The sequence below is a fragment of the Cyrtonyx montezumae genome, unplaced genomic scaffold, assembly GCF_038088225.1.
Source record: "Cyrtonyx montezumae isolate F1298 unplaced genomic scaffold, pur_monq_1.0 scaffold_3, whole genome shotgun sequence".
Taxonomy (NCBI): domain Eukaryota; kingdom Metazoa; phylum Chordata; class Aves; order Galliformes; family Odontophoridae; genus Cyrtonyx; species Cyrtonyx montezumae.
This window is the reverse complement of record NW_027072034.1, coordinates 41,012,838-41,267,448: the sequence shown is the minus strand read 5'-3', so window position 1 is coordinate 41,267,448 and position 254,611 is coordinate 41,012,838. Positions and strand designations below refer to the sequence as shown.

The 254,611-nt window shown below is 40.2% G+C and overlaps 2 protein-coding genes and 1 long non-coding RNA gene across 4 annotated transcripts; 2 read left to right on the top strand and 1 right to left on the bottom strand.

The window, feature by feature from the left end:
• Window positions 1–10,004: 10,004 nt before the first annotated feature.
• GPR143 (G protein-coupled receptor 143) lies at window positions 10,005–23,439 on the top strand. The gene is made up of 8 exons (XM_065743900.1): window positions 10,005–10,248; window positions 11,960–12,069; window positions 14,418–14,512; window positions 15,297–15,389; window positions 15,974–16,083; window positions 18,686–18,794; window positions 21,248–21,365; window positions 22,789–23,439. Exons 1-8 carry the CDS (start codon window positions 10,005–10,007, stop codon window positions 23,086–23,088), a joined length of 1,179 nt encoding a protein of 392 aa, XP_065599972.1. The 3' UTR covers window positions 23,089–23,439.
• Window positions 23,440–39,554: 16,115 nt separating this feature from the next.
• Window positions 39,555–220,013, bottom strand: TBL1X (transducin beta like 1 X-linked). 2 transcript variants are annotated; one of them, XM_065741385.1, is made up of 17 exons: window positions 219,862–220,013; window positions 167,280–167,352; window positions 119,060–119,167; window positions 89,631–89,738; window positions 70,539–70,684; window positions 68,029–68,284; window positions 61,345–61,477; window positions 55,092–55,233; window positions 52,409–52,472; window positions 52,208–52,305; window positions 50,612–50,672; window positions 46,591–46,712; window positions 45,065–45,139; window positions 43,040–43,167; window positions 41,733–41,898; window positions 41,046–41,147; window positions 39,555–39,943 (listed from the first exon to the last, which is right to left on the bottom strand). In XM_065741385.1, the coding sequence occupies exons 4-17, from the start codon at window positions 89,686–89,688 to the stop codon at window positions 39,917–39,919; spliced, it is 1,578 nt and encodes a 525-aa protein (XP_065597457.1). In that variant the 5' UTR covers window positions 89,689–89,738; window positions 119,060–119,167; window positions 167,280–167,352; window positions 219,862–220,013; the 3' UTR covers window positions 39,555–39,916. The 2 variants fall into 2 exon arrangements, with proteins under 2 accessions (XP_065597457.1, XP_065597458.1); XM_065741386.1 differs by lacking the exon at window positions 167,280–167,352.
• A 13,560-nt stretch (window positions 220,014–233,573) lies between these two features.
• Window positions 233,574–235,444, top strand: LOC136053358 (uncharacterized). The gene is made up of 3 exons (XR_010622623.1): window positions 233,574–233,692; window positions 233,782–233,870; window positions 235,345–235,444. It is a non-coding gene; the product is annotated as an uncharacterized LOC136053358 (long non-coding RNA).
• The last annotated feature ends 19,167 nt before the right edge of the window (window positions 235,445–254,611 follow it).

Below are 254,611 nucleotides of genomic sequence, written 5' to 3'. Positions count from 1 at the left end.
TGATTCTGGAGTAGCTATTATACTCTCCATCATTGTCCTGAAGCCTACAGTACCAGCTGATTTTGGTTCAGGTTGGTTTGTTTTTCCCCCCCAGCAGTGGAGACTTCTGAAAGCATCAGAGAGAGGCTTCTACTTCATACTCAACAGACTAAAGACCTGAGGTGAGTTAAGCCTTTACAATTACCCACTGTTTGTTACCACTGGTTCCTCGGAGCTTACCACCAAACATTACAGCTGGGTGAGGAGACAAAGCACCTCTGCGTCAGCCATTTGAAATAGAAAACTGATGCCCGAGGACATGCACAGTTCATCCACAGTTTAAGCTGAGAGACTAGGCTATGAAAAAGAGCACATGAGCCGCAACGCATTTTCCTTCAGCTCATTTAAAGGGGTTGCAACCACCAGCAGAGGGTCTGAGCAGACTTGTACACATGGGACTAGATGATCTTTGAAGCTCCCTTCCAATCCCTGACATTCTGTGATCCGGGGAAATTGTCAGTGGCATTTGCCAAAATGACCTCTCTGCTAATTGTGTCAACACATCTTATTCTGTGTAATCAGCTACAGATTTGCATTAGTCACCAGAAAAGGAAGAAAGGTTGGTGCATAGACATGTACCTATACTGTGATATCTACAATGAAGATGAAAAGATTAGAAAAGCCTTTTTTCTAGGGGCCAGAATTTTGTGAGCATACTGTGAATCCAGCAAGAGGGCTGGCAGCTTAAGGAGGAAAATGGATCTCAGGGTTTGAGTTGCAGACTTACCTTATTCCCCCAGAGTTCTCTGTAGTTGTTGATTCCTCTTGCACAACAGTCTGTAATGTAACTGTTGAATCTGTAGGGTTTGTATGCATATGCTGTACATGAAGCAAAAATGAATTCTTTGTAATGTTGATGGGATGTTTAGTGAAACATACAGTGAAACTTGAGTGTCTTTGAAAATAACCATCACAAAGACCAAAGTAGCTGAAATAGTGGTAGAAGTTCCTGTATAAAAGTGGATGTCGTTTTTTATAACGTAGTTCAAGGGGTGGCAAGCTGCTGGCAGTTTACTTTGGAGTCTGAAAGTCCTGAAACCTGGAGAAACAGGTTGTGTAGCAGCCCAAGAGACAGACAGACATCCTGGCATAGCTGGAAACCAGAAGGGTTTACTCTGGAAACCTGCCATCTTCCTCCTGATGAATTCAACATAATCATGCTCTTCTGCTGAACACTTTTAATTTCAACAGGTGATCTATTTTCTCAGAATGAAAAATACCGCATTGAAAAACTCCTGCTGGATGTTTCCTTTATGATTTAGACACTTTAACAAGTTTTCCCAAGTGTGTCTTGTTTCTCTCGTATTGCAAATAAGGCTTCATCGGCTCATAATTAATGTTGGATAAACCTTTAGAAGTTCTTAATCTTTAAGAGAAATATTCAAATATATGTTGATTTCTTTAGCTCTTCTTCTTAAAAGAAGAAAAAAAACCATACAGTTCTGTGTTCTTTTTATGGGACTTTTTATAAAGGTAGAATCTGTGAAATAGCATTTCTTATGAAATTCTGGTGTGTCTATCCTCTGAAGGTTTTAATTCAAACTTTTTTCAGTTCTTCCTCTAAATACTGGATCTTGAGACTTGGGCAACTTCCATATTAAAGTAAACCACATATTTAGCAACATCTAGGTGTTAGCTGCAGGGATGAACCTAGGACAGAAAAGTCTCCACGTTCCTACTTACAATGCTGAATCAGTGAGAGCTAAGGTGACAAGAATTAACTCATATTTGCCTGGATTTACTCTGTTCATGTGACTAAATTCAACTGCAACAGACTTGTCTTGGAAAGAGTTGACTTAGACAGAGCAGGCACAGCCAGCATGTGAGCTGCAAAGAACACAGGCAGGCAAAAACACAGGTTGAGCTTACTTTCTGAACTCCTTTTGTTTATCAGTGTATCCTCAGATTGCATCAGCACAGTCCTGTAACAGTCCTGCTGTCAAAGATCCTCAGCCTGGTTTCACAGTAGGAAAGAAACCTTTGCTGGACACCAATGATGCACATAAGCAGCGTGTACAGAACACTAGAAGGGATTCAAAGAAATTTCACACTGAACAAGGACATACCTGGTACACAAGACCACTGATGGTACACTCTTCATGTTGACAGTGTCTTAGCTTTCAAGCATTGGAGCATTATCAGGAAGCCATGCAGTACCGCCTTTTATAGACACTTCCAGGATAACTTATAACTGTCTGGGTAGCCAGACTCCTGTATAATTCCTTCCAGAACACAGAACACATCGTGATCTGCACCACCAAGTCCTTACACTCTGTCTTTGCACCTGATGCATGCATACCCTTCACCCCTACATCATCTGAGTAACCAGATTGTAGAAAGGAAAAAACAGAAGGGAAAAATTGACAAAAGTATGGATCTGTGATTTAATTTCAAGCAAGTCTTGTAATGAAGAGAACTACTTCGGTAAATCAGTGCTCCTTGCAGCCCTGTGTCAGTGCTGCTGAGTTGCACAGTAGTGTGTGGGGACACACTAGTGGCACATCTTCACAAATGCCTAGTATCTCAAGCAATTTTCTGAAGGTAAGAGAGCTCACTGTGGAACAAACTGTGGTTGTGAATGACCAAGAATAAAAAACACATGGTTTGCTAACAATAATATTCCCAGCTTAACTCCTGGGAACAGTTAGACCTATAGACCGAAGTGACCAACAGATATTCCTATAATCTGTAACATACTTCAAGGCTTAACATTTACATGATTTTGCAAGATAACATGATTAGAAATCAAACAAAAGAATAAAAGGAAAAGAGCTACTCCTCACATGGTAGCAGAATCAAAAGACAACATAAAGCTAACAAAAACAGGTGAACAGGTAACCAGCCTTCCCTAGGGATGGGGTTTTCTACTGGCGAATTCAGGTACAGGTTAAGTCATGCACAGGGGCGTGGTGCCTCTGCTATCTGTATACCTCTTCCAGTTCCTGCATCAGGGCCCTTTGTCAAATCATATTGCAGGATATTGGGCTACAATTTTACAAATAAACTGAATAGTAGGGTAAGAGCATGCAGGTTCAAGTATGGCTACGTGTCAGCCTGTGCTGTCTGTACTGTCATTGTTAGCATGCTAACTAGGGAATGCCTGGATGCATTTTGGGGGATAACATGGAGCAGTGACTGTTACACTGTGGGGGAAGCCACCCTTTTTTCAGTTGTGGATGAGATTCATCAGTATGTGCATATATACATGTATGATATAGCTACATATTTTTTGGCTATATATATTTGTGTTTAGTGGTCATTTCAGTGAAGCACCACCTGTAGCATATATTCTTACTGCTGCATTTCTGTCTTTGTGCTTTAGGAAATGTTTTTCACTGTCCATCCTCCTTGACAACACGTTGTGCAATAACATTCTCTATACAAATGGTGCTGTGCCATCTTGTCCTTATGCAGCAAAAAAAAAAAAAAGGCACTGTCCCGTTTTAATTACTTGAGCAGTGTAGCCTCAGAGGCAGACAAGCAGTCTCTAGTGCATTTAAACTCTGATACTGGAGCATCACATATCTAAATACTAGTGAATTTGAAGTAATACAAATAGTAATGTGCTATTTGTTAGAAGTGGCTAGTAAAAATTCAATGTGTAATCTCCAATTAATAGATAGAATTTGATTTTTATTACTGCTATTAAAAAGCACCTCGTTTCTGTTGTTTTCATGTTCACTGTGGTACCATAATCTTTTTATTTAGACTTGCCTTATGTTATGAAGGATTTAAGCAATGGGACGGAAGTGTGGCTAGGAGCTTTGAGGCTAAAATTAAAACCACTGGAAATTGAAAATATTTTTATAAACTCCAAAAGATTTTGTTCAACTTTTTGTTAACTTTGTGAAAATTCTGATGTTAATGGATCACAGTTGTCAAATTAGAAACAGCCATCTTTGCACAGTTTTCAAGGCCAGGCTGGATGGGGCTTTGAACAACCTGATCTGGTGGGAGGCATCCTTCCAATGGCAGGGCACAGGACCTAGATGATCTCTAATGTCCCTTCAAACCCAAACCACTCTATGATTCTGTAAAAACTGAAGCAGAGATGATTAGAGATGATCTGCCTGGGGGAGAGTTTTAAGTGTTCTGTCTGCAACAAATGCTGTGCAAAAGGCTTTTTAAAGGGTAAATAATAGCAAGAGGCTGAAGTATGCACGAGAGCAGGCAAAGACCTTGTAATCTCTAATTTTCCACTTGGACTTTGTCTTCATTTGCTAGCAAACGCCAAATAGACCTTCCCTTTTTTTCCTATCAGTCATATGTAAATAAATCTCTGGGTGCATACTATATATAGCCACGATTCCTTCATTACAAATGTCCTTTTTGCTCTCAGCATGGTTACACAGAACCTGAACCTTGTCCAGGTGGAAGTCATAGCATCTTGTGAGCGTACATCTAAACATGGGTGCAGCATGAGGTCGTTAGTAGCAGCTCTATAGCAGGGTGCCCTGAAACATCAAGTGTGTGTGAGAAGCTAGGTTCTAAATTTAGGAATTTAGAAATATCACAGAAATATAAGGCAAATTTGAGTATGCCTGGGAGTACACAAGGGCAGGAACTCTTTCTGTGCATGCCACCTCACCATGCTGTGATCTCTTATACTAAAGGAATATAAATGTTCTCCTCTTGTTGGAGTCTAAGGCAGAAAAGTATTAACAGCTGATGGGAGATCTGAGGAAATCCTACTGAGTCATACAAAAGAGAAAAATTGTCAGCATTCAGGTTAACTTCCCTGGTATAAGCCTTTCTAAGTTGAAAGGTTAAAGCTGCTGAGGGAGGTACTGCTTCATTAACCTGGATTTTGTCTCCAGGATAGAGTTTACTCATGGCAGTGAGGCATTGTTATTAACATCCTGAGGAAACAGGATGGGTTTCTTTTATTGCCCATCTTCTGTGAGAACTCAGCTCCTGTTACAACTCCAAAGGTTAGCTTCTTTTGAGAGTCTGAATTACAGAGTAGTAGAGGTACACAGATGGTTTCTTTCATAATGCTGCATTTTCTGAAGCAGTTCCAGGACCAGACAAGTTCTTGTGGTTGTGGTCCCAGGAAGGTGACAATAGCAGATCCTGAGGCAGCCAGATTGTTATGTAAATTTACTGAGTAGCCCTGCTGCTCACCAGATGAGCATACCCAGTAAGGTACTTGGGTGCTGAGGAGGCTGGTCTCATTGCTTTTCCCCCTCTGGGCTGGGAAAGTCATCTCTGACATGGGAGTAATGATCTTCAGAATGGAAGAATCAAGAGTGATTCCTACACTATCGCATTTCTTTTCTTACTGTTGAACTTTTTGATTCCCTGAGCCAGCTAAAGCATGCTTTTGAGCTTCTATTGAGTTACTTTTTTTTTTAAGCCGTATAAACCTTATTTATTAACTTAGTACAAAAGAGGCACAGTTTCCATAACAAATTTGTGTGTGCTTGTCCACAGAAGTAAAGTAGGATAACATTCTCCTGGAGAGCAAGAAGTCAGTAAAAATATATGTAACATGATTCCTTTTGTCAAATAGGCACACTTATTTAGCTGTTCAAATGCACGCTCATTTTGTGTATTTATGTTTTTATTCTTAATGGAAACAAACAAATAAACAAAAAAAAAAAAAACATTATGCAGTGGAGATACATTCACTTTTATCCTTTTATATTAACATTCACCATCCTTAAATGTAAATTAGTAACTTACACCCATATACTTACATTCAAATCTCACAGGAAAAGGAGGTGATACCACTGTTTTTCTTCTAATTCAATCAGTGTAATCTCTAGCTGCTACAGTCATGACAGATGTTACACTCAGTATGACTGTTCTGATATTCCTGCCCAAACTTACATAAAACTTAAGCAGAAATAATCGGGTATGGATTTACCAATTCATTACATTTTTGCGTTGAGGGAAATGCCAGTTTAAAAACTAGGTCTAAAAATCTATAGTGGTACCAATGGGAAGGACTGCAAAAAAGTGTTGTAAAAAGCAGTCCAGTTTCCTATAAAGTAAATCTAGTTGCTGGAGGCCTCTGCAGATAAAATGAACCGTGCTGAGCATACAGAATATTTACATGTTCAGAGAGCATATTGCAGAATCTTTTGGGAAGATCACAACTGGTTTATTGCATCTGTTCAGCTTGCAGACAGGTCCACCTTTCATCAGTGTAGGAAATGTTATGCTGGATAATGTGTCTAAGACCAGTAAAGGCTCAAGATCAAGAATGATAAAATAGAGTTTTTGCATTTTCAGAGTAATGAAGATCTTTACTGGGAGCTTTAAATGGAGGGAGAGATGCACTGAATTGTACACATAAACAAATAACGTCTCTATATCCATAAATTTTCTTTTGCTTTTTCTACCTTAATGAAGTCCCAGACTTAATTAAAACAGTGATTAAAATATCTGTGACTGCTTGCTCAAGCATAAGCTGTACCACACTCCTCAAGAGCTGAAACACATGCCTGTCATATTTTTGTAAACCTATTTTCCTTTTGAGCCAGACAAGGCAGTGTTTCATCTTAACGATGCATACAGACTGTACCTCAGAAGTGCTATTTCCTGGGTCCAAGGGGAGCATGAGTGGGTGTTTCTGAAAGCTGAACATATGGAGTATGCGCTTGTTTTCCTTGCAAGGAGTGCAGTATTTCTTTCTCATTCTTAGACACATTGCTGCAAATCTGTAAAAACAGGACTGAAACTTTCAGTATTGGTTAATGTATTTGTTCCACACATCTGTTTGATTATTTTTTAAAATGACCACTTTAATTTAATGATTCATGCATCTCTGGTAATGTTTGTCTTCAAGTTACTGCATTTGCTTATTTGAGATGTTGCCTTGGTGCAGAAATGAGGGTCTGTTTGATACCTCTGAGGTCAGTGCGAACTACATCTGTAATTTCCAAGGAAAGGGATCTAGGAACAATGATTTAAACTATTGAATACCAAAAAATGTTCCTTAACCAGGCAACATAATTCTTCCCTTTCTTTCTGCTCATTCTTTTCTGTTTCTTTTGCAGTTGGACCCAGCTTTCATCCTCTCATTTTCATAATCATGTGAAGCCAAAGTAATCTCAGGTATAAGGCTGCCAAACCAGCTTTGGATTTCCGTGACTGTTGTGACTCTTTACACTTCGAGTGCAGCAGTAAAGGCCAGACTAGCTCATTCATACCAGCTGAGATGCTGGGCGGCTCATTAGTTTGGCTGATCCATCTCCTGTTTAGCCTCAGATGTCCCTGTGTTAAGGACACGTCTACTTACATCATGTCAGATATCCATTTACTCATTAATCACTTTATTTTCTTTTCATATCCGTTCTGACACAGGTCACACTCCTTGTTTCCAACTGCAAATGTGCAGGGAAATAATCACATAACCTCTCTGGAAGAAAATGTGAGATCAAATGCTGAGAGAGTAGGAGAGAAGGGACTCAGAAGAAGCGGTTAAAAAGCAGTTGCCCACTCAGAGAGGTGAAGAATGAAATTAGGGTGCTCAGCTGGAATAACTGTGGAGAGAAAAGGGAAGCCAGATATAAAATATTACCTCCATGGCATAAGTCTACAGCTGAGTAATGCAAGTGAGTTTGAGGGGGCCAAACAAAAGGAGCAGAGAAGTTAAAATAATTAAGTGGTAAATCTATACGAGCAAACTGGAAAGCCATAGTCAGGAACAGTGGAAACAAATGATAAGCAGAAAAAAAGCAAAATACATTAAACATTCCTATCTGGAGCCAGAACAAATGGTCAAGACAACAACTTGACACACTTTCAAACATTTAAAAGAAGGAGAACAGGCATAGTGAGGGAAACAAGAAAATCATAGTAGCAATGAAAGGCTTCTATGAAACGGTTTCACTTTTTGCCCAATAATCTAAAAGTAATAGATCAGGCAAACTAAAGCAATCTTCCAATGAGAGCAAGCATCATTTCTTTTAATTTATGTGTATTTGAATTGTATATGTGGCATACAATGGCTTTATTTTAAATAATAATGTCTCTGTGGGATGTTTTTAATTTTCTGGGCTTTTTTTTTTTAGTAGCATAGGAACTGGTTCCTTTCTAATCAAGTTTAGTATTTTCTTCCAGACCAGTGTTTATTGTGAATTTACCAGAATCTGCATGAAAATGAAACTGCAGTCATAGTCTTCTAGGCAGTGATCTGTAGGAAAAAAAGGAGAGCATTTTGTTATACTTACTGGTATCACAGCTAGCTAGGTGATTGCAGTGCGATATCATGACAGCATGGTCTGCTGTTTTGTCTGAGATGAAACAACATCCAAGGAGCCTCAGAGCATAGATATTCTTTGCCTCAGCAAGAAGGTGTGTTTTGGAGCAAGGCAATCTGTTTCCCAACTTTGCTGTTTCCAGTATAGTTTTTGTGTGCATGGTAGTAGCAGCACATAGAATGATAATGCCTGGATCACTCACCTATCTTCATCCACAGATGAACAGTAAAACCTGTGTGCTGGAAAGCAGCAAAAAGATCCAAAGATCATTCAGCTTCTAGCTCAGCTACTGTAACAGGCAGTAAGTATGCCTCAGTCTCCGTTATGGAGCAGAGCCTACTCAGCCATGCAGCTCATCGTGCACAATAGTGGTAGGAAGAGCTGAACAGCTGTAGGCTAAGCCTAGGCTCTAGACTTGGTGGCTAGAGATCTATTATTGGCTGTCCTGGGAGCAGAGGCACTAGCTGTTGTGTGGACACCTGGATCTCTAAGCTAACATCCTGCTCTTTGGACGCTGCAAGGTGGGCAGGGCTGGGGCATTCAGTTTGACTTCTCTGCTGCAGGCAAGCTTACTGGCTGAAGCCTGTGCTTCATAATGACTGTATACACAGCATCCCCTACCATTCATTCAGGTGTCGTAATTGCTGCTAACATATAAACAAGGGCATTAGAAGATAAAGAAAATAAGATCAGGTCATTTGTTCTTATAGGGACTAATTATAATACCCACAACTGTTATTTAGCATCCAGTTCACCCATGCTCCCTTTTGTATTTCCTCAGTGTGTTCCTATAAACACAGATTAAAGAAGTGCAGGGACTGACACAGGCCATTTGAAATTTGTCTGAGAGGGGAGAGTTAATTTTTATATTTGTGATTGTATCTTCTGCTACATCTAACAGGACTCCTGACTAAAGGATATTGTTAGCTTATAAAGAAAAACACAAACATTTCAGGTCAAATTCCTATTTCCATATTAAAGCCTAACCAAAAATAAAATAATTAAAAAAAAAAAAAAAAGAAAAAAAAGAAAGAAGAATATTCTTGTGGAAGCAAAAGTCCTGGAATTTTCCACCTCTGATCTAACACAGACTGAAGAGAAGATTCTGTGCTTGCAGTTTAAATGGGATCAGGTTGACATGGCTTCCTGAAGATAACCGCTCTCCACGGTGATCGGATGTAGTGTTTCTCTTTTTAATTTGAAAGGTGGGTGGGTTGGATCCCTAAAATTTAGATTTGGGTTTGGGTGTGGATTTGTAGACCTGCTCCTCCCAGCAAAAGCTGGGACTGATTGTGTCTAGGCCCATCCTTTGAATTAATTTTCAGTAATTAAGCTGCAATGTGTGGGAGGGGTCTAAAATGAAATACAATTAAATTTAATGCTCCTTCGTTGGTATCCCCATCTTTATTCATTTTAAACCATCTCTAGTGCTCTTATGGGTTTAAGGCTTCCTGTATCACACACTGTGCAAGCAGAAATGTTTGAGTGAACTCTTGCCAATGGCTCTGAGCAAGCATGGGGCATGTTTCAGATTACACTGTGTGTTGTTGTTCTGATCTGATCTCCTTGCTAGGAGAGGCTGAGAAAGGCCGCTCTAGGGGATTTACTTCCAGCAGCAGCAGCACATGATCCCTCAATCGCGTGATTCTCACCGCCAAGGTCTAATGGGGAGGGTGAAGAAAAAGCTCACGCTGTCTTTTGGAAGCAACAGCAGCAGCTTCTGCTCGTGGAACCCCTCCGTCAGCCGGATGCTTCATGGCCTCTCCCAGGTTAGAAACCTACTGCTGCCCCAACCGGGATGCAGCCACGCAGCTCGTGATGAACTTCCAGCCCCAGGTCTTCTGTGGGGTCTGCATCGGCAGCGCCTCCGCCAGCCTGCTGCTGACCATCCTGCAGCTCCTGCCGAAGAAGGGGCAGAGCCTGCGGAAGATGCCCAAAGCCTCCTCCTCCTCCACCATTCTTCTTCTTATCTCGGTGTGTGACATCCTCGGTGGCTCAGGTAAGCGCCATCTTGGCGTTCCTCAGCCGTGCTGCAGCAGGCCCTGCTGGCAGATGGTCGGGAGTGTGCTGCGTGTGTTCAGGGGAAGGTCTGGGCTGAGTGAGATGAGAAAAGGGCAGGCCTTTAAGGGAGAAAGGTCTTGCTTAATAGATAAGTTCTAAAAATAAAAGTTCTTGGCAGATCTACACCAAAATCTCCACTTCAAATTAAAATCCTGCACTGGCTGGCGTGCAGGGGAAGGTGTAGAAACAGAGGCAAGGGAGCACATGATTAACTAAAGCTGACTTCCACAACTTAGCTGATCCTCAGGACTGCACTCGGAAAATACTTACACGTGTCTCTAAATCCTCTCAAACAGAGTCGGTGCTGCTGTTCACATATCAACCTGCAACTGGGAACAGCAGGCTGGCAGCATGGTGCATGGAACTGCAGCTGTGCACAGGTTGAGCACTGTGCCGGCATCGGGAAGGGGAGAAAATCTTAGCAGGGAGCCCTGCCCCCAGTGATGGGTTGTGTAAATCTGCCCTGGAATTTACTGCCAAGTGAGACAGAAATTAACATGACACATGCAGGGGAAATAAAAGCTCAGTTTTAACCACATTAGCATCTTTTCTCTCATGTTAGGTAACTGGGGTAGTACTGTTGCGTAAGTCTCTCTGGTTGCCTGTGAAAGAAGTAGGGTTTTACATGTTTTCCACTTTTACACCTAGGTGGGTCTTCTCATGGTGCATAAGAAGTACTAATATTAAAACAGACAATGGATTAAAAAATAGAGTAAAACATGGAAAGAGCACCTGGAAAAGGGGCTTTCAATCATAGAATTGTAGAATCATAGAACTGTAGAGTCACCAAAGTTGGAAAAGACCTCCAAGATCGTCTAGTCCAGCTGTCCACCTACCACCAGTATTTCCCACTAACCATGTCCCTTAGTACAACTTCTAAATGCTCCTTGAACATCTCCAGGCATGGTGACCCCACCACCTCTCTAAGCAGCCCCAGTCCAGTGCCTTACCACACTTTTGGAGAATAAACTTTTCATAATCCCAGTCAGAGGAGGACAGCAGTATATAGTTATTTTTCTCCTTTCACAGGCAAAAGAAAACTATTTATCCGTGATTGTCCTTGAATTAGACTCACCTTTTTGAGTGTGAGGTACAATGTGCTGATGATGTGTGTTGGTGCCATAGGGCCTATTTTGAGCGAACCCACTAAATCTCAACAGCAAACTGAGTTCATTCAAAAAGTCAGCATTGTTCTTCCCTAATTGTAAAGCCATGCTTTGTTCAGCACCTTGACAGAGAGGAAAAGAGCTGCTTGTAAAAATGAAGACAGTGAAAACTGTTAAATAACATTTTTCTGAAACAAGGAGTTGTAGAGAAATAACCATTAGCAATATGAATAGCTGCAAGTTAAATTCTGAGTTGTTAGTTGTTGGTAAATGCCAATCTGTTAAATGCCACTGGATTCCTCTTAGGGAAGTGTAAGACAGTGTCTGTAGGTAAGTGAGATTTAGATCTCTGTGACATGACATGGTGAGTCCCCCAGGCTCTCAAGGCTGCTTCCCCCAGCATCCAGCTTGCACTGCACTCCCCAAGAGCTCCAGCCCTGTGAGCATGCAGAATCCAGGCCGCAATGCAGAACATGCGACCGGCAACAAGCATGTGATTTCAACCATGCTGACAGCAAAGAGCACTCATGCATTTCTCTTTAGGTGTGATCTTCAGATCAAGCATCTGGTTGGGCTTCCCAAGCTTCGTTGCCAACATCTCAGTGGTCAACGGGACCGATGTGTGGCCTTCCACCTTCTGCGTGGGCAGTGCGGTAGGTTCAGGGGTACACTCCTGCTTTTCTTACTTACACAGGATCCAAAAGGCAACGTACTGTGTCCCAAAATGGGTTTGAGTTTTCTTAAATCCCTGATGTACATTCTGGATTGAGGAACGTAGAATAAGGGAATGTAAATGCATTACAGAAGTGCAAATTTTAAATAATACGATCACATTACTGCATGAAGTATAAAATCTGAGCTTACTGTACAAGAAAAATGTCCCTTTTTTTTTTTTTTACCAAAACACAGATAATTACACCAGTTTGCCTCAGCTCAGTAGGAATGTAGAGTAGCCCAAGAATTCACCCATGAGCAATAATAGTAGTAGCTTAAAAATTCAAGGTTTACGACCTAGAAAAGGATATGCTGCATATAAATATAACTACTCTGTTCCTGTCATTTTTAAATGAAATAATATGTGCCAAAATGCAACTTGCTGTATTTCATATGCCTAAATAATGACAATTTCAGACATAATGACAGAAGCGAGTATCAGTTGTGAACATCTATCAGTTCTCAATTTTCCATCGTAAATGCTTAATTTTTGCTTATGAGATGAAAAAGTTTTTTTTTTTTTTTTTTGAAGGTGAAACTGCCAACATCAGTATCTTTCAGTGGGAACGCCTTATTTGAAAACCACCTTTCCATGTGTCTTAAGTTTCACATTCTGGCCCTTACCACAAAAAGTAATATTTTTAAGCAGTGACAGAGGTGCTGTATGCAGACTGTTTGTTTTTCATTTTGATCTCAGGTTAAATGGTGAGCAGCATAGCGGAATACCGCAATTTTTATTTTCCCTTTCTTGGGCTCCAGGAAAATGCTGCAGTTTGAGTCGCTTGCTAAATTTAAATTTAATTATATTGGAATGAAAAATGATCCTGCTTCCCCTAACATATCCTCAAGTGAGTTAATAAAATGTTTCTGGTTCTATTTTAGGTTTCTTCTGGTGCTATTGTTTTATTTCATTTACCCACAAGTCAATGAAACTCCAAATAGTGAGGCCCTGAATCATCTCCTTCCAATGAGACCCTCTGATCTGTAGATGGATACTCCCTTTCTATAGCAAGATGTGTTATTTTGCAAGAAGCTAGACAGCATATGAAAATTTTGTTTTTTAGGTGCATCTGCTTTTTATTATTTTTGGCGACTGTCTAGTCTATGTTGGAATTCATGTGTGGAAAGACTTCACAGTTTATTTTTGTATGCATGTGTTTATGTATAGTAAATACTGCAATTCTTAACTGCAGCAAATATGTAATAGTGTAGATTAAATTACATACTGAGTGCTATGAGTTAAGTGCACTAGTGGGAAGACTGGAATTTTATTTTCTGACCCATGTATTATTAAAATGTCATAGCATTTTGATTAAATACTGAATAGTTCATGTCACAAATGTCTAGGAACTATATCCATGTTGTAAGGACGTAATTCCCATCTTGATTTACCCTTGGAGGAAGGAATGGTAGAACTCAAGTCACTGATGTCTGGCTCAGTAACAAGTATGTTGGTTTCCAGGTGTAAAAGGATGCTACTGTAGAGTTGTGAGAAAGGATATTCAGATAAGAGCTGAAAGCAGGGCTCAAAGGGAAGGTAATCTGAATATTTTAATGGTCCCAGACCATCACAAGTAGTCAGCTCCTGTCTGGAAGAGATTTGGAATTTATAAACAGAGCTTCAGTTATCTTCGATAGGCTCATGGGAAAAATGTATGGGGTCAACTCAAAAATGTGGTGGAATTTAAGTTGACTTGAACTTGTTTCCTTTGGATTTTTGTAAAAAAATATATTAGCTATGTAGTTCAGTATGGACAATGTTAGGCATTTTTCTGCACATCGTCTTCATCAGTAGTAACACCAATTCAAGTTCTTGAATGTGGATAAAATACCTGTCACTCATGATACAGAGGCACACTGTGGTGATGGCAGACCTCAGTTCTATTTTCATTCCTCAGCTACTGAAAAATGAAATTTTGCTAAAACGTTATACTATTTTTTTAAAATAAAATGTTCATTACTAATCTTAATTTAAAGTTAACACATTGTTTGATAATTTACTTTAGACTTCACTCACGCCATTCAGGGTTAAGACTGGAGAGGTAAACAAGCAGCAGGTTTTGTAAACAACTGAACAAGCTATGAGGGCAAATTGCTCAGTTTACCTAGGAGCAGATCCCTTGGCTACAGCAATGCTGCAGTTTTGAATAAGAATTCATAACTCACAAATCTCGGTTGGAAAATACACACATTTAAAGAACAAATTCCCGGGAAAAACTTCTGAGTCTCCGTTCACCTCCAGCAGTGTTTGAAAAGCAGCTGTGACATTGCCTTTTTTTTCTTGCAGATGTGGATCCAGCTGTTATATAGTGCTGGCTTCTGGTGGTTGTTCTGCTATGCCGTCGATTCTTACTTGGTGGTAAGAAGATCAGCAGGACTGAGGTACTAGAATTAAAGCTCTGAATGTCTTATTTTACTTCTAGTGCTGTATGTCCGTGTTTGCATGCAACTATCTGAGAATATAAATGAAGTCTGTGCAAACATGTGATGTTCACATGGTTACCAGATAATGATCTGAGTGAGTGGTGTTCTAAGTGCTTCAATTGCCAGGGCAGTGCTCAGATATTGATTTGTTTGTGCCCAACTGCTGCTTAAATGTAACCCAATGTATTTAACTTTCAGAAAAATAGAGTGCAGATTGGGCATTACAACACTGCAACAAGACGCTATTTTTTTCTCTGCTCTGTACTTGAAATTGATTTTTGTGGCAGAAGGGTTAACCTTTTAATATAAAACACCAACAAAAGATTTTTTTAAGCACATAGATGTGAACCTCCCTCAGATGGGAGCAGTGTCTGACTCTCCAAGTCAAACAGTTCTCTGAAGCCTTCAGAAGGATACTTGGTTTGGTGTTTGGCTCCCTTCTTCAGTTTTTTCTTCCTGAATGTGCTGTCCGCAAGATCAATGAAGGATACAGGGCTTCATTCAGGAGATCTGGGAACAGGGGAGAGGCTTCTGGCCTCTGTCCGTAGGACATGATACTTCTGGTGCAAGCCTGCTAACCACCAGGACTCCTTTTTTCTGGAAGGCCCCTGTCCCTCCTACTCTCCTCAGTGTGATGTGCTGCCAGTGTTGTTCACCTCACACCTGTCCCACGCTAACACTGCCATGTGAGAATGATGAGAGTTACTGTCTTTAATAACCTGTGTCCTTCTTTCTCCTCCAGTACAATTGTGCTGTACCATATGATGGCCTGGGGCCTGGCAGTTTTGCTCTGCGTGGAGGGCGTTGCACTGCTTTACTACCCATCCCTCTCCAGGTGAGCAGTTCTCTGGAAGCAGACTCCAAAACCATGGTGCCCTGTGGTCATTCAGATGCCTTTTCATCAGTGTAAGAGGAAGACATCCAAATACTGGAGGGTTTTTTTGGTTTTTTGATCTTAGAGTAGGGTCTCCTACCGAGTCCGTGCAACCTGGGTTTCAGTGGGCCCTGAAGATATCTCCCAGGCATTTCATGCCCTGCGATGCATTTCAGAGCTGTGGTGCAGCTTCTGCTGTGAGCCCCTGTAGGGTCACGAGGCCCACGAAGGTGACATAGTGCACAGGGCTGCTGCAGGCAGGGTGTGCTGGTCCACTCCTGTTCTCCTGGTTTCAGCTTTGTATTTACTCCTTTAAATTGGAGGAAAATTCATAATGCCAGTTAATAATCAACCTTGTGTCCCATGTAAATTGGTTGTAGAAATTTGAGAATTAAAAGTTTAGCACCTGTTCACTTAATTCCTTTTGTGCTTGTTTTTTTGTTTGCTTTTGGTTTTAGTTAAAGGTGACACTAATAATATAGCCGAAACTGTCAGATGTGAAAGGATAATAATGAATAACATGTTAATAATTCCTTCCTTCTCAGCTGTGAAAGAGGCCTGGAGCACGCAATCCCACATTACATCACAACCTACGCCCCTCTCCTGCTGGTGCTGGTGGTCAACCCAGTCCTGTTCAGAAGGACAGTGACTGCAGGTACATTCCTAATGGCCATCATGAATGCATGCATATCATTTAGCAAAATAGAAATGATGTAAAAAGTCATGCCTGTGTATCCAGGTATGTGGGATGGCTTCTCATTTAGTCAAAACGGATAGATAGTAAAAACGGATAGCTGAGGATAGAAGAGTATTGCCTACCAAAATGAAGACACTATCTCAATAGAAAATTTGCCTTAGAGGTAAACTGATCACATACTGAAGTTAAGCTGTTTTGGATCTCTACTATTGCAGATTGGCAAAGTTATTTCTATGTTACTAAATTACTTTTGATTCTAAAGTATTTTTGGCAGTATATGGTGGATATTTGATGCTACTGTAATATTGGTTCCAATGTATATTTTGGAATGCAGTTAATTCTTTTTTAAGGGTAATGATGGTGATATCTGGTTGGTTTAACTTTTTTGTAGCTGAGTATTTAAAAAAAAAAAAAAACCAAAAAAACCAAGGATCAGAATTTTGTTACTCCTGATTCTGAGATTATGAAACAAGTGGGAATTGTGTACAACTCAACTGAGATCCTGAAGCTCCTGTTTGATTTGGTATCCAGTGCTTTGAAGAAATGTGACTGGAAAAAAAGGAACGAGTTCAGTGAATTCTTTTAATGTAACATGATCAGCACTAGGTGCTTTAAGTGCCTAAGTTCATACTTATAATCTACACATTCAGTGCATAAGAGCAGCAACAGAAGACTCTGCATTTTGAGTTCAGTCTTCATCCCATCTGCACTGCATTCCTCAGTAATGCCCATTATCAAAGAAAGAACTGACAAAATCCATGGAATATTTTCTAATATATTTATGTGGCTTAACTGCCTATTTTTGCTGATGTTACACTGCCAAGTTTTACAGGTGTAGACAACGCTGTACCAATTGCACACTGAAATACAGCTAATTACCTTTATTGAGGTACCTTCTATTTTTTTCCCCACTTATCTCAAAGTCCCAGAGTGCTACATACTCGGAACAGAAGACAAACCATATTTGCATCATTATATTATCTCAGACTTCTAACCTGCATTTCTGAGATAGCACTCAGCAAGCTTCTCCTTCATTATACAGGATAATGTTTTTTTGCTTTTATTTTAGAATAATATCTCTATGCATGAGCAAACAGAAAACAAGTATTACCTCCAAAGACTGGGACCAAAATGCTCTATAGGGAAAAGATAAGCTTTAGCTTAATAATTTTAAATTATCAAAAATACCTGTAATTGATGTTTTGCAGTCTGTAAAATCAATCAGTACAATGACTCCTCCATTCTGTACCAACAGTTTGGTAAATGGTAAACTTATGTTCCGTAGCATGTCCTTTGGAAGAGGGGACAACACATTTTCTACAGAGAGCAGCAGAGGTCTTCAAAGAGAACATAAATACTGAATGTTTGTGCTTGTATGCAATGTGCATCCTCGTGTGTTTACGTATGTGTGCATTTTGTGTGTGCATTTCATAATTATGTGCATATATGTTCACATACCTCTGTCAGACTATGTGGCTAAAGTATCTATTGGTACAGCTGCTTTAATATTTGCACCTGTGTTACCTCTGCTACCTGCTCGTGTAGACATTAAGGATCAAATTTTGTTTCTTACCTTCAGAAATACACATTGCTAAAGATGATGCCTTGTGTCTCCTTGTTCCGAAGTCTTGTCAGTGCAGTTTTCTCAAGCAGCCTGTAGTTTCTCTTCATTGTCTAATGGTCTAATGAAAGTAATGAAGAAAAGCAACAAGGGGAAAAAAAAAAGATTTGCACAATGAGATCTGTAGAATGCAATGACATGGGAATTTAGCTATTTCTTAAAACCAGAATTTCTCCTTGTACAGAATAGTAAAAGAAGAATTAAGCTTCAACACAAAGGATGTTGAAGTATGAAGGCAGCAAAAAATGTTGTCGTAGACAAATGGAGCACTAGAATCACTTGGCTGAAGAATTCTTTGAGTGTTCCTGATTTCTCACCAAGTTTGCTGAGGCTGCACACGGCCATACCTAGATACAATTTCATTGCTTAGGGCCTGAGAATCAATTGGATAATCACAGTTTTTTCTTTTATGGAAAATAAACAGTGAGTATGTTTGCATTAGTACATATATTGATTCCTTATGATATCTGAACAGTACGTGGCTTAACTGTCTATTTTTGTTGGTGTTACAGCTTCAGGTTTTAGAGATGTAGTAGCCAATGCTGTATTCAAAGCACAATTACATACAAAGTGTATAATAGTATTGTCTGTATTCTGTTTTTGTCTGAACATTGCCTAGTAAATACTTCCTTATGTCACATGTATCGTAGAGAAGTTGTAAGCACTACCTTTTTAGTATGAAAGTGTGCTTACCATACTATTTTCTGTTTCAATGGGAGTGAGAGAAGAGAAAGCTGCTAGTGGGATACCACCTACTTCAGGAATCCTTAGTGGATATACTTCTTTTCCTTCAGGATTAAGCCATGTATGAGGTTTGCTGCTGGAGACAAGCCCATTTATTCCTTTGTTCACTCTTTACAGACATCTGTTTTCTGTATCCTTGAACCTATAAATAATGAGATGTACATATATTAATGAACACAACTTTATACTTTCCAGTTGCTTCTTTACTGAAAGGGAGACAAGGGATTTACACAGAGAATGAGAGACGGCTGGGGACAGAGATCCAGATGCGCTTTTTCAAAATCATGCTGGTATTCATTGTTTGGTAAGAGGTGCATTTTTTTTGTTTTAACCTGCCTTTTCCCAGCTGAAGACAACTGGGGACAAGAACAGAATCTGATGGGTTACTTCATTTGCTTGTCCTTACAGTTGGAAGGGAAAGTTTCTAAGGAAGACATAGTTCTAAACTAGTTCATAAAATAGCTGAATCACTCATGGAGAATCACAAGGCTGCAAGGAAATGATAAAAATGTTTAACCAACAGGAAAACAATGACACTGAGAAACAACAGAAAAAAAAAAGGGGGGGGAGGGGGGGCTGGGTACAACCTAAAGCTGTCTGAATCTGCAGCAAGATTTCCTAGAGCCCACTCTGTGCTCTTGTCATCAAACACGCCATTGACAGCTTCCAATAAATACACTTCTAGGGCATGCTTCATGGCCCCAGTTATGATTATTAGATGTATCACCTCTATGGTCTGCAGATCTCAGGTGTGTGAAACAAGTATGGAGTATTGCCTAGAAATACAGGCTTACACACCAGAAGGGAAATCTGTGCATTGTGTGTGAAATTTCTCATCCTTTAATCTTTTTTCTGATATGCCATCTTCCTCCATGAAAATAGCAGTCTATGAAAGGACAGGGAGGGGAGGAAGAAGGGCACAAGAGAGGAGGGGAAGGAGGGAGAGTGCACTCCTCATTCCCAAATCCCTTGCATCTCTGTTCTAGCAGCACCATCAAGAGTGAATGATGCTGCAGTAGTGGATGTTGGTGCTGGATGCACTCAGCAAAACTGAGATGAAAGAAGTCCTGCTTTAGGAGCAGTCTTGCAATTATTACACAGCAGTAAATGCACCAGATGAGGGAGTGATCTGTGTTACATGGGTCTCTGCAGTGAGGTATCCAATACGTGGATAACACAAGCAATGGAATAAGCAGCCTAAGAGTAGTGAAAAAACTTGGCCAAATTTCACAGTCTGTGCAAGTATTTTATTATTTTATACATGGGCATGTTACTGCATTTTTCATTGCTTTAAATGGCTGAACAGGGAGAAAGGCTGCCTTTTTATCTTGTCCTTGCTGCTGTATACTTGAGTGCTCTGAATTGAAACTATGGCCATTTCTCAGGAAAGAAGTTTCTTCTGGGAAGGGTGAGGTAGCCAGTGGGAGCAGGGACACTGACAGCAACAAAGCAGCCTGAAGCATGACACACTGGAAAGTGCTGTAAATAACAGGGAACTGAGATGTATCCAGGCTTCCGGGGTTACAGAAAGAAAGAACATAATACTGGAGCCCAAAGGCACCACAGAAGAGCATTACAATCTCAGGGACTGTGCCAGCTTGCTAGTTTGAGAGCAAGCATGAAAGAAAGAAGCAGCTCCTTATGGATGCAGTGGGCTTGACTGTTTATTTCCATTTTGTCCAAGCTTTCCTATTACAAAAACGAACCAAAATAAACCACCACCACCACCAACAACAAACAAACAAACAAAACAAACAAACAAAAAAACCCCACATGGTGCTAGTTTTGTTTTGTTTTGTTTTTCTGCTGATAATGCATATGCTTTAGAGTGTAAAAACTCTTTCAGTGGTTACTGTACAAGAAGTCTGAGACAGTACCGTCTTAGCTTAAGGAAGATGCTGATCTATACCAGAGGTAAAAAAGAAGATAAATTTGTCAAGGAAATTTTGGGCAACTTGGGGTAGAAGAGAAGCCTGCAAATTTGGGAGGGATGGGCAGAAGGTTTTAGACAATGAAAAAGCAGAGGATCTGTATAAACCCCTTCAGAAAGTATGGTATGGTTGGTGGTGGTTTCCTTCTTGAAGCTCCAGTAGAAATATGCAGGAAAACTGTTCTGTCTGCTTAGAAATCATAAGAAATTACAACTATTGACTATAAGCTGTATTATCATATTCTCCTTTTCTTTCGGAAGATGGGGCTTAATTATGTTCATCCTTCTTTAGAAACAGAAATTACCTTTACTCCTAAAATTTACTGGCATTTTCAAAGACTTTAAAGTCACATTCAGTTCTGTTTTGTAGATTATTATAGACATTTTGAAAATCTACTCAAATCTAACCCTGAAATTCTAGGGATGCTGGAGTTTCTACAGCCTTTTATAGTGCATAAGCATACATTTGCTTTCCTTTAACTGTACTATATTTTTAAGGCACACTTACTGTCTGTGATGTTCCCATTGTGGATCACAGTTGTTTATAATTGCAGTGTGATAAGGTTACATGATCAGGTTGAATTCTGTTTGGGTATACTGATTTCTTTGTCAAGGCCTGGTGTAGGAGATAGGATTCTGTTTTTTGATCATAGACTCAGGGAGATAAGAGCTCTCCACCTAGAGACTTAATGTTAAAAAATATATATCTCACTCTCCTTATTAAGGTTCCTAATTCCTATTATTTGTAAGTAATTCAGATTTTACATAAGCCTACATATATCTATATCACTGTTTTGTTCTCTTTGTCCTTATTATTCCTGCAACAGCTGGTCATCTAATATCATCAACGAGAGCCTTTTGTTCTATCTAGAAATGCAGCCAGATATCAATGGAACACCTTTGAAAAACATTAGAAGTGCTGCACTCATCACATGGATTATAATGGTAGGTCAACCATGGCATTTCTTAGTCTTTGGAATCACTTTTGTAAGACTGGTGGAACAGCACCAACATAGTGTATTTTGGGGAAACACTCAGGAAATCAAGGAAGAAAAACCAAAGGTAAGAGAGAGGAAGTGGTCACTGGGAGTGACCCTCATGTGTAAAATCTGCCAAAATGGTACCAAAGGCCAAGATTTTCTCCCTTTTACTGGAGTATGTGAGAAGTGGTTTCTACCCATTTTAAGATCCAGAGCAGACCATTGCAATGATTTATGGTCCACCCTTTCTTATCCCTGGCATAGTACAAGCTGCAGTTTTTAGCTTATGATTCCTGAAGATGCCCACAAAATGGGATTTTTCTGCTAATAGTCTGTTTGTAACTAGAGTTTTCATTATTAATGACTTATATTAATGACTAATCACATTTCATGCCATTTGGACAGCTATTAGGGGAAAATACATGATGGAATTTAAAAGCAATGCACCAGAATATAGCTATAGGATACTGAGTTCTTACCATACTCCATCCTTTTCTCTTTTTATGTTGGAATATTTGACAAGGGATTTCACAGAGGTGATAATGTCAGTTCCTTTTTCAAGGAAATTTATTCTGAAATAGTTGAATACCTGAGAGGCCTGAACATGATCTGTGCACTTAAGCTCTTCAGCTGCTTGGTACTAGAAAGTTAAGCAATGCAAATGATTTGTTGCAGCCTTCTCCATGACAAAGACTGAACACGTTTGCGTGACAGAGACCTTACTCTTGTTCATTGGGAGAGCACACATCCAGCTCTAGCAACTGAGCTATCATTTAAACTGGCTGTAAAAATGTTCTGATTTTCCTGTGAGAAGAATGATAACCACTAAAACCACTTACTTGTCAAACATCCTGGAGCAGTGAGAACAGAAGATTTTTTGGAAATCACTGGGGATTTTCTTTTGCACTGTCTCTCCCTGGTTTTCCATTCCACTTTGATGGACATTTTCACCGGCTTAGAAATCTGCAACAGTTCCAGACAGTTCAATTGCTGCTATTTTAAGAAATTTGCCTGCATGTGCTAATGTCTATTCTCATAGATTTGACTTGGCTTCCAGTGAAGAGTACAATATTTGCTTTTCTGAATTAAAAAATGTAGAACTTGTAAGGAATGTTAAAAACACACTGGGGACTGACCAGTTAAAATGCATGCTAGAAAACCACTTGGTGCCTGCTGTTCACAAGGAAGATCTTAGTATTCAGAAACAACAGGTTGTAGTTTCTCACTCTGCTTTGTATCTGCAGTGGGAACAGTGTACATGCAAATATCGTCTGCTAAAGACAGCTGTTGTTCAGTGTGAGAGAAGTTGTTAATGCATACAGAAGGTTCTGCTGGAGTTCAGAATTAAGCCTTGCTGATGTAACTTGTGTTGCACTGCTTTTTCATAGGGGGTGCTTAATCCGATGCAAGGCTTCCTCTTCACATTGGCTTTCTATGGCTGGACAGGATGGAGAGTGGACCTGAAATGGCAAAAGAGAGAAATACCCTGGGAATCGATGTCCTCATCGACGGTGGGTGACAATGACTATCCCTCACCAGTGAACTACCAAAGCAACGTCCATGATTCAAAGAAGATATTGACCACTGATAGCCAGCAGACTGATGAGGCTATAAGCATGTTGTCTGAAGGTAACACTAGCAGTGATGACAGGTTGACCAGGAGCTGTCCCATTTACCAAGGCTGGTAGCTTATGGTGGAGAGCTGAATCTCACTTCTCCCATTGTCAAGACTCACAAAACCATGGCTTGGTGTGAAGCATTGCTCACTCTGGAATTTGGTTTGTGCCTAATGGCTCAATGTAATTTCCTGTAGCTTTTGTTTGTGTCTGAGACTGTGTAAGATGCAGAGAAATGATGGTTAATGTCTTCACTTGCCTTATAGGACATGTGTAGCAAGGTACAAAGGCCTGATTGCTTTTAGGAGGAGTATGTCTCTGCAGGGATCTATGTTACTTACGATTCACCTGTTTTCTTTCAATCTCTCCTGTAACCTCCATATGGTAGAAGTGTCCTTTGTTTAAATAAACAGACTATTAATATGTTGGGGTTTTTTTAAATGTGTTCCCTTGCTTGCCTTGCTCAGCATAAAATTCCCAGAATTACAGCTCTGAGATGCAACTTCTACTCTTGATAATCTAGTCAAACATGAGTGACAGCATGCTTGGCCATAAGGACAGATTTCCCTGCTTGTGCAGAATCTCACTGTCGAAGTCTTCTTTTAGCTTATTTATGTTAATTTTCAGCTTGCTTTTATCTAGGGAGTTGAATGTCTTTTAAAACAAATTCAGACATGACACGAATTGGAGCTGAGGCTTCACAAGCGCTTCAGAATAATGGCTCCAGTTCACTGCTGCTTCAAGCAAAAAAACCTCTTTGGACTATTTTTTTCATTTGAATTCAGTTTGATCCTTATATATACCTGTCTAACAGGATTATGCTGATAGTTGCATTAAGAGAGAATATTTGCTAAGAACACTGAGATGATCTGAGTGGTCCTCAGAAAAGAACAAATGGAATCAGTAGTTCTTTCTCATCAGAATAGAATTGATAGAACCAGTAGTTCTTTCTCTGACATGTACTCTATGCCTTCAGCTGCAGAATGGAGAGAGATTACATCTGCTCTCCATATCTTCTCAGGTACAGATCTCAATTGTTACAGTGCATTAAGTACCCAAACAATTTCCAAAGTTGGCTGAAAAGCAAGAAAAAAATTATGATGTATCCCGCAGACGTTTAACTTGATATCAAATTTAGAAATGATGTGATTTAAGCGTGGTTGTACTGGAAGCTGATTACCAAACAATGTGACCAGCAGCTTGGTGGAAGCCACTCATCCCCAGCTAACCTCTCTCCTTCAGTATGTGGCCAGGTCTGGCTGTGAAACAAAATTTGCTACTTAAATCCTTTCACATCCTCTTTGACTGAACTTCACAGGCTGTCCACACCTTTCATTTCCAACCCAGTTCAGTCCCAGCTATACAAATATAGCCTGAAAGACAGCTGAAAGGTTAATGCAATTGTAGCGTGAAGCCTAAGCTGCTGTGTTACTCAGGAAAATCCCAGGATAGCTGGAGAAGCAGACTCGATAGAAACTATGCAGCAAAATATTGATTTGTTATTTAAAATAAATTGCCTTCTAGAATTAATTATTTAAAATGAAGGTGTGAACCAGTGAACTGGTAATTATTTAGGCAGGTCGTTTCAGAACTGTTGTTGGTTTGTAGTGAATCATTTAAATTGTACCCTGTGGAAACCTTTGTGGCTTTATAGCTTTACATTCCTGTTTTAGTTGTCAGAAATACTGTCAGATCACCACATCTTCATTTTTAAGCATTTGCAGTATTTTCCCTAGAAATTCTGCTCCTCTGCCTATATGGTAATTCCTTTTCTAGCTAAACGTGCATGGGCACTTGGGAAGCAGAGCATGCTGATCCTTATGAAACAGAGACACATTTTCTGTGCAGTATTCATCAAAGTGGTTTAAAAGAGCAGGAAAAAGGCGGAGCTGGAATTGTTGGTAAGCCTTTTCAGATGCAAGGGTGTGGGCCAAGCTACCAAACCCGAAAACCAAACAAACAGCCTCTGGCTTTGTGGGAAGAATCCTGTGACACACAAGCACTCTGTAGGTGATGGGCTGTAGAAGGAGGCCCTGCCATAGGGCTGAGCAGCTGGTATGTTCAGTCCTTCCTTTTGCTGCTGCAGGGTGTATGGGGCTCAAGGAGAGACGTGGTACCCAGGCCTGGGCAGTGCTTTATTCCTTGCCTCTTCTTGTCCTTTCAAGGCTGTTCTTGTGACAAAAATCTACTAGTGTTGTGAAAGATTAGGGCTCATTCAAGTGCTGAAGACAGACAAGTAACCAAAGTCTTCTACATTGAGATCTTGATGTGGGGTACAGCAGAGCAAACTCATGGCGTTTTTCTGACATAAAAGAAATAGGTGTCAAATGAGAGTTTTCCTATCTGCTGTTCCCAACTTCTTGTGGATACAAGAGGCATGCATTCCTCCACAGCTTAACATAAAGTGATAATCAGTTTTGTTCAGTTGCAACCATTAGTGTGTGTGATTTAATTCCACACAAACCTCGTTCTTGCCTCACCATAGAACAATTTAAGAAAAGCATTGCCTTCTTCAAGCCTTACAAGGATGCCTGCTTCTTTCCATCTGAAATCTACTTTCAAGGTAAACCTCCTGATTTCCCTCCTGACTGCTTACTTCATACATGTCATGGACCAGCCTCTCATGTTTACTTCTGGGTGAAATGAAGTGCCCGCTCCAAGAGTTGGTGAGGGTGCAATGCTACAGACACCACGACCTGTACAGCATAGCTGTAACAACAACCCAAGTACTACTTACTTAGGTGTAATCTCTGCTGATAGGAGCCCTGTGGTTAACAGTTTTCCTGTAGATGATGTTCTGTATCTGCACAGTCAACATATTAACTTCTGCATCTGGATTTACAATGGTACAAAGGGTCATTTCAAAGCTGCTTATGTTAGGAGTGTACTGGCAGGCTGCTTCTACTGCTTGTGGAAAGTGCCACTGGCCTGAATATTTGCTTTCTAAGCTGTGTTTCAAACATGGCTTGGATTAGCAGTGGAATGATCTTGTCAGTACTAAAGTCAATAGATGCATGCAGAGTCTATGGTCTTCACTGCATCCCGTCTGTGGGATCAACTCCCTCTGTTATCACAGATCATCTGTTTATGAGCAGGACCAGAGATGTTGCAGAGTATGACTCAGGAGAGAAGTAAATAGGGAATGAGATCAGAAACTGTGCAATAAAATGCCTGTAGCTGAAATATTATGTTTTGGGAGTAGAGAGATGGGCAATTTCAGTTTATTGTATGTATTTTGGACATATATGAGCACAACAAAACCCTCCAGAATTAGCTGAATGAAGAAAAGCTGTATTTTTTTTTCTTGTAAGTGGAATCTGTGCACTGAAATAAAATTGCACTAGTAGAATCTCATAAAAAGACTATTTATGCCTACAGGGCAGTGCAGCTGAATTGCCTCCATTTAACGCTCTCCTTGCCTCACAGCTGTCTTCTCAAATCCTATCATATAGAGGAGGTGTTCTCTGTGTTGCCCAAAAGCTATTTTTAAGCTCATAAAGTTCAGATGAGAACATCAAGAGAAAGCATCCTCCTATATCCTGTAACAGTCTTGTGAACACTCCTACCTTTTCTCTGTAGGTGGAAAGCAATGTATGGGCCTGTATGTGGCCTGTGAGTATTCTACTACTGTTTATGTGGTTAGATGTGCAGACTAATAGCAAAGTTGAAACACAAGCACTAGTAAAACTGTAAACTACTTAAATAGTAAACTTCTTGAATACGCAGACTTGTTGCATACCAAAGCTCTGCATTTATGAGGCCCACCACACTCTCTGAACACTGAACGCCTAGCCAAATCTCTCATTAAGCCCTTACTCTGCTCTTGTAGACCAAATAGATGGAGAAAACTGGAAAGTGAAATGCTAAACATATGATTTCTCTTCCCTGTATAACAAGATTTGACTTGTAATTCAGAAGATGTCATCAATGTATATTCATGGTGAAAACTATACACAATCTTCCACAAGTCTCTTAATTTTCAGAGATTCCTCAAGTCTACAGTATTTCCAGGTGGAAATCATTAAAGCACACAGTAGTTAATGTAATTTTAAGAAAGGCCAAATGATGTCTGGGTCACTTCTTCATTTAGTAGTAAGCATGTATCTGCATGGACATTGAGGCTGGCAGATGAAGAAGATGCTAAGAAAATTGAGAGCACAGTCAGATCCAGGGATGATTCAAATCTGTTTTGCTGTGTGGTTTTTATTCCCTGAATAATGTTGTCAGCTGTATGAAAAGTTGATTTTCTCACCCTACCCTACTGAACAAACTCCCAAACATCACAGAGTTCACTCTGCACGTATTTGTAGGTAAGGTTTTTCAGAGCTGAGAAAATACACTGAGCGATAGAAACGTCCCTCAGAACAAAAGACCAAAGCAAAATCAAGCACTTTCTTCTGGGCAGCTGACAATAGTGGGTATTTCCAGCACAACCACTGCATGCTCATACTGCACAAGATTGGAAGAGTCCTAGAAAAGAAACCCAGACATTCCACCTAGAAAGAAAAATACTGTGACCATCCCCCATCCTCTGACAACCTCATGATTTAGGCTGTGTTCCCTTGACTCCTGCTAGGCTTGTTTCAGCACGTTGTATAGCAAGGACCTGCTTGCTGGGCTATGAACTTCCACAGCACAGCCTACAGGAAGTGCCAGCAGGTGCCGGGACATATTTCAGTGTGCTGTGTGATTGAAAGCCCTGAGAAAATGTTCTGCAACTCATGGCATCATCAGAGTAAGGGCTGAAAGGCAGAAGGAAATGGGTGACCTCATCCGTGGAGCTGTGTAAATTTGTGCAACACAGTAGAAATGTCTGTAAGATGTGAAGGTGGCATCCACACATCGAAAAGCATGTGTTTAGAGCCCTGGAAATGAGTTCAGGCTTCTCTGTATTTTGCAGGAGTGATTATTTTGTGACTGGTTGGTGATGAAGTAAAATAACTTTCATGGGCTCCTTCAGTGCCTTGTGTGTCATGTATGTTCTCTCAAGTTAGTATCGGATAAGGCACGTTCAGGCCAATTCTATTTATTGAGGCATTAATCAATGTGATCACTGTGTGACACCATAATGTTGTTAGCTATATTTGCTTCTCCAGAGCTGCATGGCCAAGCCTATGTTTATAACATTTTTTTCTTTAAAAAAATGCTGACAGGTACAAATGCAAAAGTACATTAAAGAGCTCCTAGAAAAAGGTGTCTGTTAGTTATCTATATTATGGTCAGGACCTTTTGTGCCCAAATGACCGTTATTCCATTAATTTTAGAAAATAACTTGTTCCTGGGAAGCTGGAGTAACATAAAAGCAGTCCATGCAGTTGGAGCTGGAGTTTGGCGAGGTGAAAGCCAGGAAACAAAGTGAGTGAGGCAGTGAGAGTAACATAAATATGTAGGAAATAGGAATGCCAGCTTGTGTGGGAGTTTACACAGGACATGTTTTTTGAAGTTAATATGGACTGAGGATAATGAAAGAGAATTCCCAGTCAGGGAGGTACCTGTGCATCATGAGGAAACAAGAAAAAACACTTCAGAGTGAAAGCGTCCCAGCTTTCCCTTTCCTCCCTTCAGAGCGAGTTAGCTTCTGATTAAGGTGAAATGAGCAATCCTGCTGAAATGAAGATATCCTATGATGTTAAGAGATGTATTCTGGGTAACATCCAGATAAGATTAGGGTTTTGCAGACAGAAAGTCTCAGCTGTAAAAAGCTGGGAGTCTTCTTTCAGTCACTGGGATAACTTGAAGTTATATCAATCGCTGTCAAGCACGATTTGATCTACTGCAGATAAAGAGTTTGGCCACAGTGTGTAGCATTTTGCAGCTACTTAGCAGAGTAAGTCTGATTGCTTTTGTCCCTCAGCAGGTCCTCAGTTGCCTGCCAGTTGTGAGTTTCTCATTATGTTTCTGGAAAACCTTTGGGGAAAAGAACACAACTTTTACACAGGGAACTATACAGGGCTGCTTTGACTTCATGTTTCCATTTTGTTTGTTCAAGCAGGTTAAAATCTTTGTGGATAGCCCGGGGACATGTCCTAATTTAAAAGCCAGTTGTGAATGAGGAAGAGCTTCAGTTCTCATCATTCTGAATGAAACCGATTTTATGTTGGGGGGTAATGGAAACCCATTGTCAGTGTGTTGCTTTCTCTGAAAGTCTGCAGTCCTAACCCAGCTCCAGCCATTTAGCAGGAGCTGCCTGGGGCCACCTTTTTCCCAGTCCTTGCCTCGGGGGAAGGAGCTGGAAGTGCCTGGTCAGCAGGTCAAGTCCCATGGCCTTGGGCTGGAGCAGAGGCTCACCAGGTGACCTGCCAAGACCCCTCCAGCTCCATCCCATCTGTGATGCAAACCCGTTAGGGCTCTTGGTCAGGTATAATGGAAATTAAAGAAGTCTGTGGTATCCTTTCTGAGCTGGGAGCACATGTGTGCCATTTTCCAATCAAAGCCTTTTCAAGACTACGGAGGATGAGTCACTTACTGCAGCGGGTTGGTTTGCTGCACCTCATACAATGGCTGTCATCTCAGGAAACGTAGGGAATTCCCACTGGAAGCGTGGGTCTGCTCTGGTTAGAAACTAAAATTTAAAATAAATGTGTATGACGGTGTGTCTCTCTGCCTCTGGATGAAAATCATTGTGTTATTTATATTTACAGATGTGAGTATGTTATGATCTTAGTCTGAATGAAAACTGACGGCAGGTTAAGTTTGTGCTATGAAGCCTGCATAGAAGAAATTGGGTAATCTTTAAAAATAACACTACAACAAAGACACTGTGGCTGGAGCACGTCCAGAGAAGGGCAGTGAAGCTGTGAAGGATCTGGAGCACAGATCTTATGAGGAGCAGCTGAGCAGACTGGGGTTGTTCGATCTGGAGAAGAGGAGGTTCAGAGGAGACCTTATTGCTCTCTACAGTGACCTGAAAGGAGGATGTAGTGAGGTGGGTGTCAAGTCTCTTTGTGCAGGTAAAAGTGACAGGATGAGAGGGAATGGCCTTCGGTTGCACCAAGGGAAGTTCAGATTGAATCAGGAAAAATTTCTTTACAGAGTGAGTTGCGAGGCAGTGGCACAGGCTGCCCAGGAAAGCGGTGGAGTCACTGTCCCTGGAAGTTTTCAAGAAATATGTAGGTGTGGCACTGAGGGACATGGTTAGTAGGCATGGTGGGAATGGGCTGACAGTTGGACCAGATGCCTAGTCGCCTTTTCCAACCTTTAAGTTTCTTTGTCTCTATGACCCCTTCCTCTGTTGTTTTATGCCTGGGGAGCCCTGTGCTCAGTGTTCTGACTGCAAGGCTGTTGGCTATGGGACTGTACACCTGGCGTTTGCATTTCTGTTGTGGTACCCCAAGAGATATTATTTGCACTGGTACAGAGTGGAAAAAGAAGTTCCAACTGCAAAATGGTTTTTTTTTTTCCTCTCAAACGCAGCCTCTCAGACTTCCTAGTTCTGTGGGACTGGCCTGTAGCTGCTTCTTCTGGTATCAATTATAGCAAATACAGACTTCAGTCTTTGTGATACAAGCAAATAGATAACCCTCATACTGCAAGGAGCCCAGAAGTACAAGAGCTTATCCCTGGATGGTTTTAGTGTCACACTGGCTGGCTGGAAAAGCACTGTTTGTACAGGTAGACCCCTCCACTCCCATTCTTGCACACATATGGCCTAACCACAGGGACACTTCACATGCAACACGCTACTTAAACACACAAAGGCACAGAGGAATGCGTATTTTTTCATGGTGAAGCAGAAAAGTTTCACGTGAAGTGCTGCATTTGAGAAGAAGCATTGTCATAGTTACATTTCAGTACACTGACTGTAATCTTTGCTGTTATTCTGGTATCTTCAGCTAAAAAAATGTGGCAATTTTTCATTTTGTGTGTCTCGCTGCATTACCGGTGCTGAGGGTTTTATGCTTCATTTCTGTATATTTTATTAAGATAACAAAGTAGACACGTTTCCTGTATTTGCTTTATTCCAGGTGAGATTTCAACCAACTGCAGGATTGCCTCTTGTCCTGGTCCTGCTGAGATGTGTGAGAGAAAAGGAGAAACACTCAGGCATAATTACACAGTCAGCACATATATCTGCAATGCAGAGATACGTGCTTGAGTGCTCCTTGATTTTTGACATTACAGTATCATCATTTCTGGTGGTGGGTGAACTATGAATTCCATTTCACAGTAGATGTCTCTTGGTGCTTCTCCCCCAAATGTTGATAACGTTTATTAAGACAACAAACAGAAGACTCAATTCAAATGATAAGCAAACCTTCTGTTTGCCAGAACTTAAATTTTCATTAAAACAACATTTTCTAACAGTCCTTCCAATTATTCAAAAACAAAAAACAAACAAAACCCAGCAGAAACGTATCCAGCAACATTTTCTCACTGAACTGTCACTTCTTCTCCTCAGCGTTTTCTCAGGGCTGTTCTTCAGTGACAAGGGTGGTGGTTTTTTTGTTTTGCTTTTGTGCCTGGGGTTTTTGTTTGTTTCAGCCAGCTCAGGCAGCAATCTGTCAGATGGGCCTTCAAGGTGCTGCTGTAGGGAATTTGGTCAGGAAAAGCAAGTCTGAAGAAGTTCATCTCAGAAGACAATCCAGACAAACTGCTATTTCTGCAAAAAGGCATATTCCTCAACCCAAGGCAGAGAGGGCATAACAAGGACAAATACTGCACTGATGAATTGGGCCAAATATGAGAGCGGGAAGTAAGGTTTTCTCACTGATCAATTTCACACTGGGAACCACTCCACCAAAGACTACAGCTCAGGAGGATGAGCATCAGGTTTGTGCTTGGTGCTGCTGTGAATTCAGTTCCTACTGGAATAGATTTGGCTTTAGAAATAGATCTGGGTGTTCTGTAAAGTCGGGTGGGCATGCTGCTCCCCAGGAAAGCTGTGTGACAAGCCCTCACTTGGGGCGGCCCTTAGGCTCCTTCCTCTCTCCCCACCTGAGCCCCTATCATTTCTTCCCCTTCTCTTGACACTATGTCAAGGCAAAATGGGCAGGAAGTTGATGTTTTGTTCTGAGAAGAACAATTTTTTTTGTTGAAATTGGATCTTCAGCAATGCATGCAATTAATCTCCTGTCAGCTTCACCTATCTCAGGAGGACTCCTGGGACTTCCTCCACGATGTGAAACACTGGCCGTTCCCATGACAAGACCTTCATTTTCTGAATTTGCATTTGGAAAAAATACACCTGAACTCATGGATCTTTTGGAGGGAGAGTCCACTTATTTGTACTAAGACTAATTTTACATATTGCTCTGTGTAGGAGATTCAGGATTTTCTGTGTCACAGGCTGATCTTTCTTGAATGTGAGAAGAATGCTGTAGAACTTACCAGTCTTCAGAAGTGTCTCCATGCTGAAAGAGGCCCAAGTAGGAATGCTGTTCTTTTAAAAATCTGGATGATTATCAAGGTTCGACTTTTAATTGCTTTGATTCATATTGCCTGACTAAGTCATGAGGCCTGGCCCTTTAATGTGGCTATGAACAACAGTGGGTGCCTGTGTGGGCTGGCTGCTCCATAGGCTCTCTGCCTGTGTCTTCTTCCATGGAGGAAGGTGACTGAATGGGTGATCAGATGTGGTTTTTTTTTTTTGCCTTTAAGTTCTCAGCATTCTCCCCAAACCAGCCTGTGGGAATGCTGACGAGCAGCCATTTTCCAGAATTGACCAGTGGTAGCATCACGCTGCGGACTTCTCCCATCAGATTTCTGGTATTCTCAGGAACTGGTGGTCTTAGCCATAGCCAGCGGAGACACTGAAGGTGTACTCAGCAGTGACATCTCTTGCAGTCCCTCTGGCACAACACCGCAGCTATACGGACTGCAGAAAGCCTTGAAAACCCTTCCAAGGGTTTGACCTTTCTGTCTTTCCCTCCGAGATACTGTTGAAAGTTTTTCAGGAACACCACCACTGTGCATGGTCTCTGTTGGTTCTACTGACATAAAGAAACACAGGGAAATAATTCTGAACAGCAGAACACCAGCACTTCTCAGCTAAAGCCCTTCTTACTTTTGTTAAACGTTTCTTACTGTGATGAATCACCGTTGTGAAGGACTGGGATGTCACATTTGGTCCCAGTTTGTAATGGGAAGGGCTCGGAAAGAGGTGAGTAGAATCTTTGTATTGAGGTAAATGCTGATGATTCACATGGTGAAGTCAAGGCTTCTCCTATGAAGGCAGAAGATGTTAGGCCTTGCAACAGGAAAAGAGGCGATAGCTGCTTTCCTGTGGTTATTAGGTTTTGTATTCTTTGGGTTTTGTGAATGTATTCTAAAGGAAGTAGAAAAAACTATCTCTAAGGAAGCAAAGGTCTTCCTTCCTGTTGGGAAAAGAGTCAGCGAGAATGATGAATTCCTTGCCAAGTGAGTCATTTCTTCACTTAAGAGACTTCAAAGCTTTAAACACTGCTTTTCAGAACACAAAGCTTCAAGATGAATTTGTGTGGGCCTGCAATGGATGACATTGATCTTTCCCTTTATGGGAAATGATGCACAGCAAAATGGCAGGGAAGTAAGTGGTTTTGAGCGTGATGCTGCAATATTGCACCTTCCCTCAACAGGCTTAACAAATGCCCTTTTGTTGTGTCGTGCTCTGACAGGAGTGAGAAGCGAGTGCTTGGGTCTGCTCAATGCTCCAAGTGTTACTTGTCAAATATAGTCTACAGGCTAAGTAAATATTTATAGGGTAAATAAAGAAAACTGCTGGTTTGGTTTGACAGTAGTACATGTTCTTGAAACGTGACTGCAAATGATGTGACTAAATGTAGGACTATAGCATAGAATTTATTAAGAAGCAGGTAAAGCAGCAGCTTTTATGGAGTGCTGTGTTAAAGCTTCAGCCCTGCAGTGGCTCCCTCCTTTCCTCTAGCTCCTGCATTCCTTTGAGAAGCTGCTGTGAAGACCTCTGGTGGTTTGTGGTCTTGTGAGAGCTGAATGTATTTGTACAACTACTTTCAACTCACACGGTTAAAGGCAATTCATTGTGTATTAACACTGGACAAATCTCAGGGCATAAACTGAGACAAAAATGGCATTATTTTCTCTTTCTTGTGTATTTAACAGCATGATAATATGCTGATCCTGCCTAAGGGAGTCTAGAGAAAAGGCTGCAGCCTTCCAGTACTTACGGGCCTATGGGACAGCTGGAGAGAGACTCTCAGAGAGCATGGTGATAGGACAACGGGGAAAGATTTTTAACTAAGAGTAGACTTAGATGTTTGGAGGAAATCCTTTACCCAGAGGGCAGTGAGACGCTGGCAGAGCTGTCCAGGGAAGCTGTGGTGCCCCATCCCTACAGGTGTTCAAGGCCAGGTTGGATGGGGCCCTGGGCAGCCTGAGCTGGTGGGGGCAGCCCTGCCCATGGCAGAGGATGGGGCTGGGTGGGCTGTGAGGTCCCTTCCAACCCAAACCATTCTGTGATTCTGTGCTTAGCATCATGCCAGATTTTCAAACAATTGACTTGTCCCAAACATTTCACATCAAGTTCTTAAATGCCTAAAAATTGGATACTGTGATATATAAGGCCACGTTTGGTTTTAGCGCTAATTCCTTTTGAAGGCTCTTGATAATCTAATCTTGATAAGCCTGAGCTTAGGCAAATGGTCGTTGTGGTACACGATCACAAAGCAAAAATCCCACATGCACTGTGAGTCCCATTTTGTGGAGTAAAATTTAGCTACAAATCACATGTAGGCTGCTAAAACCCCACTGTGTCTATGAGGCATTGGTGCTATCCTAGGCCAGCAAAGGAGTTTCTGTTGGAGGGGACAACTGCAGGAATTTTGCTTTCCTCGAGCATCTGGGGGGTGACAGGACGCCCCTCTTTTTGAGATACCTCTGGTAACGGCTGAACTGAAAAAGGAAGCCACAGCACATGAGCTGGAATACTCCAAAGTCTTTCAAAAACTTCCAATTGCTGAAGCAGGACTGATCTAAGGCCTGAACAGCTTGAAGAAAAGACTGTATGTACATTAACCTAGAGTCCAATGTATTTCATCTGGAGAAATTTCCTTCAGATAATTTTTTTTTTAAATTACTTTAACCCAGCCTTACTCAAATTGGTTCCTGACTGTATGGGAACTGCTGAGTCACAGCGTGTACCACTGAGAGAGCACCTGAAGGGAAGATCTGGACAGCTCTGGGAGCACAGGTGAAGGTGATTCACCTTTGTGACCAGAAGGGGTGGAGCCTGGCTCTTAGACCTCATTTAGGGGCTGACTGCCACTGAGGAAGGATCTCTCGCTGGAGATCCTTCCTTTGTGAAGTTCCTTCCCTGCAAATCTAGACCTTCGGAGATGAGTGAGCACTCATTTTCCTTCTGTAACACCTCCTTGTTTGTGCTGGTCTCTTTGCTTGTACAACCTCTACACTGATCATCAGCACCAGTCAATGCTCAGTACTGCAGCCTTCTGCACCTTTTAAAATGACAGACTTCCAAAAACTCATCAATGGGGGAAAATAGAACAATTCAGCCACCCAACCCCGTCTCTTAAACACAGAACTCAAGACAGCCAGGAAAGAATAAGGAACAACACGCACAGAATTCTCTAATATCAAAATATAGCAATTTATTCAAGACACTGAATATGATCTGTTGATTCTCTCCTTAAAACAAATGAGCTACAATACACAAGGTGAATTTGAAGAAAGTGTGGGTGGGGGAGAAACAAAATAAGGGTTGATGCTGTTTCAACAGAACCTGGGAAATGCTGAAATGAGAACCAAGTCTGGCTGCAAGTCTGACACAGACAATAAAAACTGCAGAAGCCAGAATTCAGAATTTCAGTGAGTGGCTGAAAGAACATTTCTGCAATTGACAAAGAACCACATCTTTTAAAAAGGCAAAAGGAGGAAAAAAGGAGGAAAAATTAAAAAGGGAAAAAGAAAAAAGAAACCCAAAAACAAAGCAGACCCTTACATTTGACAAAGTGCACTTCACTTGGCTCTAAAATTAGCTATTTTTTTTCTCATTTTTTTTTAACAAATTAAAAGGAAATTTCTAAGATGTAGCATGGGGTTAATGTGTGTATAACCCTGTAAGTCAGGCCCGTTAGTGCCCCATAAGGGACCCAGTGTTTTCTACATAAAAGATCCAGTATCCTTCTAGCCCACAGAGCTGAGAGGTTTTTGAAATTGTTTTTTCCACTTCAAGGCCAGTTCCAGACAGCCAGCAATGACAAAGATCCAGTAAGCTTCTTGATGGTTTCACAGTTCTGTTTGTACACTTAGGGTTTTTTTTTTTCTTTTTTTTTTTTCAATTCTCTCCCACTGTAGAGAGCTACACACAAAATCCAAAAATACTGCAGAACATCACTCAAATCCGCTGGCCTGTTGTTTCGTGCTACTCTGTTCTGGGGCAGCCACAAAATGGCGGTGCTAGCTGAGGGATGTCTCTGAAGTGACAGAGGAAAATGAGAGTTGCCACGAGGGCAGTCCTGAAGGCCTAAGCTTAGATTTTGTCTTGAACTGATGCCTGGAGAAGCAGCTCGTTGTCCATGTCCTAAAGATACTGTCCTGATGGGATAGGATTACCCTTTGCACCTACATCTTTGGCCCTCCTTAGTCTCAATAGCTGCACTCACTTTATCTGAAAATGACCTACTGCAGTACCTTGGAGGATCTTCCCAGTCTTAAGGGAGGGGAAGAAAGGAAAGTTTTAGTAGCTTGTCCAGTACAGCGCTTGCCAATCTGACGGTTGGTTCAGAGATGTCCCAGAAGGGCAGCCTTCCTCACAAGGAGGCTTTGCAAAGCTACCCATATCAGAATTTTGTTTCTCCTGGCTTCTTACCTCCATGCAGACTGGCAGAGGAAAGACATCATTCTCGTCAGCAGTTCGGAAAAAAGGAAAAAGAAAAGCAGTACACACTGTTGACACTGCTGAGATATCTACAGTATCTACGGTATCTATTCCTGGAACAAGCACAGAACTCGGGCTGTGCAAGGAGGCAGCCATGTGGCACAGTCAAACTCTGATTGAGCAAGACAGTGTCTTTGAATCCTGAGGTCTGGCAGAATTCAAGCATTGCACAAGGGCAACAAGAGCCAGCACAGGGTTGAATCCACTCTGCCCTCCACTGTCTGCAGACCAGAAGCTTTTGTGTGATATTCTCAGAAATGCCACCCAAGAGCAGCTTAGGAAGTTAACTGTGTATATGCAACGATTCAACTTCAATCATCAACCCGACTGTGCTTTAGAAAACCATACAAAACCTTTGTATTCAAATTCAAGTCTCTCTTCTAGTAAGTTTTGTAAATTAGTAGGAGCACATAGTTACTATAAAACAGTGCAAAGCTGTCGTGATCATCTACAGCCACAGTTTTGGAGCAGAAATCTACGAACTACACAGAGACATGTCTGACACTGAAAATAATCCTCAATACCTTCCAGTGTCCAGTTCTCTGATACAAACTACAAACAAGGCTAATTGCAATCAATAACCCAAATGCTGTACAGCTGCTTTCCCCTCAAACTAAGAAGCACTTTTTGCAGTTACTTATTTTTCTTACTTTCTCCTTTCCAAATATGTATCCTTAAGAAAAGCAGCTGAAGGTGACAGTGGCTGGTTCCACGGAAAGGGCTCAGACACTGTAAATAAATTTAAGTATAAAGAGGTGAAAATACAAGAGAAAAAAAAGGAAATACAAACTCCACAATGCCGTGATGCCCGGTGGGTCTTTCACCACCAGTTCAGCACTATGGCTCCAGTTCAATTTTTGCTCAGATCAAATCACCACTTCAGTAGTTGTGGTCAAATCAACAGACACATTCTGTTTTACAGAAATAGTGACTTCGGGTGGGAATGTGCTGTGTGACTTTCAGGGGGTTCTCAGTTTCCTTTTCTCTGCCCTACAAACCTTGCCTTGCCTGTGGGCTAGGGTGGATAGCAACTCAACTCAGCCAGTTCTGAGGATTTGTCTGAACAATGCAGCCACCACCCCGAGGCTGCCTCAGCATTTACACCACTTCCAGTAATCTCTGCCGTTGGCTTTCCTGTACCTTCTTTGTATCATTTGCTCTTAAAGAAATCTTCATCTGCAGATGTCTAGCTGGCAGTAAGGAAATCATGTCCAAACTGGATAGGTGGTACTTCGGAATTCTTTATTGTCGTTCTGATCATTTTGCCCACTATAACTTTATCGTGATATAGATGTTCAGAAATAGTTTGCATATTGTTTATCATGTCCTCACCAAACTGAGAGTTTTACGTTGTCTTCTGAGCACCACTCAAAGCTAAACCTGTCTGGACAGACAATGCTCCTTCACATGCAGTCCCAGAGCCTTTCTTGTCACACACAAGGCAGAGGGTGACAGCAGCACGATGCACTGCCAGGTGCAATGGAAGAGCCTGGACTTGGGCATGCGCTGACCACAGACAGTGAGTCCGTTCTTCAACACAGCCACAGTCAATGTATCTTGGCCCAGTTGGTCCCATTAAGTCACTGACTTATTGGAATAGAAACAGCTGATAGGATGAATTCCAAGAATAGTGGAGGGCAGCACTGCCCAACGAGGCCACAGGCAGCCAGACATATGGTCTGTATGAAACCTCAACTGTCTCTTGAGGAAAGCAGATGGACAATCGTTTTCCTCACGTTACTGAGGATAAACAAAAATACGCAGTTATGAATCTGAGTATTATATTTATGGTCTCAAACCTACAGATTCCTTTCAGTAAGTGTAAAGCATCAAACGGCCATAAGAGTGAAAAGAGACTTCTAAGTGTCTGGCTACTGGAAGAGGTCTCTTAGTAAATGACTGGCATTTATGGTATCAAATGGTGTTTGGTCTTACAGCACTTTCTGAGAGAGAAGACAAAAAGGATACTGCACCTTTCATGTTCCTTGGATACTGTCATTCCTTTTGCTTGAATTACACAACTGGTCTACATTTGGTGGCCATTTTCAGCTTTTAAAACTGTGTTCAACATAAAAAATATTTTCTTTCCAAAAATACACTGGGTTCTTTCTGTTAAAAGTCATCTTTCTCCTGTAAAAATCTTCCCCAGCACTGCATTCTTATATAAAGCACTTATTACACAATTTGCTGAAAGTGCCCTTGAGACGCTAAGATCTGAAGCATGGAGGATTCTTTTTCTTTTAAACGGAGAGAAAGAAAGAAAGAAAGAAAAAGAAATAGAGAAGAGAGGAGAAGCAGTCTGTCAAAAATTTTCATTGTCATGTCCACCTGGCTACATCTACTATGGGCGTACAGGGAAAAAAGAAAAAAAAATGGGCAAGAAGAAAAAGGAGAAAAGAAAGGAAGAAGCTGGGAGTGGAAGGGAGAAATAAAAGGAAAACAACAAAAGTTCATCCTAAGCCTGGGATCCTCCAGGCTATAATATTCCAGCTGATAGAAAAACCACTGAACAAAAAAAGTAGTCTAGAAAATAGAAAGTGTTGTGATTACAAAGTTGAGCATTTCATCAGTACAAACTGGTCTTTGAACGTCCTTTGGGAGAGCAACTGTAGTGTCCAAATTGGAAGGAAAAAAATACAACACCGCATGGAGGAGGACTTTTTTTTTTCCCTTTTGGTTTATCACAGCATTTTTCTTTTTCTTTTTTTATTAACTTTTTTTTTTGGCACAGCTTTTTTCCCAGCCATCAGAGCAAGTTCTCAGACGCAAACCAAACAGTGCAATGCCTAGCTGGTGGCTTCATGCTTCCAAGGCTGAATGTTCCAGGTGGAAACCATTCCCTCCCCCTCTGAAGTGACTGTGTTTTTACTCCTTGATGAAGGTTACGGACAAAATACTAGACATCTGTGGCCAGGGAGAGTTGGTTTCACAGTACACTCTAACTTTGTTCAAGTTCGTACAGTTCTGGAGCTGTTAAGAATAGTTTTGAAGAGTGCTTCTCCCCACACATTCACTGCTGGTCCATTTGAAATTTCTTCTAAAACTTCACTTTTACTTCCGCAGATCTAGAACACAAACCTAGAGAGAAGAGACTCAGGATTAAGAAACATTTATGAGAGTTATTTGGAATTCCTACTTATATATGGCCCAGTAGAAAGGCTGATCAGCCAGCTGTGTGCTATACTCCCAAGCTTCAAATCAAGTCTGTCTCAAGAACCTGTTTACATGCACGCAGGCAAGGGAATGGAACAGAAGTAGAAAACATACACTGAAGACTGAGCAGAGATTGCATGAAATTACAAGCATTTTGGTGGCACATCCCCTGTAGAACTATAGGCCCTATTTAGTTTCTTAAACCCTTCACATTTTGAAGAATATCCAAAATATATGCACAGGTGGTCAGGCACGGCCCGGGATGTAGAGCAGACAAGTGCCCATTTGGAGCAGCTGTTGGAAGCCAGGCATGGCACCGCTTCAAATAGTACAACTCAAGCAACTGAATCATGTTCTATGTGCACCCTTCATTAAAAACAGTGGAAAAATACTGCTCTACAGTGGAGTTATTCCAGTCAGATGTGTAGAAGAGTCATTTTAGTTGGTGTATAGCATGTTGTAGTATCTGTGTGTCCTTCACAAGCTGATCGTGCTATAACTGGAATTTTTAACAAATCAACAAAAAAATGAATAATAAGTTTATCTTCAGCGACAGCTTTCCTTCACCACAGGATGAACTCATTGGGCATCATACTGAACAACTGCTCCTTCAGGTACTATTCAAAGGTACATTTCTTCTGTAGGGTAAGATTAGAAAGCCCCAAATCCACTTTGAGAGCTGATTGGTGTGATCAATCATTAAAAACTGACATTTAAGATAAATAAATAATGATAGAAGGTACACTACTGCTGTTCTTAGCAAGTATGCATTTAAAATTCATTCCCAACTTTGATAGTCTTCACCAACTGCACAAGCACTCCTCATTTTCAATAAAGATATCTATCACCTCTTAGCATTCAAAGCAGGAGCAGTTCTAATATACTTCACAGAAGTACTCATTTCTGTCTGGAGCTGTCTAAACCTTGAGCTGTGTCCAGAAAAGGCAATATGGCATACATATTTTTTGTTGACACTCTTCAGAAGGGTAACTTCCACCCAACATTTACAACACGTAAAGCTTCTTACCGATCCGTCTGATGCGCTTGCTCCCACTTTGTCTCCTCTGGCATTCCAACAGACTTCAAAGATGCCTCCGGTGCCTCGGTAGCTATGTACTAGAGTTCCACTCTACAAAGCAAGAGAGCATGCAAACATTCAACACAGAAGTTCCCTTCGTTTTCTCTGTGGTGTATCACAACATTAAAGAGAAGACAGCGGTGGTGCGTGGGAATCATTCACATCACCTAACTACAGCTGTCTTTGTAAGATGTTAAAGTTAAGAATCTGGTCTTTGATACTGAAGAGAAACAGGCTCATCCAGAAAGCAATTTACACTATGATGCTTAAACATCTCTTCTGTCAGCTCTACATCAGCATAGGCCTGTGGAGTTAAGCTGAAGAGATGTTCCCCTTTCAGATTTATTGTTTAATTCAGTGCTTAGGCATCAATACTCAAAACCAAATCCCTTTGTATCCCTCATCTCACCACCACAAAGGATAAGCCAGGTGCATCAGATTCACTGCTGAACTCACCTTGTTACTAAATGTAAGTATCATTTATTTCTAGTAACTCAACAATTATGCTGGGATTTCTATCAGTCAGTACAATCAGGTTAACCCTATCACTGCAGAGGCAAATATATTTTCCATTTAAGTTATTGCTATTAATGCGTCACCCAAAACAGGTGAGCTTCATATGAATTAAAATAGTACCTGAGTATTCCATATATGGACACATTTGTCAAAGGACCCACTGGCTAGATATTTTCCATCAGGACTAAAAGCTACACTGTAGACAGGCTCTTGATGTTTTGTTAATGTGTGGATGCAGACTCCTCGGTCAACGTCCCACAGCCGAACAGTGGAATCAAATGAAGCACTACAAGAAGCATTCAAACACAAAGCATGTCTTAATTTGTAGTTTGATACCGTAGATGTTTGAAAAGCATACCAAGAGTGTTTTTTTTTTTTTATGGGTAAGCAGAAAATACTGTTTCAAACAAAAAAGCAAATCATTAAAACTTCTATATTCTTCAAGATGAAGACTGTACCTACAGAACTAAATTCTCATGTGAAGACCCTTTAACTGAAGAAACCATACATTGGACCTGACTGCTAGTCAAAAGATGGCCAAGCTTGTCTTTCTGAGGTTTTACCTGCTGTTACCTATCTAGGAAAGTAAAATACACATTGTCGCTCATAGAATAAAGTGTTCTTAGACCTTAAGAATTTGTGCCTTTAACTAATTATCATTCTGTAATTCTCTAGAATCATGATTTTTTTCATTTTGTTTCAGTGCTGTTATTTATTTTTTGTTACCAATCATCTAAATCTCCAATTGTGGGCCTAGAGAAAGGCAAGGGAAATAACTGCTACTAAAAACTGTATTAGAAGAACAACTCCAAGAAAGCCAAGTTCTTCCACATCCACTCCCAGACTGAAGAGTAAAACAAATAAAACAACACAATTCTTTCCCAAACATAATGAACTGATCTGACAACCTCACGGTACTACCCTTAATTGGCATTCTACAAGTAAATGTATTTCCTAAACTCACAGAAGAACTCTGAACAGATTTTTAAGTAGAATTTTGAACATTATCCATTCATTAACAAGACTTTACACATTGTCAGTACCTGCCCAGGTGAATTGCATGACCCTCATTAGAACACATTCCAGCTGGCTTAATGGGCTGCCATCTGTTTCATTTAAGACATGCACTCACAACAGCCAGGTGCTGTATATGAAGGTACTATGCCACATTTACAATCTTTTTATTGAGATAACTGAAAAGTTAGAAGTATTATATGACTCAACTCTTCTTCTTTTTCATCTTTCAAATATAATTCCTCTGGCTTTTATTCATCCTGATCAACAAATGCAGGTACTGTTTACTTTATTCAGCAGATGGCTTATTAGAATTGTAAACAGGAAGAATGACAGCCAGGTAACAGCGGAGTTACATGTCAGAACAATGACTCTTTCCCCTTGGTAGGCAGTAGAAAGAAGCTTATTTTTACCTTGCTAACATGATGTTGGAGTTTGGGTTGCTGGTGCCTGGTCCTGTAGGACTCCATTTGATGGTATAAATCTCTTTGCTGTGAGCCTGAAGGTCATGTACGCAGGTATCTTGCTTCATACTCCAAATCTATGTCAGAGTAATTGTGAAGAGGTGAAAACAGCAATGTTAAAAATCTCAGGAGAATTATTTCAACCTTCTCTGAGTTACTCTTGCCATTTGTTTATTTAGTATCTGGACAAATGTGTATATACACATATGTAACCTAATTTGAGTTTATTAATACAGCAGTTTGACACCTGCAAGGCACATGCCAGAACAGTCCCATGAGGGGAAGGTACTATGCATTTATTAGTACTTATTGAATAGATCAGAAGAACTAAATAGTTGTTATACTAACCACTGCCAAATCATGTATTTTCACACAGAATCTGAAGTTATTCTATTCAGAGGAAGTTTAATTTACAGTTTAAGTCACAGAGTGCAACAGCAGTCATCTTAAAGAATAGGAATAAACTCTTTATAACTGCTTAGAATGTAGCAATTTTCTCAATAGCCAGTCAGATTTTCCTTTTCTTCCTAAACTCCATTTATTTTCCTGGTCTTTTTAACAGTATGGGTAATGGAAGATCAACTATGTATGCAGTGTTATGTGGCCAAATAGTTAAATACAAGATACACAATGAGCAGTAGAGACAGCAGGTAACTTAGTAAATCTTCTCTTCAGATAACTGAAGAAACAATACTAAGCTAATTCACAGCACGCACAATAGCTCAAAAATAGTCCATTTTGGAAAGATACCGAACAAAGTAGGAACAATTTAACTCACTTGTTATAACTTGCACTGTGAGGGAAACGATAAGCTCTTATGGTGATTTTTCAGCAGCATACTCAAGTCTACTTTTGAAAATGTTATCCCCAACTTCTATAGAAGCTATATTCTATAACTAAAAGGCAATGTGTTCCAAGAAGTTGCAGAAAAATATAAAAAACTCCAAAGAAGAGAAAAAAAGCTGGAGAGGACTTGTTTCCAAAGTTTCCTGAAAAGGATTTGCAGTTTCTATCACTGAAGGAGTGACAGAGGCCTTCGGCTAGGCCGGTGACAGCAAACCGCTCACTCTTGTGCCAAATTCAGTCAGCAATCTGAACTGGTACCAACAATCCACTGTGGATTTTAAAACACAGTATGGAACTGGGTCACTCTGACCACTGGGTCACAGTGTGTAAGCAGAGCAACACTAGTTACTGCCGTACTGCTCTGCAGTGGAATAACGGACGAGGTGTTCTCTTTACGTCTCCCCTAGCCCTATTTTCTGTAAATTCTAGAATAGTCTAGAACAATGTGTCTAGAATCCAGAGGGAATAAGACTCTAGAGGGTATGTGGCAAAGGCAGAACAGAATGGAGCAGAACATATTAAATGACTATGTATTAAGGGAATATATTCAAAAAAAGGAGCGTTCACCTTGCTGTCATCTACACATTTATACATTTTGCTGTTCTCTGTTTCCACTCTTATATATAGGCTGTGTGCATATTAGAAATGCCTCTTGCCTTACCTTTGTTGATCAGCAGTGGAAAGAGATCTGAAGTTTAATTAACTCAATTATGTTGCGAGAAATCTGCATTACTACTGCAATTCTATTTGCAAAACTGTACCTTGCCTGTAATGTGCTTTGCTCAGAGAAAACAGTATGCATTAACAGTGTTGAAGCAGGAGGGTTTAGTTGTTACAATACAGATCTTCTTGTAAAGACATGGCCCTCATTTAATGCATCTGGGAAGGGACAATGAGACTGCGAAGAGTTTGGGCTGGAAAAGTTCTGTAAGTATTTCTGCAAGCCCAGAGCCTTCCTGTACTAATAGTACTTTGCTGGTACAGTGCTGTGGCCTAGCTGTGCTGGTATCCTATGCTATCTCCAAGACAGAACTTCTGTTGACAGGCAAGCATATGCATATATATATATATATGCATAAATAATCCTTGTCTTTACTTTCTGATCAGCAGGTGCAAAAATTATATTACCTTTAATGTCATATCATCGGAGCAAGATGCTAGTAGCATGCCAGATGGGTCCCACTTGATAGCATTAACCTCATTCTGAAATAAAAGAGTGGTTTTATTAAGCAAATATTCATGTTACCTGCTTTGTACTGGGCACCCAGCAGAGGGCACTCGTGGTTTATGTCTCCAACAAGGTGAACTACAAATTACAGATCTTTGCTCTACGGATGAACAAAAGAAGCAGTGCCTCCATAACACAATATTGAAATATCATTTAGGAATGGTAACCATTCCGTGTTTGTGAAAAATACAATCAGTCTTCTGATCTGTTTTCTAGTACAAAGCCTCTCATACTTGACAAGTGCTAGGATTTAAATAAACCCTCACCCAGACGGAATGATAACACAGCACTGACTGCTTTTTAAACTAAAATATTTCTTAGGTTAATATTTTGTAGGTCTACCAGAAAACATTAGTGGGGCACAAAGTTTTGTGGACTTGATTATTCTTAGTATTGCAGTCCTACAAACAACACGTACATCTTTAAAAAGGACTATATTTCTTGATGAAATTCAGTATGGAATACTGAATATTTCATGATTTTTTTCCAGATCAATTTTTATAGCACTTTGCAATTGACTGTACCTAACATATCCCCATGGCAATCAGAAAGCTTTCGGTGCTTTTCTGAGGGTCACACACGTGCGTTAACAGTGTAAGAGAACATTTCACAAAATGGGAAAAGACTGTGTTCCTTTAAAGCATAATCTGGCTCAGGGGCTCAGTGAAAATAATCCTGGAAAATATGCTGATTTTGCTTTATCCATTTTACACGTTTCAACTGACATTAAAAGGAACTGTACAAATATTTGAAGGCAAAATGTGGTCCATGTGCAAAATGGTGCAATTCACATAATCATAAAAACCACTGTTCTGCTAGTAGGAACATAAAACTTGTCATAAGTGTCAGTGTAATGTCAGTTTAACCACAGCCTAGCTAAAGGTCTCAAAAAGCATTGCTTTTCCTCTGTGGGGAGACAGCGAGTTCTGGGAGTTGATACCTACATTACAGGTCTGTATCTGATAGCAGTTTTCTCAGGAATGAAAGCTAGAAAAGCTAGCCTTCGACAGGCACTATACACTAAAAAATGAGTTGCAAAATACATCTTAAAGAGATATTAGATGAAACTGACTTTAAAACTGTACAATTGGAGGTAAACTGTTCTCTTATTCATCGTTCTAATTTACTAAAGGAAATTACACCAGTGGAAAAGAAAATCTTATTTATTTACATGCCTTTAGTCTGCAGCTCCTGCTACATATAAATAGTGTCATTGTTTAAGTTGCAGGTTTTGCCTCCTACAATGATTTAGAACAGTTTATCCCTTCTCACAGGCAGTGACTCACTCCTGAAGAGTACATTTTTAGGAAAGCAATGGGATATATCGCCTCTGGGTCTAGAATGCACCCTGCAAACACATCAGCTGTCATCACTGTTACATGCAGCTATGACTTAATCACCAACATTTTAGACTTCTTTAACTTACTGTGTGTCCTTGAAAGGTTTTAACGGGACGATCACAGCCAAGTCTGCATACGTGAATGCACATGTCAGTGCTGCAGGAGGCAAAAGTAGTGTTGTTCTGCCAGTCTACATCCAGAGCAGGAGCTGTGAAACAACAGAAGGAACATTAGGGAACATAGCAAAGAAACATTCATCCCAAATCATTTCCCTTTTGTCACCCACGTGGATCAAAGAAACAAAAAACTTCTCATTGGCCTATCACCTGCTACTCATTACAGGCAACAGACGTTGTCTGAAGGGCACTATTTTTCCTCCTGCTGTGGGTAATCTAGATGCTTTGTACAGGACCTAGCAGTGAGAATCTTTCAGATAAGAGAGGCCAGAACTATCCTGCTCCTTGCTCATTGCTGCACATCATTCTTGTACCATTCATCTCTCTGTAGGCCAGTCCAACCGAGCAGCTGGAAGAAAACTGATTCTGAAGAAAGATGATGATCTCAGCTGGGTTATAGAGTCTGATCAGAACACAGAATGCTCCTGTGAACGTCAGATACAACACACAGCAGGGAGAAGGAGAATGTGGCCATCTTCCCTTATACTCTGTGCAACAACCAGTGCAAACCTATCATTCTGTGCAGATGTAAGTGGGTCAACAATATCTACACCTAGTTTAATTTGACTGTGGATAGATTGAAGATTGGTACATTGATCAAACCTACCTGAAATCACAGGACGAGTTTCTGTAGAGGGTTTGGCACTAACGGAGACTGAACTACTGAAACTCTGTACACAGACAGCACCTCAGCATGTAACTAGAACTTGTGTGCAACACGCATGCTGCAAAACTGTAAAAAAATCCCCAAACCTTTACAGTCCATGTCTCTATGACTGCTGCTTGTTGTTTGTTTGGTTGTTTTTTTTTAATTCAAGAAAGAGTTTAGCTGCTCTCCGGAGGATGATATGGGACTTGCCAATATACAGAAATTTTCATTTTCTGCACACTGGTGAAAAGTGTATGCATCAGAACGAGATTGGTGTTTAGAAACCAAAGTTGAATCTCTCTCTGGCAACAGTACAATGTAAGTTTATCATTAAAATGAAAGTAAGAAATGCCTCATTGCAAGGATGCTTAAAGAAACACTTTTCTAATACAGCAGTAAAGAGACCTGCTCTGTCAAGACTATTATATTTAAACACGTTTTTCCTGCTCTAGTTTCCATGAGCTGCAAAATGAGATTGAACTGTGTCACCTTCTGAATCATCTCGTAGCTCTTTAAATGAGAACTGAAGGCTGGAATGGTTTCCAATACAAGTATTTATTTACGATATTAAAGAAAAAGCTTAATTAATCTCTGTGACACGTAAGGAATTCCTGCTTTGCAGAACTGTAAATGAAATCTGTGTGAGAAAGGCCGATTACTTAGAGATTCTCAATGAACAGGAATGAGGATCAGGAAACAGTAAGATTCCATTTCTCTAACTGCCTGTTTGTCTTTTTTTTTTTTTAATTTTTAAGCTGCAAGCTTTGTGTTACTGTTCCAGAGCAAACAAAAGATCTGTCTATATTAACAGCTTTATACCTTCAGGGCTAATATCTAGTATGATACATGAGTTGAAAAGTAATTTTTTGAAAGCCATGGGCACCTAAAGCAATGGATTTGCATTACCGTATAATCTGAATCACTCAGTGTTGATAATTAATACAGATTCATTTATTAGTGTAGTTAATCATATGTTTACTGGATAAATAACTACATGAAACAGTCTAGAAAAAAAAATCCAATGTAGTTTTTGATGCAAGTAATTGAACTCTCAGAGTATCTTCAAAACCACAGGACACTGGACAATTAAAAAAACTTAGAATGTTACCTAGCAAAAGCAAGAAGCCTGAAGAAACAGAGCTATAGTAAATGCCAAGAACAAATTTATTACAATAATTATCAGTTAATTCAGGCATCAAATTTTGGTGTGTTTTAGAATGAGAAGCTCAAATATGGAGTTAATCATTTTAATGAGTCATTCAGAGCACTTAGATGTCTAAACTGGGGTCTTAAAAATACCTTTCTTGCCTCACTTAAACAATTTGTTCCTGCATGCACAGACATCAATCTGTATCAGCAGATGTGAAATTTCAGTTATTTCACTACACTTTAAAGAAACAGGCTTTGTTTTGATCATGTGCCTATGAATGGCTAATAGCTTTGCAAAAGAACAATGAAACCTTTGATTCAAGCTACCTGAGATGCAAGCTACCTTACATATTTGGGCCACAAGAACCTTAAAGTTACATGTAGCATCAATGATTCACAGGCTCTCAAGACCTAGTCAAAGGAGTGTTATAGTGTAACAGTTTTGTCTACATGTGTGTAATATAAGCAAGCTGTATGAGCTGAGTAAAAATTTTGTTGTTCCTAGGCCAACTCCTTCCAGACTTCAAAGGTGTGTGCAAAGAAGTATGCCACACAAATATGTGATTAAGCAACTATGTTCTGTATAGAACAGACATTTAAATGGCACCTTTAATCTCTGTATTGATAAGATTTTCAGATTCTAGACAGGGTGAGTAATTTGATGTTAGTTTGTTCTAGTAAATAGGTGAAGCAAGAAGGTCAAGATGAGGTCTTAGTGGCTTTAGAATTAGCTAGGGACAAAGTTTCCTGCTGATTTTAAGGGCCATGCATTTCTTTATATGCTTTTGGCCTATCGATAATTCATTGTTTTTTACATCCCTATCAAGACATATTTGAAATCATCAATTCAATTCAATCATGTCTTATGATCCAAAGGCAACACACGTAGTATCAATTTTTCTTGTATTGCACTGGAACGAACAGTTAAGCTTTCAGCTTGCTAAAAGGAGAATCATGATGCATCCCCAGTGCTCACTGCTAAGACATATACACTTCAGTGAACATGGCTCTAAAGAGGCAACCAGGTTCTGAATCTGTAACTATTTAGATCAATAGCGAGGGATTAGTGAGCCTAAGAATTTCATTACCTACAACACTTCACAGTGCAAAATGTGGTTTAGTGGAACAGTTTTGACTGGTAAATAAATGCCATAATGAGAAAATCTGTCAGCAGACACTGGCTCCTCCAAACTGACAGCTGAATTAATGAACGAGGAGAGCAGAGTACAGATCTGCTGTGTGCATGGACATATCTGCTGCTGTCTTCCACTGAACAACCACTCCTATTGCAAATAGATGTGAATATTTGAGAATGAGACCAATCAGAAGTTGAATTTAAAACTGTGCAAATTAACATCTTAAAATCAGAACTGAAATATGTGTTTTTTTAAAACCATTAAGTACCTTCTGTATGATCGCTGTATGAAAAACTGTACCTTTCTAGCATAAGAATCTGTAATGTTTTTGATGGTTTTAATCTCAGTTTGACTACGTCCATTACAAGTATTTCATTGTGACAACTTACCAGGTTTGGATTATGAATTCAATCATCATCTTAAAACAATGATCTCACATGAAATTTAAGATTACATCAATGATGGCTATTACTCAAAATTACTCACAATCTGTAACATCTCTTGTCTTCTTGAGAAGGACAAGATCTACAACTGACTGTCCAAGTAAGGCTGGCTGTTGACTTCTGATAATTAGACAAAGCAAATACAAAAGAACTTCAAGTTAAAAGATCAGTAATCCTTGAGGACCTTTGTGCTTGCAGCTGTGAATGCACACTGCTGAGAGATCCACATCTGCTTCTTTCTGAAGTCACGTTTTTAACCTTGATACTATTCAAGTACATAGCTAATGATACAATCATTCAGCTGAGTAGGCTTGGCTGGCATGTAAATCGTCTCCTAGAGCTTGGTTTGACTTTCAAAGCTGATTCTCACAGATACCCATTCCTCTTAAAAAGGGATAAACCCACAAACCATGCTACTAAGAATAGTTAAAAAACAAAAACCCTGCTACAAAGTTTGTTTTTTCTCTGGCAGAGATTTTTACAAAAGTCTAAGTTAGACTGACAAAATTAAGACATGTATTTTATATTACTAATGTGAGTTCTGCAAAAATTACCTGAATGGAAAGGAAACTGCTGTTTAGCTTCTCCTGTGTGAGCATCCCAAATTATTGTTGTCTGCATGAGGAAGACGGAGGAAAAAAGGGTTAGTGACTGTTCAGCTCAGAGAAAACAAATAGAGAGAAGGGTTCTGAGGGCCACTGAGGAGCAATTGTAAAATTATTGACTGTAGAGAGTCTTGCGTGCTGTTCAGCTGAATAAACAGAAATCACTTCCAAATATTACAGAATAATTATCTGAGTGTGGATATAGAGAATCACCCCTGCAGAGAAAGTAACGTAACTGCTAAAAAAAGGCATATTCTCACTGAATAATGATAAAGGACGGTACAACAAATTTTTAATAAGCATTTTGTTATAGCTGTTTCAGTTATCAAGTAAGACTTCCTTTCTTCTAAGATGTGAGTTGAATCTGACTGCAAACCTAAGTGATACTACATTTCTAATAATTAAATCACGAAGTATAATGTTTAGCAGCAATGTACCTACCACTTCCTTCTACTGTGGCAGGACAGACTAAAGTGCACTTTGCTTACTACAGGTTTAAATCATACTCACAGCACACACAAGCAATTCCCCAACTCAAAACTACCTTCTAGGTGAATTATCAGTTTACTGGTACATACTTCAAGAAAACTAATTAAGGGTACCTCACTTTGGTGGCAACAGATCATATAAAGAATCACTGCTGTTACAGGATGCTCTTGTTGGGAGACACATGTAGCTGAATATGGGCCAGTATTAAAAGGAATAAAACTCAATTTTCACAAATTCACCTTCACAACTATGTGAAAATACAGATTAATCTCCCCTACAAATCAGAGTCTCAGCGAGTTTCCCTTGACTTCCTCTATCGGCTGCTGGAGAGGAGTGCAGTCTGTGCATCCCACTGTAACACAGACCATGCAACTCATCACTTGGAAGTATCATTTTTCTCTCCATATTTTATAAAGGAAACCAAGGAAGACACACAAATCTAATTTTTTGGAAATCAGAAGTTAGGCAAGATGAATGCTGCGTTTATTTTCCAGTTTCAGTTTTAATGCATTTCTCATCAGCAGCAGTCATCTGTTCATTTTAATCTCCAATATGCACTCAGCTGAAACTACCATGTTTTGCTTGAATTTCAGTTGAGAACCACCATAGTTTGCATGTTTGTACAAGAAACCGTATATACTTTATTCAAATACAACAGTTTCTATAATTAGATGAGCTAAAAATGCAGTACATGTAAGATAACCTCCCCCTCTTGAAAATACTTGCAGTTTATAAAACTATAAACTCAAGTAGTGGAAGCAGTTCCTTCTTTTACAGAAATTTAAGATGCAATTTTAAACAGGGAGCGTTTGGAGAATGGAGAGTTTTCTTAAACTTTCATACTAAAATAGACTTCACACATTTATCTGAAGTCTCAAAAATGTACTCAGTCACTTCACCCAAAGAAATACAACACACGTTAGCACAAATTAAAGAAACTTCCCAGAACTCCCCACAGTTCCTGGAGAAGAAGAAAATAATCTTATGGAATTCAACAGCACGAGCTCAATGCGACAGCACACTTAGAAGTTAGGATTATGCATTTTTAAAACTCACTTTATCAACACCAGCACTTAAAATATAATTCCCCTTTTTGTTCCACTTCAGGGCAAATATTGGACCTTTATGTTGACCTAAGGTGCTTGCAAGGTTCCCTGGAATAAAGAAAAAGTTCACATTATAATTTGTTCATGAATTAATCAACTTACTCTTTATTGCTATTAACTGTGTAGGATCACTGATTGTTGTTTGACTTACCATCTTCTGTCCATATTCTTGCAAAACCATCATATGAGCCTGTAGCCAATAGTGTTCCATCACTCTGTCGGGAAGTATATAAATGTCAAAGGTCAATAACAGATGAAATCTGTTTCAACCAAGATGTTCTTCCCCCCTCAGGGTTGTGCATTACAATTTATAGGAAATCTGAGTCCACAGAGAAAAACAGACAGTACCACTACTATATAACCTAAACTAAAGGAATTATTTGGGGTTCTTCCAGATAACAAACAGATTACATCTCAGGCGTAAGAGCCTAAAAATCATTAAGTGATCATGTATACCCTTACTAAATCCCAGTTAAGTGAGTTATACTGTTAACACCTTGAATGCTGTCTAACACAAAGAAGCTGCTTCCAGTTTGCCTAAACAAACTCCCATACATGCTCAGAGACACAGTATCATGATGGGAAGTCTTGGAAAATTTGAACTTAAAAGTTCCAAATACGAGAAAAAAGCCTGGCAACTTTAATTGGCAAATCACATGTATTCTGCTGGAGGCAGATCTTCATTGAAGGATAACTCCTGTGTGGCAAACAATAAAAGATTTATTGGGACAGAATGACGGAAATCAAAAGGAACTTGACTCTGGAACCTGCTGAGATGGGTAGGTACTGTTGCAGTGGGCAATTAGTCCTTAAGCATTTAAGTGCCTGGATTAGGAGCGATATTCCACCCATTTATCTCCAGAAGTTCAGAAGTCAGGAGTTAGAATAACAGAATAACCCAGACTCCCTCTAGAACTAACAGCACTAACTGCCTCTCGAGTGTAACTCATGACCTTATTTGCTTTAGACTCTGCTCAGAGCACCATGAAGGCACATGTCTCTAAGTAGGAACCAAGATCACCAGTTTAGAGATGGCTAAATGTGAGGGAAATGAGTCTTACCCTTGGTACTAAAGGACAAGATCTCTAGAAATAACCCTTCCTGCTATAACATAAATCACATAAAGCAGAGAAGAACTGATTTGATACATTAAACAATGTGGAAATTTCACAACATAACATAATTAATATTGTATCTCTAAATAAACAATAAATGCAGATGGTATTTCTAGCATCATTAATAGAAAATTAGGAAAATTAGGAAAAAGAGCATAAAACATGCCCAACTCAACCCTCTGTAAACAGTGAGTCAGAGCCGTGGTAGATTTAAATCAAATACATAATGACATAGGAGGAAAAGTATGGAAATTCAAGTCAACTTCTCTGAGCTCTGTACTCATGTGGACCACTGATACAGAAAAAGGCAACAGCAAAAGGGAAAAGAGAAGAAAAGCTCAGGGGTTAGAAGTCCAGCTTATCCAAATTTGTTATCAGTAATTCACATCCTTTGGAAAACTCGAAGCAAGTTGGAAGCACTTAAGGTGGTTAAATTAAGAACATTTCATTTCATTAGGTACTAGCACAATGCAAGTAAAGCATCACTTTAGACTGGAAGGGTATGGAACTGCTGCAGGAACTACTAGAGGAAAAATGTGTTTCTGACAACTTTTCTCATAACTGTTCTGAACCTTTGCTTGCTTACTTCTTTCAACTTCCCTCTTCCTACTCCTCAATTCAGTTTTTCCCGATGATTTTTCATTCCCATGACATACACGGAACACAAGTAATACACATTCTCGATTTTATCTTCTTTTGCTTTGTTAACTCACCTGCACTTTCTGTAATATTCATCAATTTGTTTTATTGTGTCAAATAAACAATATATAGGGGTAGCTGCTTTATCTTACATTTTTGTGAAGCACGTAGCTCACCTGTCACTGAAGGACAGTGATAATGCAATAACAATCAGAAAACTGAAACTGTATGTAACTGATGAGAATCCTTCCTGGTGCTTAGTTTTCAATCTGTTTTGCTAAGAAACCATGACTGATGTGATCACTCTGTCTATACTATCATCAACAAAATGGACAGAATGCAAGTGATCTTGAAATTATTAAGGTTCCTGCAAGGTCCTATAAGTTCCTTTTACATTCACTTCTCAGCAGCAGAATGCTGCCCAAAGACACTGCCCAGCCACTGGGGATTCCTAAGAACACCAATTTTATTCTCTCACTTCAGTCACCTCTGCGCAGGACTGCAATATCTAAGATATATAAAAGATTTTGCAGGATGAAAGTCAGTAAGGGATCAGGTAATACAATTCCACCTGGAAGCTGGACGGGTGAAAGAGAATGACTACACAGGCTCCTACAAACACAGACTATAAGGTGAGCACATTTTGTTTTGTACAATGTAATTCAAACAGAGTGGGTCTTGACAGTTCATTCTCAGAAGAAGCTTCACTGGTGCTTATATCTCCTCATATGCCAAAACAGAGTAACTAAGATGCAAACACGTCATTAACCAGCTTTCATTACCACACAGATTGCTTGTTTAATCTTCTCTCTTAAAGTTAGCTGAGTTTATTTTAACTCATTCTCCTAAAAAAAGATACATAAATACATCATCATTAAGTTTGAAGATGGCAACAGTACTGGAAAATTACAGCATACAGGGGAAAGTTCAGTCTATTATGAGTATCTGAAACAAGAGGTCAGCAGGTTAGGACAGAGGTTCTGGTCACTTCAGATATAAAAGATACAGAGCAGCAGCTGTAATTGACTGTGAATTAAATTCAGACAGTTAAAAACCATGCAGTCTTAGAAACTAGCTTACATTCCAGTCCAATGAAGTCACATCCTTATTGCTGGGGACATCATGTCCTCCTTCTCTTATGCAGTGCCTCAAAACTAGTTGAGTGGAACCACTGTTGCTGTTCTCATTGAGATTCCATATTCTGGCTGTTGAGTCTCCAGATCTATAAAAGCAATTGTGAAGAGATGAAAACTTCCCTTGGTGGCAACACAGCAAACAAAGTAAAAAAAACTGTTCCTTTTTTTAATTGTGAGAACATCACAACCTTTCGAATGTTACTTCCCAATTCTGCTCTGACTGCACTCCCTATACTGGCTAATATTTTTTTTAAAGTTAACATTTATATGATAACTATCTAAATCCACAACAAAGCATAATTTGTTTGACTCCAGAAATAGTTGTACATTTGCTTGCTACACTTCATGCACGTTACCTTTACAGAGATGGTCTTGGGGAACTTAACAAACATAAAGGCAGTCTTTTACACAAAGGCTTGTCCACATGCCTCCTACAAAAATGGTGCACAGCCACATTAACCTCCTGATGGCCCTCAGAGCCCCTGGTGCTCCCCAGTAAGGCAGAATGCAGCATCACCATCTACAGAGGTGCAATATCACCTGGCAGCTGCAGTATGGAAGGGGACCTCTAACAGCGTGACAAAGGTGCTACAGCACCTGCTTCCTGGCCCTGCCTGAGGATTTTCATCTACTTTGTAGACAGAATGTTATCCAGGAAGTTATTTTATTTGCAGACTGAAACCCTGATTTTGTCTAGAAAATGCTGTGAGGAGAAAGTGAAAAGCTGATCATTATCTGCTCAAAAATTACATAGTTACTTTCACAGGGCACAGATCTTCCTTCCAATGAAAAATGTCTCTGAGGTCAGAAATCAATTTACAGCAGGGTGGAAGATATCATGATTTCTGGTTTGCTTGGACTTGCCTCTTGCCCTCCTCAGCCCCCTGCCCACTCCGCCTCCTCTTTTTAAATAATCGATAACAACAACAAAAACCAAAACAACCAAGTAAGATGGATTGCTTGCTGTGTCCAGAGGGCAATTTTCATTTCCATGCAGTAAGCAGAAACCTGGAGCAGAATCAGGATCTCTCTTGACATTTCCAAGAATCCATATAATCAAAATGAAACATCACTGCTGATGTATCTGATGTTAAGGAGAAAAAGTATCTATTTGAAGATAAAAATCCTGAGATCCATTTTTGCTTTGATCACCCATGTTTTTACTGAAAAAAGGTATCTATTATGAGAGAAGTCTATATTTTCTTCTGGTCTACTAACACAACATTTTAATTGTTCATACTAAAAATACCAAGCAAATTTTAAACACTTCATTTTTTTCAGATGCAAATAATGAACAACACAGCAACCAACAAGATTGATTTTTTGTGTATTATCCTATCAGTAATATAGCCAGATTCAGTAGTTCAACCATACAAGAAAAATCCTCCTTGCCTGTATCAGTGTCTCCGAGGTTCGCTGGGTCACTGCATGCCTGGGGAATATGCCTCCCATCTCCTCACAACCCTTTGTGTAAAGCTGAGATGTGATCGCAGCCAGGGCTTTGTCACAAGCTACTGCCATTCTCTGGCTACTATGCAGCCATTCTTTAATTGTTGGCACACATCTTTCACATCAGTGATTAAGAAATAATTTGAATCAAGATAATTTCTGTCATTATACAGAGCTAGGATTGTAATACAACTTCTTCTTCAGAGGTTTAGAAAACTCAACAATTTAGTATGCACTGGCTAAAAAATCCATTAAGTTAAATGTACGACTCAGAAGATAAGGGACATTTTTAGTTGCAATAATTTACAATAGTGGGAACATAAGTCTTTCATAGGCTTGGGTTACTGGTTAACATGCTAAGTAGGAAATTCCTTCAGTGCTGGCTTCTACACTGCGTAAGATTCCTGGCCAGTTCTGCCCTTATTGTAATAATCCGGTTTGCTATCGGACTCTCTGAATAAAATACTCAGCCACTTGGCTATCAAACACAATATCCTATTTGCTAGTTCTAAAAGGGTTATGCTTTGTTTTTCAACAGTTTTATTTAGTCAGTTTTCTGGCTGCGCTTGGGCAATCTTATTTTCCAGTATTTTAATTTTGTTTTTCCATTTTCTTCTTCCTAAGGCTACACAAGCTATTATGTGTCCCTGCAGAGAGGCTTTATAAGCGTAGCAGTGTGTGGCAGGGGTATTTGTGTGTCTTCCCCTTTGTTGCTGGGGACAAAAAAAAAAAAAAAGTATTCTCTGTTCTGGAAAGTATTCTGATTTCTGTGGAATGATTCAGTGAACCCTACCTTATTAGAGAACCATAGTTCAAGCACAATTCAGAAAGATATTTAATCTCCTTAGCCCACAGAAGCATTTCTATCTGCATGATAAAGCAGCTCATTCCAACATGCGAGTCATGAACGCTTGAGTAATAGGTATACTGTTCTGCACTACTGAAGAATACTGCCAAATTTTAGGAAGGCTTAGTTCTGAAAGCATTTTACTTCATGCCCTTCAGCCCTTGAGTAATCATGAATCAAAGTGGAAGAATGCTTGAAGAATTTTATTTGTGGCACATAAAATCTCTATTCCTAACAGCCAGCAAATAGGTTAAAACAGTCCCAATGTGTAAAGAAATGTGCATGATTAATGAACACTGGTATCAGGTACAGGCTTAAAATTAGGGCAATTTTGATACACGATCTTGCTACGTATCTTTAATGCTTATGGTTGAAATAGGCTGGATTTTTTATTTTATAAGGGATTATTAAAAGCATAAAGGAAAGGAACCTCCTCTACCTAATGTCTAAGTTTTCCTTAATAAAACAGGTCTCTTAGAGTAAATGCTTAAGTTTCCTATGGAGTCAGCAAAGGGAAATGCCTCAAAGGTACCCAGGGGAAGAAGCCAAGTGCCGAAGCACTGTGGCTCAGCAATACTGTTCCCCACAATAGATTACTCAAATGGAGCTCACCTAATAGCTGACCTGGTTGCATTAACAGATTTGATACAACAAAGAAATTGGCCCCAATAAAGTCAACTGCTAACGATTAAGCACTTAAATTAGAAGAATTAGCACCTGGCACTGGCAAGGAGAGTTTGCAATCCACTCTTTCAATCTGATAATTCAAAAGGATTATTCAGGAGGGTAATTCACAGTAGGTCCTAAAGAGCTGATATGAGGAACACAGTAACTCAAAGCATTATGTAAAACCCAGAGATGAAAGTTGAAAGTGGCCCAGAAACTCTCTTGCTTCTGCAAGCTATAATCAAAAGATCCTATGGACAACAATTTTATGGCTAATAATTATGCCGACTACAGAGAGAGAAGATGCACACAGAGCTCTGCAAGACACAAAGTTCCCTTGTGTGAAAGCGGCTGGTATAGGTCAGCAAAGACAAGCCAAGAAACCTACTGCTGTGTTTTGGGAATGAGGCCAGGTTCTTCTGCTTCACAACTATCAGAATTAAAGGACACGGCGGGATGTAACAAAACAGAGCATGCTCTTGGAAACAGCAGCTGAATGTCCAGACAGAAGCAACCTAAATGCAACTAGGAAAACTTTTGGAGTTCAAGGCACGAGCAACCCTGACATTCACAATCTACTTCAATACTGGGAAATTCAAATAAGTTCAGGAACATTCTGGGTCACTGGACCACGATCACCCATGCTAGCAGGCTGATAGATTACTCCTGGCCAGAATTTGGGCAGTATGAATTGGCACGTTCTGATGGGGCCATTAAGGTGCATTGTTGCACACAGGGCCCTGATGATCTCTCTGGGCATAAAGAACACAGAGATAATCCCCAATGTGCAGCCTGTGGGCAGTCACCCTGTTTGGCAACCAGGATGGTTTGCTAGCACAGTTGGCCAGTTGGCTTCAGTGCCTGGGAGTGCCTAGGAATATTCCCAGGCATGTTCTGTTTACTAATGTGAACGTAGCTGTTTCTGCACTACCCATGGAACACAACCATCTATAATGATTTACGTATGCCATAAAATTAAAATACGTGGAAAGAAACTTCATGGAAAACATCAAGTCTATGAAGGGAAGGACAGCTGGATTTTAAGAGCAAGATTGGAATGATGGTTGGAATGCCCAAATCTTGACATTTGCCCATGCATGTGTTTATTTTTACCTTTTGAAAACGCAATTATTTATTTTGGAATGCTGATTTCCTTCACAAGGTGTAATTAATCCTCCTAGAAAACTGCATGCATGTACTTCATGGCTTCCTTTTGCAAGATACAAGTGTTCTTCCCATAAGTGTCAGGTGACAGTCATGTCTTCAATAGCCTTTACTGGTATTGCTAGCCTCCTGATCCTCCACTTCCACAGTTAGGAGTATGGTGGAGAATGAAGAGAAGCTGAAGAACATACTTCTTTTCACTGTTTGATCAGAGAATTTCTTGTCTTCACATTTATTTTTTAAATAGCCCTCTGCCAAGTTCAGAAAGTACACATTCCTATGCTAGCTTGTGCTAGTAGCTGAGACATCAAATATACAGCTTTCTTTCTACCAGTTGGGTACTTAGTAAATCTGGAAACCAATGCTTTAATTCCTTACACAGCTTGCTTCAGATTTGGTTGTGAATCTGCATTATTCTTTTAGTGCTTTGAAGATTACATCAGGTTGCTTCCTAAACTGGCACTAATTGTTAGATTAATTACCTGTAAATCTTAGGGTCTTCAGAAAACACTTTGCTATGAATTGAAATTCAATTGTTCTACACACAGTACAAACAGAATAAATGCACTACTTCACGTATTTAATAGTTAGGGTTTTATGTGTTTTTAAAGGAGAAAACAGATGGGTACAATCAAGCAGATGGGAAGACTGAAGAGAACTAAGGACAGGGCAGAACAATACTACTACAGAATCTAACAATTCAGTGCTCTCACATCAGTCTAACTGCAGGATTTTGGTTTTTTTGTTATGTTCTTTTTCAAGAAATACTTTGTAAAGGACAAACGGAACTGCAGCATACATAAGACCTCAGGGAATTTCTCCCCTTCTTTATTTGGTGCCATGATACATAGTTTACCTGTAGATGATAACCTGCAGTATTACTATACTAGACAACTCAAATATTTCTTTGTACAATGGCACCATCAATCAGCTCTCTTCCCGTCATTTCATTTTTTCCTGTGAATTCTATGCTACTTCAGTCATGTAAGCTTCATAAAGCACTCATTTCTGCATTAGCTGAGAGCTAACAGAATTCACTTACAAGCGGGCTAAAATCTGATCAAGATGCACATGAATTTGAGATATTTGCATTTTCATTGCACTGCCATTAGTCTGCATTGAGACACTGTACTTGGCTGTACTTTCTGCCTATGTGTGTATTTATATGCTTCCAAAATGAATAGCAAAGCCTATAAATTAAGGCTTAATACTTAATAGGGCAAAGTCTAACTGAAAGGATAGTGAAAAGGTACTCCTCTTGGACAACTGACTAATAGCTCTGATTACTGTCCTCTAGCATTCCAGAAATAAAGTACGTTCAGGAGGATCTGTCTCTTCTGAAAGAATTCCTTGGAAACTGCTGTCTTCACTCCTGTAGAGATCCGCTGTTTCTCCAACCTTGTATTAACTTTTGTTGATTTAGTAGGTTGTTTTTTTTTCACATACATTATTTTCTATTTGCATTCACATTTTTTACTTTCATGTATTGAATCAACAAAGATCTCATAAGAAGACTACTTTGATGATTTTGCAAAAAGTCGAAAAAAGATGACTTTCCCATGTTCATGCTCTGATTTTGTTGGGTAGTTTTGAGTGACACCCATTTCTCTCCTCTAAGTTGCATCAGTTTTCCTCCATGTTCCCAGTTGCACTTCTAAAACTGAGCCTTCATTTTAAGTTTAATTTGAAGTATGGGCAAAAACATATTCCAACAGTTTATGTGCACACCTCCTGGGTTATGTTTACATAAGCATTTCAGTTTGGATCAAAATTGTTTTTTCTAAGTCAATCTGATTGCCCTGCTTACCTTTAAAATGTTTTAAAATCTTTAGAAAGTTTTGTTTGCATTTGAAGCCACAGAGTGCGTATTTTAAATGTTGAAACTCCTTATAGTCTGCGTCACCTTATTATTACTTAATTCCTACATATGTGCAGTACTGCTGAAAAAGAACAGTTACAGGCTGAAAATATGAGCAGGGAGATTACTGATTAGTGTCTACTATATGCTCTCAAGTTCTTGCATCTCTAAATGGGCTCTAATTGCAGCAGCTGTTTCCAGTCATGGTCTTACCCAGATGCTAGCAGGTCACTGACGGGGTTCCAGGCACAGATGAACACCTCTGACTCGTGGCCCCGAAGGACTGTTGCTTTGTTAGGAGGAATTTCAACATCCCCGTCAATTTCCATTGGCTTTGAATGATTATCTGTAAAGAGAAATATCAGAATAAGTAGTCTGCAAGATGTTAGGCCTGCATTAAGAACTGCAGGTTACCTGTGGCCTAAACCTTAAAATCAATATCTGTTCCAAGTTCTGTACAGTGTCACTGCTCATAGTACTCTGTTTTCTTTTCTATGGTGATTCAAAGCTATGATATATCCTCAAAATATACAGCTTTCTAAAACACCCTATATAAAGTATGAAGCTTTAGATATAAATAATTAGTGTTCATTTCAGTACAGATTTTCCTGAAGATGGCCTAATTTAAACCAACCTGAAGATTTACTGAAGTAGGAGATTGCCACTATGAGGACAGATTTGTGCTGTTCTTCTAAAGAAGTAGGATACAGCATGTTCATTTGCTTAGACAGTGTCCAATTAAATGCACGAGGGCCTAGTCAGACATAGGATATACCTAGTATGGGCCGAATTCCCCGAGTACAGCATGGAAACACTGAGCAATTCCCTTCTTATGGGTACCATGATATATGCAAAGGGATCAGCAGACACATAGAAATACTTAACCCACATACTGTGATTCTGGGGTTGTTCAGGCTACAGTCTAAGCAACTTTGGATTTATAAAGCTTTTTTATTTCCTTTAAGAAAAAAAAAGTGAGTTTAAAACAACGGATTTCTCTTAGTGGCACCATTTCATTCCAGTTTGCATCGTGAATAATATTTTCACTCCAGATTTTCATTGCGTCAGTATGAATCTCAAACTACGCTTCCTGGCTGCAACACAACATTATTATCCCCTGTGAATGAGACACCAATCAAGGGCAGGTAACACACTGAAACAACAGGCAGCAGATGTCATGTACAGAACTGCAACCCCATTCACAGAAAGCACATCCAAGAGCAGAGAGCTGGCAGGCTGGCGGAGCGGCAGCCTCGTGTTATCTCATCAATGCCTTGGCCAGCTGATCTGCTCTGATTGATCAAAATCCAAGTTCTCAATCTGGGTTAAGTCTTTTAGTTAGTCATTCTTTAATCACATATGGAGATCCATAGGTTTGCAAGTGGAATAATTATGCTTCTTTATTGCCACATGTTTATGGCATTTAGAGTCAGCCATCTGTCCTGATACTCATGCTCTGTTGAGCTACTGCCCACTGACTGGCAAAACAGACTGTGATGTTACCACAACTGCCATCAGAAGGAAGCTCTCCAGATTTCTACCCTAACCCATGCTTTCAAATACCTTGTTTTGTGATAATTTATGCTGACTTTCATAGAATTCCATAGAATGGCTTAGGTTGGAGGGGACCTTAAAGATCATCCACTTCCAACTCTCAGCCATGGACTGGGTTGACAACCACTAGATCAGCCTGCCCAGGGCCCCATCCAACATGGCCTTGAGTGCCTCCAGGGTGCCACAGCTTCTCTGGGCACCTGTGCCAGTGCCTCACCACCGAGTGAAGAATTTCTTCCTAACATCTAACCTAAATCCTCCTTTCTTTTAGATTAAAGCCATTCCCCTTTGTCCAATCATTATCAGATTTTACAAAAAGTTGGTCCCCCTCTTGCAAGTAAGCTCCCTGCAAGTACTGGAAGACTGCAATGAGGTCTCCTCAGAGCCTTTTAGTCTTCAAGCTAAACAAGCCCAACTCTCAAGCTTTCTTTATAGGAGAGGTCCTCCAGCACTCTGATCATCTTTGTTGGCCTCCTCTGGATGCAGTACTCCAGGTGGGGCCTCACAAGGACAGAGTACAGGCAGACAACCTCCTCCCTCTCCCTGCTGCCACCCCTCTTTTGATGCAGCCCAGGATACTGTTGGCCTTCAGGGCTGCAAGTGCACACTGCTGGATCCTGGACAGCTTTTTGTCCTTCAGGACCCTAAAGTTCATCTCCATAGGGCTGCTCTTAATGAGTTCTCTCAGTCTATACTCATATGCTTCTCGCAGAAATTTGGGTAGGTACCCTGTTAACCATGTCCGTGCCATAGCTATGACACAGATTTATAAGTAACTCAGTAAGTTACACAACATCAGGTATTAGGATTAGAAAACAATTAAGTATTTTCACAGGTCATGTTCCTAATTCAAAGTATCTATACTTTTAACTATGCTTAATACCTATGGACTGGCTGCACAAAAGGGAACTATTACAAATGCCTGTTTGTAAAACCCAAGTATGCTGAGCACTATTGCTGATAATTCCCTATGTAAAATTAATACCGTCAGGATATACTAGTACTTGAGATGCAGCCTGACATTAGCAGCTGAGAACTTTGATAAGATATTCTGAGTAATCAGGGCAATAAAGAGCAAAGCACTACTAAAACCAACCAGGAGATACGAGGCTCAAACTCCTCTATGCCTCACTGCAGTGAAGTATCACCAGGTTTAAAGAATACATTGATGAGAAAAACAGCAGCATGGTAACTATTAGGCATTCATGTGTGTCTTGATCACAGTGTGAGCTGGAAGATGAGGTTAAATCATGCAGTGAGACCTTTCAAGTGTTTTAATTTGAAAAAATTAAATGGAATTCTACTCCTAACACATATGATCTTACTGTTACTTGCCTGGCTCTAAAGGAAGAGCTGCTTCTCACTCTTGAATAAAACCAAACGATGACTTGGAAGCAGCTTTACTCCAAGGTCTCAGAGTTGTGAGGAGCTATCAGAGCAAGACCATCTAATATTTAGAAGTATTTTTTGTTTGTACATGGCCAGATGGAGAAATCTAGATATGCACTTTGAATGTTATTAATTACTCTGGAAAAAGAACAAACCTCATGATATGAAAAAAACCCCTCGATCAAGTGATACTGCATTAGTACATGTAATGTACTCGCCTTTGGAAGCAGTGAAATATCTGCACAATTATTTTCTATTCCACTAGCAATTTTGACACTACAGCTTTGATGGTTCAGGAGAACGGGGAAGGAAAGATGAGAAATCTTTCAGAAATTGTTTCCAAAGGTTCATTCTGTATGTCTTTTCTTCCAGTTTTTCATCATGTAATTAAGTAGAGATGTTAAAGAATGTTTATATTTCAAGGATTATTCTTTACAAAATATAAAATGCCCCACTGAATAAACAGAATGCTTCACACGTCTGTGATACTGCTTCAGGCTCTCTTCAGACAGACACGATTGTACCAAGTGCAACAGACCTTCAAAGGTGAAAAACTTAGTCTGCAGGTCATATACTGAAGGACTGTGTTTACATGTTAATGCAAAATATTTTCTAAAGGTCATCTCTGGTTAAGACTACACTTCATTCTAATATTTTTCCTCAAACGTATTAAAAATACAAAATCACTGGAAAGTTATATTCCCTGTCCCCAAAATGATGTTTTGTTTTTTTTTCAATGTTATTTTAACATACCAATGAGTGATTTCAACTCTTTTTTTCCCCACTAAATTAAAGCAAAACCAATTTATTTTAAGCTCTTACCAGTGCTAACCCTGACTTTTCACAGGAAATGATTTTTGACTTGAATATTTGACAGGCCATTCAATGAAGCTGTTCTTTATGGCTGTCGTTATAATAAAGGAGCCAGGTTGAGTGTTCTTTTTTTTCCAGAGATTTATTTTTTTTTAAACCACAATCCTTGCAAATATAATGGTAAAAACAACAGTAAAAGATATTTCAGTTGAAAAACAATCCAATGCCTATTCTTTTCAACTAATTTTGAAAGCAACTCAAAACAGAAAACATTACTCAGGAAGCAGTAAAAGAAGGTAGCAATTTCCTTTACTTACTTATTTTAAATCTGCACCTCTAGCTGCTGTTAGATTTTTCTTGTGTTTCTCTTTCTTAAATTATAACTAAGGAAGAGCACACCACCCCAAACCACCCCCGTATATGCTAGTTGTATTGAATCCAACAACAGTTGAAATTACTGTTTTGTAATTCTCCCCCATCTTTTGTATCAACACTCTTTCCTGCAAGGTAGTTCTCTGAGCTTTCACCTTATCCATTTTATGTCCCATCCTAAACTTCTTCTGATCTTACCCTAAATGTTTTGTCTTAATCTAAGCTCTTGTCATATCTTTCAACTTAGTCTATCCTAGACTGAACAGATTCTCTAAACACAGTGATAAGGGTGGAGCTAAGGTTGGATACAATCCCTGTATAAGCAATAAAAATGAAGGGCAGGACACTCTTGTTAATTCATGTAATCACCTTTTTCTAACTTTATCATAAATGAAGAAAATACAAGTTTAAGACCATTAATCAGATCTATGCAATGAATTGCCAGTTAGATTTGTTATTTCTAGCGGTTTCTGATCATTACTGAGAGATTGTAGCTTATTGAAACAGGTCCGATCAAGGGCAAGAGCATCAGTTTTGCAGTTCTGTATGCATCCCCCAAGTATAATCCTCAGCCCGCAGTTGCTGATACCTTGCTGATAGCCTCCAAATAACCCCAACAGAAAGGTTATAGTACTCCCAGGGCAAGCGAGACACACACACAGAGTCATCTGTTTCTCCCTAAAGTCTCCTCCTTAAACTGCAGACCTCACCTCTTTGCTCAGGATGATGACCTGGCACAACCGCAGCTGCCAATGAGATGTGCCAGCTGGCCAGCTACTCTGTGAGGACCTTCTGTCTTCACACTGCTATGGCTCTGCTATCCTATCTGCCCGGCACGTTCTTAGCCCCATTCATGCTTTGAAATTTTCAGTCTAATAGCCCACGAAATGTCACTGGACAACACCAATGTCATGCTCTTGCATCCCGCTCCATGCAGATATTGGATGAGATTAGGTTATATGGGATTTTCCTCCTCAGTACTCTAAGAAACATTCACAGCTGTTCATGAAAATACTATTAAAAACCACTGTGAGAACTATTACATCTAATAATACGATGACAGATCTGAGAGACTGAGGTTTACAGAGCGGCCACACATCTGAACTGATCCAAAAGACTCTCATTTTTTTAACACAGTAGCATGTGTGTTTCTTCAGAACATAGAAAGTAAGTCTGAGAACTTCTGCATTTGTGATCATCTGATAATTGGTTTTCTACCTTCAGAATTTGTTTACTGAGACAGAAAGACATTCTCCAAAAACTTTTTATCTATGATCAGAATGAGTCAACGACAGCAAAAAAAAAGACAGTGTTAGATAAATTTGAAAGTGCTTTCATTACTGTTTGTACCACTTGGTATACAAAACAAGCTCAATTTCAAAACAAAGGATCAGCTGGAAGTAACATATTAACATTTCACAGATGTAAGACAGTTAACATTATGGAATTTTTTAGAACTTTTAAAATAGCTTTCTCAAAAGAAAAATGCATTTTAAATCATTTCAGTGTTACTTGGGGAAACCGTTCTGTCTAACTGGAATTCTCTGAAGAAAAATCTGGTTTGAAAGCAATTTCCTCACTGACCCAGAGAGGAATCTATTCAAGTCGAAGAGAAGACAGAGACTGATATAGGCATCTACACTGCAGAACAAAGAAAATCTGTGACATGACAACAGTCCTGACCTGTTTCTTGTCTAAACCAAAGAGCTCTTGGGATTTCCTACAAAACCTGCCATGCAAGTTCCTTAAGAATTTCTTTTGAAATATACAATATATTGATGTTCCATTTCAGATGTATGCCAATGCACTAATACAGTTTGCACACAGAAACCAGAACCATTAATCACATCTGCTCAATAATGCTAGCACAGCCATCAAGATTTAGTTACACCCACAGGTATACACACCTAACTTTTGATGTCTAAGACATGAGCTCGATCTTCCTCTGCTATCAGTAAACAAAGATCAGAGCTCTTGAGGACTGACTGTTCCCATACATGAACAGTCTACAGGAGGTAGGACCTTCACACTGCTACTTGGAGCAGACTGTATGACTAAGCACGCGATGTTACATGGTTCTAAGTGTAGTATCAGTTATATGGTGTTTTTTTTTTAAATTAAATACAACAAGGAATTCTCTCCTCTGTGCTTTCAAAACAAAACTGCTGCTTCCAAACTGCTAGGAGTGGTTTCTGGCTAAACACAAGCTTCTATCCAATTCTTGACCATTCTGTACAGGAATGGATCAACCAAACTGTGCCAAGGACCATGGCAGTAAGGCAGTGGATCATCACAGGGTAGTTAGTGCTCAGAGTTATGCTCTCGTTATGTTTTAATTATACAAATATGGCTTGCAGGTCCCAGCCTCTCCACCCACCTCCTCCTAGCTTGGCCAAAATGATCAACTGATCAAGCCTCTCCCAGCTTTCATCATCATAGATATTAAAGCACCTGTAAGGCTGATAATACCAATGAAGTCTATAGATAACCTGCTCCAAGGAAACTATACACATCTTCATTTCATGATACTGGTTTCAACTTACTTCAAATATCTTCAGAATTGCATTTGTATTCTAAGACACAATCAGTAAAACACAGTATCGTGAGAGTAAGCGTGTTGTCTAGTGAGAAACCTTTCCAGAAATATCTCATCCTCCTGAAACGTTTCCTCACTGTTTTACCACCTTAGAGACCCCAACTAAGTGCATGAGGACTAGTCAAAATCTACTCTACCCCAGCAGTGGAAAGCAGCTACACAGGTTGGCTTACTTATTGCATGTGCCCCATTCTCCTCTCCGTTCACAGTGGCTTCTCCGTTCTTTGGTGTGTTCTGCTGGGAAACAGCAGTCGTCGTTGTTCCCGCTGTTGCTGCCGTTGCTGCTGCTGCTGCTGCTGCTGCTGCACTGGCTTGTTGCTGAGCTAGTTTCTCTCTGAATGCTTGCTGCCGGGTCTGTACAACATCAGGCATCACTGCGTCTATCAGAGACAGTGACTCTATTGGCCTGCCATCAAATACTGTACCATCCTGCAAAGAAAATGAGCCAAAGTAAAATTGCAAGTTCAGGATCTTCACCGCTGAGGTCGGCAAAGAGGCAATGTTATACAGAAACAAAACTAGGTTGTGTGAGGATACTGCTCTGTGAAAGCATAACTTGTTCAATATTCACTGGAAAATCAGGCAGCTAAACTATTTACAGAGTCAAAAATATAATGCTGCGGAAATATATTGTCTGAATTATGACAAAGTTTTCTTTATTTACTATTTTGAAAAGGAAAGAATAATGGCTGAAGTCATGACAGTGCTTAGCAGACTTTGGCTGAACGGTTTGTGTTCCTCCACTAGCAGGGGCACATGAATGGAAGCAGCCGATGAATAACGAACCTCAGACAAAATAAGATGTATATGCAAATTCACTGTTTCTTTTTACTACATTCATCAGCCCAGCAACACCAGTTGTGGCTGATTGTACAGGACTACTTTATCACTGTTTTTTCCTTCTTTTTTCTCCTAGTTTAATTTAACAGTAGCTACAGATTTCATTTTGATTTCTGTAAATTAGGCTGCAGGTTTAACAAGCAATTGAGTTAACCTTCAAGGGCTATTTTTTAAGACTTAACATAAGACTCGGGTCAACAACTGCTCCATCTACTTAGCTCTGTTACAACTTTCCTATTACCTTAAATACAGGTTTTAGAAAGGTTTTAGAAGGCTCCATACAGTGGCATTTTACTAATCTTCTGCAAAATCCATTTAGCTCCTTGAAATAAACAAAATTTTGGCATCCTGCATTATTAACTACAAAAATGGTCACTGGAATATTTCCACAACTGTCCTTACACGAATCACTAAAATACTTCAATTTTATACATGCTAATTTATGAACTCACAATTACTCACCAATTTGAAGTAATGGACACACCCAGTATATTTGTAGCCACTACTGGCACACAGATGTGAGAAAGAGTTTTGTTGTATAGTACTTCTAACTATATATTCAAACAGAATTGAACCACTTGGAGAGTAAAATACATCACAGCAGTGACAACACATGCATTTTAGATTATTTGTTCAAATGAGGTTAATTCTGAAGCTGGACTCACAGGAATAGGACCGTATACCTTTCACACAACCTGAACGTATAGGTGCTGTTCACGGTGACATTTTCTAACTCTGCAGCTCTAATTTCAGGCACAAGGCCAAATGTTAAGTAGTAGCAAATTGAGAGATTCCTCACTCTGGTTTGTTATTACGACTGCATCAAAGTGCAGGTTGGCATGAATGTCAAATGTCATTGCCCCAGCTAAAAAACACATACACAATTCTTAATCGTGGCATTGGGTCATAAGAAGAAAACCATACAGAATGTTAAAGATAAAAACAAATGGATTTTCAAACCATACAGTACAAACACAGCGTTATCTCTATTTTATACTCTTGTTCCCACCCATGTTGTTCACATGTGACATTCAGCTACAGAGAAAAAAGCAATAGCTTTTCATGCATTAATATTAATACAGATCTCCGACAAATACAGCTAACTGTGGTAAATATTCTGTAATGCAGCACTAGCTCATCTGTCATGCTTCACTCCCTTTCAAAGTATTGCGCCTTTAAGGTTGGCTTTTCCTACATGTCCTCTTTGTTTCCCCTTGCAGCTCAATGAGAACAGAGACACTTTGTAGCTGCTCACACAATGCACACAGACAACCAGTGACCCAGGATGAGAATTTACACACACTTGTTTTGGCATGTCTGTGACAGGATGGTGCTCAGTCGCTGTATGACCTCAGCCAAAGTCACTGAAATCAGCAGAATCTCCGCAGTGACTTCAATGGACTTTTATCAGGTTCCTCCTGGCTTGCAAACAGCAGCACTAGGTTCTAATAGGCAGAAAAGGACTGAAGTTTTAACCTACATTGCAAACTTTTCCTGTCAAACTGCAGTCACCTTCAACAACACAACTGTAAGCACAGACACACCATCCTATTTGCCGCAGCAATCTCTGCACCCGCTCTGTTGTAGGGGAAACACTGTAAATGCCACATAAGCAGCACAGAGGTGGCTTTGGTGCCCCAGCCAAAAAGCAAAATGCGTACCTCAGAGGTGCCTGGCTCTCTGCTGGGTGGGGCAAAACAGGGTGAGCAATAAAAAGAAACCGCATCAACGTAACGTGAGGACAGACGGGGGATGTATTTTTGAGATATGTCCCTTGGTGAGCTCCAGCACAGTGGCTGGCAGCGCTCAGGAGAGGTGTGAGGGGTGGTAGTGGGGTACTTACTTCATTGATGCTGATCTCAGCCTCCACATACTGGAGCCCTTTCTGGAGGATGGAGATGAGTGCAGCAGGTGGCACTAGTGTTCCGTTGATGTTGGACTGACTGATGTGGCTCTCGATACCGAACGTGAAGGCCGAGTGGGAGAAACCTGAGAGCAGGAAAAGGAAGCCATGACATGAAATCAAAACACACCAGCCAGATACACCTTCATGGTCTAAAAATAATTCTGCTTCAAGATGTAAAAGACACTGCAGTATAACTGGGGGAAGGCTGCCGCAGAGGCTACGGAGAGCTGTGCCAACTGCGGCCCTGCACACCTCATGGGCAGCAGGCATCACACTGATACGGGAATGCACGCACAGGAGAGTAATCTTGGGAACCTGCCAGCCGAAAATGAAAACACAAACATGAAAAACTCAAGCCAGCACGAGGGCACGTTCAGCTAGTAACAAAAATAACTCAGGTCTTCATTTTCCTGTCTATGTTTTTGTGTCATTGTTTCCTGAAGCTGAGCGCTTACGCCTCTGTCAGCCCTGCACCACATCAGGGCACAGGCGCAGCTCATGCAGGGGAGATGTGCGCTTATGAGAAGTTTAAAATCCACATTCACTGCTGAGAGTAATATGACACGCAGAGCACCGCCATTAAGCATGAATCAACAGAAAGGCCACTCCTGCAAACCTATTTTCTGAAAGTGAACAGCAGCAGCAAAAGTAATTAATTGGGGTCTGTCAAACAGCGGATGACGAGCCAATTCGACGGCCCTCGCTTCAGCCCTATGCGTTTCTTTTCACCATTTCATTTTTTTTTTCTCTTTGCCATTCCATTTTTGTCACTGTCCTAGAAACAACTGGTGGCAACGCTGTAAAGTGAAGTGTTTCTGTGGATGAATGTTGAAGCTCTGCAGTCGAGCAGCTGGGAGGGCCGCTGGGCACTGCTGTCTGGCCTGGAGGCTGCAGACCCACGGCACACAGGCAGCGGCAGGGGGAAGGGAGGACAGGATGTAGATGTAACCGTAGGAACCCATTTATCACCACACTGTCTCCAGAGCATTAATCTAACATTAAAAGCCTTGGGGAAACCACCCATGCGCTGTCTCAAACAGGAAGAGTCTTAGCAGTCTCCGCTGACCAGACAAGAGGAAAAAAATAATGACGAAAAAGAAAGCAGTTCTCAAATGAAAATACTTCCGTTATATATAGATTTGCCTCTTCCACTTGTCAACAGTAGTTTCATTTACAGTTCTGTCCGTTAAGGGATTTCCCCTCTGTCACTGCAATGTCCGATTGTGTGTGGGCTGCCGGATGGGATTTTGGGCTCACTCCACAGCACTTCTTTCTCTCACTCTCTCAAACTGTTTTCAAGACTTTTTGCAACCAGCTCAATTACCATCATAGACAGATAGCAAAAACAAGCTAAGAAAGAATGCCTCCCACACGTGAAAATCGAGGTATGTATTTCTCTGTGATTCTCTCCCCCCCACACACTTCATTTTGCCACTGCTTTTCTTCTCCTCCAGCCCCTATCCTTTCCCTATCATACTTCCCTGTCTAGTACTCCTCCATTTTTGGGAATGTTTAAGACACTTTCTAAAAAGTGTCAGACCCACCTAGAAGAATTATTACATATGACAAGCATAAAAAGAAAGCATAGGGAAAAAAAATCACCTGAAAAATGGCTGTATCATTTATCTAATCCCTGGTCCCCCCTTACCCTGTCTCACTCTTTATGTCCTGGTCTAGTTTATGAGCTGCCAGACCTCCTGCTGCATCCAAAATAGATCTGCAGGGCAGTGTTTTTGCCTTGTTATTTGTTTTGCAGAACATCCAAGCACATTGCTGGGTACCACGATGCAAAGGAAGTCAAACACTCAGCACACACACAGCTTGAGTCAGAGAGACCTAGGGTTTGAGTGTTGAACACTGAAATCTCTATGTCTATATAAATATCGGGCATGCAAATCTCTATGTCTATGAACACTGAAATCTCTATATAAATATCGGGAATTAATCAGGTCCCACTAAATGTACACTTATATGTATTTAAATTAGACAATAACAACAGTAATAACACATTCTTGAAAAGCAGCGGACATCAAGAAGCACGACAGATTAATCAGCAGATCTACTTAAAAATGCAGAAGTCTCAGATAATTAAGCTGTTGTCCAGAAGCACTGAAGTTCCCTACTAAAAGAGACAGCAGCTAGTTTGTGAGCTGGCAGCTCATAATTTTGTAAAGTGCTCTGATGTGATCAAAAGGCAGACAGCATAAAAATGACATACAATAAATATCCATAAAGATGGTAAAAAAAATAGTATGAAACTTACTGTGGTTCTACAGCAGCCTTAATTTTAACTACGATTTTATTACTGCATATGGTATCCTGCAGTCCTTTTTGCTGACTGCTGCTACATCTCATTTCAAGTCACATCGTTGCCAGCAGACAGGCTAACATGGCATAGAGCTAACCTCTTTGGCCAGTACTGAGCTGACAAGTCCTTGAAGTGCAAGACCTCTCACCCGACTGCGTGTGAGAAAAGGAACCTCTCAGCACAAAACACAGCTGTGTTACTGAAATGAATCCTTTCATTATTTGACTGTTTCTCTCTATGACAAGTAACTATTACCAAAGCACCCCTGAGATGACCAAACAAAAAACTCCAGGATACACTGTCACTGCATAGAAATCTCACTCACGCATCTCCAGCAGCTGAGACAAATGTTCCCAAATCTTATCTGGTAAGATACAAATAAAGAAAATCAAGAGAGTGAAACTACTTAAAGTGGCTGCTGCTGGACACTGTGTTCCTCAACCCTCTTGGAAAAATCCTAATGTACAATAGTACTGAAAAGAAAAACAAAGAAACAACTCAACCACCCACCCACCCGCCCAATAGCTAGTTATCTCCTGATTTCTTGTATTGCCATAGAACTTATGTAACACATGGAAGTACACTGATTTTAAAAGCTGCACAGGCAGTTCAGAAAATTCTGAATGAAGCCGTACCCACATCAGGTTTTTGGTAACACTGAAAAGTCATTATAGCTTTGCTTTTACAGTTAACAGATGTCATCAGTTCTCTTCAGGGCTCCGTGAGTACACTGATTATATAGCTATGTTGCAGCTCTTTACAATTCAGTCATATAAAAAGGTGATTTTTACTAAACAAAGGCAAGTTGTTTTTTTTAAACGCTAGCTATTTAAATGCTTGTGTTACAAATGTTAACTTGGCCCTCCTGAAGTTCATGAAACCACATGAGGCAGCGCAAAGCCAGGAAGCCAGCACACCACCCCCTTGATGACTGTGCAGGCTGTCAAGGCAGTCAGGGATGGAGAACAGCAGGCGAATGCACTCTGCAAATGGCAGTCTGAGGGAAGGATGTGACCGGGATGGTATGCTGTTCTGGCTGGCCAAAACTAAAAAAGCCACAGTAGCAGTGAAACGAAGGAAGAGTTTTGCAAACCTGTGTCCGTATGCATCATTTCTTATAAATTGTCAGCCCAGTGATTGTAATAATCACTCTATGAACATTAACATACCAAAATAGCACCAGCAAGCAGTGTCTTAAAGTAGTAAAACCTTTGAGGATATAAGCAATGAGACTCAGAGCTTTGAAAATTGCAGACGTTAAGACAAAGGGTCAAAGGGAGGAACCATGGCCACATGCTGGAACTGGTTTTGCACCAGTGAGCTGAGCAGTCACTTGTGCAGTGACATGAGCAGTGCCCCAATAGCATCTTTCAGCAGCCTTGGAAGGATGGCTGCCAGGTCTTTCCTGCCTTGGCCTAGAGAAAATATGGGGAAACACAAATCATCAAACTACGTACAATGTGTAAAAACATTATCATACATGAAAAAAATCCAAATGAACAGTGGATTAACCGTATGGCTTCATAAGATCACCTTAAAAGAACGTATCTATCAGCTGTAAGATAGTTGGTCTGGAAAGATTTTGCAGAGCATAAAAGCATTCAATGATATATGAAAATGCATAATGAATGCAGAGAAAGAATGACAAAATGAAATGAATCCCACCTAACCAGAATTGCTATGCAAGTGTTTTTGACTTGAAAAGTGAGTGAAATTCATCATTTAGAGATTCCCTCACTTTTATACTGACATCAATAACACATTCTGGTTCTGTGCTGCATCTCTGCCCACATCAAGGTGCCTGTATATACTATCAATGGTACCACACAGTCATTTGGGAATTCTTCCCCTAGGCAGTGCCAAAAAATGCATATGTAGGGCTGTTTTGCAAAATTACACTGATAGATTTTGCTGCAACCGCAAAAACATAAATAATAGAAGTCTCTTTTTTCCCTTGGCTGCTCCTTTTTCAGTTAAAAATGGCCTCCCTGACAGACAGTTATTTGCCACTGATTTTTTGTCTAACATAATGCTGTTCTTTGCATGCTGACCGATCTGCTGGCTATGTAACTTTAGTTGTTTGCGACAGGCTTGGCTCACAGCAGCAATGCCCAGCAAATGCAGGCATAGGAAAGAGAGGTAGGCTGCCACACAGCCTGAAGAAAGCCCTGTCTCCTCTGGAGACGTGCCTCGCCTGGTCTGAGTTAAGCACTCCTTTTAATCACACAAATGGGGTGCTGCTGAGTATTCCCTGTGCTACTTGATTCTAGCAATCACAGATCCAACTGACTGACATTCCCTAAGTGCTTCCTTCATTTTCTGACTCCTTTATCACTGTTAAGAGCAGTCTTGTTTGAACTCGAAGTGCAATAGCTACAGCACCTATTGCTGCGTTTGCTCAGGTGAGCAGATTGACAAAGAAGGGTCTGTGGAAACCATGTCTTTTGACATATTTACGTCTTAGCCAGTTACTCAGGAATGACTAGCAACAGTTAATCAGTCTACTGCACAAGTCTTCTGTTTATGAACTAAATGGATATATTTTTTTCCTAGTAACACTCAACATACTGCTCAATTTTTTTTAAAAACACATTTTGTCTCTTAAGTTGTTTGCAAATTATTCACTTTAATTAATCATAATATGTGATTCTTTGTACTATGTGAAACATTTGTTACCACAGAACGAAACAGAATAATTATGAACATCAAATTGTCTCTGACGCACATCGCAGACACCTCTACGAGGAACCGAGTAGAAGCAATAACCCATTCTTACAAATTTTTGAATAACTCATGCCCAGTGTGGTCTTCAGTCCAGGAAAACAGTAGGATACCCTATGCGGGTCTGTGCCATTTCCTTTAATGACTTTTCCTACTTCTTTCACTCAGGCAGTTCAGACAGGTTTTCAAAATGTACTGATCCCAGGTTTGTTTTCCTGAAGTCACTAAATTAGTGAAGTTATTACTTTAAGAGATAGATGTCAACTCCTCTTTCTATAATAATTTGACTACCTCCAGGTGCACTGTTAAACAGACAGCACATTTTATTTCATTGATTTCTCTAACACCATGTTGTCTTTCTTTATGGAATGTCCAAATACTGTGTCTTCCAATTCTTATCTTGACCTAACACACTGTTCTCTTACAAAGTATTTGGCAGGTGCAGGGTATAAAAATAAGGAAGGTTGTATGAATGATTAAAAGTTCTGTCTTGGTAACTTCTGGCTTCGCTATTGCTATAATGTGATTCACTGGCAGTCTCTTTCTTCTGATGACACAAGCGCTTGTTTTCTTAAGGTATTCCTGTGACTGGCATTATTGCTGATACTTATACTGATGTAAAATCCATGCAAGGCTGGAACACATCTAAGAGCTGACTACAGCTGTACAGGCTGCGGGGAAAGAAAGATGGCCACGAATGGGGTTAAAGAAAGTCAGCTTTATCACCATAAATGGGCATAAGTGCAAAACTCTTGGGAAATTCAGACACATCCAGCGGAAACATTCCACAGCATAATGACTTAAAAGTATACTGCACACAGAAGGAAAGGATGTCCCCACACAGTCCCATTGGCAGCCTTACCATGACACCAAACCCAAGTAACTCCAATGGCTTGCTGAGCCTGCCAAAAAATCCAGATGCAAACAGTGGAAAAAGATCTTCCAAAATTTGACATCTGGGTCTTGGGAATGCCATCTGAGCTGGAAGGCGAGAAAGGAAGAATGGCGCAATGTGGTGACCTGAAATAAATCAGAGTCACACCACCGCAGTTTAAAGAAATTCCACTAAAGAACAGTGAAATAGAACAAATCATTTCCTTCAAATGATTATTATGTATGAACAATGCAATTAATGCTAAGTTAAGGCTTTTGAAGGTTTAGATTTGTTAGAAGCAAAGAACACGTATCACTGAGCCCACAATGGCTCATGTAAGAATACAAATTCTGGCTGAAAATTAGCAGCAAACCATTAACTAAGAACAACTTTATTTTCTGTATTTTGGATGTAACATGTGCTAACAGAGCTCCTGAAGTAAGTAAAATTGTTTCTAGTCCATTGCTCAAGAGAGCCCAATGATGCTCTTTACTGCACTTGATTGCAGCTGCCATTTTGCAATGAAGGAATCCCTTTCTACTGGGACGCACTAAGTGTGAATTACGAACACAGCATGAATCCCCATCCTTGCTTCTTACATTTCTGTTTAAATGTAATTATACAGACACTGTATTGGGCTTACATGGCAAGGTTTGGGCAGCAGGGAAGCTGCAGGGGTGACCTCTGTGAGCAGAGCCTGCAGTGCCCCACATCAGAGCAGAGCAGCTGCAGCTGCTCCAAAGCAACCTGTGATGTGTGTGAGGCCGAGTGTGCTCTGGGAGAGCAGCAGCCCACGGGAAGCCCAAGGAGATTGGTTCAGGCAGCACGGTGCTGTGGGAGGGACCCACGTGGAGCAGGGGCTGAGAGCGGCATGGAAGAACGGCAGAGATCAAGGGCTATGGACTTGACTACAGCCCCCACTGCCTGTTCCCTTGTGCTGCTTAGGGGAAGGAGGAAGAAAAAGGTGGATGGGGGGAAGGTGGTTTGTGGTTTATTTTGCTCTAAGCTCTCACTGCTAGTCTGTTAGTGATAGGCAATACGTTACCATTAATCTCCCTCTGCTGAGTCTGACTTGCCTCTGACAGTAACGTGTGAGCAATCTCCCTGTCCTTATCTCAACCCATGAGCCCTCTTTCATCATCTTTTCTTCCTTTCTGAGGAGGGAGTGAGAGAGTGCTTGTGGTGGAGTTTAGTACAAAACCACCACAGACACAAAAATATGCTCATCAAACCCTTGTGCCTACATGCACAGCTCTTACAGAAAAGACACCGGTCTCTCCAAAATACGTTTTGTTGCTGTTAGCAACATTTGGTGCCTTGAGCCACTGATAACATCCTACAAACGGTTAAAAAATAGGTGGGCAAAAATCCTGAGCCACGTCTTGTTTATTATTCACAGCAGCCTGAGATTCTTCTCCTAGCTGAGCTTTCTCAGTAATACATCCTGGAGTGCCTCTCCAGTTTTGGCAGTGTCTGCTTATTTTTGAAGACTTACCTTTGCAATTACATAAAGGGCTTAACAAGGACACGCATTAGCAATTTAAAATAAGAGCTGCAGTTGAAATATATTTTTAGAAAAAATCAGCTGAACAATAGGGCCTGTACATTTGTTTTAAGATTAGGATTGAGGAGCGATTAAAATTATTTCCAGAGCCCTAGGAAATGTGCCCTGTATTACACGTTCTTCACAAAGGAATTATCCCTAACCGTAGCTTATGTCAGCTGTTAAAATTATAATGTGCCTGGTTACCCTAAGTTTTGTAGAAGCCATTATTCACTAATATTAAATGTTACACCCATTTTTCTTGGATATCTGACCTGTTCACCTTCTGCCAAGAATTCTGAGTAAATGTCTGCTGCCCCAAATTATTTTATTAAAGAATGTTTTTGGCAGGTTTGGTTTTTTTTTCCTTTTTTTTTTTCTTTTCATGCAGGAAAATATGCTGGAAAAGATTAATACTACTTGGAAATGAACTTTTCATGAGCAATACTTGGCACTCACTGTTTAAGTCTTTCTGAGTGCTGCAAATTAACAACAAGAAATACGATACAGACAGAAAACAGAACATGAGCAATGGAAAGAGGAACTTCAAATCTTTCGAAAACAAGCTCTTAAATAATCCCCCTTTTTCACTCGCTCTGTGTAAATAGGCTGACAATTGCAAATAAATGTCAGCACAGACCTAGTGCTTTAATGCAACTATGGGCCAGATTTGAAGTAACTTAGGAAGGTAACTGCAAGAAAAAACAAATAAGCCTTTCCTTCTAAATTAATGGGATGCTCTTGTTATAGAATCACAGAATGGCTTGAGTTGGAAGGGATCCCAAGAATAGTCAAGTTCCAACCCACCTGCCACAGGCAGGGCCACCAACCTCCAGATCTGGTACTGGACTGGGCTGCTCAGTGCCCCATCCAACCCGACCCTGAACACCTCCATGGACAGAACATCCACAGCCTCTCTGGGCAGCCTGATCCAGCACCTCACCACTCTCTTATTTTTAGCCCCGTTCATGGAATCAAACATGCAAAGAGTTGTGCAACTTTGGAAGGATCCCTTTCATGTAAGAGACCTTCACAGCCATATACACTACAGATTTTTTTTTCCTGTAAGCTACGTTCTTTTCTTATCAATTGAAATATACACCTGCCAGCAGCGGCAAGTAGGATACTGTGGCTGACACAGTGGGCACTCAGGATGCTCAGCACCAGGATGGTTTCTGCTGATGGCCACTACTCATGGAGTTCTAATGGAGCTCTGCTGGCTAGAGACGGGAAGCACTGTGATGTGTAGCTTGCCAGGGCTGTGCAGGCAGAACGTCCCCGCACGCAGGTTATTAGCAAAACTGCAGCACTGCGGGTACAGCTCCTTTCATTGGGTATGGCCAACTATCCGGAAAAGCACTACACAGACAAATATGCGACATTTTGCTGGTTTTACTAAGCAAAGCCATCTTGACCTACAGATATTTTCCCTCCCCTCAGTATCCAATTTTCTTAATATCTCTATACTTCTGTGATACTGTAATTATGTAAGCTATAAAGATCACGACATTAGATGATCAGAACAAAACCAAGGGCTATGGAGTAAACTTGCAAAGCTTTATTTGCGTAACTTCAAATCGCTGTGTTTGCTCAGTGTCTGAGATCCAGCACTGCACAGCACCTTTCAGGCTAAATTAAAATGAAAATAGCCAAGCTTTTAAACTGTTGAAAGACCTAGGAGGAAATACCAAGTAAGCAAGGTTCTGCAGATGGCAAAGAAACAAGATGCTCAGTGTATTTTTTTTCCTTCGTAAGAGCTTAGAAAGATCTGCACCAAGTATTACTTTTCTTACATGACATTCATATTGCTGCTGTTATGCAACAGGGGTAAATGAGACAGAGAAAGAAGTTTCAAAGGGACTGCTTGATCAAACAAAACATCCAAAATTGTTGTTTATACACATCTATGTAACGTAGATATCTGGTCACAAAACTTCAAGCCTGTGCATATAAACGCACATAAAAATGTCCATCATGCAGCTTACTACATTCTCCCGTAAATATAACCAGAACCAAGCATGGCAAAAGACTTCTGTAGCTGTGAAAGTACTTCTTCCTCTCCATTGTGGAATTCCACTTTTAGGAAGCTGACCTTCAAATACTGCTAGTCTGTATTCACTGTTCTTTTAAAAGAAGTGCACAATGAGATGTGGATTAATAGAACGTTTCATATGATACAGAGGTGTTGTAAGCTTAGCAACCCATTTGCTTATCTTTAAAGTTGAAGGTATTTACCTTTAACCTAGCAGCTTCATCTTTTGCAAGATTTATAGCTTTCATTATTAAAAAAAATGGTGCAGCTCAATAAAGCTGGTTGTTTTGTCATGCTGACCCTGATTTTCTTGAAATCAACGCTGTATTTGCAAAGAGAATAAATGATTACTAGCAGGGTGAGTAACTGTGCATAACATAGTTCTTATTCAGAAAATGGATTTGTCTCTCCAGCATTCATTCATCCTCCAACTATGAAGCATTATTTCATATTCAGAATCAGTCTTGTTTTTTCTGAAATCATATGGTAACTTCCTCCCTAATCTAAAAGAAATACAGAACATAGGAGAGAAATTAAAACAAAAAGCAGTGGCAGTTCACTGAAAACCTCTGTACTTTTCTGAAAGTACACTTTCATGCAGGGGAGGTTATATGCACTACATTACATTGCAAGAAACGTATGGTAACAGACAGTTTCTCATTAGATAGGAATGTTAATTCTTTTATTTAAACCCAAACTGGTTTGGTCAAATTTCTCAAGCACTGCTCTCCAAAAGACTTACTACAACACATACTTCACTCCTGCAACAACACCGTGGCTTTTTATTTATGTCAAGTACTTCAAGAAAGGTCACAAATGCTGGTTCCATAAACCAACTTCCAGTTGATCGAATTTGTATCATAAGCTTAAACAGAGCTGCATGCCCACAAATCAGATTTGTGCTAAACCAGGGCAATTAAAAATGGATTTTATATTGCTCCAAAGCCTACCATCATATTGCTAAAAAGGTGAAAGAATTCCTGCAGTCAGCCTTCACACTCGTTCCTGAATAATAAATACCATCAGGATCTCAATCATACTGCATTTAGATATATGAATATATTCAACTAATACGCATCTGCCAATAAATTCACAAGTAGTACCTAAAATAATAGCAAAATACTGTTAAATACTGTATTACCACACCTCTTTCTTCAGAGGATTTACATATATTCTAACACTACAACCTTTTACTGTCTCCTGTGAGGAGCTGTGATAGTATTAACTTCCAACAAGAAAAAGGCAAAAAAACTTACACGGGTGTATTCAAATACCAGTTTTCATTATTTTCTTTGATCAGTTATAACTGACCAGCATCCAGCTACACGAGCAAAACAGTACCCATACAAATGGGAATTAAGCAAATACACACAAATGCTGCTGAGTTTCGCCTACGAACTACATTTACTGCACATCACAGGCAGAACACATGTGCTGCCAGAGTCAGTGGCAATGCAGATGCTTGCAGACAAAAATTACACAGCCACAGATGGTTACTGGAACAGCACTAAAATGTGCATTTTATCTTTGGGTGGCAGGGTGTCATTTCAAGGATGTACTTTTCCCTGAACAAACAAAAGGTCTCCATCCTTACCACTAGAGCACAGGTATGTACACAGCTTCAAGAGCATTCTAGTCACTATAGTGCTCAACAGCACCTTTATGTATAGGTTCTTTAAGAGACCTTTGAAGCTTCTCAGCTTTGAGGAGGCTGGGCAAGCTGAACCTGAGCCAGCAATTACCATTGCAATAAAGAAAGCTGACAGCATCCTGAGCTGTGCTGTGAAGAGCCATGCCAGCAGGTTGATTGATCCCTGTCCCCTCCTCGGCACTGGTGTGACACACTTGGACTGTTGGCTCCAGTTCTGGGGAAACACTGGAAAAAGTCCAGTAAAAGGCCACAAACCAGTGTGATTACCAGTGGAGCTGAGAGTGTCGTGTATGAAGAAAGGATGAGGCAGCTTGGACTGCTCAGCCTACATCTGGTAAGACCACGGGCTCCTTATCCATGTGTATAAACGTCCGAGGGGTACAAAGAGCATGGAGCTTTTGGTGGTGCCCAGTGATAGGACAAGAGGAAAAGGGCACAAACTGAAACACACATGAAATGCCACTTAAAACATACCCCTTGCCCCCTCCTTTTTTCTTATTTTTAAAAGTCAAAGTGACCAAATACTGGAACAGGCTGCTCAAGGAGTTTACGGACTCTCCATCTTTGCATTTACTCAAAATCTTACTGGGCAAAGTAAGATTTGCGACTTGCTCAAGCTGACCCTGGTGTGAGCAGGGCAGCTGGACTAGATGACCTTCAAAGGTCCTCCCCAGCCTTAACTACTCTCATACTGTGAAGTGCTGGACACTATGCAGCCTGAACTCTCTCTGAACTAACCAGTGTAGAGGAGAAGAGAGGAGAGAAAAAAGGAAAAATCATTATTCACAGACACTATTAACAGTTTGCACTATATTTTTTCATTAACACCACCCAAGTGCCTTTATTGACCAAGTGCCTCATCCTTCTCATGAATTATTCTTCTAAGTGTATATTTTAATAATTTAAGCAAAACCTATGCACTATACATTCCTCCTTTACCTAGCAGAAGCCTTCCTATGTAAAGGAAGCAGTTAGTTTTGAAGCAAATTTAGCTGACCTATATAGGTCAATATTTTATGCCGTGCTTAAGCTGAATTATTTTCATACGCTTTTCACATCTGTGACTTGGGAACTCTGTGCTACAACAATTATTTAAAATATACCTCACACAGAAAAAAATACGCACTTCAGAGAAAAAAAAATCATATGCATGTGTAATAAAAATTGCTGCATAAAGCACAAATTTAAAAGAACAGAACATTCCCTTTCTGTTCTGAGAATGTACTTGCGCAAATTGTGACATTTTGTTTATCATTTGTATGAAATCTCTTCGTTTAAAGAGAGAATGAGTTATAAAGATGATATTTTCTTTCAAATTTCATTGGTTCCTTTTCAAGAAATTGCAAATGGCACTGGAAAAAAATGTAAGGTAGCACTATTCCAACTATTAGTACGCGACTGGACAAGGTCACAATGCTGAAATCCCAGCAGCTTCAGAATATCCATGTCACTTATAATTTCTGAAGACAGAATGAGAGTAAGACGTGCTGGATGTGGCTACCAGGAAGGGCCCTTGCTTGCACATTTTTAACTCTAAAAGGAATTTGTGCTGTGATTCACAGAAACACATCATGTTCTATGTGCCCTTTGAGCCTACGCTTAAAACCTAGGAGAAAATCTTTTCTTCTAGGAAAATCTGTCAAACATCAACCAACCAGTCAATATCAATGCAATGCCGTCATTCTGAATCTACAGGGGAAAACAACTACTTTACTAGCCTAATTCATATGGTTGGGAAGAAAACAAATGGTAGTGCTGAAGTATAATGGCAAATTGTCCCAAGTCAGCTGCTAAAAATTTCACTGACATGTTTTTAGTGCAACCATCCAGGAAGCATTTTTATTATCTTGGACATGGTACTGATTTTACACTGAGGAATAGCTTATCAAGTGTATGTCATAAAACATGAAAAAAAAATCCAACTCAGCAGTGAAAGTATGAGTGAAGAGGGAAATTTATGCAACCTTAACTCTAACAAGGCATTGCCAGACATCTACCACAATACATGTCCTACAGGAGAGCAGTAGAAGCCACAGACAGATGGAGAGCTGATTTTCAGATAAGGATTTGATGGTGCAATACATATGTAAGTGGTACAAAAGGAACACAGTTCAAACAATCAATCAATCCATCAAAATACTAAATTTGAAAAGGTTTAATAATAAAATGGCAGATTGGACTGGGTAAGGAAGGTAATTAATTGTAGCATTTGAATCTATGCTAGGATTTGTCACTCACAACAGATGGCAGCATAGTTTGGATTAAAAGGTACATCATGATTTGATGTGTCTTGGTTCAGCCATTTTCCTCTCTCCAATCCTCTTTAAGGTTGTTACTGCATAATTGGTGACTGCCCATCATGCTGAAAGACAAATAACTATCTGCTTCTGTTTGGGGCAAAGCAGAATGGGAAATCTCTGTATTCTAAATTCTGTATAGTTCTGTGGAATCACAGTCCTTCATTCTGAAAACAATCCACAGGACTGTATCAGTGGTGAGGATGGATGCTGGCGAAGGTATGCTTCTCAGGAGCTTGATGAAGCACAAATCTGAACCTATATAACTTGGATGGTAGAACAGTGCCTTTTGTATAGCTTGTTTTGCTTTTGCCAATGCACCTACTTTGTTCGTGTAAATATATCCACCTTAGGAACATTCTGTACGTTTGCACTTCAACACTCACAGCACAGATATCACATAGGCCTGACTTCAGTAACCAAGGCCAACATTTTCACCTGGAGGTGGTCTCTGAATCAAGATACCTTCAAAGAAATAGAATTCAGTTTTTAAAAGTTCAACTTCTGGAAGCACTTGGCACTTTGAAGAATTTGGCCACTTCAATTCATGCTCCAAAAAGTGCATATCCAAAAAGAACTAAGGCGAACACTGCAGGACCTGTTTTTTGGATATGAATGAGCAATCTGAAACAGAAACAAACCACTCAACTTCTTTACATCTCAAGAGGGGCATGCATTTTCCTACCACGGAAGTAGAAACACTCCCCCACCTCAGCGGCAGAATTCTTATGCTATCAACTGTGAGTCCTAAATGAAAAAAATGCCTAAGGTACTGCTTCTTCTTGGCACAGACAAGACCCGAAAGAGATGCTCACGTGAAGAGGCATTTCTTTATTTATTTAAATATGGTTACGCAAGTAGAGCCTTAACAGGTCCAATTCCTATCTTGCACTGAAGAGATCTGACTCCACGGTCAGTAACGCAACCATTTTCTCCCCCTCTGCTTCTCCAGCAGCGGGGGACTCGAACCACAGGGTCTCTCTGGCTGCGTTTTTCTTTTTGAAACCCCAGCAACAGTCACTGTAACTCATACAGTGTCAGCTGTGAATGCATTCAAGGATCATTTTATATTTCCTTCCAGGTCACTAATAAAGCTATTGAGTGGAGTCATGCCAAGAAAAGATTCTTGTGAGTTTGCACTAGGAGCAACCTTTGAGATAAATATTCCCCATCTCCAATGGCTTTACAAGATGTTTCTGTTAGTCAGTTTTCAACTCACTTGATAACCTTGGATTACACTGATTTTACACACTGTAATTTTTGTTTTATTTATAAACATAGTGTGTCAACAAGAATACATAAAAGCAATAAAGCAGTCTAAGCATATAATTCTCAGCACGATTATCTCTGTCGTTGTATTTTGTGATTTTGGAAAAATCTCGTACCTAGTTTGGTTAGCAAGATCTGTTACTCACACAAACTTGCTGGCTGGTATTACCTATGCTGTCATCTCTTCATTTTTTGTCGGAGGTATCAAGTTTCAGCCTTCCAAGGATTTAACTTGACCTACAGTTACCTGGATCATCTTGTTTAACCTTTAAAAGTTCTGGCACAACATTTGTTCTTTCCAGTTCACTGGAACTCCCCATACTACGCCAAGATTTGTTAAAGAGCAACAATAATGGTTTAGACAGTTCAACTCCATTAATACTCTCCTGTGCAAGTGTTATAGTCTGACAGAGAATTAAGAAGGAAAATACAATTACTGAGTTTCACTTCTTACTTCAATTTTAGACACGCTGAATTTCTATCAGAATGACCTGAAAGCATTTTCATAATGAAGTATGAAAGCACCCATCAGTATTCTTGCTATGATAATGTTTCATATAATCTCAAGTGCTTCTGTGCCTTGCAGCTGCAGAACACTTGAAATATTATAGGTATGGTTTACTTTTTACACAGCTTTTCTGCTATATATATTTATTCTTGTCCTTTCTCTCTTCCTCCCACTATCTGCCTATATCTCATGAGAAAGCATAGAAATTTTACAGGATAAGATTAAAGAACAGATAACAAAAAAAGGAAAATCGAACATTTTTATGGTCTTGTAAGCTACTTTTAAGGCTATGCTTAATATAATTTTTGGAGGCTTGAGGTTCAGCTAATGTAAACATAATTAATCTAATAACCTTGCTTTTGGCAAACTCCTTGAACTACAAGGGTTTGAACTTAAACTGTACTTAAACACCAGCCCTATAAACTTTGCATGCCTTACTTCTGAAGCTTACTGTTTCAGAATATCCTTCATCTGCTGCCTCATCCTATGGCATTTATTATGGCTGCTCCAGAAGTAATGCCTCCTGTTTTATTACACTGGCCCTGACATCAAAGGCAGATGTTGGTGCTATGACAGCAGAGGTTCAACCTTCCTTCCAGTATCCCACTACATCTTGTTGTCATGCAACAGATGGCAGCAGAGGGTCAGTCTGACAAAATGTGCCTGACAGAGTGCTGATGAAGCTAAGGTGTGTCCATGCAGAAAGAATGGCACCTTATTGCCATTCATTCACACCTGCTGAACATTTATGGAGACCAAGTAGTGAATGTCAGCATGATGACGTGATGGGTAGTGCATTTCAGCAGTGGGAACGGCGATGTGAAAGACAAGCCACGTTACAGTCATGCATGCAAACTGGTGGATTATGACCAGGGAACTGTGTGTAGAGTTGACAGTGGTGGTAGTGGTCAAGTACTGCAAAGTTGGTAACAGATGCAGCTCACTAATACTCACATGGGAACAGAAAGAACACTGTATGCAAGTATGTCAGGACCTAGTGAACCAATATGAGGTCGAGAGTTGACAGTTTCCTGGACCATATCATTACTGGTGACAAGATGTGGTATCACCACTATAAACCAGAGTCAAAAAGACTGGCAACATGTGAATTACTCGTCAAAGAAAAAGTTCAAGACACAGCCCTCAGCAGGTAAAGTGACGTGCACTGTCTTCTGGAATAAGAATGGGGTGATTCTTCTGGATTTCCTGTAACCAGACAAACAATCAAATCCTGTCATTACATCATGACACTGACTAAGCTGAAGGCTTGAACTTTCAGAGTCAGGCCAGGGAAGAAGAAACCCTTTACCTTGCAATACCATTTTGGAGACCATGAAGAACATTATCAGTGTCGGCTGGACTGATACCTACTGCATAGTCTGGATTTAGCGCTTATGATTTTAATCTGTTTGGTCCAATGAAAGATGGACTGCATGGGCAACATCGTCCTAGGAACCACAATACCACAGCAGCTGTGAAATAGTTGGTCATATCTTCTGGTACAGGTTTTTACAAGCACGTTTTGTTCATTGATGGCCAAAATAAGTAGCTAGCAGCTATCTTGAAAAATAAAGTTTTGTAGTTGAGAATTTGTTCTACCAAATACTGTTACTGTGTTCTTTTTATCTGTTCTTGTTTCCACAGAGATAAATATGAGGCATTACTTTCAGAGTGACCTACGTATATTACCAGGTGGAAAGGCAAAATACTGTAGAATGTCTTGTTACTCTATCCGAAAATAAAGATATAAAAATCCCCATCAAAAAACCATGAGAAAGAAGTTTTAAAACAGAGTTCAAGAAGTTCTATAAATACATTAGTGGCTTCTTTATTGCTTATAACTCTTATGTGCTAAACAGAATTACTTGCAAACTGCAAGGTATATCTACTAAAGCAATATCTAGCATCTAGATTTCAATATGTTCAATTTGAAGCTATCTGAATATTTCTTCATGCACCTAACCTTAATTTCTACTCTTTTACGTGGATAAATCACAATAAAATCAGGGAAAATACGATTTTGTGCATGTCTTTAGTTTGAGTGAATTAAGTAAGAAAAACATCTGTCCCTTTACATAAGAAGTTAAGAGGAGTACAAATTGCAATTAAATTGAAAATTTGTAGGTAAAATTTTCCCTAAAATGGCAAAAGTTACTGTTTGTTTGTGAGAGAGGTGTCATCTAAAATAACTTTTCCTGACATTTGGCTGACATCACCATTCTTGAATGATTTTTTGAAGCCTTTTTCTCAATCATTACACAACACGAATCCATCTACCGACCTATCAAAAGCAAAAGTTACTGTATTAATATGCCATTATGCAGAATCTCCTATAATAGAAATATAACAACGTAGAACAATTTTAGGATACTACAGGCTCTGACTATGTCTGTCTGTACAGCACTTCGATGCTTAAAAGTATTTTCCAGTGCAGTATCCAATAGCTGATTTCTAAAAATAAACAACTTCTGGATGAAATTTCAGTTTTGCTAGTCTCTGTCTTTCCTTCATCTAATTGCACACTACAGCTTTTTTTGATAAGCTGTGTTATTTGAGACAAGAATACAACTGGAGAAAACAGCTGCCAACACAGTCCAGCACTGGACTCTCAAAGAAATCTTTCAAAGACCAAATTCTGAATAAGTATCATTAATTGTTTTTTCAATTTCAGTGGAAATCCCTTGCACAGGGAGTTGTCTACCAGCACTGAAATAGCCTTGGAAAGAGAAAAACAAGCCAAAATAGCTTGTCTAACGAACCCTAGTTTTAATGACCAAGAGAAGCAGGTTGACCCACTATCTTTTACTTGCTGGTATTTTGCCCACCTACCCAAGATGTGTTTGAAGTCTGGAGGGCTTATTCCAAAATTGGCTTTATATCTTCTGATACATGCAGTTTTTGTATTTTTCTCACTAGTGTTTATTTTTCCTAGCACTTGAAACATCAACATTTCAGTTCAACACTCAGTCAACATTTCAGTCAGTTCCGCAAACAATCCAGAGCACCTTCCAATCCTAGGTTAACTGGGATTCTTGTTAGTGTTTTTCACTTCTCCTATCGTATCTGCTTTAAAAGAATACTCTTATTTGTGAATAGAAATGTGACTCCTTGCAAAGAGTGGACTGAAGACTACGAAAACAAAACGTACACGAAATCCTGAAGTTTCATTTAATTATTTTTTCTGAAGAAAGATGCAGCTTTCCTTCCAAAGGGCTTTCTTAAAAGTACGTTTTTTTCTTCCCTACAATGAAGAGAGACAGAGCACCACGAGCACTTTGCACCACAAGGAAGTGATGCTGAGACAGTGCTAAGACAAGGAAAAGAGATATCACCTGCAAAGCTCACTTTACATATGTAATTACTGTAATGAAATTCTAAATCATCAGATTTTTGCACCCAGTTTTCTATTTATGAGACAAACATACAACTAATATAAAAATAATTTGTACAATCCCTGTTTATTTAATAGGTATCTGACAGAACTATTTCAAATAGCTAAGAAAAATGATACAAAATCAATGTACTTTGTGCTGGTGCTGCCAAAAATGATGTTGGCTCTGATGATACTACTCTACAAAAACATCTGTTAACACAGTGTTATTTATTTCCTCGTTTTGCCTAACTTAAATGTTTAATTTGTATGTGTGTATGTCTGCACTTTTATTATGCTTCGGACTGTGGTTCCCAAAGAGGAACAGGTTTGTGCAAGAAATATTTAGTCCAACTGACACACTCAACACAACATTCCTAAAACAACACCGTGTAAAAAGCCATTTTTCCCATTTCATCTACGACTTGGAGTTATGATGAAATACAGGAAACTTACCTGATTCCTGGAGATAGCGATACACCAAGAAATTCACTTCGTCACTGGTTATGCTCATCTTAGCCCAACCTCAATATGATGAGGTTTACGAGAAGTGTGAACCACGCTCTGTTCAAAAGGAAAGAAGTTCTTTTTAGCAGGTTTTGTTTTATTTTGATTTATTATTAAAGTTGTTATCAAAACAGACGTGGGATTTGTTAAGGTATTCAAAGGTCTCATCATTAGAGCTGTTACATCCCTGTGGGAGGCAACCATTAAATACTGTGAATCAAGTACTCAAGCTGTACTATACTTTTTATTCTAATTAAAAAGCGGTATTTAATATATACAAGAATCCAAGGGGGCTTTTTAAATCTTGAAAGCCTTTGCAAATGTTAACTCCATTACCTCAGTGGCTTTATTACTGGTTCTCTGGGCACTCCTTGTTACTGTAAGAGTACTGCCTCTTCAGAAGTGCTGGCAATTACTCACATGTACCAAATCATAACATCTTTGCAGCCCAAAATTTGTCATCTAAGTTTCTGTCCAGTAGTTCAGCCACTTAACAGAAAAGTTCTTTCCTTACAAAAACATTGTTATGCAGAGGACATAAATAAAGTTCCCATAAAAAAGAAAAAAAACACTAAATTTAAGATGAAATTACAGATTTTATTACAAGAGTGTGCACGTGAGAGAGAGGCGGTGGGGAAGAATGCAATATATCTTACGCCAACAAGGAATGTTATAACGTCTCTGCTGATTGCTAGTGAGCAAGAATTAAACTTCAGTTATTCACTTAAGCAATCCTAACCTTTAAGATGACAGTTTTACACTACTACTTTGGGCATGAACTCTGAGAATAAATATATTTATTTTGAACATTTTCCATTAAGTCTTGTTTCATTTCTGATTGGGAATCTGCTCTAAGAAGTTTGGTTTCCAAAGCTGTAAGTGCTCCTCAGATATAACCTTTGCAGCTCTGTCAGGCACACCGTACCTATACCTCGCCCCTTATCTCTCTTCTTGGTCAGCAGAAAGGTTGTGGGTTCATTGGGAGCCTCTTCAGCACTTCTCATTGCCTGAATTAACACCTGCTACTGTGGGCAGCGCTGATGAGCTACAAGTCTTCCCTGCTGCTCATTTCAATCAGCAGGTCACTTTCTGACTGTAACAGATACCCATGTATATTTACAGAAATTGAGGTCTTTTGAACCCTGTTAAGCCTTCAATTCTCCTGGACTGCTAGATTTCCTCAATGGCTCAGATGCTGTTTTTTTCACAAGAAATGACACTTTGATAAGATGGGAGACATCTTCCTCAAGCCATCTAATTTTTATTATTATAGCTTGGAGAATACGTCAAAAACAGTGAAAATCTCTAAGTCTCAACTGTGGAAATTTCATCTTCTTTTAGGGTTCTGAGGGAAGGCAATGCCAGCTGTACCCAAAAAGCACTGTCACTGATGTCACGTTTCCCTTGGAAAATTGTTTGGTGCCCCTGCTCCTCAATCCCTCATCTATATTATAACATTTCTCTGCCGCAATCAGGAGACTGAAAGCACTCATAGCTGCAGGGGGTTAGTTATCAAGGTGGCACTGCCTTCAGCTACAGACTGGCTCACCTCTTCTGAAAGTGGAAAGGCAACCACAGGTAGCAAAAGATACGCTTATAGGCGTGAAAAACAGGCAGAGAAAGCACTTCAGGAAGATGGGTGGGAGGCAGCTTTTAAATATCACTTGACATGCTTGATCATGAATAATTAATAAATCACCACGCCTCTTTCTGCATAGTCATCACCATTACAAGCAGAACAAAAAAGAGATACCTTGCAAAAAGTGAGACCATTTTCATCCCTGAGAATTTAAAATACACTATGGCTGCGAAAACAGTAAAGGAAGAAATTTTGATAGCTGTGGGTTTAAAAAAATACCCAACGTAACATTTTAAAAAGGATTTTAAGAAGAGCAGTTTCAGTACTTGGTGGTAGGAAAGTTGGTAAAGATGAAACCTCTTACAAAAATTCAGTTTCAGCAATGACGTACTTTGTGGTCAAATGAACTTTATTAACAGAAAAAAAAATATCAAGAAACTACAAATGCTGTTTCTGGATGCATCCTGATAATTCAAGCCATTCACATGCTATTTCCCACATATAGAGAATGTATTGGGAAATGAAAGGGAAAGGAGGGGTGTTGGGTTTTGCTTTTCTAAAGAAGACTCTTCTTAAATGAGTTTAAACCAGAGAAAACGAGCCTGACTGCAAAGAAAACAGCTTGGCAGCCTCAGAAAAGCCTCCACATCAGATACCTTTCTATCAGAATCCCAAGCACACCAAGGAGCTGGATTTACAATGCATTTTCCCTGAAGTTGGTCAACAGGAATTACTTTGACATATGTGTCAGATCACATCTTTATACAGACTGTTACCATGCCATAAATAACCAGACGATCCCCACTCATATATTTAAGATTTCTTTTCTCTCCGAGATGTCAGTGCACAATCAGATATACTACTGCAAGGCTTCTGCCCATCCAGAATTACACGAAGACTCTGGCTTTGACCCAGAAAATTCTATTCATTTGAAATTTGGCTGAATTTTGAAAGACCATACTCAATTTCATCAATGCTCTTTCTGAGTTCCTTCGTCCCTATGGAACAACACCTCATACAAAACTGAGTACAGAAAACATGGTGGGGAGGAGAGGAACATACATCACCTTTGTGTGCCTGTACATCTGATTCACAAGCAGCAAACAACTAGCCACAATTTCTAATGCAGAAATACAAATGCCTATAGAAACCTTTAGTTATCACTGTGATAGAATTATTCCTGCTAAGTGACAGTCTCCTTTTGCTACTGGAAACTGCTGTTACTGAGATTAATATATTTTTAAATAAAATACTGCTTAGAAACAAGACATTTCACATTCAAACCAGCAATAACAACTTAATTCTTCACAATTACAAAAGGAATTACAAAAAGCATTCAAAGTGTTCAAGCTTTCTTTACTTGAAGCATTTTTTCTCTGCATCCTGTTACACATTAGGGCAATTTCTACTTACTCCAACCTTGCCTTAGAAACACAGGCTATGATCCTGCAGGTATTTGGGTATGTCAAATATGGGAAAAAGAGCCTGTGATCAGGGTGAGCAAGCAAGCTCATTTCCTGGAGTCAACACTGGGCCTGATTTGGCTCTGTGTGCTGGCGTGCCTCCTCCCAAATTAGACCTTCTTGGAGCAGCAGAAATCCTACTGGATTAATCAGGCTGTGATTGGAGAAGGCAGCCTGGGGAGCAGCTCTGCTCCAGCACTGTACCAGCCAGGTTCACCAGGCTGCCTATCTGCATCATGTTCCCTTACCCACATCAAGCACCTACGTTTCTTTCTTCTGGTGTATTTCAACACTGTTGCTGAAGAATCATATGAAAATAACCTTTAGTCTTTAAAATTCCATATAGAGATGCAGCTCCACTCTCTCCTCTGCAGATCACAGGCCCTGAAAGTCTTTTCCTGCCCCCCAGGCTCACCACTGCACAGGGTTGCAGAGTCTGTTCCAGGAAAGGAGCTCACCTTTGCCACCTGTGGCTGCACTGCTTTCCACAGGGACTTACCGGCCAGCCCTCCCCTCAGGAAGACGGAAACAGGGCAGACATTTAGGGAAAACACCTAAACTCAAACCTTAACCTGAAACCTAAATAGGAAACTGCACGCTTCCTATTTCTGCATCCAGCCCTCCCGACAGAAATTAATCAGGCTACCAGCCAGGTCCTCACATTACCCCCTGAGAACCTGGGAGCTCTAGTCAGCTTTAACTGAATGCTGAGCAGCCTTTAGCTTCCTGGAGGCTTTTTTTCATTATTGTTAAATAAACACACTCCGCACCCAGAAATATATAATGTTTTTAATGTCCTGAAGGGGTTGCACTATATGTCTACTTACTCAACAAGGCTAGGCTAAAATGTCTTCTCCCAACAGAAGTTTTAATCACCGCAATAAAAAAAAGAGAGAGGAAAAAAGAGAAATTGCGTATTTTCTTTGTGAAAACAAACAGAACAAAACAAAAAACAAACAAACAACAAAAAAAACACACATCTAAATCAGGCAAAAAAAAGAGTTTTCATTAAAATGAAAACATTCCAGAAAGCTCAAATATTGAGTGTTGCCAAACATGGGAACTGGAGTTCCCGCCCTTGTGCTCCCATTTTCTCGTCCAAGATGGCTCCGGGCACGAAGCTGCACCTCTTGAGAGCCAGAGCAGCTGCCCGTGTCACAGCAGTGCATCTGAAGGCACTGTGGCAGCACAGCCAAATCAAGAGGTTACTGTTTTGCATATGCTCTGTAGTTTAATAAAAACATCATTTCCCAAAGCCAGAAATCACTTCTCACGAAGCGACCTACTTAGTCAATCTCAGTATCTTCTGCTGAGAAACATATTCACCAGAAACTTTCAGTGAGCCCTGCACTTCTGTGTATCTATGCTTGGCCTCGCCATGCAGCCAGAACACAGGCAGCAGCTCTTCCCCAAAGGCTGAGAAGCTCTCTTTGGCCCGCACCACTGCATTCTTCAGTCTTGCCTTTTATTGCAGCCTCCTCCTCCTCCACAGGAATTCCAGTATGTTTCCTTCCCAAAATACCCAAACAGAACTTTGGGAGAGGAACAAAGCACACACCGCCCTCTCCCCCCTTGCAGCCTTTCTTTCCATTTCAAGAAGCTGAAGAGGAAAACATCTTTTCTTTGCCACCATCCTGACATGGGAGTGATAGTTTCATTCCTGCTGATGACAAGGTGCAGAGCACACAGGACAGTTTTTGCTAACTCCACCTGTGCCAGTCATCAAAATAATAGGCAGCCCTGTTCACAGTGCAGCTTGTGTGTGCATGACTTGCAGGTTCCTCCTCTCTGAGGCTTGAACTTGACATTGCCTTCCTTTAAAAAACATAGCCTGAAGGAAGAGCAGTTGCTCCTCCTAGAGATCAGGCACTTAAAAATCCAAATCAAGACAGTAAGATGCACCATCTCCCTGGCCTTTCTTAATGAGGATTCAGATAGGTAACTATTTGCATTCCAAACGACCAACATGGGCCACTTCCATTACTCAACAACAAAAATGAGGCAATTCAAAATTCTCCTAGGATCTTCTACAGGTGCTCACAGACATCTTTGCATCACTTAACGTTTAATATTGTTGGGTCATCTGAATAAATGCAACAAGAGACAGAGCAGAAGAGGATCTTCTCCTCAAGAGATTGCTGAGTGCTCTGCACAGTGTGTGGTGCTGCACCCCGAGCTCTGTTGACATTTACAGTAGCTAAGTAAGGACAGGGACCTCTGAGAGAAAAGACAACAAGCTTACCAGAAAACTCAAATGGCCAAACGTTCTCACTGTTGCTTCCTCCTCTTTTTTAAACTCTATTTATTTACACTGACCTTGTGTTGATTTTAAAATGGCTACACTAAACCAAAAGAAATGAAGGAAGCTCCAGCTCATCCCCATTCACACCAGTGCCTGAAGACCACGTTCTTAGGAGTAGAAGCAACAACTGCATCTGTCTCAGACTTCAGAAAAAATGGTACCGATAAACATAAGGTCTAGCTTGGATCCTGACATGTTAGGGTATCTCCTACAATTAATCACTGAATTCAACCATATCTGAGTTCAAAATCTGGTGCCAAGTGAAGGAAGTGGAGGAATGACAATTATGTGCATATGGCAATGATTAATAAACGTGCAGTCCTGTCTTGAAGAGGTCACTCTTGTTGAATCAAATGTTGCATGAGCTAATCTGACAAAAATGGAATTTTCATCTGAATAAAAGCGTCCATCAAAATAAAATAAAAACTTTGCTAAGAAAGGTCAGTATACTATGCCATACTTACACAGATGTGCATGGAAAGGAATGAATCTCTTACTTCAAAGCACAGCTGAACCTGCTGTATTTATCCTTTCAAAAATTTGCAAGTAAATTAACAAAATGATTGCCTTGTCCTAGAAAACAAATTAAACAGGATTACAGGCAATCCACTAAAATATTTAAAAACAAAAATCTAAATCAAACCTAATACTACTATACCAATAAAAATAGGCTGGCCAATTAAACATTTAGGTGGACTGCAGAATGCTTTATTTCAGCATTAAAATAGCTTTTCTTCAGATTATAAATTACATGTCAAACTGAAAAGCCATTTGGAATCAAATCTGTACCTATTTATCAATCAATCAATCAATAAAAGCAACAGAGATATTCCAGCAACTTCTAAGTGCTATTCAACTATTTTTCAATTAACCAGCAATTTTCAGCACAAAATAACTGTCAACAGAAGACAAGCCTTTCATCACCAAATTCCCAGCAAATTTTACTCCTCTATCAAAAGACGAAGAATTGTGCATTGGCTCCTTCATGCTTACAGTCTTCTGGTTTGCTCAAGTTATTTTCCAGTTCTCAGCTGGTTTACTTAATTACATCAGCCTCCAGCACTTCACTCCTAAGAGTGGATCTTTTCCAAATCCTTTTTGCCGCACAGCAAAATGGTTTTTCCTGTATTGATTTTTCCTTTTTGGCACTTGGCTAAGGGGAAAAAAAGCAAACAAAATCAACTGTTCTTCTTAATTAGCACAACTGTGTTATACCTCTTTTATAGCTTAGTTCTGAGAAGAGGCAATTTTAATATATATTTCTTTCTCTTTCATAATGAAATTGATGTTTACAATAGCATATTATATGGAAAGCTCAGGGAAGCCAAAAATAAGATTGAGGGGAGAGAAAAGGTTGCTAGTTCTCAACATCGCAAATGAAATGACATGATATACAATGTTTTTTCTTTTGTTTAAGATGGTATTACAGAGGCTTAAGAAATAAGAACACATTACTTGTGTGACTGGCTTGAAAATCAAGACATCTCATCACTCTTGAACAACTTAAGTCAACTGGGGATCCTGCCAGGCAGAAGTAGTAACATTTTGTTCCTCATATGTGCACAGAACTGTAATCTGGACAAACTGGAGGATGTGTCCATACATGTCAAGTTGATTAGACAAAAATATGTGATCAACTAGTTGTACACTTAACTGTATGCGTGTATGTTTAGTCCCATGTACGCAATGTGACCAGAAATTAAGTTTTAAATCTTAGTAAGTGTATTACATGTTCAAAAAAGGTAATGAAGACTATATCTTTAAAAAAAATGACACAAATTACCCTACACAACTACTCTACAGGTATTCGGTTTTCTTGATTTTTGGCAAGTGGAACAGTTAATTAATAATATCTCAAATTTTGCTTTTCACCATATTTACTTGGATTATTATTAATATCTCAGAAAAAAAAGTGCAAACATTGAGATTTAAATTTTTCAACAGTACTTCACATTCACAGAGCACTGAGTGAAAAGGAATATGATGGGAAGAGTCCTTGCCAGAACTAGTTGTACCTGTTTCATTTTCTTTTCGTATCCTCAGATGTGATTAAAATGACACAAATGAATTTTTAGAACAAACTTCCCCTCACATATTTAGAAGAAGGGCAGTTTCTTTTTTAGCTGCCAAGAATTTCTCTAACACCTAAAAAAGTACACTAAAATGCCAATTTGAAGTATCTGAGTCCTAAGCTTGGCTTTCAGTATGGATGTAAGCAGGCACACAACTGTGATGAGGCAGGCCATGCACCAGCAGATAGAACATGTGCCTTTGAGGTGACACCACAGAGCTGGGATAGATAACAGGGCCTCCATAAAGCCCCAGAGCCACCTGCTGTAAGGGCAACCTGGATCAGAAGGCACAATGTCTGTTTTGTTTATTTTATTTTCAAATGAGACAAAGAACACAGACCTTACGTGCCTGAAAGGACAGCTCTGACTTTCCCGAAAGATGGAGTAGCTGGATAAGGCTACCTTGAAAAAGGTATCTGATTTTTTTTCCCAGCAACTTTACCATTTAAAATGGTGCAACTCTGGGAGCAGCAGCACAAATCCTGATTTTTCCCAGTACATCTGAACATTTTAACAAGTTGCACCATGCATGTTCTCCTTATTTCTGAAGGGCAAGATAAGGAGAAAACATCCATGTGAGCTTTTTACACCACCTCTTATATAAACTGCTTCCTTTCAAAGCCCAAATGTGAATCCCTGCTTTAAAAACCACACTGCTAGCAACTTACCAGCTGAAATGGTATTAGTGCCAACTACAGCTACTGGGACCTTCGCTACTCAACATATGACAATGGACAGCCCAGGTTGACATGGTACATCAGTGCTGCAGGAATGGAGAGGTGACACAGAGCAAAGGTAACATAAAGGAGGCTGAAATCTTTTCATATCCTTGAGCTCAGTCTCTTTATTTCATATCTTTGTTCCAGGCCTCCAGCATGAAGGAAACATGCTGAGAGCCATGGACTGAAGTGCTAACAAAAACAACGGGACGTCCTGCACATTTTGGTTTTACTTCTCTTCCACAAGTAATAACTGTGTTCCAACTCCACGTACATTTGAACTGCACGTTGTTTCAGTATCTTTTAAGACTTCATTAGTCCTAAGCGTTAGAAGTTTAAATATGGAAGCAATTCTGGTGCTGTCACACAATAATACGTTCTACTGGAATGACCCCCAGACTTAGCAAAACTCTGTGTACAAGATGACATAGTCCAGTGTCTGTGCTGGACTAAAAAGCCTCAAGCTTTGCAAGCTAACCCCACATGGCTGTGGGGAAGAGCAGTAGACAGCTGGAAAACTGTCACCAGGTGTGCTCACAGCAAGTGCATAGAGGCAGCCACATGTATGTATGGTCCATCAGCTGAGGACAAGTGGACAAGTGAACAAGAGCTTGGGAAAGGATGTGAAGAGGTCTAGGGATGAGCAGGGAGAGGAAGCCCAGCCTAGCCCATTTGGGGCCTTATGGTCTCAGGCCAAAGGATGGGGGCACTGATGTCATTAAGGGGTGGGATTTATTACTTTCACCTAATAGGCTTAACAGATGTTACTGGGAACAATTTGATGTTATTTTTCCATCATTTATGATTTTATTTTTCTTCTCTTTTCCTTTCCTCAGAGCAAGCAAAGGCCATACATCTTAACACATATTTCAGCCTTAACTGGTTTTCCCTGCAGTATTATTAAAAGTGTGGCTGAGGATTTTCTTCTTTTTTTTTAATTATTATTCTAATTACTACACTAAGTGAAAAAGAATTTTTCCCATTCGTCTGTAATTCCTGTGTAACGGAAAGGATTATACTCTAAGCTAAAGGGCAAAAAATATTTTCAGGCTCACAACATGGAAAATTTCAGCCCCCAAAACAAATATTTTGTACATTATATAATACATGAAGACAAAGAATTTTAATGGATACTATTTTGAACTTTGATGATGGTAGATCCTCTTATAAACTATTTATAAACATATTAACGATAGCTATGAATAGTTAATGTTTTCTCTTGAATAATCCTAAGAGAAAGTCAGTGCTAAACGCTGTAAAGACTAACATTAGATAGTATTGTGCAGCAGAACAACAGAAACATGAGTATATACATTCAGAATATTTCACTGCAGTGTACATACACTTCAACATTTAGCTATTTTGGAAATTAGTTTTTTTTAAACACAAGCTTCACTCAATTTACTCCAGTTTACAATGATTTGAGCTTTGGAGGCAAGTTATTAAATGCCTTCCTAATGCCTCCATTTTTTATGAAGGTATAATGTTACGTTTCTTCTCGAAAGGTGGAGGAGGAAAAAGAAGGACAGAGAGACACAAACTGCTGTAAAAGGATGCCTGTAGACACTTCTGTGCAACCCCTGAACTAAAACCTTACTGAATCATTTTTCTGCATTTATTTTGCTAGATATTTCATACAGAAACTTCCTGCTAAAAAAAAAAATCAATGCAAAAAATTCAGACTGAGTAATCTCAGTCTTATGAAAACCATCTCAAGCACAAGCTTAAGATACTGTTTTTTTTTCCCCCTGTGGGTTTTTTTTTTCCCAACGCTTCCTCTGAATGATCTATATATAGACCACAAAGAGGGAAGAGAAAACCAGGCACGGCATATCCAGTATCATAATCCAGATTGTACAACACTATCTCACACGCTATCTGTCTTTTCACCAATCCCTCTTCCTTTGTGTGCTGTTAGTACCCATTGGAGTCAGGCAGACTGTCACTTTACATTTTCTGGCTTTTTGTCTTACTGGTAAGACCACAGTAGGAACACTCTGTGCTTCTCTTTAGATGGAAAATGTCTGCTCGTTTTTATAAGCCAATTTTTAAAAACATATTACAGGCCACGTATGGAGGTATACACAAAATGTACATCTCAGTATCGCATTCGGTTATTTCCTCCAGTCTAAGAATGGCAGAAGAGATAAGCAGCAGCAAAGTAATGTTGCTTCTTATATTCTCTGGTTTTATTTTAATAATGATTTACCTGTCCTGATTAGCTTTTTTGTTATTCCTAGATGGAGGATGAATATGGAACATAGCAAGATAAATTTCTGGTGGCAGCACTGTGAAGCCCTATGCAACCCTAATATAAACAGCAATTCTTTATATTACAAGATTCTATTAAATGGAAAGCTTTTTTACCTGCTTTTTTCTTTTCTTAAAAAGCTTAACAACCTAGAAACTAAGACAAACTCAAAAATTCTTGGGGACTTAGAGACACACATGTCATAACCTAAGATTTTCCATAAAAAAAATAAATCAGTTGAATACTTCTCAAGAAGGATTTCAATCTATTATGATACAATTACTAGCTAGAGCACATCAAATAAAATAGCACTCTCAGGCTTAAAAATATCAACACACAGAGAACTGAAGACTTAAAACTACACATAGAGCGTCTGAGAAGCTTTTAAAGCCTAGACAAGAATTATATCATCAGAGAGCAAAATGATCCTACATTTTGGCCTCTCCTTCAAGAGAGACGCTCAGGAAGCCAGAGGTGATCATAAAGGCTGACAAATATGTCAATCATATGTTTACTATCACAGATATATTCTGAAAGCCAGTGAACATCAGTAGGACTTTAGGTGCCTAAAGCACTGAGGATAAGAGGTTCAATGGGATCTCAGGAAGTATAAAGTCTACTCTCTCAAAGTAGGGTGAGGTCTGGGGTCAGATCAGGCTGCTCAGAACCATCCTTTCCCTTCATTGACTGGCTGTGCTCACGCTCATACAGACAAGAACTGTTTCTTCTTCCTCACGCAGAGAGATATTACAGTTGTGTCATAAAGTTACAAAGTCCACATAGGGTTTTAAAATGAACATCAGCAGTCAAATAATTGAAAGTAAGTCTTTTTCCAAACTGGAACAGTCTTACTACCCTCTTAACTAGTTTATATGGAAAAAAATATATCTGGAAAAGACATGCAGGAAGGTAGACAGGGTAATACTCAATACTCATGCCTACTGGATCTTCTACGGATGTAATAACCAAGTATTTTAGCCATCCAGCTCTTGGAATGTAATTCTCACATACTATTTAGCTATTGAATTCCTTCTACAAGGAATGAGGAAAGTTATGTGCCTGTTTCAAAGATTTATGTATTTTCCTGTAGCCATGGATTAGACAGTTGTCTGAGACTGGGATTCATTGCTTCAAATTCATCCTCCAAATCTAGGGTCCAGTTTGTGTCTTTGGCTGTAAAGAACTTTTAGCAGGTTCAAACCTGCATTTCCCAGCTCCCAGGAGAACACACTTCACACCTGGTTACAGGTTGTGGAAATGAAAACTCTGAGGAGCAAAGAATGTGAGAGTCATGAGACAGAAGGATGGGGAAACAGGGATCAGTAGCTGCTTTTATATGATTCCCTGCTACAGATATTCTGCAGCTGGATATGAATAATGATAACTTTCCTTTCTCACTATCAATGAAAAAATACACATAGTAAAAGTGTGAAAGTTCATGTATTGTTTACTCAAAGCTGAATTTTTATTAATCTTTTCACTCCTCACTACTATTTTTTCTCTACATATGTTTTACATTTTCTTATTAAGGAAAGATAATTTCGGTCTCTTTTTTTCTTACAGAAACTCATGATACTTCGTAGGATTATGCAAGGAGCAGACATCAACACCTATATTTAAGTATGACACATTATAAGCTTATATTATCATTTATAATTTGAGTACATTTTAACTGTTTGGACTGTGAAGCTCCATGGTGAGTGTCAGCTTCAGGCTAAATCTTTTTCTGGAAGGCATAAGGAAAAACATTTCCACCATTTCAGAGTGCAGTTGGGGAAAATACGGTGTTACCAATATTTATACAGCTGTTTCAGTGAAGATCTCTAGTGCTTCCACGCTTCAGAGCAGGGAGCTGACATTTGGCAGAGATGTTCCTCGGATGGCAGAATGCCCTTTCTGCCACAGTGAAAACCCACAGAAATCTGACTAAGAAAAAAAACGTTCTCTTGAAATACTACTTGTATATGGCTCTGCACAGGTTTGCCAGAAAGCCTGCTATCAAATTATCAAATATTAACCTTGCTTCATACTAAGGCGACGGAGCTTAGCGTCTTTTCATGTATAAGGGGATGATGGCACAACCTGATGCCGAAAGCAAGGGGCAGCAGGCTGTGAAAGGTGATGGCAATCAGGGTTACAGGCTGATGCACTACTGAACTGGACTCTCTCCTGTCCCTTCCTGATGCCTCATCTCCAGAGAGGAGAAAATACTCTTTCCTCCCAACAATGAAAAATAATTATAGCCAAGGTATAACTGACTTTGAAACCTCTCTGCAGTCCTTCCTATTACTTTTTATCAGCAGTTTATTCCTGAACATTTAGACTATGTAACCTTTAACGCCTTTTAGCTGTATTTATTAACAACCTTGCTTTTATTACTTTTATGAGTTAGGGCTTTTCCCCTGAAGCATTCAATTACGAGATTTATTTGGTTTGGGGAATTCTTGAAAACAGAACAGAATCTTTTGATTTTCCCCAACAGAAACAGATGATTTTTTTCCCTCTTATTTGTTTTCTGTCAATTAAGGACAGACTTAAACAGCACAGATGTTTGCTTATAAGGATATGTATTTTACCTTAGTCAAATTTAATTGCAGCACTATAGAAATTCAGTGAATGGCTAATATTTAGTCAGCTACTCTGAACAACGGAAATGCCTATGAACACACACTGTTCAATGTGTGGAATTAAATACAGAAAAGTAATAAAACTTTTTCTTGTCAGGAGCACATTTAAAATGCTGGCTTGTGAGGAAGTACTTTTTCAAGTCTTCTCAGCTGTTGCTGAACAATATTTTGGTAATTCAGACAAAGGCAATAAAAATATGTCACTGAAAGACCATCACTTCGATTTTAATTCATTGCAGAGCTGATCAGGAGCTTTAGAACACGGATGTTCTACATCGTGCTGCCTACAAAGGAAACAAAGATTTACTTGTAAGACTTTCAGGGATGATGTAAAAAATTCTTCCCTTCTCTCCTTTACTAACAGGTGCCATAAAATTTAACCCACTGTTTAGGAATGCTTATGATCTTGCAGGTCCATATGACATTCAGCCCTCCCCCCATTATATTGATGGAGATGAGCCTGCTTTCCATCAAATATCTGGTAAAAAAAAGCTGTAAGAGAGGGAACAGTTTGTCCAATTTTACTGTTCTTACCAGTACCATTGTATAACATTATTTTGTTCCCTTTATGTAAAGGAAAATGAGATATTTTGTAAAGAATTTTACTTTTTGGCTGCTGCTGTTTTACATCTAGATCTACGTGCAAGTCTTCCATAATTTCCTTTTCTCAAACTAAAAGCCTCAGCTTCCTTATTTCAAGACCTGACATGGGCACACCCGTACCAAACTTATTCTCGTATAACTAGAACTGAGTAACTTTTTGGCTAATAATTTAAGCACATCCCAATATCAAAGAGAAAGTTATTGCTAATAATAAAACGTACATGCTTTTCGGAAGGATTACAGTACAAAGAGCATAAATATATTTTCAAATACAATACAGGGTGGTTTTATGCCATCAATACTGACAACATTAGCATCAAAAAAGCACAGTGCTGTGCATACTCAGATTCCAATTCTTATGTAAAGAGACGTATATCCTACCTAAGAAGCTAACAGTACCAAACATTAATGATTTTTTAACGCTCTGGATTTTCCAAGCACTCTTCAAACACGAACTAATACATCTTAAGACGTTTCTGTATAGGTTTTGGTGCAGAACCTGAGAACCTCTCAGGTTCTCATTAGATGTCAGTAATGGTTAAGCAACATTTGGTCACAAGTTGCCATATCCCTTCTCTTTCCAAGTGAAGGAACACAATGCATCTGTGATGAATGTAAATACAAAGCAAAAGTTAACAAACTATCTAACCTCTGTGATCATTTCTGCTGTTAGTAATAAGCACAAAATCATTTCTACAGATTCTTAAAAGGCAATGTTAACCATGATCTTACTATACCGTAGTAAGCTATGCCATAATACAACCTGCCAATGATGTAATTGTGTATGAATGGCTGTAAAGAGACTTCCAGCAATCCTTCTGACACAAACGTTCTTCAAACGAACATAAAGCCAGTCTCTGAGCTTCTTTATGGAAGCAGATAGGTGAACTGGAGGAGAGGCATCATAAACTACTGCACATAGCAAGATCCAAGCAGAGTTTGAGCTGCAAGGCTTCAGTGGTTTCTCAGGGGACTGGAAGCAAACTGCAGTGAGAAGGCTGACTGGCAGAAGCGTGTGTGCACTTGTGGGGTGTGGAAGAAAAGCATCAATAAAATGGCAGAGATAAACGCACAGTGAAGGAGCAGGACGCTGACAGCAACAGAAGGAACCAGAAGCCAAGGAGAAAAAGCCTTGTGAAAGAAGCATTGGGTGGGTGAGCCAGCTGAAGGGAGGTGTGACTCTGAGAGCAAAGAAATTGTTTCCTACTTAATTCCTTAATTCACCCTCTAATGGTATCTAGGAAACATCATTCACTTTGGTTACAGGTGAGGCGATAAAACAGAAAAATTGCACAACTGCTTTTGTCTCCAGCCTAAGTTCCAGAAGTTCACCATTTCCTGAAACATCCACACCACATTCCCACACTGAAACCACTCAAAGGTACTCGTAAAAAAAATAAAACAAAACCTAATTTTCCCCTCTCCCAAGATGATACATGGAAAAAAAAAATAAAAATTAAATAACAGTATGCAGAGGACCAAATAGTTGTGACATCTCAAACTCGGTGTTAATCTGGAAATCAAGCTCCCCCTAAACTCCCTCACTGCTCCTTTTTCCCATACATTAGGATTTCGGCTGAATCCAGAACAAGCTAACTGGCTGACCAAATGGGGACGGAACAACATGCAGACAAGAGTTGCTACTCCACACACTGCAGACAACAGTCTGGGTCTGTGGCCCAAGCTGCTCTGATCTCAGTCCAATTCCAGCCATAAGTTTGAAAGATAACATACGTATAGTTATATTTTACTGAATCAATATGACATGTAAGACTTTGCTACCTAGACACATCAATGCTCTGGCAGGTATTGCAAGCAGAAATAGCATGAGCCATTTGAGGACTCACAAACTGACTGCTTCTAAAATAGTGCCTAGATTGTTTGATGTAGCAGGAGAACTTAAACAGATTTACCTAGCGTATCCATTAACAGCATTCTGAGACCAATTTGTTGCAGCTTACGGTGTTCAGGTTAAGGAATTCAACAGAAGTCAGTCAGGTGTGATACCTCGTTAAAGTAGCGTTCAAAAGCTGCCAGTGTATCGCCTGTGACATGGAAATGCTTGTCAAAAAAAGTCAAGAATATATTTTTTTCTCCTGCATGGAAAATCTGCAATTGAGTTCCACTATTTATGGGTATTTTTTCTAGTTTAGGAACCTTCTTTCTAGACTGCACTTAAAAAGAAAAAAAAATAAATCAGGTTCATGTTATCTGTATTTAAGTCAGATGTCCTGCATTCCTGTAAGTCAACCAGAAAATTCTAGTCTTAATTTGTAAACCATCTTCAAACAAAATCATAACGTTCACCATTTGCAAGATGGCTGAATAAAGCTGACTGGCATGCGGCAGAACATAGTGTTCATATTACTTCTTCTAAAACCACAACTGTATAGATTTGAGCTGAGTTCTACTATCACTCCCAGTCTATTCCAGAATGACAAAACCTGAAATGTTAAGATTCTTGTAAATATTTCAACATTTCCACTCTGTGCACCAAAGCACTTCAGTTCACAGACCCCTTCAGGACATACACAAGCCACGAGCTCCAAAGTCTCATTGAGTTCCATGAGACACCAGACCATTCCCAAGGATGAAGTGGAGCCTGGTAATTTCCCAACAAGTTTGACATTGTTTTGCCGTTTCCTGAATGAGCATATCAATCCTTGGCCACCAAACAAATCATCTAGTCAGGACAGGCTATTTTTATAGTTCCCAGATGGTCCTTATGTACTTTCATGCATGACATGAGCTTCCACTTTGGCGACCTTGGTAAATGTGAAACTGTTCTGTCCAAGTAAAGAAAGGTAGGAGCTGTGTTGTGCACATGGGTGTATCTATTCATAGTTATGTCATGCACTTTAGCTAGCACTACATCATTTTATTTTCACAATGTACCTTGGCATTTGTCATTGGCAGGAGTTCAATTTGTGTCATAAAAAATATACTCTCTTCAATTTCTGTTCATTCCAGTTATCTGCTGCTTCCAAAGGGAAATGTGACAAGCAATTTGCATTCAGGAGTTGACTGCTACTTTTGACCCCAGTTCCGTATTTTGACAGCGAACACTCAGCAATATTACCCATTTCTGAAATTATATTGGAGAAACTATTGATATTCAGCCTTGCTATGTAGCAAGGAAGCGTGCCCTGAACTCCTCCAGCAGATTCCCTTGAGGCTGCCTTCACACAGTCCTGGAGCTAACAAAAAAAAATCTGGATTTTTTAGATTCAAGTATTTTGGCCTCACATTATTAACACAGTGATTGAAACCTAACAATCAACTAGGTCTGGGAAATCCAAGAGAAAAAACTTACTGTGGATTATCTTTTCTGGGGATAATTAGTTATTCTTATACACTGCTGCTTAGCTAAATGGGTAATTTGCAGCCTGTAAATTCACATACAAAGGATACAAATGGTTTTAGATCATGCACTAAATCAACACTTCTGAGGTAGCTGCAATGCTTTGAAGGCTCCTTTTGCACTACCAAGACCCTAAAGCACAGCAAAGAGTGACTGTTGCTCAGGAGACCACAACAGAGGTGGAACCCGTTTTACAAAAGCAAACATGACTGTTTATCTGCACAGGAATATTAGCTACGGGGGAAGAATCCAAAAAGTGTCCCTGGTGCTTCCATTCCCCTTTTTGGCTCATTATTGTGTAGCTCCAGGCAATAACTGAAACCAAACAATGCATCAATGAATGATATTGACATATGACAGGAAAGGCCTCCAGACTTGGACTTCCAACTAAGACAGCACGTAATAGTTTCTCTATGACAACTACTCTAGGCACTTGCTGGACTGACATGCATATTCCACTCCAGTTTGGGGTTCTATATAAACTCATCACAGCTTAAAGAGAAATTGTTGACGATGATGACGAATGGCATGTTGGTACCAAGTAGGTTTATATACAGAAGGTGTGGAGCATTTTGTGGAGCTGCAAATATACGGAAAAAGTCGCAGTCCACATAAACCACATGACACACAACATAAAGGATGCAACATGCCTCTCACACAGAATAATTTTATGATTTTAGTACACTGCTGTTACAGCAAAAAGTCAAATTGCACTTTCTAGTACTGAACTCCTTAATCTATGCTTTGTCAGAGAACTGACATCTTATTTTCTTGCCTTCAAAACTCTCAAGTTCTAAAAAGCAAGTCTGGTACTCAGTACAGTTGCATACTGAACCGTCTCACCTCAGAACTAAGGAAAATAAACGCCCCTGAAGAAATTAAAACAGGAAATGCCACTCTTGGCTATCAGAATTGTGCCGCATCAGAGCTCCATCAGCCACACAGCCACAGCAAGTGCCGCCATGACCATTCCCATGTCCCTGTCTCCAGCATGTGGGCAGCCCAGGGCCCTGGGTCACGTCTCAACTGCCAAGTTCTGCATTTGGTGGTACCTTATCACGAGGAGTAGGAAGTGATAAAAAGTATAACTGAAAATCATGATGCCTGGCACTGAAGTCTGACTCTGTTTTGTGAGAGTGATTTACAGCTGAACTGAGGTGTTCAGTCATTTCCATCCATCCAGCCAGAGGGAATATGGCACTGCTACATTCACGAGGAGATGGAAGTGCTACCAGGCACTGCCAATGCCTCTGTGTGACCCTGGGCTGCACGGCAGCTGCAGAACAGCCTCTGCACACATCTGAACACAGTGCAGAGGTAAGCCCTGTCTTACAGTCAGTGAAAAACTGTGCGGTATGTTAAAAGGGGCTATGCACATCAGATGCACTTCCTCTGCTTTGCTATGAAGAAAAAATCCCTTTTTAGTAAGAATTTTACTAGCGCTTTATAATCTCTCCCTAGCTGTAAGCTTAAGTAACATAATTTGACCACCCTTAAAAGTGAGTTGGATGATAAATGGAGTCTGTGGAAAATCCAGTGATTAATTACAAATTGTTAGTCTGTTTGTGTTAGCTTAAAAATATGTATTAAAAGACACAGATTTGTTTTCATATCCTACACAACCCTCCTTTCCTTAAAACCTCAGAACGATTCCAATATTTAGAAACAACCACCTGCACCCCTAAAGAAAAACATATTTTCCAGGGATAAAATCCTTTGCTATGAAGTCTTATGTTTCATTACGTATAATCCTTATGCCGTCTTTGTGCCAGAGAAACAAACAAGCCTTCAGTACCAAAAATCACTGCATTTCTTTGGAACCATAACATGCTTTTAAATAAAAACATCATTTGAACAATAAAAATAAAAAAAATACTTTGAGCTTGCTCCATACTGTCCGGGTGAAGTACGGTTTCTAATTCCAAATAATGAAACAAACTAATAGTTTCAGCTGAAGACTGATTCCTGAAGATTACATCTGACTCTCAATTCCAACTCTGCAGCCCCTGGAAGTATTATTTCATCTTTTTACTTAGAGCCCACAGTAAAGCCCTTAATAATATTTCACTTAGGATATACACACTTTGCCAGTATTTTGTGGAAATCAATTGAACAAAATGCATAGAAGAAATGAAAAACAAGACGACAATGCTAAACTTATCAAAGGATATAAACCACCACATATCTTTGCTTTGAGATACATCATCACCACAATAATAGAAAAACGACCCTGACTTTGAATTCAAGGTTGATTGAATTTCATCACACTCTCAACCTTCCGGCTTCCCATTAATTCAAATTATTAATTGGCAGATATCCAAAAGGAGCAGGGGAGGGGAAATCTAATTTGTGTTATGTACTTACACAACTAAGAACTCCCTTTACGATTGCTTGTCTTCCTATTCCTTCTGTTCATTTTCCAGAAAAAAACAAGAGAATGAAAGCAGAAATGCTTTTCAGTAGAAAATAACAAAGTGCTGAAAGTATAACAACTTTTTCGGGAACTGCAGAAAAACATATCCCTGACTTTTTTTCTTGTCTTAATCACTGGCATTAGCTGTATTTTAAACACTATACAAAACGACAAGTCCTTAGATGGAAGATGCAAAGGTAAAGCCTCTTTGCATGTGAAGCTCTAAACTGACTCCATAGGGGTTATCCATCCAAGTAAAGACTGACACATTATGGCCTTCAAGTGGAGCACAGGCATGACAGTGCTTCCAGTGTACTTACAGGATCTCATCTCTTGCAGGTCAAGGGGAGGAAAAGCTTTAGAGGCTAAACTCCACTTTCTCAGGTCTATCTTTCTTCCTTGACCTCCCCTGATTATTTTTGTGTTTATCATTTTTTTTGTTGTGATTTTGGAATTTCCCTATTTCCACTCAGGGTCTGGGGTGTTCAGAACAGAGGTTATCTTTATGCTGGGATAGATCAAACTTCACAGTTTTCTACTTCTAAGCCACAGTTGATTAAACCTGGCAACGTTTGCAGTATCTGCTGAAAACATGAGCTGATTTCCTTTATGCCAATTAGCATTAGCTAGGTAAAAGACGGAAAAAAAAGGACAAAAAAAGGAAAAGAAAAAAAAAAGCAGGTGATCACCTGTTATCTGCCTTGTTCTGATATCAGTCGCTTTCTCCTGCTACCATTAAAAGAGTAAATGGTTAAATGCAGAAATATTTGTAGCACAAAAAATACCCAGGAATTCAAAGTCAGTTGTGTTGGGTTATGTTATGTATGACATTTAGAAGGGCTGGAGAAAAAAGTAGTCCACAGTTATATTTATTTGCCATGTAATTTTTTTTTCCCCAAATAAAAGCCCAATGAATTGTCTGTTGGCCATAAGCAGAAAGACCTAGGTGGCTCAGCTAACAGTGGCAAATAACTTTAGAAGGATGCATGAAACTCTTTTTAGTGGGAGAACTCCACCACAGGGAGCTCAGATACAGTCAGGCACAATTACTGGGACCCGGTTGGTGAATTTTTGCACTTCTTGCCGTAGAGCTCGCAAAAGCAATTTGAAAAATGGCACAATTTGTGCTGTTTCTCATGATATTATTCCTATGCTAAATGTACTACTTGCTTTATTATTGGTCTATCTGGTAAGCTGGAACTAAAAGTCAGCTGGCACGTTTTTTTTCTTACTCATCGCTACTAATAAAGAAGACATCTCAAGGTGAATTTTGCTCAAATCCTAAAGTGTAGTATTTCCTCTTTGCAGCGTGATTACCACAGATAGAAATGAAGAGCTGTCACTGACTGAAACTTATTCATCCATTCTACCTGCCTGTCAGTGGTCAGTACTGACTCTGGATAATAGTCACAGACACTGTCAAAAGTCCCTCGTTACTATAAGCAACAGCACACGCTCTGAGTACATGGTGAAGATGATCATAAATCAAAGACATATGAGCTACAAGCTACAGAGTTACTTTCCAGAATCTGCATGCAGATGAGAAGGCATAATTTAACCTTTCACATAATCAAATACCCTTTAAAGATGGGTAGTAACAGCTCATTTCAGCAGGTTCAGCATCCAATCCCAACACCTCAAAATATGGGCTATCTTTAAGCAAAACACACAACTCATTTTTCAGTTGCTTCCCCTTCACACATCTTTACGGATTCTGAAATAATTCTACTGCTCTGGACTCACTTGGAAAAGAAGATGCACCCTGTCATCAGTTTCTCAAGCCCTGGGTTGACTGGATTTTGCAAAACATCTGCACTAGGTACGATAAGTAGCATCATGTTTTTAAGTCTTGACCATATTCTTTTACCTCCGTTTCCATTTGACAACAAAACCAATCAGGAATCAAGTCCCAGAGGCTGTTATACCTTCAGTGGCCATTTTCTTGGCTGCTGGATCACAGGTATCACAATGATACACTTATGGGCAGCAGAATTCAAGTCAGAGGATTAGAAACAACCTGATGCTGCTGATGAGCAAAACAGAACTAGTCATTATAGCTTTTACAAAACACATAGGAAGCAAGAATTTCATAAGCATTCTACCAATAGTACATTTCATTTTTGCAAGACTGTTTTCTTCACATTTACTATATGGAGCAGGTATAATACAAAGAGGGGTGGGGGAAGTGTGGCACTGACTACTTTTGTTCTCAGCTGGACTGGAAAGCCTTACAATTATGTGAGATTACACACCATGCACAAGGAAATCGTTGTTCTCAGCTGTTAAATTGGAATCACTAGGGGGAAAAAGTCACTGCAGTTTTAAAGCAATGAGCAAATAACTTTCTATTTACTGTCTGAGAACCAGTAGGAAAGGGGCAGTTTTTAAGGGCAGAATGTAATTTGTGTGCTATATCACTTAGTGACTCTCCGTGTTACGCAAAACCTATTTTGCACTGAACAAAAGTTAACTTAGGCTAATTAATATAAATATTAAGAAGACAAGACACAGTATGTGATTAATTGTCATCAGTTTTAGGTGGTTTTTTTTTTAAACACACAGTCCTTGGGTTCATATAATGCAAAACATAACAGCAGGAAAATGTGATCACAGATACACAAATGTATCTGTTCTATCAGTTCAGCTCTAGGTTTAAAGCAGTTTAAATGAGCTTTGATAATTAAAGGCGACGGAACCAGCTCAAATGGTGCAAGTGATTTGATTAGCTCTGTGCTACCCATCATGGGCAGATTTAATTTAGAGCTGAGTGATCACGTCTGACTGTGGTAAACAGCTTAGCATCTGCCTTCCAAGGTAACATCTTCGTATGAGGGAAAGAGAGATTGCGATCTGCTATATTCACAATTTTGCAGCTAAATCCCCTGTTCTTGACAAATATATTTCAATCTTTTGCTATCCTCTCAGGACGAATAACTACAATGAAGTGAACGATGCAAGTTTCTAGAACAGTAAGTAATCATTTAGATGAATAAAATCTGCTGTTTAAACTCCCTCTAAATGCACTGAAAAGTGCAATTAGAACTACAAAAACAAGCCCTGGGGCTGAGTTTAGTGGTCAAGTATGGCAATTGGGACAAAGCCACAGCAAAAGCCATTTACCTAAAATAATTCATCAACACGTCAACTTCAGTAGCAATGAACATACCACAGTAGCAGAATTTTTATTTCCTCCATCTCTGCAAAAACAATGCTAGCCCTATTTTACTCTCTCTTTCAAAGGGGACATTCAGTTCTCCCCGTGCATGCAAACAATGCTCTGAATCACTACAGATGCAATCGCATGCGTCTCCAATACATCTGTGTGAAAATTTTAGTAACACAAACTGTCATATAATGGTGGCGACCCTTATGTAACAATGATTTAACAATACCCTCTCTACCATGACATCCGAAAGGAAAATGGACTTGAAGAGTCAAGAGGAGAACATCTGCAAAGAGGCTGGATTTCTAAAAACCTCCAGCAAAGTTAGCACCCTCTTCAATCCCAGAGCTGCAGGCAAGGCGAGGGCAGACAGCGCTTACAGGATCGGTGATCAGAACAGGGAGCTCTGAGGGACACAGCACAGGGCAAGCTTTGGGGAATGACTCAAACAAGCACTTGCAACAGAAATAGAGGTTCTATGGAAGGCAGTTCTGGAAATCTGCAAAATAATGACGTTGATGGAAAGATTAATATAAAAGGGTAGAAAGATAGGCAGCCTGTAGAAAAGAAAAAGGGTAAACAGTTGGTAAATTGGTATTAACATCTACCACAAAACTGATCCTAGGTAAAACCAGTAAGCCTAACCTATTTTAGATAACAAGTTTTCCCTCTTGTTTGGATTTCAGCCTCAGTAGCTAATCAAGCATCTACGGACTGGAGAACCTCACGTGATCTCCAGGCTGCAGCCTCCTGGTGGGATCTGGTGGTCAGATCATTTCTTTCTCTCCTTCCACTGAACCTCACTGCTTCTTCTAATTGCAGTCCTCTGATGTCACTACAAATAGTTGTCTAATTAGGATGAATTTGAAATATTTGAATCTACTCTTAAGTAGATAATTTGTAATGATCTATTGATATCAAGAGAGAAATCTGATGTATGTAAAAATGAAAAGCCTGGCTTATCCAGTTTACTACTGAATGGAGACTAATGAAATTCTTTAAAACACAACGATTCCATTATGTTTAACAGTTTGACATTATGTTAGAGCAGATTAAAAAAAAAGATTAAAAAAAAAAAAGGGAATTATCCTATATAAAATGGAAAGGTTCAAAGCAAGGTTTTGGCAAAACATGGCTGGAAATGACTTGCTGGCCTCCCAGACAGCAAGTTTAGCCTTAGGCATAGGTATATTACATCTGAACTTTTGGCTTGGAAAAAAGTTTGCAAAAAAAAACAACCCATCCCTGACAGTATAAGAAGACATTATTTGTGCTTAAACTTCAAGCAATAATTTTTAAAACTTGGAATTAATTTGCATTTGTGGTCAATAAACATTTTGAAGCATACAATTAAGCCCTGAATGACCAACAGTATTTAATATCTGTACTCACGTAACAGGACCAGACAAGTAACAAGGAAACGTGGTTTCATGTATGGCTGAACTACAATGTTTATTCAAAAAGGTGCACCACATCCTTCCTTTGTGACAATAAAAGGATTATTGTTTTTACAGGATGATGATCAATTTTATTACAGAGGAGAAGCCCTCTTTCAATGTCAAAATGCCAAATCTTTTTGGAGCCAAATTTTGTAACTTGAAGGCTCACAGGACAAACAAGTATACTTTCTTCATTTCACTTCTCTACAGGCATAAGATATTCTAATGTTTAACAAGTAGTGAACATTGAACCTAATATTAATAAGGCAAGATGACACTGTTTCAAGTCCTTTTTGAGTTTTTGTGGGACATAAAATTGAATTCCTGTATAAAAGCCAGCAGCTACACTTGAATTACACCCACATTTCCACAAACTACTTTTATTGGGCCATCAGTGTCTAGCAGAAGAGGCAGATACAGCAGCAGTACCTCCAAGCTAAAACACCACAAGCAGCATTAGACAGCCCAGGATGTATTTGTATACCATTTCCAAGCAACTCCTCAAGTGATCTGGAACAGTATGTCTAGCATTTCTGAAACAGCAGTCTAGAAATTGCCATTAACTAGTGTAGTAGGAACACTTGCTAAGACGGACTGGTGTTTTTCTAGCCATGTCAGCTACACTTAACAGGACATAATCTGAGTGTTTTTACCTAGAACAGCTAGATTAGATTATAAAAGGAGGAATTAATTTGTAAATGCAAAAGTATACTAAGAAGCTGTTAAGTACTACTGTACGTAGATGCTACACATTTTTTAGATACTACACATTTTTTATCACAGCACACCTTGATAGAAGTTATTAAATGTGATAATCTGAGTAAGTATGTGATTTAAATATCATAGCCAGCTAATATAAAAATAGTTCAGCATAAAAATAAGAACATTATTACATTTGCAGGTCAGCTCCAGTTCTGTGCGAGAACAATGTACATCATGTGGCTAACCCATTAAGGAGGCTCTCCCAAACACTGAGCTGCAAAAAAGCTTCACTTATTTCTTCTTGTACCATCCATTAAGCTAACTGAAGTTTTTGCTGTTTTCCATAACGGAATGTAAAACTGATTAATACACTGCAGAAATGGGTGCCCCACTGCAGCGCTCACTAAATGCGACCTCTTGCTTTGGTCCCACAGCTGGAGCTGCCGGTGACCCCAGGGGGACCTGCTCTGCAGTTGAGCCATCACAGGAAGACTTCCACCACTGACCTGACCCCAGGTAGTTCAGGACACCCAAAAACACTCAGCTTTTTTGGCTCAGCTATAGGCTCTGCTGTATCTTAAACCACCAGAGCTTTCTTGGTGGAGATCATTATCTCATCAGCTATAACAGTATACGACAGCTCTACTAAGTCTGTGCAAAATCACTTTCAGGAAAGAAAAGCCTGAACCAAGGTACTCTGTTACAAAGCCAAGTGTGAAGCTGAGACCTCAGTGTAAAACTAAAATCGTAGAATCAGCCATGACATGATCGTGACACCATTTGGATTAATTCTACCTGAAATCTCACCAATTCACACTGAATTATGTCTTAACTACAGATACTTTAGTGAAAAAAAAATCATAATTTGATTGCTTTTCACTTGCAGCATTTGAAGTGGAGACCAGACAGTAAAATATTATGTGAAAATCATCACAGTAGGCTGGCTGAAGAATGAAATCCTTCCATACAGCTGATAAAACAAGAATTGATTTTCATCTGTATACTGGGTGCAAGTGGTGAGCATGCGTGATCTATATAAAAGTTTAATTATCAATAATTTACACTAATGCTCCATTAAATCAAAGCAGGTCAGGTAGGAACGGCCCAAACAGATAAGTATATGGCAACACAGAGGATCTCCAAGGCTTCCCTGAAAGAACATCTATATTACATCCTTCTTCTCTGTGGGCTGACTCTGTGAGATGTTCAGATACTGAGCAGTATGTTTAACTAGACTGCCCATAATAACGCATTTTCTGCAGAATAATGTGATAAAAGAGTTTAGTTTAAAACAAAAGCTTCAAGTAAACAAACATTTGAAAAGCAGAAAATCCTATTCTTCAGAGGGAAACTTCTGATTGGGAAGCAGCAGATTCACTGCGCACACACACACACACACACACACACACAGTCTCTCTGCAAACTCAGTCTGCAGAAGATGCTATGCCTCTGGTATGTGCCAGGCATAATGAGATTTCTGAGTGCCAAAGCCTAAGCTGAATTCACTTGGGCAAATCTCTTCAGTTCTGCCCTGACAAGTTAGGCAGACTTCAGATGGAGAATAACTATTTGGCTGTGTGGTCTCTCCAGGCACATACTTCATTTGTATCTCATGGAGGTATGCACCTTTCACTTAATCTGGCACTTCAGGTAAACTAAACACGCATTTTATTAGCAATTAGCACATAAATCATTTTTCTCCATGCTTCATATCTGTTACTAGCACTTTCACATGATTGACATGGTAAACATAGAATCCTAATGTGCTCTGCATATCAAGTACAAAGAGTGCAGGATTGTCATACCTCAGTCCTAAATGTTCTGAGTTATGCCTCAATAACGACAAGCTTAGTTTTAAAATCAAAGAATAGTGCATTTTGGAATGCTAGTCCCCTCAATTCTCTCTATGGCCATCAAAAAACTTCCTTGGAACCTGAGCTGTACTGAATTAAAAAAAAATAATAAAAAAAATTGAGGAAATGATTTTAGCAGTAGCTTAAAAGACTACTGTATAAAAGCAAGGCTCAAAACAACCATCTCAGAAGTTGGCCGTGACAGGAAGCATAGTTGCCTTATCTCTTCAGCACAATGTAAAGTAATAAAAATTGTTACCCAATGGATAAGTTCATGTTCTAGCAAGATATAGTTTTTCACTGACTTAGAAGGTCAAAAATACAGATGAGTAATATTTCATGAATAAAAAGAGAGAGTTCAGTTAACTATGATTCACCAAGGAGCAAGGGAAGTATCAAGGAATATAGGCATTGTAATTTAGTTTTAGCCTTGAAACAGCTGCAAATAATAGAAATTTGAAGGATGTTTACATTAGCTTAAAATATGCTTATTTTAAAAAATGGTATGCCAACATTTCACTATTATTCAGTGAGCAGTGACTTTTAAAGATAACTTCAGAATAATGAATAATGAAGGCTGAGTAGTTCTTGTTAAATCCTGACAAGACCCAGAGACTCTATATTATTCACTGAAATGAACTGATAACCAATTTTAGAAATCAAAACCAATATACAGTTGTTGGAAAAACAAAACAAAACAAAAACAAAACAAACAAACAAAAAAACATCTTCAAGGGTATTTTGAAACTAGTGCGACTGTTCTAGTCACCAAGTTTATGTGACCAAGAAAATAAACTGCTGGGATCCAGTGCCAGTGGTACCAGCTTTTACCATACAGAAAGCTTCCCTGTATACCTGTGCATTACCATTTGTGAAATTCTAAACAAATTTAAACAAGCCATTGAAAATACTTAATTAAAAAAAAAAACATATATAAAAGTTAAGGAACAAGTATGCAAGTATGGATACACTACAATAATTTTAAAACACAATGTTGCAAGCTACAAAAAGCAATAACCAACTGCTTGATGACAATTTATTTTACTTGTATGAAATAGGACATTTTCACATACAAAGACAAGGCACATTTCACCAAAATCAACCACCTTAACGCTGGCCTATAATGAACAGTCTCTCCATTCAAACAAAATGAATGCTTCCAAAATGATTCTGAAGAAATATTGCCCTGGAAGTATTTTTTGAAAAGAACATTTACACACTGACTAATACTGAGTATTTTTTTACATAAATGTGTGCTTCTGCACAAAACTAGTCTCAGCCTGCACTATTACATTTCAAATGCATCCATTCTTAGCTCATATCAACTGGGAAGTTTGAAATATCTTTCACTTTTTAAAATAAACTAATCAACACAATTGGCATCAGTCTAGTGAAAAGTGACGCCCTAGTATCACATGCATACTCCTACTGATTCTAACTGAGATGAGTGATTTATTCCATAAAAATGTAATATATAAAAGTAACTATGAAAGAGAAGGTGCAGGGATGAAAATGTGGAAGAAATCTTCCTTGTTCACTATCAGCAGGGATGAAAGTCACTACTAAAACAGTTATTAAAAAAGAAAAAAAAAGGCAGCCTATAGAAAAAAATCACACTGTGGTTCTGTGTTAAGGCCATAAATGAAAAGCACATTACACATACAAAATAAAAAAAACAAAAAACAAATACAATTAATTCAAATAGAAAATTGGAAATTATTGGCCAAAGAAGACATAGTCTTCAATTTCCAATTCATGTTTGAAAAGAGTAAAAACGTACTATGCAAAAAACCAAACAACTAACAGTTTTCCCCATAAGTAGAAGAAAACATTTTAACAGAAGAGGAGGCCATTAGTAACCAAAATGAATGTTAAAGACAACTTTAAACCAGTATCCCCAGATAATTTGTGCCTTAGAGTCTTAAAAGTGTTTTGAGAGAGTACCATTTCTATGATGCTAATTTTCAAGACATTCTGGAGCACCAGAGAAATTCAGTGAGGCTGTAGTATTTTCTGACAATATTTGAAGCTGGAAAGCAGTACGATCTCAGTAATTATAGAGTTCTAAGCCACTATTAATCTCAGGCAAAACAACCACTGAACTCATAAATTCACTGGAAAATGTCACGAGTAAACAGTCAACACCATTTTATAGAAAACTGGTCAATAAAACACAAAGGTGGGATATAATAATCTGATAAAATCATAAAGTTAACTATTTTGGACTAAAATTCATAGGCAAAACACATAGAATTTTAAAAGACGTAGCATAAATCCAGACAACATTTAAGATTAAGAGATTTGCTTTCTATATTATCAGTAGCATCAAAATATAGGTTAAATGGATCGAGACAGATACGAAATAGGAGTTCTTGACAGAAAATAATAATTGAAGAAAAATGCTCTACATTACCCAATAAAATTATACAGTACTAGCTCAACGTTATCTAAGAGTATCATCACCAATACAAAAGTAAGAATAAACACTGTTGATAGCAATTACGACACAAAAAATGGCAGACTGGCAGAGTGGTTATTTAGAGTAACATGGATTGCTTCATAAGATGTATTTATAAGGGTACTGCAGCAAAAGAGACTTACACACCAAGAAAGAAAGATGCTAGGTTGTACCCAAAGAATGAAGGATGCATGGAAAAAAAGGACTTAGAAAATAACAAGTCTTCATGGAACAGAAACAATGTGATACAAGTGCCAATGAAACCTTGTGATAGCTTGAGCTGTGTGTTTACTAGGAAAAAAGCCAGAAAGGAGGTTGTCCAAGAGATCATGTTGCCAAGGTAAGGCCATGTGAGATAATTCCTTTGGCTTACCTGGCCGTGAGACCTCTGAGCTGCTGAATGCTGCTCCTCACAGGCTGCTGTCGGGAGTCTGGGGGTTGGAGTTAGCATGGAGATCACCACATCTGACAGCAGAGAGGGCTGCAACAAGAGAGAGAGGAACCAGTCAAGACACTTTGCATCACCCCATCAAAACAGGAGTATTTGACCCCTTTCTCTTTTGGCATTCATCAGTGTACTATCTTCCAAATTAGAAGCTCTGGCAGAACCATACAGGGAAAAGAGACAACATCTATGACAGAAAGAGAGAGGAAAGAGCAAGACCCAGTGACCCCAAGCATTCAAGTGCTTTGCAAAGCAGTGCACTTTTCCAGGAACCTAATGCACACTGAACCTGGCTCAATAATTTTCAGCATCTTTGATCAAGTATTACATCAGCAAGACATTCATCGAGATCTAGGAAAGGAAAGCTGAACAAGGTACTGAAAGCTAGTTCACTGCCTCAGAACAGCACACTGAAGTGGTCTCAGAAAAAAAATACAGTGTAAATTGATTTATGTGCAAAAACAAATAAATAGGCCAAATAAAGTATCATTTTTGGGGGGAAGGCAAAGCATTTGTGAAAGTCAAACATGAAAGACAGTCTGGACACTCCAGCATTCTTCTGCAATAATAAATTCTGCAATAATGAATTCTCCATGTCTGCCATCGAACGCAAAGAACAAATCCTTATTTAATATTTCTCTGTGATTCGACTGCAATGTATCTTGACTAGCTTCCTACTCCTGCATTTCAAGCTTGATATCTTATGCTCAATTTTTGTCTATATAACACAATTAAATGCTGTAAAGTGAAATAAGATATTCATTGGAGGCTTCTTAAATTAATTATACTGTTCCACAGAAATGTCTATCAGCTTTTAAAACTATACATTAAGGATTACTTTATAATATAGTCAATTTAACAAATAACATATTTAAAAGCATCATAAGGAGAAGCTTTTATAAGTCTAATTCTCAGTCTGTAGTACTACAACATGTTCTAATTTACATCACTGTAAGACAAGTACACCATCTAATCAAATACAACTATTCACATGAGAAAGACATACACCTATTCTAATGAGACTGTACAAGGGACAAGAAATGACAATTTAAGTAGCACAAATAATTCATGATACATCAGCTAGAAGCCTGTATTTTTTCTTTGTTTGTCTGTTGAACTCTACCTGTACACTTGCCTATCTAATTCTCAGATGACTGTTGACATCTCTCCATCTTATTTTGGAAATGTTTCCCTTCTCTTCTGTGGAGCATGTTATATTTGTGCCAAATACAATGCACTCAAAAAAGTAAAACGTTGTGTAAATATGCAATCTGAAAATCCCAACAATAATTAAAGGATTATGCTGTTACAACTTCTGCACACCTTATGGGAAAATTGTTTAGAGTATTAGTATATTAAAATTGGTTATATTCAGTATTTGGACATTATGGTATGCAATGATAGTTAACACACAGGGGCTGTTCTGGAGAGAAATACTATGAAGACAACTGGCTCACCTCATGGCTTCTGCATGATTCATGAGGTTTAGCGGATACTGTGAAATACCAGACAAAGGCTTACACTGTGATGCTACAAAGTGAACTATTGTGTTGCCTATGCATTTAACTCTTTCTGCCTTAATCAGACTCCAAAATCAGCTGGGACACGTTCTCATTTGTTTTATTTACCACCATTACACACTGGATTCATAGGACCACAGGATGACTGAGACTGGAGGACAACTTTGGCTCCATGTGCTCCAAGAGCGACACACAGAGCGGCCAGGCCCATGGCCAGACAGTTTCTGGAGACCTCCAAGGAGGAGACTCCATAGCCTCCCTGGGCAGCCTGTGCCACTGCTTTACCACCTGCACAGCACAGAAGTGCTTTCTGGTGGTCACAGGAGTCTCCTGTGTTCTAGTTTCTGCCCATTTGCTCTTGTCATGGCACTGGCTAACACTGAAAAGAGCTGTCCTCCGTACTCTCCATTCAGGTATTTACAGCCATTAGTGAGCTCCCTCCTGAGCCTCCAAACTGAATGGTTCCAGCTCTCTCATCCTGTCCTCACAGGAGACGTGCCCCAGAACCTGGCAGCTTTTGGCAGAGGAGTCCCATGAAGGCCAGTCATCTTTCCATGCTGCTACAGGGCAAACAGAAGGCAGCAGGACAGGGTCACACAGGCTGGGATAATTACTGAAATCCTACGGCATGACTGCTTTTGCTTACTCTGACAGACAACTTTTTTGGTAAAGGTATTTACACTGGATCTCTACTTCAAAAGGAATTTTGTACAAGTCGGGCCAAGTAAATGACTGATCTTCAAGAAAGAAGAAAAGGGAAAAGGAATAGATTAGAGATTTTCATTCTTAAAGGTTTTAATAACCACAAGTGACATTTAAATGTCAAAGATTTTCTTTACAACTGGTCAAGAACATGTGAATGGTTCTAGTAGCTTGTTATGCTAGCATGCCCTTGTTCATAAGGCTTTACTTGGTAACAAAAAGGTTCCTTAAAATCTAATTTCATATTGCAGCAAGTACTAATACAAGCTCTGAAATAAGGAGCACAGAAAGAAGAAGAATGTTTTTTAAACTTTCATTTTTTAATCGTTCATTGGTAACACTAATATTATACCTGTTAACTCTCTGGATTCAGATCTCCATAATTTAGAAAGTTGCCAAGAAAGAAAGATCACGGAAAGCAGCTGCAAAATTGATTAGAGGGCTGAAGAAAATACTTTAGCATGAAATATTTAGAGAGTTCAACCTGCAGTTTATCAAAAAGAATTAAAAAAATCTGATTACAGCATGTAAGTATTTTCACATGAAGAAAATAGTTAAGAACCTACTGGCTGGCTTGTTAATCTAGTACAGAAAGGTATGTACAAAACGAATCACTACACGGGAGCTGAGGCCAAGTTCAAATGAGAAATAAAACACATACTTATTATCACTTGTGATTAATTGTTAGCACAGCTATCAAAGGGAGGGAGAATGCAGAGATCCTCCACTTGTTGGTAAAAGGTCTGTCTGGTGAGACTTTTCAAGAAGATGAACTTGGGTGAAAACACAAGCTATTCTGCAGTCAAACACAAGCTACTGAGTTTCACACAGAGACAGTTGGGCAAAGTCTGTAATTCAGAGGAAGGAAATGAGGAGATGTAATCACACTTCCCTGGTCATACATCAGAGATCCTATGACCTGCAGCTACTGACTAGCCTTGCAGCAGCAGTGCTGAAGGGAGGCAAGTGGCATGCACGCCATGCTGTGGCTCCAGCATGTGCTGCCTCACACTCACAGGAAGGGAATGTGTTTGCATTCAGGCTATACGTGGAGTGAGAGAATTGCAAACAACTTCTCAGAGACAGGTGGACTACATCCTGCTGAGTAATATTCTCGCCGCTAATTTAAGAAGGCAGCACACTCCTTGCTGAGCTGAAAGGACGTGGTCAAAGCCAAGTTGTGGTGAGATGACTGCAGTGAGCAGGGTGACTGCTGCTTGCTTGGCCTGTGTCTCAGTTCTATAGGTAAGAACAACGGCACTGTGTTGGCATCAAATGCCTAACTCATGCACGTCACTGTGAGTTGGGCCCCCTGAGCTCAAAGAAAAGTGCTGCAGCTATGCTGAACCTTGTCCAGCTAGCTACCTGGTGTGCAAATGGAAGCTGCTCTCAGGAAAGGGAACGAGAGGAAGAAAGGAAATAATCAGAAATGGATGCAAGGGCACACTGAGCTGCTCTATGAAGACAACAGTGCTTAAGCAAGGATCAGAAAATGTACTGCAAGTGTTACTTTAGACATCTTTTCTGCTGTCTTAAGCTGCTGAACTGACACACAAATTAACAATGCTTAAATTTATCAAACAAAAACAAGACTTCAAAATGTAATTCTTTTTGTCTGACTACATCTCATACATACAGTTTGCTGAGCAAAGCCAAGATGTCCACTGACACTATTTCCTTGCAAGTACTGCATACCTGAATGAAGAAAAAACATAGCGAACAAGAGCTTCAACTCCCATCAATACAACCAACACAAATGCTTGCATCAGGGTACCAATATGAGGCAAGATCACGGATGTTTGGGCTCCCACCTCTGCCCCTGTAGCCTATTGGGTAAGCAGCCACCAGGATACAGGAGAATTTGGGGGTGCTCCCAGTGAACAAGCAGCCACCAGGCCACAAGAGGACTCAGGCCTGGTCTTGCCAGGCAGCAGAGTGGAACTGTGAGCTCAGTCAGCAAAATGGCACCCACTAAAGAGTGGTCTGAGCTTGATGCTGCCCTTAGAAGGCAACAAACAAAATGTGGTACTGATCTGCTGCTTGGTGTGTAGGCTTCCTTCACATGTTTCTTTTTGCAGGGACCTGCATGAGTTTAGGAAACTGAAACTGGGACCAGACTTACAGGACACCTGCCATGCAGGTGCCTAGGGGGAAAAATCATCTAACTAGGACAGTACACTCACTCTTGACTTACTGCAGTCACATCCTTTAGGAAGATGTTTCTATAAAACCTACTAAAATCCCTCTAAATAGATTTAGATACCTGAATATGTTTCCAATCTGATTCCTGGTTAAATGCTATTCTGTGTAGCTTCACCTACATAATTTTATTTATTTTTCCCAGATAACATAACTTTTCTCTTTCAGCAGTTTTCTCAAACATCATTCTGTAATAAAAAAAACATTAATTAGGTGAGTAATTTATTATCCCCCCTCTCCTTTCTGAATTTTAAAGGCACAGAAGAACATAAATGATAAATAGGTTGCCTTCAACACTCACTGAACTACAAAAGCATTTTTGAGAGATTTCGCTATCAATCTCTGCAAAAGAAGCACAGGATGCCTAGTGTGCAGCAGGACTATTTTGCTTTCTTTCAACTTGACAAACAGCTTTAATAGTTTCAAACAATCCCTGGGGGATTAGGCTCAGAGGAAGACAGGAATATATGGTAAATTCCAGTAGGACATCAATAATTATGCCACCTTCAACAAAAAATAAACGGAGCTGTCCTTTCTAAAGATGTTTAAGAAAGCAAGCAATTCCTAAAAAGTGGACAAACTGGTGAAGAAAACAATTCAGCATTTGCAAAACTTCTGGTGACGTGCTGGGCTTTCAGTTTCTTTAAGAACTAACAATAAACATAATCACACCAGGATAGCAGCACAGAAGCTCGAGCAGCACACCTCGTGATCTGAATTTTTTTTCAGAGATACACATATGTATCAATTAGTACATTTATCTTAGCAGCCCTCAAGCAGGACAAATGTGTTTTTTCTAATTCAGAAGTCCAGTTTGAAAAAAAAAAATCAACAGAAGATGACAAACTTGTCTCTGGATAGTAAATTATTGGATTTCTGCTTAACTTTACGAAATGTAAAACACAAAGCACGGCATGGAGACATAAAGAAATGCACTTAATTATTCTAACTGTGATCTGGCAGGCAGGTGGGAAAGATTTATCACCTTCAGAAGCACTGTCTATTTAACTCTACCTCATGCAAAAGTTGAAAAGTAGAAGGAACAGAAAAGATGAAATGTTGTCTGCTCTGCATTGTTCCTACGATCACCATTAACATTAATAAGTGATTGTTTAAAATAAAAGCACACTACTTTGGCCCCTTGTTGCATAAATAGTATGTTACGTTTATCACACACATCTTGGATGTACCCAGCCAATGAACAGCATGTGAAATGAATTGTTCTCCCCATCAGAGTGATGCCAACCATGTACAGGTTTCTAGAAGTGCACCAGTAATGGGAATTGCAGCCTGCAGCAAAGACAGAGCTAGCGCAATTTTCTTAAGTGAGGTTTAATATGCATAACCAGTTATCGCTGGCTTTGTTTTGGATGAGCTGTAGTTTCCAAGAAATCATAAAGGTAGGCGATGATGGACACTGCAGTAATATAATCTCGCTGTTGCAGAGGCATAAATAACCATTGCAAGGTCAGGCAGAGGGAGAAATGGCTGCACCAGCATCCCAGGGGCAGGCAGGGCAGGTGCTTTGGGCACGCCAGGGGCTACTGCAGAGGTGCCTGCCCCCAAAAGGACTTCTTCTGCTTTATCTGGGGAGGACCTTCAGCTGCATGTCACTGTAATCAGATGCATATATATGGTAACTAATATATTTAAGTCACATTTTCCCATTATACTGCAACAAATACATGAAACATTTGAAGCTGCAAGCTGCTGAATCAGGAAATGGATCAGAAGCTAACTAAAATGTCTTTTCAGTTATTGATTCCTGCTCTCTGTTTCACATCAGCTTCCTAGAATCCATCCAGCACAAGAACGAAAGGGTAATGAGTTTCTGAACACACACTCTAATAGTGCACACTGCATCAAAGCTTTCAGTAATTGCCTGGATGCTGCTTCCCAGCAGTACTAAACAACTTAAATATAATTAGCTAGAAGCTCTATGGGCTGCATTTCCCCACTGGAACACCTCTTACACTAATCCATTTATCAGACTGACAGATGACTGAATCATCGGTACTGTGGACCCATTTGACTAATAATATTTCTCAAGCCAATGTTTTGGTTCATTCCTTATCTGGTAAATTTTTGCAATGGAAAATCTGCATTACTTAGAGCAGAGAGAAAAAACAGCCATACAGCAAGTTCACAGGGCTGAAGAATGTTATTTGTTTGATTAGCCCACTAGGTGCAACGCTGGAGCTATCAGGAGGAAAACAGAAAAGAAATATATGCGTTATGGAACTAGTGCAGCGCCAAAAATAATAGGGAAACACGCAAACATTGGCAGAACTATTGGCAGCTTTCCAGCTATTCAAAAGCTTTTGTATGTTTGGATCAGAGGACAGTTTTCAGGGTATTCCTCCTGAAGATGGCCTAAGTACGCTAGTCAAGCCAACACTTACTTCTTGTACATCCTTCATGAATGAGAACTGACTAGGGAAATTTTAAAACAGTTTTGAATTATACGCAAATAGACACGAAATGCTACAGAGAGTGCTGCTGTAGAACTATTCATTTGATAAAGAAATCTCACGAAGATAGGAAAAAAATATTAATTCTTGGGCTGAATTTTCCAGTGTTGTAACAAAGATGACTTCATCATTGCATCCCTGTGGTTTTTCTTTCTGGACAGGTTCCAATAAGTGAACCTCTACACAAACTGTGATACCGTCTTCTAAACAGAAAAAAGTGTGTCCTTGGTTTGGATTTTGTTCCACTTCCCAGGAGATGGTGCAGATTCTAAAATCATAATAAGATAAGCACAACCCCTCTAATTTTTGCTCAAATTTTAAATTTTACTTACTTCAGCTCATCTACCAAGTGCACTCCTTAGGAAACGCTAGCCTACCAGGAACACACACAAACCAGGACACACAAATCTGAGACAATACACCGAAACATGGCAGAAGGTTCAAGTTTACACATGCTTCCATCTTGCCATCTTTTACCCACCTACACACGATCTCATCCTTTTGACTGGAAAGACAGAAGTCAGTATAAACTCAGTCCCAATGAGTGACTGCAAAAGCTGTAGCTTAATGTATAATAAGGAAAGACGAGGCTGAAATGTAGTCATTTGGGGATCAGAAATGAGCTGATCTAGCTTGAATCAGCCAGCTCTTCTGGTGATCACAGACTGACCATTGGTCTCAGAATGTAGCTGATGGATGGCAGCTACTTGGACATTGCCAGGACAGACTTTTGAAAGGACAATTGCAGGTGTTTAGGCTGTCTGTTAAAGTAGCTAGCAGGTTATTAAATGCTAAGCTGCTGGAGAGTTGGAGATTTCATGTGAACCCAGCAGCAGCAATCTCAAGTTCCCAAGCAGTCTCCACCCACTCCTTCCCTCTGGCCTGAAACTGGGAAACTCGTTCCAGTGACACCAGCACTGCCTGAGCCAACTTCCTGACAGCCAAAACCTGCCCATTTCTTCTGAGCCCCATCTCCCCTGCTTGTCATTTTGCAAGAAATGCATAAAGTCACAATTTCACGCTCCTATTTACAAACACTCCTTTAAAAGGCAATGGAATTATACAGCACGAACATCAGGACTGATCTACAGAACATTTTGTAGCATAATGTGTTGAAAAACCTCCTGCTGTTAGTCATCTCTAATAAAACAGATCGCAGTCATGAACTTAAGCAAGGCAGCAAGTACAACATCACCTTCATTTACATGTTTTAAGAAAGAGCCTGCTGTATTGTCAGTGAAACTGCATTTCCTCAACGCTATTTCTAATTTGAGATAGTTCTTTACGGTAACTAATATAACTTTAAATCACTTCCAACATTATTACATCAACAGATTATTCTCTTTAAGACAGCATCAACTATACAGTGGTTATACAGTATTATTTTAAATAGAAATAGAAAAAAAAGAGTTTGAGAAGAGAAGAATCATCTGAGAATAATATTTACAGCTGGAGTCACCATTCAGTTAGTGTACACTTGGAAGAGCACGGCAGGCTAAGCAGTTAGATACTACACAAATGCAGATGGCCTTCTGAGTGCAAATAAAGAGCTGCTCTATAATGCACAGCAGAAGTGATCTCATCTTCAAAAAGCACAGTTAGCTGTAATAGCTGTTTGAAAATTAGATTTTTATATGGAGTACTAGTATCTTCAGCATTAGAAAGACACCAGATTTTCTTACAAGAACATTCTGTGCCATCTCCATTTTTGGACATTTCAAGCCCTGATCAGACCAAGCCCTGAGCAGCTAAGTTGTGTGTCAGACAAGACATCTCTCAACATCACTTTCCAAACCTGAATCAGATTATTATCCTATCCTATATTATCCTATGATAATAATCTCTTCACGTTAAAATAACATATGCTTGCTGTGATATTTACATAGAGAAGAAGGAATTTAATAAGAAAATTAAGGACACAAATTTACATATTGAATTCACTAAGACCAAAGGTCTTAAAAACATCAAACGAGATGTTCTTTCTGTTCATACAAAGTTTGTGCTGATTAAGCAGCTATTGCTATGGATAAGATTTATGACTATAGACAGAGAAACTCTGTTGTGCTGCAGATTACCTTGTGACTTTACTTTTTTCTTTTACATCTTTTGTAGTACTATAGTGGTAAGAGGTGTCTACATTAAAATACTCACAGTTTAACTATGCGTATTACAATCCTCCCCAGATTAAAATGCCTGACATGTGGTGATAGGTTATACTTGTCTGGGTATTAAAAATACATCCCAGAATACTCGCTAGAGGAATAAATTGAATTAAATAAAGAGCAGAAACATGAGTTAATCTGCGGAAAACAGGGCTGAGGAAAATCTGGCCAGTTCAAAATTGCAGACAAAAACAAAGAAACAAAACAACAGCAATCACCACCAGTAAAACCTCTACCAAAAAAACACAACTCACAACTATCACAGAGACTCTGTGTTAGGAAAACTGCTCTGGCAATCACTTGGTCTAAGGATCCTATCCATACCTTTGAGCTGGCCAGGAGCCCGAATATTTCACCACATTGGAACCTTTCAATAAAATACAGTAAGAGCCTGCAGTAGAAGTGAAGTTCCAGGAAATAAAAAAAAAGATGCCAAGATTATCATCTGCATGTCACAGGAAATAACTACTCTAAATTGTGGTCCAGTTGATGGATTAATCTGCTAACCTGGTGGTTGACACTAGCAGCCCTGTAGTCATATGCTCTACAGGAGTAAATGAGTATCCACAGCTCTATGGTGATATCAACTCCATCTCTTTTGAGTAGCACATACGAGAAAAGTTTGTTTGCAGAATGAGATTGGGATAAATCTTTGCAAGGAATTTAAGTGAAGTACTGTCTCTTAATGTTACATCAGGCTATTTGTTCTAACACAATCCTGATACCATGAACAGTATGATCCAACCACCTTTGGTGGTTCTTCTATTTTCCCATCTACATCAAGAGGTATTTTTAGCCAATAAAGCCTGCAGATTTTTACCAACTCTCGGTTGGTACCAACTAGTCTGTTCTTTAGTGAAAGGTCACGCATAGTCAGGATCTCAGTGTTATTAATTGGTTATTTAAATTATTTAGCTAATCCATGTTTTATTTTCTGTCTTATATTCTGTTCAGACACCATGAAGTTTGTGAAGTATGCTCCAAAGTCATTACAAACCACCTTTATAAAGTACCAGAACTTAAAAAAAAAAATAAATCCTGAAGGTTTGTTATTCCAGCAAGTTCAAAGGTCCTGATTATGTTGCTCTAAACATCATTTCTTGAACAACTAAGGACCAAAGAGCTTAAGAAGGGAAAATGCTTATTACTTCCAGCACCATTTAGTGTCTCACAGTGCTTAATGCTTATCTGTACACAAATTGCATTTAATAAATTTTTTGTTCAGTAAACTTTTCGAATGCTGAAGGATCCTCTGAAAGTTACACAGCTAAGGATACTACAGTCTTATATTTCCCCTAACGTAACATTGGATCTTCATATAACTTTTAAAGCACTGAATTTCGTGCAGCCAGTAGGTGATGCTACTTACAATCAGCATTAAAAAGTTATTTTCAGAGTCTGAGAAGTGCAAGGATCACTGACTTAAAAGCAAAAGGGAAGTAACCTGCACCTCTGGAAGCCACGTCAGCCTTTTCATCTTGGAAACTAAACTCTGAAAATTGAGAAAACTATTAGAAGTGCAAGCAGCTATTTGCACAGAAAGATGTCTGCTTTTATTGAGCTGTATTAAACAAAACAGAAGCCTTTTATTTCATGATGGAACACGTCAAAGATGTTCACACCACTTAACTTTGATTCCAACTTAAGTATATGTATATGGATGCTGATGCCTAAAGCTAGATTACATGAATATTCAGTCCCCATCAGAAGGAGTAGCTTCCTCGCATTACATTTGCAGAATAACCACCTAATAGTAGAAAAGATTCACTGAAGCCAACAAAGAATTTCACTAAAGACAGCAGCAACAAAGAAGGATCGTTAATAGCTTTTTGCATTTCTTTTACAGATTTTATTTGCTTTGCATATAAGTGTTTTAGTGAGATGCAGGGCGTTACAGTCACTTTGAAATTACTTAGGAAAATGATGAGGCATAAGCCTCAGAGGCTGAGAAGTTCTGCTGAGGAATTCTGGAGGATGGGTACTGAAAAGTTAATTTTTACCAGGGCAGCAGTAAATCTATCCAAATTCCCCATTCTATCCACTGCAGTTTGTAATTTCAGGATGCAGTCATGCTTCTTGTTCTGGCTGAGGCTTCACTGGGATACACTAACTCTCTCGCTTGCTGTAATCACTGTTCCATACACTCCCGCTGAACACTTCTGCCCCTCAGTATCTGTGGAATAACTGCTAATGTGATACTGATTGTAAGAGTTCAGAGGGTGTTAAAAAGTATTTAAACTAACCTAGATCGTAGTGAACAAATTAGGTTATGAGTGACTATGTCATCAATTAAACCTTGAGAGAGCAAGCTCACGTGCACAGGGGACAAAAACCTTCTCAGACAATTCCTTTGCTGAATGAACAAAATATGGGAAACAGAGGACTGCCCTTGTTCTTATGCTTTTCTTTTTTTTTTTGGGCCAGTAAGATCTGGCATTCTTAATCCTAACTTAGGTTTTCAGGTTTCCTTAAAAAAAAAAAAAAAAAAAAAAAAAAAGGCTGTGCCCAGTAGCACTGGTGTTAAAACTTCCATAAGGACACATCTATAGCAGCTAAAGAACAAGAGAAACACCTTGCTCCCCATGCAGACAGCACCTCAGTAATGCAGTGCTGAGCTCCACGGCAGCCATTTCCATGTCCTCACTTCACCTTGCTCCCACACCTCCAGTCACTGCGGCACGAACACAGCGCAGCAGCTCCCACTCTTTGGAAACTCCTCCTAAAGGTAAGGCATGTTTTGCAGAACCTCAGCACAGCAGGGTAACATAAGAGATCCTTTGCAGCCCTGAGGCAGAGTTGCTTTGATTTCGTTCTCTTGTGTCCTGCCCTTATTTATTTATTTTTACTGGAAAATTTTGCAATTCAATTCATCTGGGTGAAGCCTGCAGAAAAAAAAACCCCACAAACTCGTACGTATGTGCACGTGTGTAATGCCTAGGAAATCTCCTGTGTTATCTGTCTGTTCAGCATTACCTTCCACTAGACAAATATATTTTTAAACAAGCTGGAATCAGACCAACATTCCCAGCATTCAAAACATTCTGTCATCACTGCCCATTTGTTGCCCTCTAGGTTTCTCTCAACTGGCAGATTTCCCATTCAAGGAATTATCAGATTCATCTGCTTAGATAAAGCAGCAAAATAAAATGAAAAGCTGTATTATTCTAGAAAACTCATATTTTTCTTTCAGTGTACGAAATTAAGTGCACGAGAGCTGAACATAACAGCAAATGGAACAAATCTTGCAGCAGGCTCTTACAACTCTACCTCACCGCACTCTGCAAAATATGATTTTAACTAAGAAACCACAACATTTCTTCTACATTTACTCATTACTTCGTTAAATATGTTTATAGTCATATATTACATTAACCTCTTTTTGGCCATAAATATCACACTCATAGGCAGTATTTTTTCCTACTGCGGTGCTAGTAAGTATGCTGCTTCTACTTTACTTCACATAAAGAATTCCAATTGCTCTGCTGTCATTTTTCTGATACCCTTTTTTTTTCCACAGAGAAATAATAAGAAAAAGAAAGAAAACACGGAAAAAATGAATAAAATACCACTTTTCCAAAGCAAGGTGGCTCAAGAGTTCCTAGAATCATAAAAGTTAGAAGAGATCTCGAGGATGATCAAATGCAATTGTCAACATGGAGTAACTTGTACATCAGAAACTGTACTGTAAAACCATTTCCAAACCCATGGGCCCACTGGTTCCAGCACCAGCAGTTCAGGTTCTTGGTACTGTAATACACTAAAACTCTATTCAAACCTTTCATCTGAAACTGTGGGAACACTACTTCAACCCCCAGACAGAAAACTGTGGGAAAGTCTGGAGAGGTCTCAACATTATTTTTCCTTACTAAATTGCTAAAGCAGGTTTATCTTCTTGGCACAGGTGAGCAGATATATAAAAACCTCCTTCAAGTTCTGGTTAGCGAGGGCTTCACGTGCTGAGTGCACACACGCAGGCATGTGCACCAAATTTTGCACAAGAGGACTATAAGGGAAATCCTAAGTGATTCTAAAATGACTCCAGCAAACCCTGTTACTGAGCCAGAACTCATCTGAGGAGACCACTGCCTTCTGGTGTTTATAATAAATCATTATCCTGCACTGTTCATCAAAGTAAAAGCCTAATTTGAGGTGTTATGTTGTTATAACACGGTGATTACTCAATTTCTTTTTAGAGCCTCCTTTTAGAGCTTAAAAGGTCCATAATTCACTTGGCTAATACTCTGCATAGCTCTCCATATTTTTTCAGTGGCACGACAAAATTTATCTGCGGTTGCTAATGGCCACAATATGGAAAATGCTACCTGTGGAGATCACTGTTCTACACGTATAAATAGATCTCCTTAAAACACTTGTGAATCTTAAACAAAAAGGACTACAAGTGATCAATTCTTTTATGTCATTATTAAGCAGGCTAACGCTGTTTTGGAAGAGAGATAGCCAGGATGGATTTGTGAAAAAACATTGTAAATGAAAGAGAAAAGCACTGCATTATATTTGCTGCTTTTTAAGGTCACAAATTATTCCAAGTGCTCATTTGGGCTCAAGCCCTACTGATTTATATTTTACAAGATGAGTTTTTATCTACAATCTGATGCTCTGAAATGAGGACTACCAAATAGAATGCAAAGTTCATAAGTTCCAATACATTATAGATTTTAAAGATTATCCACTAAGTTCCAAGGGTCTTCATACTTCATTACTTTTTCAGATTGCATGTTCTTACAGCCCAGGCTTGGAAATCAAAAGGTACTATTTACTACACTTCTCCATTCTGGGTGTGAAGTATCAAGAAATATAAGACTTTTTACATGGGCATGTAGACATAAGACAAGGGGGAATTATTCTAAACTGAAAGAGGATAGATTCAGATTAGATATAAGGGGAATAAATTATTCACTCAGAGGGCAGTGAGATGCTGGCACAGCTGCCCAGAGAAGCTGTGGTGCCCCATCTCTGGAGGTGCTCAAGGCCAGGTTGGATGGGGCCCTATGCAGCCTGAGCTGGTCGGGGCAGCCCTGCCCATGGCAGGGATAGGTGTTGGAAGGACTTTGAGGTCCCTTCCAATCCAAACCATTCAGTAGTTCTGTGAATTAAGAAATCAAAGCAACTGTTATGGTAAGATTGAATCTGACATCCATAGCAATAACCAGAGATACAGGCTAACAAATACATTTCAGTTTTACTGAATGTCGCATGATATAATAGCATACAATCTCATTAAAGAGCCAACCAATAAATAACTTAGTGCTATCAGAAATGATGCATCATTCTAAAACCGAAAGTCATATATCAAACATAGCAAAATATACTGCAATGCAAACAAAAAAAAGCAAGAAGAACAATGTATAAAAGCATCTATCATTAGGTAATCCGATTGCAACATAAACCAAGGTTGGTATTTGAGTGATCTCTGTTGTGTGCACTACTATGTATGCTCTGGAAGAACAGTCTATTATGCAGAAAGTTGAATGTTCTCAATGTTTCTCCTTTATTTTTTCTTGAGCTGCTGAGCTACTTCAAATCATGCAACTGAAGGGTGTTTTAGATGGAAAAACCACCTTGGTTCCAAAAGAGGCAGTGGCGTGACTCTTCAGAAATACCACATTAAAAATAAGCCATCACATGAACTGTATTACATTGACTCTACAACTATAAAACACACTCTCACCCTAGACTGGCTTTACCACTAAAGGGAATGAATATGTTCTAATTCACTGGTGATTTTTTGGGTGCAGACATCTCTAAGGCACCTCACCTCTTTGTACCAAAGAAAAAGGGGAGCAATTATCACCATTAGATGGTAGCACACCCCCAGCACAGGACTAGCAAAAGGGTACTTCTTTAACAGACTGCTATGATATGCTAATATTCTGCAAAACTCTCCAACACAGATGTATGCCATTAATTTTACTATTTATTACTTTCTATGAAAGACAAGTGACTCAACTTTGGATTTTACAAGGCTAATATTTTGTCCCTGTCTAATGCTTTTTTTTTTTTTACCTCGTGATATGTCTGCCTATTATGAGACTAGATTTATTCCAAAGAATATCTTAAGCAGTAAGGCACGACAAGCTGCACATTTGCAGGCAATTTACTTACCACCTGAGGCATGCTACAATGGCTCGAGGCCAAAGGCTGAGCAACTTCAACCATTCAATAAAGGCAAGAATAATCAAACAGAAAGGCACAGCTTGAGAGACTCGTGACTATCATGACATGGAATTTATATATAGAAAAAAGACTTTCTGCACATTTTGTGAACATTACTACATGTTAGTATTGTTGAGGATTTTCTTTTAGCTGTCACTCTGAAAATGCTGTGCACTAAATATGAAGCTTTATATACATTGTGCTACAACCAGACACTGCTCATGAAATAACATAACTACCCCGAAGTCAGGAGGTCCAGGATTAGTTTAAAAATGCATGCTCGCATATGCGTAAGTACTAAAGGACAGAGCAGTCATCAGGCACTCAGGAACTGGCCTGCACTACTCTGATCACATTCAATTAATTAAGGTCTACTTGTAGAAACAACAGAACTAATTTAAAAATAATTTGCTTTTTCTAACAGCACTAACCTATTTCCTTCTGAAGACAACGTGCAGACACAGAGCTGTGCTACTGGCACGTTATGTTTACTTAATTGCTTCAGGTTTAATGAGGAAAACAAGGCCACTACTTATGTCCACGATCTATTCTCTAGCCACAGCCAAGTTCACCTCTTAAACAGCACAAGGTGGCTTTCACTTGTACCCAGAACTCCAACATTTGTTACCTCCCACAGACTCAGCCTCTTTCTGCCACATTGTCACCACGCTGCCGGGTATGCCTGCAGACTGCCCCATTACCACCAAACCCACAGGCCTGGCTGCACATCACATCACAACCGAGGCCTGCGGGAGCCACCCCCCCCACCTCCTGCATGTGAGGAGCAGGACTGGAGCTATGATGCACGAGATCATATTTACAGGATGAAAAAAGCAGCCATGTAACACAAGTTTTACACAGAACTGTGTCAGGATGTCACTGGTAGGTCAAAACACCCACAGGAGCATTACGACTTGTTTACCCTGGTACAGACAGCTGCCTTCCATCTAGGCACCTAAAAACTCAACAGAAAAATGAACGTGACCAAAAATAACATATCTGAAGATTGAGGCAGTGAACTACTTTGCAAGAGAGCACAACATCTGTTCATTCTTTCCTTACTCTGCTCTGATGAGCCTTGATGCACAAGAAGGCCTTGTATGGCTATTTGGGAATGCTGCACCACCTACTACAGCAGGAGGGAGCCCAGCGTGAAAAACAGAAATGGCCACAATTTAGTTTTTGTTTTAGTGCAACCTTTCAAAAGTTTAACAGGAAACTCACCTTATTTTTCCCCCCTAAAAACATATGTACACTAGGATTTTACAGACACTATACAGGCTGCATAAACCTATAGAATAAATCAGGAAGAGTTGTCTGTTTAGATAAAAACAGTAATTTCAAAGCTAGCTACTGCATCTTCTTATTTGTCTTTTCCCACTCCCTCCAAACAAGAAAAAATTTATACACATAGCTGAAGCCTGAATACAGACTTGCGTTAATTAAATCAATCCTTTAAACACCAGCAGACTGGAGTTTTCTGTTCCTGTAAGTAAAAGAATAGGATTAAATCCAAGCACTTGGATTCTAAGGACAGAAACATATGGCTCTGCTACAGTCTGCCACTGCTCCTAATGCTGAATGGAAACACACTAAAAAGAAAACCAAAAACTAGCAATTTTCTTGTTTGTCATTTCCTGACTTAGAAACCATATTCTAAAAAAAATAATAATTTTTGCAGTTTAATCCACACAAAATGTAACTTAGTCTTGCATTAAAAAAAAAAAGCATTTGTTTACCAATTTGTGTAAATTAATCATAGAATCATAGACTGACTTAGGTTGGAGGGGACCTTCAGGATCCTCCAGTTCCAACTCCCTGCTATAGGCAGGGCTGCTAACCACTAGAGTAGGCTGCCCAAGGCCCTATCCAACCCAGCCTCACATGCCTCTAGGGATGGGGTACCACAGCTTCTCTGGGCAACCTGTTCCAGTGCTTCACTGCTCTCTGAGTGAAGAATTTCTTCCTAATATCTAACCTAAACCTCCCCTCTTTTAGTTTAAAGACATCCCCCATTGTCCTATCACCATCAGACCATGTAAGAAGTTAGACTCATTCCTGCTTGGGAGCTCCCCTCAAGTTCTAGAAGGCCGCAAGTAGGTGTCCCCAGAGCCTTCTCTTCTTCAAATGGAACAAACCCAAATCTTTCAACTTTTGTTCGTAAGAGGTGCTCCAGCCCTCTATAATTTTTGTGGCTCTCCTCTGGGCCTGCTCCAACACTCCACATCCTTCCTATATAGGGAACCCCAGGCTTGGTCATAATGCTTCAGGTGGAGCCTCCTAAGGGCAGAAAATGGGGGATAATCCCCTCCTCTCCATGCTGCCGCTCTTCTTTTGATGCAGGCCAGGATACTGCCAGCCTTCCATACTTCAGGTGCACACTGCTGGCTCACAGACAGCTTACATCCATCAAAACACACAAGATCTCCTCAGGGCTGCTCTCAATGAGTTCTCTTAGTCTTACCTGGGACTCTTATCGGCAACTGCCTTGACTCAAGGGCAACACCTCATGCTTGGCCTTGTTAAACCTCACTAGGTTCATGGGTGCCCACTTTCTGAGCCTGTCCAGGTCCTTCTGGATGGTGTTCCTTCCTTCTGTTGTGTCAACAGCATCATTCTTTTTCCAGAATTTTAAACTTTCATGTAAACACTATCCACAAAGCACAATTTTCCATAGTACTCATTGTTTCATTTTTTTTTTAAACTCAAATGTAAAATTAGAAGACCATAAAAAACAGACTAAAAACAACAAGTCAAAACCTACGATCCACTTCAGTCAGTATCTTCTTGAACAATGGCAACAATAGACACTAATGAAGAACATAAGAACAGAGCAGTGAGAGTGGTACTCTCTCAGCCTCCAGTAGCCTACAGCTCTGGGACCAGTTGATGGTTCCTGATTCAAGAAACACCAAGACATATTTGAGTGGAACATTAATGCACAGTGTTTGCAATTTACTTCTGTGGATTTAAAACAGGTAATGTAATTTCATGAGACAAAAACAATCTGGTTTTAACTATCTTAACCGTATTTGGTGAGTACAATCCTATCCTTCTTTGTACATAATGTCTGAAGTTTTAAAAAAATATTCTAGCATTCAATTCCATCTTTTGAACATGCAGTACAGCCCAAATTCAAACCCATGTAAACACTAAAATAATTAATCAGCACATGAAAAATATGCAAGAGAATTGTTGAGCTACTCGTCAAGCATGAAATTTTCACAGACTATGCAGAATATGATCTATAAAAGTGACAAACCTGTCTGGAAATAAAGCACAAAAAATGCTATTACATAATTCTTTCCTATTAAAAAACTCAGTATAGAATAGTGTATATCTGTTAACTTGCTGTTCTTCTCATGCAACAGTAATCAATTGCCATCATGCCTAAGGACATACATGAAGTATAAGCAGATCCTGAAGACAAGCTCATTGCTCATTTCCATACTCCAAGCATTCAGTGCTCAGAATTTTACGACTTTCCTTCTAACCAGGGGGACACAAATACTGAATTATTACTTAACAATTCTTATATTTTGGAGATTTAAGTACCAGTGTCTTATGTTACAGCTGCTGCTGTTGCACCGCCTTGTAGTTTATTCAAGTTGAATAATTAAATACCCTTTAGTCCTTCTGACAGTATTAGACTCAGTATGGCTGTTAATATCACATAAAAGAGAACGAGGCTTGGGCAAGTGTTGCAGATAGCAGGACAGATAAGGCAAGAGGGAAAAGACTCTTTAGAAAGAAGTCTTATTTTTTTCTATTTTGTGTGTCCTACCAAATGTGCACAGACACTGGAGAACACACAGTACACAATGATGCACAGTGGAATTCAAATTAACCCCAGAGAGTAGTACACGATAATGGCAACCAATAGAAGGTTTTCATTCCATTCTCCCTAAATTCCTGTCTCCACAGTTTTCAGAATCAAAGAAAATTCTCAATGGAAAAAAATACTTTAAATATCCCCTTTACAGGGAAAATTTGATTGCATTAAACCATTTCTGAGTCCCTACACATGTTCACAAAGAAAGATAAAATACTATATTTAATAAATATAATCTGAGCACTGCTGAAGGCAGATTTTTTTTTTTTGAAAACTTGCAATTCCAAAAATCTGAAAGAAAATTCTAGAATTTCTGAACAAATTATGTTTTTTGTTGCTGTTTTCTTGTCCTGCAGTGAATCAATAGGGTTTTATTAAGAGTAATCCCAGGCTGAGAATCCCAACCAAGATTCTCATGAAGGAGTATACATTTTCCCTATGCTGCCCTGCTGCTGCACTTTTCCCTCAGATCTACAAAGAGGAAAGGAGACTTAGTTGCCAAGCCTCTTCAACATCTCCCCCTTTCTGATGAAACTCTTCCTTAACAAATTTGGAAACACTTAAAACCAGCCAAGAAATGAACTTGCAAGTCAAACAGCAACATCAGAAGATTAAATAAATAAATGAACAGTGATAACCACACCAGGAAGGCATCAACAGGGAGATGAATCACAGAATCCCCAAGGTTGGAAAAGACCTACGAGATCATCCAGTCCAACTGTCCACCTATCACCTCTACCACCTCCCTGGGCAGTTTCACACTCATATGTCCTAGGCAGCTGCTTCTATTTCACATTTAAAGATACGGAATTTACAGAATACAGTAATTAAGCTTTAACCTACGTACACCGTAACACTGACAACTGAATACGAAGAACAGAATTTCAGAATGGGAAACAGCTATTAATTGATGACTCTAAAATGCTCCAAAGTGTAATATGAACTAAAATTCAGCTTTGCAAGAGAACACTTTCTCCCCAGTTCAGTAAGTAATGGGAACTGAACACATAGATTGCAGGAAGAACAATAAGACAACTTCAGACAAACCTGGTCATTTCTAGCTTCTTCCGTCCCTCTCAACTACAGCTGGCCGACTCCTGAGCAGAAAGTGTGCTGCAGGACCAGCATGAGGAATGCTGCATCTCCACATGGGAAAGCAAGGATGATGAGGCTGCCATGGCCAGAACTGCTGTAGCCTTAGCTGTCTGCCTTGCCCCGTGAGCAGACACCCATCCAACCTCATTCTGAAAGGGGTGCAAATGGTGCATTGCCATTATCTCCCACAGCTCTCACACTTCACTTTGACCTACACCACACGGCCAAGAAGATCCTGGTGTGTTAAAATCACTTAAGACACCATACTGCATTTACTTTTTTTTTTTTCAGATTTTTTCAGAACACATTGAGTTATGTATAACGAAATACAATCTTTACAACCAACTTGATATACTTCAGTTTGCTTACCACAAAGCTGTGCCACATACATATCTAAACATGCATTAATCTCCACATTTATTATTTTCCCCACACTATCCGACTCTAAAGTAATGAATGACTTTCTTATATGAGGCATTATTAAAACAGAAATTAAACTTTAAGACAAATGTTAAATATATATATATTTTTTAACTTTTAAGAATGATATGATTTAGAAACAATGTTCTACCAGTTAAGAGTTTGCACAGAACATGCATAACTATTCATTAAAGTTCTTCAACATGAACCAATTCAATATCAACAAGAGAAATTAGCACAACTAGTGAAATGAACTGAGTATTTCTGGTCCACGCATCCTTCCAGACTTTAAAACCAGAATATTGCAGCCTCTCTTGGTTTTCTAACTAACTTTCTAATTAGGAGAAAGGTGGATCCTTTTCTGCCTAGCAGTTTCTCATCTTAAAGCCATTCACTAGACTGATAGGCAGAAATGAAGAGAAGCCCTTCACCTGCTAGAAGGGCTACAGCTCCCAGCTGTGGGTTTACGGCCCTGGAAAGGTATGTAGCTAGGATCTTCCCACAGGTGAGTAAAGACTTTCTCTAAAACTCTAGCAACAAATACTGTCTGGATAAAATTTTCATCAGATCAATCAAAATAATAAACTCAGGACTTAATGACAACTCACAATGTTTCACTTCACGTGTAAAGAAAATCTGATTCTAGTTAAGACTGAAGTATCTTCTTTTTAAGAGGTACACACTGATTTGTGATTCAGCAGAATCTCCTCATACAATAGGCTGGAGCACGTTGGGCAATACTACTAATTCACAGAACACTGACTTAACAAATACATCTGAAAAAACTGAAATGGTTGAATAGAACTGAAATGCTGACATCCAGAGAAATCCAAGCAAGAGACAAAAGCCAAAGATGAGTAAATAAACAAAAAGACAGTTCCTGAAACAATACATGTTACCAAACTAAGCTTTCCTTCTGTGGGGCCACAGCCAAGTATTTGTAACCTAAAGTGAAGCCAAAAAATAAATATGAATATATGAAGTATTCCATCTTCAAAGCTTAATTTCCTAACAAAAAAAAAAACAAACACATTTGTCAGAAATACTGTTTTTTGATTAAAAATGGATTACCCTTAGCTACCTTTATTAACCCAATCCACCACAGTTTCTTACAATCCATCTCAGAATGAAAGGACAGTATTGCTCCTTTCTCTCACAATGGACAGTCACCCAGAGCAGTCTGTTAAGGGAGCAACTTTGCCCCTCCTCTTGATGCTTTTATCTCTTTGGCATTACAGTGGCCCTGACTGGGGTAGGGTACTACACTGGACGCACCTTCCTTTAATCAGTGTAGACTGCTGTGCCATGAAACAATAAACACATGCCAGTAGCACCGCCACTATAGCTGTCTTTGTCTCAAAGGCTTACTTGCTTGCCTGCAGTTTCCACTAGAACTCAGCTGCCTTAATCCCCATATGTCATTCACCTTCTTATTTTGCTGCATGCCAATTCTGTGTGCTAAAAGGCAGTCTGTACACGTATATACATATATATTTAATTATGTCTCTAACTTACCAGCTGTCAAACTCTACTTGACATTTACAATGGCGTCTGCAGAGTAATCTGTATCTATTTCAGTTTTTTCCACTGTGAACTACTCTTGCTCTTACTTCAAAAATACACTTTTATTGTATACTCCTCACATAAAACTCATCACCATTTCTGGGATACATCTATATTGTAGTTGAGTACAAAATCCATAATAGAGAAACTACATTCCTTACGATGAGGATTAATTATATTGCATATACTCATCTCCAGCTTGGCAGGCAGTACAAGCTCTTCTTTCTCAGTTCACACATACAACCATCCCCTTGGACTTTGGAGGGAGGAAAAAAATACCAAATTAAGTTTTCAAGGAAGATTTGCTTAGAACTCTGCTGTAAAATAAAAGCTATATAACCGACCGATCATCTGCTTAAATCCCAAGCATTCTCATGTTTTGCATTTAGGGTTGGACGACAGCTTCGCTCTCTTTTAGTGCAGCTCTCAACAACAGCATGCAGTCTCAAGAGATGAAAATAGGTTTTTCAGCCTGGAAATCATATGGAAAAAATCAACTGCCCTTTAAAAAAATTTATAAATGTCTGGACAAACTTTTCCCAGGTTTCCTTTCCTTCAGTTATTTAACAAACATATGGTTATTTATAACGTGAGCTACACTTGCAGCATTTCAAAAATTAGTTATAAACATGCCTATAGCTCCTCAGCTCCTCCCAGGACTGACCTCACTCAGAACCCTTCCAACCTGAGGGATCTTTTGACAGTGAACCCATGTTCTTACATTGATTTTTTCTCTGCCTTGAAACTTACCTTAGTCTTCTTGCTTCAGCAAGTACCTTATTACAAGTTACTTTCATTTCAGAAGGCTCTTAACACCTAACAGGATAAAGAAATTCCTTGCCCAGAGGGCACTGCTGATTGAAGGTATGGCTAAAATGAACACATTTAAGGGCTGACCACCACCAGGGAAGGATCTCTTCTTGGAGATCCCTCCTGCGTGGAGTCCTGTATGAGCCTTGTCATCCTGAAGGTGAGCTGTCTTCTCTTTTTTATTGTTTGTATCCTATCTATATAGAACATACCATCATCTATACTATTTCTTTGTGAAGTACCATCCTTGGGAGTTATTTACCCCACAAGAAGTTAGGTGAGGTGATCGCGCTCTAAAGACCCTATTCTCATACGTAACAGGGATATAGCCATTAAAGGAGGTATCATCATCATCTACTTTTCTTCCTCATGTATGTATGTAAATGCATGTGCACTTTAAAAAAACAACGAAGAGTTAAGCAGTATCACCCTGAAAATCAAAACGATTTTGCTTTCACTCTCCTTTTATTCATTTGGATAAAAGATTACACAGTTTATTTTACTCACTATTATTCTCTAGGGTTTAATGGAACTTCTCATGTAAATATACTGGTTTATTCAATATCCCTTCCTGTTTAATGGAGTTTTAATTCAATTCAGCATATTATTTAACTCAATAGAAGGTAAAACAACATTTTTTCCCTTGCAATCAACATAAATTACAGAACTAAAATGTGTGTCAGAAGATGGGTTTTCTTCCTTCAGCTTCCAGCGTTTCCTGAAATTCAAATCCTTAGATTTTTTTCCTACTTTTGAGATCTGATCCCACTGCCAAAAAATAAAATGAAAATAAATACCATCAACTTAAACACGAATGTTGCATATAAATACATGCCAAATAAGAAACTGCTCATTTTTAAAATTTCTTCTTATAAACTCTTAAGTTTATGGAATGAGTCTTTACTTTAAACATTCCTTATCACTGTTAATTGTATTTTATGCTTCTGGGAATTCCACAGCACTCTGTCCTTAACTCCTTTCTCTTCTGCTCATGAGGGAATCTCTTTCAAAATTGATTTTAATTATCACTCGTGCACATACATCTCTTCTCCATCATTTTCTGATGTGACCAGTACTTTCAACTATGAACTCCAACGTCACTCTGAATGCTCAGTTCCCTCTTCCCCCTTGCTCTGCAACCATTCTTGCTGTACAACTAGTTTTTGTCAACACTGTCAACATGGCAGTCATCTTATTTGTCACACTACACTTCCTAATATTCTTTTTAGCCTACATATTTTTCTAGATGGTGTTCTAAGAGTTACATAAATGATGTTGTTAGGTTTTGTTGTTTTTTAGAATATGTATTACATGCATGCAACTCTTAGATAAACACTTTGAGTGTAACATTTCTAACCAACTTCCCACAGTCACATTCACCTCAAATTCAAGCAGCTTTTACCATTTTGTAAACTCACAGAATGGTTTGAGTTGGCAATGGAAGCTTAAAGGCCACCTAATCCAACTAATCCAACTCCCCGGCAATGAACAGAACACCTACAGTTGGATAACGTGCTCAGAGACCTGTTCTGCTGGACCTAGGGTGTCTCCAGGGATGAGGCATTTCAAGACCCTCCACAGTCTTTCTCCAACCTCCTTTATCTTACTCGTATATTAGTTTACTTGCCTATTTATTACATTTTCCAACTGTGATTCTCATGTTTCTTCTCATGCTGGCTGCTGTACTTGGAAACTGTTTCCTAAATGTTGCCTTGAGCTACTTCACTAAAGCCCTCCATGTTCTTCTTCAGATCTTCAGAAAAGATTATCTTTTCCTATGAAAAATGTTGATTTGATAAGAAAACCATAAAGTACTACTCTACTGAGGAAATAAGTCCCTTTTTTAAATTTAAGAGAACTTTAAGCCATTTTATTCATAAGTTCATAAGTTCATAAGTATATTCATATTCTTTCACATACACCTTCAAAAAAAGAATGGGAAGAATGGATGATGTTAAGAGACCCAAGGAAAACACTAAAACTGATTAGCTTACTAAGGTTATTCCAGATTCACATTCTGCAAATCCATTCTGGCCTTAAAAGTTGAACAGACTTTCTCTGTTTTGGCTAACCAAGGAAATCAAGATTTTCACTGCAGAATTCTTTTGCTACCACACCTGTTGTGATTCCATTAACATTACAGAGGCAGCCAGGATAAGGTTTGGCTCAATTCTTGGAATTTTGCTAATGATGTAGTTGATGGCTGAGCCAGAAGAGAATCTAATTTACAATTTTGAAAGCATTTTCACATGAAAAAAAAATAGTAGTACGAAGGAGTTCAGCACATCCAAATGCATAGAAAGTGAGGACCTGATCTTTGGAATAAAAGCAGATGAACAAATTAATCGACAGCATTTCAATTTTGAAAATAAAAATGTAAAAGCATTGAACTTTTTTTTACTGCGTGCAACCCTGAACACAACGTGCTTCCTTGCTTGTACACGTTCTTATTGTGTCTGGTTTTAATGTACGCTGTGGAAAAAAGAGCAAAACCTGTCATTACCTCCGAGTATATTGAGATGATGTTTCACGGCACATTGAAATGCTCTGAAAGCTGTTCTCTTTAACACCTCCGCATACGCCTCAGCTGCTGAACCCAGGTGACATAACCACTGGTTTTTTTTGTGTTTACAGCACAAAACCACCATCACCAAGGAAGGAAATTCCAAGGTGCACTTCAAGATGCCTTCCAAACAAAGAACTCTTCTGACAGATGTTTTATGTTTTAACATGTTTTCCTAAGAAAAGCTACGTAGTCTTGAAAGCCTTCTAACTCAAGCAGCTATGACCCCTCAGTGGAATTTTTGTGAAACCATGCCTGGCTTTGTGAGATACGCTTTTGATCACAGACATCGGAAATCCCGGGGCAAAGACAATAGTCTGCTAACTTTTGCTTGTCTGATCCACGATAGCTAGGAAAATCAGGGTTAGTTAGCCCCTCCACCCCCAACAAAACAAAACGTAAGAAGGCTGACAGTCCCAGAGCTGCACTTAGGTAATTTTTTGTCATGATTCAAGGAATCATCAGAGAAACACTTGTACAAACTCTTCTGCTTCACTCCCAAATGTACAGCTTATCTAACAGAAAAATGGAGAACAGGCCCAGGAGCAAGACTGAAGTGACATATCAAACTGACACAATTCAATAGACATGGGATATCCTTCCTGGAAATCACAAGTAAAACAAAGCTTGCTAACATGGTCCCTTAGTTTCTCTTTTCCCTTACTGGTGAACTCCAGAATCAAGCAGAACCCATTAAGCATTACAGAGGTGCATCACTACTTATGCTCTTTTCTCTTCATTCACGCTGATTTATTTTTATGGGAAACTTTAAAATACAGTGACGAAGATGGAGAACTAAATCCTCTGAGTGGACTGTCAGCAAACTGAGTAATTAATAATTGTTGTGGCCATTATTAGGTACAGAAGTATACATCAAGATGATCATATTCCCATGACTGTAACCCAGACACTTCATTTGTGCCCAGGTTATCAGAAGATATGCATGCAGGCAGGACAAATTATACTGGGAGAGATTTTGTTTTATCAGTTAGGGGTGATCACACAAGGATGAGAAGGGTTTGGAGCAAAACTTTCAGCAGAACTACCCCCATGCAGCCCCTGCCTACCCAGGTTGGTGGTTGTATGTTCTTAAACATATCACTCAGAAGAGATGCGAGTGAAGACACAAGAATTTGTTGTTAGAAATTCTGCTTTAACTTAAAATAGGCCTTTATTAGCTTAGAGAAGATTATTTCTAACATGCGTTTAAACTGTTATCTTATAACCAAGCTGTCAATTGTTTGCAAATGGAAAAATAGTTTATTTTGTAAATTTGTTCAAGAGACCATTTCTTTCTTTCTTATTTATAAAAAAAGTGTATGCCATACTTTCATTTCATTCGTAAGACTCATATTTGAGCTTTTAACAAATAAGAGCGTATCACGTTATCACATATTTCACGATATAAAACAAAAAATGACAAAATAAAAGGAAATTTCAATTATATGTTGCCAACGAATGGTTTCTTAATGGCATTAGAGAAAGAAGGAATACAAACTGTGCAATTGAAGATTTTAATTAATGTTAAACTATGCATCAAAACCACAGAACAGCTACTGTGTTGGCCATTTTGAAAACCTGGGACCACTAAAACTGGATAACACTCTTCTGCTTCCAGCCCTCAGAAGCATGTCAGATTCTTTTAATCTAGAGAAACAAGAGTAGAACTGAAATGGTATCTCCTGTGCATGTGCTGCTAAGGATCATCTAAAGGGGGCAGCTGCACATGGGCATGGACTATCGGGTTCTTTATTGGAAAACGGAGGGAAAAGTTCTTTTCCAGAATACAAATGCGTTCTAGATGTCAAACTTTCTAGGCTCAAATGAGGTTGGTACCTCAACCTGCTAATTCCTCACAGGCAACTAACATCTTATTCAGCAGAGAGGTGAACATGGTCTAGAAACAAGCTTGTTCGCAATGTAACATAATCACAGTGCTAGCAGACACAGCTACAACAGCAGTGCAGGTCAACACTTCAAAGCAGTTGGGGCCACACTGTTTTGCTTATGCTGATACACCCAAGGCACACACCCACACAGCTTCCTGGGCCCAGCACAACTTCAAAACAGAGCAAACAAGGAAAAAAAAAACAAACAGACTATGAGAAGTCAAACACTAACAATGTACCAATCAGTCTTATCCTTTGACAAAATAAAACCTTAATCAAATAATAAATATGTAACCTAATATCTCCTTCTGCCTTAAATCCTTCACCATTCTCTCCCGACCCCCACTTCCCTTGAAACCCAGATGGCTCCAGCAATACACCCTGAGGTCAACAGATGCACCATGACTTTGAATTAAAAAAGGTATATAATATCTTTAATAATATTTCCAGATGATAAAATGAGAAAACACATGCTGAAAAAAAAGCATTAAAACATCTACAGCAAGGACACAAACTAAGGACTGTATTAAAATATCCAAGACAATAATGGAAAGAAAAGCCAAGAAGTGAACTCATACGATGAATAATAAATAAGTGAAGATTGATTAGAAAAAAAATAATTAAAAATAAGAAACTATGTGAAGAAAGGATACCAGATAACTAAGAGGGCTGGTAATGGATACAGCTGCTTATTTGTTGTGGTTGTTCAGAGTTGTGAACTTCAAGAATTCCATGTTTTTCTAAAATGTATGCTTGTCTTTCTGCTTCAAAGGAAATTTGTGTCAGTGGGTGAGAAGATGAACGAGTGAATAGGTGAATAAACAGGTGAACAATTCAGTCTGGGCTGCGCTGGCCGAGTCTGAACTTGGTTACAGCAAAGTATGTCTGGGGAGAGTCAAACAAATAACAGATTAAGCTACTCCAGATTTTCACTGGTGAATTTGAAGTCCAAAACTCAGGTTTGTGAATCTCAGTATGAACACTGATTCCAGTGACATTATTGAGTTCCATGATTTTTGCTACATCCAGATCAAATTTGTTCAGTTCATTGGTAAGAACAGCTTTCAAACTGCTGACGCTCTCAAATTTATCCCAGTCAGAAAAACTGGTAGATACCTTTCCTCAGAACATCCACAAAACAGTATTCTACTCTGCTCTCTGTCACAACTAAATAAGAAGTAACTTGTTAGCCCATGGTAACTTCCTTACATGTCCACGGTCTAAAGCTCTATGCTCCAGAAAAAACACAGCTTTATTTCCCAGTTGTCTAGGGCTAAGCAGATGTAACAAACAAACAAAACCTCCCTAAAGCACCCACAATAGAAGTGTGCCCTGGGCAGCACATTACAGTAGCAGTGGCCGCTTTTTACTTGAAGGATATTTGTGCCATCTTTCAAAATCAACATTTTGTACATGTCACAGGAGTACAATTTTGCCTAATCCTCTCAAACCCCAGCTGTACAAGCCAAAAAGCCTTCTCTACCTGCAGTTAATAGCACATCACTCATGTGGATATGCTCCAGAGGCCGAAAAGCTTTAATAAATAACCTTTAGCCTCAGACTGCTGTCAGCAGGGCTGGGTAGCTTCCACCAAAGGAAACGATGGAAGCCAGGCAGTACTTCGCCAGAAGGACAGACAGGAGGAATAACTTATCCATTTAGCTTAAGTTCTGGTGGCCACACTTTCTAAAGTAGGTCTGATCTTCAGAACTGAGGATCTGTCTCTATTAAAAAGCTGTTTCTGACCTAGCAGAGATACCATGGACTAAAGCCTGTTCCACTAGCTTCCAAAATGGCACAGGCTACCATGACAGAAGCCCCCACAGTCACAGCTAGAGCCAAAGAGGAAAAAGTGCTTTTCCTGTCCCTGAGAAGGCCCATTCACCCTTGGTTCCTTTCCTCTCCTCACTGGAGCGGTGTCTGGAGCACACTGAGGCAGAAACAGCAACCACACTTCCAGGGGATAGAAGTGTAAAATAAGGCAGCAACACCATGTTGGGCTTGGGCTGCCAGTCTCAAAGCTTAGACTGTAAAATGCAACACACAGGCACACTAAATGAAGAGCAACTCAGAAGCCTATGACTGAAAGAGAGAAAACAAACAAGGAAACAAAACCATATGTGCTTTGTTTTGTTTTTTTTTCCCGATCAGTTTAAACACAGGAGAGTTCGAACTTGAACGTGAGCTCTGTCTCAGGGTTTCTCAATCTCAAACTGCTGTCTGAGATAAAAGAAAATCCATTTGCTGCCTTGGTTAGGCTTCATATATCACTGCAAATCCATGAGCGTTACTATGGAATTTACTTGGTAACGTTAGCAAGAAAATCTATTTGTGTAAGAGCACTTGTTAAGGGAAGTCCTGGTCTGTGTTGGAGCTGTCAGCATCCTCGTGACTTTTGGTCCTCTGCGTGCACTTTGGACTCCCTCCTTTAAACACTCACTGCTGATTCTGGAAGCAGGGCCAAACTCTACAGAAAGGAGAGGACAGAGACATTTCCTTCCCAGTCAGAGGCCTGAGCACTGTGCTTACAGGCTCACTTCTCAGCAAATCCTTGTAAATTAAATATAAGTGCTTAGTATTCCAGTAGGTGAGCAAATAAATACTGACTGTGAAGATGCAGTAACACTGTATTCTTAAAGAGGGTTAGAAAGTCCTGAAGCGAGTTTTGTTTTTCCCTTCCCTGCACATTGTGGAAGCCAGAATGGGCACACCACTCTTGCTACTACAAAGCCCTGCTGAGTAGCCAGAGGGGTAAGTATCAGATAGGGGTACTCAACAAATCCTGAAATACTACTGTAAATGAACATTCTATTCCAAGAAAACCTACAATAAAGCGTTGAGAAGTCACAGCTATTAATATCACTTTACCAGTGAGATTATGTAAACAGGTATCTACAGACTTCATCAGAGTTTTTGGTGTGAATAAGGAATAACATTATTATGTCAAAGAAGCACCACCACAACGTGGGAAAAGGCAATTACTAGTGAAACTGAAAAATCATGGGTGTCAGCCCAGCATATCAAACAGCTGATTTCTGGGTTTCACTGTGGGGAAAGGGAGGATTTACATGAGAACAAGAAACTGTGGATGCTGCTCCATTTTTAGAACACAGAGAATGTGAATGTGTAAACATTTTACAGGAAGTAAGGTCCAGGGCCTAACATCTACAGCAATAACAGGAAAAATCTTTCCAAATGAGCTCTGCATTATTAACCCACTCAAGAAAGTATTTATTTGGCAAGACAGATCATCTATGTAATTCTTCCATCCATTTTCTTTCTTTCTATCCTTCTCAAGTACTTGGATTTCATTTAGACTCTACCACTTCCTGAAGGGGGGTTGTGGTGAGGAGGGGGTAGGCCTCTTCTCCCTGATAAGTAATGACAGGACGAGAGGGAATGGCCACAAGTTGCGCCAGGGAAGATTTAGATTAGACCTCAGGAAGCATTTCTTTTCTGAAAGAGTGGTCAGGCACTGGAATGGCCTGCCTAGGGAGGTGGTTGAGGCACCATCCCTAGCGCTGTTCAAGAAGCGTTTAGATGAGGTGCTAAAGGACTTAATTTAGTAGTTGGGTAGAGATAGTGATAGGAGGATGGTTGGACTAGATGATCTTATAGGTCCTTTCCAACCTTATGAACTTATGAACTTATGAACTTATGAACTAGACAGGCCTAATTCTCAAGGCATTTTGGGGAACTTTTTTCTTTTTTTTAGAGATAAACAGACTCCTAGCCTCACCTTATTATTTATTCTTCCTTACAATTACAAACTGCTAAGTTGTTAATGAGAACTACCAGTAAAAAGCTCAGAAGTATCCAATCGAGTCAGTTGTTCACAACATTTATCAAAAGACGGGATGAATGGATGAATAATAAGTTAGTATTATTTTTAGTATGCTGCTGCTTGAATCTCGTATATATTCAAGACACAGGCAGCAGATTAATACTAAAAATATTAAATTACTAAAATTTAGAACACCACAGACTGATAAAAAACAGAAAAAATAATCCTTGCCCCTGAAGTTGTAACATAAGAATAAAATCAATACAGGATGGATGGATTCTGGTAGCTGAAAATAAGAAAATAATGAGTATATCTCCAGGCCACACTGCAAAAGGAATACCCTTATTAGTCTGAGTACTGCAGGATGCAAAACATTCCACACAGTTCTTTCTGTAACGTGAAACTGGCCCAGGTAAAGCTCTGACCTAAAGAAGCTGCACTGCCTTGTTAACCTGTGCTTCCATAGAAAACCCCACACTGTATAGTGCTGTTATGGCCAACGAATAAGCACTGATCAGCATCTTCAATACAATGATTTCTTCCTTGGTTTGAAGAGGGTGCTTCTAGGAGTTGACATCACCAGAACAGGCTATCACTCTGCCTGAATTCATATTGCTGCAGACCTTACAGGACCTACCCAAAGCAAGGGTCATGAAGCAAGCCAGCAGTCACATAACCAGACCACTCCACAAAGCACTGCAACACAGCTGCGCTCAGGGAAGGAGCAGCACTGCCAGCATCACTCCTTCCAGCAGGAGGAAACAGGTATTCTTTCCAAAGGGTTTGTCAGTAAAAGTACTGCAGTTTTCTTTCCAGATCCATCTGCAGCTCCTCTGCTCCAGTTGTTCCTCTCCTCTTTCCAAAGGTAACAATTAAAAAATAAAATTGCAGTGATGGAAGAATAAATAAAAAAACAAACAGCAATAACCAAATTAGTACCCCTCCTATTTCTTTGAGACACACAATTTGGATGTGCTGTTCTTTGAAAACAAATAAACAATAAAACTTCCCAATACATAGAAGGTTATCTGTACATCTCCAGAAAACACAAAGGAAATACAGTGAGCATCTGATTCACAAGAACACATCCTCTGTTTGACACTGGTACAGCTGCACTGTTCTCTGTGCAGAGTTTTCAAAACAGGTCCCTGGGGGTGTGCAGTGACACTGAAACAGTGACACTAAACAGCACAATCTTTGACAACCAGCTACATCTGCGCTCCTGTGTTACCATCCAATGCACAGCATTCACAGGACTTGAGGTATTCTAGCACAGATTTCACAGTGTTACAATAATCTAGGAAAAAAAAAAAGGGCCCAAACATCTCTTCCTCTCCACAGCTCTTCATTACAAGATGAAGGGGGACACCACCCTTTGTCTTTAGCTGACACGGACTGTGCAGGTTGTGATTATGCTCAACAGCAATACTGGTTCTACAGAAAAAGGCTTGTTGCTCTATTTTGTCACAGAGATTACAGGGAACTAGAGAAAAAAAGCCTATTCAAAGGAAGAAATGAGCCTGCAGAAATCCACGTGCATCAGTGCCACGATATTGATATTGCTGGTAGTAACCTGAAATCAACACTTCTGAAAACACCACTTGGAAGCTGGGAGTATATGCATTTAAAGGCAACATACCCAGCACTGGAATTGTGTTTTGTTTTCCGTTTCCTTTTTTTCCCCTCTTCCTTTCTCTCTAAAGAGATGGGGGTGATAAAGAGCCCGGCTGCTGGGAGTTGGGGTAGCTCTGGGCTGAGAGCCCCAGCACAGCCTGAAGGGGTGACATGCACACAGGGTTCAGAGATCCCACCTGAGTCCACAGGCCAGCTCGTATCTGCTTGAGCAGCCAACACAGTAAGTGCTGCAGATGGCTTCAACACATCACTGTCGCATTTTAAGCCTCTGCAGCTAAATCTACCAGTTTATGAGATGGTCACTTACATTAGAGGTCCAAACTTCAAATAATCTACTCACTGTTCTCAAAAGATTTCACATAATAGTCCAAATAAATGACTTAGGTTTTCTCCTAGAATTCACAGTCCTGGATAAAATTTTTGCCTTTCTCATAATAAATACTGAAAAAACAAATTCATTAAAACATTCTGGGATCTCTTGAAGAGTGGAAATACAACACACTTGTGCAAAAAGCTAGAATAATTTGGTAAAAACTGTTTTTATTATTCTACCTAATAATGTCATAATGCACTTAAACAGCCAAGAATTTTGTAGCAGGTTATTCAGAGAAAATTGTTTAGCGCAAATCATTTCTGCATTAATATTAAAAACTTCTTGGCCTAGAGATACTTCAATGTAACAGTTGTATGCATTTCTGTTGCACATCACGTACTGTCTGCTTATGAGGCCATGCTACTCACAAGGTGAGAAAATGAAGAGTCATTTTTAGAATGGAAGTAGCACTTCATACTGTAGAAAACAACATCCCATTAATACAACCAGTAAAAAGTGATTGAGTACAGAGCCAACACCTCAGATAATGAATTTCAAGCTTAAAATCGCACTGCCTTTATATATGCATATATGTACACACAGAGAAACCCATACATCAAGCAGGCTCCCAAGGAGTATTTATGACAGCTTGGAGCAGCTCCCTCTCTGCCTGCACGCAGAGCAAGCCATCCTTCAGGCAGCCCAGCCTGAATCACTGTGCTCAATGACAAATCTTAAAGGACTGAAGTCATGCAGCTACCTGGGAAGAAAAAGGATCCTTCATCGTGTATTTAGAAATGCTAAATGGCCCGGGAAACTACTCGGAGATTTCTCATGCTCAGATCCTCATTTTCTCTTGCATGGTCATCCCTAGGACAGCTCTGGAAAACAAGGCAGCCATTTTCTCTTAAGCTGTTACATTCAGCAAACCAGATTGAAGTGCTTGATAAGCTGCTGCTCTCTTCCGTGCCTGCAGCACTCAGAGGGGAAAAACAACCAATCACCCACAAACAGGTAGCGACTACAGCCATTTTTGCACTTGCCTGAAATGAGTCAGCCGTGGAAGCAGATGGGGCTGGGGGGAGAGGGAGAGGGGGGTTGGGGAGGCCTGGATACAAACAAATCAATATGCTGGAGCTCTCCGCCTTATCCTCGCTGCTGGCCTCACCCCCTGGCCCTGCAAAACCGTGGAGATCCTTGAAATAATGTTGCTTCCTCGTGTGCATGCGTTCCCAAAATTAACTATCGTTATTAAAAAAGAATTGGCTTTTACAGAGCTGCCGGGGCTAAGGCACTGCCTCAGATGCTTTTAAAAACGTCTCAACACATCAGGGTGAGCAGAGGAAGAAAATAATTGTAATGTGCAATCAACAGAAACACACATATGTACACCTGTATGCACACACATACCTCATGTCATTTTGTGTCACAGCTGCAAGTAACCTCTCCAGCGATGTGCTAGGGGAGCAAGATTGCCAAAACTGGTAAACGCTCTTTAGAAGAGTACAAATGTGACCTTTCAAAATGGCTATTCACACACAGGGCTGGCCCCACACGTTGAGCAAGAAGCTGTGCCCCCTATACTTGATTTCACTTTTCTCCAATGTAAACCTCTTGTCAGTTTTGGAAACCTCCCTGTTTTACAGCTCTGTTGTGAAATTTGGCAGCGAGAAGCCCCAGGCTGGGGAAGATGCCTTTCCAGTCTTGTGTTCAGATATATCCGTACTCAAAGATGATGGGGAAAAAAACCTCCCATTGACTTCATCACCAGAGGCTGTTTCCCAAGTTGCATTACTTTGCACCCTGCTTTACAGTGAGGCTGCTGTACCAAAAGCAACCTGCCTGTTTTGCAGAAGCCCAGCAAGTCACAATAAACACAAGTAGAACATGTACTTCAAACATCATCAGATCAAGAAGATTACTGGAACACAGCCAAGACCAATATGATTAGCTGAAGAACGTGTTAGTTCTCTGACCACTGATTTTCACCAGACGAAGTAATAAGCCTTGTTTCTGTATGAAGTATAAGTGCATCATAGTATTTTTCATTTATTTTATTTTGGAATCCAGAATATAATAAGTTTTAGAGCAGAAAGTCTGCTTAATCCACTAAAACTCAACGTATGTAAAACCACAGCTCCCTCCACAATGCCATCTGCGCTAGAAATGACATTTCTTTTTGCTACAAGACTATTCCATTGTGTGCAAGTGGTAACGTCTAAAAATGTATCATGGAAGAAATACGTGTAACTACCAGACTATTCCTTTTTTGTTCAAAACAGTAAGTGTAAATGAACCCATATGGATCTAATTCATACCTTTTGGTGCTACAATTTTTCTTGTTAGACCTGCAGCTCCTGTGCTAAAAAAGTTTCCAGAAAGAAAGCGCACAGTTCCTCGCACCTGTTTCACACCACTGAACTAGATAAAACGTCTTAGTTTCTTCCAGGAAGGAGTTCAGCAGTGTAGTAGGAGGCAGACAAGCACCATATGGACAGAAGAGAAGGAAGACAAACGCAAGAGTCAAACTACTGCTCTAAGCAGCAGCAAGGGCTGCACTGGCTCAGCTGCGTTGTCTAATCAAGTATTCAAAATCAATTAAGACCGAAGCTAAGTTGTAAATGCAAATCTTTGTACTTGTAAATTAACCTAAATATTCTACAGTAATATTCCATGCTATTTAACTGCTGTAGTGCATGGCCAGAAACCAAGGACTGGCTGAGGCAATACAAAACATGAGTACCGAGTGGGTGATCACCTTCCTGTCCTGTAATGTAATGCTACCTAACAAAAATGGAATTTTCAGCTAACAGTAACTACGTCCATTTAGTTGTCTGGCACTGTCGTCGGCCTGCTAAGATATTTCTGTACTAACAACAAAAAGAGAGCATTTGTTGACATCAGTCTGTAACACAAACGCTCAAAAATACTTGTCATACATTTGCTAGGAATCTCAAACTTCTCACAGGTTTTACAGAAAATGGAAAGCTAAGTTCTCTGGCTGAAGCAAATTCCCACCAATTTTAGTTTGGGCGGTGATACTCAAGCAGTGACAGCTTAGCTGCAGACACCCACCCAGGCAGTTTTTTCCATCTGCCTACCTCACCTCTCCGCATCAGTGGCTGAGCCACTCACCACTCGATTACCCAAGACTGTAATTTATAGCACATTCTACCTAGGCCAGAATTAGCAACAGTTTGCCTTGAAAAGGTGCACAGTAAACTGAAGCATTTCAGCAGTGACTCAGCACTGCGTATTAACAGCCAGCCTAAGCTTATTTAAGACCCTACCGGTGCCACGTGGCTGGGATATGAGTTGGATCAGGCTGTTGATCAAACTGAAAGCTCACCTCACAAACAAAACAATTTTTCAGCATTGTGCAGCTGCACAATTAAAAAGCTGGCCTTGCCAAGGGAGTGGGAGCATGGGGTCAAGGATGAGGGGAAGGCAGAACAGTCCCTTTTGCAGCAGTCTGTATTTAAATTGGCTGAGGTCAACTGTGGGAAGGGTTGGTTTCCTTTTGCCTGCAGGAGGAAGCAGAGGCTGTGAGGAGAGCAGTGAGGGAAATAACATCAGCAGCTTGCCTCTACTATGTCCTCCTCAGTAAACAGATGCTTCAGTTGTGAAAAACCAGACCGAAGTTTTCATACCTACTATATGAAATGAACAAAACAGAAAACAGTGCTCAAAAGAACCCCTTATACTCATGAATACCTGAATGCAGAAATGATGAGAATCAGCTCCACATACATGGAAAAATAGTACTTTAGTCAAACTCGAAAGTACAAGCTGGTAAGAAACAGAAAAGTCACCATAATCTGATTAACTGTGTGTTTAAGACTAAACTAGGAGATCAATAAGGGAAACTGTAAGGTGGGTTCCTTTAGCACAGAACATAGGAGAGAAAAAAGGAAAACTGGTGAAAATCTAATGGGATAAAGTAACAGATGGTAGGTAGACACCCAGGGGACATGGAATATCTTTAAAGATGATACTGGCTAGCAGTAAGATTAAGAGCATAGGCAATTAAGTAGTAAGGCAATAAGAATCTTAATATTCTAGATTAGACTTAAATTTAAAGTCAACAGAAGAATTACTGTATTTTAAGTTACGTATACTTTTTAGAAACACCTACAAGTCAAATAGGAAAAATATTCAAGAAAAAGAGCAAGCAGTTGCTAATGAAGTAACCAAGAGGGGAAGTTTCCTACTGAGAGTGTGGTGAGGTGCTGAAACAGGTTGCCCTGAGAGGTTGTGGATGCCCCATTCTTGGAGGTGTTGAAGGCCAGGTGACAGGGCCCTGGACAACGTGATCTAGCACTTGATCTAGCAGTTGACACCCCTGCTTGTGGCAGCAGGGTTGAAACCCAATGATCCTTGAGATACCTTCCAACCCAAGCCATTCCGTGATTCTGTGATTGTTCTTGTCTTAAGAAACACGGCAAGCAACTGTCCACAAATAAAACACAGGACACTACAACTAATCAAATTAATCAGCAATGAACAATAAACACAATGTAGACACACACACAAAAGCCTCAAGTTAAATTTCTAGAAACAACCTAGCAGAATAAGCTGCCAGTGGAACTGTGCACATCAGTGTCACTGGTGATACCCAAAGAACATCATTCTACCTGGCCAGCAAGGACTTCAGGCAAAAAAAAAAAACTACATCAGTCCACGTACGAGTTTCCCAAGCACAAATATGTCAATAACATCCAGCAGAGTCTTCCACGTAACCCACTTTCCCTCCCGTTGGTACATCACAGGAGTAGAGCTTACCGCCCCTAAGCTGAACACACAAGCAGGTCAACTCAAGGCAGTCCCTCACAGTCAGTGTTTTCAATTTTCTCTTGGGTATACAGCCAGTCTCATGAAGCTTTGGTGGTCCCGTGCCTTCCAAATATTTGCCAACAATTAAATAATACTTATAAACAATACAGTCCAGCTGTAGAACTGCTTATATCTCAGTAAAATAAAGAGCAGTTATATATAAACTCCAGATATATACAGATGGATACATACATACACAGAATACAGAGAGAGAACGTTAAATGGAGCAGATATAAACAAATGATATAAAAAGATATAAACCGATGCTGCATTATTATAAGCCAGTTATTTATGTAGATTTATTTTAAAATATGTCTGATTGCACTCATAGCACTGATGAAGAGAAAAGTAACGCACTAAACATCACTAAACACAGACTAAAATTCCCCTTTGATCATCCTCTCACAGCTACTCTGATTCTGTTTTGTCACCCAGGAAAAGAATGTCCACGTGACCTGATGGTCAGAAAATCCTTACTCTTGTACAAGAGCAAATAGTTTCCAAAAGTAGGGGTCCCTCCCAGGTACAGTCCTACTTTTGGCTCTCCCACCTCAGATTGGCACTAATTTAAATTAGAGACTGGTAGCTTTAGCACTTCAGTTGATACCAATTACCATTATATCATGTAAAGTGCTCCCTGAAGAAATCAGGAACCAAGCTGCTTATGGAAATAGCACAAAAACCACACCAGGAAATAAAGCAGAAGCCAGCATACAACAGAGATGTAACCAGGCCCCTCTGCAAGTAAGAAAAAGAAAAAAGAAGAAAAAAAAGGGCTTAAGTGGGCAGCTGCATTCTGCATCAGCAGAATCATAGCCATTTCTGTCAACAGTATTAAGGTGCACAGAGAGGTCACTGTCTTCTATAGATTGGATTACTGCAAAGCCAGTGTTTAATAACTATAGCAAGGAAGCAACTGGATGCTGGGCTGCCTTAAAACAGCTGAGGAGAAACAGAAGAAGCCAGAATGATGCTGACTTGTTATGCAGCTTCAGAAGGGGCATGGCCCAGTACTTTACACACATCTAGCTCATGAAAACATTGCAGTGTTCCTAAAGTGATTAAAACCCAATAAAACCACCCCATAAACACAGATTTTATTTTACTTTTTTTTTTTTAATCCTAGTTCGGGGAAATGGTGAGAGGCAATGAGACTAGGGTCACTTAAACGTGATAAAAGGAAATGAGGTTAGGAAACCTAAGTCGTAACAGCAACCTTGCACTGTTGACAAAGCCTTGTGTTTGCATCTGTTCTTGGTCACCCACCAAGACATAATTTTGCTCAGATACAAACTATTTTTGCTCTAAGGGTACTTAGCTCTTATGATCCATCATTTAGGGCAAACTTGCTAAACTGAGGAGCCAGACAAAGTCATTCTGGGACCATCTTAGGCTTAACTGCAAGGGCAGGTATAAGATAGGCTTCCTGGCATCCTTCCACCCTACAATTTCCTACTGCTATTACACTGATGATTCAAATCTAATTTTAACAAGCAAGCAAGCCTACTGCTGTCAGCAACCATTGTTCCAAGACAGAAGGAAAACACTTTAAGCACATTTTCTTGCTTTTCAACATCTGCATTTTTGTATTGCTTTTGTTCCTGGAGAGGGGCACGGAAAAGGGAAATAAAGGAAGCACTTCCCAAGGCAGGGAGGTAAGATATTAGTGCTGTCACTTTGCATTTCCTAAACAAGCCCATTTTTCTTTTTCCCCAAACAATCCTTGGGTAGAAGATGTGCTTTATTAATTTAAGAACTAATCCTTCAAATGTCTAAAAATCTTGCTGTGGTAACAAAGGAAGTTTCAAAAATACATTCCCCCAGAACAACACATTTTAAGCTTACAAATAAATATGTAAATTTCCACATATTTCAGTGAAACTGAGTTTAATGTGATCACCCTATTCTTTTAACAACCAATGATATGCTTTGGTGCATTTTCAGATTCTTTTCAGAAATGAAGTCAACATGGAATAGAGAGCTATAATAAAGAGCTGCTTCATTAGCTGTACAGCAAAAGACAAAGTCCTATCTAATGTGAAAATTGGAAGGGGTAGGATAGTGACTGAACATAAATTCTGAAGGCCGCGGTAGAAGCTTCTTTCTACCATAACATAAACATGGTTCCAATAACCACGGGTAAGACAACAATAGGCACAGAAAAATCTTGTGGACGAGAAGGTGCGTGTGATTTAGCCTGATGATTATATCAAATGATTTTAATACCTTTAAATAGAAAGGTAAAGCTGCCCGCAGGTCTCCTGACAAACAAATACCATACTGTGATACTGAAGTAGGTAAGGTGCTGCCATTACAAATTACAGGTTACTGATACACGGGAATAGGAAAAACTTGATAGCATTTAACACTCTGTTGCAGAAAATAGCACTAGTAACACACTGCCTTGTTGGAACTGCCAGCATAAAATACAGAGAATGGCAATATTCAAAATATGGGTGATCAAGTGTTGCAGCCCTCTTAGATATTATGGATCCTGTGTAAAGTATTCAATTTGATCTCTTTGTTCAAGTCAGCTGCATTTGCATCCGTTCAGCAAGTTATCCACCTGAAGAGGCCATGATTCTTTCATTCCCCCTTCTCTCCTGGACTCTGTGGGAATCATTCTACAGAATTATTGCCAGAAATAAAATGTTGCATTTAGAGTGGCAATAATGCTGCCAACTGATTTTGCTGCAGAGAAAGGTCGAGAAAAAAACTATGGAAAAACCCCACAAAATTGTAACGATGTTTCCGAGTTCCCTACGAACAACATTAGTGCCAAACACTAAGTAAACCTCATATGTTGGTCAGCTCTTACTGGGCTCTGACCTAAGCTGTCTGTATGTCAGTCGCATCTGCCATAAGCAGACTGTATGTTCCACTTGCCATAACAGAAGCACTTAACAGAAGGCCTCACAGAGGTACTTCAGGAGCAGGACAATTTACTGAATTATTTCTTCACAGTTTTGTACACTAACTACCGTGTTTTGGCTTTCCTCTAGAAAAATGTGACCAAGATTTGAGCTACACAGCAAGTATATTTACGAAACCTTTAAGGGAAAGACTCTCAGAAACATGAAGACCTAAAAAGACCACTATTATCTCACTGAATCTTTTTGATAATGCAGAGCATTTGGAGCAGCAGCTTTTTTTTGTTTGTTTGTTTAAACTCTGTAATATGCCATACTTATCTTAAAAATAACTTCAAAAGAAATCTGTATTTCGGAAAATCATTTGAACAGGATGCAAGAACAATGCAGCCAGCTAATATTGAATTCCTGATCTCAATTTCGAGAATTTGCAAATTGTGAAGAGCTATGAATATTGAAAGAATGAGAAAAAAAAAGTTTCCTGTTTAATTCAATCATTATTTCCAGTGCATCTTTTTATTTCCATATTTTCCAAACACAAGAGCTTCTCATCTTATAAATCTTCAGATGGCATAGGGTGAATACCCAAAAAGAATAGTACCCTCACAAAATAACAAAGGTGGACAGTATATTTTCGTATGGCTTATCCAGATGGTATAAAAACAATAAGGAAAGGCTCACCTGTCACTGATGGTCAAGGCTCACCCAGAACTCCACAGGGGAGGGATCTCCAGCAAGAGATCCTTCCCCAGTGGTGGTCAGCCCTTAAATGGGGTCTGGGAGAGGTGGAGCCAGACTGCACCCCTTCCAGTCACACAGTGCATTGCCTTCACCTGTGCTCCCGTGGCTGACTCAGTGATCACCTCAGGTGATCCATCAGTGGGTTCAGGCCATGATTCAGCAGTTCCCATACATACAGTTAGTACCAGATGATGACCACCTCTCAAATTCAGTGTCTAGGTGACAGAACACAAAGGATTATATCAGTTTCTTACCAGTAAGATGAGCTCCTCCAGAGCTCCCCAACTCTTTCGCCCATATGCCCAAATGCTCTGAACTCCAGCCTGCAAGTGCAAGTGCTGCTCCTCCACCCTACATACATCCTAGTTAAATATCATTAAAACCATAGGATAGTAAAAATTCGCTGTTCATTTGTTGTTTTGCAATTATATACAGAAAGCAACATCTGCTTTTAGCGGTATCAATAAATGGTAGACTTACATGTTAGCTGTACCACAATGACAGCAATGCACCCTGAGGTGACAGAAAGAACTTTAGATATTATGGGTTTGCACAGATCAAGAAAGTCTTTACACTACTCCTCACTGCAATCTCTGTAATGTGAAATAACGAACTAAAGAGCACTGTAAGAAAACTCATGCCTAATATTGCTTGGAGTTCTGGAATAGGGGAAGAGACAGAAAAAAAAATGCTAGCATTTAGCTCAGAACAAGAAAGTTCAGAAATGTTCAGTGCAGCTTTTTCCAGTGACTACAACCAGAGTGAAGAAGCACTGAGTTTGCTTGCAAATCCAGAGTTGTTTTTGGGACTGGACAGGTTTCCGCAAAAGTGAGCAGCTCCTTCAGAAGATGTTATTATCATGCAGATCGGGACATCTGGTTTCAAAGCAAAGATTCTCAATCCACTGCTCTCCTTGTGACCAAGTTACTTGGCACTGAGCACTGATTAGATAGGTTAGATGATGCAGAGAGAAATTTGTGCAGGGAGGAAATGAGACAGTATGACAAGGGGGTGGGGGATGGTAACAAGTCTCAAACATCTGAAGGAAGAATATACACAACCAAAAAAGGAAAACATTTACTATCAGATATGGAAAGTCAGTAGTAAAGGGATGGATGCCTTTTTTAAAATGGAAAATGTTGAATGACTCAGAAGGACAGCTTTTCTGGAGAGGAAAATTACAGAAGATGCACTGATAGGAACAATCCTGCATCAGCAAGAAGGAATGCCTCAGATGATGGGCAAGGCTGGGAACTGGTCTATCTATGCTCTGTGCCTACTATAACTGAGATATATTGCCCCAAAATTTGAACTCCCTTTTAATATAACACTAATGCACTTTATTACTAATTTTAACAGGCTTTAATGGGAGGAAGCATACATTTAATTATTTTATTACACGCTTTGAATATAAATGGAGAGCATCTGCACTCTAGTTTACATCTTCCATCCTCACCCTCATAAAACAGCACAGACACATTTCAGAACTGAAAGTGGCCTTCCCCACCCCTCACTGCTTCCTTGGCTGGTTTGCTGAGATCTATATATCCAGTCTAATTATTTTGATTCCCATTTCCAACCCTATCAGTGGTGCAGTGGTGCAAGAAATCAAAATGCCAGTCTCCTGAATGCGTTAAAACCTCAAAGCTAACAGCTCCTCATTTGCAGAGACATCACTGTGTGGCCCAAAGCCACTGTCAGCACACAATTTATGTTCTGCATTCCGGATGTGACTTGAGAGGGCTTTCCCGGTGTATCAATACTGAACATTTCATATAGCATTTCAGATACGCTACAGCTCGTTGCATCATCTTGTTCTGTCACAACATAACTGATTCTAACAAACACTCGCAATGCCTCAGTTTAGATTCTGTCTGTTTTAAAACACTCAAGTCCTTTTTCTTTGTTTTGTTTTTCCCTTTGTTTTCTTAAAAGGGAAAACAACAGGATCACATAAGCTAATCTTCTCCTAAGGGATCAAAGACCAGAGTCAGCAATACTCCTGCCAAAACACTCTGTCCTCTCATGCCGAGGGGCTGGGGGGAGGGGGGATTGTATGCTGCTCACCATCTGAAGTCCCATGGGGGTCTTCTCCCTGACAATATGCTTTCCTCCCTCTTGAATTAGTCTTAAATTACTAATGGCTCAGCAACAACAAAATTTTCCCATTCATTTCCACAGCTTTTACAAATACGGTAACGTGATTTGTGTTCAAATGTAAGCGTCACCATTTCACTTTCTATTATGAATATCATATGTTTGGCAACCTGTCTGACCTTCCTTATGATGATGAATGCTGCAGCAAATAATTTGCTGTATCTTTAAAGAAATGGCCAATTCAATTACATTCTGCCAGAAGCTTTCAAATCCCTCTCTGCCAAATGTCTTTGCTATATCCTGCCACAGACAGCCCATTTGTATTCCAGCACAGTAGGACACTTGTTTTATTGAAGCATACAGTTCTAGTTAGGTACTATCAACAGAGCACTATTTCAGTTCTCTAGCTCTCTGTTCCTTTGTACCCCCTCTAGCCTCGGTTATTAGGATTTTCAATTTTACTGACCAAACGTGTATGCATTACTAATGACACGCCTGAAATCTAGTAGTTATCAACTGCTACAACAAAATACATTAGTGACCAATTACAGGAGTTCTTGGCAGCAATGGTTATCATTTTAGTGGATTTAATCATTGCACTTAAAGTGAAGCTTGAGATTCCCTTTGAGATTACACCACTAATTGCTTCTGTTTTGCTAGTTACTGCATGAGCTGCTCTACAAAAAGACGCTTTTTAAATTTCAAAAAGCAGCAAACAGATCAAGCATCCTGTAATGAGCCCTCCTCAATAAAGGCACAGCATAAATTCATTCATAGCACAATGCTAATCTCCCACACGTATCTCCCTTGTCAACCTCTCTTTCCTTCTTTTTTACTTGGGCAAACAGCAATACAGCTGCAGTGCTGTTCACACGAAGCGTGTGTAACTGTAGACACACTAGCATTTCTTTAAACAGGTACTGAGAACATTGGACAGTTTTAAATGTTTAAAAAAAGAATCATTTTTCCCTTCCCTTCCGTATCTGAGAAGCACTCGTTAATATAATTTCAAACAGAACATTTTTGTGTTCTTAGACCTTTAGGGGAAAAAAAGAAAAATGAAAAAGCAAACAGGTGAAATACTTTGTATATTACATGCACAATGCCACCATCATAGGCTTCCACATTCCAGGAATCCCTCCTCTTCTAAAGGGGTTTGTAATGTAATGTATTACTCTTTAAAAGCCCACGACTCCCTCCAGATCCCCACTAGTGATGAATTATCCGGTTTACAGCCTCATAAAGCAGAAGTGTCTATATATTTTAATGCTGAGGCCAACCACAGGACTTTTGTACCTTTCAAATGTAGTGATATACAACTTTCCAAACGCCACCGAAAGGCCATGACCTTAGGCTTCAGGCAACCGAGACAAGGAGATATCATTTCATTAACATTTTAGGTCAGGTCAAAATAAGTTGTCTTTCAAAGACAGAAAGCATTGGGGAGGGCTGCAGCTGCAGTTCAGTTAGTTCTCTGGCTGAGAACAAATTATTTAATGAAAAAAAAACTGTTTAAATAAATCTGGTTTCTCGTTACTAAAATTTCAGCTGTTGAAGCTTTCCATTACTCGAGTGCAAAGACCTCTCTCAAAAATATATTAAAAAATCGAGTAAAAATTGCACGTAAGCTTTAACAACATACTAGAATTGTCACATCCTACATCAAACTTTATAGATTTCAGCAGATTCTATGTTGATACGGCTCTAATTAGAAAATTAATTGAATGTCATGAGAAAAATATCATAAAGAAAGGGTTTTAAACTTCCAGAGTCTCCTTGACCATTTTTTTACACTAACTGAACTGCAGAGCATAGGATATCTTTAAGAGCTGTCAGAAACATATTATTTTTGTGATTCAAATTATAACCATCTCCCTGAAACCACATACTAAAAGAAGTCAGAGAGCTTCATCCTCCAGCATCAAGGGGTTGAATCAGTTGGCTTCACTGCAGCCTGTAAACTAAGGCACAGAACAACACTACCCAACAACCCCTGAAAATAATATGATGCATCCACAGAGATCTGTGTCACTGCTGTGCCTGCTCTGGTTTCACACTGACACGCGGATTTCCACAAAGCCATAGGTCTTTTCAGAATACGAGGCTCACAAGGCTGCTACGCACAGAATGCTTTCAACAACACATCCAGCTCATTTCCATGCTTAACTGAGACAAACTTGCCCCAGGGCACTCAATTTCTATTCTTCATGAGTAAGAATGTAGGTGATGTGGTAAATGACAAATAACTGGCGACACCTAAATCAGAGCAGAGATCAATCCCATATTTATAAAGGAATAGACTACACAATGCAATTGAATTATGACCACGGGTTAGTTCAATAGTTCTTGACTTCTGCTTTCCTCAAACAACCATTGAGGACAATATTCAATTAAAAAGTAACTAAAACTGACACAATCACTTCTTAAGACAGGAGTCACTACTCTGACAAACGCTTGAGCTCTGAAGAATGACAACCTCTCTTCTGTATGGGAAGGCTACTTTTTTCACATGCACAGCTACAAAATCTAAATTGTGATTCCAAAAAGACCACAATTGCACCTGGAATTTCTACTGCTACCTTCAAAATGAGAAAACAGGAAGAAGAGTTAAGAAGAAAATACTCTTGAAGTGACCAGCAGAACTTATGTAGCACCCAAAACACAAAAGGTCAGGAAATACCTGCCTTTCATCACTGTCAGAAGCAATACACTAAAATATGCAGAGTAGGACTGATAACACAGGAAATAAATGAAAACATTTGCTATGTGTTAGTACAAAAGTTAAAAGAAGCAAGGCAAAAAGCTCTCTCAAAGGTCTCTTCTGGATTTAAAACAGAGCCTTTCAGTCAATTTCAACTTAAAAACATGCCATTATCATTTAGGAATACTGAATTTCTCCCCTTTAATAAACCTTGCAACTGTCCAACGGTCCCAGTTCCTGCAACTGTGCACATTAAGTGCAAGTCTGACAAGGCACATTATTTGCAGGAACCAGAACCTCAGTGAGAACAACAAATGCACCAGAAAACAACCAGTTATAACAGTGCCTGAGGCACTGTTTGTGATTCGATGCCTAACTCAGAAATTAAAGAATGATAATGATAAATGACACTTGAAATATTTCCAAAGTGTACAATGAATTTTAAGTCTTACGTGTATAGCTTTCAAACCCTAGCATAAAGGTACATCTCTTTAACATCAAAAATCATGGAAGATACTTTTTTTTTTTTGTCTTCTACACTATTGCAAAGATAGAAACATAATAAATACTATGGCAAAATGTAGCCTACTTTTTTATGGAGTGACAACAGATATCAGTTTATGAATCTGTGCAATCAGTACAAGAACAAGATTAAACTACAGAACAGATTCAAAATAAAGCATACTGATAACAAGTTTAGATCAGACTAAGTCAAGAGAATCTCAGATGAGAAAAGTCTGTAGAATTTAATGTAGATATCAGTGAGAATATTCAAGTTACTGAAGCCTTCAAAAAATAAAAATAATTATTTTAACATGATAAATGCCACCAGGAAGACAGCCCTCAGCTCTGGCAATTGTTTCAGAAAACTCAATTAACCTGCCTATTATTAAAAATGTGTTACCAGTAGAAAGAAGTTTAATGCTGTACTGGACTTATCTGCTTATTATAATTAGATGTCTTCCATACATTCACATATATGTATATGAATAAATAAATAATAAATAAAATGATACAACGAAGTACCTTTTTGACCTGTAGAATAATTTATTGTTACCAAAATAATGCTTGGATCACCAAGCAAGGAAGCAAGCGGAATAATTACTACATATGAAAAACACTCTTTTCTTGCCTTTGAAGAAACTTGTGTAGGTTGGGTTTGGGATTGTTGGATAACTTCCAACACCTAGAAAGGTCTGCCATATGTTCCAACAAAACTGATGGAGAAAGTCCCCCTTTGCCCTATTTTAATGGAAGGTAATCCAAGTGAGACAATAGCTTTTGTCTCAAATGATGTGAAACGCACCTATAACAAGGCAACAGTACTAGACCACCACCACAAGATTTTCTTCTCAGCCTCCATTCTCTGATGACATCACACTTAAGACAGCCTCTTTTTAGGACATTAAACCGTCTGAACCTCAGTGCCTCACTGTCATTCCACCTGACAAGTCTGAGTTTAAGAAACAGTTCACTCAAACTCAGTGTTTAGTCTCAAGATTGAGAGCTGAAAAGACAAAACACCACAACACCAGTCTTGCATATAATCTACATTTAATTTAATGGAGGCTTTAGGAGTAGCAATAAAAAGCAATGAAGGTTGCTGTACGCTGCATGCCATTTAGCTAGCCCTACTACTTGTAGTTTTTTCTTCAATCCAAAAGCAAAAGTATTGTCTCAAGTTACACTCAGCAGTTTACGTGAGAAGATGCTTAAAAACAGTCAATAGTTTTTGCATTCTGTAAAGTTAGTTTTCAGTGAAGTATTTACTTACTCAGGTGCAAGTGCAGTCAAACTCCCCAGTTTCCCCAAGAATTTCCCTTCAGGCCAGTTTTATCCTTAGGTACCTAAGGAAAAATGGAAAAACAAAATCAATTTATGTACCTTCCTTTAAATTCATCTCTTGATTATATCAAGTCTTAAGACTGGAAATTATCAGCAATTTATACATTTTCTATCAGGATTTTTTCCCATCAATTTGCTTAGCCAGGAGGGAACTCAAGGCTTTTGTTTTCTCTGCAAAAAGAGGTTTTTATGTCACCAGTTCTATTTTTTTTTTAAACTACATACAGCCTTAAATGAAAGAATTTTCTGTCTGAAACCTCACATACATTCAACCCAGTAGAAGGTGGGATTGAATGATTTAAGTATATTTCATCACTTGTTTTTCGGAGTACAAATAGAAAGAAGCACAGTAAAGGCTGTGTTAGAGATGGATTGAAGCTCCCTGGAAACTGTCAACGTGAAAGAGGAAAACCTACGTACTCAATTACAATCTGAAAAATTGAAAGGTTTGTGTACACGTGCACTGTCACTTAGTTAAGGAGGAGCTCAAAAAATAGAGTTATTCTACTTTCTCCTGGCACAAGCATGAATTAAAGAAACATTTCAAAACATGCTACTCAACCATATGGAGTCAATTCTTGGAGACATATGGAGCTCCAATTAAATAAGTGTGGCTCACTGACACAACAGTCCACCTGCACATATTCAAAATTTCCAGAATTAGACCATCTAATTTAGACCAGTCCATCTAACAATAACAGTGCAGAAAAGCAATGCATTTCATATGACACAAATGAAGCTATGCATTTTAAATAGTAATCACTACCTTACTTTTGACCGTGGTCAGAACACAACCAAATTATAAAGAAAACAAAGATGGAATTAGTTCCCCTAAAATGCAATTAAAATTACATCAACTCACAATTAAATTATTTTTAGCTTTCTCTATCATGCAAGTAAACAAATCATCCATTAAATAAGCAAGATACTCTTATTCAAAGAAATTTACTACGAGTCGGTGGAAATTTCAAAACCAACTATGGCTACAGAATCATAGAATCACAATCAGCAAGGTTGGAAAAGACCTCCAAGATCATCCATTCTAACCATACACCTATCACCAATACTTCCCACTATGCCATGCCCCTTAGTACATCTGACTGTTCCCTGAGTACCTCATGGGTTGGTAACTTCACCACCTCCCTGGGCAGCCCATTCCAGCACCTGACCACTCTCTCCGAGAAAAAGTATTTCCTAACGCCCAACCTGAATCTCTCCTGGCACAACTTGAGGCTACTCCTTCTAGTCCTATCGCTAGTTGCATGGGAGAAGAGGCTGAACCCCACCTCACTACAATCTCCCATCTGGCCCTATGGACTTGTGGCAGTCCAGGTGGAGTAGTAGAAAGACAGATTTCAGGAAGGAATTGAGAATCTCAGCCTTTTCTTTATGTTTTCAGTGGTAATGTTCCCAATTGCATAGGGGAAAGGCTGGAGATTCTCCTCAGTTCTCCTCTTATTGTTAATAAATTGGTAAAAGAGTTTTTTGTTCTCTTTTACCCCAGCGGCCAAGTTGTGTTCAAGCTGGGCTTTTGCCTCTTTTAATTTTCTCCCTTCACATCCTAACAACTCCTCTGTGCTCTCCCCAACTTGCCCACCCCTTCTGCCACAGGAGGTGGAATCTCCTTTTCCCCTGGAGCCTCAGGAAAAGCTCCCTGTTCATCCACATTGGTCTTCTTCCCCACCAGCTCATCTTGTGGCACAGGAAGACGGCCTCCTCTTGCAAATTTAAGACCTCCTTCTTGAGAAAAGTTCAACCTTCCTGGACCCCTTTACCCTTCAGGATTGAATCCCTCCCTACCAATGTCCTGAACAGTTCAAAGTCCACCCTCCAGAAGTCCAAGGTAGCAGTTTTGCTGCACCCCGCTCCTGACTTCACCAAGAAAAGACAAATCTACCATTCTGTGGTCACTCTGCCCAAGACAGCTCCCAGCCTCCACATCTCCCACCAGTCCTTTATATGCTTTATAGCTTTTAAGTTTTGTTTGCATATTGAGCCCACAGATTTTCCCAGAATAAATGTACGGAAAGCATTCATTAAAAATAAATAAATAAATAAAGCCATCAAGTTATATATAAATGCCAACACCCTCAAAACCCAAAATAAGAAAAGTGCCTGATGAGGTAGAAACTAACACATTTTAAGGCAAACATCATAAAAGTCCAAATCTTAATTTTATTAACTAATCCCCCCTAATTTGGCTCCCTTGCTCACATCCATTCTTTTTGTTAGATGATACACAGCTGTCTTCCATAGGACCCCCGCCTCGCTCAGTGAACACAGTAAATAGAAGAAAACGGAATACTGAAAATCTACACATTAATTGAATTACATACAATCATGGCACAGCTCTACAATTTATCTACTCCAGGCTTTCCTGTTCTGTTTCAGAACGGTACTCCGAAGACACATGTCCTAGTTCTCCCAGAGAGCTGGTCTTTGGTACTGCCACGATTGCACTGCAGTTCCCCACAAGGTACATCGTATCTAAGATATCCATAGACAATGAGCTTAAAGAACAAAACTCATGAACTAAGAGCATTACAAACTTCAATTTCAATCAAACATTCCTAAAACTCATTTATCAGAGCAACTAAATGACACGATACTTTTAATTATCTGGGGAAGTTGTACTCATCTCCTTAACTAGGTGACACATCTTTCATTTCTGGTAGCACACTGTCCCATTCACTACTTATCTCTGAAGTTTCCTAGATCTATCTCCTTTGCTGAACAATTGTCATACACTTCTGCTACTACAGCAGGGACCATATAGTTCTAAGATTGTGTAACTTAAAACCATGGCATAACATCCAAGGATGCTCAGTTAACAAGCTCCAGACAACCTTAATTCCTCACTTTCCAACTCTGAGGTGAACGATTTTTGTAACTCTAACCTTCTTCAAGACCACTGCTTTCAGAGCTTGGTTTAATTTCCAGCTTTTAGAAAGGAAGTATGAACTAAAGATCCTGCTTGTTCAGTACAGATACCCCAAATATCCCACAGAACTCAGCCACCTCTCCTTCTCATCCGAAGCTCTACCAGCGCCATCCCCTGGGAGCATCTACCACCATCCCATCACATTCCTTGCCATCAGGCTCAGACTTCCTGTATTTCTGATATCAGTCCTGTTCCTCTGTCTCTTTAGAGTAGCTGCTTTGTTCTCATCCACTTCACACTACTCCCCCCAACCAGAATCCCATTTGCCATTAGTTTCCAGCTCTTGAGCACTACCTTTCCTTTTAATCTCAGCACCGTGTCACAACTTCTGTCCCCTTCACTTATAGATCAGATGGCTCTTTCACACCGCTTTTTACTTTCCAACGATTTTCCCACTGCTTTACTCTCCCTCTCAGCCTCCTGCACTTGCCTCTTACCCTATCAATTTTCAGATTTATTCTCAACAACTAACTCCCCATCTTACCTGTATTTCCTTTCCTGGCTCCCTACATGGTCTTTTTGATTAGTGTGCCATAGACATGGCTGCTGTGCTGAGTGCTGAACTCATTTCCAATGATCCGTGTTAAAAGAGATCTGTACAAGAGCTTATGTGCAGGAACACTTCATTTGAGGATCCCAGAAGGACTTGGGCAGAAGATAAGCAATGCAGTAGTGCTATCTGTACAGCAGCAGAATTTTAGGCACTTAAATCCCTTGCTAAAGAAATACATACAAAACCTACTTAGATGTCAAAGCAGCTATAATGAAGGCTTTGTGGACTGCAGGCTTCAGTCTTGAGTTTAGATTAACACCATCTACAATGTAAGATTAAAAACGTATATTATATATATACTTACTTTATCCTCTGTTCCTACAGAGAGCCCAAAGTTAGATGTTTAAATATTAATCTAAACTCACTCTACACTGTAGTTAACACAGACATAGTAGTACTGTGTAAGTAATTCTCTTGAAGACTAACAAAAAACAAAATAAGCTTTGATTTAATTGAATATAATAAGTACTGGGGAGGGGGGTGTTCTCAGGACTATTTACCAAGAGTAACTGTGCTTATTCCACTGCAAGAAAGTAGCTGATAGTATACATCCATTTTTGCCAGAAAGCACACGAAAAATCAAAGATGCCTTCCCATCTTGTTTCCAACAGCTTGCCCTTTTTTGGGGAAGGGGCTTAAAGGAGTTAAGTCAGAACTTCAGATGATTTTCTACAGTAGGGAGAGGTTATTTCCTCCAGAATGTAGAACAATAAAGAAAAATAAAAGGCATTTGATTTATTGTGTAAGTCCTATTTTTAGAATAGTGTAAGTAATTGGGTTGGCAACGACTGGGTTTGTATCACAGAATGTGGACTAAATGAACACAAACTAAGTTGCAGCTTCATTAAGAGCATTTTTGCCAGCTTTGAATACACAAAAGGAACTCTCTGAATTACTTCACGACATTGCCACTATTTGCAGCAGGCTCCTTTTCTCCCTGTGCTTCTTTCCTCCTGTCCCCCTTAATTTCCTCACTGAAATACCACCCAAATTTCATCTATAAAAGATTGAAGTTGCCTTTCCACAAAGGATAATCAGTACTTCAGGGGGTATACTAACTGAGTATAAATGAAAACTTTAGATTAATCTTTCACGTTACCTCTGTGAGTAGCTTCCCAAGACGTACTATTTTCTTGGCTGCATGCAACCTGCACGTCAACTGTCCAGAATACAGAAATTCTGGAAAAAGACAAATCTGGAAGGGTGGCAATGGATTTAAAAAGCAGCTCTGTTTCTAATTGCTGCCCAGAGCTTATTCTTATCTTTACACTTACCCTTATTATTATTACTCCTATTCTTCTTCCTCCCCTGCTCACTGTAATACACAGGGTCACATTTTCATGGGACATTGCACATGCTATTTTCCTTCACGTAATGGTAAATTGCTCTGTGTTAAGTCTTGATTTTTTTTTTTCCTCAAGGATTCATTTAAAAAAATACAAAACCAATCACATAGCTTTTCTTCATTAAGTCACCATGCTTTCCCTTCTCTGGGTAGTGCAGCAGTTGGTCACATTTCTCTCCTGCCTTTCTCTTCTGCCTTTCTCTGCCACAGCACCAGGTCCAGGCTCCTCTTCATCCAAGTGCAGTCCCACCCCTTGCTGGACAACCACCACAGTCTCTGCTACTCAATGGCCCTTGTGCTTTGCTCCCAAACAGCTGATGGAGTCTGCTCCTGAATCCTGCAGCATGCCTTCAAACTCTGAGCAGGCCAAGCAAGTGATCCCGCGTTTGTGTGCTTGTGTAAAATCAAACACTTTTACACAAGAGGAGGGGCAGCCTCTCTCTCTGGAGATAACGTTCTGGATAACTGATAGATTAAAAATTAAGTATAAAAGCAATATCATCAATGGAGGCAATATTTACAAACAAATCACTTGTCCCTTGGTTCAGTCACTCTGAGTTAAGTACACTTCGATGCTGAAAGTGATATCCAATTATCCTCACCTGCCCTCACATGAAACAGGGAAACAAAAACGCTCAGAACACATGGATCTTGCTGATAAGCACCAAAAAGGTACATGTCAAGATAACGTAAGATGGTATTCAGTCTCACTTCTTCTAAAGAGGTCTCAAATAGTGACAGCGACACGTTTAATGTTGTACCAGCTCAGCCATCAGTTTTGCCTGACCCTGCAAATCCACCACAGATGGGAAGCAGGACTGTTGCTGTGAGGTGATACCTTGGAAGGAGGCTTCATAACCTTAATAAACCAAAGGCTCTACCTCGTAGAGAAGCCAATTATTGCTTGTGACCCTAAAATTTATCAAAAGTTAGCAGTCTTAGACTCTCCTATTCACCAGTGAGTTCCCATACACTTGCTAATTAGGGCAGCAGGTAGACAAATGTCTGAAACTAGCGGCAATAGATTCATACTTTCTTTAAAAATGAATAAATAAAATAGGTCGAGCGAACAAAAAAAAAGACACAAAACGAGTTTTAGAAATAGTCTCTACCCACTTTTTTGAAACGTTCTCCTCCATTTATTCCACCATCTCTCAGCTCACTTTTCCAAGCCCTCAACACCCACAGTGGTACGGTGTTTAATTTCAGTTTCTGCTTGGGAGGAACCTGAAAGAGACACTGCGCTACCCCAGAGCCCACCATGCCAAGGAGGCCAGGAAAGGCCTGTACAAAGGCGGGTGGGCTCTCCCCACGCATCCCCAGGAGGAAGGTGAGTCCTCCTCACAACAGCTGGGAGAGCATGGGCCCCACCACGCTCTGCACAGCGGCATGAGGCGAATGACGGATGGATTGCTGGCACAGAAACGCACCTGTCATCAAGATGGAAGTGTAAACTGCACCACTTCGAATCTTCCATGAGATATTTTCTTTTTGGGTAATAAATAGTTTTTCAGCTTAACAACCTCCATCCAAAATCAGCGCAGCTAACCTAGAAAAGGCTTTCTTACTTGAATAAGAGGATTTCAGTCTTACAGCTATAGCAATTACAGCCTGGCTTATGCTGGTTACCTTCTGACACAAGCAAGCACTAGAACTTTTCAGCAGACATTGAAGCACAAGTGATCTGGGTTTATATGTTGTACAGCCTAAAGCTAATAGATTTAACATTTCTTTGATCCTCAGGCTTCACAGTTCACAGAGATGTGGGATAGAGGAAGTGCTGGAGGCCTGTAGTTTCAGCAACAGTTAATTATAGGAACTCATCATGAAGGGCATCGCTGGAAGCTCGCTTCAGACCATATGAAAGTAGTCGAGATAATCCCACGGTTTAAATATAAACAGTACAGTTGCTGTCACACAGTTGTCAACAAAAGACAAGTTCTTGGTGCACTTTTAATCAGATCGATAATCTGTAGGTGCTGAACAGAGGGGAAAGAACTTTGTCATGGCATGGGCCCCTTCAACTAAAACGTACTCCCTAGTGTGTTTTTCTTATCTCAAAGTGAATTATAAATCACATTAACTGTCTACTCTACTATAAATATTATGGCTAAAATTTTCAAGAGACCGGCTATTAAGTTTCATCAGCAAAGCCAAAGTACACTCTTCTGAATTCAAGTCATTTATTGAAACAGAATTTGTCCTAAAATGGAGCTTCAGTCTTTTTAGGGGAAAAAATAACAGTGATGTACAACTAACCCCAATAACAAAATTATAACAGCAGCGAGCTAGTCAAAATTATTTCTCTAATTTTCATGTAGTTTGTACAAAGCCACATGGCAAGCTGTTGGTAAATGCAGGTATAATTTCTTGCTTGACTAACCTGCTTTCCTATGTGTTCTCCACTCCCTAACAACATATTTTATAAATAATCGAGTTTGTATTACAGTGATTGCCGGCAATAATCATTTTTTTTATAATGAAAATAGTCACAAACACCACAGAGTCCTTCTCACAGTCAGCTAAACATTTGGTGGCACGATATGGCCTAAAAAAACAGCAAGGCTTTTACTTTGTAATCTGTCCCTTCAGTGAAACACTGAAAAGAAACTTTCTCTTTAATCAAATAAAATCTAGAAAGCTGTACTCCAGTCTCTACCAGCTGCTTTCTCTATGACCTTAACTTACTAATTTAGGAACAACACTTCTTCCTCTCGCACACTTAGCAGGAAGCAGCTATGCCATGAATGTGTTAGAAACACTATGCGACTCTCTGGCTGTATGGCTTTGTGAAAAACAAGACAACCTAATGGAAGTGCTGCTGTTTACCATTCTCCACTTCCTGCCCACATTCTGATGACTTAATTCAATACCAAAGTTAGACTGTATGAAAGAATTTCACATGTCATTTTCCTGCCTTATTTCCCTTTTCAGTCTGAGGTCTCTGATGGCATGCTCATGTCCCTGGAAGTTCACTCTCATAAATGCTGCAAAGGCAATGACAGAGGGATAACCGAATGGCGAGACATACTTACTGGGAACATTCCTTGAAGAGAACAGGGTAAGCCAATGCATATATCTCTCAGACATCATTACAGAAAAACTTACTCAGACAAATGAACAAAATTTTAGTAGAGGAAAGGCTACAACATCGTACATGGATCACCAATGTGACATTTCAGCATATACCTCAACACAGCTCAGAGACACAGGACAGTCGCTCCAGGATGGATGTCAAACTGTAGGCAACTAGGCAATGAATGCTCAGTCTCAAAGTTTCCACAGTATATCTGTTCCTTGTACCCTAAACACCACAAAAGCCTTTTCAATAACCTACAAAATGCTTTAGAAAAGGCTATAATTACAGAATACCATAGAGGGAGAAACAGAGATTGAGGGCATTGGTCACGTCCTATGTCTTTCTAATAGCAGTGATTTTTTTTTTAAATTGCAAAGTAACAACCACTCCTAAATTATCACAGGAAGTGGACCGTGTATCACACAACAAAAGAAGATAAAAATATCTGTCATTCTGTGCCTATTTCTCCATGGGGAGCCATTCATCCCTGATCACAGATCTTGTAATCAGTTCAATGGCGAATGTGAGAAAATGAGGGCAGAAGTGAATACAAGTAAGTTGTTATTAAAGCATTTGGGAGAAGAGCAAGAAAAATATACTTCTTATCCACATGCAACCACTGGAAACCATGAAGTATGCTGTTAGTGCCAAGTAAGTTGAAGAAAACAAACAATATAAGTTTTCCTTCAGACCCTCTTGGAGACCTCAATACTTCAAATACTTTAAATTCAGATTTAACTTCCAACAGTCATTACAGATTAAAATCTCATGGACAAGTTACTAAATTCACTTTATAACACTTGAAATTCGCGTTCTCTGCACCACTGTCCTGCTCAGAAAAAAAAACAAGTACGTTCTCATAATTTCTTGCCTAGATTTGTTCAGGAGCCATTTATAATACAAATGTCAGACACAGTAGTTACATGCTACATGAAACAGTTTTTTTTTGCTCTGATACTTATCTACACTTTTATTTACAAAGAATATCTTTATCCTCTCTCTCTCAGCCTTCACATTTGAGCAAGCTGAACAACAGAGGCATTCTAATTTGTGCTTTGAAAGCTAAGTACTCCACTACTCTGATCAGCCTAGAAGTCTGTCTTTGCATCTGTTCTAATTTAAGGCCATCTTTCCTGACTGTATGTGAACAGCATTGGACACAATATACCAAATGAGGTCCCAGGAAGCTTTTGTGAAATGCTATTAGCATTTCTCCCTCTCTCTACAAAATACCACATCTAATGCACTGCATGAGCACATTAGCCCTTCACACAGCTGCCTCACACTGGTGGCTTAGAGCCATCGTAGTGGCATTACCACAAAATTTTACCTAACTCAGACTGTTACCACCAGTGAACCATCTACACAACATTCTACGACTTAACAGATATTCTTCTCATTTTAAACATTTGCACACCAAGATAAAGACCAGAACGACCTGTCTGAGACTACACACTAGGGGCCTGCAGAGCTGAATTAGCAACCGAGACCTTCTGATCCGTAATCTTAAATACACACCTCCAACCACTAGCAGCAAATAGATGAACTACACAGAGCACGGTAACAAGACTCCTCCTGTTATTTCATGCCAAATGCCCATGTCTGCACTCAAAATTCATTTCTAAATGGACTGTCACAGATGGCCACTTCTCGGCTCTACCACATAATTGCATTATTGTGGTGAGGAGCTGCACAGAACATAGCCAGAAAGGTCACACCTCATGGGCTCTGATCTTCAGGTCCTCAGCTGGCACTGCAAGTGCCTTTTTGTGGTGATCCCACGAAAAACTTCTACATTTCAGGTCCCCCTTCCTACATGCACATGCACTCAGTTGCTGGAGCAAAAGCTACTTGGTTACAACCACTTCTTCCAAAGTTCATGCTTTTACTGATGTATTCTCCTGAAAAACGTTTTCCAGATTCTGAATATTTAATTTGAATGCTCTTCTTATTCTGAACTTTAAATCATACTTGACCTGTAAATGACAGGTCAAAATAAAGGAGCTGACCAATAACGAAGCGCAGAGCTTGACAGTTCCCCACATGAGTCAGCATACTGTAGGTGCTCGCATCACGGTGTTGATTTCTTAATTACCACCAAATACTCCCAGTGCTAACTTATTCCCACTAATGAAATGTATCTTTGTGAGAAGTTTGTTGGGAAATCTGACTGTTACTAGAACTCGATAGAACATGATTTAGTTTCCCTTGGAATCTCTTAATTGCCTCAGAAATGCCATGCATGCTTTGCAGTCACATTCCAGAAAGTACTTTTTCTCCCAAGCTAGCAGAGCCAGCAGCATCCCCTCAGGTAATGCACAGGAGTCTTTTTCTTTAAACAAAGCAAGCATTCTGGCCAAACAACACACAACCACTTCTGAGAAAATAATGATCCTAGTTATAGCTGAAATTGGTTTCTCTTTTTTCTCCTATAATCACACATGTACATTAAACAGTCCACGTTAAGACCATATTATGAGCTGTCCTCCACACACAAGCATACCACCAGCAAGTAACAATGCAGTAAGAATGCTCACAAAAACATAAGGCAGATGGGATGACTTCTACTGTTACCTGGTGGTGTAACAAATTGATATTAACAACAGTGCTGCACAAAAAGGAAGGAGCATGGCTGTGCAAAACCTTGAGCTTTACCTCAGAGCAGCTGTAGTTTAACATACCCACTACATCGCTTCTACAGATGAAAAATAAATATCTTCCAGAAATTTATGTTTTCAGAGCACCTTCATCACCAAAGGAAGGAGAAACAACTGAATTAAGATCACTGAGTACTTTACTGCTGGTCACAAGTAAGGGGAAGTATGTATTCCTCATAGCAGATATCCAGTAGACCAGTAGTGGGGAAAAAATTACTCCAAGGTGGCTTAATGCCCGTCTTTTACTTTACAACCAAAGTGATGAAAAGCCATCACACAGCCAATTATGACAACTCTGCTGAAGCACCATCTCAGACTAAGCTGCAGCAACACCCAGCATTTTATTAATCTGCAGTAGCACAATTTGCCCCAGGCTGTAAAGATAGTTTTCAGTCAGCCTTCTGTGTCACATGCACTCCTTAACTAGATTTGAACGTATCAATTTGGCCCTTCTTTCCTGGATGATGGAAAAGGTTATGCTTCATTGAAACTGTAGAAAAGCATCAGGCACAATTCTGGTTAGGCTTCTGGTATATGATACATGGGATATAAAATACACACACTTTTGATTGAGTATGCACTTGACTTATGCCAACAAAAATAAGTAATTTGAAAACCATGACAGTTATTCCCTGATGTCTGCAGTTCGGACCTAAGCAGACAGTATTTATACATTGGAGTCCATCAGTCTTGTAAAACAGAAGTATATCTCATATTTCTAAGACAGAATTTGCATGTTGAAAACCAGCATGACTTTAACATTATTTGAAAAACTGCTTTTACCTGAATCTAACCACACGTACCTCCTGGAAAAGTCCTGCTAGCAGAAGCCACCCATGTTCCTAGCTGGAAAGTACATAAGCCAAGATAGATTTGCAAATAAAAACACGTAGTTTGCGTGTACACAAATACAAGCATTATGTAAATGGTAAAAGAAACACTGCAGCCTGCAAGCAAAAGTGAGCAGGCAGTGTTTCAAGCTGATACGGTGGTTACAGTGTTATTACAGTCAAGAATTAAAGTGATTTAGAGTAAATTACCCCTACTGGCCAGGGATGACACACAAGGAAGTTCACATTGCTGCCTTGTGGTGATTGATCTTTCAATCAATTTCTCAAGAATATCAAATTATCTTTATCTGATCACTGTTAACTTTTGAAGTTAGCATGAAAGAAACAGGCTTTTAAGATCACAACAGACTTGAGCAGATGCCACTACCATCAAAACTTCAACTTCTAGTCACTGAGACTCACTCATTCTGCGAATGACCTCAAAACTATAGCTTTTAATTTTTAGAACCATGTACATATCAAAACCATCAGAGCAATAAAAAAAAAATAATGAAGCGCAGGCCCAACACACAGCCTGTATCTGTGCTGAAGAGCCTAGCTCCTTACTCCCTTCAAATTCAGGGAGTCTATACGTCCTAAATGTACATTTATCTACAGCACACTCATTTCTACCTGAGAGTCAAGAGTGCCTTCCAATTCATGTATTTTGTGAGACACGTACGCAGTTGCGTGATGTTTGAGAACATACAGGTACTACCCAGCATAAGGACTTAGCATATGCAAACTTCAGGTGAGATAATAAGCAGCAAACCAGAACTAATCCAGTATAATTAACAGCCACAAAAAGAAACGAGAAACTCTAGAAAGACCACTCAGGAGGGCTGACAGGTGGAGTTTTACCAGGTCTCTCTGAGTTTTATCTCTCCCTTCCTGGGGGAAGGGGAGAGGTGGGACGGGGGTGCACCACTTCAGCAATACTTCTGGCTTTCATTTCATAGAATCATAGGGGTTGGAAGGGACCTCAAGAGATCATCGAGTCCAACCCCCTGCCACCTACACCAGGTAAACTGGTGTAAACTTCATCAACTTACAGTAAACTTACATTTGTTCACAACATCAAAAGCAAAATAGAATTCCTCCCTTCAGTTTGTTGCCTTCATTTGGCACTAAAACAGCAGCACAGGTAGTGAATGATTTCCCAAAACTATTCACCCAACACATGCCCACTGGAGTTCTAAATGCGGACTAACCAGTTGGCCACTCAGTGCTCACACACTTTAAGCATCTCCATGACACCCCAATAACAGTATTGAGCATCACCGATTAAATATCACAGATGATACAAGACACAGCAAGTCTCTGCACCAGGTAGATGCAGTCTCACAATACAGACACAATACAGCAGAGCATGGGGAAATATACTGAAAGTATTGGGAAATTTCCACAGAGTAATGCACCAGATGTTTAACACCTCTTTGGATGCCGAGATAAAAAGTTGCAGCTTTGCTGAAGGATCAGCAAAAATGTCTCCATTACTTAGAAACTTAATAACTCTTCATATGGGTTGGTTGGCCCTAAATACCTGCTGTATGTAGCTCCAGCCAAGTGGCGCAGTAGTTTTTTGTGAGTGCAAGAGAATCCAAATATTAAACTAGGTAAACCTAATGAAAAGCAGAAAGTATCAGTGTGGAAGAATGAACAGATTAAAATACAATTTTATATTATTCTCCTAGGACCTAATGATGAAGAAACAAAATAAAGACAAACATAATTTCATGTGAATTTTAATCTCTGTATATTTTATTTAACACATTGCTACAGCGTGTCAGACTAAACAGCCCAGTCAAGAACTCAGGAAAATGAGCCCAGACATATGAAGAGGCATATTCTGTATAGTAAGAATGACTTCTAAAAGGCTTTGTTTCAGATTAAGTCACATGGGAGCACTTTCTCCTTCAGTAATTCTTTATACATAAAGAGAGGTTTTAAAGTGTAGGACACCTTTATAGTTCTGAAAGCCAATGATGTCTGCATTTCTTACCACATGCAAACGACTGACTATTAACTTGGGCAATCTCCACATCTGTAAAAGTGCTCAACTGAGCGAGTTTCATGCTTGCTCTGGTGTTTGTAGGATTATTTTCTTGTGATTACACGAAAAATGAATCAAACATCTATTCAAAAAAATCCAGGCCTGAAATGAGTTAATGAGGTAAGGAAACAGAGAAAGGACACCAGATACTACTTATTTACCTTGGTATCTCTATGCCATTATGAACAAACATGCTAACAGCTACATACATCACAACTATCCTGAACGCTGGCAATGAAACAAAAACTACACTTCAGAGCAAGTGACACTAAAGCATCTTTTCCAGGTTCTAAGTTCCCTGAAAATACCACTGAATATAAGACGCTTACATGCCAAAAAGCCGATAAAAGAGTTTTAATTTCCCTGAAATGTCACCTGCACGCCACTTTAAGTCACTCACATCCCAAGTCAAAGCTAGAAAGCTAACGCAGTAGCAAGAGATAGTAAAAAAAAAAAAACAACAAAAAAACAATGTATTGCTTTCAATTAAATCCTGTTGAGACTGGGAAAGGCAACCATGAAAATAAGAAGAGAAAGACTGCACTTCAAATTACTTCTTTGCAGGATACCCACACTCATTTCCACATGTGGAGAATGCTGAAATTTCTCAAGAGAAACTAACTAAAGTAAAAGCGATTACCAATGAAACGATGAGTCTTCTATTAAAATTATTTTCTTTAAAACATTTAACATTAAGCTTTACAGTTCTTTTTCAGTTTTGCGTTCTCATCTTCTAAGCTCCTTCCTCTTAAGGAAGCAGAAAAAAAGAAAGCAAAACATTTAAAAATAGAGCAAGACAAAGTTTTGACAAGGGTTTCAGATTACTATCCCATTTAGTCTCAAGAAAATTCGTTTGGTTTTTTTTTTTCCTATCTTCATTTACTCTACATTTTGCAGGGAGTATTTTTGCATATTGCCACAGCAGCTCTTACATTGACTCCACCCAGTTTTAAGAAAAGAAGGGTAGGTTTTCTCTGTAACACACAAGCACTGACATGAACCACGCCAGCCAAAAGAACAAACCAAAGAATGAAACCCTCTTATCAAAGTGATGGTATTATCACATGATATTACAGTTGGAACCACAGCTTGAAAATAACAAGGGGATCTTCTTCATCTCCAACTGTACACGTAGTGTGGTTAAGATATTAGTGGGCAAGCGGAAACAGAGAATTCCCCATGATCTCTGCCACTCTACACATTTTTATCAATATTACATTGCAGTCTACATCAGCTAAATCATTCTCTAGAGCTGCTGCAGAACTGACTCCGGGTTTCATCTTTTCCCACCATGGCCCAGATTTATACAGGATGCTCTGACAAAGAGCCCCCATTTCTTCAGTGACCCACTGGCAGCAGAGAACCAAGCCCTGCACGACACTATTCATCAGTCGTTACACAGTGGCTCTTCACAACAGAAGAACAACTGGAAAGAAAATGCAGCATCAGTCAGTAGTCATGAATTAAGAATCAACACTATCACTAGCTAAGAAGCATATCCCAGGGGGATAAAGTAGAGTGAACCTCCTGCTATGAGGCACAGTTCCCAAAGAACTGGCCCAACTGCTGACTGCAGCCCTGCCACTCCATGCAGTATGTCTAAGCAGATATCGATGGCAGGGAAGAATCTTATAAGTTCATAAGTTCATAAGTTCATAAGGTTGGAAAGGACCTATAAGATCATCTAGTCCAACCATCCTCCTATCACTATCTCTACCCAACTACTAAATTAAGTCCTTTAGCACCTCATCTAAACGCTTCTTGAACAGCGCTAGGGATGGTGCCTCAACCACCTCCCTAGGCAGGCCATTCCAGTGCCTGACCACTCTTTCAGAAAAGAAATGCTTCCTGAGGTCTAATCTAAATCTTCCCTGGCGCAACTTGTGGCCATTCCCTCTCGTCCTGTCATTACTTATCAGGGAGAAGAGGCCTACCCCCTCCTCACCACAACCCCCCTTCAGGAAGTGGTAGAGTGCAATAAGGTCTCCTCTGAGCCTCCTCTTCTCCAGACTAAACAATCCCAGCTCCCTCAGCCGCTCCTCATAAGACTTGTGCTCCAGACCCCTCACCAGTTTTGTTGCCCTTCTCTGAACACGCTCCAGGGCCTCAATGTCCTTCTTGTAGTGAGGGGCCCAAAACTGAACACAGTACTCGAGGTGCGGCCGTACTAGAGCTGAGTACAGGGGGATGATCACCTCCCTGCTCCTGCTGGCTACACTATTTCTAATACAGGCCAGGATGCTGTTGGCCTTCTTAGCCACCTGGGCACACTGCCGGCTCATGTTGAGCCGAGCATCAACCAACACCCCCAGGTCCTTTTCCTCTCTACATTCTTCAAGCCATTCTGCCCCAAGCCTATCTTATGCAAACCACACCTACATAAAGGGGAGAATAGATTAAAAAAAAATTAAAAACAAAAAAAACTTCAAAAATGATTGCTATCATGGACTACTATTAATTTGAAGATCTGCATTCACCAAAATTTACATTAAAAAATGAAGGTAATAAGCCTCTAAAAATGAAGTAATGCTCCATTTCTTTTTAGGAAGCTCAACACGTGAAGAATTAGCACGCCTCCCATTTTTGAACTCTAGTTTCACTTCTTCACACTTAGAAGTTGTAATAGAGTTGTAAAAAACGCTGCTGCCAAATCTGTTTTCAGTAACTGCTGGAAGCTTGCTTGTATACAGAGGGCAGCCCATCCTAGATCCTTCAGTGGAACTAAAATAATTCCTCATTTAATTGCTTCTCTGTACTTCTCTGCTTTGCAAACATTGAGGCTGTGTTGTTGAGGCCAGGTAGGTGGGCTGCTGACTCCTTGAGGCCCGCCACACACAGCACCAAGTGGGCAGCGGGCTCCCTGCTCCAGGCAGGGGCAAACACTGCCAAACCCCTCATAGCGAGCAGCACTTGTCCACATGTTTTAACACTGCCAGCACACTCATCAGTTTCCCTGCTGTTGAAAGCACATTTAGGCACAAAAAAGTGTCGGACTTGGTGTGGCAAAGGGGTAGAACTGAATTCCTCCACACAGAAAAAAAGGCACCAGTTGACACACACCGACGTTTCCTGAACGTTTATGGAGACCAAAGAGCAAAAGCGAGCAAAGTGAGGCAGTGGGTGGTGCATTTCAGCAGTGGAGACTACAACAATGGGTCATCTCTGCTGGTATAGACTGTTATCAGCACAGCACGCAGGCTCTTGTTCATTGTTGGTGAAAATGTCAGCTAGTGGTGCTGACTTTGTTGAAAACTAATGCTTTGTGGCTGAGAATTTACGATGAAACAGTGTTATAGTGCTCTTTTATCTGTTTAGTTTCCACTGAAATGAAAAGGAGGCATTACTTTGGGAGTGACCTACATACATTTGATCTGATGAAAAAATAATCATAGAACTAGCAAGGTTGGAAAAGAACTCTAGGATCATCCAGTCCAACCATACACCCATCACCAATACCTCCCACCATGCCATGTCCCTCAGTACATCCAAATGTTTCTTGAACACCACAGCACAGGATTCAGTATCAAACCCCTGGGGAACACCACTCATGACCAGTTGCCAGCTGGATTTAACTCCATCCATAACCTCCCTCTGGGCCTGGTCCTCCAGTCAGTTCTTTACACAGCAAAGAACATACCTGTTCAAGTCACAGGCTGCCAGCTTCTCCAGGAGAATACTGTGGGAGACCGTGCTGAAAGGCTCTGCTGAAGTCTAGGTAGATTACGTCAACAGCCTTTCCCTCATCCACCAGATGGGCCATTGGATCACAGGAGATCATGCTGGTTAATCAGGACCTGTCCTTCATGAAGCCACACTGGCTAGGCCTGATCCCCCGGCTGTCCCATATATGCTGTGTGATGTCCCCCAAGATGATCTGCTCCATAACCTTCCCTGGCACTGAGGTCAGGCTGACAGGCCTGTAGTTCCCTGGATTCTCCTTTTGACTCCTCTTGTAGATTTCCCTGGTTCTTTTCAGTCACCAAATTCAAGTCCTTGCTGCCACAAACAAGCACATTATATAATGACTTTCCTGAACTGATTACTGTTGATTAACATTTGATATTATGATCTCTCTGCTCTGTTTATTTCAGTCTCACTGTCAGTAGCAAAAAGAGCTTCAACAGAGAAAAGTAGAAAGAATGGTAGTAAACATCTCTGGCAAAAGAACTCTATTAATAAAGGTTGCTCATGAAGCTGTAAGGTATTCAGAAGCTGAGATGGAAGTGGAAAACACACATACATACTGTGATCGCTTCTCAGTCAGAAACATCAATTAAAATTATTTCATGAAAGGAAATAGACCTATATCAGAAACTCTTAGAAACATGCTATTATTGGCAAAACTTAATCCAATTATCAGTAATTATCAAAATACACATACACACTGCAAGTTTTCAGTGCATCATACATAAAAAGTGAGTTTTATAGCCCACTGAATAATAAAAGACAAGTATCCCTCATATAATTGATAGACATGGATTTGAACTTGTCTTCTGAATGTTTTCCCCCACTTTTTCAAAACTCTGAGATTTGATAAATATTTAATTACCACTGTTAGTTAAATGACTTCTTACCAGTTATGACATCATACTCTGAACATTAAATCTCTGAGACAAAATAATTCTGTTCTTGCCTAGCAAGTGCTTAGATGATAGCAAACTCATAAGCAGTGGCAGAACACTGTAACAGTACCCACAGCACTGTTTGGAATAATCTAATTCTGCTTCAGTAAGAACCCAGAAGTAAAAAAAAGGTATTTAACAAGCTGTGTAGGATTTATTACCTTTGAGATGTTTGAGATGTTATTCTACTCTGCAAGATATAATCAGATTTCTGAGAATGATGCTAAAATGTAATAAAGGATCCAGATCTGATTCCTTAGCAACTCCTTGCATTTAATCATAAAAAAAAAAAAAAGATAAATCCATTCTACCAAAAATGAAAAGATGGACTATGCAGACAGGAAACAAATCAGTTAAGTACAGACATCAGAAACTAAAGCATGAGATAGCACACAAGCACTACAGTTGGCAGAGATAATCTGACAGACAAATTCAGAAGAATTAGAACTGACACTGCATCTATGGCCTGAGCAGAAGCTAGTACCAGTGCACAACAGGAAGACTGAAGGAGAGGTGTTTTAGACTTGGCCCTGCTTAGAAAATCCCCCATTTTATGGATTTGTCTCACCACTTGATTATCATTTTTGAATAGCACACCTCAGAAAAGTACTGTGCTCCTATAACCCAGGATTTTGCGAACTGATAGTTACTTGCACCTGACAGTGCATTCTGAAAAATAACAATATTACCATGTTCCTGTGAAGTACTGTGCATATCGAGTCCAAAGAAGGCTCTACACAACAAGCAAATGTCAGCCCGTGCGAGAAGGTTGGGTTTGTGTTCACAGGAACTGCTACAAGACAATATAGCTTTCTGGTAGTGCAATATAACATAACCCCTTCTCATCAAATAAGGGCAGTATTTGCTGTATCGGATATGCAAAGCAAATCAGAGGGATGAGTTCCTCTCAATGGTAAGTACAGTCAGACGACCAAGGGAAATTTAGGGAAGAGAATCTGAGAAAGACCCAGTGAGAATTAGTTAGCAAAAGGGGAAAACCATCAACGAATGTGAGCAAAGAACGAAAAACCAGAATCCCCTGGTGATAAGCCTTGGCATAACTACAAATAAAGATCATACATTCAGCATTTTCTACTTCATCCTATACTATACCACAATTCTGTCACGACCAACGAGGTGCTGCACTCAGCCATTCTGTGTACCAGTGCTACGTAACCTGGGCCATAAGCCAGAGCGAGAGGCATCTGCGGGGCAGCTTCTTCAGCTGTCCCTCAGTTGGAGGACCCATTCAGGAATCTCACTGCACACAGCTACGTACAATAAGATTATGTGACAGAAAGTGACATAGAATATAGGTAATTGTTTATCAAATATTTAAGAGGCCAGAAAGCTGTGAAATATTGTTACTGCATACAATAAAATCGAAATACGTTACTTCAAATGGACTCCTCTCCACCTACGTCAACTTTTTCTTTGAAACAGCATCTGATTATTGCAATACTTAAGTCAGTTGTGGAAGGAAAAAAAAAACCAAACCAACACATGCTAGTGTTTTTTTCATGGTGAAATTCCTCCCTTTATCAGAGATAATTGTAATTGCTGTTCAACACACTGTTTCCAGTTACAACAAGCTGCAAATCACTTCCAGAATAGCTGTGGCAAGTGGGGATTATATGAAGTCACTCTCTCAGCTGAAGGCCTAGCTTTTCTTTAAGTTATGACATCACTTTCTCCTAGTAACATCACCAGCCCAATATGAACGTTGACGGTTTATATTAAAAGAGAACCATGCCACAAACAGAGTGTTTAAGAAACACAGGTCATGAGCAACATGGCAAAGGTTTGCAATTGCCACAATTCCTTTTTTTTTTCTGTATGAAAATTGTTATAAGTAAGAAGACTTCTGTGAAGAAGATTAAGCCTGACTGATACCTCAGCACACAGGAAAATGTATTTGATGAGAAAAAGGATGCAGCTGGTTTAAAGCCTTTGAGGCAACTACTTTTTAGAAAGCAAAGCAGGAAGACAACAGAAGCAATTAATTAATAAGTTTAGTATCAGGCGTTAGTGTATAGTTGTTTACATGCTTATGCATGTACCTGTGTTTACGTGTCTGCGTGGGTAGAGGACAACACTGGCTAGCCAGTTAGAAGAGCTCACAGTAAAAACAAGATACCCTCTGTTCTCTCAAATACACGCTTTAAGGAACAAGAACGAGAAGTAAGAGGTGCTCAAAAAAATACGGTGAAAGCACGGCCTGTGCACTCCTCCTTTCCCGAACACGCTAAAAAAGGCAGATGGAACAAGACAATATTTAAGAGAATATTTAAACAGAATGGGAAAAAAATACAACAAACTTCCCTGTTCGATGAAATTCAATCTGATACCGTATACCCACTACCAGAGACTTTACTTACAAGATCATGGAGATAAGTATCTGCGGTGCTGCTATTCGTGACAGGCCCAGGACCAGCAGCCCCATCCCACATCTCAGGAACAGAGGGGGATGTGGCTGAGCCCCACCTCTCCTTCCCATGGCTCTCTGCAGCTGTGGGTGCATGGCAGCTGACGGGGGACACCTGGGGAGCTGTGGGCAGAGCACTGCACCCCACAGCTCCCAGGGAAAGTCTACAGCACAGGATGGAGATAAATACCAAGGTGAGAAAAGAGGGAGCTACCTAACCTCAAATGTCTCCTTGGGGTGAGAATTCTGGGAACAGAATGAACAGTCCATTTCCAGTTGGCAGCCCAAACCCCAATTATTATAAAAATCTGAATATATGCTCTATAACCCAAACTGTTCAGTGTACCTCAAAGCTATTTCATAATTGACCAGCTCAAATGCAAAGGTGACAAAAAAAAGCTGTGGGGTTTAAGAACAAAGCAGATTTCTGCTCTGCACCTGAGTTATGCAGGGACAGACAGGGCCACGGTGCTCCCAATTGCTTCCCTGTTTGCTGGGCCCTTGCTCATAGACACAAGACCTTATGATCCTGCAGCCGTGCAGCAAGGCAGTGGAGAGGGAGGAAAGGCAGTGCAAGGCACATCAACCAGACTGACAAAGCTATTCCCTCCCACACATACTGCAGTTTTCTGTTGAAACTCTTCTGTCCAGCCCCTTTGCAGCCACATATTAAAGTCACTGAGATGACAGCTGTAGGTTAGGTACTGGGTGTGATATGAAATTGCAAACTGAGCACACACCATCTCTCCCTTCTGTTACAGCCCAGTTGAACTGCTGACAGCTGCAGACCTGACTGAGAACTAGCACATACACATAGGATGCAGGGATTCTCCTTCTGACCTGAAAGGATGGAAAAACACTCACAGCCCCAGAAAAAGGTGGGAGGAACTGACACACAACTTACCGACCCTTTAAGGGTAATCAGTCATGTTTTCTAAACTGTGTAAGCACCTCCGAGCCTATAAAGCTGCTCATACTGCACGGAACAGGGCAGGGCTGCAAAAGGATGACACAATCACTGCTGTCACTGTTTGCTCCCCAGTCACAGGTTAGCTGAGTTACGTTGCCCTCCCTCCTTCAATGCAGAGGACAAGATCCAAAATGGCACCTATGGATTCGGACAGACTATAGCTACCACCTACAACCCTAGGGAAGCAACATGGGTTACCCAAACTGTAATTACTTGATCTTGGGCAGGTCACCAGCCTACAAATGCTGCCTGCACTGATAAGGTACACCTAAGCACACACAGATAGGGCCGCAGAAGTCGGTGCACCTTCACCCAAAAGCAGAGACCCAACCTTCCGCAGCTCAGCACTTCATGCTTCCCAGTTCTGGATGGCTTCTTGTCAGAAATGAGTTTTTCACAGATCCCCCTCTGGGGATTAACACTTCTCCCCAGCAGCAAAAAACAGCCTCGTCATTGATACGACATGTCACACAATTTGTGAAGTACGAGCAACTAAATTTTCAGGTGAAACTACACTTAGAAGGGAAGGGATCTGCCCATACTGTCTGGAAGAAAGGAAATGCTCTAACTCACTTCCTAATTGGTATAAAATGGCACCAGTGACTAAATTATAATCTGAACTTTACCTCTGAAGAAAAGGGTAGGAGCTATTGAATTAATTGTAAAAAGTCACTTGTAGATCTTTGATTGCTGACTTGATAACCCTTGACAACGTAATTATTTTAAAAATTAACTGTATCTTTAACTTAGATGTATATCAATTAATTAATTGCTGAGTTTGGTTAGAAGGCCTCGGCTATGGTAGGTCTCTTCCGTCGTTCATCGTTATTCAACACTATTCTAAAACTCTCCTAAATTGCCTATTTTTTTGTGACAAATTAGAAGTAGAGAGTTTAACTTGGCCTTATTTCTGTTTTATCTTCTGAAAAGTGGATAGGGCATTTTTTTCTGGATGAAAAGTTTTTAACTATGGGTGTGGGAGACATTACATTTTAGAGTAGTGAGGAAAAAAACATACTGCCTATATATTCCTCCATGCCTGCCAATCTGTTCTACTATCAGCATAATGAAAACCTTACAGAATGAACAGAGCTCTGAAGTAGAACCACATTACTAGTTAGGGAGACAATGTCTGGTCTCATAGCACTTCCTACAGAAGTGAAGCATTAGAAAATATCACCTGTAATCTTGACAGTAGTTGAGACCACTGTAATTATAAAGTGTCCTCGTTCCTGTTTTCACTGAGAAAGTTTTCTGCTCTTATTTTCACTGAGATAGCTTGCTGCTGAATTATCCTAATAAGGAAGACTGACTTAAAAGGATTGAATCACAGAATTGTAGGGTTGGAAGGGATCTCAGGAGATCAGCTAGTCCAACGACCTGCCAAAGAACTTAACATCAATAACTAGTCTACCAAGGCAGGGAAGCAGTTTATGTGATTCACCCTGGTATTTTTTTTCAATTTTATTATTAAAACGTGATCCCTGTCTTTTCTAGATAGAAGGCACGTGCTTTGCCCCTAATTTTACTCGAGCTGGAAAGTTCCATCTTGCCTTTTTAGTGAAACACAGCTCCACATTCAACAGATTGTTGAATACTTTAGCTATGGGAAGAAGCTGAAGCTTGTATGAGTTTCCAGAGTCCAAAATGGTAAGGAATTTTCATTTTAAGTGGCTTTTATATTCACTTTTAGTAGTGAACACGATGTGCTGTTCAGCATTTAATTGTAGAAGTGCTGTGCAATTCAAACTGTAGTATTACTTCTGCAAACATTTAAAGAGGTTTTACAAAACACACTGCATAATATTCCAATGAAGTCTGCAACTTCTGAGGTCACATCTATGGATCCTGCCATTCCAAACACATGCTTGGGAATCTCCCGACAGACGACTCAAAGGCACTGTCAAAGTTTCACCAAATGTACCAACACAGCCTCTGACAACACAGATTTCCTCACATGACAAATTTAATTCAGTACAAAGGCACACATGGTGAATATGCAGGACTAGTCCCACAGACAGAACAGTCAGAATGCTCACAAGCATGACTGATTAAATCTTAAGTCTTGCAGATTTTACTGGAAAAAAAATAACCTGTGTTAATTTCTTTTAGTCTTTCACACACATGCACAATTTTTAAGAGCAAAAGCAGCTGCAACACTTTATACTCATGAAAACATTTTTTTTACCAGCTTAACTATCAGTGCTGCATTACCTGCTGTGAAACTCCTTTCCCTCATCATTCAGATTTTCACTGTCATTATACAGGTCCTAGGTATTTCCTTCTTTCCATGAGTCCGGCATTCACGATATACCAAACTAGTGTCTCTTTCCTTTTAAGCCTTGCTTATCTTGATTTGCCTTCAGACGAAAATCTCATCTAGCTACAAAATATACCTTTCTTTATCAGGAAAGTAACTGATTATATAAAGGTAGAAGGAGCGGTTTGTTAAAAGTATAATGCTGTTTAAGCAGATGAGGTGGCTTTTCTTTTAACCAAAGTGAAACACAGTTCTCATCAGCAGTGAACAAACTGAATGTAAAAGTTAGACCTGGGGTACATTCGTTAAAACACTGAGAAGTTGTGCTTACCATTAAAAGCATAAGTTGAAGTCTGAAGTCCTAACTCTATACAAAAATCAGGAACAGTTCATAGAAAATGGTAATCCTTCTTCCCCCTTGACCAACTAACAGTGCAGAATCACTGGCAGATATTCCCCAAATTCTCACTAGGTATCCATTTTGTCAGCTTTATATTTGCCTGAACCCTAATCAGTAACTAGCTGTACTCACATGCATTTCTTCCTTTCAGACTATTTCTGCTCCTCTTGGCATGGAAAAGTCCACCCAAGCCCCTTTTTTCAGGTCAAGGACAGACTAAGTAAGGTCAGCTCCTTCCTGTTAGATTTGGAAGAAAGTGGTGAGGCACAACACATGTCCAAGGCCATCTCCCTTCCTATGACTGCAATTAGGCCTGAGGAGATAACTGAATGAGGAAAGGAAGGAGATATATTTTTTTCAGAAGAGATAAAAAGTATGAGCTCCATTTTCCCAAGTAGGGTAGAGTGGCTGTTCTTCAAGGCAGTGGACAAACGAGGCATAACAGCTCCTTAAGAGGCACCTTCACCCGTGCTCCATCCATCTCCAGGGATGGATGAAATCCACTGGAAGCTTGGAGCTTCTCCTGTCACGGCAACACTGCTTGCTTCTGCAAAGAAGAAAAACTGTGTCTTTGCCAAAATGGCAACACTGATTTCCAAGCATAATGCTTCAGCCTAGTTAGCATTTCACTCAGCTTAGGGATTGAGAACAGCTTGACAGAAGTATATTGCTTTCCTGAAGCGGTAGTTCACCTTCATTCAAAAATCCACTCATGAAAAAATCACAACAGGATTCCCCAGGTAATCTCATTCTATTGCACACGGCAGCCTTTTAACACTTAAATCACAACACTGAAAAGACCTCGTTCTTCATGGCCACTTGAACCTGATCAGTGACACTTCTCAGCACTCAGAGGATGCAGCAGAACTCGAGTGCAATCCTTCAGGTGAGTCTTTATTATTATTATTGTAGCACGCAAGGACATATGCACAGAATGTTATTCTCCATTTTGAGATGAATGGATCTGGAGTTCAGGAAGATTTAGGTTTCCATAATAACTAGGCTTTGATGGCTACCATAGTACTTAAAAAACTTGAGAGTGTTAAAAACAACTTTATATATCAATTGATTTTGTTGTATCAGATGACTTCCTAAAGAAGCAGTCGGTGCACTACAGGATGCGACTTTACATTCAGCTGTTTCTCATGGGTACGTTCTGGAGAAAGGATACACTTGAGAGACTTGACTTTGGGCTAAGGGGACAGACAAGACTGTAGCAAGCAGAAGTTACCATGCTCTGTTGCTGTCCCATTACATTATTTGTCAAGAAGTTCTAATGCTGCTTTAACTCTCCATACCACAGCAGGATTGCCTGCTAGGAAGAGGAGATGAATTTGTGAATGAGCAGGAATAATTTACCTAGTGATTCCAGATAACTGCACCTATACAACCAGCAACGATGAATGGCCTAAAGCAACTCCCACAATTAATGTGGTTCACTCTTCATTCCAATGGGTACAGATAATAGCACAAATGAAACTAGACAAACAAAATGAGAATTCAGATATATTTTTCAAGGGCTGCCTAAAGCATTAATATCCACAGCTGTGTGAAAACCAAGCACATAATAAAGAACAGTGTATCCTTCTCAAGAGCACATTCAAAAATACAGGAGACACGGAAATCACAACTTTACATCCCTGTGAACACTCATCTATGGCACTTTAAAACACACCAAGAGGGTTCCACGGTATCTGACTCCACAGTGGAAGCACATGGGCTTTAGGAAAAAGTATAACGATGGATACTGGGGTACCTTTTGCTTGCCAGGAATATTCTATTTGTATCTTTGGAATAAATACAAAGTAATTAATCGTAGTAGCTAAGATGAGAAATCATTTTGCTGATAAAAAGATCTGTAGTTAGGATTTTTGACGGAAAAACATTTCCCATCAACATAAAGGAAAATAAATACTTTTGTAATACTTCAAGGTGGGAGATATTCTGCAGAAATGTTATGGAAGAAATGGAAATTTAATGAGAATATGATACAATGCAAATTAGGATGAAATATAAATATTGCAACATACTGTATTTATAATAATTTACTTTAAATGAATATCAAACATGCTTAACGTTGTAGAAACTCTCCACGCAAAGTAATAAGTACAGTAATCGTGACTGATAACTTGCATGAAATTAAAACATTTTGGTTGTCTCATTTTTAGTGCTGAATTGGAAAATATTCACTTTTCATTCCAATTTGCAGCAATAAAAGAGAACAAAAGAAAATATCAGCATCCCCTGTGGTCAGTGTCTGAGTGAATTTGAGTGATTAAAACCAAAACAAGCGGACAAATAATAATAAAAGAAGACCAACCCCAAAACAAACAGACAAAAAAACACCCTGAATTTTAAAATAAAGTCTGGATGAGAAGCATTACTGTCCCTGGCTTCATTCTCAGTCTTCCAAAAAAGTAAGGATGGGAAGCAATGCGCTGGATAACACTCTTTGTAATTAATCATGATTTCATCTCCAGGCACCTTGAAATACAGGACAGAGATCTTCAAGAAAATTATGTGGCAGAAATGAACTTCACTTCATCTATGAGGAGAGCCAGCTGCCAGGGGCCAAATCAGAGTAACGCATACATTTTGATCTAAAAAAACACTAAGAAGAAAAAGGAAAGAGAAAATATACCAAAAGCAAAGATGGCAAAAACAACGTGTGATGCAGCACCATTGGGCCCTGCAGTTTTCTTTACACACAAATGAGTTCAGAAGGCTCACTGCCCTCCCTTCCCCCCAGGCACACATCTCACAAAAGCACACAGATTCAAACGCGCCGGACAGCCCTGAACAGAAGCAGGAGAGAAGCCTAACAGGCAGCACTGAAATCTATCTGCAGTTAAAAGGGTTTTTTTTAAATAGATACAACGTCAAATGAATTATTTATACCCAAAATTCTGCTGTAGTCTTAAAAGATTTTCAAAAAAGAATTAAAAAAAGGGATGGAGGTTGGGTGCATAAACAACATTTTTTTCTGGGTTTCCCCTCCCTTTCAGATAACCACAAACTAGATGGAACCTTGTTGCTATCACTCAGCTTCAAAACCTGGGGTTTTTGCTCACATTGCTCAGGTGGGAAAATATACCTCTGAGTGAACAATGAACCACCACCACGTATTCATTGTGAAGCATTGGGCAACTGAATATGGCACTTTAGAACAGACTTGTGCAACCACAGCTATAAACACAATTCACATGTTCCACCTCTACTATCTGCAACAGCAACAAACACTGATGGTGCACAGATATGTGTCATTCAGAACGAAAGTCACGTAAATCCTAAAGATCCCCCATGTATCTAACCATCTACTATTTGTACATCGGTGAGAAATGACTTTCCCCATTGATCACATCAGACTCTTACACACTTTTTGGGTTTGCTCTCTAAAAGAACACCAGTTGGAAGAGGGAGCTGCATTTACCTGGAACAAGTTTGAAGGGCTCTGAGCAATGATGCAATTCTGACACGGTAACTGAGTTAGTTCCATTTCGTCAGCCACAACTTCTGTGTCATACTGCAGGGCCGAACACACCACTGCCAGCACTGAACTCAGTTATGAGCCTAACAGTTTTACTGAACACGTGACTTCAGTATTATAATTTGAAAGTCTATTACCACTGATAAGTTGCTTAGAACATATTAGCTCGTTTGTTGAGAGTTCAGAAGAGGATGAAGGTGAGACCTGGTGTTGTCTGTTGGTATCATAACCTATTTGTGTTCTACAGCTCCTAACACTGAATTTCCATGTTCACATATATGTACACAGAACAGAGGCTGATGGGTTTAATTTCTTGTCATGTATCTGTTGGGACAGCGGAAGGCTTAATGGTTCTGGCATTAAGAGACTGACCTAATTAAAGCTGATTCACTTCCCAGGTACAGAGTAGCAAAGTTCTGAAGCACCACACCCCATCATATCATGAGGGTGGAAGCTCACTGGATCCGTGGAACATCTGCTGACAAGTTTATACCTGAAAAATAATTGGTTTGACATAGGACAGCAAGTACTCGGACATGCTTGAGATAATTCAAAGTGGGAATGATGAGGCAAATTCTGCTTAGATAAATATATATATTTATGTACAAAAATGAAAATTGCTTACATGTAAACTTTCAGATCTTATTTCCATGTTTTATCCCTTTGATTCCAGTCCTCAGCCCTCTTCTAGGCCTTCAGGCTTTAGTTATATTTTTCCTGCTTTACCTAACAGCAAGGACTTTGCTTGGAAAAAATATATTGTGTGCTGCATTCATTATAAAGTTCATTATTTGCCTTCTGTTACTTACATAGGAAAAGACAGTGCTTAATGAATACTTCAGCAAAATCTATAATACAGTTCATAATTCAGGAGTTGTGTTACTACTTCTTTACTACACATTTTAATGGTAAGAAGCTCCTTAAAACTTGTCACTAGTATCAGCATATGGCATTTAATCAGGAAAAAATATATCCACAGAAATTCTACAGAAATAACACGAGAGCTGCTCTGAAAGTAATGCCTCCTGTTTTGTTATGTTGACCCACAGAGTCAGAGGTGGATGTTGGTGGTATGGTAGCAGAGGCTGAACCTCACACCAATATCCCATTACATGTTGTTGCTGTGTGACAGATGGCAGCAGAGGGGCACTGTGACACAATGGCATTGAACATGGAAGTGCAGATGAAGCGAAAGTGTGTCACTGAATTCCTCCATGTGGAAAAAATGGCAATTGACACCCACCAATGCTTGCTGAACGTCTATGGAGACCAAACACGGAGACCAAAGAGTGAATGTGAGCACAGTGAGGCGGTGTGTGGTCTCAGCAGTGGTGACAGCAACGTGAAAGACACCATCTAGATGGCCATGCACAGCTGTCACATCATGAAATGAAGAGTGACTCGATCAGCTCATCTGTACAAACCAGCAGAGAACGGTGTGCAGAGGTATCAGCTTCAGTGCATTGGGATGGTGGCAACACTGGAATGTTGCAAAGTTCAGGCCAGGTGGGACCCATGAATGCTCACACATGAACAGAAAGAACACCAAAAGCAAGTTTGTCAGGACTTATTGTCAGGACCACCAACACAAGGTAAAGATGACAGTTTCCTGGACAGTACCATTACTGGTGATGAGAAGAGGTGTTACCACTGCGAGCCGGAGTCAAAACAGCAGCCCATAGAGTGGCAACACGTGAACTCTCCAGCAAAGAAGTTCAAGATGCAGCCTTCAGTGAGTGTACTGTTTTTTTGAGATAAGAAAGGAGTGATCCTTTTGGATTTCCTGGAACCCAGATAAACCACCAACTCTGATCACTAGATCACGACACTGACAAAATTGAAGGCTCAAACTTACAGAATTAGGCCAGAGAAGAAGGCAACCTTACTCTTGCTGCGTGATGATGCCAGGCCCCATAACAGTTTGAAGACTGTGGAGCACAGGGCCAATCTTGGCCGAACTGGTCTACCACACCCACTGTATAGGCTGGATTTGGCACTTTCTGACTTCCATCTATTTGGGACGATGAAAGATGATCTGCATGGGCAACATTTTCCTAGCAATGATGCTGTCATAGCAGCCATGAAACAGTGGGTTACCTCCACTGGTGCAGTTTATTACAGTTTATTATGTGTACTTATTATAAAGTACAGCAAACAGGCTCTTGTTCATCACTGGCAAAAACACATAGCTAATCACAGAACCACTCAGGTTGGAAAAGACCTTAAAGTTCATCGAGTCCAACTACAACCTAACCACCCCACCCTAACTCTAACAACCCTCCACTAAATCATGTCCCTGAGCACAACATCCAAAAGGATTTTAAACACATCCAGGGATGGCGACTCAACCACCTCCCTGAGGAGCCTATTCCAGTGCTAATGGTGATGATTGTTGAAAAAGCTGAGAATCTGCTCCATCAAACTCTTTGTATCTGCTGTATTTGTCATTAAAATAAGTAGGAAGCATTATTTTTAGAGAAATCAATGTACTAGATTTGTATATAGGGTGATACACTGATTTCATTATAAATCAGAGGATGAGGTTTAAAAGTTGAGCCAAACTACTTGTTCTTCCTTGAGTACACTATGTGACAGAATAATTGAGTATACTATCACATTTTTTGGCTTTGCAGTCATTCTCTCATCTTCTGTAGTCCATACCACTCCCATCTCTGATTTTGTTTGAGAAACACATACGTATGTGTGTGTACCTAATAAGACTATTACATGCATGTGATTTTATCTGAGTTTCTCCATCTTTAAATCTGGACATTTACATTCAACTACTTAACAGAACAGTTGTAAGTGCTTACTGTATATAAGATCTGTAATGCTTTTAAAACTGTCAAGACATGACACAACTGGAACCAGAACAGAGGAACTCTACTTTTCTCCCAGTTAAAATTAAACACCAGAAGTTCAGAGATTCGTATATTACAAAGGCTTAATGAGAATACCTTTCAGCTTTTTGTTAAGCTCAGTACCTTACGCTCAAAAAAACATTTTTACTTAAGACTTGTTTCCAGACCTTTAATCATTTCTGCGTTTCTCCTTTGAACCTTCATTCTCTTCCTCACTTACATATTCAAGACTTAAATAAAACAATCCAGCTTTAGTCTTCTCAACAACAGATAGAATATCATCTCCCTTACCAAAACAAACTTTCTAGCTTACGTACCTAGAGATCAAGACAGTCCTTTGGCCAAAGACTTTTTCCACAGGATGGAGTCTATGACTCCAAATAAGTCATATACCTTTGTTTCCTGGTGCAACACTACATTTGCTGTATTAAAGCAATGATTTTCTTTTGTCCAGTTTGACTAGCACAGTCACTCTGCAATTTGTTCCATGCATTATTACTTTCTGAATCTATCAATCATCTAAAAACATCGTGAGTTGTCTAACTCATGTTAGGTCTCACCCAGTTACTGTGTGCCATTCTCACCTTTTATCATTTGTTTTTCTTCATCCTAATTGCAGAGCAGCATCAAGGGAGTGACCTCACACAAGTCTAAGTACGTATTTTCTCATTACTTCCTCATCTGGAATCCACTGTATAAGCCCCTCCAAAACACAGTAATGTTGGCAGCAGTTTAACAAAACCTACTTTCAACAAACTCACGTTCGTAAGAATAGTTACATCCCATGATTCTCCTCTGTCCTTTACTCAGTCAAATAATAGTCAGCAATTTCATTATTTCACCCGGATCAATCTCTGGGCTTATAACCAGATCAGTTACCAGACCTACAACACTGACTCTCCCCCACGTTTCTCCTAGCATCCTGGTATTCCAAGACTTTTGTATACTGAGAATGAGAGTCTTACATTTAACTCCTCTGTCAGCTCTTCTTTGGGGTGAAACTACCTGCAGGTTTTAAGCTAACTAAACGAAACACTTGGTGTTCATCTCTCTATCTGCTGCTCAGGGCTATACAGCTCTGGAGTGGTGGCGACAGCTTTCATTACCATGAATCTACATTTCAAACAAAGCACATCCTCCTTATACTGACATTTAATCTACTCTTGGATAGGAAAATCACAGGCAATCAATGGTACGTGCTTCTCCTTATCACCCAAACATTTTATTCTATATAAGCAAGGGTACCTCAATAAAACGACCTACCAGTGCATGAAAGAAGATGCTGCAACACCCATATGCTTCCCACTGTAGGCTCGGTGTGTTCCTTTTACATACATGTAATTGTAATATGGGCCAATAAAAATATTAACTGGGCAAACAGCAGAATGGACTGCTTTGTTCATAAAACTATGAAAAACTCGATGTTCTGATTGGGGAACATGTGAGCCAAAATTTAGACTGACAACGTTGTTTAGTATATTTATAAGGAGGTGTAAGAGGAATAGACTGCTACTTTTCCCTCTGAGTTACAGGAAACATTATAAATAACCAGGCAGAAAATTAATCTCCCCTTCTGTAATGTTCAGCTTATCTGAGAAATAAAGGTTCAGATCAGCTTTGGGATCCAAGCAGCCAATCTTTTGTGCTGGCAAGCATAAGAACTTTTGAAAAGAGGACAGAAAAACCTCAGACCAAATATTGATCAATCACTCTGTCAAGCTGATGCTGAATCAATTACCTGCTGGATCTCAGAAAGATGCACGTTGACGTGCTCTGCCTCCACGGACTCTCTTGAATATTTACTTTGCAGATAATCAGGAGTTTTGTTTTCACGGTGAGTAGGTTTAGTTTCTGCGGACTGAAATGGGGGAAGGGAGAAGGAGTGAGACTTCACGCCTATAAAGGAGCAATTGAGGATCAGACTAAAGCTTATTTAAAGACTTCCAGTAAGAAACTGTGACCAAGGCTTAAAACACACACTGAAGAAGCAGCTTCATCTTGAACTTTGTACGCAGCTGTGCTCTCATTTCCCTTCCCCCACCACAGGAAACAGACCTAGAAACAAAAATAAGACAGGAATGCTCCTGTGCAAGCTAAAGTTGTTGGCTTCTTAAACATCCACTGCTCTCGTGCCAAAAAAAATGAAACCTAGGAGGATTTAACACTTCAAAGGATAGTGGGAGACTGCTTTAAACACAGAATTTTCTACCAGAGACAGATTTTCTTTCATTCTGTAAACATGTAGGAAAAATGTTATCATGAGAGCATGTCAAGACAGATTTCATTTATATTCTTGCACTAGTTATGCACAAATACACTACTGCATATTGCACTTTTACCTATTTTAGACTGCAGTTAACATCGCAGCAATGTTATCTCCCATCAGAAAAACAAATGAAGTGGATGAATTTTCTAATACCTTCCAAAACATCCCATTATAGCATACAGTTTGAAAGCTTAATACTGCAGAGAACTGCTTGACAAAGAAGTTCTCTCCTTATTAAGCGATGATACGTAATTATAAGTTCAAGGAGAACGTGAATAACATCTTGCCAAAGGAATGTACAGGCACGTAAGTTACTCGCAGTATTCCCTGCTACAAATTACAGTTATGCTTTCATTGTGTTACTAAGAACTTGGCCTTTGTTCGCTGTCTTTCGCTCCGTGAAGGAAGGCAAGGAGAGGGGAAAGAAAGTGAGCGTTAGTAAGGCTCAGTTCTCTGCTAAAAAAAACCTCATTCTGATGTGGACAAATCATCTCAGTGGCTTGATTCAACAAAAACAACTCATGTTTTCAACACTTAATTTAATATTTCACAGGCTAATGGAAAACTTACATAATGCATTCTTCCTCAGAAACCTAAAACGTCAACGCGGATGGGACTGAGATCTTGATATGGGGAGAAAGGAAATGTTATCTCTTCAAAATCTGATGCCTAAGAAACATGACATGGAGGATGGGATGAACACTGAAGTAAGAAAAAAACGAGGAGGGGAAAATAACATTACTTATTCTAAGAGAGTGTATCTCTTTCTGAGTGCAGCACCCCCAGTATCTCTCTCAAAAGCATTTAACACTTGATTAAATGATTAACATGATGTGATTTCCTGTCCCTCCTCTTTCACTTAATGTCCTCTTTATGGTTGGATGCGGAAAACAGACTAAAAACAGTTTATGTGATTGTTACTTGACTCTTAACAGTAGTATTTCACTCTCACTTCAAACCCCATAGGCACTGTCAGACTATTCCACAGTCGCACAGTCACTATGAACTCCAACTCTTCTGGTTTCCGGTTTTCTTTGTTTAAAGTATGTTTGATCTTCCCTTTCACACTGGGAATTTAGGGCCATGCAGCACTCATGCCTTCAGCACCTGTTAATAATTCCTCAGAGGAATGGGTAGAGAGAAAAGCAGGTGAAGGGAGGCTTTCAAGTTTAAACCATTCCATCCAAGGATCACATCTCATCCAACCGCTGAGTGTGGGCACTGAAAGCACCACTTCTTCACTTATGTTTCCAGCAAGATGGAAATGACTCGCTGAGGGTGTAGCATTTCAAAAAGGGTACAAAGTAACGTAAATGATTTTTCTGACTTAAGGGATTTAATACTAAACATAGATAATTAAATCTGAACATGGTGAAAGGACAAAATCAAGCCCTGGTCACATTCTGGAGGTGGCAGCCCAAGAATGACCACTATCATAGATGATGAGCTTAATGCTGGACAACATTTCTTCCCCTCGAGTTTGCTTTCAGTTATCAAAATCATTATAATCTCACGTTATGGATAAAAGTCTGGAATTTTGTTTTCTTTGCAGGAAGACCTGAAAGCTTTCAGTATACACGGTTTGTTACACTTGTAATAGAACAAAAGTAACTGCTCAATTGGCCCTTACATTTTTTTTTACTATTGTCATAGAACCATGGAATCACCAGGATTGGAAAAGACCTCCAAGATCATCCAGTCCAACATCCACCTACCACTAATACACCACCACTAAACCACGTCCCTCAGTACATCCAACTGTTTCTTGAACACATCAAAGCAGTGACCATCATCTCCCTGGAGAGCCCGTTCCAGCGCCCTGGGCAGTCCGTTTCAGCACCTGGTCACCCTCCAGGAGAAGGAATTTTTTCTAATATCCAACTTGAACCTCCCCTGGTGCAACTTGAGGCCATTCCCTCCAGATATCCAGGAGAAGAGGCCAACCCCCTCCTCACCACATCCTCCCTTCAGGTAGATATAGAGACCAATAAAGTCTCCAGACTGAACAATCCCAGCTCCCTCAGTCACTCCTCACAAGACTTGAGCTCCAGACTCCCTCACAGCTTCACTGCCCTTCTCTGGACACGCTCCAGGCCCTTAATGTCTTTCTTGTAGTGAGGGCCCAGAACTGAACACAGTACTTGAGGTGCAGCCTCACCACTGCTAAGTAGAGAGGAACGATCACCTCCCTGCTCTGCTGGCTGCACCATTTCTGATACATGCCATTGGCCTTCTCAGCTACCTGGGCACATGCTGGTTCATTGTCATTTCACAAACCCTTTCTTCTCTGTTCTAGAGTCACATAGAGACTCATGTATTTATACCTATTAAATTTTTTGTTCTCACTGCTAATAACAAGCACTTAATTACTAGAGAAGTCTTTCATAATTCAGATGTTCAAATCTTTTCATACTAGCTGGCTTACAGCAAGAGGACAACTAAATGGGCCAAACTTTAAACAGATTACAGCTGCATAAAACTAGGGAGAAAAAAAAAAAGCCAAACACTCCAGCATCTCTAGCATAAATATACCATCTACACAACCGATATTAAGGTATCACATACAGAGAGTTTTGGTTTTTTTTTTAAACTGTTTGCACTACTGGTGCATAATGCTTCTTACACCTGGAAAACAGTATCAAGAACAGGCTGTAACAAACTCCTTGACTTTATTGCCAAGCCTGGATGTTTCAAAATGCCTGAACTGTCACGTCACCACAGAACAATCAGACTTTCTATCAAGACCCAGTCTACAGGAATGCCTGGGCTTTTTTTTTTTTTTATTTTCTTCTATGATTTACATGGTTCAAGGGCATATCTTCAGCCTGATCCACGATCTGATAAGCTCTACAGGTCTAGAAACAAAACTAACAGTAGGCCCAGGCCTAAAGGGCCAACCTAGATGAGAACCATACAGCAATGAATTTAAAAATATATATATGTACTGATGGAAGTAGGCATTTTGTTTTGTATAAGCTGTACTTGGAAACGCCAAGAAGACCATAATCCAAAACGATATAAAAACAAAGCAGATCCACAGTGCTATTGTGAGGTAAGGTGAAAATATGGTCTATAAACCAATATTTTGTGTACCGTGTGCCGCACACCAGCATCTCAAAGGAATTTACACATTTCTATACATAGCTTAGTATCATTCCTCACACAACTACTACAAAAATTAACTGTGTAAGAAGGATTAATTATAGTCATTGATTTTCTGGTTGCTTGACAAACAATACACTTATTTGATGATTCTTCAAACAAGCACAGCAATGGAGCATTCCGTACCTGTTAAGAAATGCTAACTTCTAGCTGCTCTTCAGGGAGTTAAGTCAACAAAACACCCTAAGAAACTGAACTCATAGGCAAGAGTACAGAGCAAAGCTGGCAGATCTTTAAGGAACCTTTCCTCAAGGCACAAGAGTTCTCCACTCCCAGGTGTAGCAAGTCAGGAAAGGAAGGCAAGAGACCAGTATTTCTTAGGAAATCCTCAGGGCCATTCAGATATGCAATGCATACTAATTGACAGTCCACAGGCTCAGGAGCACTGACCAATGAAAGCATCTGGACAGACCTGCCATTTAGCTTTCACCATACAAACCCCAGTTTCTATTAGTACGTGTTGAAATCAGGCAGAAGTCACTCTAGCTATTGCCTTCAACGTGCCCAGCACACACAGAGCAATGGTTTCAGTTTCTTTTTCCTCTCAGCCTTTTTATACTCTTACAGTCAGGCAATCCAAATCATGATCTAGAAGAACACCTATACTTGCCAGCTGAGCAAAACATCTAGCAACATTTTACACCATCAAAGCCAGTCAGGTTATCTCACGAGGGAAAAGCACAGTACTTATCATGTAATTCCCCGCTGATGGTAAGCAATGATCACTGTCCTCTTCCACCACTGGCTGTGTACAGCTTGTGGAAATAATAAACCCAAACCAACAGGCAAGAAACAAGTCTGTGCTAGCATTCCATTCTGCATAGCTCCAGTTTAAACAGTCAATTGGCTTTTACTTTTTAAAGCAATAAGACTGATTTATTCAATGCTTAAGTAGGAAGAAGTAATAAAAATATGAGTTATGTGAACAGAAGACCACGTTGTGCTGGTGACCCCAATATGCCTGTTTCCAGACCTGCTGTAATTCTGAACAAAAAATATACAGTAAATGAAGCTCTGGACTACCACAGTCCGCTGTCTTGAAATTTCCTTTATGTTGTGCCAACTTCAGTTTGGATTTGGACTGGAATTGTAACTGATCTGGTATGCACCCATTGGCAGAAATACAAATATATTTTTGAAAGTACAATAACCCAGATAAATTTTCACCTCACAACAGAAGAATCTAGTTTGTAGTCCAACATCGGACTACAATGTCTTTATTCTTTTGTTTCTGATAGCACAGATGACAGAAACACATTCTATCTGGGCTTTTAGCTGTAACATCTTTTATTTAGCTATTGCTGGTTTTTCCTGTCTCCCTTCTTCCTCCATTTTAAATGATACTCGCAGTGTGAAATCTGCTCAAACAAGCGAAGTAAAGAAGCTGAATCAGTCCCAGTTCTCATATTTGGCTTTATGGCTTCAAAAATGCATTATGTGTTACTTGTACTATTTAAAAACTATCACTTACTTCTGGGTAGAACAATCAACGGTCAGAATGGGAAATCCAGTGGCCTTAGAGGACTGCAACGAAACTGACTGTGACAAAAGTGTCTCAAATATGCAAAACAAAAAAAATAAATAAAGGGGAAGAGAAAAAAGTAGAATTACACAGGGTTGTTTTTTTTTTTTTAACACTCACCTCAAATATCACTAGTCAAAACACTTCAGCTGTTGTATGACTCTACCATTGGAGATGCAGCTTTAAATACGTACATGCATTAAACGATGAGAAAGAAAAACAAAGAAATTATTGTTTAAAAGCCTACAATCCTTTTAACTCCTAATTAATAGTATATTTGTTATTTTAGGAGCCTCCTGGGTATTTAGAGGGCTAAATTGCAATAAAACCCAGGTACGTAAGTGAAACCTATTAAGGCTGTCCTAGTAAATAAAAACTAATTGTATCAAACGCCAGCCACAGCGGGTGGATAAGCTCTGACAGGGGGGCAGCCCCAGCACCTCCCGTGCAGGGTACAGCAGCCCTCTTCCCATAGCGACAGGAAGCAGCCCAACAGCAAGCAGCATTTCAGCAGCCCCAGGGCCGTGCCACGCAAGGCTCCTATTGCTGCCATCAGCCATCTCACTGGCTTCCCAGAACACCTCCTGACAGTCATTTTGCCACAGTAAAACACCCTGTATTAAATTCTTCCCCCATGCTCTTCAGCCAGGAAGAGTTGCAGTGGCTCCATCCATCACATGTGCAATGCTGTCCCCAAAGGCACTTCAAGTCAGCAGGCCGAGTGCTGTGTGACAGATGGCAGAAGAAGGGCGGTCTGACAAAATGGCAGCTGATGTAGAAGAGTGTATAAAGGAAACACGTGCAAGTGAATTCCTGCTTTCACACCTGCTGCTCACTGACACTTGCTGAATGCTTATGGAGGCCGAAGAGTGGATGTGAGCACAGCAAGGCAGCGGGTGGTGCATTTCAGCACTGGAGACTGCAACAGTAGGTCACCTCTGCTGGGGTTGATCATTGCAGGTGCACGACGCAGGCTTCTCTTCACTGCTGATGAAAACACAGCTAATGGTGGTGACCGGTGCTTTAGAGCTAAGAATTTTCTCTATCAAACAGTGTTATTGTGCTCTTTGTAGCTGTTGTAGTCTCCATGGAAATAAAAAGGTCACTATTTTCAGGACAACCTATGTAAATCACTCATCTGCTCTATCTATACTTTGTTTGCAGACTACATGAGTTCCCTTTATCCTACATGAGCTAGACTGAAATATTTACAACTGTTTCCTTCAACTAAAGCTTCCTCTCCTATGCACACCCTTGCCTTTTCATCTTACTCCTTGAGTACCACTATAATTTATTTCATTCCCTTGGTGACAGGCCTCCTTCATCTCTGAAGAGGAACATAAACTTCACCAAGAACTACTGCAGGAAAAACTTACCATGACCATACAACGTCTAGAACACGCATGTTTTGCTTTGCTTGCAGATTAAGTCTTTATTAGCAACGGATATAGAATTCAGACTGCTAGATACAGAGATTATTTGGAAGCAACCCTTCAAAGCACAAGTATAACAGGCATTTCTCCTGAGCAATTAACAGAATTGCTAACTTTCTCAGCACTAGATACCATTTTATTTACACAGTAGCTAGACTCATTCGTTTGCATTCAGGACCACAGCAGACAGCAGTCAGCAATCTCTGCCCAGGTTTCACTGAAAGGACATCTACGGTCCACATTTAAAAGAAAAACCATGAATTACAAAGATGAACCAGAAGGCCTAGCAACTAGCTTTTCACTACTCACTAAAAGCTTTTAATAACTGGATTATTTTTTTTTTCAATTCTATAAAGTAGAAATAAGACAGACTTTAAAACCTTTATGCTCCAGACAGTCAGTTCTCATAAACTAGCAATTAATGCCAAAGCCCTAAATGCACACACATACTGTAAACTTCCTGCCTTTGAGTACAACTGTTTCCTTCAGTGAAACAACAGCGTGTGCAATTAAGCACAGGTATAAATATTTAATACCTATGGCCATATGCTATCGAAGGAAATGTCTGGCCTATAATAAAGACAGACATTTCACCAAAATATTCTTTAAGAATATAAATATATTTGGAAGTCTCTCCAGTAAGATACTCGAACATTCAGCTTCAACACATAAATCAAAGATAGGGCTAAAAGCACTTTGCTTTTAATGTTTAAGATAAAGAAAACTAAATATTAGGGAGAAAGGGCTTCCAGAAGATTAATTTGCAAACGAAGTATGTTCAAGGAGAAGAGAGCCACTTTTGCAACTTGTAAAAAGACTGATTTCTTGGCACTCACCACTGCCCCTTTTCAGATCAACTTCAACCCATACGGTACTGGCAATTATACTACACCTGAAATGGTCTCCTACCTATTGCAGAAAAAACTGGAATAAAGGTATACATGTTCATGTAAACAAGCACAATGGAGAACATCAACATTCTAGCCTAATCATCTTGTATCAGCTGGTAAACTTAACACTTTCACATAAAGGCTATTTTTATCCTCAGTGTTTTAAGTAACGTGCTTGCAATCAGAATGGTAAATTTACAGTTTTGTAGAATGAACAAACTGCATTTACTGAAAAAATTAAGTATACCTTTCCAGCAGTCAAACTATAGGATGTGATGTGTTACACGAGGAACAAAAAAGAGGCTATGCTTTGATCTGGAAGACTTGAAAACACGAATATATCATTTCCCTTCTCCCAAAACATACATGTAAATGTACCAGAATAATCACAAGCAGCAACTGTTCTTACAGAATGTTTCTGATTACAAGTTCACTCTGCTCCCCTCGCACATAAAGCAGACAACTGAGGAACAATTCACACTGGAACATCCCAAGACAACCTTCAGTGCTCAGTAGTAAGTTTGTCACCTGCTTCATTTAATTTTGTTGAGGGACGTCCATGGCGTTTGTATTCCGTTTGTTTTGGTTTCCTTCCATTTGTTTGTTTATTTTTTAATCATTCCTCCCGGTGACAATTTACAGCAATTTATTAACACTTCAGAACCAATTTCCCCTTGTGGAAAGGCCACTTCCCAGCTAAGAGTCAACAACTGGCACTTTGTAAACATTCACTTTCCAGGAGGAAGGCAACTGTTTCAGTACCAGCCTACCATTGACTGGAACACCCTGGAAGATGAAACGTGGGGGAAAGCTGCCATACTTCACTAGTACAACAGCCCTGTGTCACTGCTGCTCCTTCTTTCTCTTGCTCTCCCCCCACCCCTCACTCCCCCAAAAGGAACACACAACGTAATAAGGGTGATGATCTGCAGGACCAAAACAATTCAATTTATTTCTTAGCAGTGCGGTGTGGCATATACCCACATCTCACTAAACATTACTCTTCACAGGAAGCAGACTAGCCTAGAATAGTTTCTGAAACTAACGAGATCAAAAACTATGAAACCAATGGTGACAGAAGCCTCTTCTGAACAGCAGTTGCAAAAAAGTAACAATAACCTGTCAATTGAATGAGGTACTCCTCCTATTAAGAGCCAAATAGGGCTCTTTTTTTTTTCTCTTTAAGCTTATTTTTAAAAACCTATGAATGTCACCCAACACAGCAGCTGGCTGGTGTGCTACCAACCATCTTCACCCATGTTCTTCCCAAATGTGAGCATAAAGCCATGAAGACACAAAGTCAGATACACATATAGCTACATAAATGCACACACAACTCATTCATTGGCTTGAGTTGAAGATAAATGAAGTACTAAAATGGCCTCCTTCCACCACATGCTGTATGCCTTTGTCAGGGCCCTACTGTTCTTCTTACCTTGTCACACAGATTCATAACTAAGAATTCTAGGAAAAGGCTTTCTCTAATATATTTTTTAAATTATTAACTATTTTAAATACAGTAACTAAGTTATATCTGTACTGCTGTGCAACTAATCCCAGACAGTTTTGTTCAGTCAGCAATGCAAACCTGCTATATTGTGATCTGCTGTAAAAGACTTCTGACTAGCAAGAAGGGTGATAAGCTTTAGATGTGCCTGTACAACTCCATTTTGCAGTTTCTGTGGCTTGAAATTAATTGTTGATGTTTAAGCCTGAAACGCGTCCATACTCTTAACAAAAAAGAGAAATGAGAGGGAAATTACAATTTCACAGGTTCTAAAGTCTGCTGTAGACTGAAACAGTTCATCACATTTTGTTCTTCAAATCAAAGCAATTTTATTTTTATCTGCCCTTAAACCAGCATTCTGATATTTCTGAACTACTAGGATGAAAAGTCACCTCCAAGCCTGCTCTTGTCTGTTCCACACAAATTACAATTCTTACACAGTGGAGCTCATTATCTGACCCTACTCATATTTAGATATTCATACACATAAGTAATCTCTAATTCTGCTTTGTTTTAAGAAGCATTTGGGGTGGTTTGTTTTACATTAGATCACTATACCTCATATTCTCGTTTCTTTAGTGTTTCTGCTTGCTTAAAAGGCAAGGTTCCCAGTTGCTACTATTTCAATTACAAAAAGCATTTTTGTGGTAGCAAATACCTGTAACAACTACCAAAGCAAACCACTCCTACAGTAGTAGGACACCCTCCCACTAAACCAAACGTTACATTAAATGAAACTGAACATACACTGCAAGCATACATTGTTACCTACTTACAGTAAATGCCCTCAAACATGGAACACCAAATTTTGTACTTTCAAGAAACACATGGAAACAGAAAATGAACAGCCATGTGCACACTGGAAACGATTACTCAGTAGGCTCTGTTTCTTCAAAATACTTTTAAATCGCCACTTGATTTAATTTAGGTTACCTCCTGTTGTCAGAATTTTAGGATGCACCCCTACATTTAGACACCTGAGTAAGGGTTCACTAAGCAGCCACTAATGCCCCCAATTTCAATTGGAGCCATATGTACTCAAAGCTTCCAACCACCATGCAACCTATACAGGTATCCATACTTGAAAGTGCTGGCCTCTGGAAGCACCCAACACATGCCAGTGATAAATTATTAATGACACAACCAGCACGAGCCACGGCCAGGATATAAAACATCCTAAGTGTGTGCTACAGAACAGAAATAAAAAGGTGCAGGTAGCCTGGCCAACAGCAACCCCCAGCAACCTCTGCCTTTAGATCCCAGTCACTCCATGACAGAGCAGTGCCTCACCCCTGAAAATTAGTCAAGAAAGGGATACCACCATGTGCTTAATCAAGTGCTGATGTTCTAGCTGAAGCAGACTACTGCTTCTCAGAAAATCTCTCTCTAAACATGGATGACAGCCACATCTATGCAGAAAGTTGCAAGCCATTAATTCTTTGGGGAAAAAAAGCGCAGCCTGAATTACCTTTTGCATTGCATCTCCTAGGATGGACTTAAGAATGATGGAAACAGCTGTTATCTCAGTGGGATTGTCTTGGATCGTTTCTGACATAATTATATGCTCATATTTCTGGAGGGCAGCAAATTTAGTTTAGAAAGCAGAAATAATAACAAGTTGCACCACATCAACTGCCAGTGACAAAGCAAGTTGCTGGAGTGATGAAGCAGCATTACTGCACTGCTTGGGAAAACCACTGATGGCATACACAGCATATAGCTTTAAGAAACCAAGAACGCAAGCTTCGGGGAAGGAAATCACACATACACAAACGCTAATAATAAATAATAATAAACAGAAGGTCTGTTTATTACATTATGCAGAACCTGGAAGAAGTCATTATTCATCTGCCTGCCTGCTCAGTCTGTGTTTTAGTGCAGACTGCAACAAATCCTTTCCAATAGACAAAAAATACAGGCATGCAGGTGGATGGCTGAGTATCTGATTTCATCAGAAATCTCAAATGTAAGTGCTGGAAACCAGAATCATCAAATGAAAGACCACAAAGCAGACTAGATACATTCCAAAATAAATGAAGAAAAAAAAGCTTATATATAACATAAAAAATCAGAAAAAGAGCCTCACTGTCAGCTCCTTGAGCCAAAGGGTATCATGCAGAAAATAGGAAACCTAATTAGCAAAGATATTCTGCTTGTGTGGCTTTCCCTTTGGAATTAAACTAGCAAGAAGAAAGGACTCAAAATTGACTCTGTCCTTTTATAGGCAATTCTTGAAGAAAGTATAGTGATTATCGTAATTTTTAGTACTTCTAAAAATGTCATATTTTAATTACAAAGTGAGGGTAAACTTTATTCTCACGCACATGCTCAAAAAGGTAAAATATGGTTTATTACGAGTACATTTCAATCTGAGAGATTAACACATTACTATTTATTTTCATTGGCGGTGAGCCCAAATACCCCAGATCTGCAAAACTGATAGTAAAAAGGAAAATATTTCTGGCCTCAAAGGCAGCAGATCTATGGTTGCCTGGAATGTGTAAACAGCCAGAGCCTGTTTTACTTCCCACCCCCACTCTCACCTCCTCTACGTAACCCCTCCTAACACCAACATGGAGCCCTGCTATCGAGCAGGGGAGAGCAGAAAAATTCTTGACATTTTGACATCTGCATTTATTGAAATGTGATGGTGCCACGTAAATGGCTGGAAACAAAAATGATACTGTGCAAGTCCAAAGATTTCAAAAAGAAAAAATAAAAGATGAGCAATCAGCTGAGCAGGCTTGCAGGATGACAGACCTGGTAAACGCAAGCTAAGAGAAACCAAACGCTCCTCTCCAGGTTATTCCTTGTGCAACTAAAGATCAGCCAGACCTGTGTTCTGTGAGGCAGCACAGAGCTCAGCCCCACACAATCGCAGGGTTATTTTCATAGAAATCTACACAACGTAATGAAACTGATGCCAAAATATAATGTTGGTATAAATTACCTTCTGCAAAAACAGAGATCATTACTTGCATAATGATCTATACACCCACAAAGTAGTAAGCCATAAAAATAAGATATCATCACGTCCTTAAGAAGTTTATAATATAATTAGATCCATGGTTTTTAAATCTCTTTAATTGGTGGACCTATAAAGTTACCTGGAATAGTACATTTGAAGAGAATGACAAAGACTTCCTTTTCTTCCCACGTCTCTAAAAAAGGAGGCGGTGAGTCCCTCAGCAGCTCACAAACTGTGGTTTGAAACTACAGAATTAGAGAACTGATAACTGCTACTGCTGCTACTCACCTCGCAGCTTAAGTCTTCAAAGGCCAACCAAAAGTACAGAAAGTACAGAGAGTACAGAAAGGTTGGAAAAACCCAGCAAAGTCATTTAAAACCCTAAACACAACTCTGATATTTCGGCAATCATTAATTCTAACCCTAAACACAAAAGAAAACATTTTTTTCCCATGCTTTCTTTTTGATACTTCACTATCCTAATTTGTACTTTGAGGGAAAGTAGGATCGTACCACAGTGAACAGAACTTTACATCCATACTATTTAATAAACTAGCTGTAAGTAAATCAAGACATTGTTTTAACCTTTAAAATTTATTCTTCACAAAAAGTCACTGTTAGGGCCTTCACAGCCGGGCTGTGGGGTGGGAGGCAGATCAGTAGGTTACAATCTACTAAAACCACCCAGCCATGAAAAAGGAGTGCCCTATCAATTGTCCTCAAAAGATGTTGAGGAACATATTTTTTACTTGTAACAGATATACATTCAGATTTACCTGAAAGAATAACCACGTGGCAATATGAAGATACGTGAGTAAACAACTATATGTGTAGCTAATTCCCTGCAATTATCTCAGTGCTTTTTAAGTATGTACAAGATACAGGACATGCTGCATTTTTTATTATGAGAAGTTAATTTATTTCCCCCTAGATTACACCCCAGACCTACACAGCCATCACTGGGGGCTTGGACTCGATGATCTCTTGAGGTCCCTTCCAACCCCTATGATTCTATGAGTCCCTGAGTATGGCCAAACTGGCATCGTACAATGGTAATAAACACGCTCACATTAGAGAACAGAAAACTTTACACTTTGAAAAATTGTTTTTTTCTTCAATCCAGAATACACACTGCTGGTAACATAACAGATACCACAAAGAAAATACTGCTTACACTACGCTAAATTTGAATGAAGACAAAATGAATACAGCAGTGATCACACAACACAGTAAATATGATACCTACCCAACCACATACACACACAGTCAGTCCCTGCTGTAATCACAAAATAACACTGACACAGCAGAAGATGCCCACGTACTACACATACTACCATCATTACACTGATGAAATGCACAGGAATGAGTGTTTTGAAGGCATATCATCTCAAGCAAGAAAAAATTCTGTTCACAGAAATTCCTAAAAATTTTTTATTGTCTGCTTGACAGTCAGCAAGTGAAAAGCAGTGAGTCCTGGCTCTCATGGTAACCTCCTCCCACTCCTCCCTCCTCCTCCCTGTAAACTGCCTGTCACGGCCTAAGATACCTTCTATTTTTTACCTAACCTCTATGCAGCACCACCAGACTATGTAGTAAAGACAGGATGGCGGTCCCTCAGAAAAACTGATTTGAGAAAGAAAGTAAGTGCTGCATGGATGTTTTTGTGAATTTGAGCTATATACAGTATTTTCCTTTCTCCTCCCCAGTACTGTTATGCAGGGCCATCTTTTCAGCTCGCCTTATGCTTTTTTTCCAAGCACACAAAATCCTGCGAGAATGAAGCTGGATGAATTCTTATGATACACCGTCATGCACCGCTCTCAAATTAATTGGCTCATTTAAATTAACTGCTTATTTAAGATACTTATTGATAGAAGCAGAAGCAGCAGAGCCTACAGTTTGGGGTTATTCTGTAACACAAAGGCAGATTCTCACAAATTCTTAATGAGCTATAATACCTGCAATCAGAAAAAAAAAAGAGGTAATTGTCAAAAGGGAATTAAAGCAACCTTTACCACCTTCCACAAAGAATGCCAAAACCCGTGTCCTGCAAACACCACGCAACGTTATTAAAAATCCACCTGCTCCTGTGCTTTTCTGTCATCTCTGAGAACTGGGAGAGGAAAGGAGATGTGGTCCTCATTAGAATAATGTTTGTGCCTGTCTTTTATCTGTGCCCTCCAGATCACGGTATTTTAAGTTTTAAAAAGCAAGACAAATCCAGGCCTGGATTAACTAAAACTACAGAAGCTTAAAAAAAAAAAAAAAAAAAAAAAAAAAGACAACACTAAATTCCAAAAGTAAAAGGCAACAAACCAACAAAGTCAATTCAAAATGGAAGAGAGCTGTGTGCATGTAAGTGGCAGCATTATCTTCTGAAGAAACCAGAGATTCGCCGTGTTTCCATTGCTTTCCTAGAGGTCTAACTCCTACACGCACGTAATGGGTACAAGAAGAGTTAAGTTTGTTTTGCAAGCGTAAAAAGCCCCATATAGATATCCTTGGAAACTAATCCCCACAGTACCAACAGCACTGTCTGTGCTCAGATCCTCTGTCCTACCCTGTCAGCAAAGCTCAACCCCATCTGGGAAGAGTGTTAGGAAAAAGGGTAATTCTGCCACAATCTCTTTGGAGATCAGGGTTTGGATTTTACTTCTAAGCAAAATCTGAGGGAAAAAAAAAAAAAAAAGAGGAGGAAGAAATGAAGCAATTATCATTTCTGAAGCCTGAATTCGCCCCCTACACACACAGGGAACCCCAGTTGTCACCTTCCAGCCTCCCCACGCTCAGTGTGACACACAAGCACAGCATCCATTCCTGACTCTGCAACACCTCAGCATGCATGTAAATAAAGAGTGCTGCACCACTGTGTGCCCTCAGCCTAACAGCCACACTACTAGCTCAGCCCCACATTCACCTCAGTGGATCTGCACCACCTCAGGCAATGAAACCAGAGTGCGCCCTAGCTGAGGACTCGGGGGCAAATCACACATTTCTTCAGCCTTAGGATGATGATTCCCCTTTTTTTAGTTGTTGGGTTTTTTTTGTTTTTTTTTTTTTTCCCAAAGCTGTTTGTTTTTCCTTTTTTTTAAACCACCTTAAGGCTACCTGTGTGTGTGTGTGTGCATGTACACGCACAAAGAGCTCATTTAAAAAAAAAAACAAAACCACATTTGTGAAACTGATTACTGGTTGACAATCCCAACTGAGACTGCATGCTAACAGAAGGCCTAAATCTAATGGATGTCTGGACGCACCCATACCCCGCTGGCAGTGATGAGACTGAAGAGACAACAAGCGACTTGTAGCTGCTGAGCAACACTGGAACTACTGGATGGTTATAATCATTGGTAACTGCAAGGACCCAGCATGGATGGATTGGGAAGTGCTCCATACTTAGGCTCAGTTTTAGAAAGATCTCACGTGCATTAACCATGCTCTACGAAGGTCAATTCTTTTGGAAGAACTTCCTTCCAGTGATTTTGCTGCAGGATACTGGACTGTGTTCACACCAGCACAGGCACATCCGCAGACCTTTCATAAGCACAAAACATCTAATAACAGCCATACATAACAAACACAACATCATCCTCTCGCCAGTGCTGCTCTAACACACGGTTCTTCTGTTCAGAAATACAAGCTGTGAGGGGTTGGCTTTACTTCTGAACTGGGGAGACAGTTCTGCAGTCCCTGCTCGGTGGGACAGGAGTCACGAGGAGCCGACAGTGCAACGCAGCAGTGCCCCAGAAGCCAGAGATGTACATATGGCCAGTGGGGCAGGTTGCTGCCTCCAAATAGGAGCACAACAAACGTATTATCCTGCAGAAAGACAGGGGGAATTTATCCATCAGAAGAAAATCCTCTTTGTTTTCTCAAAGACAACGTCAAAGAGAGTCTTTTTAATGCCTGAAGGGGAAAAAAACAAAAAACAAAAAAAAGGTGCTTCTCTGCCATATCAATAATTTACTGTAGGTACGAAAACGTTGTGTTTCAGTAGGGAAACAATAAAACAATATCTGACGCGACCGTATCTTCTTCCCTAAGAAAAAATAAGATTTCATGTGATAACACACACTCTAAACTCACTACCTAACAGCAGAAGGTTAAAAGGTAACTGACAATGAGGGGATCAGATGAAATTTAGGCCCGTAGATGCAACCACGTTTTGAATGGCAGCAGAGAAACAGTGCAGAGGAACCGCAACACATTAGTGGCAAATACTGCTTTTTTAAAGGCCCTCTTTCACCTTCTAAAGGCAGTCAATGAAACTTGGCACCGAATTAGGCAAAAGTATTGTGATAAGTAAGTATACATAATCACTCTGCATTATGAAGCTTCTCATCTGCTCCTAGGCACCCGCCAGCTTAGCACCTCAGCATGGAGAGGCAGTGTTTTGCCCAGGTACTCTGTGTCTTCTTGTAGCAAATGAGTACGATGCAATGACCAAGCCCAAGTGGATTTATGCACTGTGCTCAACTAAACTAGTGAAATAATTGCCTCCTCACACTACAGTACCATTGGCATGGCTTTATACTGCCTCAATGCTACGAGCAAAAAATTCTACTGTAACATCATATAAATTAATGAATTACTACATGCTCTCCAATTTCAACAGGACAAGCAGACATGTATTGATTGCCTGCACTATGAACAGAGAAGGTCAAGAAATGGGGTTAAACACGGTGATGCCCCAACTATTGCACAAAGTCAACGCAGTGATAAAAATGGGAGTCACCAGATGTGAGTAACCAAGCTGCTCCTACTGCAGGCACACTAGGAACCAGATACAGCAAGAAGGTTGGTGGATGGGACCTGAACAGGGGATTATGGAGGCTGAGCAGAGACCACGTGTACGGCCACAATCTTCTCTCTTATACAACACCCTTCGCTAGAGTGACAAAATGTTAAGGCATCAATGCCACCTCAGCAGAAGACAAATATGCCCAAGAAAAGTAACGCAAAACCCCTGTGCTTCTTAACATACAAAAACACTCGTATATCCACAGTACAGTTTGCTTTCTCAGAAGCAATTTTATATATTTCTATGTAATTACCAAATATTAGTAGCTATAACTTATTATTCTCTGTCCAAGATGTCTACACAAGAAGAAAATTGGTAAGAAAGAATGACTTCTCCCTATGAAACCAAACATTCTTATCTGACACCACCTAGTTTTTCAGCCACTCCAGGGGCTTCTTGTGTATTTAAAGCAAGTCACCATCAGTGGTTCTCAAATGAAATTCCATGATATTAACGACCAGACCGCCACAAAAAATAAACAAGCAAACGAAGGAATAAAACATTCTCATGTCTACCAAAGAAAACTAACCTGAGATCCATTTTTCAGCTTCAGACGTTTGTAACACTGTCATTAAAATGACAGATTTTGTATTTACGGGAAGGCTGCTATTCCTACATGGGGCAGTAGTCCCAATGTTTTTGTTTAATTTCAACCAACTTGTCCAAGTAGGCCATTAGGTAGGAACCTATAAATGGCACCCAGGGGGTCTGGGTTCTTGTTGTAAAGAGGTCAGCTATTTCCTCCTAACTAAAAATAGGCAAAAGCAAGGAGGGAAAGAGGGAATGGAGTTTAATTTAGCAGTTGAAAAGGAGTTTAAAAAATTACCTCCATCTTGCCTCATAATGAAGATTATGAAAAAGAATCTGCCCTCAAGAGCTACAAAACCTTATTTGTTTTACAGGCAGGCTGGTGTACGTAATTTACAATAATACTGTGAATTAAAAGGCCTGCACACAGCAGAGTCCCTTGCTGCACGGAGCAATCTGATCCACCAGTGATGGCACCTTTGAGTGCCAACAACTCTGCTCACTCTACCAGGTGAGGTCATGCTGCTGCCCAGTACACCCAGCACTACTATCAGCTGCTGTTCCCCTGAGTCAGTCTTTTCCACCATTCACCTTCCTGGTTTTCTGTCTCTCTCACTCCAATTACAACCTTTTCAGCATGAGAACTGTCACCGAGGATATTCCCCAAACGGCCCCGATTTGTATGGGGGCCCCTTGGCACTACTCAAATATAAACAACGTCAGTTCAAAACAAACCACAGTGTGAATTCTAGCACTGAACTTTAAAAGCTGTCAACAGAAAATAGCAAGAGCGTGCCAAAGCATGCCAACAAAGCCCTGGGATGGGTTCTCCAGCCAGTCTCTGAGCTGAATCCACTTCAGAGCACCATCAAATCCTGTGTACCTCATGGCTGACTTAGATCTCTACTGAGAAACAACATCGAAACAATACACCGCTGGCACTCAAGAGTGCTCCCACCCATACCCTACAGGCTCAGGGATGGAAGCCTTCAGTAACTGCTGCCACCAGAGGAAGTTCTTCCATGAAGTGGACAACAGGTCTACTCGGGGCTCTCCTGCCACAGGGATGGGAAAAGCCCATCCGTGAATAAAGGTGAGGACCACAACTAGGAAAACTTGCAGAGCAGATGCACCGGCACATCCCCTTTCTCTATTAATAATGTGACTTTTGCTCTTGTGGTACTCCTCTTGTTGAGCGTGGAGAATACTTGCCACCCACTGGAAAGATGAACAAGGAGCTTAATTCACTGAATGTAACAGAGAACGTAACTCACTGTCCACACTATGACAGACATCGGGCACTGGAGTTACTGAGAGGGGGAAGGCAGAGAATGCATTCAGATGACAACTACTTTGCAGAGGGTTTTTCTTGTCCTGTGAGATTTGTGGAGTGCTGTGTAGCTGACAGTGTTCACAAGCATGCAAAAACTCTTGCACTCCTCTGGTTCCAAAACATATCTTAAGGAGAAAAAACAACCACAGTCTTTCCTTAGACCACCAGAGGTGTTAAAGAGAGATAAACGACAATTCCACTCAAACCTCTACTGGTTTTACCATTATTGCACACAGCCCAATAAAGATTCAGTGCACTGTTAACGTAGCAGCATCATCAACACCCCCTGCAGTGCTTTTTATTTCTCCCACCCCATGCTTCCCTTTTTTTTTTTTTTTAACCATTACAGCCGTTGAGATGCTGCAATTACTATCTGTAGTCGCTAAAGACAGAATCAAACGAGGACAAACAGCACCAAAACACGTAAGAACAGCCCTGCTCTCCTGAGATCACAGTTACTCCAAAGCCTGCCCACTGTCGCTGTGATGCATCAACCGCAGGAGAGGAAGAGGCCTCGTGCAGCACGTGCACGCACGTGGTATGCGAGGTGTGAGATGGTACACCTCATGCACGCCTCGCTTAGAGGACCGCTGACCAGCGGGCAAAGGAAGGGACACGCAGTGCTGCATCTGTCACCAGTGGAGACCTTGCGTTTACTACTGACAAGCTACAAGGAAACGTTAAGGTTGGGAAAGACCTCTAAGACCATACTGCTCGAGATCGCCGACCCATCAGCACCTCGGCACCACACCACGTCCCCAAGCGCCGCATCTACGCATTTCTTGACCCCGCAATCCGGCACAACCTATTCCTTTTCACACCATCATCCTAAAGCACCGCTCTCACGCAGGCTCCACGCTCGGGGCCGCTCATTTCAGCGGGGTGCCTCAGCTTCCGCGGCTGGAAGCACTCCCAAGGGGAGCAGCACCGGCTCCTAGAAACCAGCGTACCGACCTAACTTTTAGGGTGTGGCTTTGTCGCTTCCCCCCCGTCTTTCCGTGCCGGTCGCCCACCTGGGAACGCACCGTCACGGCGCTGAACGGCTCAGGGGTCAGCGTCCTCCCTAACACCGCGTCACCCCGAGGCGCGGCCGCATGACACCCGCGGGCGGAGGGGGCGAGAGCGGAGGGGGATAGGGCGGGGGGTTCCCGCGGGCGGCCCCGCTCCCGCCGCCGGCCTCGCGGCGCGCAACAGGTCCGGAGCGCCGCGCCCTGCCCCGAGCGCTGCCCGCCCGGGGAGGCCGCTTGTTCGGCCACGCTCGGGAGCCAGCTCGGCCGCGCCGCAGAGCGGGATGAATGGGCTCCCCTCCCCCACTGCCCCGCACCGCGGCTCGCCGCGGACGGCGGCGGACTCGGTGCGGGCACACACACACACCCTGCCTAGGGTTCGCAAAAATCTACATAGGCGCATATATACGCGTACAGCACGTAAAAAAAAAAAAAAAAAAAAAAAAAAAAAGAACAACAAAAACCAAGCAGGGAGAGGGAGAGAAGCGCGCCGGGCTCGCACAAGTTGGCGGTGGGGTTGGAAGGGAGCTCGTCACCGTGCACACAGCCAAACCCTAAGCGGCAGCGGCGCTCCCGCCCGGGCACTCACACACACTCACACACACACTCACCTGCGCGCGGGCGCTGCGGGCGCGGCTCCGCTCCGCTCCGGGGGCGGCGGCGGGAGAGCCTGGGGCGGACTTTCCGTCACTTGCCGCGCATGGTGCAAGTCCTGGTGCCGGGGTCCCGGCTCAGCCCGCCAGCAGCCTGCGAACCCCCCCCGCGCCGCCGCCGCCGCGCACGCCTCCTCCTCCCCCTCGGCGCACACAAGGAAGTCCCGGAGAGTGGGAAGAGGGGAGAGCGGAAAGTTTTGGGGCGGAATGGCGGCGGCGCTAAGGGGAGCGGGCCGCGCCCGGAGCCCGCCGCCGCCGCCACTGCCGGGCGGGAAGGACGGGGGCCGGTGGGGGATGGGGGGGAGGGGTGAGGGTAGGGGGGGCGAGCGGCCGCGCCCCCGCCCCCGGCAGCGTGCGGGGCCGCCCTGCCCGCCGGCCGCGCTGGGGGAACCCCCGCGCCGCGCTCCCACGCGGAGCGCCGCTCCCACGCCGCGCGCACGCGGAGGAAACCTCCCCTTCCCAACCCCCCCCCCCGCTCCGGCTCCCCGCCGCCGTGACCGGGCGAGCGTCGGGCGGGAGGGCCGCGGCCCGAGCCGAGGGGAAGGCGTAAACGCGCTTGTCGGGGTGCGTGCGTGGCACGGGGACGGGAACGGGCGCGGGGCGCACACCGCCGTGCCCGCCGAATGATGCAACGCGGCCGCCGCGCCGAGCGGTGCGGCCGCCCCTCCCCCACGGCCGCCGCCGGGCGTCGTTTCCGCCTGGCGGGTCAGCGCGCGGCGGAGCGGGCCTCCCTTCGCCCTGCTCGGTCACCCGCGCTGCTAAAGTCAATAACACGCTGACATCATCGCCGTACCGCCCGGCGCCGAGTAGCTGCGCACCCCAATCCCCGCCGCGCCGTCCCGTCCCCCTCCCTCGGCCCTACGGGGCCCTGGGCGGGCGGCGGCCGTTCGCCGCTTCCGCGCTGACCTTCCCGCGCCGTCGGGCTGCGCGCCGCTCCGGCCCCGCGGCGTGCTCTCGGGGTGTGGGCCCCGAGGCCGCTCCGTGCCGCCCCTGTGGATGAACGTGGCGTCAGCAGAAGCGGCGAAGCGGTGCTGTTGGTGCGGGCAGCGGGCTGTGCGCTGAGCTGGGCACGGCTGGATGCTGCCGCGGGCCGCCGGGCCTCCGTGGTGCCGCTCTCAGCGCTCGCGCGGGCACATTCTTTCCCATTCCGAATGAGCCACCGTTTGATTTTTCAATAGCAAAAAAAAAAACAACAAAACTAACAAAAAAAAAAACCTGTATCGGGTTTCTAAGGTTTTATTACCCAACAGTGTAAACAAACGAACTACCCCAGGCCCGAGCGTCTAACTTGCAGCTCCCGTGTGCTTGCTTTGTTCTAGCTCCCTCAGGCCTACGGTGAGCCAAAGGCAGGCACCACGCGTGGCCCTGCGGTCAGGGGACAGCCAGGCAGCGGCCTGATGCCGCTCCCCCACCTGCAGCAGGAGCACAGGCTGCGGGAAGGTCGAGCCAAGGCTCGGGCTGAGACCTGGCCGGGCAGCCCCCGGAGGGATGGGGCTGAACGTTGGTGTAGGGTACAGCCGGGTTGTAAAACGAGCTCTGTCAAGGAACTTGTGTTTTTCAAGCTTGGCAAAGAGCAGCAGCACGGAGCTGATGAGAAAGGCTTGCTTTTTTTCTTTTTTCAGTGACAATGAGAAAACCAACTCTATAAAGGGATGCTCCAGGAAGAGTGAATCACCACTGTGGCTGCTCAGAAAATGTCGGCTTTTGTGCGACAGAAGACCCGGGATCCATCCGCTATAAAAGAACCCCCTAGACTTTATAAGTCTTTTTCTCCTCTGTTTCATAACTGGTGCTGCGGGGAGGGCAGCTGGCAGCCTTGTGCTCCCCCACAGCCGAATGCAGGGAGCCGGAGGTGCAGAGTCTTACCTCATCCACATGGAAACCCGACCCCGAAGCAATCACAGTCAAGGGCTAGTGGCTGGCCTACCGCAGGGATAATGGGATCATAAGACAAAATATTTTGCATTTTAAAAGATTAAAGTCACTGTTATTTTTCTCCCGCTTCGTCAGGACGCGCTGTGTTTTTAACTGTTTCTAACTATGTTTTCCCCCACGCTGTGGTTTTCTGTTCTCTGACTGAACAAATGAAAGTCAGTTCCCCTGAATGAGTGAGTCATTTAGAAATAAGTAATTGGTTCGACGCTTATGTAGCTGCAGGTAAAACGTTCTCCTCGCAAAATGTCCAAAATACAGACAATTTGCTCTTGTTATGAACTGTAAAATACGTGACCTCTTAAAGAGAATTAGTAACAAAAACATTTCATGTGATAGGGGAAACTGAAGTGGACCTTCAGCCTGAATAGATACTGTGTATACAGCTGCAATACGCAATTCTTATGTTGAAATACAGAGGTATTCCATACGCTGAAATGCAGCATGTCAGGCACTACTCTTGTAGCACATTTAATTTTCCTGTATGGTTTGTCCCACAAGATAATTTGTGGTGCAAAAGTAAAGACTTTTAGCACGTTGTTATTACTGTTGTTATTCTTACCAAGCACATAGGCAAGACTTGGTTCCTATTCTGTGAGCTTCCTTATGGTAGCTTTTTCAGGTGAGCATTCTCATGGAGTCGCTCATGTGAGCTCCACAGCATCAAAAGGTTTCTCGTTCAGCCATCTGTGAATACCAGGAGTTTCAGTTTTGAATGGAAGTTCTGACTGACTCAGATATTGTCAGGAATTGACATTGTCATTAAAATTTTTTCTTCCCAAATTACTTCATTGTTTTCTTTGGACTAGACTGGAAATTTTTGCTTAATTGATGAGTACTTGTGCAAGCAGACCTTGAGTAGAACAGTGCTATTTGTGGGACTCATGGACATGAGAGAAGGTATTGTATAATCGTCACGTTTCTTCAGTCTGAAGCAGAAAATAAACCAAAAAGCAAAATGGGAGACCTAGTCGCAAAGCTTGTGGAAGTCAAAACAACCAACAAGTTTCTTACTTTTGTGGAGAGAGCAAAATCTTATCCTCTTTTTTCCTATCCATTTTCTATCTGTACTTTTGTTTCATGTGGTTTCTAACACCTGCAGTCTCCAGTGATATTTTTTCATCCTCCTTTTTGTGATGTGAAGATCTGGATTCTTTGGACTGGAATTAGATCTAACCTGGTAGGAATCTAATCAGTTCTGACAGCAATTCTGATGCTACTACTCTGCAGAAGTCTTAGACTGGGACACAGCGTTCATAGTTCCTTGCCTGTGCTATTGCATGCTCAGTGCACATCTTGCACTGCTCAGGCTCATTGTGTGTTAGCTAAGTGTTGAGCCAAGAATATTTCTGCTTCTGTATATAAGATAAGAATGTATTCAGTGATTCTTCCAAGATGAAATTTGCTACGTAAGTTAGAGAAACATCCTTCTTTGCTGTATGGAATGTATTGCTTACTATGTAGAACCTGTGTAATTGTTATTACCTCAGGTAAACTAAATCAGAAACTCTGATGTACGTAATCTGTGCTCCTCAAATCTGTTTTAGTGGGCTGACATGATGGGCTGAGCTAGCTAAATGGGTCCCTTAGGATACCCAGATGGAACAGATATTTTTTATGTTGCTCTAATTTACTCTTTAGAGACATTTTGGCCTCCTGCCAGTCTAGGATATAGAGAACAGAGGGGTGATCTCTTCCCTTGTTCTCCCTCATCCACACAGTGTTGCATGGCCCCAGCTGTGCTTGAGCAAGCATGTGGGACAGCTCACAGTTTCCAGCCTTTCTCCTTCCTATGAAAGGTTTTAGAGAAAGAACTTCTAAGCAGGGGCTGGCTGCAGAGAGTGAAAAGCCTTAAGAATTATGAGGATCAGATCTCCTGCAGGGATGCCAGGCATGCACAGAAGCTGTGTTGTGGATTTGAGGGATGTTAGCCACGTATAATCAACCTGGACTGCTCAGGTACTCTGGAGGTACATTAGTTCTGAAATTGAGAGTGGCCCTGGCTCACTTATTCTAGAATCACAGAATCATTTGAGTCAGAAGGGACACTTAAAGGCCATCTAGTCCAACTCCCCTGCAATGAACATGGACAGCCGCAGCTAAACCAGTGTGCTTAGAGCCCCATCCAGCCTGACCTTGAGTGTCTCCAAGGATGGGACTTCCACCACCTCTCTGGGCAACCTGTAACAGTGCCTCACTACCCTCACTGTAAAAAAAAAAGTCTTCCTTATATCCAGTACAAATCTCCCCTCTTTTAGTTTGAAACCATTTCCCCTTGTTCTGTCACAGCAGACCCTGCTAAGGAGTCTGTCCCCTTCCTTCTTACAGCCCCCTTTAGATACTGAAAGGCAGCTCTCAGGTCACCTCTCAGCCTTCTCCAGGCTGAACAGCCCCAGCTCTCTCAGCCTGTCCTTGCAGGAGAGGCATTCATTCCTTTGGATCATTTTTGTGGCCCTCTTCTGGATATGCTCCAATAGGTCCATGTTTCTCCTGTACTGAGGACTCCACATCTGGACGTAGCACTCCAGGTAAGGCCTCACCAGTGCAGAGCAGAGGGGCAGGATCACCTCCCTCATCCTGCTGGCCACGCTTCTTTTGCTGCAGCCCAGGATACAGTTAACTTTCTGGGCTGCAAGGGCACAAGGGCACATTCCCATCCACCAGTACCTCCAAGTCCTTCTTGGCAGGGCTTCACTCAACTCTTTCATATCCCTGTTTGTATTGCCAGTGAGGGTTGCCTCAACCCAGGTGCAAGACCTGGTGCTTGGATTTGTTGAACCTCATGAGGTTCACCTGGGCCCACTGCTTGAGCATCTCTAGGTCTCTCTGGATGGTATCCCACCCCTCTGGTGTGTCAGTCACACCAACAGCTCCAACAGCTTCTCCAAGTGGCTCAAGACAGGCAAGGAGCCTGAATCCTGCCAGTGGAGAACTTCTCATCTTCCTGAAGAGCTCTTGTTAACACAGAATACGGGAGCAGCCCAATGGAGAATTTATCAGGGAACCCTTAAGACGGGTCCAGTGCACACAGAGGAGCAAGCAAATGAGTTTCATGCAACCAGAGCAGCAGCTATGCTCAAATGAGCATGTAGCTTGGTGCAGGTGCAAAGATGAAACAGTGCTTGCAGGGGCCAAACATCTGCACTGCACTAACATCAGCCTCCAGATGCACCTCAGGCCTGGGGCCGGCGAGTGGACTGCCTGGCTGTCAGCTGGAGTGCCTGGGGCATGCTCCCAAGGCACATCTGTTGGCTTAGCTTCTTCCCAGAGGAAATCCAGTTCTCATGCTCAGAAAGTGCTCTGCAGTGTGTTTACCAAAGTAAGGCAAGCAGGGAGAATCAGGAGACTCATTTCAGAAGTGCAGACCTGATTCAAACTGAAACCGCTGTAAATGAAGTCACTGATAATTCCCTGTTTCTACTGACATTACATGGCATAATATTTTACACTCTTAGAGGTTCCCCTTAATTCAGTGGGATCACTCAGGATTCACAGCATGAGTCACTGATCTGAAATGCAGGACATATGGGTTGCTTCCTTTGCCAACTGCAAAATTTGGGGTTCAAGAATTCTAAAATGGCTTTTTTTTTCTTACAGTCCCTGTAGCTACTTAAGCATGCAAGGTATGCGACATCATTTCTAGATGCAAACTGCCATTTTTAGGAGCAATGAATAGGAGGTTGAAGAATTCTGTAAAGCTCATATAAGTGATGCTAATGCTGGTACAAAACTAACTGAATGGGAGTGCCTTGTGCGGTGCCGTGGCCAAAAGAACGGCTGTGATTTCTGGATAGCCAAAAAGAGAAATGTTAGGAGGGAGAACAGAGGTTCTACTGTCTCTGTGTTTGGCACTGGTGTGACTACTCCTAAAGTATTCCCACTCGATTATCTGCACTTCGAGAAGGATGATGAGAAATTGGAGGGACTACACAGAAGAGTACTGATAATGGCTAAAGGATTGGAAAATGGCTTATTTTCAAAGATAGCGATCTGTTCAACTTATCAATGAAGTAACTTAACCGTTTGGAAGAACCAGCGCATGGGAAAAGAGCTAACAGAGGACTTTTCAATCTATCACACAGCTGTAGGGAGAACCTACAGCTGGATGTCAGGGATGAAGTAGCAAACGTTTTTAAGAATAAAGAAAACAAGCCAGTGAAGCAAATGATGTGGATCTTTAACGGCATTGTTAGCTCAAGCACAGCTACCGAGTTTCAGAGAACACTAGGAAGTGCTGTGGCCTGTATGATGATTTTATAGGCTAAGAATAAACTATGGCAATGGCAATCTCTACTCTTAAGATCATCCAAAGCAGGCTTCTGAGAAGTAGTATTTTTGAAGAGCCGAATGTCTGGTTGGCTAACTAATTGTCAGCGTATTGAACACATTTCCAATAAAACTCAGTATTCTGACAGCAGAGAAAGTTTACTTTGCCTTCTGAATTTGCACTCGCATTATTTCTACAGGTGCTTGCAAAGTGACTTTCTGACTAGTTTAAATAAAAATAGCTTTGCATAACGCAAACGTATTTATCTGAAGGTGGAGTTGGGGTTTTCCTTTCGTATGCCAAAAGTTTTCTCAAGGACTTTGTCCAAGAAAGAATATTCAATGAAATATGTAGTATCAGGAACCTCTTTAGCTAGTATAAGGCTGATGAGTCAGACCTGCTTTTCAGTCTTAATTTTCATATGACTGCAGATGACTTTATGCAGTTTGCAACCTCTGTTCACAGGGCCCAGTGGCCTATATGGATATGCATAAAAGGGAGAAGAAACTCAGTGCATTTTTATGAGTGAATGTAAGATACGGTACCAGGAAATGTTCAAAGGGCAGTGTTTCAGTATTTGAAATGCACTTCTAGTGGTTATTTTAAAATTCAAAGCATACTTCCACATTCCACACTCCATTCAGCTGTATTTAAAAAATGAGTATTCAAATGAATGTGTCCAGGCATCAAGTCTGTTTTAGTCTGTCTTGTTCCCACTGAAATCAACAGTGGTTATGCTACTGCTTCAACGGGAGTATAATAAGGCCCCTCACTGTCGGTGCCTTACTAATATTGGAAAAACAGTGGATAGAACAGGAATGAATGCCCCCCTATTAAGTAATCTTTTTTTTAATTATTTTTACTATCATAGGTCCCAAAAGATTGGGTAATTTGAAAGATTGAGCAGTGAGGGACAAACAGGTTCAATAAATCAGTTCAAATCTCTATTGAAACAAAAAGCGATTCTTTAATTCTTTACTGTCCTAATTTTTTAAATCTCATATCTCTACTTAATCCGTCAGTGCTAGTAACCTAGAATTTCCCTCCTCCTTCTCTTCTCCTCCCCTCCTCCTCCTCCTCCTCTCCACTTCCAATATGAAAGCTCACTGCATTAGCCTGAGGTTACATATATTTGCTGCACTCCCCTCATCACATTGATTCTCCGTTCACTGTTTTTTTTCTTCTCACTTATTTCAGCATCTCCTTTAACGTTGGAATTAGAAGCACCAGTTAGGAAAGACAGCAGAAGTGAGGTAGTTCCTGTATGCCCCTCGGACATCTTCCTAGAACGTCTGCTAATGTGGCTAAGTTTAACCATGAGTTCTGAGGCTTCCAAAGGCAGACTTGACAGCTTTGACTTCAAACTACAGCTTCCTCTGCATTATGTCATGGTAAATTTGTGACTGGCAGTATTTTCATAAGCTGCAGTTGCTTATGATTCCCTTACGTAACTGGCTCAGTGCAGACTACTGGCTTTTATTTTTTAATTGACAAAAAGAGGTAATGTAACAGAATACGGTGTTCTGCACTTTTTACAGTAAACTCTCCTGTTACTTTATTTTCAAGATTTTATAACATTTCATTTAAATGAAATCAACATTTTCTAGCAAATAATATGAATCTGTGAGTCCACTTGAAATATTCTGAGGCATTTATTTAGAGTTCTTCATTATGCAATTGTTTCTATACTTACCCTTAGAACTGAATTAGCTCTTCAGCCCTAAGTTTTTTCTATTTCTTTTAGAGGACAGTAACCATCTATTTCTAACTTACATAAATGACATCTTGAACTCTGTCAGCCATGGGGTAATGGAAAAAACGCAGCTGAGGTATGTGAGGCGAGCTCAGAATTTTCATAAATATACCAAAAGTGGAACTGAAAGTGCTCTTGGGTACACAGTGATTAAGTGATTAATTAAGATTAAGGTTTTCTGTTTGTTTGTTTTAAATAAAAACTGTGAAGTGAAAATAGCCATTTTCTATATTACCAGAAACTGAATGCTTTTGAAAGAAAAGTTAGATGGAAACTCAAAATCTATTGAAACAGTTTCCTGCTTGTTCTACTGTACCACTGACTGCTGTGTTTTCCATCTCTATACATCAACAAGTTTAGGTTAAGCTCTCTGTGATAAGAATAGAAGCGGCGTCTTTATATATTTGTGGTGTTTCTGTGTGTTCAGTCATTTGTTTCCCAATTAGAACTTGAAGGTGGCAGATGCTGAAATGATGTTAGGCCAAAGTACCTTCAGAAATATGCTATGCAAAGAATGTTTTTAACAAAGAAATACTATGAATAAAAACTCACCAAATAACATAGCATCTAATTTTAAGCGTTCACAGAATCAGCTTCAAAATGAAAGTAGGAGTATTACTCAGTAACTTTCAATACAGAGAAAAGATCAGGTGTTTTTAGGTCTCTGTTTTACAAATCCCTATCCCTTAAGCTGAACTAGGACTTAGTTGGAAGTGAGAGCAGCTACAATATTTTCAGGTATCATGCAGTTTCAGTAACAGTCTACATCTGAACTCCTCAGTGTTTATATTTACTCTTGTATGAGTAATGGGTAGCTCAGCTAGAAAGATATATCTGCAATCTAGAGCTGTCTGACCATGTACAACTGCAATATGGTCACTAAATAGAATTTAATTACTTTTTATCTCTTTCCTCCACTCGGTGTCACAAGAATCTAAACAGCTTGCCTACCATAAGGATGAGCTGCAAGGGAAGCTTCCTGATTGCTCACAAAGACACAGATTGTCTGAATCTTTCTGGTATGGTATATGCTAACTTTGCTTGTTATCTTCTTTTGCTTAGTCTATAAATTAATTTAAAAAAGCAAATGCAGCGATCAAATTTATAAACGACAGCAACAACAAAAAGACGTAAAATTACTTTTTTTTTCCATATTATTTGAAGATTCACTTCATATAATTTGATAATATTCATATAATTCGACGATTATTTGAAGCTCGGCATGTAGTGCGTGACCATGTCAAAGCCTTGCTGCAGTCCGGGTAGATGACATCAGTTGTACCATTTTGCTGCTGAACCCAGGGAACATGCGTGGAGGTGTATGCACAGTGTGCATACACATTTGCCTTAGAGAAAGAAGTTTCCAACAGGATGCACTCGTGCAGGACTGAGTGCTGCAATGAGCCTTCCAATCTGATGGAAGTGCTGGTCTGAATCAGAAAGGGCAAGTTTCCTGCAGGTCTGTGTTACCAGCGTGGAAAAAGCTGTGCATGCATGCATGTACCTCTCTGCCAGTTGGCACAGGGCTCCCTGCAGGTGCCTGCTGTCACGTGTACATAGGAACAGCCGTTGCAAACCTATTGTATTTTTCCTAAAATGGATGGCTAATGTGTTAGAAATACTGTCCACAGAAAGTGGAGTCACGTGAAATGCTCCTAATTACTGAAAAAAAATTGGTGTGTCTATGTGACCCACCAGCAGATCAGTGAAGTACTTGCTGTACATTTTATTTCTACCTGACAGAACAATTTCCTTGCTGAAGTACAGCAGTGAGTGGGAGAGACTGCAGTTAACAAAGTAAATTGGAAAGGAAATGTATGAGGAGTTTAGATTGTTTTTTCCCTCGTACTTTGTGAAAAGTTTGAAAAGAAAAGCAAATTTAAATCCCAAGTTATTCTACATTGACTCCCTGATAAATAACGACAGGACGAGAGGGAATGGCCACAAGTTGCGCCGGGGAAGATTTAGATTGGACCTGAGGAAACATTTTTTTTCTGAAAGAGTGGTCAGGCACTGGAATGGCCTGCCTAGGGAGGTGGTTGAGGCACCATCCCTAGCGCTGTTCAAGAAGCGTTTAGATGAGGTGCTAAGGGATTTGATTTAGTAGTTGGGTAGGGATAGTGATAGGAGGATGGTTGGACTAGATGATCTTGTAGGTCCTTTCTAACCTTATGAACCTATGAACTTATGAACTTATGAATCCTCTTTCAAACTCAAAGCCTCTACAGCTGTGAAAGAGTGGGACCTTAAAACAGAAAAATAATATGAAGTCTAGTGGATCCCAAATTCTCAGTACAAGTTTCCTCCAGATTGTGAAAGTTTTGGAATGCAGAGCTGGCCGTATTAAAATCTATGTTAAAAGAACCACAGACTTCATTACAATACACATAGAACCTAAAGTTTATTTTTTTAGTACTACAAAATAGCACACTGGGAAACATATGAGATTTAATCCTACCAAGAACACACAGCAATTAAGCAAAGAAAATAGGTTAACAAATGAACTTAGCGAGGGAAAACTCAAGAGACATGAGTGTACATCATAAGAAATGAACACTTTTTTCTTCCTACAGTGTCTGCACACAGGGTAACTATTAAAGTGCATAATATGCACCATGGACAAACTTTCCAATGAGATATATAAAATGATTTTCATTTGTTTTTACGTTGGTTTTTGTTTTCACATTTATGTTTTAGGATTTATTTGCTTTTCCCATCTCGTTAGGAGCCTGTCAGCTCAGTTAGGCCAAAACCTCTTGTTTCCTTTTTAAGAGAGATGTGCAGTTCCTGAATAATTTATATTGTATTCAAAGGATGAATCATAAATGCTGGTGCTTCTCACCCCCCAAATCTGAATGCTTTCCATATTAATAATGCATTTACCCTTCCTCTCCCCTGTGAAATGAGGTGAGGACAATGTCTTGCAGAGAAAATGGCAAAGGCATGAAGCACTGTTTTCAAAAATGTTGACTGCATGTACACAGTGTCCAGCCAGCAAGGACATTTCGAGTATGAGCAGTTCCTGTGGCTGCAGGCGGTGTGAGTGACCCTTTGGGAGAAGGACATAGAGCTCACTCACCGTGGCTCCTTGCATGTGCTCCTTGCAAGGTGTCCTTCCATGAGGGTGATGACGGCTTGGCAGTGTCCAGGGCAGACAGGGCCCTGCTTCTTTGCAGCTGCGTGCCTGAGCTATCACTCCTCACTGGGCCCTGTTTCGGGCAGGGGATGGGGGCACATGGCCCCTTTCAACCCCACTTTGTGTGATCCTATCGCCCTAAATTCACAAAATACTCCACCAGAGCAACTCAGGTGGGGGAAGAGCAGTACCTCTGCCCAAACCAGGATATCCTCGGAGGCCACATTTCTGAGATTCTTACATGACGGCCAACTATTTGTTTTACCTCGCCCTAGGAGTCTGCTAAAAGGCAAGACCATCCTACACATGCCGTGGGGAAAGGCAGGAGGACTTCAGCACTTCCAACAGCAGTAAAAAAGGAGATGTTTGTTTAGAAATGTGAGTCTGAATTTAGTGGCCTAGTACTAATCAGGCAGGTCTGAAAATGATGGTCAAATTATAAACAGAGCCACAAGGCACCATGTGCAAGAATATGCTTGTATTTGCATTATAAATTTTATATAAACAGAAAGAAAAAAAAAACAAAACAAAGCCCTGAAACGTTTCAGGCTTGAATTCCAGCCATTGTGTTAACATGAAACCTTGCTCTTTCGGTTGTTATTTTTCATTCCTGTGTGTGTGACTGCTGGGCTGGGAACGGGCACCTCTCTCACGGACAACTCCTTGCTGCTCAGCTCTCAGCTGTTCATCTGCTCTGTGCAGGAGAGGCCAGGACCGAGTCCAGAGACTCTTACTGCAGTCTGCCCCTTTCCCTGCTAAACTCTGGTGTGGGATCATTAACAGGTGGGTTCCTGCTGAGATATTTGGGTGTAGCATGGCTGCAGCCACCTGTCAGAATTTATCATTTGGGCAAAATTTTGTAGGTTTCCAGCCTATGCTTGTGGGTGTGCAAACTGCAACAGCTCAGAGCTGCCACTACTTTGGAGACAGATGCAACAACGGCTGTCAGACCCTAATTTGCTCTGCACTTAGTGCTTTGTGGAGCCCTTTGTGCCCTTACTTTTTCATATGAAGTTCTGTGGGTTTTTTAAAGAGATGATTTATAATTAAAAACAAACAAACAACAACAACAACAAAACAACAGAAAAACCCAGAAACGAACCGGAGTCTTAAAATGCAGCCAGTAACATATGGAGATTTTTATATACCTTTCAAACTAAGTAAGAATATGTGCTCCCACAGCCTCCTAAACCCTCAAAGAAAAAGAAAGAAAGGAGAAGAAAGGTGAATTCATAGCCTGGTCATTATTGGAACTTATTCATCCTCTGAAGGAACAAGTATGGGAAAAAGTATATATTTTTCTTCCAGGACCTTTTTCTGTTTTTTATGTAATACCCATTAAAGAAAAAGCATCAGGCATGGTGTGAGCTTTGTTATCTCCTTATCACTTTCTAGCCATTTTCCAGCTCATCTTGTCTCTCTTTGCTACCACTAATATACTATTTTTCTGCTCCTGTGCTCTTCCTACAGCTCCTTGACATTTGCACATTTATTCCCTAAACTGTAGCAGCATGTCCCCATTAAAAATAAAGTGCCTTATCGTATTGTTCCCGATGCTGAAATCACGTAGGGTTTTCTTGGGTTACTCTATAGTTGTTAGTCAGTAGGGATGCCTAGAGCCTGCCTGGTCCTCCATGCATCAGTACTGGGCTCATGGGGCTGTGATGAGGAGCTGCTGCTGCTTTTGCTTCTGGATGAGGTGGCTGAGTGCTGGCTTCTTTTCTCTGTCTTGCACCCTTTCACCCTTTTCAAAGAATAACGTTTACAGATTCAATTGCCCCTCGTCCTTCCTATCACTACTGTAACCCTTTCCTGCCTTAATCTGCTCACTATGGGGGGCACCAGCTCCAGTTTTCCTTCACGCACAAACATATGGGCTCAAGATGTGAGCTGGCCTCACAGAAAGAGATTGCATTTTTTACTTTCCCTGAATCTGAATAAGGAATTGTCACAATCCAAGCTATTGTGCTAAATTTAAATAAAAGGGTTATAAAATGGGGGACTGTGTATGGGTGGCAAAACCGGATGCTACGTAAATGCTGCGCAGAGCAAGAGTATGCTTATTAAATAGGCAACGGAGAATTAGGGGAAACTATTTCAGTTCACATTCAAGTACATTATGGGACTGTTTATGGGGCCCAAAAGAACTTCCCGAGCATTAACACATGTTGCATGAGACGCAGAGGTGGTAGAATTTATATAAAGGTGAATAGACACGTAAAACCAGAATAACTTGTTAGCGTTTACATCGTTGCTGCCTGGAGGCTATGGCAACTATTTTGCCCACCTTTAGAAACTTTTTTTCCTCAGAGTGGGTTAAAAGACAGCATTTTTTGTAAGGTCAGGGAACAATGTCACTGATAAATCAAGCTAAGCTTATCCTGTTCTTCTAGAATATCTAAGGACATGTGAGAACCATGCAGAAAAAGGCATTGTTATTAATAGTGGATTATGCAAGGAAGCGAGGAAGGTCAGCTTCATGTTCTTTTTCCTTCTCTTTAATTATAAAGATCAAATGAGGCATATATCCCTGGGACGTAAGAGGGGGAAGTTTCTCATTTGTGTCATGATAGAAATTCATCTTGTTTCACCCTTTTCTGGGTGATTCCTCCGAGTCTCTGGCTTCTAGACAAAGGAGCTCAGGCAAAGATAACGACGTCAGAAAAACCTATGCAAATAAATGCCGACTAAAGAGAGGAAGGTGAGTTTCATTCACACTGTTTGGTTTTGATTTTAACTCAAGTACTGGAAAACACTCTGGAGAAAATTTATCTCTCTCTCTTTCTTCAGGGCAGAAAAAGTTCAAAGCAAACATGTGAGGTCTCCAATGACTCTTCAAGCAAGGTTACAAGAGCATTAGCCTTCCTGGTAGCTTAAAGGTGAGAAAACAAGAAGAAAATCCTTTTCTCTGACAGATTTTATCACACATTTTATCATCATAAATTATTGAGAAATGCACCAATTAATAGTTTATCTTCTAAAGCGTTCTTATCTAGACTTCTGAACAAATAGAGAAATGGAAGAGCATTCATCCGTTTTTATTACTTTTTTTCCCCATGTTAGGGAGCGCAACACATTTCCATGAGCTGTAACAAATGGTCCCATTTGCTACGGGATTTGCTCTCAGCTGGGACAGAGACTGTGCTATGTCTTCACTATCAAAAAGATGTGTGTTTTAAAGCAGGGGAATCAATACGCATTGCTATTCTGCTCCTAATTCCCGGTAGTATCAAATATAGTTTTTATTGCTCTCAGTGAGGCCAGCACTAAGCTTGACTATGAGACATAGCATTGCTTATGCGTTTTAGGATAAAAACAAGAGAGATTTGTTTCCTGGAGGATTTTAATGAAAAAAACAACTGACCAAAAAAGAATAAAATAAAAAAAATCCACAAACAATGCAGAGAAAATCTCTCCGTTGTCTTACAAAGCAATAATGAAATGTAAGGTTGACCAGAAAGAGAAGACAAAAGATCTCTATGTTGACTCATGTTGTATGCCATGACATCTTGGCTTTCACTCTGTACCCACTGAATGAATCCTGTCATTTTAGAATACAGCCAACGATTCAACAAATGCACATCGCTCTGAATTTCCTGCAGTCAGTGGTGTTATGGAAACTATAGTAGCTGAAACCTTGATTGTTTAGACTTTTGCATTTGTCCATCAATATCATTGCTTTTCCATCTTTACCTGTGCTTAGAAGCATCATTATACATACATATTTAAATTAAATAGCTATTGCTTTCATTGACATCTCCCAACAAAGCCTGAACACTCAAGATTAATTCACATACAGGATTTATGCACCACCTAGAATTCCTTTATTTTATCATCAGGCCTTGATGGTGACTGGAACTTAGCCTAAGGGCCACCTGAAGCGATGCCTGTAAAATTAAAATGACAAACCCTGTAGGTGGTGACATTCCTCGTGTCACAGAAGGAGTTCTGTTTCAATATGTTTAAATCAGCTCTGCAAACCAAGTTGTGTAGGTAAAAGGCATGTATTTTTACTAGAGTGACTTTATCTATATTCGAGTTTTGATGTCTATATCAGTTGAAGGTAAACTAGCAAGACATTTTAATATAGATCAGCCTTTTGCTTCCATCTTAAGATAAAGCCTATGTGCAATTTTAAACCTGAGTAAAGAGAAAGGAGACTGTAGTGATATTTGAGTTTGGTTGTCCTTATGTAAGACAAGCAAAAAATAATGTCCATTCCAGGTGAACTGTGATTCAGATTGCTCACCTTTAAGTTGAAGAGCCTCTATCAGGAAATATGGTTCTGTTTTTAAGTAGACGTGTGTGGGAGAATGACATTAACACCTTGTACTGAAGGAACTATTCTCTCAGTCCCTTTTCACAGCTGACTAAACATAAACGGCACTGGTTTAACAATGAGACACAGATGGCAGAACTGATTATAGTCCACACCGAATAAGGAGATTGATTCAACGAGGTAAACGAAGGTCAGATTTATCATGGATCACATTTCCCTTACCAACCAAATCCTTTACACTACATTATGTGCTTGACTTTATTATATTTCTAACATTTCGGTCCAAAGCATGGGTTCTCCACCAGCCTCATTAGCCCTTGGAGCAGACTTTACTGTCTTTGAGCTTTCTACCAGTGTCACCTCTACTGTATGAGTGGTCAGTGCAAAAAATACATTAAAAGAGCAAGAGAATAACACAATTTTAAAGGTATTGGTATCATTATCCAAGCTACACTGAAGAGCCATGTTATCCACAGCATGAAAGACTCCCATATTTAACTGAACCGGTATGTACTTTAAAAGCTCATTTATCAGTTTCTTTTGTTAGATGTTCTAGCAGCTTAGATCACCTAATTTTGGTTCCAAGTTAGAGGTAAAGGATAGCGTAAATTTCAAAGTCCCCTTCTCTGGTATTACTTCAAGACAACCCTTTTTGTTCTACTAAATTGTTTCCCAACTTCTCAAATGTAGTTTGACTACATTTCAGAAGAGAGGGACCTCAGGAAAAACTATTGGCATTTGAGACTTTCAGAGAAGTATTTTTAATTAAGGTTTTTCTCACACTGTGAATATTAAGCATTGCAACCATTTACAACATGGCCAAGAAGACAGTGTTCAGTCACTGTTTCTGTAAAGTTGGCAGGACTTCTGACTATTTTAATGATAGCATAACACTGTTCACTTAATTTTACATGGAAAAAATATGATGTCTGGCCACTTCAAACTCTATTTTGGGTCACTGTTTCCCAAACTCACCTGAAAGTTCTTGGAAATGACAGAAATAGACTTGAAAGCAAGATAAACAGTATGTGTGCATTGCAAAGTGCAGCATGCTGTGGAATCTCTCACAGGGCTAAAAGGAATGACTGCTTCACAGCAATTCCTTCTGCTTCCAGCAGCCAAGATGAATTTGCATGTCCCTGTTCAACTCCACAGCGTTCAGGGTAGATCTATAGGTTTTCTCAGAAGGTACTTTGTGTACATTGTCCATTTAAATCAGAATGGGAGTTAAACTGCAGGGTAACTAATGCAGAGACAGTCTGAAGAACAGTGGGTTAGAATCCTCTAGCAGGGCCATAGGAAATGCTTTAAAAATATTTTCTGAAGTTCCTTCGGTTTGGCCTGAAATCACCCTAATTAAATGTATCAGAAATAATCCAAGGATGACCACAATAAAGATTTATTTACTTGGAGGGTGGAGGAAGGAAGGAAGAAAAGACATAAAACTCAGGAATTGCTGTGTGCATTTTGGATCTGGTCTTCTGGAAACATTTGCCTAGGAACAGGGGAAGGGAAGAGAAAGAAGCCAGAGAAAATGAAATGTAAAGAGAAGGGTAAACATGGCTAGCTTGCAAATCAGGGTGGTTTGAGATGCACGAAGAAACAGGAGCCAGGTTTGTAGCCAGGATGTGAATGACTTAAATAATAAAGTGCTGAACATAACAGCTTTCTCCAAAAGTGAATAGACAAAAAATACAGAGAAGATGAGTAGGATGTGTCATAGGTAGAAGCAGTAGTTACAAGAAAGCTGCAAGACTGTTGGTTGGCAGAATACGCTCGGACAAATTTTGATTTTCACACATCCTGTCAGTGGATGTAGGCATTTTCTGCTTTGGCTGTAGTTTACTCAGATGTGCAATGGAAAGAGGAAAAGATACTCTTAGGATGTTAAATGCAGTCTTTTGAAAAGTGTGAATAGTGGTACGCCTAAACCATGGGCTGCTTTTAAGGTCTACTGGAAAACACATACATTCAGGAAATGGTATAAATTGGCTTAACTATATTTGATGGGAATTCAGCCATCTTCCTTTGGTAAGATTTGGCTCCTCTTTGCTCATGCTGTGTGAAGACTTTTCGCACTGTCAGGGTGATTTTATTAATACAGTGTTAGCAATTTATTGAATCCCACCTGGCCAGATTCAAATACTTATTCAGAGACTCTGAAGGTCCTGAGTTGACACTGGAAGTGCTGTACCATGAAGGCTTTCAGAACTGGCTAGGGCATGTTTGGCATCGTAGAAGACCAGACCCTTTGTGTTCATCTTAAATAGAGTTGATGTCTTGCATTTTGTTTGATAGTTTCACATGCAACAGCCCTGATGAAGTAGAGCACGAGATTACTAATGAGAAAATTTACAAAGAACTGACAGTATTGGGAGGCGTTTGTGTAACAAGAGGATGGACACCTAGGCTTCAGGGCAATGTAAATCTCCTTGGACAAGGACTACTCCATTTTCACCATCTTAATAATATAATACAATGTGTATGCACGTATGAAAATTCCAGCCACATTTTAAACTAGTATGTGTCTTACAGCACGGAAGTAAATTCTAGTAAATGAACAGAATAAGTCATTTGCTTTTGAATACTGCCAAAGTAGACCTATTAGGGAAAAGGTATTGCAAACCCTCTGAGCTCTTTATTCTCAGACTGTTCTTATAGGTTCATAGGTTCATAAGGTTGGAAAGGACCTACAAGATCATCTAGTCCAACCATCCTCCTATCACTATCCCTACCCAAGTACTAAATCAAATCCCTCAGCACCTCATCTAAACACTTCTTGAACAGCGCTAGGGACAGTGCCTCAACCACCTCCCTAGGCAGGCCATTCCAGTGCCTGACCACTCTTTCAGAGAAAAAATGTTTCCTCAGGTCTAATCTAAATCTTCCCCGGGATCCTGTGGATAGGGCACATACCTGGCAGGGATGAATGTGGGAAACTCTCTATCTGTTACTGAGACAGAACAGCCCTCCTGGGCTTCCATAGCACTGAGGGAGAGAGGAAGCTGCAGTGAAGTGGCCTCTATCACCATCAACCCACAACTACACAGAATCTATAGGAAAGTTACTTTCCCAGAGGATGAGGTTTTACCTGAGATTGCAATGTCAACTTAAAACCATGTGATGATTTAAATAAAAAGCTTGTATGACATGGATTTAATAGGGAAAAGATTGAAATCTAGGTCACTTACAGATACAGAATGGACTTATTATTAGGAACACATAAAAATGTCCAGCCTTTTCAGTGGGTTTCCTAGAGAGCAGTTTCACCTGATGGATGATCATTTTAGACACTGGCAAAGCATCTTGTGCTAATAATGTGCGCAGATGACAGAGAAATAGACAGGGCAATAAACAAGGAAAAAAGTTAGCTGTGCTGTGCAAGCTGAATGACTTTAATTAGCCTGTTGCAATGAGCATGGTTCATTGTAAGAAAACTAAATAATAAAAAAAATACAGAGAGAAATTGCAAGCTCTGGTTTGAGAACAGTAGACTATCATGGCAAACAGTTGCTTGGAGAGTTATTTAGTAATCTGTGGTAAACACCTCAAAGTGGAGAGGAGCTGCATGGACAAGAAAGCAAATGTACTGGAGGAATCTGTGTCTATCTTAGATCCTGGAGGCACAAGATTGGGTGCCAAGCAGAAAAGTGATTGTGCCCATACAAGTAATGGCACATATGGAATGCTCTATCCAAGGGGGAGAGAGTTGCACTTCAGGATGAAATTAGAAATATGAGAGAAAGATAAAAATGGATAAAATACTGTAAAAACTGTGAGGAATCGCATGATATGCAAAGAATTAAACTTTAGGACAGGACTGTTGATAGACTTTTACACTGAACAGCTCTGTGATGGCTAAGCCTTCTGACATTTCCACAGAGGCATAATGAAATCTAATCACTTGAAGTGGAGTTTGAGAAATTGAGCTTCTGAATAAGGTGTAATTAAAATGATTAACACCTAATATGATCTTTGTACTGGATATTCATCATGGTTTAGCATCCCAAGAAAATCTGAGACGTGTATGTCCAGCCACAGTTTCAAATTTGACTTCACTTTATGGGAGAAAATCTACATGTTCTTATTAAACAAACGTACACACACTCAAACAAAAACAGAAGTAGCTAAGAAACATCTCTGTATGAATTAAATAGCCTTGGTCCTTATCTATTTGTTGATTTTATGTTAATGATCATACCGAAGAGTAAACACAAATAGTCATACAAAGACAAGAATCAAAGCATTACTCTTTACATCCTTATTTTTTTTTCAAAGTGAACATAAGTGAAGCCTACAGTAATATTCTACTACAAATCAATTACTGGTCCGTAGTAAAATATTCATTTAATTTTAATTTAGTTAATCTTTAACTTCTTTTTGACTTCTATATAGTAAGGGTGATGGAGCACTGATTAGGCTGCTTTCAGAGACGTGGTGGTGTTTCCTTCTCTGGTGTTATTAAAGACCCAGCTGAATGCCTACCTGTGCAAGCTATTGTAGGGAACCTGCTTTGGCAGGGGGATTGGACTCGATGATCTCTCAACGTCCCTTCCAACCCCTATGATCCTGTGATTCTGTGTAATTTAATCACATTAGATATCTGTTTTGGCCTTCTTTGTGTTAGATCATATCTCAAACCACCAATGGATCCATTAATGGTTTATTTCAGATTGCCAGGCTTATTCTGTCTTCTGGTTCTTTACTCACCTACAAAATCTGTTGGTCTATTATAATTTGAGTAAAAACAGATCATCATAAATACTACATGTAATAGTGTAAACAAAACCTTCCTCTTCACTACATATCTATGTTTCCTGATGTTGAATATATCATGGTTTTTTATGTATTGAAATTCCTAAAAAACCTTCTGAATAATGCCATGCTGTATCAAATACTGAAATCATGCCAGGTAAATAATCTTGTTTGCTGTTTTGAGGATTGATGCTCAGCGATGTTCATAGTCACCCTTATTTCACAGCTGTATCATTTCATATGACTGTCACCGTTTTGGAAGTTGAACATTTCAACTTAATAAACTGACTGTACAGAATTGCAGTTAACTCTGCCAAATGCATAAAGCACAAGTTCATTTAATTTTATCTGCAATGTCAGTTTTTATGCCTTCCTCCTTCAGCAGGTGTTCCAGAACAGACCAGAGTCCCCCACTTCGCACTGCAGAGGGTGCAGGGCATGACAAGTGCCTGTTCTTCTTAAAATCTCCCTAGAAATATATAAAGGATAGCTTAACCTTTGTGATGATATAACTTTTGTGGATGCGTATGAGGATGTCTTTATAAGGTATGACTCAGCTTGTAAGCTATCTGTCCTTTTAGAAGAGCAATTTTGGCAAAAATAAATGTTGAGCTGATATGGTGGATTCTACTTAATGTGCTGAACCACCCGTATGGTGCAAAATTCAGGTGATACCTCACTCCTTGCTGGGAGTTGGGCTTTGCTAACAGCACAGCAAATAGGCTGTACTGATGACACCAGTGGATGGCTTACTTTCCCATTTGTCACCCAGCTCCCCTGCTTCCCTATTAGATTTTCTCCCAATGGAAGAAGTAAGACCCACTGGGACCTAAAATCCTGCTTGTGAAATTAACACTTCCACAGAGAACCTTCATCAAGAGCTGAACAAATTGGTTAACTCTTACTCTAGCAAAATATTCCTTTGAAGTATTTGGATATTAACCTGACAGCTAAGGTGAAAATGACTTGAGTCAGCGTCATGACATCTTGTCCATACTTGTGCAAGGCAAAAAAAAACAAAAAGCAAAAAACCCTAAAAGAGATTTTTTCAAAGAAAAACACCCCTGTGTGATTGCTGTGCATGGCATTGTTATTATGGTTTCATAGTTGTTTTTTGTGTGTAAATGATAAAACCCTTGGAATCTGACATAGTAAAATACCTTACAGTTTGTCCCAGAAAGTTATGAATCATTAGACCAATTTAGCTTGGCAAAGAGAGTTAAAGAGAAACTAAACACCTCTGTGTGTGTCTGTGTGTGTCTGAGCGTGTCTGACTGTGTGACTTGTGTGTTAGCTTTTCTGGTGGAGGAGCATTTATCTAGTAAATCATAATCAAACAAATCTGGGATTTAAATGGGGCTGTGGCCAGAAGATGAAACATCTTGCTATGTGTTATGATCGGGACAGAAACATCAAATCTTTTTGGTAAATTGCTCCAACAAATGAATTCTAGAAGAATTAATTGAATAAGAATAGGCAGAATTTGTGTATTGAGATTAATTAAATAATTTTTACCAGAGTGTAATGGAGTTTTAAAACACTGTACATCATGATCAGAATGTACAGTGTTCTGTGTGATATATCATAGTTTAGATAAGGATTATGAGCTTACGGTAAGAATGTATGGGGAGAGTCTGCTCTGTCTATGGGATGATCTTTTGGCCTTAAAAATGTCCAAAATAATTAAGAATGCTTTGAAATAATACTGGGCTTACTGATATATGGACCATGGCCAGTGGCTTTGCTGGGAAATGAGCGCTGCAATCCGTGCATTCCCCCAGCCAAACTCCATGGACCCTCATCTCGTTTCCTGCTCTCTGTGACGCCCTGCTCAACTTGCACAAAGGCTCTGATCTCATCTTGTGATGTGCAGTAGCGACACGACCAAAGCTCCAGATGTTCCGGCTTAGGTCTTTTTGGAGAGGAAGTTCTGCATTAGCTTCACCAAACGTGTGCACTGAGAAGGAAGAGGGTTGCTGGCGATGCTTGTGTGAGTGGGAGGCAGGATCAGATGACCTCCAGAGGTCCTCTCTAACCAATGCTGTTACAATCCTCTGAGTTTCCTTGCTCAGCATCACTCAATATATATGCGCTGTCAGGCCAGCCGCTAAATCTGGGATCAGACTCTGAGGTGTGCTTTTGTTGCTTACAAGCTTCATGTGTGTTGGTCCCATGTACTTAGTGCTTTTACACTACATTCACAAGTGAGATAATTCAGACTGAAGACAAAGGGCAGGAAGTTTCCTCCACGGTTACCTGGAGGTTTAAAATGGATATTATAAAAAAAAAAAAATCATTTAAGTGTCTAATTCTGAGCATTCAAATAATCAGCTATTGATTTGAGCTGCTGTGCTTGGTGCTAGTTTTAAGCTTTTCTCATTAAAATTATTGTAAATGCTTTGTTGAAAACGAGAGCTAACTTTTCCTGCCTACAAATTTAGTTAAGAAAATGTGTAAAATGAAATTCTGTGGTCCAAAAAGCCGGTGTAAATTTCAGCATCTGTATTTGCACTGCTGTGCTCTGTATGCTCCCGGAGCAGGACAACAATGCAATGCAGCCCTTCTTTGATGGGCGACAACAAATGTAGGGACTTTTTTTTTTAAATCATGATTGTTTAAAAAGCCACTCATTGTAGAATGGATTAAATAACAAAGCAAAAGAAAAGCAGAATCCGTTGTAGCATGAGGAAGCACACAGAGCATTGTTAACTCCGCACTGAAGTAAAGACAGCGACTCACACTTAAAGAAACACAAATAGTAAGACTTTTCTGTAATTGTCAAAAAATATTTTTTTATATGTGTACGTGTATATTTAAAACTCTTGCTCTTTTAATATCCATGAGAGAACTGAAGGTGCCTGCAAAAATAAATCATGTGAGAATTTGAGTACTGGCTGCCGCAGGGCCCAGAGAAGGTTTGGACAATGCTTTGGAAAAGTGAAATGTTGTGGAAAATATTACAGCGTTGTGGAAGAAGTAATACTTTATTAAACATAAGGGCTGCAAAAATGAAATGATGTGAGGTCTGGCAAATGTTTTCTTTTTAAAGCTATGCATCCCGCTCATCCAAAAATATGCTACAAGGACCCAGAGCTGGTTGAGGGCCGGCAGCTGTGCATGCCTGCTGAGCACAGCGGTCAGAGGGAATTAGCGCAGAGCTGCCCGCAGCGCTTCCCTGATGCCGAGTACAGCCATTTTTGTCTGCGAGTACAACAGCAGCGATAAAGAAAGCATTTTCAGAGAGTTACTGTATATCTTCCAGGATTTCTTTTAGGAGCGGTTACTGGTGTTTACTGCTCTGCAAAAAGCAATTCAAACAATGTTCTTAAATGACACCAGACACCATGCCAGCGCTCTGTTGTATTACTTTGTTGCAGGGTAACAATCTGCGCCCAAACCTACGCATATATGTGCTCTTGTCCATTGACCTTGTTTGCGTACCACTGGGCCTGGGGCTCAAGATCAAGGCAAAACCAGGCCTGCAATACAAGCCCACAGGAGCAGTGTGTAAAGCATACCTGCAGTTGTGGCACAGCAGAGGTAGCATGCAGATAATTGGGAGCGAATAGCATTAGGGCAGAAAAAGTAGGAAACATTCCCTATTCCTGTCATTCTTAACGGATCTGCACGTCATCGGACTGCTTCGCTAAGCTGTTCTCATTTAAATACTAGTTGCTATGAATTAGCATTGTTTCTCTAAATTGAAATGCTTCGTGTAATTCACACTTTATAATTGGATGAATTTTACCCTAAAATCTGTTGAAGAAGATAGAATACGACATTTTTTTGTTTTGTTTTTAGATGTTGCAACGACTCAAGCATTGCTTCACATGGTGTGGGAAGGCCTGGCAGTGGGCTGAAGTTTGAACACGTCATTTAGGAATGTGTGATGAAATGAAAGGAAAAACACATTTCCAGAGTCTAAATTTCGGAGCTAGAGCTCTTTAGGGTACCTCACCCCCTAGAAAGGTGGCTGTTTCTTACAGCTTGGCCTCTCCAACATTGATGGCTGTGGTGAAAGCTTGAGAGACTGATAACAATGAATGAGGGCAGGAGAGGACTCCGCAGTGGAAAAGCTGTTCTGCAGAATCTAGAGGAAAACTCTTAAATAATTGACATAAATAGTGGATGTGTCTGAAGACAGCAGGTGTTGAGTGGGCTAGATATATATCATTCCCTTAGAAAAATGCATGTCAAGAAACAAAATTAGACCCTCATCCTGGAGGTATATTCTTCTACCACTGGTACTAAAAAGCCAGCCATGTCTTTCCTGTTATCCTGAGAATAAAAAAAATCTCTACATTCATGAGCAAAGTAATGAAAAGTACCCTAAATTTGTGGACAAGCATCAACTTTATCTCTGCTTGGCAAATGCCTGTTGTTTCAAAACTGCAACTGTAAATGCCACGCCTGTGACTTCAGCTATGCCATTTAGATGAAGAAACATGGTAGCTGAACTGCAAATATTAGATGTTTTTCCAGAAGTGGAAACTTTATAAAGGAAATGCATGCTTTTGGCATGGCTGCTGTCATGTGCTGCTGACACCAGCTTAGGCCAGGCATTGTGAAACATCCTAAAAGAGCACAGCATTCCTCTATAGATTGCTTTGGAAAAGGGACTGCCTCTGTAAGAAGACAAAGAGAGGGTACAGCAATTTCCTTCTAGGCTTATTACCCTCTATATCACAATAACTAATGAAGAGAATTGAACGAAATCATCTCCAGCTGAAGTTTTGAGAGTGAAGAAAGAATGGCAAAAGCTTCTCTAAGCAATTGAATAGCTTCATTTTGATTAAGTGATGCTTAAATAGCATCCATGAGACTCCAGAGGGTGGATCTGCCCTCGCTATTAGCCATGGTTTTGTGGTGCCTGCAGGCAGCTCTGGCTGCACGCAGGCTGCTGGGCATGCTCACAAGGGCACATGCAGCCAGCACTGCAGTGCTGCTCCCTCATGCAAGTGGGTAACTCTCTGTGCAAAATTATCAGTGCCACCTGAACCTGATATCACTATAGAATTCTGCACAGCTGTCACTCCAGAACATCTCTCTGTGGTCCCTCACAGAGGCCTCGTGCTCCCAAGGCCCATCCGGGCCCCTGGGGCCTGCCCACATGGCCCCCTGTGCAGGGCAGCCCCACACAGGCCTCAGGGCCCAGTGCAGATGGCACAAAACTTTCTTTTGCCCTTGAGTTCAGAGACATTTACAAACTAAACATTCAAGTGTTGCAACAAGCAGCTTTGCAGACATCAATCATGTTGGGAATGGCTTTCAAAACCCAGCAAGAGGCGTGTTTCAACACCAAATTATCACAATTGAGGCAGGGAAAAAGAGGGAATACACCATGTTTCCATGAAGTCCCAGTCCCAGTGGTTTAGGTTGTGGCCACTTAATTCGTTCAAGTATACAGTTAGAATCTAACAGAGAGGCAGACCTATCTTTAAGAAGATCTTTTTTTTTTTTTTTGTCTCTTTTAGTGAAATTTTGATTTCCATGCATTATGAAAAGAATACTGTATTGTGGGACATTGCCAGTGTCCTTCGTCTGTCTACATTTCAGAGAGTTATAATTCAGTGTATTGCATCCAGCTATTCTCTGCCTTTATGATTTGCCATTTCCTGCAGTATTTTTTGTCCCAAACCTACATGACTTGCTGTTAGTAATTAGTTAGATTTGATGTCATTTCTCTGCATTTGTACTGAGTCTTTCTTTCCATTTGCTCTACGGTGTAACCGTAAACATTCGTCATTTTACACTAATTTCAGATACAATAAAAACCAAGAGCAATAAGGCTATTGTTATAAAATTAATGAATAGAGATCTCCCTATAGATAGCAATGAAGTGGAAGAAATTAACATAAAACTGTTATGAAAAGAAGTACTTTACTGTATAAAACATCTATTTTACAACACCTACAATTGTAATAGCACTTGAGAGTACAAGCCCAAAGATTTTACTGTTGTATTTCACATGCTGTGCAATTCAGAGCTTGCCTCCAAGTGGAAAAGGGCTTCTAGGGATACAGTAGGGGGATGTGCTACTCACCGATGCCCAGCGGTTCTGTTGGACTAATTGAATTTTAGGTAGCTCTGGCACAGCAGCAGTAAAGTAGCACACCTCAATAACATTTTGAGAGGTGAACCAGGAGGCAGAATAATGAGGAAGGAGAAATGAAAGGTGAATTTTTCAGAGGTTGAGGACAGGTTGGATATCAAATAGAAAAAGTTCCAGTCCTTCAGGAGAGGAATGGAATGGTGACATAATGAGAACTGTCCTAACAAGAACCTCTGCTCTTTTGGTAAAAATACTGCTTGAAAATAACTTTGTTAAATCTCTGGACTCCATGCTCTCAGACCTAGTCCCAGTCACTAAAAAGAGTGGGGAGCTAATGGAGGGAGCTGTTAGGAGTGCATGACTAAGTTAGGAAAATAAGGAGAGATTGGAGGGCAAACAGAGGACTGTTGGCTCAGTCAGAATTTCTGCTGATGATAAACCAGAGCTTTTGCCTATGTGAGACTATCAGTGTTTGGCCTAGTAATTTAGAGAAAAAAAAATGTGTAGATGAGCTCAGAATCCACTTGCAGTTACCTACCGGTAAATTCAGATTAACTTCATTCACTGGTGTTGCTTTAGATTTACAGCTTCAACGAGAGCTTATAATAGTCTACTGAGAATTTAAACTTTGTGCCTGAATGTGCAAGAGTGAGAACTGGCTGAGCTACACAGGCTCAGCACAGACCATTGTACTCAAAGAGGAAGAGGAACTTTTTGCTGGCATCCTTATTGTGTTTCTTGCGTTCTTATATTCTTCTCCTGCTCCAAATGTGTCTACAAGAATGAAAAACTTGCAACTACAAATGGGCTATCAATTTTTTATTGTTCTTGCACTCACTCTTAGGATAATATCCAAGGGCCCGTATTATTAATTCTACAAATTGCATGACTGGGTTAGATGACCCATCAGGCTCCTCAATTGTAACTTATCTCATTCCTAGAATCTATTATAGCGCAGATGTACATCATATTCCTTTATTTATTATTATAAGAGATTGTATTGGTGCATTAAACACTTCTTTAATAATCAGTGGGCACACCAACTCTGCATCCCATGCTTGAAGATAAACCCTCCATTGACAAGTTTCAGAAAATGAGGCTCTCTGAAGAAGAGAAGTGATGTGAGCAACCTATTTGGAATCACCTATGTTCTTCAGCCAAGTGCCAGCTGAGGATGCCAGGAATTCAAAATCAAGTCCATTATTTCTGGATGTTCACATGCATGCCTGCCGCATGAGCTTTGAGCCAAGAAAGGATCATCTCGTGAGGTAGCCTTGTGAAATAAGATAGCTCCTATCTCTATAACATGTGTCTGATTTCCATACATCTATTTTTTTCTCGTTATCTCTGATATGTAGAGGCAGCTGTAAACTGTCAAACCAGGCATCTGAGCAGAAAAGATTTTTGTTTCAGGCACTCCTATTTGTGCCTTAGAAAAGGTTATCCTGCATTGAAACCCCCACAGATATGAGCATTGGCTAGTTGACGACCCTCAGAATATTACTGTTACATCATATGCTGAATTTACATCTGCACTTACGTATTTATCTTTGATAGGCAAGGCACGTAACAAGACAATCCAGTCAGAAGAAGTTAGGCACGGCATCCACTGAGGCTTCCTTCTGAACTTCACTAAGCACACGTGTACCTTAGGCAACACTGCAAATCCTTTCCCTGAACTGCTCTTAGCTATTAAGGGAAAGTATGTTTACCCTAAGGAACTTAAAGGCTGTATTTAATGTTCATTCCTGAAAAGGGAGAAAACGGTTGAGATTCCTTTCTACAAAGTCACTAAAATTAAGTGAGGGGCAGGGAGGAAATTCAAAGATGTATCTTCTTATTTGATCTCTTTTTTTCCACTGTGGCTGAACAGTTGACATGGCTTCCCCACTCAGCTCTGCTACAGTTACCAGTTTGCATGATATGGTAAAGGCTGACTTTAATTTTTAATAAATGTTCTTTGAGAAAAAGAACTCTTGGCTAAAGTTCTAGTCCTTTGCATTTTGAAGCAGCAATTAAGCAATTAAATTAAAGCCTGTAAAATAGCAACTCTTTCCATTTTAAAACCACTAGCATCTCCACCTCTTTGAAAAGCAGTGATAAAAATGCCTCAGAAATTCTTTGAAATCAGATATCTTACAAGTATCTGATCTTCATCTTTAAGATAGTGGAAAGAACAGAGGTTATGCAAAATCCATGTATTCCTTCCAAACCAGAAGTGTTCCAGTTTCCCAGCTTCCTAATTACCTTTGCAACATCTTTTTAGCATTACTGACGCTCTGTTGCTTCAGTGCTATAGATTCAGGGTTTGATCACTTAGAGAAGATAAATGTTGATTTTTCTTGTTTCATCCCATCTACTTTGTGGTCTTTGCTATCTCTTTCATTATATTCCAGATATAAACAGATTCTAGCTACACAGCTTCTCTTCTTTCAGTTTGACTGTTTTCAAAACGGCAGTATTTTTGGCTTCGGCATCAACATGAGGATAATTACCATGTGGTCTCCATTTGCCTGTAGGTTGAAGACCCCCACCCTAGATCAAAAACAATTTCAGTTGACTGAAACAGCATTTCCCAGCAAATGGAAATGATGCATATCTGGCAACTTTTCAGTGTAAAATGAGTCATCAAATCGTACTGAGTTAAGTGTCTTCACCCTTCCTTCCCCCAGCTCTTAATTCAATAACGGGTAGGCAAAGAACAAAGCCTCATCCTCAGAGTATGTATAGAATACACAGAGCCGCAAAGATAAACGCTCGACTGCCAGGGAGCTACATAATGAAAAAGCACATAATTTGAGTCAGATTGGGGTGAAACTAAAATTGCAGCGAACTATTTACCAGAGATTCAAACTGTGGAGAGAAAAAAACTGTGGATAAGAAATGAAGTATTGAAAAAATTCACTGCTACTCATACTTCAAATTAAAAGTGAAGTTTAGAGAAGAGAATGCTGTTAATGTTACTCTAAGAATTTCAGTGGTGAAATACAAGCTGCTCTAAATCAGAGGTGGCTCTGTGAAGTAGTGTTTGTGGCAATATGTGGAAACATTATATGAAAGGAACAGAAGGGAAAGGAGGGGAAGGAAAAAGGGAAGGGAAGGGAAGGGAAGGGAAGGGAAGGGAAGGGAAGGGAAGGCCTGCAATGACTGCAGTAAGGGAGGAGGGCTGTATGTCCTGGCTGATCCTCAGAGCTACCAACCACAGTTATACCTCTGCTCCATTTGACATGCTGGTGAACTTCAGCCTTTTTAAAAAACCGTTTGTGATGTATACATCCACTCAGAAGATTTGTGCACTGCCCTGTTCTGTGATTATATGAACCCATATCAATGCCTGAAAGGACAGCTCAGCTCTGGAGTCTTGAGCACGTGGTGTTATATTTTTTTACACATTTGACTTCTGGTATTTGATCAACCTAGCAGTACAACTTAATACAATTTTGTGATAACTGTGGAAAGCAGGAGGAGAAAGATACCGCTGTATAATTTGGTCTCTGCCTCACAGCACATTGAGTTGTGGGTAAACTATTCATTAAGAAATAGACCTTGGTACGCCACACATGCGCACATACCTCAGTATTGCTCAGCATCTGCAACAGAATGTGCACAGATACCTGTGGTCATGGACAGAGGCGACCAAGCAGGCTCCAGCCACTACTATCCCATCCCCAGTGTCTCCACTGGCTGCAGATCAAGGGATGCTTCTGGAGCAAGGAGTAGCTGTGCAGCAGCAGCACGGTGCCAGCCTCAGGCTAATGCACTTGCACGGAGCCTCTTGGTGAGATCTTCAGATGGTGCTGTTGGACCTGTGCCACCTGAGGCAACAGAGCGACGCCAGCCAGAAGAGCTGGGGCCTGGCCTTGAATTTTTAATGCGGGTAATTTGTTTAGACCATGAGATAGGAACTGATGATCAGCTGAACTGAGAAGCTGAGAGCTTCAAAAGATGCCAGAGTGTATGATGCGTTTCTCTATGATCTTTAAAAAAATATGGGATTGCTTTACTTTTTCACCCCTTCTTATCATCCTTCTTTCCCAATCTGCAAATTCCTTTCCTTTTAGCAGGCAAATCCGAGTTTACAGGCGCTGTGATTCTGTATTTAAATGTCCCTGCTTTCTTTTTAAATTACATATATATATTGAACATTTTTATCTTTTTTTTTTTTTTTTTTTTTTTTTTTGCAAGGCATAATTTTGCCTCTGAGTGCACCAGCATTTCATGTTTTCCCTTGTTATGGCTCACACCCGGTGTCGGAGTCATAAAAGCAGCTACTGTTCATTCACATTTGAGGCATGAACAAAGGGTGCTTTCTGTAGCCCGTGCACCTGGAATGTGAAGCGAGAACGGCAACTTCTGCAGCCTGCTTCTACCAGGTGGCGGGCCCTTGCTAAACCAGGAAACTAGGGAAAAATGGTGAAAATGTTAAGTGCTTTGCTACATTATATTTTAAAGCATTAACCTTGTTTTATGTTGATTGCATGTTTCATTTTTAGATTTAAAACCCCTCACTGTTTTGAATTGCTCAGCCATCCATCAACACAAAGCAACAGAACTGTCAGCTCCTGGAGGATTTTGCAGCAAATGCTGAGCTACGCTGATTGTAAAGTTTCTGTACAATTTTTGTTAATGTGGTGCAAAATGGAGATTGTACTTCTAACAGACAGAAAAGAAAGGGGAGAACTCCCTTAATGGTTTTAGATGAAACAAATGGCTATTAAAAATGCATTTGTGTTTCTGCCAAAGCAAAACACAACAGTTACTTGTTTCCTCTAACAATAGCTTAACATTCATCTTCTCTGGAGGACATTATGCTATTAGGTAGCTATCATTCAGGCAGTACTCAGGGCAGATTAGGGAAAAGAGATGCAGAGGCGAGTTGCCCATGTTTATCCCACCTCCAAGTAGCTCAAGAGTAAAATATGAGGCTACAGTTTTCAAATATGTTTACGTTCACATGGTTTATATTCTCTTACAGAAGCATTGTACATCTGAGCTGATGGTTTTGTACTACAATATTGAAAATAGCATTTAGCTCATATTTCTGTTGAATTGGTACTGAAAAGAGCTTGCGTGCCAAAAAAGGGCCAGAAAAACCTGCTGTGTGGTTTTAGAAAGCGTGGTTGAGATCTGGCAGATACAAAGAACTAACAGCAGCTCTAGCAAAAATAATTTTACCTTTGTTCAGAGGAGACGATTGACTACTGAAAAATTAGAAAATAAAGCGTTAGGACAAATACAACTTCAGCATTGGTTCCCCAACAGGTTTTTTGGACCTGAAGCCAGATAAACCTTTCCAGAATTCCCAGGATTAACATTCATATTATGTTTATAAAGTTGTGCCAGTGACTTTTCTGCCTTCACAGTCTAACTGATGTTTTTAATATCCTGAATCCCCTCTGAGGAAATGAGACTTTGCCAGTAATTCAAGTGGAAGTAAGATTCGTCTAAAACTGAATACATCTCATCAGTACCTTGAGCTTTTATTTCCCTCAAACCATCAGATAAATATAATATTTCTCTGTTTACTTTCTGTACTTGAATATTAGGAGTTGCTTAGATCTTCCACTGAGGCCAGATTACAGTTGCCTTTTAAAAGGAATTAGGGTTTCCCTCATCTTCTACCTGTTATTTTAGCAGCCTCTTACCCTTCTGGACATGTAAAGCCCACCTGCTCTCCTCTTTTTTCAGAGGCTTTAATTTGCACCTGGGCTGAAATCATCCCTCCAGGACAGCCAGGTGTCTCAGAGCAGGCCAGGTGCCCTGTGCTTCAGCTGCACCTATTGGTGAGCACATTTGTCTCCAACAAGCTCGCAAAGTTGGTATAACTGCTATGTATAAGCACAGTGCCCTCGTTAGGATGGGAAATCTTCTGCTAGGGATATCTGTCTGTCTTCTTACCCTTTTATATAGAAGGAACAATGCAAGGGGTGCAAGGTCCTGCGTGCAACCAGTTAATACATTCTAAAACAGGTCTGAGCAAGTTGCAGTTCCTGCCACAGTGGTTTACATAATTCCCGTCACAGGCAAGCTTACTTCTCCCTCCCCCTTTCCACCCACTTCCGCCTCTTTGAAAGTTCATGTTTAGTTAGTAAGATTTGTATCTTTGGTACAGTTTGGTCAAATTTGATCAGATGTGATGTGATGTTCAGATCTCCTCTGTATTCACACTCTTCTGTATATTTCCTATCCTCCTGTTCCCACGTGCAATTACAGCATCTATAAAATTCTCTCCAGTGAAAGAGTTACTTCAGTTTCTTTCAAACATTCTCCCGTTTACTTTCTTTTTGACCACACACTGCCTATTTCTCCTCTTAAAATTGCTTCCTGTTTATCTCCTAGTTTTAGCAACTTCTTTCCTGCCTTTTATTCACTTCCCTACGACATAGTCCATGCTCCATAGTCACCAAGTTCTCCTTTTTCTTACAAACAAGCCACGGTCCATGAATTGGCTTAGTCAGCCTAAAGTCAAGAACCCTTTAAATCAATGTAGTCTAATTTTCCTACACAGCAGAGATGTGGGAAAAGAGGTAGCCTTGCCATAGAAAAGATCTTGTGCCATGTGGTCTGTTGTGGCAGCATTCTCTGGTTGGTTACAAGTTTTTTCTCTTTGTCGGTCAGGATTTCACCACAATTTGTTGAATACGTTTTCATGCCAGCCCAGTTGCCTGGCTTCTTCTTAGTCCCCATTTGGTTTTACATGCCTGGGATACTTCTGGTTGCCCCTTACGTCTACTCTTCTTTCTCTTTTGCATGCTTCTATTTAGCAACATCCATGTTACATGCATTGTCCCTGAAAAGATTTTGCCTCAAGTAAAAACTTCCACCTATGATCAATGGAAACCTAAGTACGTCCATGCTCTTGCTGTTACTTTTTACTTCACCATACCTCTGGTGTAAATCTTACTGGTTATGCAATATCTATAAATACTTTGTCTAGTCTTTCTACAAAGTACTCAGCATACTTTCAGGCGCCACATAAATTACAAATCAGAGTAAACAAGAACAAGTTAAAAAGCTATACCAAGTTGCCTTCCATTCCTCCTTGGTGATTACATCATATTGCTTTTCTTGTCAACAGCTGCCCATTTATTTTTGCTGATCTTTTGCTCTCTTATGCACAGCAGAGTCTCTCCCACTGGAAAGTGACTCTTCTAACTAATACTGGGCATAAAACACCTTAGGGATGAATATTTCATCCTCTATGTTCTACTGTCAACCTTTACAATATTGGTTTCCAAGCTCTACACAAATTCATTGCACATGCATGTGTACATGCTTGAAATGTATATGTAGTACAGATAGATGTACATATGACAGACGTATGCATACACATACAGAGAATGAACAGCGTGAAATAGAAACATTGGAGAAAAGACCTGCCAGGCAGCAGGCACCTAGAGACCTGCACATCTTCTCTGTTTCAATTCACAGGAGGTGGACCAGTACAACGAAGCAGTCATGGAGTAAAAGCCATGGGGAAGTAACACAAAAATTTACCTGATCCTTAACACCAATTTTTAACCTAGCTGTTGTCCAAAGAGGCAAGCAATAAAAGAAGATTACAAAAAAGGCATCACCTAGCCCTGTTAACGTAGTCCTTCCCCTTCCTATACAGACTGTAGAACTTTAGCAGAGATACATTTCTTCCATGGCAAGATATACTAAATCACATGCTATCAGGCAAGTGACCACATTTACAACTGTTGCATACTTTGATCATTAAAAGCTTATGACTTATATTGACCTTGAAAAAAAATCCCCAAAACCAGATTAGAGAGCAAATGGATTTAATTTTTTGGTCTTTGTTTTAAAGCCAACAGAAATCAAGCTCTTTAATTTCAGGCCTGCTCAGGGTGTTTCATGAGCTAGAACAGTGGAAATCAGCATCAGATTGGACAAAAGCTTCAGAAAATGTATTTGGAAAATAATGATATTTGTATTAATATCTTTCTTTAAAAAGTATGCATTTTAACTGAGAAATGTTTTACTCTGTGGACTAGGATTATGTGATATAGAACTGCAGAAAGCCTCAGTCCACCAACATGACTTTTGGCAGGCTAAGGCAGAACCACACAAAATTAGAGTGAGAGACAGAAAGTAATGATTATTTGAGCTGTAGGCTAAAGAAGCAAGAATAATAAATCAGGTTCAGATATACAGTCTAAAGCTTTAAAAGTTTTCAACTGAATCTTAACATTTACGGGTTATTTAAAAAAATAATAATCAAATGCAGTTTATAAGATTTGGTGGCTTGGAAATGGAGTGTTAATAAATGAAGACTTGCAGTAGAGCAGAGGTGCACTGGAAATGAGCACATTTCTCTCAATACATGTTGGTCTAAAGTGTTATTAAGCTGAGCTTTTGTCACCGCTTTGATTATTAAGAAGCAGGAAAAACTTTCAAGGGAAGCAGAGAAAGCCGTAAACTTCGAGAGTTTAAAGATGAAGTGCAGTGCACCTGGCTGTACATTGGTTTTCTTGTCTTATCTGCTGAAAGAAAGGGCAGCTCTAAGTCCTGCTCAAGGACAGAGGACA

What these genes read in the sequence shown, in the direction of transcription:
- TBL1X (XM_065741385.1), bottom strand. Translation starts at nt 89,688, where the DNA reads ATGAGCATAACCAGTGACGAAGTGAATTTCTTGGTGTATCGCTATCTC. An exon ending in TCGCTATCTCCAGGAATCAG is followed by an intron (nt 70,685 to 89,630) that starts GTAAGTTTCCTG and finishes TCCTGCTCTCAG; the next exon opens with GTTTCTCCCACTCGGCCTTC. An exon ending in GCAGTTTCCTTTCCATTCAG is followed by an intron (nt 46,713 to 50,611) that starts GTAATTTTTGCA and finishes GTTGTTTCACAG; the next exon opens with CTCCTGCTCTGGATGTAGAC.
- GPR143 (XM_065743900.1), top strand. Translation starts at nt 10,005, where the DNA reads ATGGCCTCTCCCAGGTTAGAAACCTACTGCTGCCCCAACCGGGATGCA. An exon ending in AGAAGATCAGCAGGACTGAG is followed by an intron (nt 14,513 to 15,296) that starts GTACTAGAATTA and finishes TTTCTCCTCCAG; the next exon opens with TACAATTGTGCTGTACCATA. An exon ending in TCATCACATGGATTATAATG is followed by an intron (nt 21,366 to 22,788) that starts GTAGGTCAACCA and finishes GCTTTTTCATAG; the next exon opens with GGGGTGCTTAATCCGATGCA.